We start from the raw sequence: 286,462 nt of genomic DNA on the forward strand, positions 1-286,462 counted from the left end.
CTAGAGAACTGAATGCAGATGTCCACATAAAAACTTGCACACAGAAATTCATAACACAACATGATTCATAACAGTAAAAGAGTGGCAACAGCCCACATGTCCATCAACCATGAATGTGGAGCAGCCATACCAAAGTTATATGCCAGCAAAGTGAGCCTGGGAAAGAACAAGAGTCAGAAAGAGACGGAAGGAAAGAAGGAAAGGGCTAGCTGGGCAGTGGTGGTACACACCTTTATCCCAGCACTCTCGGGAGGCAGAGGCAGGCAGATCTCTGTGAGTTCAAGGCCAGCCTGGTCTACAGAGCGAGTTCCAGGACAGGCTCCAAAGCTACAGAGAGAAACTCTGTGTCAAAACCCCCTCCCCGCAAAAAAAGAAAAAGAAAAAAAAAAAAAAAACCAAAACCAAAAACCTGGCAGCTAGACTAGTACACATTTTTGTAAACCTTTTCGTTTATGAAGCTAGGTCTTGATATGTAACCCAGGTTGGCTTTGAACTCATGAAGATCCTGCCTCAGCTTCCTACATGCTGAAATTGCAGATGTATACAACTGTTTCATGATCTTGCAGGCATGCTCAACCCTAGCTCTTTATTTGCCATACACAATGCTCATCTTCACACTTCCTCATACTGCATGCATGTGACCTGGCACTCAGACTTTCACATCCACAGACAAATTCGCAAATATGCTTATTCATATGTGTGCACATACGTACCCACGCATACTATCTCAAAGCAGGTTCTGGTAAGTAGACCATGCAAATTTACACTGATCTTGCCCCCATTCATGAACACCTGTAACTGATTTTTTTTTTTTCAAGACAGTGTTTCTCTGTGTAGCCTTGGCTGTCCTGGATGTTCTGTAAACCAGGCTGGCCTCGGATTCACAGAGATCTACTTGCTTCTGCCTTCTGAGCACCTGGCTGGAAGATTTATTTATCTATGTATTTTATATATATATGGGTACTTTGTCTACATGTATATCTGCACACCAGAAGAAGGCATCAGACAATTATGAGCTGTCATGTGGGTGCTGGGAATTGAACTCAGGATCTTCGGAAGAGCAGTGAGTGCTCTTAACCATTGAACCATCTTTCCAGCCCTGATTTTGTTTTTTGAGACAAGGGCTCACTAAACAGCTCAGGCTCCTTCAAACACACAGCAAATCCTCTTGCCTTATCCTCCCGACTGCTGAGATTACGAATGTGCACCACCATGCCCTTATTTGTATTCATTCACACACTTGTGTTCACCCTCACGGACTTGCTATTGTCAGGGCTGCCAGCTCACCACTGGCCACAGGGTACAAGAATTCTGCACCAAGGGGTAGCCACAGCCAACTCCTGGGTCCACCCACAGGCTCAGCAAGTACCCTCCTCTGGGCTTCACTGGTTCTGTTTTCTCTGCCCTACATGTCCCTCTGTTTGATCAGTCCCTCTAATCCTTCAAAAACACCCCCGGAAGGGAATCTTCCTTGATGCTTCAGCAGAAACATCTCTCCACCCACTCCCATCCCTGTGTTTCCCTTGCAACTTTTTAGCACCTCAGTCTGCCTGCTCTCACTCTGGGTTCTTCCCAAGAGAGGCCCGGAGCCCTGAGAGGGCAGTAATATTGGCTCATTTGCTTTTGTGCCCTTCCAATGCCCACTTCAGAGCACTCGATCTGGAATGAGCCATATTGATACCGTGGGTATTGCAGGCTACTCTGCACAAATCAATCTTCAGAGGAGCCAGGCAAAGCCAGGGTCTTGTGGCTGCTTTCCAAGCTTCACACACCACTCTACAGAAAGACCTGGGAGCCAGGGACTATTGCGTGCATAATTCCTGGCACAGATGTTCTCTAAGACTCTCATTTAGGCACTGTCTCTAGGCACTGATGTCCTGACCACTAGCCCCAGGAGCACGGCCTATTGGAGGGTTGAACAAGCCCACAACAAATCTCAGGACTCACTTTGCCCACTTTGGGCAAACAGATGCTCCAGACCACTGGAGCAGACAGATTCTCAAGGTGCCTGAAGATGCACGCTTCCCAGAGTTTTGTCCAGTACATCATAACCAATCATATATCAAGGTAATATAGTAAGTTCCAGGCCAGCAGGGACTACAGAATAAGACTGTGTGCCAAAGGCAAAACAAACAGACAAACAAACACCACGAAAACCAATGCAGATTCTAGAGCCCTTCCGGAATCATAGCTGCTGAAGTGGAGCCCAGGGATCAGAAGCGACAATGGGTCAATCCTCTGGCGTAACCTCAATTATGGGACTGACAGCCACGCTGCTCACATTCTGGCATTACAATCACTACTCCTCCAACAAGTCCCTGACCTTCGCCAAGTCTGTTTCCTGGTCTGTAAAATAGAGGGGACAACGGTCTTGTTGGGCTGCTAGAAGAGTTCAGTGTGATCATGAAAGTACAGGACCCAGCACGCTGCTCTGTAGACTCAACAGTGTGGACCATTAGGATCACAGTGGCCTTCTCCTGCCCTGCTTTCAAGTGAGGGGCAGAATGCTGATGTTCTGTTTCAAGGAGGAGCCCTGTTGAAGGTTTTCAGGAAGCCTTGGTCTAGAAGGGCCCTCACCCAGCAAGCCATGCCACCTAGTGGCTGTGATGTGGGAACACACCTAGCCCTGGTGCCTGCACTCAGCTGAGCCTTTACTCTGCCTTCCACCCACTGGCAGTCTCCCATCCTGTCCCATTGCCCTGGAAGTCCAACTAGCTTAGCACCAGCCCTGGCACCTCCCACCGCTTTAGTAATGAAATTGGAGGCTCACATCAGCTTTCCCTGGCAGGGAGGTTGCCTGGCATAGAAGCAAGTGGAAGGGAGGAAACCAGAGGAAGCCAGCAGGAGCTGTCTTAGTGATCACTGTGTGTAGTCTTGAGTTCTCAAGGAGTCTGTTTTACTCTTTTGTGATTGATTCCTATTTGGTATTTTATGACTTTTTTTCTCCAGGTTGTTGGGGTTTGTTGTTGTTGTTGTTGTTTGTTGTTGTTGTTTTTGTCTGTCTCCCAGTAGAATTTAAGCTCCTTATGGGCCAAACTTGTCTGCTAAAATTCTTACACCTACTTAACAGGACAGATGGTGTCGATATTTATGTCTACATCTATACCCAGATCAATATCATAGATTCTGGGGCTTAAACCCAGGCCTTCACGAATGCTGGGTAGTCACTGTACTACTGAGCTTATATAAGCCTAATCCTAATATCTCCACTCAGACCAGTCAGCACACAGAGGGTCACCCAGTTAGTGAGTGGTAGAATGGGGATTCAAGGGCAAGTCTGTCTGATGGTCAAGACTTCACGTTCGGAGTCTCAACCATCTACAGAGCTTATTTTATTTGAGAAAATGAGGATACAGGGGCTTTGAGCCATGCAGTTCAGCTTCAGTAGCAACAATGGTGTGCCAGGAGGCATTTATGAGAGTTTAGGAATGTTCTCTGTTAGGACTGTAGCAGGTAAATCCTGCCTACTTGAAGCTCCCAGGCCAGTTAAATAGAGATGCATATTTCATCTCCACTGTAACACAGGTCACACACAGATCTATGCAAGAGGACAAAGTGCTTTAAGGCGCTGTCATAGTCAGCTTGAGCTGATGTAACAAAATATCATAGACTGGGACACTTAGATGATAGAAATTTATTTCTCCAATCCTGGAGCCTAGATGTCCAAGATCAGGGTGCCAGCCCATTTGGTTCTGGAGAGGGGACTCTTCCTGGTTGTAGATGGCCAGTTTCTTGCTGTATCCTTTCACAATGAACAGAGAAACAATCTCTCTCAAATATATTTTACTAGGTGCTGAGGGTCAAACCACATGTTTGCACATGATAGGCAAGCACTGTATCTCTGAGCCCCATCCCTCAAATAGATTCTTTATACAGCCACTGATCCCACCATAAAGGCTACACCCTGGTGGCCTAATTACTTCCCAAGTACTCTCCTAATACGATCACATTCAGGACTGTCATTATATGAATTTTGAGGAGACACAGACATTTAGACCATAGCAAGTACTGACTCTAGGTAGTTTAGGAGTCAGGATCGGAGCCCTAGGAAGGCAAAAAGCACTGTCAGGGAAGAGATTTAGGCAGAGAAGGTGACAGAAACTAAGAAAAACCAGATGGAGCATCTTGGAGGCCTGGTAAGGGTTCCAGGTTTTTCATTTGTTTGTTTGTTTGTTTGTTTTTGAGACAGAATTTCATTATGTGATCCTGCCTAGTCTGGAACTTGCTATGTAGACCAGGCTAGCCTCATACTCACAAAGATCTGGTTGCCTCCCGAGTGTTGTGATTAAGGGCTCCAAATTGGAGGATCTAAAATGTACTGATACAGTGATGATGTGAATGTGAGAAGAAGCTGAGGCCAAGGAAGGCTTAAGAGGTTAGAAAAAGATCATCATGTACATTGGGGACTTTGCAAAAAGTGTATTAAAGTGCTTCTCGTCTGTTCTTGGACTCTGATCCTTTCTGCCCAGGCCTGTGCTATGTGGATGGATTTGAACAAGGCACTTTATACCAAGGCTTACTTTCCTCCTCTCTGACAACTGGGCCCAAGTATCAGAGCTTTGGGAAGGTTTCTACGAAATTACATACGTGAAAATGTTGTGTCTAACTTTCGGTCCTCAGTTCTTCCTCTGCAAAAATGGGGAAAAGTCCTGTCCAGCCTAACTGGGGGAAGGGTGCTGTGAATATATTTGTGTGAGAGCCAATGGCCAGACTAATGAATCTCTGCTGAGTGCTTTGTCCCCCTGACACCATTGTTTGTTTTTCTTTGCTTTTTTTGAGACAGGGTCTTCTGTAGCCCTAGGCTGGTTAAGGATAACCTTGAACTTCTGATCCTCCGGCTTTCACCCAGTGTGTTAGAGTTCAGGTATAAACCACCAGGGTAGGAATATGTGGTGCTGGGAATTAACCTAGAGTTTCATGAATGTTAAGTAATCACTCTCAGCTTATGACACTATCTTCTAAGACTGGCCACAGAATTTGATTTATTTGCAAGAGAGACACATTCATAAAAGGAAACAACTTTCATCCAAAAAAGAGGGCTGGGGCTGTAATCTCTGTGGCAGAGCACTTGCCTTGCACGAAAGAAGCCCTAGGTTCAATCCCCAGTACTAGGGAGTGGGGCAGGGAAGAACATTAAACAGGTTAAGTGCTTGCCATATAAACTTGCCAATCAGAGTTTGATCCCAGAACCCATGCAAAGGTGGATATAACTGACTCCTGAGAGTTGTTCTCTGATACACACACACCTACACTATACATAAACAAATATTTAGGTAGAAAAACAAAACACAAACAAAGAAGATTCCAGCTTGGTGAGGTGGTCTATTGTAATCTCATCACCTGGGAACTGGAGACAGGAGGCTCTCAGGAATCCTAGGCCAGCCCTGGCTACACAGCAAGACCTTACTTCAAAATAACAGCTGCAATCCCTGCAAGCGGACCACTGAGTTCGAGGCAAGCCCGATCTACACATCGAGTTCCAGGCTAGTCAGAGCTACATAATGAGACGCTACCTCAAAAAAAAAAAAAAAAAAAAAAAAAAAAAAAAAATCAAACCAAACCAACACACAAACCAAAAGACAACAGTTAGGTCTGGGGATGCACCCTAGTAATCCCAGAGTTCCCGTTGCAAGTTCTAGGCCAACATGGACTACAGGGTCCGAAGTTTAACACTCTCAAAACAACAATAGCAACAACAAAAAGAAAAAAGAAAAAAACAAAACAAACCCAAAACCAAACAAGAGCAAGACGCGACTAAAACAGCCTAGCAAGTTGTTTGGACACGCAGCTTCTTGTGCCCCGCCCCCCGCCGTCAAAGTCCCCCAATCAGGAGCGAGCCTGTCCGTGACGCCATCTTTCCGCGTCGGAGCGGGCGCGAGCTGCGTTTCCGCTTCTGAACCGTGGCACTGAGGCCATGGGTAGCCAAGAGGTGCTGGGCCAGGCAGCCCGGCTGGCCTCCTCAGGTCTCCTGCTGCAGGTATTCTGCTGTGCCAGCTCCAGCGCGTGGTTCCGCCCCCAAGTCTCGAGGGGAAGCTGTCCTGGGTTCCCCGCGCTACCGGGGGTTCCATAGGAAACCACGCGGCGGGGAGGGGCGGCGGGTCTAGGAGTTGGGAGACTGCGGTCGGAGTCTTGACCGAATGACTACAAACATGCCGTTTCCTTTCTGAAGATTGCACTTCATGTAGCAGTAAGAGACAGGTCAATCAAATGGTAGACGCAGAGGCTACTTAGTGCTCAAGAATCTGAGACTTTAAAGGGTTCATTTCTTGTGTGTTCCATTCTTGGTTATCAAACACCTTTCATCAATTCGGATTCGCATTGACTTTAGAGAGACCATATGGCATGGCTAAGACAGGGGTCTGGGTTCAGGCAGTACTTGCTGCGTGACCCAGAACAAATCACTTCAGCTCCGCAACCTTAGCTACTTGTTGACAGAATGAGGATAATAGTATCTAATTCAGAAAGCAATTTGCAAGTATTCTTTGGGATCATTTGAATAGGCTCACTTAGCACAGTACCTATATCCTAGTGTGCACTCAATAAACTGCATTTTCTGTCTAGTTCTTTGTTTTTCTTTTTCCCCACTTTGTCAACGTGGTTTCATTGGGTTATGAGACAAACAAAAATTCCATTATTTCCACATCTTAAATGCTTAAATAATTTACGTCCTTCGAAGTAGTGCCCATTAAGACACAAGTATGAAACACTGTCTCCAGAGACTTGATTACACTGAGAAGAAAATGATCACCATGTGATTCTGGCTGAAGGCAGGCAGGAGAAAAAGCTGCCTGCATAGTGTCCTTGGGATCACTGCATCCTTTTTCTTTTTCTTTCTTTCTTTCTTTTTTTTAATTAATGAATTTTCTCTTCTTTTTATATACCAACCACAGAACCCCCCCACCTCCTCTTCCTTGTTTTCCCACTTCACAGTATACATGACTTCAATTGTGTTACACATAGTTTCCTTTTCCACAAAAAGAAAGAAAGAAAGAAACAGGTTATAGAAGACAGGCAGTAGGAGTCAATGACTTAACTGTAAAATTCAACTGGGCCATTTGTTTGCTGTTTGTTATTAGGCAGACCCTTTCATTCTGTGTTTTGCTTCTGGCACATTTGCCTGGTTGTTTGGTGTTGGGAGTTGAACCTAGAGCCCTACATGTTCTAAGCAAGTTTTATCACTGGGCTGTATTCTCAGCCCTGGTTGGCTTTTGTTGTTTTGCTTTTGAGACAGGGTCGCACTGTTTAGCCCTGGCTAGACTAGAATTTTCTAGGTAGACCAGGCTGGTCTCAGTCTCAAACTCAAAGAGGCTGGTCTAGTTCTGCCTTGTGAAAGCTGGGGTTAAAGGTTTGTGCCACCATGACTAGCCTGCTTGGTTGTCTTTAAGGGTCAAATAATTAACCAGTGGAAAAGCTTTTATAAATGTGAAGTACTTTATGAAAGTAAATGGAAGGTATGTTGCTATAAGGGCCACTGGGTGGCCTTAAAAACAAAGGGTAGCCCTAGGGACCTTTATTAGCTTTATTAGACCTTTATTCAGAACAATTAGAAGCTACGAATATGACCTTAAGTGTTGTAGACAAGAATAACTTTCTAAATGTACAATTTTTGTTTTTGTTTTTGTTTTTGTTTTGTTTTGTTTTTCAACACAGGGTTTCTCTGTGTAGCTTTGGAGCCTTTCCTGGAACTCTCTCTGTAGCCCAGGCTGGCCTTGAACTCACAGAGATCCACCTGGCTCTGCCTCCCGAGTGATAGAATTAAAGGTGTGCGCCGCCACCTGGCAAATGTACAATTTGTAATCAGCATATATTATATTGTACAAAATGATGGGCTTTATAATCGTATATATGGATTATAGAATAGTCATAAAATATAATTCCTTGGTTGTTTTAGTTCAGTCTTATATGCTTCCTTAAGTTATAATGCTGATACTTATGGTAGCTTTGCAACTACATTTTATTATGTAATTTGTGAGTCTTAATTCTGAGCCAGTCACAGTGTACATTTTTATTACCTTTAATTTATACATTAAAATGCTTTCACTTCTATAATCTTATTTTAGTCTTGTAATCAACCTTATGAAATATTTAGCCTCACTTGACAGAGAAGATTGAGGCTTGTAAAAATCAGAAGATGATGCATGCATTTAAGAGCTAAGTGATGGGTTGAGACTCAGCTGAGGACTTTAATAAGTCTATGAATTGGTTCCCCGCCACCAGCACTGAGTGTAGAATTTGGCGTGTATATATATGAACTGACACGTTTCTAAGGGGCTACAGCGCTTCTGTCAGATAGAAAAGATCATCTATGGCTCCATAAACATGGTGATAATCTTGGCACTGGTAATACTTTAGGAATAGTGTTAATGGCCCAGAGATTTTCAGACCATAGTAATCCTCTAGTCTACACTGATTGGCTCTTCCAAAATAGCAGCCGTGTATATAAGTAACCATGAGCACGCTTAACACTGAATTGATTTGTCATTTGTGGCTGGAATGAGGAGAGATGATGAGTGAGATTTACATCCTATTCAGCATTCAACAGCTCCATTGGGGAGCCCCGTTTAATTGTAGGTTCTTGTTTCCCTGTGTCTCATGGGAAGGACTTTGTTTATGTAGCTCTCTTTTCTTCTTTCTTTTTCTTTTCTTTTCTTTCTTTCTTTTTCTTTTTTTCTTTTTTTTTTGCTTTTTGTGGCCAGGTTTCTCTGTGTAGCCTAGGCTGTCTGTCCTGGAACTCACTCTGTAGACCAGGCTGGCCTCAAACTCAGAGATCCACCTGCCTCTGCCTCCTAAGTGCTGGGATTAAAGGCGTGCGCCACCACTGCCCTGCCCTGCCCTGCCCTGCCCTGCCCTGCCCAGCTCTTAGGTGGTTTTCTTTAATGGACAGGTTTGAAAGTCTTAAAATGTGTCCCTGTTAAATGACAGTAGCCAGACTTTGTTTTCCCACTCCCATTTTACATTATCTTATTACTACAATTGTTATTTAAAAGATGCATCAACTCCTCTCTGGAAAGGGGAGTATTCAATAAACATAGTATTTCCTGTGTAACTAAGAAAATCAAATTTCAAAGAGATTAAATGTCCTTGGACTTCCCTAGATATTCCAGGCAGAGAAGAAAGAAATTAGATCCCAGATTTCTAGTGAGCCTATCTACTACTCTGTAGGCTCTTATTTCTGTGTGTTGAGTTTCTAAATAGGATTTGGGAGTGGCCAGTCTTCTGACAGTGTCATCCAGAAGTGTGTTGGGCAGCATCCCTAGCTATCTTGGGACTCCAGTGGCCTGTTGGCTGTAGGCTGAGTATGTCTGGAGAAGGTGTTAGGAAGGGCCCTGGATAATGTGAGCCATGATTGCAGTTCTCTCTGTCTCCTTGACTTTGAGCTTGAAGATTCAATCTGCCCAGGTTTCTCTATCTCATTGGTATATAAGGGAGACTCCCAAATAGCTTCCTGGGTTCTTTGCCCGCTGCTCAGGATGGTGAGAGCCTTTAAGAAATTCCAGTTCACAGAAACCAGGTGAGGTAAGTGAGCATCTTGGAGAAGAGTCTCCATTGCGGAGCTGCTATGTGTCATCACATCATGTTGGGAAGGACAGCAACCCGGTCCTCATTTCAGTAAATCCCAACATAACTCACCTATTTTCTTCCAGGTATTGTTTCGATTAATCACCTTTGTCTTGAATGCATTTATCCTTCGCTTCCTGTCAAAGGAGATCGTGGGCATAGTGAATGTCAGGTAAGAGGAATGCACCCTGGCACTGTCCACAACTCTCCTTATGAATCACAGTTTTTCTCAGATTGTACCCATGTGCCATCCTCAGATTTCAGAATCATATACCTTTCTCAGTAGCAGAACCTTTTAGCAGTGGGCTGAGGGTGGGGGTGAGAGGGCCCTGCTGTGTTTAATGGACTCATGCAGTGTTTTCCATTAGCAGCCTCCAGATGCACATTTCTCCCCAGCTCTCCCGGTTTCTCTGCTCTTAGAACCCCGGGGAAGAGTAGGAGTAACTCACTGCAAACCCTGTCTCAGGTATAATCCAGTGTTCCTGTCCTGCTGACAACACAGGAAGCAGGAGTTCTGTAGTTCGTGAGGATGGGCCTCACAATTGCAGGGCTTCCTTCCCCCTCAGTGATTTTGGAGTTGAGATATGGTAGCTGGGATCAGAGCTTGAATCCTTGTGATTGATTATGTGGAAAGTGACCTTGTTCTGTCTTAGACTCAGCTTGTGTCTTCTCTGCTCGACGACACCCACACTTAACCCAAATGACACAAAAAAACGAAAGAAATGATGTCTTAGAATAGCTCAGCTTCTCAGGTGTGTCTTCATATCCTGATAAACAAGACAGTATGTTCAAGACAGAATCTCATGCCTGGTATTTACCAACCAAACACTTTACAGTGTTTTTTCAAAGAGCCTAGTGGCAGTTCTCAAACTTGGAATTGGCAAAGCAGTCACCTGGAACTTTGTGCTAGGTAGGGTTCACAGTCTCATGAGGCAGTGGTCAAGCAGAGAGATATGCTATTTAAAAAGCAGAAAGGAGGGATCAGAGTTTTCTCCCCATGCATTCTCCCCCAAACTGCCAGGTTTGTCAAGGCCTCCTTGACAGTCTTTGCCTGCTCTTCCTCACTGTTCAAGGTGCAGCTTTGGTTCCTCGCCTGCAATGTTGGATGGGCTACTAGTAGGGAAGCAGGATGCACCTTGACAGCCTTATCAGGCCACTGGCTGTAGAGGCAGGTAAACCAAGCTGCTTTTTTCTGGGTGCTAGGTACTCAGGCAAATCCTACTGAATGGGGGTTGCAGCAGCCTCTAATGGCTGCCTACTTTGCTGTTTGTCCTGAAACTCTTTGGCTAGCACCTCCATGTGATGGAAGCTCTGCTTCTCTCATAGAGGCTCTGGTGTCATCAGGAGGTCCCCTTGCTATGTATGATGATAAGCTGGTCCTTCCCTCCTTATGGCCAGGACCACACCTCTGCCCACAGCCATAAGGCAGCAGACTCTCAGGTCACTGCCACACTTTCTATCTCAGATGTAGCTGTAGACACACAAAGTCAAGTGTGCCTTGTTTGGGTCCTAACTCTGCCATGTGGATTGGACTTGGGGAGAGGTCTCGTAAGAGGCATTGGAGCCCTACATCCCATCTGTGGTTTGGGGTTTCTTCTGTCTCTTCTGTGGTGCTTTACACATGCTAGTCAAGTGCTGTATGGCTGATCCATATCCTTAGTCTCCTTTTTACTTTTATTTTGAGATAAGGTCTCACTGAGTTGTTCAGGTTGGCCTTGAACTTGTCTTCTTGCCTCAGCTTCCCATGTAGTTGGAATCACAGGATAACCATTGGTTTATGACCAATATCTTTTCTTGTTCCTGTTGTTAGAAAAATCTTAAAGGTTCTTTCAATAACAAATTAAAGACAAGCCTGGTGGCCTTACCAATTCTACGTTTGCTTTGTAGACTAACCCTGCTTTACTCAACAACCGTCTTCCTGGCCAGGGAGGCCTTCCGGAGAGCCTGTCTGAGTGGGGGTGCCCAGCGGGACTGGAGTCAGACCCTCAACCTCTTGTGGCTAACGTGAGTTGTACTTTAGCAAATGACAAGTTCTAAGAACACACATGCCAAGAGTGTTATAGTGAAATGACAGAACCTGCCCGAAGCCAACTATCTCCAGACTGGGTTTTGGGTCCTAATTTTAGCAGCAGGAAAGGAGAGTGTCTGTCTGAGTTGGAGATGTTTCTTACTTGGTCTCCTCTCCGGTAGAGGGTGGGGGTTCAGGGCGGGGCTTGGGCTTCCTGGCTTCCTGCTCTACTCTTTATTTCTGATCTCATTGCCCTATAGTTTCTTTTGAGCTTTTAGCAACTTTTGTTTTTGTTTTTGTTTTGTTTTTCGAGACAGGGTTTCTCTGTGTAGCTTTGCGCCTTTTCTGGAACTCATTTTGGAGACCAGGCTGGACTCGAACTCACAAAGATCCACCTGCCTCTGCCTCCTGAGTGCTGGGATTAAAGGTGTGTGCCACCACTGCCCGGCCAATTTTTTTTTAAGTATTTTAAAAGGTCTGGTAAGGCTTTCCTTATACCTTCCTTCAAGTCTTCAGAATGTTCTTGTAGACCAAGTATGTCAGCTAAAAATTAGAGTGATTTTCTTCAGTAGATCCCTGCTGAGAGGCTGGTGGTGGAGGTATTTCCCAATGCTGCCCTTGCCTAACTCTATTGCCTCACAGAAATGCCGTTAGCAAAGTGACTGCTAGCTGTGGAGTTGTATTTAAGTGCCCTGTGATACACATATAATATGAGTTCCATGCTGGGGACTGTTGGTTATTTGGGATACTAAAGCCATTTGTATAACATCTGTCCGCCATTCTAAGCACAGGCAACAAACAGGTTGTTTCTGGAAATTTTCCTTACCAACTTAGTCTAAGCCAGTGGATATAGTGCAGGCTTCGGAGTTAGATCAGGATTGGGTCCCGCTTCTGTTCTTGGCCTAATTACCAGTCCCTTTCAGCCTCGGTTTCCTTGTGAATGGGGATAATGACTGAGGATCATTGTGAAGTGCAGTGAGATAGAGCATTCAGTTAGAGAGCCAGGCGTGTGGGTCATGTCTTCATTCCTACTAACAGCTTCTTATTGTGGAAATTGTTTTTATTATGACTATTGTTTCCATTCAGTATTACTATTTTAATGCAGTTTTAAAAGTTTGTGTATTAAAAAACATCTTTTCTATTCTTCTAGTGTCCCTCTGGGTGTATTTTGGTCCTTACTCTTGGGCTGGGTCTGGTTGCAGTTGCTTGAAGTGCCTGATCCAAATGTGGTCCCCTACTATGGAGCTGGAGTGGTGTTCTTTGGTCTCTCAGCAGTGGTGGAACTTCTGGGAGAGCCTTTCTGGGTCTTGGCACAAGCACATATGTTTGTTAAGCTCAAGGTCAGTGAACCTCTTGTGAATGGAGAAGGTGAGCAGTGAGGGAAGGTGTGGGGTTTTGTTGTTATCAGTGACTGTTTTCAGACAGAGTTTCACTATGTACCCCCGGCTGGCCTGGAACTGACAGAGCTCCACCTGCCTGTGCCTTCCAAATGTTGGGATTAAAGGTGTGTGCCAGCGTGCCTGGAACTGCAGTTTGTTTATATATCTGTTTATTTATTTACTTTTATGTGTATGGGTATTTTGTGTACATGTGTGTCTGCACTAGCTGGGTGCCTGGTGCTTCTGGAGGCCAGAAGAGAGGGTTAGTTCCCCTGGAACTGGAGTTACTGACAGTTGTGAGCCACTGTATGGGTGCTGGGAACTGAACCTGGGTCCTCTGGAAGAGCAGCTAGTGCATTTCACTGCTGAGCCATTTCTCCAGCCTTCAGATGTGTGATATTTTTAAAAAGCTTTTTATAGGAGAGAATGACTTTTCTAGATTTGATTGTAGAGAACTAGTTAGAAAAGGGTAACATGATAGATACATTTACTATCTTAATTTTGTCAGATAGGCTATGCTAAAGTTTGTTCCTGCCAACTGAGTTATGATGGTGAACACACACAATTCCAGTACTCCAGAGACTGAGGCAGGGAGATGGTATATTCAAGGCTAGTCTGGGCTGTGTAACAAGAGTTTATCTCAAAAACAAGTGGGTGCTAGGGAGGTGGTTCAGTCAGTGAAATGCTTGCTGTGCAAGAGTGAAGAGCTGAGTCACTATCCCTTAACCCTTATTATAAACCATGCCTGTAATCCCAGCCTTGGAGAGGCAGAGACAGGAGGGTCTTAGGTCCTGTTGGCCATCCAGCCTAGCCAGTCACTGAGATCCAGGTCCAGAGAGAGATTCTGTCTCAAAACATAAGGTGGAGGGCCATAGAGGGAGACACCTGACCTTGGTCACTGGTCCTCATGTGCCAACACAATATACCTGCTGTACACAAATACACATATATGGATGCATTGAACACAGACATACAGCCCTGGGGGGGTTGCCTCTATATATAAGTGAAAAACAGGTTTTGTAATAAGGAAGATAATAGAATTAAAATTTAGGAGCTCTATAAAATATTTCAGATTTTTTAGTGATTTTGTTTAGTTGTATGCTAATATTGGTGTTTATTTTCCTCTTTTAAAATACATTATTTAATGCATAGTAACATATATATGTAGTATATCTTTTTTTTTGAGCTGAGGATCGAACCCAGGGCCTTACCTGCGGAGCTAAATCCCCAACCCCTATGTATTATATCTTAAGGCATAACATACTGAAGATGAATGAACTACCCACCCATCCCAAGAAATAAGCATTACTGTTGATGCTTATGTCTAAACATGCCCCATCCCCTCTTCCAGGGTAACCAGCATAATGAATCCTGTGTTTGCTAGGCCTTTTCATGTTTACTCTTTGATAACGTTGCACCTTTACCTCTGTGTGCAGGTGCTTGCTGAGAGCATGTCAGTTATCCTCCGGAGTATCCTGACAGCTTTTCTGGTGCTGTGGTTGCCTCACTGGGGTCTATACATTTTCTCTCTGGCTCAGGTGAGGATTATGCTTTACTCTGCACATAATGTACATTTCTGTTTTCCCTTCTTGTTCCCACTAGCATGTGTTTTATGCTCACAGGATTCATGCTTGTGGGGATAGTTGGAAACTCCAGAATTTTGGCTGGCTACCACTTCTCCAGCTGCTATATCCATCCTGTTCCACACAGTGGCACCACTAGTGTCCTTAGGGACCTGGGTCATACACTTTCCAATTGTCCAGATCAAAAACTGCTTTTAGACATTCTGTGGGCAGATCCATATCAAACTGATCTTTGATTGTATAATAGTCTTGTGGAGGAGTGGGGGCTGGGTGGGGGTGGGAAACAAGGGTGTGGGGTGGGAATCAAATTGTGTGTGTATTATTTTCCTTGAATTTCAATCAGCTGTTTGCAGAATAGGAGGAAACTCTGCCAAGTGTGTTTTAAACTTAGATTGAAATCTCCATAATTCAGAGAGAGTGACTCAAGTCCAAGCAAGTACATTTTCCGTTTCAGCCATTTTAGCTCCATATTACATTTTAGGTGTAGTCCCTAGTTCCAGCTCTAATAAAGATACCACTAGAGTGAAAATACTGTTTTCAAAAAAGGAGGCCTAAAGCTGGGCATGGTGGTGCACACCTTTAATCCCAGCACTCAAGAGACAGGCAGTGAGTTCAGTGCCTACATAGAGTTCAAGACTACGTAGAGAGACCTTGTCTCAAAAACCTAAGTCAATAAATAAAAGCAAATAAAATGAAAGTAAATAAAAATGAAGCCTAAGATCTGATATTTACCATATATCAAAAAGACATATGAAGTGGTTTGTAGGTTTTTTATTTTGCTTTGTTTTATTTTTTTGAGACAGGGTCTTGCCGTGAAACCTTGAACTCACAATATCCCTGGCTTCAGTTTGTTGGTTTTCCTGTGTTTTGTTTTATTTGTTTGTTTGTAATTTTTGTTTTGGAGACAGGGTTTCACACTGGCCCAGCCTGGCCTTGAATTTAGAGCGGTACTCCTACATAAGCCCCGAAACTCCTGGGATTAGAGACATGAACTTCTGTGCCTGGATTTCTAGTTTATACTTTTTATTTAGTGTTTGAGAAGGCAAGAAGTGCTTAGTAATGATTTACTGGACGTTCTTTCCTATGTTCTCTGAAAACTACAGATGTTTTTATGGAGCACAAAGTATTTATATCTTCCTTAAACTGCCCATAAAACTCACCTCAGAATAAATAAGAATACTTATACTCGACAATAAACTCACCTCAGAATAAATAAGAGTACTTGTACTTGACAATAAACTCACCTCAGAATAAATAAGAGTACTTGTACTTATACTCGACAATAAACTCACCACAGAATAAATAAGAATACTTATACTCGACAATAAAGACAAGCTACTCAGCTAAAAACTGGTCAAAAAATTTGAACAGATATTTCCCTAAAGAATATATAAAATAAATGGGCAACAAAGCACATGAAAAAATGTTTAGGATCAAGAATTATTAGGGAAATGCAGATCAAAACCATAGTGAGGGCCTGTCCTGACCTTCAAACCCAGCACTGAGGATCAGAAACTGGTGGATCTCTGGGGCTTCAAGGCCAACCTGGTCTTCCTTGTGAATTCCATGACGATCAGGGCTACATAGAGAAAAATCTGACTGAAGACAAACAAGCAAATAATAAAAACCACAGTGTGGTGTCACTTCATAATTACTAGTGTAGGTATTTCTTTTGTTAGGAATAGAATAACCAATGTAGGCAAGGTTGTGGAGAAATTGAAACTAGTATGTTTCTGGTCTATACATAAAGTAACGCAGTTTCCATGAAAAGCAGTATGATAGTGCCTCTAAAAATTAAACAGATCTATCATATGACCCAGCATTTCCACTCTTAAGTACGTACACCAAAGAGAATGTTCCTAACACTGTTCACAGTGGCCAAAAGGTAGACACACCCCAAATACCCATTAGCTAATGAATTGGATAAACAAACTTTGGAGTGTCCATACAGTGGGTTATTTGGTTCTAAGAACTGCCTTTCATGATGGCCTACATGTAATCACAGCACTCTGGAGGCAGAGGCAGGAGGACCTTTGTAAGTTTGAGATCAGCCTGGTCTACAGAGTCCCAAGACAGCCAGAGGTCAGTGGAAAGAATAAACAACTGCCATAGTGATGGTGGCGGCAGTGGCACATGCCTTTAACCCCAGCACTTGGGAGGCAAAGGTAGGTGGATCTCTGTGAGTTCAAGGCCAGCCTGTCCTACAGAGTGAGTTCCAGGACAGCCAAGGCTACACAGAGAAACCCTGTGTCAAAAAACAAAACAAGACAAAAAAGAACAAACAGCTACTGATACATTCTGCAATGTATATAAACTTTGAAAACATACTAAGTGAAAGAAGTAGTCAGGGCAGTTATATGATTCCATTGATATAGAATGTCCAGGATAGGCAGGTCCACAGACATGGCAGATTAGTGGTTGCTAAGTGATGGGGGAATGAGCAATAATTGCTTCAAAGGTCCATAGTTTGTTTTGAGGTGATGGAGTATTAAGGAATTAGATAGTGGTGATTTTACAACAATGTAAGTGTACTACAAGCCACTGAATCCTGTAGTTAAAATGGTAACTTATCTTGTGACTTTCTCCTGATGGAAACAGTAGGGAGGGTCCTGTGGCTGTGGTACTCTGTCTTCAGAAACCTTGGAGAGGTGGAAGAGCGCACTGATAGCAGAGGACATGGGTATTGGCTGCTGTGGCTCATAGCCACACGGCTTGTCTTTACGGGCTGCAGGCCTGAAGGCTGGTGGATAGCAGGCTTCATCCTTATTTATGGTTGAAAGTAGAAAGCCTAGGAGACTAAGCCCAAAAACCATGTTTCCTCTTTTTCCCTACCACATGCTTTTTGACAGGAGGTGCCTTGATGCAGGCAGGTAGAAAGAGGGTCTTGGTGGCCCCAGTTCTTGAGCTGGGGGAGTTGCCATTCTCAGAAGGGAAAGAGGGAAGAAGGGAGCCTGTGACAGGACCCTTTGGATACTCATTCCCAACCTTCAAACAAAAGCTAGACAGCCCACTTCTGACCAGAATTGATTCTGTTGTCCCAGATGGGTGGAGGGTGAGGTGGACCTTCTTAGGACCCCACCTTTTCCTCCTGCAGCTTGATGCAGCTGTCAGCCTGCCAATGCCCTGGTGAGGAGGAGACAGCCAATCGCCTAATTCTACTCTGTAATCATAAATGGCACAGGTTCCACGGCTTATGGAAAACCCAGTCCTAAATCATGGCAGATTCCTGGCTGTCAACACAGTGAGGACACCTGGAGCCACAGTTTGCTGGGTGGCCATCTGCCATGGTGATTCTGTTCTCCAAGAGTGAAGTTTTTGGAGCCTGTGTACCAAGGTGCTGCCATGGAGCTAGGCTTGAGTTGAGTGCTGTGCTGCTCTTTGGGAAGTGCAGTTAATTAAGACAGTTCTGTTTACCTTGGAGAGAATATTTATAGTCCTGTTGTAATTATGCTTGTATCAAAACAATTTAATTTCAATCTTTTATTTTCTTGTTTCAGCTTTTCTATACCGCTGTTCTGATGCTCTGCTATGTGATTTATTTAATAAAATTACTGCGTTCCCCAGAATCAACCAAAGCAACTGACTCTTCCTGTCTCCAAAATAACACAACTATTACCCAGTATTACAAGAAGCAGAGTGAGTAATGCATTTTTAATCTCTTACCGTTTTATTCACAGACAATGGTTATCCTTGAGATAAAGGAACTGCAACTGGCTTATTGTTATGGTAGGAAAGACCATTTTACAGGTTGTTTACTGAGTCCTTGCCATATTCCAGGTCAGGATTTCCAGATCTCAGTACTGGTGACTTTGAGGTAGGACATTCTTTGCTATGGGGTCTGTTGTATGCACTACAGAATGTTACATCCCTGGTTGATGCCGCCCACACTACTCCCCTCCCCCAACCCCTTGTAGCACTTAGTGGTGAATCCCCAGAGCCTAACTACTCCCAGGAGAGAAAGACTCTGCTAGACCCTATAAATGCTGCCCATACTTCAGGCGGTGCTTGCAGCTGCTCTGCAAGGCCGACATTGTCACTCTTTGGATTGCAGGGTCGAGGAGTTGAGACTGAGCACATTAAGGGCCTGCCCGAGGTGAGGGTGGAGCGAAATCAGGGGCCCACGCGGGGTCAGGTTCTTGTGCTCGGCTCTCTTCTGTGCTTTTCCTCTAGTCCTTGTGCGGTGACCTCTGGCAGAGGCAGTCCAGAATTCCAAGAATGCCCAGATAACCCCCAGCGCTTATTTGTTGTTGTTCTTTTTGGACCTTTTGGAGACAAAGTTTTGCTTTTTATCCTATACTAGCCTTAAGCTTGCAATCCTCCTGCCTCAGCCTTCTGCGTGCTCATATGAAAGATATGAAAGATGCCATGTCTGGCTCATGGTCACTTGATTTTGTTTTTTGTTTGTCTGAAATCTTGCTGTGAGGCCAGCATTTCACATGACTGCTTTCCCATCAGACCAAATGAGAAAACTGGATGCTGGCTTGTGGGAGTGAAGCATGACCTTGTTCCGCTCAACTCTCTCACTCTCAGGCTCTTTGCCGCGTACTTCCTAGCTCTGATGGGTCAGTGCTGGCTGGCCTGGAGCCAAAGCATCTGGTGGGACAGTACACCACCACACAGCCTTCCTCACTCAATGGCTCCATGCTGAGCACATGCCTTTTTCTCAGCACCTTTTTGCTAGTTTGCTTGTTCGTTTTTAGTAGAAAGGTATATCCATTGGACTTCTCTTTTATGATTATTTGAAAAGGTAGCCAAACGTGGGAATAGAGTCTTAGGAGTCCTGTTATACATGTTTTTAAGAAGGACCAGAGAGTATGTGTCAGAGCCAGGTGCGTTTGCAGTTGTTAACAAGGAATGCTCCGAGCAAACCTTAATCAGGGGCAGTTTGGGCTACCATTGTCTCATCTGTGGGCATGGATGGTTAGGACTGCAGGTTAGAAGAGTCCCTCCTCCACCAAGATCTCCCAGTATCCACTGTTACCTGACCAGCTTTTCATATTGGACCAACCCCTGTTCTTCAGCATGTTTTGGAACAGAGCAATTGAATTGTTAGTAGCTTCTTTACATGCCAAATAAGGGTAATAATGATCCATCCCTTTTAAGGTCTTGAGAGCCCAATGAGATAGGACCTGTACAGGCTTAATACTGGCCTGGCACAAGTGGGTGTCACCATCTTCACACTGCTGCTCCCAGAGCAGAGGTGGCTGTGTGGAATGAGGGTATGGCGATGGCATGAGAGCATCACCATTTAACCGGCAGGCCACACTGGAAGTACCTGCATCTGTAGTAGTGTTGGGACAGATGCCCCCATTCTGAAATGGCCATCCCATGCTTGGTGTGATTCAGGACACAGACATCCAGAAAGGGATGTTTCTAGGCCTCAGAGCTTCCTGGAGGTTTGAAGAGCAGCAGGGATAGAGCTGAAGCCTGCAGACTTTGGTTTGGTTTGGTTTGAGAGGAGTCCTGTTCTTTTGCCCGGACTAGTACTGAACTCTTGGGCTCAAATAATCTTCTTGTCTCATTTTCCCAAAGAATTGGGACTATGGACTGCCGCCACACCTGGCTAGAGGCTTTATTTTTAAAGTGAAACTGTTGGCTTGTATGACTCATGAGGCTCTTTTAAAGACTTTTAAAGCTCTTTTAAAGGAGCTCCATGAAGTTACTCCAACTTTGAAAAGAGCCATTTAAGATGAGCATGATAGCACATGACAGCTATGCAAGAAGCTGAGATAGAAGGATCAAGAGTTCAAGGACTGCCTGAACTATATAGTGAGTTCGAGACTGCCTAGGCAGCTTAGTGAGACCCTGTCTCAAAATTTTAAAAAAAAAAAAAAATGGAAAGAGTCTGAGGATATAGCCTAGTATTTATAAGGCCCTGGTTTAATTCCAAGTAGTGCCAGGAATGGATGAAGGGAGAGAGAGCTTCAGGGAGGGAAGGAAGGAACAGACTATAGTAACTGCTCTTGGCCAGCACTAACATGGGTTTTTGTGTTACATCTTCAGAAGGTCCCATGAGATAAAGGCTGTTGTCTCCATTTCCAGGTGAGAGGCTGGAACCCTAAACCATGTAGTTGTTTGCACCCACTTCCTTATAATTGCCCTGTGGGCCAGCTTTGATCTATGTGGTTAACTAGTCTTCCAAAAGAATTGGGCCTATTGCCCTTGGTAGTTTTTTATTTATTTAAAGATTGGGAAGTTCCAGGTAGAAAAATTACTCAGGCTTACTAATTTTTTTCACCTGCCCCCCTTTTTAATTAATTAATTAATTAATTTATTATTTATTTATTTATTTTTTCTGCTTACTATTTTTAAAGGGGTAAAGAGAAGACTCTTAGGCCAGGTGTAGTGGTGTACTCTTTTAATCCCAACATTTGGGAGACAGGTGGATCTCTGTAAGGTCAAGGCCTGCCTGGTCTGCATAGTGAGCCCCTGCCTCAAAAACAGTAAAACCAATGACAAGGAGAGAGTAGTCTGCACTCACCCCACGAGCAGCACACCTGTGTGTCTCCTTGAGCTGCGCTCTGCATGCCCTCTGGTGTCCGTCTACCCTCACAGTCAGTGCAAGATCAGCTGACCAAATACAGCTTTCCTTCTGAGTCTGAGAATCCAGTTTCTTTATAGGTATTTAGATTTGTTTGTTTTTCAAGACAGGGTTTCTCTGTGTAGCCCTGGCTGTCCTGGAACTCACTCTGTAGATCATTCTGGACTTGAACTCAGAGGTGGGCCTATCTCTGCCTCCTGAGCTAGGGTTAAAGGCATGTGCCACTTGGCTTCTTTTAGATTTGTGATAAATTAACGGCACCTCAAATGATCACCACTTTGTATATTCTTTGGCATGCCTGAGTAACCCGAAAAGCCTGCTAATGTTTAAGTAAAGCTGCAGAGTTCACCACAGCCAGCATGTACATCTGCAGTGTGAGTGCATGTTGAGTCTGCTGTGGTGGAGAGGTCCGATCACACTCAGCCAACCTGGGGTCCTTGAGTGGACTAGATAGGAAGTAAGGTGGCTAGGGATGATGAGGGGAGGTGAACAGGACGTGCAGGCCTAGCACAAGTAGCAGTAGCCCCAGTAGAGGAGAGTTTGAGTTTAATTTGGGAGCAGTGGAGCTTAAGGAAGGTTTGTTTTGTTTTGGAGTGGAAAAGGACTCGTTATTTTTAATTTTTTTAAAGTTAAATTTGTTCTTCAACAGTTTCGTACACACACTTTACTGACCAGGCTCACCCTTTCCCAGATCCCTACTACACCTGTCTACCTGCCATTTCCTACAGACTCTTTCTCATTCATGACTGAAATGACCATCTTCTCAATCCCAACCCAGTGAGGGGCACAGCGCAGGCTTAAGCATACCCTTTATTCTTTTGTGGTTCTGGATATCACCACACCAACACAGTTCACTTTGGCCCACCCCTGTTAAGCTCTAGCTCAAAGTCAGCTTCCTCCAGGAAGCCTTCCTGAATGCTCCCAGATAGGATTCTCAGTGCATCCAGAGCTGCTGTTCTGATGACACTAAATGCACACACATGGTCTTATAGTGTGGTTGGCTGAGTGTGATCAGATCTCTCCACCATAGCAGACTTAACATGCACTCACACTGAAGACATGCTTGCTGTGGTGAACTCTGCAGCTTTTCATTTTAGTTTGTGACCCACTGAATTTAGCCACTGTGTGGCCATTGGTTTGGAGTTATCAGTTGGAACTAGGTGGGCTCTGCGTAGACAAGTGGAGACAATGGTTGTCTTTCTCCCAGAATTTTTTTTGAAACAGGGTCTAATGTAACTCAGCCTAGCTTCTGACTATGCCGCTGAGGATGCCCTTGAATGTAGTAGAATATCTTAAGGTTGTGTTACTTTTGTTCATGTTGCATTGGTTTAACTCTGTGAAGCTGTGTTACTGTGCCTGTCTCAAACACCTGACTGTCTGATAAAGAACCGTCATAATATATAAAATAGCGAGGCAGGAGAAAGGATACATAGAAGGAGAAATCTGGGAGGAGAGGAGGGATCTAGGAGCCAGAGAAGGAGGAGGACATCAGGGGCCAGCCACCCTGTGTGCACAGCCAGCCAGAGTAAGAGTGAGATGTACAGAAGTAAGAGAATGGGAAGTCCAGAGCCAAAGGGAGACGGAGAATTTAAGTTAAGGAAAGCTGCCTGGAAACTAAGTGAAGCTAACTAAGGCCAGGCATTCATAAGTAATAAACCTCCATGTGTGATTTATTGGGGAGCTAGGTGGTGGACCCTAAAAGAACAAATAACAAAACACTTGAACTTGTGGTTTCTTGTCCTGACTTCCTGAGTGTTGGGTTACCACACCCATCAGAAAGGTTTTTTAATGGTGTCATGTGGAGGAGCTCAATAGTATCCTGTTTCCCCTCATTCAGCCCCCTACCAGTTCCACAAAACAGGACTTCTCTTTTTTTTTTTTTTTTGAGCTGAGGATCGAACCCAGGGCCTTGTGCTTGCTAGGCAAGCACTCTACCACTGAGCTAAATCCCCAACCCGACTTCTCTTTTTGAGACAAGGTCTCACTATATATCAAGCCTTAAGCTCCTAGTCCCTTTGTGTGCTGTTGTTATTTTACTCTTTTGCTCTTTTGGGGGCCTGCCATCCCGCTCCCACATAAATCACACATGGAGACTTATTCTTACTTACAAATGCCTGGCCTTAGCTTGGTTGGTTTTTTGCCAGCTTCCCTTAACTTAAATTATCCCCGTCTACCTTTTGCCTCAGGCTTTTCTCATTCTCTTACTTCTGTAAATCTTACTCTGTGGTGGCTTACCCCTGGAGTCATCTTCCTTCTCTGGCTACCTCTTTCTTTTTCCTCCTCCTCCCAGATTTCTCCTCCTATTTCTTCTCTCTGCCTGCCAGCCCCGCCTGTCCTTTCTCCTGCCTTGGTATTGGCCATTCGGCTCTGTATTAGACCATCAGGTGTTTTAGACAGGCACAGTAACACAGCTTCACAGAGTTAAACAAATGCAACATAAACAAAAGTAACACACTTTAAAATAATATCCCCAACACTTTTGCCTCAGAGTTGGAGTGCTGTTGCTGCAGACATGCGCCGGCATGCCTTGCTAATCTCGATGGAAGATAGAGCTTACCTCATTTTCCCGCTGACAGCCGAAGCCTTAGCAAAGCTGACCATCCTGCCCAGGGCCTTTGGGCTAAGTCAGAAAGAAATTTAAACTCCAGGCTCTGAGCTTGGCGCCAGAGCCTAAACCTACAGTGTCAAGTGTGGTGGGCTAGAGAAAAAGTCAAGATGAAAAGTCTCGGTGGGAGGCTGAGACGTTGGTTCAGGTAAGACATGGAGGGATAGTCATGAGGTGGGTGAAGATGGGATGGTGGGCAGGTGTGGGGTAGTCAGGGACCTGTGAGGCCTGGAGAGGAGGAGAAAGGGAAAGGGAGAGAGTGCTGTATGGTGGAGGTGGTGGCTGTGGCCTCAGGCTTCCCATGGACTTAGCAGTGTGGGAGGGCTGCAGCTGATCATGCGGAGTCAGAAGTTTGGGAAGAATGGCCCAGCAGAGGAGCTTGATTCTGATTCTAAGCCTTCTGTGCAGTTACTGCCCGTTGTCACCTTTCACTTTCCAAGCCCCAGTGTGTCCATTGATACAGCAAAGCTGTAGGATGTCTCCTGAGGAGGTTCCAGAGAAATTCATGTCTGGCTTAGACCAGAGCTCAATAGTACCAAACCAGCTTTATTAGACTGTGTCACCCACCACCCCAAGTGCCATAGCCATTCTAAATAAAAGGATGTAAGTCCCTAGAATTTGCTTTCTCTTTTCTTTCACTTAGAGGCCTGAGAACCCAAGCCTCAGAGTGAACTTCCTGCCAACGTGTCCTTAATGAACACTTTGGCTGTAGTAAACAGCATGGCTATTCCTTCTGAGCCACAGGCCAGCTACACTGAGGGCATTAGGATTCCCTCTCCCAAGGACTTTCTCTTGAGAGCTGAGTCGTTTGCCCAAACGCATTTGCTGTTGACTGGCAAGTAGGCCTCAACCAGAGCATCACAGGGCCTGTGATATAGTGACGCACACCTCCAGGCCTGGCATCTGAGAGGTCGAGGAGAGGATGCCTGCAAGGTTCTGAGGTAGCCAGCCTAGGCTACCTAAGTGAGAGTCTGTCTGGGAGGGGGTGGCAGGACCCCAGAGCCCGTGGCAAGCCTCAACTTTCCGTTTCCTTTGAAAATAGCACAGCAGCTACAGCACAGACCCCTCAGAGGAACACCGTTGTGCCAAGGCAGGGGCAGTGTGACATTGGAGATGCTATGTCCTTACTTGCCCAGAGTTGACCATGGGCAGAAGCTGTCTGAGGATGAGTGGTCCACAGTGCCCTCTGGTGGTGTTAAGTTGTCTCAAGAAAGGAGATCATTGCTCAGTGTTAAACATCGTGTGGCCCAATTTCCTTCTGCCTGGAGAAAGCATGTCTGTGAGGGAGTTTCTAAATCGGGTTAACTGGGATGAGAAGGCCTACCCTCAGTGTGTGCAGAATCATCGTATGAGTTGGGATCCTGGACTAAATTGAAAGGAGAAAGGAGCTGAGCATTGGGATTCATTGTCTTTTGCTTCCTGACTGTGGATACAGTGGGACCAGCTGCCTCAACTCCTGCCTCTGCCTTCCTCTCCCTGATGGACTGTCCCCTGGAACTATCAGCCAGAGTACACTTTCCTTCCTTCCTTAAATCACTCTTGCCAGGCATTTATCATGGCAGTGAGACCAGTAACTAATCCACATGGAGAAGTTAAGGTTATCTTGCCACATAGCTAGATCCTGTTTTGAAAAGCAAAACAAAATGATCTTTTCTTTTTCCTGTTTTATGTGGCTGCAGAAAACTAAGCTTTATAGTTCTACTGGGAAGCATTATTCTAGATTTAACATCTGAGATTCCAGGATGCCTGTGTGACAGAGATGTGTCCCCACTAGGAACTGAGGGAAACTAGTTATTCCATTGTTCTCTTTGTAGTCAGCTTTCTGGCCCATAGGTTGATCTCCTGAGTATTTGTCTCCTTACCCTCGTAGTCCTTAGGAAGTGGCGGTGTGGGGCTCCTGGAGGTTTCAGAAAGGCCATAGGTAAAGTTGGGGTTCTGATGTTGCTGTTGCCATTTCCATGTCTCCTTTCCTCTGCTGTACAACTTCTGAGTGATTTACCCGGGGAAGGTTGGGTTTCTTCTGGAATGTGTGAGTACACCTTATCACTGTGCAAAGGCCTTGAGTGGTTGAACCTAGTCTTAAGATAAGGAATACAGGGGTGGAATTTGTTCTTTAGCACATGAAGCTATCTATCCGTCTGTCTGTCTGTCTATCTATCTATCTTTATTTATTTATTTTTTTTTAAGAAAAGTACTGAATGTGAACTGTGTACTGTCTGGACTTCAAAGGCATCCAAAGAGACAGCAAGAATTCTTTAGGGTTCTTTATGTATGATTTAGGCATGCCTAAGACTTTGCCTTCCAATTTTGGAAGTCAGATTTCTGTTATTATAACAAATACCTGAAATAAATCATAAAGAAAGTTTAGTATAGTTTTAGTTTGTTTAGAGACAAGGTTTCACTCCATAGTCTAACTGGCCTCAAACTCATTCTATAGCCCAGAGTGGTCTTGAAGGAGGTCAGTCCTTTTTTCTGCCTCCTGTTGCTGGGATTTCAGGAGCCACAACTCCTGTTTGAGGATTTTGTTTTGTTTTTTGAGGTAGGGCCCACTTTGTAGTTTAGGCTGGTCTAGAACTCCTTTTATAGCTAAGCCTGGCCTTGAACTTAGAATGTGATTATAAGATGCCTATCCAGAAAAGCTTTCCACCCATGACCAGTTGGTCCTGCTGCTTTGGACCTGTGTCAAAGCAGCACATTGTGGCGGAAGTGTATGGCTGAGCAAAACGGATTCCTCCTGTGTGGGATGGGAAAGAAGAGAAGGGGCTGGCATCCCACAGTGCCCTCTTCAGCATACCCTTGGAGGCCTTGGCCCTTCTCACTGTACACCAGGCCCTGCCACTTTCCAGTTGGTCCTACTGATGACCAGGCTTTCAACACAAGGCCTTCAGAAACACTCAAGGTTCAAATTACAGCTGCCGTATAAGTTACGATCTGGTATGTTCTGGTTCTGTGTGCTTAGCAGATTGAAGATTTGATGGGAACTATTCAAGTTGGGGCCTTATGAGCCAAAAGGGAGTTTGCCTCTCGGGTAGCTCTTAGCTTTGAAATGCTGGAAATTTTGTTTATGTTTTGTTTTTCTTTTAGGCGTTTGTCAATTGGAAAGAGGCTAAATTGACTTGGAGTTTTTTCAAACAGTCTTTCTTGAAGCAGATTTTGACAGAAGGTAGGTAAAGTAAAAGGTCATGTTGAGCATTTGGGGGAATAGAAGCAAAAGGTCTCACGGGACCGCTGACCCCAGAGCTCTTGTCTGGAGCCCTTGGCAGAGGGCTCTTATACATATGCTGGCTTTAGTCTGTTTTAAATAAAGACAGGGAACCAGTGTTTATTTGGCTTTATGTTTTACCTAAGATGTCTAGTTTTAAATCACTCTACAGCCTTATAAAAGGTATTCGCTCCCTCTGTATAGGGATGAGGAAACCAGAGGTGCGCTTTAGAGTCCTGTAGTAACAAAGGATAGCTTAATTGAAATCGAAGTCTGTGTTAGTCAGCTTCCTGTTACTCTGGCAGAACACCTACGACAATCAACTCAATCCCAGGAAAGGGTCAATCCTGCCCACAGTAACAGTATATGATAGTGATGCTAGTGGATGGCAGAGGAGGTTTGCTGGAAACAGACAGAGAGGCAGAGTTTTAATATGTCCCTCAGCAGTGTGCTCCAGTCCCTGCCTTCTGAAGGGGCTCCAAGCTTGACCACATGGGACTTGAAGGAACACTTCACACTCAAATTGCAGCAAAATCTAACTGGAAAAGCCCAGATTATATCATTTAATAAATTTATTATAAAAGTGTTACAGCAATGACAAATTTTGAAAATTAGAGAAAAACATAATCTCATAGCATAACCTAACTTTTATACATTTTAAAAACTCTGTTAACAGCTGTCTTTCAGTTGAGTGGTGGTGGCACACTCCTTTAATCCCAGCACTTGGGAGACAGAGGCAGGTGAATCTCTGAGTTCGAGGCCAGCCTTGTCTACAGAGCGAGTTTCAGGACAGCCCAGGGATACACAGGGAAACCCTGTCTCAGAAAACTAAAACAAATAAACCCTGTCGTTATGCAGTGGTGAGAGTGTGTATGTTCACCTTCTGCCCCATGTTTCCTGTGCACTGTCAGTGCTAAGAACAAAGACAGATAAGCAGTCACAGGCCATGGCCTCCAGATGTTCATCCTCTCACCAAATTCACTGATGTGGCTGTGCTTGGAGATCTTAACTCAGTCAGCACAAGCTCCTTGAGGACCCTTCATTTCTTTTAGAGGTCTGTTAGGAAACTGAAGAGGAAAAGAGATTCAGAAGTCTGAGAGGGGTGTCCTGCCCCAAGGGAGCTTTTGGAATGTGAAGGAGAGTGTTGTCATGCCAGAAAACAGGGAGAGGCCTTAAAAATCCATTGTAGGTGGTGAGGATGTGCCCATTCAGTTATAGACTGAACCAGAGCTGCTGAAGCGAAACTCAGGTGGGCAGGAGTAGCCGAGGATGAAAACCCAATGGGGGTGAAGCTGGGATTTAGTGTATAAAAGGCCTCAAATGCAGAATTAAGGAGCCTGGACTGGGTTTTGTTTTGTTTTGTTTGTTTTGAGACAGGGTTTCTCTGTATAGTTCTGGCCATCCTGGAACTCACGCTGTAGACCAGGCTGGCCTTGAACTTAGAGATTCGACTGCCTCTGCCTCCTGAGTGTTGGGATTAAAGGCATAATCACCAACCACCTCTGGGTTTGAGCCTGGACTTTGCAAATACTAATGAGCCATTAGTGTGAAGGTGTGAACTCAGGGATTGACAGGGGACTATACAGTTGTATCTTGGTATCAGATTTTGGTTGAGCATCTAAGAATGCTCAAGTCCCTTGTGTAAAATGGTATATATTTGCATATAACTTAGGCATACCCTATTTTATGCTTTACATATTTCAGAAGTACTTAATTGTACCTAGTGCAATGCAAGTACTATGTAAAGTTATCATTATACTGTATTATTTAGAGAATAATAATAATAATAAGCAATATATGTTCAGTTCAAATGAATTTTTTTCCTAAGTGTTTTTTTTGTTTGTTTGTTTGTTTTTGTTTTTTTTTTTTTGAGCTGGGGATCGAACCCAGGGCCTTGCGCTTGCTAGGCAAGCACTCTACCGCTGAGCTAAATCCCCAACCCATTCCTAAGTGTTTTTGAGTTACAAACTAGCTAGAATTTTTCCTCTCTGGGTCCCGCCAAGTCCTGGCAGTTACGTAGCCCACTTATAAAATAAACATACAGACGCTTATATTATTTAAACTGCTTGGCCATTTGCTCAGGCCTACCATTGTCCAGCTCTTACTTTTATACTCAGCCTATTTCTGTTAATCTATATGTCGCCACGTGTTCCGTGGCTTTACCTGCTGCCTTTACTTGATGCTTTCTGGATGGCAGGCTGGCGTCTCCTCCTCTCCGCCTTCCTATTCTCTCAATTCTCCTCTCTCCTTGTCCCGCCTATACTTCCTGCCTGGCTACTGGCCAATCAATGTTTTATTTATCAATCGATCATCCACAACAACAAACTCTTAGATATGGAGTCTGACTGTATTTATAAAAGATAGAACTGTTAAAAATAAGAGTGTTAGAGCAGCATAGAGATGGAAACCTGAGAGGACCAATGGGGTTCCCTCTCACACACAAAGTTGTTTTTACAGGGAGACAGGTCAGAGAGAGGAATCTTGTGAGAAGATGGGAACCTGACCTTGTAGTGCTTTTCTTTTTGAGGTGCCAGGAGGTGAGAACTTGCTCATTGGGTCTGTGGCCACTGTTTGGTACTGTCTCTATCCTGGCCAGGGTGTTTCATTTGTGGAAAAGAAAATTCAAGCCACACATGATAGTGCACACCTTTAATCCCAGCACTCAGAAGGCAGAAGTGGGTAGATCTCTGAGTTTGAGGCCAGCCTGAAAAGTGAGTTCCAGGACAGCCAGGGCTTCACAGAGAAATGTGAGAGAGAGAGAGAGAGAGAGAGAGAGAGAGAGAGAGAGAGAGAGAGAGAATGAGAATATGAAGGAAAATATGAAGGAGAATATGAGAATGAGGCCTCCTTTAAGACTTGGAAGTCATTTTCACTATTAATATTTCCACAGTCTCCCCATATTTTATTATTAATAGGCTGGTTTTGAAATAATCTTCATTTTTAATTTGGCTTCAAGACTCCATCAATAAAGGCCTCAGCACTTTCTGAACTGTTGCCATGAGATGGTGTGAAATTCAGTGTTAAAGACACTGAGCTGATCTTTAATTTAATGTTTCTCAGAGCCAGGCATGGTGGCATACACCTGTAAGTCCAGCACCCAGGAAGGCATGGCAGGAGGTTCTCAAGTTTGAGTCTGTTTTTGGACTCAAAAAAAGGGGAGTGGTGGGGAGTGTATTTATCAATTGGTAGCATTGATAGATCATAGAGAAAAGGAAATAAGAAATGAATGTTGCATTTGAAATGCTAATAACTTTGCTTTTCTATTATAGGCGAGCGATATGTGATGACATTTTTGAATGTATTAAACTTTGGCGATCAGGGTAAGATGGAAGTCTGTAGTGTTTTACTTGAAGATGAATACCACTAATAGATACCAGGTCTTTGATGACGCCCTGTCATGTGACTTGAGTGGCAGTCGTCATTTTGAGGGGTGGGGCTCATCATAGTCATAAAGATCTGCTCCCAGTTGGTGTGCCTGGATAAGTCTCTCGGGATTCTTGTTATACTTATTTTCAGTGTGATACCAGAGTGATGGAGCTAGAAGTAGAGGAAAGGCCAGCTTCGGGTTGATGACTTGTTTTCTAAAAGGCTAGTGATAAAAGCACCTTCTTGACTGTATCAGTGGCAGGATCATGGTTGCAATACTGTACCACAGATTTTACAAGATGTTACCATTGGTACAAGACCTAGCATTTCTTCAACCACATGTGACTATACAGTCTGTCTCCAAATTTACAAACTTGGTTGGGGAAGCAGTTTGGTTAGTACAGTGTTTGCTTGGCATTCAGGAATCCCTGAGTTTAATCCTCAGCACCCTGGAAAGTAGGTGTGTGTTGGGAGGTGGAGGTGGGAGATCAGAAATTCAAGTTTTTCTTGGCTGTGTAGTGAATTCAAGGCCTGCCTGGGCTACATGAGACCCTGTATCCAAGAGGGGGGAAAAAAAGATTAAAGAATTTAAATTAAACACTAAATTAGAAAAAGAATTTTCCTATAGTGCTGTGAAATTAAGACCTAACATGGTCATTGCTCTTCCTTTCTGTTTTGTAGGTGTGTATGATATAGTGAATAATCTGGGGTCTCTTGTGGCTAGGCTGATTTTCCAGCCAATAGAGGAGAGTTTTTATATCTTCTTTGCTAAGGTGCTAGAGAGGGAAAAGGATGCCATACACCAGAAGCAGGTAAGGTTGGTCTTCATGTCATCTCAGGGAAGAAATATGGGGTAGTCAGTCTTCCTTCAGTTCATCTGACGTTTCCTTCTAGATCTCCTCTTCTCCCATTTTGCTGTGTGTGTGTGTGTGTGTGTGTGTGTGTGTGTGTGTGTGTGTGTGTGTGTGATTGTGTGTGTTTTGTTTTGTTTTTCAAGACAGGATTTTACTATTAGTCCTGGCTGTCCTGGAACTCACTCTGTAGACCAGGCTACCCTCAAACTCTGAGTAACAGAGAATGGCTTTGAACTTCTGAGCCTCTTCCTTCAACCTCCCAAGTGCTGGGATTTCAGACACGTGTCACTATAGACAGTTTGTGCAGTGTGAGGGATCAAACTCAGGGCCTTGGACATAGTAGGCAGACACTCTCCCAACTGAACTAGATCCCCAGCCCTGTAACCACTAACAATTCTGACTTACTTTAAAAAAAAGTTTGGCTCTTTTTTTGTTTTGTTTTTCTCAAGACTAGGTTTCTCTGTGTAGCCCCAGCTGTCCTAGAACTTGCTCTGTAGACCAGGCTGGCCTTGAACTCACAGAGATCCACCTGTCTCTGCCTCCTGAGTGCTGGAATTAAAGGCATGCACCACTACCACCCGGCCTTAAAAAGATTTTAGACTTTATTATTTTTATTAATTTATTAATAAATTTATTAAATTTAATTAATTTTATTAATTTACTGTGTGTGAGATGCACATATGTGAGTATGCATATGCTCATGCGTGCACATGTAGAGACCAGAACAAGACGTTAGGTGTCTTCTATTTTCTTTGCCTTATTCCTTGAGACTGAGTTTCTCACTGAACGAGGAGCTCCCCATTTTGACTCGCCCCTAAGCCTGGCATTTTGTTTTAAACATGGGTGCTGAAGATTTGAACTCAGGGCCTCGGGCCCTCCTGCTTGCAGCAGCACTCTCACTTGAGGAGCCTTCTCCTCTGCCCTTCTGACTGACTTGGCAATTAAAAGCAACCTAGGTCCACCTCTGACATGTCTTAGAAGATACTTTATAAAATGTAATTTATTCCCAGTATCTGAAAGTAAGATCTGGTTCGAAGTCTGACTTAGGAATATTTTCCAAAGTGAACATTGACAGTAACAGAATCTCCTGCCATCTATCAGGAGAAGCACAGATCTGACTAGTATAGGTGAAAATATGAGGATCAAGTGTTTCCAGCAACACTGGAAATTTATCCCGAAGGAATTGAAAACTAAGCCTCCCACTTCCCACCTAAAGAGACATGGCTTACTTCTCCCTTTCATTTGCTAATTGTCATGAAGACAAATTCAGGCTTCCGAAGACAGGAGAGCCCTCACTGGAAGAGCCAGCCTGCACGGGGTGCTCTTCAGTTTAGACTCAGCTGACTTCCTTCCCTCTCCCCTGGCCAGGAGGATGTTGCTGTGGCTGCTGCGGTTTTGGAGTCCCTCCTCAAGCTGGCCTTGCTAACTGGCCTGACCATTACTGTTTTTGGCTTTGCCTATTCTCAACTAGCTCTGGACATCTATGGAGGAGCCATGCTTAGTTCAGGATCAGGTATGTGCCAGACTTTGTAAAGGGTTTGTTCTGATTTCTGAAGAGAAATAGAAGCAGCTCATGAAATTCAGTGTGCCATGTGCACACTTGGTCTCACTATCAGTAAACAGTCAGAGTGTAATCAGCTTGCACCAGGTCTCACTATCAGTAAACAGTCAGTGTGCAATCAGCTTGCACCAGGTCTCACTATCAGTAAACAGTCAGTGTGCAATCAGCTTGCACCAGGTCTCACTATCAGTAAACAGTCAGTGTGCAATCAGCTTGCACCAGGTCTCACTATCAGTAAACAATCAGTGTGCAATCAGCTTGCACCAGGGTGATCAGTTCTCACCCTCACTTGAAGGAGTGGTGAATCCTCCTTGCTGTGTTTCCTCTAAGTGAGGGAGGAAAGCAGTGTGCGCGCTATGATGGGTCTCTACTTGGTACTAAATACATCTGAGATAGTAAATGCCATGTTAGTCTCAGAGTGTGATGAGTAAAAGCCTTGGAAAGATAACCCAGAGCCATTTGCCTAGAATAAAATTGATCTAGGCAAATAAAATTATATATTCAATCCCTTGATTCTTGGTTTGGGAGGAGAAAAGCATGGACTGTATCTGTCATTGAAATACTTGATCCCTAGGCTACTGAGAATTTCACTGCATTGACAGGTCCTTGGGGTTTTTACCCATGTCAACCTATGCTGGGCTCTAGGCTGACCACCATCCCTTTGCAGTTTTTATCCTGGAATGAGCAGAGATGTTTTTACTTTCTCACATCTCTAGACAAGAACCTGGAAGATTCTCTGCTGCCACATCTCAATATAAAGGGTTTTGGCAGTACAGTTTTACATTTTCATGTTTCAGTTGCCACAATGTGGCCTCAGACTTTTGGTACTGGAAAAAAGGACTGTGTTTCTATACCAGAGCAAAAGTTGTTAAATTTGAGGAAATGCTTGCTGTGAAGCCTGTGATATGACTTGTGGCTCCCTGGAGTGTGTGCCTTAAGCAGTAAATTTCCATCAGGCAACTGCTTGGGAAGCCTCATTAAGAAGCCATTTGGAAGTTTATATGCAGAGATAGCAGAGATAGGGAATCCAGCTGTTTGATGCTGGCTCTGACCCCTTAGAAAACAGCCTTAACATAGTCACAAGGTGTTGCCTAAGCGGGGCTGTCCAGTCATGATCATGCTCCTGTGGTAGAGTAATTCATCCTACAGATATAAATGAACTGCCATCATTATGTTGCATTTGTGCATGTTAGACCATTGAGTTACATTCCTGCAGTAGTATTGCTCTTAAAAAAAGAATTTCAGCTGGGTGTGATGACGCACACCTTTAATTCCAGCTCTCTGGAGGCACAAATAGGCTGATCCCTGAGTTTGAGGTCAACTTAGTCGACAGAGCAAGTTCCAGGACAGCCAGGGCTACACAGAGAAACCTGCCTCAAATACACAAATAAATAAGTAGACAAAAAGTTCATTTCTGGTACTTTTGTGTCTTTTTTTGGTCCAAAGTTTTTGACATTTGTTAATACATGGATTTTGTTTTTCTTGTTTGTTTTTGAGATAAAGTCTTATAATGTATCCTTGACTAGCCTGGAACTCTCTCTATAGACCAGGCTGACCTAGAACTCAAAGAGATTTACCCGCCTCTGCCTCCCAAGTGGTAGGGTTAAAGGTGTGCACCACAATGCCCAGAAATCTTTTCTTTTTGTTTTTGAAAATAATTTCTTTTTTAAATTTTATGTGTATGAATGTTTTGCCTGTATTATGTGCACTGCATGCATGCCTGTGCCTTTAAAGGCTAGAAGAGGGCATTGGATCACCAGAAGTGGATTTTAGACAGTTACAATCTACTGTGTGGGTGCTGGGAACTGAACCAGGTTCTCTAAAAGAACAACAAGTGCTCTTAACTGCTGAGCCATCTCTGCAGCCCCCCATTTAAAAGTATTCTTACTGAGAAGTATTACTTTGAATAGAAGGTTCCAGTGTGCTATCCTTTTTTCTATTGCTGGTCAGTTTGCGTGATTATGAATAGAATCAGTACACATTTTGTGAATGTGTGTATTCATTTTTGTTGGTTGGATACCTAGGGTGGAATTGCTGGGTTATAGTTTGAATATCATTTGTTTTATTAGAAATTGCTCATTCAGGAAACATGGTTTTGCATGCTTGAAATACCAATACTCAGTAGGATCATCTTTGGCTACATAAAGAGTTTGAGGTCAGGCTGGAAAGATGGCTCAGCAGTTAAGAGCACTGGCTGCTCTTCCAGAGGTCCTGAGTTCAATTCCCAGCACCCACATGGTGGCTCACAGCCATTGGTAATGAGATCTGGCGCCTTCTTCTGGCCTGCAGACATACATGCTTGCTGCTGGTCTGGAGCCTGGCTCTTCCCAAAGGCTGTTTGCAGCCTGCTCAATTGAGCTTCTCTTAATACATACTGGTATCTTCAGTGCTCAAACCCACAAGCTGTGCTGACTGAAAATGTTCACAGTCTGGCTTGGTGGCCAGATAAGCTTTCAGTTGTTGAGCATGAGATTGGTGCAATTATTCTTCACTGGCCTTCTGATTTTATCTGAGTATTGTAGGCAGTGCTGTGAGATACTGAGAGTCCTCAGGTGGGCATGCAGTCTCCCATTGATACCATCATGTGCCGTGACCTAATTCTCTGCATACATAGTGGAGCTAAGGGTGCGTCCCATTTGACTCTGGAATCTCTGTGGATTATTTTTTGTAGGTCCTGTGTTGATGCGTTCCTATTGCCTCTATGTCCTCCTGCTTGCAATCAATGGTGTGACCGAGTGTTTCACATTTGCTGCCATGAGCAAGGAGGAGGTTGACAGGTGAGTAATGTAGAAAGTACACCTTTAATCATGGCTTTTGGACAAAATGAAGTAACTTGTTCATCTTTTTCTTTTCATTCTGAGCATGGATTTGGCTACACTTTTCTCAGACGCCACACTACACTACTAGTGTGGTACCTCCCTAGGACCACCATTGCCCCAGCACAGTTTACCTAGTGTTTCCCACAATGAGGCTAGGAGGCCAATATTCTGCTTCCTTTAATGGGGGATGGCTATCACCCTGGGAGAGTTGTGTTTGTTAGGAGTGCAGACAGCCTTAGAGAAAGCTAGTCTTCCTTCCACTGCGTCCCTGCTCAGATCCCTAAGAATGGGCCTCAACTCCAGGGAATGGTCACTTGGTTGCTTTGCTTTTTTTTTTTTTCAGAGCTGAGGACCGAACCCAGGGCCTTGCGCTTGCTAAATCCCCAACTTACTTTGCTTTTTCAAGAAGCAAATTCTTAGGGGCTAGAGAGATTGTTCAGTGGTTAAGAGCACTGGCTGTTTTTCAAGAGATCCAGGTTCAAATCCCAGCTAATAATCTTCAGTAACTCCAGGGATCTGACATGACATCTTTTGGTCTCCTTGGGTAGTGCCTGCATGTGATATATGGACACAGATGTAGGCAAATCACCCATATATATGTAAATTCTTGTCCCTAATGGATTTGTAGTTCTCCATGAATCTCAGGATTCTGAACATCTTTCCTAAAAAGAAGGCTCAAAGGCAGATACCTATTTCAACACAAGTTTTTTTTCTCTTGGCTCTAGGTTGGGACTTCTGCCCCGGATCCTTCACCAGTAGTTTTAACACCGACTATGATTCAAAATCTTCCATGGAGATAGTTATAATCAAAGCTTCTGTTCACTCTACTTTTCTACTCTCTCCTGTCACATCTGTACAGTCAGTCAGTAGGCCCTTGAGCCTGTATATGTATTTTAAAATTTCCTTCATTATTGGTCCATACCCAAGACCATCTGCTCTTATATCCTAAATGCCAAAAATGTTAGGGCAGTGTCTTAAGATGTCACTGTAAGACGAGAAGGATAGAAACAAGGGAGAGACTATAAGGTGGTGTGAGTAATGAGGGAGTAGTTCTGTCTAACCACTGCCCTTGATTCCCGGGTCCTTGAAAGTTTCCATGCTGCCTCTGTTACCTTGAGTACCTTTGGGAAGTCCAGAGGCTTGGTCTTGGAAGAGGAGTGAGGAAGGGGTAACCCAGAGTCAGGGAGTACCTGCTTGTTCTCATCTTAGGCCGCTGCACATAGGAACCTGGTGACTTGGCTGCACAGTAAGTGGAGTCCAGCCAAGATGCTAGCTAGCCCAGACTGAAGCAGTTGTCTTAGGGAGTTTTGGTCTTCTCCTAGGCCAGTAGAATTGGAATTCTAGAAGACTTAAGCCAGGGAAACCATTCATTACCAGTGCCAGGCAATTCTGAATGTGAAGTCATGGAAACTCTGGTCTGAGTTCATGACCCAGTGTACATGTAAATGCACATGACAGAAGCAAAGGCCCATGAAGCAGAAGCATCTCACTTGTGCACAGGGTACATTGACTCTTTGTGTTCTCTGCTGTCTCATTCTTCAAAAGAACTACATCTCAGAGCAGGAAAGATAAGATGGCTCAGTAGGGAAAGGTGCCTGCTGCCCAGCCTGAACACTAGAGTGCTAACCCTGGGGCCTACATGATTGAAGGAGAGACGTGGTTCCTGCAAGCTGTCCTCTGATCTCTACGTGTGCACTGCACATGTGCATCCCTATCCCCATCCACAGACATGCACACAAACACACAAAATAAATACAGATATAATTTAAAAGTCTTAAAGACACATTTTGACATACTAATTTGCCAACCTATTAGTAGATTACAACCCAGATCTTAAAATAGTTGTCTACACATTGTCTTTACTTTAGCTAGTTTATAGCTGCAGAACGGCTTTGAGTCCACTCTTTCCCCATGGATCAAAAGTTTAACTTTGAAAAATACCATATTTTAATTTGAAAGCTGCTTCTAACATTGAGTAATTTAAAATAAAATATAATATAATGCACACTAAGTCAGAGATGTAGCAGTGTGTAAACTAGGACTCTACCACATATTACACACTTTTTTGGGGGAGACATTTTCTCTCTCTATGTAGTCCTGGCTGTCCTGACACTAATGTACACCAAGCTTGCCCTGGGCTCACAGAAACCCCCCAGCTTCTGCCTCTCAAGTGCTGGGATTAAAGGTGTACACCAGCATACAGGGACAGAATCTACATTTTGAAGAGGATTTTAACAGTAATTTCAGTGTTAATGTGGAGGAGGTGAGGCAATGCTAAAACACATTTGAAATGTTTCAAAAGTCTTAGGACCAAATCATGAAGAAATTTAGACAGCATGTACTGGCATTCTTTTCTTTTTAAAAAATTAATTTTGGGGGGGCTGGAGAGATAGCTTAGTGGTTAAGAGCACCGACTGCTCTCCCAGAGGTCCTGAGTTCAATTCCCAGCAACCACATGGTGGCTCACAATCACTTGTAATGAGATCTGGTGCCCTCTTCTGTCCTGTAGGGACACATGCAGGCAGAACATTTTGTACATATTTTTTAAAGTTTATAATATAATTACATAATTTACCCCTCCCTTCCCTCCCTCCCCTCCCTCCCCTCCCTCCAAACTCTCCCATGCACCACCACTCTTGCTGTCTTTCAAATTCATGACCTCGTTTCCTTTAATTGATGTGTGTGGGGTGTGTGGGGGTGTGTATTCTTAAGTATAGAAATACAACCTGCTCAGTCTGTATGTTACCTGTGTGTATGTTTCAGGGATGACCGTTTGGTATTGGAGGACCGATGGAGTGCTCTTCCTTAGGAAGACTATTTCTCCTGCTCCTGCTCAGTCTGTATGTTACCTGTGTGTATGTTTCAGGGATGACCGTTTGGTATTGGAGGACCAATGGTGAGCTCTTCCTTAGGAAGACTATTTCTCCTGCTCCTGCTCAGTCTGTATGTTACCTGTGTGTATGTTTCAGGGATGACCGTTTGGTATTGGAGGACCGATGGAGTGCTCTTCCTTAGGAAGACTATTTCTCCTGCTCCTGCTCAGTCTGTATGTTACCTGTGTGTATGTTTCAGGGATGACCGTTTGGTATTGGAGGACCAATGGAGTGCTCTTCCTTAGGAAGACTATTTCTCCTGCTCTCAGCATTCCTTAGTTGTACCCGGCTTGTTCTTTTGGGGCACCAGCCAGCTCTCAAATCATGACACAGAGACTTCTTATTAGTTTTGAATGCTCAGCCTTAGCTTAGCTCTTTTCTTGCTAGCTCTTATAACTTAACCTGTTTCTCTTCATCTACATTTTGTCTCGGGGCTTTTTACCATTTTTTACTTTCTTGCTATCTCTATATCTGGCTGGCTAACAGCTACCTGACTTCTGGTCCCAGGCATGTCTCATGTTCTCTCCTTCTCTTCCTTATTCTTCTTTCATTTCTCCTTTTTTTGTGCAAGAGGGGAAGACATCAGGGAGTGTCCAGGCTTTCTCACTGCTCACAATTCATTCTGGAGGCCTATCACTTGCTTTGAGTGAGGTCTACTGCCCGGGTGGGGTGGATCATTTCCCAAGGGAAGCAGGGTGAAGTACTGAAGCAATCAGCCAGTAGCAAGGTGGGGTGTTCCTAGTCCTTGGAGGGGTTCTCTGTGCTGGTTCATTTCTCTATTGAACAAATTTAAGCTTCATGGGATAGGAGTCATGCATAGTAATTGCTTGCAAATGCCCCTAGCACCTCTACAGTCCTTTACAGAGTTGGCATTATTACTCAGGTCACATTCCTTGGGGGATTTCAGCCAAAAAGAATTTTTACGAAATATCACCTAATAAATTATTATCCTTAGAAGTATAAGTATCAGGCTGGGAAGTGGTGGTGCACGCCTTTAATCCCAGCACTCGGGTGGCAGAAGCAGGCTGATCTTTGTGAGTTCGAGGCCAGCCTGGTCTCCAAAGTGAGTTCCAGGAAAGGTGCAAAGCTACATAGAGAAACCCTGTCTAAAAAAAAAAAAAGTATTAAGTATCTTGAATTGTATGTGTTTTGTTGAGTGGTCAAGAAAAAAGCATATTTCCATGTTAACTATGTAGTATTCATGGGTTATGGCTAATCATGGAAGCACACACCTTGTAACCTTATCTCTTGGGAGGCTGAGGCAGGAAGATTATGAGTTTAAGGCCCGAGGGTTGCAGATGTTGCTCAGTAAAGAATGCTTGCTTAGCAGGGTGGTAGTGGCACACACCTTAAATCTCAGCACTCAGGAGGCAGAGGAGGTAGATCTCTGTGATTTCGAGGCCAGCATGGTCTACAAAGCAAGTTCCAGTTGTAGTCAGAGCTACAACACAGAGAAACCCTGTCTCCAAAAACAAAAACAAAAGACAAACAAACAAAAAAGAATGCTTGATGCAAAGCCCGGGGTTTGATCCTGAGCACCCCAGAGAAACACACACAGACAGAGAGAGAGAGAGAGTGAGACATTGAAATTCCTGAAGGACAGACAGACAGACAGACGGAGACAGAGAGAATCAGAGATTGAGATTCCTGAAGGACAGACAGACAGAGTCAGATTGAGATTCCTGAAGGACAGACAGAGACAGAGAATCAGTTTGAGATTCCTGGAGGACAGACAGACACATAGAGAGAGTCAGATTGAGTTTCCTGAAGGACAAACAGACAGAGAGAATCAGAGATTAAGATTCTTGAAGGCCATACAGACACACAGAGTCAGATTGACATTCCTGAAGGCCAGCCAGCCTGAGCTACACAGTAAGTTAGAGGTAAGCCTAGACTACATAGGAACACTCTGTCTCAAAACAAAACAACAAAAAATAGCCAAGGACTGAGCTTGTTCAGGTCTATAATCCTCGTACCCAGGAAGTTCAAAGTCAGCCTGGGCTACAAAGTGATACCCCATGTCTAAAGAAAAGGAACGTGCCTGGTGTATGTAAGGCCCTGGGTTTAACTGGCACAAGAACTGAACCAACCATCCCTGCCCACAACACATAAGACATTGGATTATGGGAGTTCATTTGGAGTGATGTGGACTCAGATCTTTCTGTGAGTTGATATGGCCACCGTTCTTGTGTACTATTCTTGTCTTGGGACAGGATACTTACTTCCCCACTTGGCTTGTCTCCCAGGTACAACTTCACCATGCTGGCACTGTCCTCCTCGTTTTTGGTCTTATCCTACCTCCTGACCAGCTGGTGTGGCAGTGTGGGCTTCATCTTGGCCAACTGCTTTAACATGGGCATTCGGATCGCACAGAGCCTGTACTTCATCCATCACTACTTCCAGAGGAGCCCCCACAGGCCCCTGGCTGGCCTGCACCTGTCACCAGCTCTCCTCGGGGTGTTCGCCCTCAGTGGTGGGATTACTAGTGTTTCAGAGGTAAGGCAGGCTATCAGTGGTCTTCCCTCTGGACTTCCCTCTCCCACCCAGCCTGAACGGGTTGATCACGTGTTTGTCTCCTCCAGCTTCTCCAGACCTGTAGGGCAGTACTCAACCTCTAGTCTCACCACTGTGCCTTTGATCTGACTTAGAAGCCGGATGGTAGGGCTGGAGACACAGCAGCTCAGTGAATAAGAGCGTTTACTGTTCATCCTGAGCACCCAGGTTCAGTTCCCAGCACCCATATGGTGGCTCACAACCACCTGTAACTCCAGTTCAAGGGGATCTGATGCCTTTCCTGGTCTCTCAAAAGGAATGAGGCACACACACAGTGCACATATGCACATGTGTTTGTCTGCTTAAAATAAACCTGAAAAAAGAAGAAGCTGGACAGTAACTTTTCCCTGATTTGTCTGGCAGTGACATTATTTTCTCTTCCAGGCATTCCTCTGCTGTGAGCAGGGCTGGCCTGCTAGGTTGGCACACATTGCTGTGGGGACCATCTGCTTAGGAGTGACCCTTGGGACAGCATTCTTCACAGAGACCAAGCTGATCCACTTTCTCAGGACTCAGTTGAGTAGATCCAGACTCAGTGACAAAATGATATGACTTTGATGATGCTTTGACACTTGGTACGTGGACTCCCCATGGAGTGGTTCTTAGACAACATGTGTTGCTCTGTAAAAGTCCTGCTGTGGAATGAGGGTCGCCCTGGAAGTGAGATGGCAGAGGAGATACCACCCAGTCCAAGTCTTCCAACCAAAGGAGGAATGTCCCTTTACGTGAAGAACAAAAGCCCATTTTGTTAATGAATTAATTCCTTCTGCATGGGATTGACCTTTGAAGTTACATCTTCTAACACACTCTGTCTTAGATGTTAATAATTAATCATCATTTGGCCAAGAAAAAGCAATGTAGCCATTGACCTCCACACAAGATTCTATAAAAGAAGTAAGGAGCCCCTGAACTTATACACCAAACAGGAACAAAGTGTGGCCTAAGAACTGTGGCTTTCCCTGTGTCGGTGGTGTGGTTTTAGTATTTAGAGAAGAAAAACCCTACTCAGTGAGAAATATTTTTGAAATATTTGAAATAATGTTTACAGTCCTAGGGATGGAACCCAAGGCCTCATTCATGCTAAGCAAGCTGTCTACTACTGAACTATACCATATTCCCAGCCCTCACAATGATAAAACAAGAGATGCAGATCACATTCCCAGCAGGAGTTGGGGAGGATGTTTGCTATGGTCGTGCTGTGCCTCCCAGAGCAGATCATGTTCCAGAATAGGACTCAGGATTTTCTAATTGTAAAGTGTATGGAAACTGTTGACAGCTTTAGATCTAGCCACTTGAAAGAGGGCAGCTTTGGTGTCAAGAATGAGCTTCTTTATCCTTTAAGGGGTGCTGACATCCAGCTTTCTTTAATTTTGCCATGGAAGTCACACAGGTGATAACCACAATTACATAGATACCTTTTTATCCTTAAAATAAAAAAGGACAAATTGATATGGCAAGAATCAGACTCAAACCTCTCTTTTTTTGTTGTTTTTGTTTTTTTCCCGAGACAGGGTTTCTCTGTGTAGCTTTTGGAGCCTGTCCTGGAACTTGCTTTGTAGACCAGGCTGGCCTCGAACTCACAGAAATCTACCTGCTTCTGCCTCCCGAGTGCTGAGATTAAAGGAGTGCACCACCACTGCACGGCCAGAGTCAAACCTTCTTAACTGACCCATTTTTTTCCAGTACTGGTCAGTACAACTGTATTCCAGCCCAGAGTAAGAGTGGCAGGCCCAGAGGTGTGGGTCTCCTGGCTACCTCCTAAGCCAGGCCTCCTGCATCCTGCACACTGCTCTTGCAGGTGAGATCATCAGGCCTTTCTCTGGGTTATAAAATAGTTTTCTTTTTCCCTTTTAATTCCCTTTTTGATATGCTTGCCCTTTGGTACTGTATGCACAAACTTTATCTTGACTATCAATATTTAATAATCCTCTGGCACAATATCCACAGATCTTCCATATTTGCCTCTAGAGGGCCAGCAAGGGCAACTAGTACTGTGCATTAAAGAGCATGCATTGGGCCAGGAGAGGTAGCACACATCCTTAATCCCAGTACTCCCACTTAGGAGGCAGAGGCAGGTGGATGTCTGGTGAATTCGAGGCCAGCCTGATCTACAGAGTGAGACTCTGTCTCAAAATGAAAAGGCAAGCAAACAACAACAGAAATCATACATTTATCTTTGTTTTAATTGTATGTATATGTGTGCAAGTGTGACAGTCGTGTGCCCTGATGCTGATGGGAATCAGGACAACTCTTAGGAGTTGCTTTTCTCGTTCCATTGTGAGATCCAGGAATTGAATTCAGGTTGTCAGGCTTGTGTGGCAAGTGTTTCAATTTGCTGAGCCATATTGCCAGCCCCAAGTGCATCATTTAAAACCATTTGCTTGGAGCTAATACCAAGAGGCCCAAACGTCAAGAGTCAGTAGTACAGTAAGACACATGGTTTTTGTTCTTTGGTGATACTGGAGAGCTGTGCACATGCTGTAACCCTGAGCTACACCTCCAACCCTTTATAAGAGTTTTATTTTGAAACAAGGCCTTATTAAGTTGCTTAGATTGGCTTTATAAACTCGTGATCCTCAGCTGGGTGGTGGTGGTCTGACACACCTTTAATCCCAGCGTTCAGGAGGCAGAAGCAGGTGGATCTTTGTGAATTCAAGGACAGCCTGGTCTACAGGGTGAGTTCCAGGATAGCCAGGGCTAAACAGAGAAACCCTGTCTCAAAAACAAACGAACAAACTTGTGATCCTCTTCCTGAGTAGCTGGGGTAGGGTATAGGGCCAGTGGCTTCTGCATGTATTCAGGGACAGTATCTAAATGTAAGGTGTCCTGGGCATCTAGAGGCCTTCTAAATCTAGAGGCCTTCTAAAAGTGTAGCTTCAATTGTGTTTTTGAAAGGCTGGGTAAAGCTAGCTTGGAAAAATGAGAAGTTCCGTGGGGTAGCCTAGAGAACACAGAAAGCAACTCTCTTACTCCTATGTCCTCTTGCTGTCCTTTTGAGCACACAGGAATGGGCCATCAGAGCTCACAGGCTCTTTTTCTTTACTGACTTTCCTCCCTCTTCCCTAGAACCCTGTCACCGAATGCCCACTTAATCCCAAACTTAAAATGTGGTCCTTGGACCACCTTCCTCGGAGTCTTCTGGATTGCAGGATCTTCAGGAATGGAGGTTCCTGGGCTCTACTCTACACCTTCAGAATCTGTTTGGGGGAAGAGCTCAGGGATGAGCTTTTCAGCAAGCCCACATGACTATGATGCTGCCAAGCTCAGTCCAGCCTCCTTCATTGCAGGCCAGGACTGGTCATGTCCACACCCACAGTATCTGTTTTCTGCAGCCTGTGACTTCCGTGTCTATGGGAGCAGGACCACAAGATCCTTACACCCAGGTAGAGAGAGGCTTTGCAGATGGCTACAGGCTCCTTCTCTCAGTTTGCCTCTCCCCATACTGTCCACCAAATGCTCCTGTGACAGCCCATTCTGTTAAAAGACGGCCAGCTGGACAGCAGCTCAGGGCTCCTTCCCATGCCCCACCTTCTTGTTTCTAGAAGTCACCATGCACTTTCTCATTGCCAATACCTGCCTTCTCCGCTGCCAGCATTTTGGACCAGGCCCTCCACAGTTTGCAACCTCTTGGTCAGCTCTCTGAAGCCCAGTGCAAACAGCCATAGCCTCCAACACTTACACTGGATTGCATCCACAGTGGGCGGGCTGCCTCACTTTACCCAAGAAGGATTTTGAGGAGTCTCACTCCTTTAGCTTTCCTGCTTAAAGTGAGCTGAGGCTTCTCCATGGAAACGTCTCAAAGCTACTCTGCTTTATAAAAGGAGGATGACTCTGGTGGTGAGAATGACTCATGGCCTTGTGTGCTCCTCTGGCCACATACAAGTATTGGTCACTTCAGACTTGGCCTGGGCTCACTCAGTGAGGAGCACTGCTGTGCTACCTAGTGCTCCTGTCACAGAGACTCCTGGCTTCTGTTCTGTGACTTTCCACCCTTCCCTTCTGCCCCCTGCCTAATCATATGTGAATGAGTGATGCTATTTCATGTGAATCTCATGGTTTAAAACAGAATAAATATTTTTCACATTCTTTTTTTTTTCTTTTTTTTGAGACAGGGTTTCTCTGTGTAATTTTGGTGCCTGTCCTGGATCTCACTCTGTATACCAGGCTGGCCTTGAAATCACAGAGGTCTGTCTACTTCTGCCTCCTGAGTGCTGGGATCAAAGGCATGTGCCACCTCCTCCCAGCAAGGCAAATATCTTGAGTATGCAAACTATTTGTATTCCTCATTGGATCATTGCTACCTGTGTTGGGGACTGACTCCTAACTTTGGTAGGAACAACTACCAGGAGACTTCTGTGATTTTGGACCACAGGATCTGGGGGTCTTTGATGTTTTTCTTTCTCCACCTGCATAGTCAGGGTTCTCCAAAGGAACAGGCCAGACAGAATGAATATCTAAAGAGGATTTATTAGCGTGACTTATATAGTGTGGTCTGGGTAGTCCAATAGTCTCACACTGAGGCTGAGAATCAGGTTGTTGCTGAGCCCGAGACTTGATGTCCCCGTAGTCCTAATCTGGTGCTGGAGGCCTGGAGGACTCCTGGAATGCTGTTGTTCTTCACTTCCATGGATGGCCAAAGAAGCTGGTTCTAATGTCAGCAAAGGAATGCGCCAGCAGGAGGGCAGGTGAACTTGCCAGAGAGAGTGGAGGCAAAAAAGCGTTCTTCCTCCGTGTCCTCCTTGTCCGGGCTGCCACCAGCAGGTGCCACCCGCCTTGAAGGTGTGTCCTCCCCCGCTTCATAATCTGATCGAGAAAATCACTCTCAGGAGTGTCCAGCAGTTTGAGTTTCAGTTCATTCTAGATCCAGTCAAGTGGACAACCAAGATTAGCCATCACACTATCTTGGCAGTTCCCTCTCCTATGTGGTACTCATCTCTGTTGTACCCTTCTCCTATCCTCATCACAGATGGTACTCACCTCCTATCTCTTTCTTAAGACTGCTGTGGGTCCAAGGCTCCCAAACAACCCAAGTCCACACAAGAGGTTACACAAAGCAAGATCTTATTACCGGCAGCAGGGCACAAGCTCTCTGGTCAGGGACAATACTACAGACTCGGGAGCTGACTGCATCCCCAGATGTTCATTTCAGCAAGTATTTAAGCAGAATAAGCATAAACATCTGTGCCAAGTTACAGTTATATCTCCCCCACCAGTCAAGATCCAAACATTAGGGACTTTGCTAGGAACATTGTTCTGTGGTACACTTCTCCTGTGCTCATTGGTTCACTCAAGTGTTGGCGGGAGAGCTTGCCCACCCTTCACATCTCAGCTTGCCAACCAGGGTGCCAGTGATGTCCGTTACCCGGGAGGCGGGGGTCTGGGGAGGTCTTGGGAACTTACTTTATTTGGCCCCTATTCAAGATGGAAGATTTATTCAAAACGGCTTCAGTTTGAGTCCTCCTTAAATAGCCCCCATCCTCTTTATATATAATACTTACTTCCTCTCTTCTCCATTTAGCTTGGTCTTTATCTTGATTTAAAAAGCCATGTTTATGTTAAGCAGCCATTCTTAGTCAGATTAGGATGAATCAGGGTGGAGTAGGCCAAGTATGTTTAGGGAACCTGGAGCGGCCTGTTCACCCTCACATCCTCCTCATTGGTGTGCTAGAATTTGCTTTCACTGAGCTTGAAGGCTGAGTGGACTCAGCAACTGATTCACATTCACAATCCCCATCAGAGACTCTTGCCCTGGTGTTGGAAGGCAAAACTGGCAGTTTCCAGAACCCGAAGGAGCAGCCAGGTGAAAGGTGGACTCTATGGAGACAGGCGTTGCATGCTGCACTGTGGCCTCTTGGCTGAATGGGGTTCAGTTCCAGCAGAGAGTCAGGGAGATTGTGGTCTCTGGCTCAGTTTCGGAAGAGCCACAAGTGAAAACAGGCTTTGCCTGTGGCGGGGCCAGAGAAGAGAAGAATAGGGGCAGCCCTCAGCGTCCACTTTCAGTGGAGGACAGGACAGGAAGGGCAGGGCAGGAGGTGAGCCAGTGGCCCTTGTTGCTGAGTGCAGGGGGCTACAGGGTACTTGCTTGTGAGGAGAACTTCTTGCAATTTAGTCTTGAGAGCCCTTGGGAGCTGACCTGCTGGCTCAGGTTGCCACCCATGTGAAATTCTCAGCAGCCCTGAAGGAGAGCTCTGGGAGTTACTAGCAAAGATCAGATTTGGAGCAAAGAACTGAGGCACAGTTATCCTGGACCTATAGAAATCTCCTAAAGGCAAATCAGGACTGAGAAAAAGCAACTGAGCAAGAATTTTGTTCCTGAATGCGACTTTTGGCTGGCAACATAGCTTGGCAGGTAAATGTGCTTGCCATGAAAGCATGACCTGAATTTGATCCCTGGAGTTCCCATAAAAGTTGGAAGAAGAGAACCCAACACCACAAGGTTGTTCTCTGACCCTCACATGTATGTACACATCTCCATAGTAAGTAACAATGTAAAAATAGCCACTAATATAAACATTACACTTGTTGATTTGCTTCTAAGGGTAGCAGAAAAGGTGTTTTATTGAGGAATTTTGGAAGAGTAGGGACTCATTACATTATCAGACAGCTCCCATTTACCTTGGCATTACCTATCAGTCCCTTTGCTGAGAGTCAATTGTTTCTAGCCATTACTGTCTGGATACTTCAGAGCAAATAGAGAAAACGGGCTCTTAATGTAGTTTAGACTCCGCTAGGGGCTTCGTGAAGAAAGCGTTATAAATGTTTCTTCTTGGTCCTTCAGACAAAGTGACAGGAGTTGTTGATTGTTCTTGTCCCAACATGCAGCCCACTCTTTGCCTGCTAACTTTCTCCACCTTGTTGGGAGGTGAGACTTCAGTGGAAAGTGCTTCGGGTGAGATGGCAGGACTTGGGTCTTTCCCTAACAGCTTCCTGCCAGTACAGTGAGTGTGACGAAATGGTCCACCTCTTCCAGGCTCCGACACACTCACTTTTGGAAACGTCCAGCTCAGCTTCTTTCGGCAAGGCACGTTCCTCTTCCTTCTCTGTGTCTCCTCGTGACCCTGAGACTCCTCCCCTTTTCCCAGTGTCCTCTTGGTCTGGTTTACCCTCCTACCTTTATCCTGCCTAGCTGTAGGCCAGTCGTCAGCTTCTTTAAACACAGTATAAAGGAATAGCCCACATTTCCCCCTTTTTGTCTAACTAAAAAAGGAGGGTTTTTTGCTTTTTTTTTTTTAAACGAGGTAGTGGCCATGTTTCTCCATTGTGGAGCCAAATCATGTTCACCACTTGTTGCCTCTAGCTTTCCATCATTTCTTTTTGCTTCCAAGCACAAAACCTCTGAAGGAAAAGGGAGCTGGCCCATTAGAGGCAACTGCTATAGGTTATGGGTCATGAGTCAGTAGATGTGTCACTCTGGCATCTGGTGCTTGTGGGTAGAGCATGGTTCATCTAGGGTTGCCTTACAGCCTCTGGTGCTCCATGAGGTCCTGCCACAGAACAGCATCCTTGTTACATTCTGCCCTTCCCTCCAGTGCCCTAAGGTTCTGAAGCTCTTGTTACTCACACAGTGTTCCTCTGGCTTCACAGATGCTTTAGGCAGAAGCCACCTGTCTTCACTGTGCTCAGTGGGGAAGGAAGCTGAAAATTCCACAGCCTTGGGCCTTCCTACTAGCCTCTTATTCTGTATCTCAACTGCACGGTTTTGTCAGAGGCCTGGGCCTGGGGATGGAATTGGGTACTCTCTCCATGAGTGCTTGTCAGTGAACATTGACTAATTAAGACATGACTGCTTTAGTCACATTGGGAGGTGACAACTGAAAACATGTTTCTAGTTCTTGTCTGGGAGAGCCTGACACTCTTTCTAACTATTTGGAACTAATAGTGCATGGCTCTCTCCTGCCCTGGTGGGTAACTTCTTCCTAGCTCACTCACTCCTCATTTTTGTGAACCTCCTGTTGAAAATCATGAAAAAGCAGGTGTGATGGCATGAGCCTAAGTCCCAGCTCAGGAGGCTGAGACAGAAGGCCAGCCTGGGCTACAGAGACCCAGGAGGAAGAGGGCATTGTGAATGGTGACTCTAGAGTGAACAAGGTTGCCAGAGGTCCTCTGAGAGGGGCATTCGGTTCTCAGGGGAGTTAGGCACAACCCACAGAAGGAAGCTGGTGACCCTGGAACATCAGTCTTTCGTAGGTAAAGGTCTACTAGCCTCACCAGCCTCAGAACATTGTCTGCCCTCCTTCCCAATGGAGCCTGCCTTGGGTTCCACAGGAGACATCACAAAGACCCCAGATAATAAGACATTGTAGCCAGAAGGCAAGCAGCAATGTTTTCCTCTGTACACATTCTGACTAGACTAGCAGTGTTACTAACAGAGTCTCCCTTGTTTCCCTGGTGTGCTGACATAATTCTATAAAAAGGCAGATTAGCATGGTACATCTTTATGTTCTCAAATTAGAGCTGAAGATTGCTCTTTTCCCCATGTGGCTTCTGATACCCCTAAGAGGCATCTCTCTAAAGACAAGAGTGTGTTCATACAGGTGTGCAGATGTCAGGCTGTGGGGGGCAATTGAAGGGCAGAGCCACTTAAGTTTGCTTCTTTTGTAACTGAGTGAAATCATGTGGTGCTCTGGCTGCTAGCAGGGCTCATGGGCACAATGCCCAAATACATGGGTTGTGCTTGCCTCTGCCTCCTTTTGGCTCTTCCTACAGAAGGCCTGGCACTGGATGGAAGGCCACTAGAGGGTGCCATCTTCTTGTTTCTTCTGTGTACATCATCAACAGAGAAATTGGCGTATGCTCTCGTCTGTATTTTCAAGTACCCACCAGGCATTTCTCTCTTTCTCTCACTCTCTCTCTCTCTCTCTCTCTCTCTCTCTCTCTCTCTCTCCTCTCCTTCTCCCTCTCCCTCTCCCTCTCCCTCTCCCTCTCCCTCTCCCTCTCCCTCCCTCCCTCCCTGTGTGTGTGTCTCTGTGTGTGTGCACACACATGTACATGCATGTGTGTATGGTGTGTACATGTATGTGAGTGTGATTTTCTCAGGGCACTCAGTTGCATTCATGCATTTGGTTATATTGCCCTGGCAGCCATTCTCTAGCTCATTGACTCTGAACATATTTTCTTTATTTGTCAACTGTAAAACATATTGTGCATATGTGACAGGTGAGGAAACCCAGGCGTGGAAAAATGGCCACACAGATGGAAAGGGGCAGAGTTAAGATCTCCGACACCCTGCTGCCACTCTTTCTGGCTTTGCTCTTCTTCCCCAGTATCTCTCTGTACAGCCAACTTGAAATTCTGCTGTGAGTGAGTTAAGGAAGGACAGAGAACCTGGGACATACATACTTAGCAGCTTTTGGCTAAGTTAAAGCTTAACAGTTAAGTTGTCAAAACAGAAAATGAAATAAATGATTTCTTAAAATGTATGTGTATGTACATATAGTATATGTGTTTGTGCACATATGCTGTGGGGTGGTCTGAATGAAAATGGCCCCCATAGGCTCACAGGGAGTGGCACTATTTATTAGGAGGTGTGGCCTTGGTGGAAGAAGTGTGTCCCTGGGCGGTGGGCTAATTTAGGGTTTCAGAGGCTCAAGCCAGGCCCAGGGTTGTTTCTGTCTTCCTGCTGACTGCTGATCTGGATGTAGAACTCTCAGCTCCCTCTCCAGTACCATGTCTGCCTGTGTGCCGTGCTTCCCTCCATGATGTGCATGGACTAAACCTTTGAACCTGTAAGCTACCCAATTAAATACTCCCCTTTACAAAAATTGCCATGGTCATGGTGTCTCTTCACAGCAATAGAAACCTTAACTAAGACACTGTGTATGTGCCAGAGGTCAATTTCAGGTGTATCACTCTCCCCCTTATTTTTTGGGGTAGGGTCTCTTACTGAATCAAGAGCTCATCAGTTGGCTAGACTGGCTGGCTAGTGAGCTCCGAAGATCTGCCTGTCTTTGCCTCTCTCTGGCTCCTCACTCCCCCTCGAGTTCCAAGTTTACAAACGTGCATGACATATCTGTCTTTTACTTGGGTGCTGGTAATCTCACTCATTTGTCAATTGAGCCATCTCCCCAGTGCTTCACACACACACACACACACACACACACACACATTTTTGTTTGTTGGTGAACACAGGTTCCCATCCCCTTCTTGAGTTCTGCTTGAACTGGTTCTTAGAGTGTCCCCTAAGGCCCCCAAATCACACCCTTTCCCTGGTCCCTGCCTCACTGGAACCTTGCAATGGCCCTGTGTTCTCACCTCCTGACCTCTCTACCCCCATCATGTTCCCCTCCTTTCTTCCTGTATCTGACTTCTTTCTCCCCTGAATTTAGAAAGGCAGGTGTCGAGACCTCTAGCAAAGTGCTCAAGACACATCCCAGATTCCTGCTCCCCTTCATCCTGTCATGCTCTGTGTGAGCTAGGCACTCAATTCTCCAAGCCTCAGTTTACTCATCTAAAATGGGCATGATAGCACCTGCCCCTATGGGGTGGCAAGACTAAATGAAAACCTGTGGGTTACCCTGGCAGGGGCACCAACCTCTAGCCTGGTGGAGTTCAGTGAGTGGAATTATAAATCTGCCCACAGAGCTGCAGAGAAGAGTCTCTGGGGATGTTATCCTTACCTCTTCTGCCTCCACTTTCTACCTCAGCCCAATCCACAAAAGGGCCTACATGTAATTAAGGTTTTTTTCTCAGTGGAAATATTTCTTTTGTTTTCTTTGAAGACATGCTATGAAGGGCACATGAAACCCTTTTGGACCAGCTAGTCCAGAGGTCCTGCAGATTCTTTGAAGGGTGAGGACAGAGGCCTAGGGCTAGGCATTCAGGTGAGAGTCTGAGGAAATGCTGTTAACCAGGCTTGAGGATTGAAGCCATGGCTACCAGGGAAGGCCTTAGCGGCCAGCAGATGTGCCTCTCATCCACAGCCTGGGCCTCTCCTGAGGACAAAAAGGATGCTCCAAAAGGTTGTGGAGTGATTCTCTGCAACTTCAGAAACTGCCTCTGCTGGTTGGTTAGGCTTTCCTGTAGCCTTAGATTAAGCCAGACAGAAAAAGGAGGTGTCTGGTGACAGGAGAGAATGTGGCTTTGTTCAGGGATGCCAGCTGCTGTGAGTGGCGCTGTAAGGTGTGTGGCTGTGGCACATACTTCCTCTTGCCCATGGCAACCCAAATAGACACTATTGTATACAGCCTTGGTTGGCAACTAGCAGTTGTCAGGGTCTTTACTTTGAACCCATCCATCATAGACTGGTCCAGAAATATGTTTAATTTTTTAATTATTAAAAAATATTTATTTATTAAAATTTTTTTCATTTTACATACCAACCCAGTTCTCCCTCCTTCCCCATGTTTAATTTTTTATTCTTTTTTTTTTTTAACCTTAAAAGACAAAACAAGGGCTGGAGAGATGGCTCAGAGGTTAAGAGCACTAGCTGTTGGGTGCTGTTCTAACAGGTCCTAAGTTCAATTCCCAAGCAACCATATGGTGGCTCACAACCATCTATAATAAGATCTGGTGCCCTCTTCTGGTAAGTAGGCGTACATGCAGGCAGAACATTGTGTATCTAATATATAAATAATCTTTAAAAACAAAACAAAAGATTCAAGCCAACCATTGTCTCCTGAGGTGTCCTCTCAAGTTTAACCCCTGCAAGCTCTACTTCTCTTTATTGCTTTTCCCTGCAGTGGGTAAAGGTTCAGCTTAACCAGCTAGCTCCTTCTAGGGCCGTGGTTTTCAGCCTGAGACCATCGGAAAACACAGATATCTACATTACAATTGACGACAGTAGCAAGATTACAGTTGTGAAGTAGCAACAAAAATAATTTTATGGTTGGGGTCACCACAGCATGAGGAACTGTATTAAAGGGTCACAGCATTAGGAAGATTGAGAACCACTGCTATAGAACGTATGATGGCACTCGGGAGGCAGAACCAGGGGATCTCTGTGAGTTCAAGGCCAGCCTGGTCTACAGAGCGAGATCCAAGATAGGCACCAAAAGTACATGGAGAAACCCTCTCTTGAAAAACAAACAACAAAAAAACAAACAACAAAAAAAGGACTTATGATGACTGTGCTGTCATGAGTGTGGTGTGTGACTGCTAATGTCTTCCTTGGAAGAGACATTAGTTCTGTCCCCATTAGGATTCATAGCTAGGAGGGAACACCAGACAAGACTGGTCCTGAAACTGATCTTTGGCGAGGTGTGAAGTGGTTGACATTTGGTGTCTGGAACATATTCTAATTAGTGAGGTCCAACTTCTATGTAGGGCTCCAATGTTTGCTTATTATTGTCCCAAGACCATTGCAAAACCAGGTGTGTGACACACACTTGTAACCCCAACACTTGGGAAGTGTACAGGAAGTTTGATTATAGCCTGGGCCACAGAGTGAAGATACTGTCTCAAAAAAATAAAATAACTGTAGAGGCCCAGGGGAAGATCAGGGTGAAACAGTCTCTTAGTGATGGGATGTTGAGAGCTAGTAGGCCTGTGCGTGCCAAACCAGAGCCTGGGTACAGCCACACTCAAGCGGGAGTGCTAGATCTACAATGTAGCACACACCATGGAATTGGAATATGTCTATGTGTTATGTTTTCTGATAAGTGATATTGTCTCCTGCCATGATGTATATAACTTATTCTTGTATGTGTCTATGAATGCATGAATATATGTGTGTTCACATGTATATGGATGTGTTTGTATATGTTGGTGAATGTATATATGTATGTGGAGGCCAGAAGTTGACCTGAGATATCTTCCCTCAATTGCCTTTCACTTTATTTATTGATGTCTCACACTGAACCTGGAGCTTGCAGATTCCATTCAGCTACTAGCTAGCCAGCTTGCCCTGGGGACTCCCTGTCTCAGTCTTCCAAATGCTGGGATTACAAAGGGCCACCACACCCACAAGCTTTCATATGGGCCCTAGGGATCTAAACTCCAGTCCCCATACTTGAGTGACAAGCATTTTAACCACCTCTTCAGCAACCTATGTCACATATTTCTTGAGAGTAAATTATAGACACTAAGTTGCTTAGGGAAGTCAGTGCCTTGTAGATACTGAAGGACCTCACATCCATTCTGTGGCTCCTTTTTTTCCCTCTTTGGGTGCCTTGCCTGGCCCTCTGCCATGGGTCTCTGCTGTGTGGCATATTATTGCTCTTTCTCCCTGTGAGCAAAGTTCTGAGTTGCTGTGAAGATATCTGCTACAGAGACCTCTAAGAAACCAGCCAATTTAGGCATTTTTCTGCCTTTAAACTCTTGGAATAAATGTCACCATTCCTCTATTCCAGCTTCACCCTCAAGGTGCAGGGGATGCAAGGGAGCCTGCTGAGACTAAGTTTTTGATAAGCCTGCATGGAACTCAGGCCATAAGACCTATAGATCAGGCGGTAGATGGCTCCTTTCTCTTGGCTTCCATGTCTGAGGAGGGATTACACAATACCAGGCAATCTTACTATTAAGTAGGACATCAGGTAGCCTATCTTTAGGCCAGCCAATTGGTAGTCTCTCCTACTGCAGAATGAGGAAATCCTGTAGGAACAATGGAATTTGGTGTTTCTTACTGAACAAAAGTCAACAGCCAAGGTGTAGGTTTGTAGACTCATTGCTTTCTCAGCCCCAGAAGGATGCAGAGATAGGCTCAGCCACTAAAGGTGTATTCCTTCTCTATAAGCAAATCCTTTGGGTGTCAATAAAATCATTAGTAACCCAGTGCTCTCCTCAAAGGATGTGATACTGGATGAGGAACTGGGGAGGGGGGAGTTACCTGGAAACAAAATAAACAGAATAGCTGAGGCAGGGTCTCTATCTGCTCCTTTCTTGGGGCAAGGTGGCTTCCATGAGCAAGTGGCTTTGGAGTGGACCTTCTCACAGGGCTCATTTCCCTGGCCAGAGACCTAGGGTATAGCCCATTGACTTTAACCTCATATCTGTAGTGTTTACAGGGCATGGATGCCTGGCCTGTGTGTAGAGCTGCTCCTAGCTGAGACCTCAGGTATGGATCTGGATCCCAGCTCTGCCCTTCTCCTCTCCATGGCTTTGGACAGTCAATTCAGTTTCTCAAGCCTCAGCACGTTGTCTATCCAAATCCTACCTGCTCTGATTTTTAACTTTTTTTTTTAATCAAAATAATAAAAGTTTAAAAGGGAAAACCAAGGATGGTAGTACAAAAACAGCAGATCCTGTTCAGCACCCTGTCACCCTGCTGCTTTCGGTTCTCTTGGCCATGTCTTCCTCTGTTGTCATTTCTTGCTTTTTCACTTTTGGAACCCAGGCTTTCTTTTGTGAAAGGATCTCTGATAGCCACTTCCACACATGCCCCCTTCAACCTTTCCCTGTCACGATACGGGGTGAATTGACATTCCGTGCTTACATGTTAAAAGCTATTGGATGTGAATATTGTTCTCTGCTAACCCGAAGGTGGGCTGCTATTTCCTCTTGGTTACAATCCTTTGTTTTTTCCTTAAGCCGGATTTTGATTTGTTAAAACATGATTTCAGTATGTAGCCCTAACAGGATTGATTCTTGCTATATATAAACCAGAGGCTGGTCTACAGCTCTTGGCAAAACTTCCTCCTCAATTTCCTGAGTGCCAGGATTACAGGTATGTACTAGAGTTTTTGTTTGTTTGGTGTGTGCATGCGTGTGTGTATAAACAGGGTCTCACTCATCAGGCAGAGCTGTGTTGGCACCATGAAGACCAACTGGACTCTACTTCTGGTCTTAAGCCTTTTGAATGATAGAATTACAGGCATGGGTCACCATATTTAGCCCTTAAGCTATAATTAATTTCCTTATTTTTTCCTTTGCCTTTTTTTTTTTTTTTGGTAGTATGGGTTTTTATGTTCTTTTCAAAATCTAGAACTCTGACCAAATTCTGTAAGCTCTTCCCAGCATATCTAAGCCCAACTGGTGCTGTGGACCTCGACTGTTCTAGAGATAGTGCTCTTCTAGGAACCCCTCACCTTCCTGTCCTACTCCTGTCCTGTCTGCTGGACCCCAAAGTGAAGGAACTAAGGCTCAGAAGAAAGAAAGATGGAGCAGAAGTGTAAGTCTAACTAAGAGATACAGTTACGGTCACAGACCTGCCTCTGACCAAAGGATGCTGCCGCCTAATTGAGCAACAGCCTCACAGGACCACAAATGTGTCATGTCTGCAACACAGAGCAAGAGCCTCTGACCATCATTGTAGAGGGCAGGGGCAGGCTTTGTGTCCATCCCAAGTCACTCTTTCTAGTGAGTCCAAGACCTACCTAAGACAGATCTGAAAGCAGGCTAGACCTGACAGGGAGGTCCATGCTTTTCTGAAACTACCATATAGCTGCCTTCTATTAAATGTGCTAAACCATTGCTACCTGATTACCAGGTTGAGGCAGCTTCCCAGGGCCACCTGTACCTGGCTTATTGCAGACAAAGCTGTTCTTCGTTACTGCTGCCCCACATCACCTCCTCCTCCTCCTCCTCCTCCTCCTCCTCCTCCTCCTCCTCCTCCTTCTCTCTCTGTCTCTCTGTCTGTCTCTCTCTGTCTCTCTCTCTCAGGTTTTCAAGCCAGGGTTTCTCTGTGTAGCCTTGGCTGTCCTGGAACTTACTATTTAGACCAGGCAGGCTTCAAACTCAGAGACCCACCTGCCTTTGCCTACTGGGTGCTGGGACTAAAGGCGTGCACCATCATGCCTAGCTTGCTATGCATCTCTACTGTCCTTCGTGGCTAGGCTCTGAGCTCATTGCTGAGTTCCATACTGCAGGGGATTCTTCTCTATACCCAGTCAAAGGAGGCTGAGGTCAATCATAGGGAACTCATAAAGGTTTAGGCTGGAAGCTCTAGGTCCAAGGTCCCAGTCACAAAATAGTGCTAGCTCACACATAGACAAGTCCCAGACTTGGCGAACCAAGTCCTTAAGGCAGTGGTTCTCAACCTTCCTAATGCTGTGATGCTTTAATACAGTTCCTCATGTTATGGTGACCCCCAACCATACAATTATTTTTGTTGCTACTTCATAACTGTAATGTGTTACTGTTATGAATCATAATGTAAGTATCTGTCTTTCAATGGTTTTAGGTGACCCCTACAAAAGGGCTGTTCAATCCCCAAAGGTGTCTCAACCCACACATATAACACATATAACACATATAACAAAGGAGTGATATCCAGGATATATAAAGGCCCAAAAATCAGTTAGATAAAAATATAGGAAAAACAAGGGCAAAGGCCACAACAGACTCTTTATAGAAAAGGAAATAAAGTGACTGACAATATGGCTCAGTAGCTAAGAGTACTTACTGATCTTCCAGAGGACCCTGGCTTGGTGCCCAGCACCTACACTGGGTGGCTCATAACCAGGTGTAACTCCAGTTCCAAGAGTCTGATGATCCCTTCTGACCTCCAAGGGTAGCAGGCACACACATACATAGCTGCAGATGGACACTCATACACATAAGATAAAAATAAATACATTTTAAAAATTAGTTTAGCTGGGCAGTAGTGGCACATGCCTTTAATCCCAGCACTTGGGAGGCAGAGATGGGTGGATCTTTGTGAGTTCGAGGCCAGCCTGGGCTACAGAGTGAGATCCAGGAAAAGGTGCAAAGCAGCACAGAGAAACCCTGTCTCAAAAAAAAAATTAGTTTAATAAAGAAAAAATAAAATGAAATAAAAATAATCACTAGAGGCCAGAGGCAAGCTGGCTCACCAGGTAGAAATGTCTGCCTCTAAGGCTGATGACCTAAGTTCTGTCCCCAGGACCCCCATGGTAGGAGGAGAGAAACAATTTCTTCAAGTTGTACTCTGACCTCCACATACTGTGTGCACACATACACACATCAAATAAATAAATGTAACTACAGTTTTCAAATGATCATTAAGTAATGGTTTGAGAATTTTTAACCTGCATATGTGTTTTAGTCAAACCCATTCGTCATTCTATCCTTTCCAGTCCCTCGACTGTCCCATCACTACTTTTATTTCCCAATTTAATGTGCTCTTAAAAAAAAATCCAGAATTTACTACTGGCTGGGGGGGGGGCAGTGGTTCTCAACCTTCCTAATGCTGCAATCTTTTAATACAGTTCCTCATGTTGTGGTGACCCCCAAGCACAAAATTATTCTTTGCTACTTCATAACTGTAATTTTGCTACTGTTATGAATCATAATGTAAATATCTGGTATGAGATCCCCGAGAAAGAGTCATTCAACCTCCCAAAGGGGTCACGACCCACAGGTGGAGAACCACTGGTGTAAGGTCCTCTTGATGCCACATCTCTGGAGAGAATTGAGCGTCCCTCCCCAGCACTCATCAGCTGCCAATAGCTCTCATCTAGGGCCCCTTCCATCCATGCTGGGATTTTTGCTGGCTTGATCTTGTGTGGGTCTTGTGCATGCTGCCACAGACGCTGTGAGTTCATGTGTGCGACAGTCCTGTTCTGTCCAGAAAACGCTGTTTCCCAGCAGATGTCCATTACTTCTGGTTCTTCTTTTTGCCCCCTCTGAAACAATCCCTGAGCCTTGGAGGCTTGCTGAATGGCTAGGTCTTTGTTCTAAGGGCCCAAGAGCACCAATTGGTCAGAAGGAGAACAGAGACCTAAGAAGTAGGGCTGAGGACAGGAAGGCTTCTGATGCCTACCTCCCCGGTTAGCAGCCTTCTCCTCTTCTGCTTATTGCTATCTAGGCCTGGGCCCAGGACAGACCAAGGGAAACCCAGCTGGCTCTCTTTCAGGCTCAGCGGAGAGAAAGAGGCCAGGCTGGCAGGCTGGGTGTTTGTAAATAGGGGCATCAGCTGTTGGCACTCCGGGAGAGGCTATAGGTTTTCTGATCCTTCAGACAAGACTCTAGGGATATGCCATGCTGTGCTCACAGACCAGGCAACAGGTGGGAACTGAACCCTACAATCAAAATGCTGGAGAGTTTTTTTTTTGTTTTGTTTTGTTTTTGTTTTTTTTTTAAAGATTCCAAATATGAGCTCTCTAGGGTGGGACTAGCCCTCAGGAGAAGGGCACAGCCTGAGACACCTAGTCCTTAATGACTGCAAACATTCCCTGAGCAAAGGGTTGCCTCTGGAACTTGGTATGGGCCATCTGGATATTCTGCTTCAGAGTTGAGGAGCCAGGGCCAGCCTGGCTCATCTGTCCTACACCAATAGCTCAGACACTCACCCCAGTCTGGGGTAGTGGGAAGAATACTTCCCATTCTTCACAACACTCTCTACCAAGGAGACAGAAGCTTGGCTCTGCACACCCCACCCCCTCCTTAGAGACCAAACTGGTCCTGGGCAATTTGGTGTTGCCATGACAACCACATACTTCTTCCTTACTTAGCCGATCGAATCTGAGTTGCAGATTAAATCCTGGTGAGTTGTCTTCATATGTGTGAAGAGATCTGTGCATCTTCCATCTCACACATGCCTCAACACCCACCCTTGTCTCTTGGTGACTGAGGCAAGGAAGATGCATCTTGTACACTCTTAGGCCCCTGGGGTAGAACTTAGTGGCAGAGCTCACTTGAGATGTGGCTTGTGGGAACATATACATGGTAGTATTGCAAATGGCTGCTAAGGCAAGCAGGCTGGATGGTGTCCTTAGATCTCTCAGTTCAGGAGGTTCCCTTAAGGCAGTAGTTCTGAGCCTGTGGTGGAGTCAGGACAGGGCCTAAAGGCATGGGATGCCAAAACCTCACAGCACAACCCTGTCTGGGCCCCAATTTTCATGGCTGTTAAGGGGACTTTGGGGTGGGATCTCCTACGTAACAAGTTGCCATGGAGATCAGAGGTGCTCCTGGCAGTAGTGAGCTAATGACAGTATCAGTAGGATGGGCTTTAGGATGTCTCCCACTCTAGCCTGAAGGATCTGCTCCTCCATCCCCAAACTCTGAAGCATTCCCATGTATAGTCAGTCCTCTGTACATTTAACTTTCCCCTGAAAGTCTCTTCCCTCCTCTCCAGTCCCCTCCTTTTCCTAAGCCTTTCAGAAGTCTTTGGAGTCCTTGCAGCCTATTGGCTGAGAACCCCACTCCCATCCTGCTCCTGCCCTCCTCCCTGAGGCTCATCTCTAGGCCCCTGATCTGCTGTGTTCTGGGGGGTGGGGGGCTGGCTGGCTTTCTTGTCAGCTCTCCTGAAATCTGGGTCTGTTCTTCTACCACCACCACCTACTACTACAGTTCTCTATGAGCCCACCACACCAGCCCAGCCCTAGAATCTCACTGGCCCACATCTACTCTCCCATTAAGCAAACACCGAGGGACAGGTAGTACCCAGATGCCAGATCCTTCACCAGCCTACATGTCTGCAGGCTGTTAATGCTGGAGCTATCTGGGCAGCCTCTCCTGAAACAGAGACCACTTGCTCCAAGACTCCTGTCCTTATCAGGAGTCCAGAAAATCCTGCAGGTTTGAGTCAGCTATCTGTTTAATTCCCTCCTTGAGACTGGGCCTGCCTCTACCCAGCCCCAGGTACCTGCCTAACAACTATTATCTGTTTGGCTGAAGTTGGCAAGTATGGCCTTTGCCTGGGCTAAACCAAATTAGGGGTTACTGTCCCAAAGTGACCCACTTGAAAAACATGGCTTTTCCTGACCTCTGGCTCTTTGTGAGAAAAATCACATTTCTTCTTTTCAGAAACTGGGCACAAAGGATCTTAGGGGACCAAAGTAGAGAGGTGATAGGCAGCTGCTGGCAAGCCAAGCCAGGTCCTCCGAGCTCAGTGTGGCCAGGTTCTAGGAGAGGCTTCAGGGCCTTTAGTGTTGTCTCAGACATTTCTCCTAGCACCCCTAACCTCATGATCCCATTTCCTGCCCTCTCACATTGTATCTGGGACTTCCTGGCTAGTAGCCACCAAGGAAGGCCTCCAGGGAAATAAAGGACTAACAGCTGAAGATGGGGATGGTCTCTTGGGAGGTCTTGAGCCCACTTCATTGTGACCACAGAAGGACTTAATTGGGAGAAGGTGACCAGAGAGGCATGCAGAGGGAGGGGTGGAGACCAGGCTTTCTGTTTGCTGTAACTCTTGAGAGTTGCAATGGAGAATGTCCAGGGCTCAGTGGGTAGATGGATCCTAGGCAGCTGGCTTTTGAGTCTGTTCTGTCATCTGTAAAATGGGCAAGATACTGCCTACCACCCAGGTCTATGGTAAGGATTAAGAGTCCATTAGAGAGCTGAACAGTGGTGATGCACGCCTTTAATCCTATCATTCAAGAGGCAGAGGCAGGTGGATCTCTGTGAGGTCAAGCCTGGTCTACAAAGTGAGTTCCAGGACAGCCAGCCAGGGCTACACAGAGAAGTCCTGTCTGCAAACAAACAAACAAACGTCCATTGGAGGATATAACGTCTAATACAATGTAGGATACACAAGCAACTTATTGTTCATTTGTTTATTATTTATTTATTTATTTATTAATATTTTTATTTTATGTGCATTGGTGTTTCACCTGCATGTATGTCTGTGTGAAGCTGTCAGATCCCCTGGAATTGGAGCTACTGACAGTTGTGAGCTGCCATGTGGGTGCTGGGAATTGAACCCAGGTCCCCTGAAAAAACAGCCAGTGCTCTTAACTGCTGAGCCATCTCTCCAGCCCCTTTTCATTTGTTTTTGAGACAGGGTCTCACTGTATAGTCCTGAGTGTCCTGGATCTCACTCTGTAGACCAGACTGGCCTTGAACTTACAGAGATCCGCCAGCCTCAGCTTCCCAGGCGCTGGGATTAAATGTGTGTGTACCACTGTGCTCAGCTCATAAACAACTCTTAATCGGAAAACCTAAGTGTTTTCAGGAGCCCAAAGAAGGGAGACTGTTGTTCCAGCGCCTGTTCAAATGTGTGTCCATGTCTGTGGGTACTTGTGTGCATCTGTTTGTTCCTGCACCTTGCTCTGTGTGTGATGTTTTCACACATGGAGCACCATGACAGCACAGGTGTGTGTGTGTGCCCTTAGGAAATTTTTCCTGCAGAGCCAGTACTCAGAAAGTAGCAGGTATGTAGAGTCTGAAGTTTGCCAGTGCTTGGGAGAAGGAAAAAGGAAACAGAGAGGACACAGTGGGGAAAATGGGGCGTTGTTGGCATGGTCTGCTAAGATCTCTGACTTGTTACTCATGTGCCACACAAGGAAGTATTGAGCTAAGTGTCCTGAGCAAGGTTGGCTCCAGCTGGAAGTCATGCCCCACCCCATATGTGGAGTCCCCAGACCTCAGAACAGCCCAGGCTTGGAACTGGGCATGTAACTCAGTTAGTTGGTAGTGTTAGTCTAGCATGCATAAGTCCCAGGTTTGATCCCCAGCACTACAGAAGACTGGTCATGGTAATGCCCACCTATAATCTCAGCACTTAGTGGATAAAGGCAGGAGGATCAGAGTTCAAAGTCATTCTTAGCTTATAGAGAGTTTGAAGCCAGCCTGCGATACATGGCCCAAAAAGAAAAGAGAAAAAGGAAGTCCTAGTACCTGGCAGTGCCATGTGGTGTCTCTTCTCAGCCTTTACTCATAGCCAGCAGGTCAGTTGGCCCCTCTGGCTGGGACCTGCTACAACTCTAATAGGAGGTGTATTTATGAGTTGCCATAAAAGGCACCGGCACACTGGTGATAAAAGCCTCTCAATTGCTATAAACCTGTTATTTGTATGTTTATGACCTCATTCACTAGCCAGTGGCTTACACATTCTAGTGATCTAACACTACACCTGGCAGTGGGGCTCCCATCCAGAGTCCTGAAGGGTGGGAGTGCACAGGCCCAGAGCACTGCTGTGGGGTCTGAGAGCCTTGTCTGGGAGGCTTGCCTGCCTGCTTGCCTTCCTTCCTTCCTTCTTTTCTCCCTCCCTCCCTCCCTTTTCTCCCTCCCTTCCTCCCTCTCTCCCTCTGTCCCCTTCCTTCTTTCTTTCCTTTCTTTTTAGTTTGACCGAGGAATAACTTACACCTGCTAAAATGCACGAACCATCAGTAGACGACCGGGTGACTGAGTAGACCCATGCCATGTAACTATTGACCCCAGCAGGGTCTGCCACCCTGGGAAACTCCTTTGTGCCTTTTCACTGCCCACATCCTTGGCCCCAGAAGTACACACCATGTGCTCTCTACCCCCAAAGGCCAGTTTTGTCATCCCAAGATTTCATCTGAGGGTAGTCAGCTCTTCAGTATCTGGCTTCTTTGAGCAACATGGTGTTATTCAGATCCATCCTTTTGCCCCTTGTCTTCTCTCATAGCCATAGCTGTCGGAGTAGGTGACTCACACTTGGTCTAGTCTCCTGTTGCCTATGTTGGATTTTTATGAACAAATATATTATGAATATTCCTGTACAAGTCTGGATGTACAATTGTTTTTGCATACATCTACATATATATGTGTGTATAAATGTGTTTACATGTATGTACGTGTAGATGAGTGTATGTATGTATGTGTAGAACAGAGGTTGACATCCTGAGTCTTCCTTGTCTATTTCCTACCTTATCTTTTGAGTCAGAGCTTGCTGATTCAGCTGGTCTAGCTAGTTACCTTGCTCTGGAATCCCATCCCTGCCTCCCAAGCACTGGGCCGACATAGTTTGGGGCCTGGGAGTCTGTGCTCTGGCCTGCATGCTTGTGTGGCAGCACTTTACTCACTGACCCATCTCAGTGGCCCCTTTAAAACAGTATTTTCATTGATTCTTGAGAATTTAATATATGTACAAGTATTTTGTTGTTTTGAGATGAGATTTCTCTTTTTAGTCCTAGAATTTTATTTATTTTTTATTTTTTTGGTTTTTCAAGACAGGGTTTCTCTGTGTAGTTTTGGAGCCTGCCCTGAATCTCACTCTATAGTCCAGGCTGGCCTCAAACCCCCAGAGATTTTCCTGGCTCTGCCTCCCAAGTGCTGGAGTTAAAGGCGTATGACACTATGCCCAGCCATATACAATGTACTGTGATCACAACCACGTTCTTCCCTTGTCCAACTCTCCCAGGACCATTATCCCGTGGTCCTCCTCAACCTCATGTCTTCTTATTGTGTTAATAACCCACTGAATCCAGCTAGTGCTGCCCATATGCATGAGGGTGTCAGACCATCCACTAGAGCATGGACCACTCACCAGTAGTCACAACCCTAAAGAAAAACAACTCTCCCCAAGCAGTCATAAACTCCCATAGCTCCTAAGGTAGGGGTGGGGCTTCATGAGCTCTTCTCCCAACCATGCTGGAACTTTGACTGGTTTGATCTTGTGTGGGTCTTAAGCAGATACCCACAGCTAGTGTGAGTCCTGAGTGCAATGGTCACAGCAGGGACACAAGACAGCAACCAGTCCGGCTACTAGTCCGTGTCATCTATACCAGATGCCGTACATACTTCTCAAGTTCTTTTTTTTTTTTGAGCTGAGGATCAAACCCAGGGCCTTGTGCTTGCTAGACAAGCACTCTACCACTGAGCTAAATCCCCAACTCTCAAGTTCTTTAAATCCAGATAATATTCACAAACAATAAACTCACTCGTGTGTGTGTGTGTGTGTGTGTGTGTGTGTGTGTGTGTGTGTGTGTGGTGTATGAGGGTGCACATGCACATGTAAGCATAAGCACATGTAGATGGAGGCCAGAGGACAACATCTGGTGCATTTTCCCCAGATGCCATCATCCTGGTTTTGTGTGTTTTATTTAATGAATTGATAAGTGTATTTATTACTGTGTGTGGACATGGCACATGAGGGATGTTCAAGCCCCTGTGTCCGTGTGGCCATCAGAGGACAATTTTGTGGGGTTTTCTCTTTCCACCTTTATGTGTTCTGGAGCTTAAGCTCATGTTTCCAGGCTTGGATGGTTAGCCCCTTTATCCTCTGAGCCCTCTCACTGGCCCTTTAAAAAAGACATTTTCTCACGAGCCTAGAACTCAGCACCTAGTCTAGGCCCAGTGATCTCTGTCTCCCTATCTCCAGCACTGGGATTACAAGGACGTGCCATTGCTCTTGGCTTCTTATGTAGGTTCTGGGTTTGAAACTCAGGGACTCATGAGTTTACCAACTGAACTATTTCCCAGTGCCCAGCTCCCTCATTTAATTAGCTTTACATAGAAGTTGAGGCCAGTGTGGGCTACAATGATATTCTGTTTTAAAAAAGAGAGAGTAAAAAATATTCATGAGAAATTCATGGGAAAATTGTGGTTAGGAATTTTCTCTCCCTCCTCAAATACAAAGAGAGGGCTGTGGGTATAAAGTGGGGCCTCAGTGGGCTTGTGGTACTCAAGGATAGAAAATGAGATTTGGAACTAGTGGTGCTGGTGCATGCCTTTGATCCCAACACTCCTGAGGTAGAAACAGGTAGATTTCCTTGAGTTGGAGGCCAACCTGGTCTACAAAGTGAGTTCCAGGACAAGAATACACATAGTGACCCTGTCTTGAAAAACCAAAACCCAAAAACAAAGGAAAAAAAAAAGAAAGAAAGAAACCCTATATAAGCCTTCTTTGGTTTGGTGCTGCTTTTTTCCAACCTGGCTGCCTCTCTCTCTCTCTCTCTCTCTCTCTCTCTCTCTCTCTCTCTCTCTCTCTCTCTCTCGACAGAGTTGGAACTCACTCTGTAGACCAGGCTGGCCTAGAACTCAGAGATCCGCCTGCCTCTGCCTCCTGAGTGCTGGGATTAAAACATATGAAGTTTTAAAAAGGCCGAGGAACTGGCAGCTCTGTCTCTCATTGAGGATGACTTGAAATCTCCTAGTTTGCTCTCATGACCTGTCTGGAGGTACACACCCCCATCCCCACAGTGCAACAAAAGACAAGTGTTCAAATGGCAGTTTCAGCAGTTTCTGTGGCTCCTCGCCCTTGTTCATCTGGGGTCATGAGGTGAGCAGTGGAGAAATACTGGAGGCAACAAGGGACTTGGCTTCTGAGAATCTGAATATATTGAAAGCATAGGTCCTGGTTAGAAAAACAAAATGTTAGGGAGTATTTGATCTATTGAAATCAGTTCCTAGATTAATGCAACTCCATGTCAGTTGCAACACTGTGTGTGTGTGTGTGTGTGTGTGTGTGTGTGTGTGTGTGTGTGTGAGGGGGGGGGGAATGAGGGAGGGGGAGGGAGGGAGAGAGACTATTAAGCTAGCACTGCTGTTCTGGAGCTTGCTATGTACAACAGGCTGGCTTTGAATTAACAGAGATCTGCCTGCCTCTGCCTCCTGGGTGCTAGGATTAAAGGTCTATGCCACCACCATTGGTCCACTTTTCTGGGGCCTCCCAAGTGCTGGGACTATAGGCCATTATATCATCACTCCCAGCTCCAACCTCACACTACTGCTGTTTTTGGCTATTATTGTTGTTATCATCATCATTATTAGTGTTAGTATACAAAGAAATGGGGTTCATTCTGGTGTTTTTCATACATATACTTCTTTGGAACAGAAACATGATTAAAAGTAGTCGCCAACATTAAAGATTTACTGAGTGCCAGCCATTGGGTTTGTGAAGTGGTATTACTTGGATCCCCATTTACAGACCCAATTGTGAGGCCTGGAGCTTGCCAAGATTACAGGGCAGCTCAGTGTTGTTGTTGTTGTTGTTGTTGTTTTGTTTTTGTTTTTTGTTTTTGGAGACAGGGTTTCTCTGTGTAGTTTTGGAGCCTGTCCTGGATCTCATTCTGTAGACCAGGCTGGCCTCGAACTCACAGAGATCCGCCTGCCTCTGCCTCTCCGAGTGCTGGGATTTAAGGCGTGCGCCACCACAGTCCAGCTGCTGCTCAGAGTTGAACATGGTGTATCCTCAAAGCCCATGTTTTCTCTTTTTAGATTTTTTTTTGTTGTTGTTTTTTTGTTTTTTTGTTTTTGTTTTTTGGGACAGGGTTTCTCTGTGTAGCTTTGTGCCTTTCCTGGAACTCACTTGGTAGCCCAGGCTGGCCTCACAGAGTCTCACAGAGTCTCTGCCTCCCGAGTGCTGGGATTAAAGGCGTGCACCACTGCCCGGCTAGATTTACTTTTAATTGTATGTCTTTGTGCGGGCATAAGCACATGAGTGCTGGTGCCTGAGGCATTGGATCATGTGGAGCTTAAGTACTGGCAGTTGTGAACTCCCTGTGGGTGCTGGGAACTGAACTGTGGGCCTCCTGCAAGGTCAGTATGCCTGTTAACTGCCGAGCCATCTCTCCAGCACTCAAAACCAGTGACCTTAACCCTTCCTTATATAACTATCCTACGGTGGTGGGAACTGACTCTTGTCAGATGTAAAAACTATTTCAAAGAACGATACAATATTTGCTGAAACCAACATGTATGGGAGAAAATGGAGGATTCTGAAATACACAAGCTGAAAGTAAAAGTATAACAAAAGAGTAGGTTTTGCTAAGCAAAGAACAATGTCAGAATTATTTAATAAGTAGTGTCTGCATAAACAATAGCCATTGTGATACAGGAGGGGAATTAAATCCACACTTTACTCCCAAACACAGCAAAAATAAAATTGGACAGGGGATCATAAAATAATAAAATATGCAAAGAAATTATACAAGCTAGCAGATGGGTACCTGAAAGCTCACTTTGTTAGCATTCAAACAATGAAAAAGAAAACAAACAAAAAACCCCAAAAACCAAAACCACAAGAGGACTGGAATGACAAATGCACTGTAAACTTAAAGGAAAAGGAGCACGAGGCTGGGCAATATTTGCATCAATAACAAAAGTGAAAATCTTTAACAGAAAAAGAAAAGGCTTGTTTAAAGTTAGAAGAGACTTAACTCCTCAAGACAATGGATACGAACAACAGGTCATTCACAGAAGGGGAAATAGATAGCAAATTGGGAAAGTTGGAGTGTTCAGTCATCCAAGAAATGTCAAATAAGGTCGTCTTGATAGTTCAAGATTATTAATGTAGGGGAGGAAAGGTGTCACCCAGTGGTTAGAGACGCGCATTGACTTCCTTAGGCTGTTCCTTGCGGGTGACGTACAAGTGGGGGCAATACAGGCCACTCATGGCTTCCCACCTGCACTTTTCACTCCATGAAATTTACTCCATGTGTAGAAGAACTCAAGGACATATTAGCAGATCACTGCTGCGAAATAAAATACAAACATAGTAGGAACTGCACACCTTAAAAAGAATCATGCAAATAAAACATGTTAGTAAAAGTAGAAATAAAAGAAAAACGTGTGCTTGCAAGCATGTAAAATTAGGTATCTATGTAGGTTTGGTTTGGGAAATCAAATTGTATAGTAATGGATATTCTTTTTACATTCCTTTTTCCTGTTACCTTTTCAGTGATGCTTACACTTAACCAAAAAAAAAAAAAAAAAAAAAAAATCATCTGGAGTTTGTAATGTGGGTATTTCCTAGGGTTGCCCAAACCAGAGAAAGATGTCTAGCGTGAAGATGCCAAGACATTGTGTGTAGGGTGCGTGTCTGTGGGCGCCTCCCCTTCTCTCCAAGGCAGGAGCCCTGACACAGACCGTTTAGGGTGGAGTGTCTGGTCTCATTGGCACTCCCGGGTCCCACTAGCGCTGGGACCCCCTTCTGAGGAACTTTCTGGAGCAGACGTGTGTGCGTCCTACTGTCCTACCGACACCTGATACCTGTGCTTGCGGAGGAAGGGATGAGTTGCTGAACCTAACTGCCCGCAGGCACCTCCGGATTCGAGGCTGGTGCACAGCTTTTTTGAGCCTCCTGTCCTCTCGGAGATCTTAGGTCACCCTGTGCTCCCTGCGCTGCAGGAAAACTGATTTACAAAGCGCCCCCGATCCAGCCTGGACATCAGGTATGCCGATGTGCTCGGACTTGGTAGAGCGGGGCACTAGGGTGCCCTGCTAGGTCTCAAAGGACATGCGGGATTCCCGATGTGACTGGGCCGGCGGGCGCAGCCTTCTCGGCGGCGGCACGCGCCCATTGGGGACCTGCTGAGCCGCTGCCTCTCTGCTAATGCCATCTTGCTCGAGGTGGTCACGTGCGGGCTACAGTGGCGCGCTTCGCCCGGGATGGACGGATCAGGGGCTTCGGCGGGTCCCCAGCTGCTCTGTCCAGAAGCCAAGGTGAGGTCTCTCCAAAATCCAAGCAGGAGCAGGACGCGCCTCCGGAGCCCGAGAGCGCATCTCCCAACCGCGCTCAGTCCACGGCGCCGTCGGGGATCAGAGGCCCACGCCGCGGCGCCCCCGACCTCGCAGGCGTGCTCGGCGACGTGCCGACTGGGGACGCGAGAAGAGCGGCGCGCAACGGACCTGGGCCCACGGATGCCTCTTCCGAGCAGCTCCAGCCCGGCGAGCCGGCGGCCGCGGGGAGGCCCGGCCGTGAGTGCCACACGCGCTAGGCGAGGGGCGCGGGTTGCCCGGAGGACCGCTGAGCTTGGGGAAGGGGGGGCGCGGGCGCATGCGCCCTGCGCCCGTGCCATATTGGAATGAGTCGGAGCGCGGAGCGGCGCCGCCGCCTCCGCCGGAGCGCGGGTGCAGGGGGGCGGGGAGAGCTGCCGGCCGCCCCGCTCTGCCGGGCCCAGCAGGAAGGAGGGCGCGAGCAGGAGGGCGCGGGCGGCGCGAGCGGAAAAGGCGCCCCGCGCGGGCGAGCGCAAAAAAAGGAAAGAAAGAAAACGAGCGAGCGAGCGAGAGGGGAGAGCGAGCGGGCCGGCGGGCGAGCGCGCGCGCGAAAACTCCGTCAGGTAAAAAAGCGGGGCGGCCGGCTGGGCCTTCCCGCGCGGCGGCCTGAGGGGCGGTGCGGCGCCCTCCTGAAGGGGCCGAGCAACTTTGTCAGCGGGAACCGCCGGGAGCCAGCGGGTGGCGGGCGCGCGGGTTGAGGCGCCAACGGGCGGCGGCGGCGGCGCGTTGGGCGGGGGTACGGCGGGGGGGGTAACGCGGCGCCGGCGCGCGGCCTGGCGCGGTCCCGAGGCTCGGCGCGCCGGCCGGCGGGGCTGCGGGGACGCGCCCGGGCACCTCGCGGCCACGGCGGAGGCTGCCGGTCCGGGGCGAGAGAACGGGCGAGCGGCGCGCGTCAGCACAGCTAGCTAGGCTCGTGAGGCCAAAGTGGCCGGGCGGGCAGCAGCGGGCGTCCAAGTTGTGGGCTCCGTGCACCGCTTTCCCCCCCCCCCCCCCCAGTTCGAGCTCTCTCCCGCCGAGCCCCCGCGGACCCGTCCCCCCCCCCCCCCGGGCTCGCTCCGGGCGGGGCGCGAACCCGCAGCCCGCGCGGCCGCTCAACTTCGCAGGGCCCAGGCAGCAGCCGCGCGGTGGGCGAGCTTCTTCTAGCTTCCGCCGCAACCGGTGGCTCCGGCCTCCCCGGCGCTTCGGTTCGTGAAGCGCCGCCGCCCGACCCCGTGCGCGGACCCGGTCAGCGTCCCGAGGCCACTCGGCAGGTCCGTGACCGTTTCGATTTGTGTTCCCGAGTCTTGTTTTGTTCGCTGTAAAGACGGCTGGAGGGACGAGCCGAGTGTCCGGGGGAAGCAAGGCCTGCTCTTTGCGGAGCAGAAAAGCCTTGCGAGACCAGAAATACATTCCCGCGGAAAGGATATACGTCGTGTTAAGTTTTTCCCAAGATGCCAGCTGTTCGCGTGGGGTCTAAAACTAAGCTGTCAAACCCAGGTCACCTCTAGAGCTTGCTGTGCGCCTGGAGTAGGGTGGGATGCTCCTGCCCCAAGTAGGGCTTTTTTACTCGGTGGGAGCTCTTCCCCGCGGGTCACTCAGAGCAGTTAATGGTTCCAACTGGTGTCTGGTGAGTCCTGTATTCATCTAAAAGATTTGAAAGGAGGTAAGATGGATTTTGTCAATACCTGCGTATGTCCTCTCCTGAACCACGATTTTTAAGCTGTCATACTTTATTTCATCCGAAGCAAAATGCCTGAGCATGTAACTGTTGACTTGTCAGCTTTCTCGATAGGGTGGAAGGAGATAAATGTGTTTTTGTAAGTACATATTGGGGCTTGTTAATTCGTGGCAGATATTGAACTCTTCTAGGCCACAGGTAGATTCAGAGTTCAGATTTGTTTGCAACGTCAGGAACTGGAGGGGCCTGAGATAAGGAAATAGTGTTATCACGTTGCCATTGACAAGCTGACTTATCTTGGGGTAGGTGTCTACCCCGTGTGGATTTGATTTTCCTTATTTGCAAAAGTAGGGTAAGTAGATCACCATTCTTTTGGTTCTAAGATTTGGAGACTTCTTAAAATGGGATTTAAGTGTTTTGAAAGGTCCTACATAAAAGCTCTCACAATATGTGTCTTTATATATATATAAAAATAGATTGGAAAAACCACCTTGTTAGCTATATCCAGGATAATTTTGTGAACTTTGTTTGAACACAGGCATTTAGAGAAGTCATTTCAAACCACTTAAATTATGCTTCTTGGGGCTGGAGAGATGGCTCAGCGGTTAAGAGGACCGGGTTCAATTCCCAGCACCCACATGATGGCTCACAGCTGTTTGTAACTCCAGTTCTAGAGGACTCAACACCCTCACACAGACATTCATGCAGGCAAAACACCACTGCACATAAAATAAAAATAAATAAATTTTAAAAATGCTTTAAAATAGAACAATCAGACTGCAACCCACAGGATCAGGGAGGCTACATAACAGGGGGGACCCTAGGATGACTGTAGCTTATAATAAGTTTTGGTTTCACTCAGTCACTGGGCAAGCCTCAGTGAAACATTTCACTATTAGGATAAGAATTTGTACTGTATCAAGCTGATAATAGAATAAATAAATAAATGCTTTAAAATAAAGAAATTATGCTTTTTAAATTTAACAGTGAAATCCTTGTTTTGCATATGTATATATTCTGATGGCCACATACACTTTAAGAAACAGAAAATTTTTAGCCCTCACCCCAGAAGGATTCCTCGAATTCAGTAAACACCTGCCCCTTCCCCAAGGCAACCACCATTCTGACTTCCAGCACATCCAATGAATTTTGCCTCAGAGCAGGGCCTTTTAGAATGTGAAAGGGGTTGGGGATCTAGCTCAGTGGTAGAGCGCTTGCCTAGCACTGGGTTGGGTCCTCAGCTCTGAAAAAAAAAAGTGAACGAGGCAGTATTAATAACTGAAGAATAGCAGGTACGTGAACTCAGAGTTGTGGGCATTTTAGTCGTGATGCTGTGTTTTTGTAATGGTAGATACCTTTTCGGGTATCTACAATGTCTTAAAATTCTGACCTTTGATCTTTGTGGTTGGAAGAACATTTTTAGCTTAGTAGTATTTGGTGTGTTTGGATCGTGGTTTCTGGGAGTCTTTATGTTCACAGTTGGACATTATTATATCACTGCCCATTTGGGGACACAGATATTTTGTAGAGAATAGTTTTGAAGGAAGAGTCATGAATTTTCCTAACAAGTTAGAGTTAAAGGTATCAATCAGTAGTGAGTCAGTTCCTTAAAGCGTAGGATTTGCAAAGAAAATTGAATGAAAATTGATCTTTTAAAAAGTCCAGTGAATTAATAATATGGGTATAAAGCTTTAACAACCTTTTAAATGATAGCAGTGAACTTGATTTATGCATGTAGGATGTACACCTGGTTTTTCAAATTATTAAAAGTCCAACAGTAAAAAAAGCAAGAACAAAATGTAAATAAAAATATGTCGGTGCAGTATTTTTTAAAAAAAAGTCCATTTGATTAAAGCCATTTTTTGTATTAGAACCCTATGCGAAAGGTTGAATTTTAAATATCCACTGGAAGTAAATGCTGCAGTAATTTGCCTGTATATCCCAAATATCTTTTAATGTATCCTCGTGCTCTTTGTTTCTGCTGCTAAAGGATGAGTTAGGTTCTAAGTGCATGCTTATCTTGGCAGCTTCTTGCAAATGCCTGTGTTATGTGTGTCCCGTCCCGTCCGTGGTGTCTCCCCCCACCCCCATAGAAAGTGGGAGTGGTAATGTGTGTGGAATACTTCCCAAAGTTTAAAGTGTGTGTGTGTGTGGGGGGGTACTCTGGATAATTCTAATGAGCTAGTTGATGGGCCAACAACTAATTTGAATTTTATCATTTTACTCAAAGTTTACAACCTCATGAACAAATAGAGTACATGATGATTTAGCTGTCATTGATGAACTACTTGATTTTTCTGAGGTTTTTTTTTTTTCTTTTTTTCTTTTTTGAATTCTTGGCTTTTTATTGTAAAAACTGCTGAATCTTTGGGATGCAATTGAAGGCATATATAAGAAACAAAATAGAAAAGAGAGTTTCTTCTTTAATATTTATTTCTTTGGTAACCATATTTTTTCCCTTTAAAAATGTGTTGCCATGAATGTGCTTACAAGTACACAGGTAAATAAATGAAAAACTAATGCTTTGCCAGCAGGGCATGGTGACAGGCCTGTAGTCCCTGCATTTGGGAAGCAGAAGGGTCAGAAATTCAAAGTCATCCTCTGCTACTCAGTGAGTTGTAGGTCGTCATGGACTATATGAAACCCTGTGTCAAAACACCAAACTGAAACTGTACTGTACTAAACCAAACAACCACCAAAGTGCAGAAATCTTTGCCTGTCTGCACATTTGTAGGGTGACCTTTGCTTTCATAGTGATGACTAGACTGGGCTTAGTGTTAGAAATGGGGTGTAAATAGCAGATGTCATTTGACTGTAGTAACTGTAGAAGAGATGAATGAACCAACCTTCATTGACCTTTTAGTATGGCCTTATGTTCACATGAAGTGACAAGTACAAAATACTATTTGTAAAGGTATTTCTGAATGCTAAATATTGTTACATTAAACATTTCCATTTAAAAAACATAAATAGACTTTATTTTCTGGCATTATTTGGCCAATAACATTTTATAACAATTTCAGTGAAATTTTAAAAAGGTAAATGGTTCAGATTTGCTATGGTAGAGGGTTTTCTTTCAGTGAATATCATTTTCATCCAACTTGTGTGTGTTTTTGTATTTGCAGACAGCTTTTCTGTGTACGTAGTTGTTAATTGGTTGCAAGTGTCTGGGGATTTTGGTTTCCCAGGAGGTTTTGAGCCATTAGACTTTGGGGAGTGGGGTTTTGTTAGGCAGCTACCATTCTTCAAGTGATACTAGCCCCATTGGAAAATGGTTTAAAAATAGAAAAGATGTGGTTAGGTTGCTGAAAATTCATGTTTAAAGTTTCCAAAAGTGAGGGTAAGGGTAAGACTAAAAAGTCATTAAAAGAAAACAATACAGATTTTATTGCAAAAGTTTTCTGTTCGTTGGTGGTGGTGGTAGTAGCACACACCTTTAATCTCAGCACTTGGGAGGCAGAGGCAGGTGGATCTTTGAGTTGAGGCCAGCCTGGTCTCCAGAGTGAGTTCCAGGACAGCCAGGGCAACACAGAGAAACCCTGTCTCAAAACAAACAAACAAACAAACAGACACAACGACAGCAACAAAGTGGACCCTTTGTATGTAGATTTTGTTTGGTACTGAAGAGGAACAATAAACAAGGTCTCTAACCTTGAGCTCACAGCTTAACACAGACAGGAGACATTCAACAAATAATTAGAACTGTCATAGAAGAATAGAATATGACCGGGCAGTGGTGGTGCACACCTTTAATCTCAGCACTCCGGAGGCAGAGGCAGGTGGATCTCTGAATTAGAGGCCAGCCTGGTCTACAAGTGAGTTCCAGGACAGTCAGGGCTGTTACACAGAGAAACCCTGTCTCAAAAAACAAAACAAAATTTCTTTTTATAAAGGTTTCATTTATTTCTTTTTGCATGATTGTGGGCATGACATGGTGCATGTCTGGAGGTCAGATGACTATTTTTTAAATTTGTTCTCTTGTTTCATTCTGGGCTTTTTGTTTTTAAATGTATTTGTTTGATTTTACATGAATGAGTGTTTTGCTTGCATGTAGGTATGTGTACCAGTTGCCTAGTACCTGTGAAGGACAGAAAATGGGGTGTCAGATTCCCTGGAACTGAAGTTAAAGATGGTTGTGAGCCACTATGTGAGTTCTGGGAGCTCAACCCCTGTCCTCTGTCAAGAGTAGCAAAATAGCAAGTGCTTTTAACTGGCCAGCCACCTCTCCAGTCCTTTCTGCCTTGTTTTTGAGGGGAAAGGGTCTCTTGTTTATTCCTGCTGCTGCACTGCACATTGATTCTCTTCTGTCTGCCTCCATTTCACTACAGGAACACCAGGATTACAGGTTACCCTCCGCCTTTGAAGAGTTCTTCAAAACTAATTTTGTTTTGTTTTTTCAAGACAGGGTTTCTCTCTGTAATAGTCCGGGATGTCCTGGAACTTGCTTTGTAGATGAGGCTGGCCTTGAACTCATAGAGATTCTCCTGCCTTTGCCTCCCAAGTCTGGGACTAAAGGCATTCATCACCACTGCCTGGCTTAAAATGAATTTTTAAGAATGTATTTTATCATGTATTTTGCCTGTATGTGCATGCATGGGCCATGGCCAGGTACCTTTAGGGATCAAGAGTAGGGTGTTATATTCTTCAGAACTAGAGTTATAGACAGTTGTGAGTTGCCAGGTGGGTGCTGGGAATTGATGCTAGGTACTCTGGAAGAATAGCCAGTGTTCTAAACATCTGAGCCATCCTTCCAGTTCATGAGTCTTTTCTTTCTTTCTTTCTTTCTTTCTTTCTTTCTTTCTTTCTTTCTTTCTTTTTTTTTTAAATAAGCCAACTAAGCCATCTTGTCAGCCCACTGCAGAAGTTTTAACAAGGGTCGTTAAAAACACCTCTAAATATCACTCATCCCAAATCCCAATCTTTCCCACAAAGCAGATAGATACTCTTTGAGTATTCTCTCTATGCCAAATCAGTTTAGTAGTTAACCTCTTTCTATACTAAGCAAAGCATTAAAAAAGGAACCAACACATGAAGTACTGTACATGACATCAGAAATGCCGCTCCTTGCAGTGTACACCTTTTCTAATAACTGGAAGTACCTGAGGATTTGTATACAATTCTTCTTCTAGACTGTTCTGTTTTTGTTTGTTTGTTTGTTTGTTTTGGTTTTATTGACAGGGTTTTCGCTTTGGAGCCTGTCCTGGAGTCTGTCCTGGAACTCACACTGTAGACTAGGCTGACCTCAAACTCACAGAGATCTGCCTGCCTGTCTCCTGAGTGTTGGGATTAAAGGCGTGTGCCACCACTGCCCTGCTCTATTCTGTTTTTATTCAAAAGGATGTTATAGAAACTATATTCAGACTAAGCCTGGGGGCATTGCCCTGTAATCCCAGCACTGGATTGGGGAGGCAAGAGAATTGTGAATTCAAGACAAACCATAGTCTATGTAGTATGATCCTGTCCTAGCAACCAATTACCCAACGACCCAAGGGGAAAGGAATGAGGCTCTATCCATGGTCATATACATTTAGGCCTTAAGCCAAGTTTATTCCTGTTTTATCATAAAGTATCTGTATATGAAAGGAATATTATTTCTATGTTAGCAGGTTCACAACAGATGTTGGTAGTTGTGCTGAAGTTGCTTCTCAGTTGGCAAGAAGCTTTGACCAGACTCCTAGATGAAGGGCTCTTTTCCCTTCTCATTTCCACAATTTCCCTGTGTTTTTATTCTGCCTTAATGAGATCTAACAGTTGTATTTACAGCCATAAAAATGCAATGGAATATGTTATTGTTAAAAATTACCAAATTGGATGTGAAAATTATATTTTAAGAGATATAAAATAAAAATATGTAAATGAAAAGTCAAGACATTATAGAAGGATAAAGATATTTAGTAATTATAATTCAACCAAAATAAATTCAGGTTCAGAGGCCTGGGTATGGTGTTGAATGCCTTTAATCCTAGTACTCAGGAGGCAGAGGCAGGTGGAGCTCTGTGAGTTGAAGGCCAGCCTGGTCTACAGAGTGAGTTCCAGGACAGCCAGAGCTACATAATAGAGAGACTTTGTCAGAAAAAAAGCAAAAACAACCCACAAAACAAAATAAACACAAGTTCAATACAATATCAAATTAACTGAATAAAGATAAAATTAATTTAAAAAGACCACCACAAAAAAATCTCAAACTTTATTAAGCTCTCTGTCTTTAGGTGATCTTTCAGGATTTTTATTTGTTTGTTTGGTTGTTTTTTTTTCAAGACAAGCGTTTCCCTGTGTAGCTTTGTGCCTTTCCTGGAACTCACTTGGTAGCCCAGGCTGGCCTTGGACTCACAGATCCGCCTGGCTCTGCCTCCCAAGTGCTGGGATTAAAGGTGTGTGCCACCACTGCTCAGCTTTAGTTCCTTTTTAATGTTTTGCTTAGTATAGGAAGAAGTTATTTACTGAACTGATTTGGGATAGAGTTGTTAAAGAGTATCTGCTTTGGGTTTGGGGATGATGTAATAGTGTCTTTTTTTTTTTTTTTTTTTTGAGAGAGGGTTTCTCTGTGTAGCTTTGTGCCTTTCCTGGAACTCACTCTGTAGACCAGGCTGGCCTCAAACTCACAGAGATCCACCTGGCTCTGCCTCCCGAGTGCTGGGATTAAAGGCGTGCGCCACCGCCACCACCACCCGGCATGATTAGTTCTTATAAACCATAATTTTTAGTACTGGTGAGTACTTAGTACTTAGTAGCTAGTCAATAAAGTGCTTGTAAGAATAAGGACCCGAGTTTGGATCCTAGAACCAATGTTAAAAAGCTGGATGTGATGGGGTCAACTGGGGATGCTAAGACAGGTAGATCCCTGGAGGTGACTAGCTAGCCAGCCTGGCTTACTTGGTGATCCAGCCCAGTGAGTAACCCTGTCTTAACAAACAAGGTGGGCAGCATCTGAGAAACAACAGGTCCTCTTGCCTGCATAGTCATACTCACATAAGTATCATCCACAAAACATGAACACACAGGGACACACACAAATCTCTCTTGTTAAAAATAGTGTATAGCAGTTTACAGACATAATTTCGAGATGCCGTTTGGTTGGTTTTTACTTGTGTCTTTGTAAAATAACCTTGGAATGATTAGATGATAACCATACAGATCCACTTAACGTATCCCTGTCTAGAGCATAAAGATGATTAAGAGATGCATTAAAACTTTTATAACTTTATGTGTATGTTTTGTGCCTGAGTATGTTTATATACACCATGGACATGTTAAGAGCCCTCAGCGGTCAGAAGAGGGCATTGGATTCCCTAGACCTATAGTTACATGCAGGTCCGAGCTGCCATGTGGCTGCTGGTAACCAAGGTTGGCTCCTCTGCAAGAGCAGCAAGTGCTTTTAATTGCTGACCGATCTCTCCAGTCCCAAGTGCATTTTGATTATTCTTTAAATTAAAAAAAAATTTAGAGGTAAAATATGACTGGAATTCTATAATTTTAACCATTGTTAAAGTGCTATCTTAAATATGTTAATAATTTTATGCAACTCTTGCCTCCGTCTACCTCTTCATCTCTTAAAAGTGAACTAAAAGTGGAGTGATAATTAGTCAATAGTGACTCCATTTCCCTCTCCTCTCAGCTGTGGTACCACCACTGTACTTTCTGCCTGCAATTTTGACTTATAGGTACCTCTTAGAATCGTACAGTATTTGTCCTTTTGTGATTACTGTATTTCATTTATAGTATTCTCAAGGTTTATCTATGGTGTAATGTATCAGAATTTTCTTTTCAGGAAGAGAAATTTTAAAAACACTTTCATGGCAGGAATGTGAATAGAGGTCTCTGCATTTTATGCACCAGGACTTGTTTACCTCTCTTGGAACACTCTGGGGGTGCCTAGCAGAGCAGAGAGAGACAATTCTGTTTTCTTTAGAAGCAGTTGAGACATACTGAGTTGTGACATCAAGGTAGTAGATGGAATTTGCTAAAAAAGCAAAGGTCCAGAAGCTAGGGGTCTCATTGAGTTGTGACAGATGACTCATGGGGTGTCATATTGTGGTCACCCATGTTCCCAATGTTGGCCTGAGTTAAAGAAAGCATGCTGTCCAGAACTAAAAACCATGGTATGTTAAAAGCTGTACCTAAGCCTCAGCTATCTGAAAGGCAGAGTTACTGATTCACCCTCGCTCTTCTGCTTAGGCTGTCGTCACCTTACTCATTTCTGAAGGAACAGAAAACTCGCAAGTATTTAGAGAAACTTATTAGCTTACAAAATCATGCTGTACACATTGCTTTTCTTCGATGTATAATATTTAATCTTGTATTTGTAAAATCCAAATATCTAGTCATAGATGGAGAGTAAGAAGATTTTACAGAATTAAGGATTTTAAAAGTTGAGTAGTTACATGTTTTCAGAGGGCTAAAGAGTTGTACATTTTTTGTTATTAAATTTTATTTATAATTTATACATATAATGTTGGGCATGTGGTATGCATATATACATGTAGGCATGCATACAAATAAAAGTAAAACTTTAAAAAAAAAAAAAAAAAAGACTTCCAGAGGGCTAGAGAAGATGCTCAGCCATTAAAGAGCTTTTGCAAAGGACCTGAGTTTGGTTCTTAGCATCCACCTCAGGTGACTTACAGCTGTCAGTAATGCCGTATCCAGTGAATCTGATACCCTCTTTTGGCCTCCCTGGGTACCTGCATGGATATATTTGTGAACTTAATAGTCACATATACACATATACATACATAACAATAAATAAATCTTAAAGGTTTCATCAAATACTAAAACCTTTAAAAGTGGCCACGGTTTTTTCTTTTAGCACCACCCTGTTTTTGGTCAGGGTACCATTGTGTGTGAGGCTGAGCTTAAACTCGTAGTTCTCCTGCCTTAGCCTCCTGAACACATTATAGGTATACACCACCACACCTGCCCCTCCCCCCCATTAAAGGCACATTGCAAGCAAACTGAACATCAAGATCAACCCAACTTAGCTTCCTTTTGTTCATTTACTGTTATTGCAGGTTTATTCAAATGTAATAGAACTAAAATATTAAGTATTTGCAGTGCTAAATGTGTCTTACTCTGCTGCCTTCAAATGGGGCTGCTGCTGTCCAACATACTGTGGCAAGTAGAGCTTTGTAAATTGAATTTTATCATGTAAAAATTCCACAACTTTAGGTCCAGACTCCAGGGGGGCAGACATAATCTTTGAATGCAGTGGAAGTAATAATTAGTTTACTAAAATTCATTCCTTAAATAAATCCTTTATTTTTAATAACATACCTAATAAACTGAAACAAAAAAAATCCTTATCCCACACAAGGGACAGGCATACGGATCCTGGATTCAGGGCTGGGCTTTTTTTTTTTTTTTAAAGCATTCCTTTAATCCCAGCACTTGGGAAGCAGAGGCAGGCGGATCTCTATGAATTCCATGCCAGCTTAGTTGACATAGCAAGTTTCAGACTATACAGCCAAAGATGCATAGTGAGACCCTGGTCTAAACAAAACAAATCAAAACAAAACAAAAGAGTTAATTTTTTAAAAAGTTTTTAAATTTTATGTGCATTGGTGTTTTGCCTACATGTAGATCTGTGTGAGGGTGCCAGATCCCTTGGAATGGGAATTATAGAGAGTTGTGAGCTGCCATGTGGGTACTGGGAATTGAACCCAGGTCTTCAGGATGAGTAGCCAGTGCTCTTAACCTCTGAGCTATCTCTCTAGCCCCCAAAAGAGTTAATTTAAGATGTGATAATGATAATATACTAATAATAGGAGATTGTGCTTATTGGGAAATACAAACTGAAGGGTTCAGGAGTGGGGTATGATGTTTTCAGATTTTTCAAGTGCGTCATAAAATGTTTATGTGTTTGTATCTATGTATCAAGAAAATTGGGCTTGGTATAATGGTACATATCTTTAATTTTTGTACTCAGAGACAGAGACAGGAGGATTTCTTCTAGTTCAAGTCCAGCTTGATACTTAGTGAGTTCCAGGACAGCCATGGCTACATAATGAGACATTTACAACGTTGGAAAGAATTTTAATATTTTAATCAAAGGTAGACAGCATTTTGGATTTTTAGACTCTTGTGTTCCAGGATTTTGTTAAAGTCTTTTTTCTTGGTGATATTCTGTTATTCTGAGATGAGATAGAATCTCAGTGGAGCAGCAGAAGGTGAAAACTATTTGTAATATTTGTTTAACTATGTAAAGATGTGTTGCATTTGTTTAATTATGTAAAGATGTGTTGCTGTTGTACCTTGCTTGTCCAATTGGCCTAATAAAACGCTGAACAGCCAACAGCAAGGGAGGAGGTATAGGTGGGATTTGCAGGCAGGGAGAATAAGTAGGAGGAGGAATTTAGGGCTCAAAAGAAAGGAAGAAAGAAAAGGAGATGACAGGAATGCCAGGGGCCAGCCATCCCAACATGGAGGAAACAAGAAACTAGGGCATACAGAATGAAAGAAAGGTAAAAAGCCCAAGGCAAAATGTTGATGAATAGAAACATGTTAAATTAAAAGAGCTAGTAAGACAAGCCTAAGCTAAGGCTGAACATTTATAATTTAAGTCTTTATTTGGGAGCTGGTTGGCAGCCCAAAGAAAATGCCAACTATGGAAAACAATGGCTATTTAAGTTTTTTGTTGTTGTTTTCTTTAAAGATTTATTTATTTATTATGTATACATACAGTGTTCTGTTTGCATGTATCACTGCAGGCCAGAAGAGGGAGCCAGATCTCATTACAGGTGGTTGTGAGCCACCATGTGGTTGCTGGGAATTGAACTCAGGACCTCTGGAAGAACAGTCAGTGTTCTTAACCTCTGAGCCATCTCTCCAGCCGTTGTTTTGTTTTTAAAGTGTGTGTGTGTGTGTGTGTGTGTGTGTGTGTGTGTGTGTGTGTATGTGTGTATGTATGTATGTATGTATGTATGTATGTATGTGATGTGCATATGTGGGAGAGTGAAGACACACATGTGGAAGTCAGGGGACAACTTTGTGGAATCATTTCTCTTCCTTTCACTTTTATGTGGATTTTAAAGATCCAAGTCAGATGATCAGGCTTTTCTGGCAAGTGCTTTACCTGCTGAATCATCTCTGTCCATTACTTTGAACTTTTATTCTCCTGTCTCCATTACAGGCCATATCCAGCTTATGCCACACTCCACACCAGTGATAGAACTCAGGGCTTCCTTTATGTTAGATAAGCAGTCTTCCAACTGAGTTACATCTCTAGCGGGATTTCATTCTTCATGGCTATATAGTAATCCATCATGTGTTTATGTACCACATTTTCTTTATAGGTCTGTTGATGAACATTTAATTTGATTCCATAACTTGCTGTTGTGAATAGTGCTGTGATCTCTGTAGTATACTGACTTTGAGTCTCTTGGGTATAGACTTAGGCATGATGGAAAGGTTTTGTTAGATTAGATGTTGTTTTGGTTTAAGGTTTTGAAAAATATTCAAACTAATTTCATACTGGCTGCACTAATTTACATTCTCATCAACAATGTTGTCACATTAATTTGACAGAGAGAATTGAAACAAACATCTGTTCACACAAGATAGGATACCAGTAACAGACCAAAGGAATGATTCTTCTACCCACATCTAGGTTGGTGGACCAGTCTTAAAACCATTGTGGTTACTTACAGGAGCATAGGTGACGGATTATATACATTAGCATGAGCAACCTTCAGGGTGGCTATACCAGAAAAGACAAGAGCAACTGTTGTTGCTCCCTTAACCTCAGGGAGGGTGATGTCTCAAGTACCTGCCTTGTTGAGCATCCTATCCTCTTCAAGAGGGAATCCTAATGGGCCCAACCTCGTGAAGTCTTGTGTAGGTGATTGTAGTTCAAGACTTTAAAGGTCATATCATGCCTGGAGGGATGTATCCGTGGGTGCAGGGGATAGAGGAGGGCCCTTGTTGACATTTGTTGTTTTCTTGGTGATAGCTATTCTGAGATGAGATAGGATCTCAATGGGGCTTTTCTTTGAGACTGTCTCTCATGTAGCCCAAGTTGACTTGGAAGTGGTTGTATAGCAAGGCTGGCCTTGAGCTCCACATCTTGCTTTCACTGCCTAAGTGCTGGAATTACAAGTGTGTGCCACCACATCCAGCTTCAGTAGAGTTTTGATTTGTGTTTCCTTGATGGCTAATAAGCTTTAACATTTTTCCTTTATTTATTGGTTATTGTACTTCTTATTTTGAAAAGTGTTCAATTTATTTACCCATTTATTGATTGGATTATTCTTTTGTTGTTTAAATGTTTAATTCTTTATATATTCTAGATATTCAATTCCCCCATTGAAAGGCTGCAGAGGTGGCTAAGTCATTAAGAGCACAAACTGCTCTTTCAGAGGATCCTACTTTGGTTCCCAGTTTCCATGTTGACAGCTTACAACCACCTATAACTCCCCTTTTAGGGAGATCTGACACCTCTGGCCCTTGTGGACAAATCCACAGACATAATTAAAAATAAATCTTTAATTCCCCATAGAATGGATAGTTAGAATTTTCTCACATTCTGTAGGTTATCAGTTTATTCTGGTGATTGTTTTCTGTTTTGCTACAATCCTATGTGTTATTTTTGCTATTCTATCCAGGGCTAATGGAGCCCTGTTCAGAAAGTCCTTGCCTATGTTTGCATTTTGAAGTATTTTCCAATCTTTTCCTCTAGCTTTCTGATCCATTTTGAGCTGACTTTGGGGGGTGGTGGTGAGAGGGATCTAGTTTAGATCCCCTGTGTGTGGAAATGCGCCTTCCTCAGCTCGGTGAAAGAGGCTTGTTTCTGCACCTCTCTTAAATCAGGTGGCCATAGTTGCATGGTTTACTTCTGGGTCTTCTATTTATCCTGTTCCTCTGTGTGTCTGTTTTGTGTAAGTGCCATGTTATTTTTGTTAGAACGGCTCTGTAGGGTATTTTGAAGTGTGATGCATCTAGCATTGCAGTTTTTGTTCAGGATCACTTTGGCTTTTCTGAGACTTTTGGGCTTCTATATGAATTTTAAGATTTTCTTTCAAGTTCTATGAAGAATGCTATTGGATGTTGATTACACTGAATCTGTAGCTTGCTTTTGGTGGTATGACCATTTTAGCAATTCTCCTGATCCATGTACATGAGAGGTTCTTCCATCTTTTAATGAATTCAGTTTTTTTTTTCTTTTAAAAAAGCTTTTATGGGGGGCTGGAGAGAAGGCTTAGCAGTTAAAAGCACTGGCTGTTCTTCCAGAGAACCTGGGTTCAATTCCAAGCACCCACATGGCAGCTCACAACTGTCTGTAACTCGAATTCTAGGGGGTCCAGTTCCCTCACACAGACATACATCAAGGCAAAACACCAATGCACATAAAATGAAAATAAATTATAAAAAAATAAAAAGGCTTTCATTGTAGATGTTTCAGTTTTTGGTTAGGTTTATTTCAAGGTATTTTTTAAGCTATTGTGAATAGATTTGTTTAATTTTCTCAAATTTATTAGTAGTGTATAGAAAGCCACTGATTTTGTGCTGCTTTGCTAAGAGTATTTACAAGAGCTGGTAGTCTTATAGTAGAGACTGTAGGCCTTTGACATATAGCATCATGTCTGCAAAGAGGGGTGATTCTTGTTTTCTTCATTTATCTCTTTTTCTTTTACCTGGCTTTTAGCCCAGATTTCAAGCATTGTACTGAATAAGAGAGGTGAGAGTTGGCCTCTTGTTTTAGACTAGGAACACTTTCAGTTTTGCCTCATGTTGACTGTGGGTAGTTGACTATACTCTTTTTTATGTGGAGATATAATTTTTCAGTGCTTAATTTCTTTGGAGTTATCATAAAGGGATGTTGAATTTTGTGAAGGCCCTTTTCTGCATCTCTTATGATGACTGTGCAGTTTTTGCCCTTGTCCTATTATACTTACCTGTATATGGTGAACAGGGCTGATAGAACAAATTACACACACACACACACACACACACACACACACACACACACACATGTATATGTATACTCACATGCGCACATATATGTGGGATTTATTATAATAGCTTATACTCTGTGGTCCAGCTAGTCCAGCAATGGCTGGTTTCTTACAGGAAGGCCAAAATTCTGGTAGTTGTTCAGTCCACAAGGCTGGATGTTTCAGCTGGTCTTCAGTCTGTGTTGGAATCTAGAAGAAGTGGATTTTCATATCATCAATGCCTCAGCAGGAGAATAGATGAATTTGCCAGTGAGAGTAAGGGCAAGCAGGCAAAAAGCAAAAGCTTTCTTGTATTTCCTTTTATGTGGACTTCCACCAGAAGATGTGGCCCAGACTGAGGATGGGTCTTCGTACCTCAGATGATCCAGTTAAGAAAAACCCCACACAGGCATGTCCAGATACTTGGGTTTGAGTTGATTCCAGGTGTAGTTAAGTTGACAGCCAAGATTAGCCACTCCCTTCCTGTTTGTTCCATAGACTAGTTTGAGGAGCATTGATGTTATTTTATCCTTAATTACTGCTTCAATATTACTGCTTATTATATATCTGTTTAGGTTTTTTGTTTGTTTGTTTATTTGTTTTTTAGTTTTTCGAGACAGGGTCTCTCTGTGTAGCTTTGCGCCTTTCCTGGATCTCGCTCTGTAGACCAGGCTTGGCCTCGAACTCACAGAGATCTGCCTGCCTCTGCCTCCCAAGTGCTGGGATTAAAGGCGTGCGCCACCACTGCCCAGCTTTTTTATATCTTCCTGGTTCAGTTTTGTTAGGTCATGCATGTCTAGAAATCAGTCTTTCTTATAATTTATTGTAGTTCCCTTTTCAAAATATTCCCTGTTGGTCTTCTGGATTTCAGTGGTATCTGCCTTTTCACCTCATACTTTATTGAGTCTGCTCTTTCCTTTGCCTAAGGGTTTATCTACCTCATTTTTTTCAGAGAACCAACACCTTGTTTTACTGATATTTGGGAGGGGTATCATCCTTTTTTGTCTCCATTTCATTTCTGAAATCTATTAATTCTGTCTAATTTGGGGCCTGACTTATTCTTGTTTAAGATTTTGAGGTACAGCTGGACGGGTGGTGACGCACACCTTTAATCTCAGCACTTGGGAGGCAGAGGCAGAGTTAGGCAGATCTCTGTCAGTTCGAGGCCAGCCTGGGCTACAGAGTGAGTTCCAGGAAAGGCGCAAAGCTACACAGAGAAACCCTGTCTCAAAAAAAACAAAAAAAAAATTTTTGAGGTACATTATTAGATTAATTGAAAGAACTAATTTTTAATTGATGTATCACCGTGGATATAGCACATGCATGCACTTTGCACTCCTGAAGGGGAACATAGATCCACTTGTTAAATGATATGTAGATTGTCATATTCTTAGTGTTATGGAAAAAACGGCCTGGGATGTAGCTCAATTGGTGAAAGTGTTTACTTAGCATGATGCTGAGGGGTTAACTTGAGCATTGTCTAAAGCAGACATGGTAGTGCATGCCTATAATTCCAGCACTTGGAAGATGGAGGCAGGAGGATGAAAAATTCAGAGTCATTCTCTGCTATCTAGAGAGTCTGAGGCCAGTCTGAGATAGGCAAAACCCTGTCTTAAAAACAGAACAAAACAGAAACCCTACCATATTATTAGAGTTTGGTTTCTTTTTCTTTAGACAAAACTGTTCTAAATGTTAATACCTGTGAAGTCAAAATTTCAAGTTTTATGTATCAACTCTTTCGTCCATTCCACTTTAATAATTGTGTGTAAATACTTCAAAGGAAGAGTTTTCAGAAGTGTCTGGGTTTTCTTTTATATCACCATGGTTTGAGGGTAGCACTTACAGGAGTGTTCCATCAACAAAGTCCCTGCTTGCCATGCAAGGCCAGGCCTTCCTTTCTGGACCCTTTGAGGCTGTATTGGTCACCTTTTCCCCTTGGCTCATACAGCATTCTGCATATTCCATTTTTGTTTGATTGTTTTGGTTTTGGTTTTTTTTAGAGACCAGGTTTCTCTGTGTAGTCCTGGTTGTCCTGGAACTCACTTTGTAGACCAGGCTGACATTGAACATAGATCCTCCTGGCTCTGCCTCCTGAGTGCTGGGATTAAAGGTGTGTGCCACCACCATCAGGCCATGGTCTATTGTTTTTTAATTGGGAGAGTGCGACCACAGGACTCGCCCCTGACCATCTTTACTTTCATTCTAGGTGCTCCATTCTTGTCATTGTTTTTCTTTGTGATGCTTATTATTATATGAAATGTTTTTGTTTTTAGCTAATTTTAATTCATTGTAAGAATTTAAATCCTACTTAATAAAGATTAAAACTCATATACCTACTTAAGAATATTTTCCATACTGTTCCTTGTTGGAGAAATAGAAGTATTTTCTCTAATACATTGCTGCTTTTATTTACTGTTAGGAACTCCATGTAGGCAAGAACTATGTTTGTCTTTGTTGCATTAGCTTTTCCTGGAGTGATAAAAACAAACATCCACTCCCTCTAGATAAGGCACCAAGGACAAACTGAAGTAACGATTCCACCAAAGTCCAGCTTGGTGAATTCTTCATTGTTTTTTTTTAATAGAGTATGGATGAGGGGTTACTATAGATCTGTAGGTAATTCCATACAGTAGTGTCACCAGGTCTTACCCCAGTATGATAACTTCTTCATAGCTGCATGTCCTAAGTTCTGTATACTCTATGGCTTGCTAAGACTATGTGCAACTTGTGCAAAATTACAGCTGGGCGGAGGTGTAGGCAGAAGTGGCCGGAATCTTAGGGTCTGTGAACCTCTCCACCCCTTTCTCTATGAAGGGAACAACTTAATCTTAAGGGTCTTTGGCAGTTAGTCACAGCTGCTCTGGTGAAGATGGTAAAGGCTGTTAGTTTGGAGGGCAGAATTCTACAACACTCTGAATCATCATGGCCTCCCTGGTACTGAGAACAGTGTCTGAACATATAAGTACGTTAAGTGGAGGTATGTGTACAACAAGTAATTTGGAGACTTGTCTCAGTTTTAAAAGTGAAAAGCCAATACTTTGTCATGTTTTGTTGCTTGCAGTTTTCCTTCTTCTTCCCTCTCTCCCTTCTTCCCTCCCTCCCTCTCTCCTTCTCCTCCCCTCTTCCTTTCAAGTAGTCTCACTCTGCAGTGAATTTATGATTCTCCATTAATCCTTCCAAATTCTGGGATTACAGCATGTTCTACTGCACTTGATGAACAGTGCTTATTTTGATTAATGTTTTAGGTTAGCAAGGTTTCTTTCCTCAACTTCACTTTAAAAAATTATAGTAGTTTGGACTGGGGAGATGGCTGATTAAGAGCACTGTCTGCTCTTCCTAGAGTACCCAGGCTCAATTCCCAGAACCCATATGGTGGCTCACACCTGACTGTAACTAGGTTCTAGGGGATCTGATACCCTAATCTGGCCTCTGTAGACACCAGACATGCATCACACGGTGCACAGACATACATGCAGGCAAAACACACATATGTTAAATATAATCAAAATTATAGAATACTGAAAATTTATACTAATTTATATTATCATCCCTTCTCGCAAGAAACCTGAGCATCGTTAGATGTTTGGCGGTGCACTTTGCTTTTGAGAAGATTTTCAGGACTTTGGTACCAGCCATTTGCTTTAGTTTTTGTGGTAGTAGTTATAAAGAGGTTGTATGGGGGAGTAGGGTGGAATAACTCAACTTCCATTTCCCTGGGGTGCCTGATGAGAGCCTGTCCCTTGCAGGAGCAGGATTGCAACTTCAGAAACAAGTCTATTGATCTACTTGCCTCCTGCCTTTGTTAATAAATGTGTGCTCTTCCTGGAGAGCACTGATGCTGCCTGCATCTGGGGAGAACCTGTTGATCCCTTAGACAGGGGGACAACCACAGGGGTGGAAGAGGACTTCACAGGCACAGGCTTTGTCTGTTGTGTGTTTGTTTTTTCCTTTCCTATCCTCCTTGAATATGGGGAAGTTTAGGGAAATTCTGAAGTGCATGTGTATGTGCAATGACGTTTATTGTTTTACTGAATGGGATTGATTGGGGGCAAATTAAAGAAATTTAGACTCGAGTAATCTTACAATTCTTAGCTTACAAAGAAAAAAAAACATTTGCTCATAAAGATAAGCATTTCATATTAACATGAAATGTAACTGGATTTTAGTTTCAGACTTACTAGATAATTTGAGTCTTTTAGACTGGTTATCATGGAACTAAATATGTACAAATTGGAATATGTTTTAAAAATGAGGGTAATATTGTTAGTACTATGGCACAAAATTGAAAGTTACTGTAGTTATAAGGAAGGAGGGTAAAAGGGATTTCTTCATATTCCTAAACCTCCACCCATCTGTATTACTGAATTTAGGTTGTGCCACAAAGGTCGTCATGCAGGGATGTGTTCTGAGAAATGTGTTATTAGGAAGTTTAATCATAGTGAGAACATAGTGTGTACTTATTATACAAACTAAGGCATCCTTGATAACTACAGTTTCTCTACAAGATTGAATCTAATGGGACCAGTGTGTGTACACAATCCATCAATGACAGAATGTTGTTGCACGGTACATGGCTGTAATACAGAAAGAGTACTCTTACCAGGCATTACTTTTTCTTTTGAGTCTTAGGAGAAAGAAGCCTGTGAAGATGCCAGGATACTTGCTAAGCCATGCTGTTAAAAGTCCAAGGCCTGTGTATGTGTTGCTTGTTAAAAAGTTAGTTAATTTGTACATATTAATTGGCTGTTTGGTGAGCAAACATTTACTCACCCCAGGTAGGCTCCCACCAGCAGACTGAAGGAAAGATTCTACTAAGTTTTGTTTGGTGAGTCAGTGAGTTTATCGGGCTTATAGGTGTGATCCCCAGAGACCCATCACTGGAATGTCTCACCCTAGCGTGGATGGAATACTCTCCCCCTCCCCTTTAAACTTCAGATCTCTGTATACAGTAGCACCTCCTAGAACTAGGGCAGAATTACATGTGGCTAGGGGTCAGGTGGAGTATGAAGAGTGAATACCTGGAATCTCAGGTGAGAATGTTATTCTTCTCATTCTTTTTTTCTCAGGAACTTCAAAAAGCCCAAATTTGAAAGTGTCGTGTAATGACAGCTGCTCTGATTAAAATGGAATAGCTGTTCTGCTTGGAATGCATTATACAGCATTGGTTAACATATTGATTTCTAAATTGTTAAAAATTCTTTTGTTTATTGACAGAAATATAGCCACATTCTTAAAAGATGGCTTCAAAATTACTATTATTTGTTTGTATGTGTGTTTGTATGGAGTGTGTAAATGTGTTTTGGGGCATATACACACATACATATACTGCATGTGTATGGCAGTCATAGGACAACATTTGGGAGTTGGTTCTCTCCTACTTTGTCATTGTCAGATCTTTATTACTGTTTCTGCCATGCTGTGTACTGAAGGATAGTTGGCCTATGAGCTTCTATCTCTGCCTCCCATCTAGCCACAGGAATGCTGGGATTGCAGGTGTAAGACATTGCATCCTTTGCAAAATTCCAGGGTGAAGAGTTGGGTGGTCAGGCTTGTATAGCAAGGGTCTTTTTTTTTTTTCCAACCTTCTGAGACATCTTGTTGGCCCCAAAAGTTGGTTTATATCTGGGGTCCTTAGCAAGGAATATCAAATATGGTACTCCAGTTCTATTGTAGACTTTTTAAAGAATTTTTATTTGTAATCTTAAGATATTCTGTGGCTAAACTTTATAGTGTTGTGACCTTGAAGCACCGCCCCTAGTGAGATAGCTGGTAATTGTTACACCTGCCCGCATCCTGGGGACCACTCAGGACCCTTAAGACCTGGGATGCATGTACTCAGCTCTCTCTTTGCCTCCTTGTGGTATTGGATGCTGAAATCTTGGACCAGGCAAATCAGTGTGGGACATAGCTCAGCTTTCCTGGACCCTACAACAAATCTCCCATGGTAGTGAGTTAACCCCCAAATAAATTCCTTTGCTCATTAAATAGGCTCTATGGATTAAAAAGCTGGTTATGGTGGTGCTCACTGGTGGGATTTGCTGAAGGAGGTGGAGGCAGGAGGATCACAAGTTCCAGGCCAGCCTGGGCAGTCGCCTAAAGTTTCTCAGCATCATTGGGGCATCCAGTTTGGCTACAGGCCTAGAATATCTGACAGATCATTTTCAGATCAGGAATTTTGAAAGACCATCTTACCTTATCTTGGCAGAGTTCAGTAGTCGCTTTTCTTTGTGTTCCGCTCATGCAGAAAGGACAGCATTTGTACTGTCAGCAGTCGAGGCAAGGGCAGTTCTTTGCTGAGCAGGCCATTATATACCAAGAAGAAGACAAACTTCCATATGGAGTGTCTTAGAAGCCTAACATTCTCTTGGGATCAGATCGGTGCTACTGGGAGCAATCATGTTCACATCAACAGAATTCTAAGTTATTCTGTTGCCATATCCTCTAGGTCTATGAAGTGTTTGAATATTACCTGTCCATCTGACCTATGTATCTGTAAATCTGGATAACCTAACATAACTATAGAGATGACAAGCATGGGTGCCTCTAACTCTGTCTTATCTACCTAAATAACCTAAGGACTAAGGCTTTACAAAAACAAGGTAAATAGTTTGTAAACAAATGTACAGTAAAAGGATAATAATCTCAAAATTGTGACAATACACAAAATGTCTTAGAGGCAGAAATGTATAGTATGAGATGCAGTATGACAACAATCCTAATTATGTATCAGTATACAAAATATCTTAAACAGAGGTAGAACATACATACAGTATGACAGATATAAATTTACATTTGTATCAATATACAAGATATTTCAAATAGTAGAAATATATGTACAGTACAACAAATATAGTTTACTTTTGTATCAATATACAAGAATCCATAACTGCAAATTACCTAAGGCTGGTATTTTACTAAATTAGTTTACTAGTAAATACAATAATCTACCTTAATATCCTATACCTATCCATTCCCCCTTTTCTTTTCTTAAGGAGAATAGTGGGTCTAATTTTTATTGTTCCACACCCAACCATGTAACTATTATCCATAACCTGGAGAAAATTGAAACCTTTGGAGAGGGGTGTTGTTTTCTTAGAATTCCTTCCTGCTGTTTAGGGGGCAATGGTATCTCTGGGGTCCTGTAAGAAAGCTCAGTTAGGTCTCAATAGGGCTAGTTGTAGATTCTGTAGCCAGTTTCAGAATAATGGATAAGGTTGTCTGAGATTCTGGCTAGAATCTCATCTTGGAACTGTCCTGGAGAGTTTTCAGTCCAAGGTTGATCACAGAGTAATGTTCACACGGTTACCATTGACATTCTGAATTGGGTAGAGTCCTTGTTGTGGGACCCCATCTTCCTTCTGTAGACTTCAGAGATTGCTATTGGAAAGGCTTATTGTGGAAAACTTGAACATTATTAATATCAAAATGGAAAGTTTGGATTTATATTGAATAGAGAAAGGATCCTTGGAAAGTGAGGACGAGCATAGAAAGAAATAGAATCTTGATTACAATGGTCCCTTTTTTTTTATTGGTTTTCTTCTGTCCCATACCAAGCAGCTCTTCTGATATGAGACAGAATCTCTTAATTTTTTCTTTTAGCAACATGCTTAGGTTTAGAGAAGGAGAGAGATAATGCAAGAAATCCACGGAGTCTATTTAGTGAGCAAAGGAATTTATTTGGGGGTTAACTCACTACCATGGGAGATTTATTGTAGGGTCCGGGAAAGCTGAGCTATGTCCCACACTGATTTGCCTGGTACAAGATTTCAACATCCAATACCACAAGGTGGTGAAGAGAGAGCTTCGTATGTGTGTCCCAGGTCTTAAGGGTCCTGAGTGGCCATGCTCCAGTGGCATGTACTTCAAGGTCGTAAGCAGGTGTAAGAGTTACCTGCTACCTCACTAGGGGCAGTGCTTCAAGGTCATAGCTAGAACAAAACAGTGCCTGCTTCCTCATAAAGCCAGTGACAAACCAAAGTTGGATTCCACCAGAATTCACCCTATGGGAATCAATGAGTTTATTACCTCCACTCACAGAACATGGGTGAAGAGCTACTAGAAGGAGGAGCATGAGTGCCTCTCTCCACTATCTTCTGCAGTTAGGGCAGAATTGCACACGAAAGGCTAGAAGGAACAACTAGAGGTTGGAACAGTTCAGGTGAGGTTACAGTGCTTCTCCACACCCTCTCCTTCCATAAGGAAATATTAACAGTCCACAGGCCCTATCATGATTGGCACTTGCAAGCAGCTGATCTTACAAAGATAATGGCTGTTTAGCTTTGAGAAAACAAGTATTACATATCTTAACAGTCAAAATTTGTAATTATTATCCCTTATTGAAAGAACTTTAGAATATTCCTCAGTTTATGTTCACACATCTCTGTGTATTGTTTCCATTAAAGTGCTTTCCTAACCTACTACTGTAGAAGTTTCTTAAAATATATACATATGTGAAAGAAATCTTAATGGAGTCACTAAATAACAAGGAAGACAGTGCCCCAACTAGACATCTTTTACCACCAAGTGAAATCTCCAGTACCAGGAATGGATTACATCTAGTTGAATCACTGGCCAAAGGGACTCTGTGGAAGCCCCAAACATCTCAGGTTATTGCTAAAGCTTTTTGTGTGTCAGCTTGACACAAGCTAGAGTCAATTGAGAGGAAAGATCCTCAGTTGAGTGCTGTGGGATGTTCTGTATGTTAAATGTATTGCTCTGATTGGTTAATAAATAAAACACTGATTGGCCAGTAGCCAGGCAGGAAGTATAGGCAGTACAAGGAGAGAGGAGAATTCTGGGAAGTGGAAGGCTGAGGCAGAACGATGCTACCAGCTGCCACCATGAGAAGATGTTAAGATACTGGTAACCCACCAGCCACGTGGCAACTTACAGATTAATTGAAATGGGTTGATTTAAGATATAAGAACAGTTAGCAAGAAGCCTGCCACGGCCATACAGTTCATAAGAAATATAAGTCTCTGTGTGTTTACTTGGTTGAGTCTGAGCCGCTGTGGGACTGGCGGGTGAGAGAGATTTGTCCTGATCCTGGGCCAGGCAGGACCAGAAAAGCTCTAGCTACAGTTGAGGTGCCTTTATGAGATCCAGCCATAAGGCATTTTCTCAATTAGTGATCAACAGGGGGTTGGGAGCAGCCCATGGGTGGTACCATCTCTGGGCTGTTGTTCTTGGGTTCTTTTTCTTTTCTTTTCTTTTCTTTTTTTTTCCTGGAGCTGAGGACTGAATCCAGGGTCTTGCGCTTGCTAGGCAAGGGCTCTATCACTGAGCTAAATCCCCAACCCAGGTCCTTGGGTTCTATAAGAAGGTGGGTTGAGCAAGTCATGTGAAGCAATGCAGTATGCAGCTCACCTCCATTGCCTCAGCATCAGCTCCTGTCTCCAGGTTCTTGCCCTTCTTGACTTCTTCCAGTGATGGACTATGATCTGGAAGTGTAAGCCAAATACATTCTTTTCTCCTCAACTTGCTTTTTGGTCATGGTGTTTGTGGCAACAGAAACCCTAACTGAGACAGTTGTTCTCTACAAGTTGATGGTAAGGCCCTGTTGCTGAAGATAACACATATCTCATTGAACGCAGAGAAGTTGAGCTGGTGTATAAGTAGAGCCTTCACCCTTAATGACTACCGATTTACAGTACTGGAAGATATTCTGTACAATATCACCCTTAATGACTAATTTACAGTACTGGAAGATAACACTGCACAGTACCTAAGGAGAAAGGTAACTAGCCCAGCTATAAACCCTGTGTCTACAGCAGTGCCCTGCCTGCATGATATGTTGGTGCATTAGTGGCACAAACATTGTGGAAGTAACCAGCTACTCTGTTTGGATTTAAAGCCCACTTTTCGAGATGGAACCCATGGCTGACATTGCTCAGGTGGCCAAGGGGGAAAACCAAATATTTTTCCACTAAAGAAACATAGCAATAAAATGACTCCTAGTGCCAGTCTGCTATACCCATACAGAAGTGCCTCTCTCAGCCATCATCAGAGAAGCTTTCCTCTTGCAGTGTATGGGGACTAACACAGAGACCTACAACTTGACAATGTTCAGAATCTAGAGATTTTGGAACACCCAGTCCTAAATGGGATGTCTTCATCAAACCTCTCCTCTCGGTTTAGGGATCTATATGGAAGAGGAGTCAGAAAGCTGTAAGAGCCAGAGAGGATGGATGACTCCAAAGAAATAGGATCTTTGAGGCACAAGAGGACTATTGCACATACGAATTCACAGACTGGCTGCATGCTTAGGGCCTGTACAGGTTCAAAGTCAGATGGATCCCAGTTCTGGAGAGAGAAGTAGACATGGGCTCCCATTATTAATTAAGACACTATCTGCAACTGACATCCAAAGCAAAAAATTAGTTTTCTCCAATGGAGTCTCACTGGGTATATTAACCACACTAAGGTTAGGCCCCAGGCCCAGCATTCAATGACCCAAACAAAATGAACTCGATGATATTGGTAGACTTTCTCACATACGGCCTTGCTTGTGCATTCTGTCTTACTGGTTTTTTGCTTGTATATCATGGCTTCCAGTTTTGTGTTTTTATGGGTGGTTTTGAGGGGTGGGATATGCATGTGCACGCCCACATTTCTTTTGTCTTTTTAACATTCTGATTTGTTTTCTAAAGAGAGAAAGAGCATGGAGGTGGGAGGATGGGAGACAGGAGAAACCGTGATCAGAATATATTGTATAAAGTTTTTTTTTTCAATTAAAAAAATCCAAAAATGAAATGAAGTGCTTTCCTAAAAAGTGTTTTTGTGTTTTTTAATTGGGGGGGGGGGCGCGTTGCTGGAATGTAGCTTAATGATAGAGTTCTTGCCTAGCATTCCTAAAGCCCTGGGTTTGACAACTAGAACCACATAAATGGAGCCTGGTGGCACACACCTATAATACCAGTACTTGAGAGATGGAGGCAGGAGGACCAGAAGTTCAGAGTCATTTTTGACTCCTCACTGAGTGCCATGTCAGCTTCAAATACATGAGAACCTATCTCAAAAGAAAAACCCTGTGCTTGCTAGCTTTGTGTCGCTAAGAAATACCTGACATAACCAACTTAAAAAGAGAACAACTTCATTTTAGCTTGTGGTTTTGGTCTGTGATAACTTGGCTTTGTGATTTGGGGACAAGCAATACCTAGAGGTAGGAAGCTGTGACAGAACAAGCGGTTTACCTCATGGTAGCTAGGAAGCAAAGAGAAAGAGACGTGAGTCCCACAGTCACTTTTGAGAGCCCACCACTATGACCTAACTTCCTTCCATTAGGCCCCCCCCCCTTTAGCACGAATCTTTTTTTTCTTTATTATTACGTGTTTTAAATTTTATACATCAGCCATGGGTTCCCCTGTCCTCTCCCCTCCCGCCCCCAGCCCCACCCTCCCCCCAGACCCTCCCCTCCATTCCCATGTAGATCTCATCCATTTCTCTGTCATTGGGTGATCCTTGGGTCTTTCCTAGGGTCCCGTTTTCTAGGTAGCCTCCCTGGAGTTGTGCAGCAGTCTAGTCATCTTTGTTTTATATCTAGAATCCTCCTATGAGTGAGTACATACCATGTTTGTCCTTCTGAGTCTGGATTACCTCACTCAGGATGATTTTTTTCTAGATCCATCCATTTGCCTGCAAACCTCATGATGTCATTGTTTTTCTCTGCTGAGTAGTACTCCATTGTGTATATATACCATATTTTCTTTATCCATTCTTCAGTTGAAGGGCATCTAGGTTGTTTCCAGGTTCTGGCTATTACAAACAAAGCTGATACGAACATAGCTGAGCAAATGCCCTTGTGGTATGATTGAGCATTCCTTGGGTATATGCCCAAGAGTGCTATAGCTGGGTCTTGGGGGAGATGGATTCCCAATTTTCTAAGGAAGTCCCATATTTATTTCCAAAGTGGCTATACAAGCTTGCATTCCCATCAGCAGTGGAGGAGAGTTCTCCTTGCTCCACATCCTCTCCAGCATAAGCTGTCTTCTGTGCTTTTGATCTTAGCCATTCTGACAGGTGTAAGGTGGAATCTCAGAGTTGTTTTGATTTGCATTTCCCGGATAATTAGGGATGTTGAGCAATTCCTTAAATGTCTTTCAGCCATTTGAACTTCCTCTGTGGAGAATTCTCTGTTTAGTTCTATAGCCCATTTCTTAATTGGACTGTTGGGCATTTTGATGTATAATTTCTTGAGTTCTTTATATATTCTGGATATCAGCCCTCTGTCAGATGTGGGGTTGGTGAAGACCTTTTCCCATTCTGTAGGCTGTCGCTTTGTCTTGTTGACCGTGTCCTTTGCTCTACAAAAGCTTCTCAGTTTCAGCAGGTCCCATTGACTGATTGTTTCTTTCAGTGTCTGTGCTACTGGTGTTATATTTAGAAAGTGATCTCCGGTGCCAATGCGTTCAAGAGTACTTCCTACTTTCTCTACTATCAGGTTCAGAGTAACTGGATTTATGTTGAGGTCTTTGATCCACTTGGACTTAAGTTTTGTGCACGGTGACAGATATGGATCTATTTGCAGCCTTCTACACATTGACATCCAGTTATGCCAGCACCATTTGTTGAAGATGCTTTCTTTTTTCCATTGTACATTTTGGCTTCTTTGTCAAAAATTATATGTTCATAGGTGTGCGGGTTAATGTCAGGGTCTTCAGTTCGATTCCATTGGTCCACATGTCAGTTTTTATGCCAGTACCAAGCTGTTTTTATTACAGTAGCTCTATAGTAGAGCTTGAGGTCAGGGATTGTGATGCCTCTAGAGGTTGTTTTATTGTACAGGATTCTTTTGACTATCCTGGGCTTTTTGTTTTTCTATATGAAGTTGAGTATTATTCTTTCCAAGTCTGTGAAGAACTGTGTTGGTAATTTGGTGGGGATTGCATTGAATCTGTAGATTGCTTTTGGTAAGATCGCCATTTTTACTATGTTAATCCTGCTTATCCATGAGCATGGGAGACCTTTCCATTTTCTGACATCTTCAATTTCTTTTTTCAGGGACTTAAAGTTCTTGTCATACAGGTCCTTCACATGCTTAGAGTAACCCCAAGGTATTTTATATCATTTGTGGCTATTGTAAAGGGTGATATATTTCTGATTTCCTTCTCAGCCTGTTTGTCTATTGTATATAGGAGGGCTACTCATTTTTTTGAGTTGTTCTTGTATCCTGCTATGTTGCTGAAGGACATCATGAGGTTTGCAGGCAAATGGATGGATCTAGAAAAAAATCATCCTGAGTGAGAATTGTTAGTGTAGAAATTACTAATAGGCTTAAATATTTGAAGATTTTTATATTGTTTTGAGACAAGACTGGACTTTAGACTTGCTATGTAGCTGGGGCTGACTTAGGGCTGACTTTAGGACTCCTGCTCTTCCTGTCCCCATTTCCCAAGTTCTAGGATTATAGGTATACACAACTGTACCAGGCAAAACATTTCAGGTTCTAATGGAGAAAGTCTTTTGGTTTTTCGAGACAGGGTTTCTCTGTGTAGCTTTGGAGCCTGTCCCAGAACTCACAAGAGATCTGCCTGCCCCTGCTTCCCGAGTGCTGGGATTAAAGGCATGTGCCACCACTGCCTGGCAGAAAGTCATTTTTAATAAAGTATTTTGACATTTTCTTTTAAAATAACTTAGTAAATCTTGAACTTTTGTGCTGCCTCCTCATTAATGTAGTTGTTAATTTTTGTGAGGTCCCTACCAGTTCTCCCTCTTTGAAAGCAGCAGCAGCCAGAGCCATCTCTGGGCAGCTAGACCCAGAATTGTGGGTGGGTCCACAGTGACTACCTGGAGGCGGAGTGAGCCAGCTACCTGACATCAGGAAGAGGGATAAACTGTTACCATGGGGCTGGGAACATAGCAGCACAGTCAGAATTACACTGTCTGCTAAACGGGCCCCAGCTTTTAAACTTTGTTATCTGTAAAGCTCCTCTGTTTCTCTCTAATTGTTGAGGGAGAGTTATGTGGAGTGCTTAGATATTTGTCATTTGCTGTTTTGATTAATGTTCTGTGTGTCTTTAAGTATTTTCCTTTTCTGGCATAATATATTTTTATTAATTTTTAAAACAAAGTTGATTGGAGTAGAATGGAAGGAAAAGAGCCAAAAATTTAATTCCTGTCTGTTCCTGGAGAGTACCGGCAGGTAGCAAGTTTTAGAAGAGATCAAGTTCCCTGTATTAACAGTATACTACTTTGCTGTTTATACTTTCAAGGTACTTATTTCAAATGTAAACATTATCTTGGCAATTTGGTTTCCAGGTAGAGTTTATAGTGTTAATATTTTGCAAGAAATTTAATTTTGCTTTTTTCGAGGCAGGATTTCTCTGTGTAGTTTTGGTGCCTGTCCTAGAACTCGCTGTGTAGACCAGACTGGCCTCGAACTCATAAGAGATCCACCTGCCTTAGCCTCCCAAATGCTGGGAAGAAAGAAATGCACCACCACCACCACCACCACCACCACCACCACTACTATTTATTTATTTGTATGTGTGAGTAGCTGAGTGCATGAATGCTGTGGCCCACGTATGGGGGGTATGGAGGTTAGAAAACAGCCCATGGGAGTCAGCTCTCTTTCTACAATATGTAGGTCTTGGGATTCAAACTCAGGTTAGTGCCTTTATAGGCCAAGCCATCTCACCAGCCAGGGGAAAACTTGATGCTTTCTGTGCTGGTTAATTTTTTGTCAACTTGACATAGCTTGGGTCACCTGGAAAGAAGGAAACTCAACTGAGAAAATGTATAAGACTGGCCTGTAGGCAAGTCTGAAGGACATTTACTTTTGATTATTTATGTGAGAAGGTCTAGCTGTCTGTTGTTGGTACTATCCCTGAGAAGGTAGTCCTGGATTGCATAAAAAGTTCTAGCTGAGGCACCAGAGAGATGGTCTATCAGGTAAAGGTGCTTGTCACTAAATATGATTATCTGAGTTCTGTTCCCGGACCCATATGGTAGAAGAAAACTGGTTGTAACAGTTTGTCTTGACCTTCCAGTGCATGCCATGGCATGTGTCCCCTCCCCCAGTAAATAAATGTAAAATAAAAAAAATCAAGTTGAGCAAGGCTTAGAGAACAAGACAGTAAATACTGGTCTTCCATGACCTTTGCTTCACGTCCCACCTCCAGGTTTCTGGTGTGACTTTCTCAGTGATAGAGGTGTGACCTGAAAGTTATAAGCTGAAATAAACTCTTTCCTTCCTCAAGTTGATTTTGGTTAGTGTTTTATCACAGCAACAGAGAGGCAAGCTATGACTTTTTTTTGAGCCCTGACTGGGCTGGAATGTGCTATGTAGAACAAGCTGGCTTTAAACTCACAGAGACCTGCCTGCCTTTGCCTCTGCTTCTGTAGTAGTGCTGGGATTCAAGGCACGTGTGTTAGAACCAAATTTTGGTCCTCTACAAGAGCAGTAAATGCTTTTAACCATTGATGATCTCTCCAGTTCCTTATTTATTGTGTATGTTTTTGCATATGTATACATGAATGCCATGGTACCCATATGGAAGTCAGAGTTGACTTTGATGAGTCCCAGGATTGAACTCAGGTTACTAGATTTGATAGCAAGTATCCTTACCTATTCAGCCATCTCTCTAGCCTTATATAGAAATTTCTCTTGTTTGAATTCCAGGAAGATTGTGGGACCAGCTCTTGGATTTCTAAGGATCAGAATTTGCTCAGCATCCTTGCTGTAACCACTTTGGTTTCATCTGTCATTCAAGCTTATTCCTGTTTCTTGTCTTCTGCTCTTGTCCAGTACCATCTGTTGCTGATACAGAAGGAGTCCAGTAACAGGTGAGTTACATCGTGTTGCTCTAGTCAGAATCTGCCCCCCTCCTCACTTTGTAGTTTCCCAGTTAGCTATTGTCACCACAGAGGATGTCTGCTATATCCAGCCTGCGTAGGGGACTCCTTCCTTAGGGCCTTTGCACATATTTTGCTTTTTGCTGGAATGTTCTTCCTGTAGAGGTGAATGTAATTAGATCCCTTGCTGTTTGGGGGTCTTTTCCCAGAAATCATCTTAGATGACTAAAATTTCACCCTTTCCCCATCCAATATTTCATATTACTTATCTTGTGTATTTTTTCCCTTGCTAGACTATATGTTTATTTCTTTTTCTTTTCTTTTTTGTATTTTTGAGACAAGGTTTCTCTGTGTAGTCCTGGCTGTCTTGGAACTAACTCTGTAGACCAGGCTGGCCTTAAACTCAGAGTCTTTGCCTTTGCCTCCTGAGTGCTTGCATTAAAAGTGTGCGCCACTACTCCCCAACTCTGGACTATATATACATTTCTGTAGGACAAAGATTGGTCTTTGTTGTTTCCTGGTCTCCAGGCTAGAGGATGGTCTGCCCTATAGTAATATTCAGTAAATATTTGTTGAAAGTTTGGGGTGTGTGTGTTTAATAGCATGAGAACTATATGAATACTTACTTTGATGGGCTTTTGTCATAGTTTGCTTTTTGTTGCTGTCATAAAATACATGACCAAGGGCTGGAGAGATGGCTCAGAGGTTAAGAGCACTGGCTGCTCTTCCAGAGGACCCGAGTTCAATTCCCAGCAACCACATGGTGGCTCACAACTATCTATAATGAGATCTGGTGCCCTCTTCGGGCCTGCAGGCTGAACACTCACTGTATACATAATAAACAAATAAATCTTTTAAAAAAAAACCCCAAAAACATGACCAAAAGCAACTTGGGAGGGAAGGGTTTATTTGGCTAAGAGGTTATAGTCTATTGTAGATGTAACAGTCTCATTAAATAAGAAACACAGAGCCAAATGTATAGTTAAAAGCCCAAGAGGTCAGAACAGTAGCTAAGAGCTGATACGAAAAAACCTTTCTTACCCTTCGCTGCCTCTGTCGTCCTTCCCCTCAGAAAGAGGCCTACTTCCTGTGTGTCTGTCCTTTTATTGACTTTCTGTTCTGCCTTCTTATTGGTTGTAAACTCCTGCCTGTCTATACAGACCTCTAGGACTCTATGATCTGTATTGAGATTAAAGGCGTGTGTCTCCATGCTGGCTGTATCCTTGAACGCACAGAGATCTGCTTGTCATGTGATCTGGATTAAAGGTGTGCGCCACCACTGCCTGGCTTCTGCTATGGCTTGCTATTAGCTCTGACCTCCAGGCAACTTTATTTATTAACATACAAATAAAATCACATTTCAGTACAAATAAAATATCACCATAGTTTATCATTGAGGGAGGCCAAGGTAGGAACTAAAGGCAGTAAACTAAAAGTCAACTATTAATCTCAAATATTTCACATTGGTATGGATTTTTGTATATTGATGATACAAATTTAAGGTCATTCTTGTTACTCTATATGTTTCTATTCTTGTTTAATATATTTTTGTATATTGATACAAATTTAAGATCATTTTTGTTTTATATATGTATTTTATATATATCTATCTTATATATATATAACATTCATATATACATACATATGTATGTATGTTTCTACTTTTCTTTAAGCTTTTTGTACCTATGCAGCTCATTTAACAATGTGATACAAATTTCTAGTCCTTGAAAGTTATTATTACAAACTATTTAGGATAATTAAATATAGGTTAGTAGTTAGTCATCTAATAATCAAATCTGTGGCCATGTTAGGTATGTTTTCAAGGTCAAAGAGATATATTTTCAATAGACAGATGGCTTTAAAACACTTCAGAGACCTACAGAATGTGGCATTCAAGATCCCCCCCCCCCTTCCCGAGACAGAGTTTCTCTGTGTAGTTTGTGTGCCTATTCTGGATCTTGCTCTGTAGACCAGGCTGGCCTTGAACTCACAGAGATCTGGTTCTACCTTCTGAGTGCTGGGATTAAAGGCATGCACCACAGCCGCCCAGCCAAGATGTTTTAATAACCTCAGGTTTTTCATGACAGTAAGACATGTCTGCTCCTGGCATCACCAATTTACTAAAAAAAAAGATGATGGATACCAGAGAACCTCCATATGGAGTTTGCTTTTATTGTGGCAAAGTTAGCCACTGGGGCCGGGCAGCAGTGGCGCACGCCTTTTATCCTAGCACTCAGGAGGCAGAGCCAGGTGGATCTCTGAGTTCAAGGCCAGCCTGGTCTACAGAGTGAACTCCAGGAAAGGCGCAAAGCTACGCAGAGAAACCCTGTCTCCAAAAGAGAGAGAGACAGAGAGAGAAAGAGAGAGAGAGAGAGAGAGAGAGAGAGAGAGAGAGAGAAAAGAAAATATGTTCTTAGGAGAAATGACTCAGTGGTTTAGAACACTGGTGGTTCGTCTAGAGGACACTGGTTCAATTCCAAGCCCCCACGTGTCAGCTTACAACTGTCTGTAACTCTAGTTACAGGGGAATCTGTTGCCCCCTTCTGATCTCCAAGGGCACCAGGTATGCACATTCAGAGAAAATACTCATACATATAATATAAAAAAAATACGTATATAAAAAAATAAGTTAAGCCGGGTGGTGGTGGCACACGCCTGTAATCCCAGCACTTGGGAGGCAAAGGCAGGTGGATCTCTGTGAGTTTGAGGCCAGCCTGGGCTACAGAGCTAGTCCAGGACAGGCTCCAAAGCTACAGGAAACCCAGTCTTGAAAAAAAAAAAAGTTAGCAAATGGGTAAGAAAATGCCCTTGCCACAACTGTTGACAGTATGCTGTTCAAATTGGACTAATAGGACTCAAAAGAAGGTGACTGCCACACTTTGCCAAGACAAGGTAGGACAGTCCTTCAAAATTTTTCTGATTCATAAGAAAGTTTGTCAGATATTCTGGTTCTGTAGGTCAACATTGCAGAGGAACTTTGGGTGACTGTCCAGGCAGCCAGCTGTCTCTGTCATTTCTATAGTTTTGGAAGTTATTTGCTCTATACTTCCTGTTTATTCAGGTAATATTCTATCCTCAGGTCTTTGATGGGGTTAAGGACTAGATAGTTATAGTTACAATTTTCCTTGGTACCAAATTCAGAAAAGAAGCTTAAGAGATGTAAAGTTTATAAGGTTGAGAAACATAAAAAGCTTAACTTGTTTATCAAGAAGATGTTTTTAGATCTAAAAAGATATTTTTAGGATGGTAATACAAGTTTTGATAGAAAATGGTTCAATACAAAACTTTGTACTCATCAACATAGGATAGATAATGCAGTATTTTCTTTGAATTTGCCAGTACTAATGGACTGGACATTGTGAATGTATTTCTTACTTGTGTATAGTTTTACTGTGTTAGAGTTAAAACCTTCCCATTTTATTTAGACAAAACGGGGGAAATGTGGGATATTTGTATACTGTGAAGATGTATTACTATGATTGGTATAATAAAACGCTAAATGGCCAATAGCTAGGCAGGAGAGATAGGCAGGACTTCCGAGCAGAGAGAGGAAGGGGAGATAATTGAGGCATGCCAGGGATACTAGTGAGACTCAGAAGAAGCAGGACATGCAGGAGGAGAGGTAACAGCCATGAGCCACATAGCAGAACATAGATTTAATAGAAATGGGTTAATTCAAGTTATAAAAACTAGTTAGGAAGAAGCCTAAGGTATAGGCTGAGCTTTCATAATTACTAAGAAGTCTTCGTGTCTTTATTTGGGAATGAGCTGGCAGCCCAAAGGAAAGTCTGACTACAAGGCAGGACCTTGAAAAAGAAACCTTGGGGGAACATGGCTTACTGATTTGCCTTCTCTGGCCTTTGAGCTGTCTTTCTTACACATCTGCCTGGAGATAGCATTGCTTGTGGTGGACTTATGTCAGTTGGCAATTAAGAAGATGCCTTATAGACACAGGCCGATCTGATGAAGATACTTTCTCAGTTGAGATTTCCTTTTCCCAGGTATGTCTAGATTTGTGTCAAGTTGAAAAAAATTAATCTCCACAAGTATAAGTTCACATATACCCAGAAAACGACTTGATGTGCTTTGATTTAAAGAGGACATGTAATTCTAGGAATTTGTCACAAAATGAAATGTTGAAGGAACAACAAGGAAAAGACGCCTATAAACCAGAGCCCACAAAACTTGTTTCCACCAGTGCTGCGGGAACCTTGACAAGTAGGAACCTGGGCTTTTGCTAGTTTTACACCTGGAATCTGATGGGAGTATTGCTGATGGGTTAGAAATGTAGATTTGAGGTCTGGTGCTTCAAGGAGAGAGTCTGAAGGAAGGGTATGAGGCTACATACCAACATATATTATGTAGCTGTAGTGGTCTAAATGAAAATGACCCCTATAGACTCTTAGGGAGGGGTATTATTGAAGGTGGCCTTGTTGGAGGATGTGTGTCAGTGAGCTCAAGCCAGGCCTAGTGGCTCACTTTCTCTTCCTGCTGCCTGTGGATCCAGATGTAGAACTCTGAGCTAGCTCTCCAGCACTGGGTCTGCCTGCATGCTTTCTGCTGTGACAATAATAGATAAACCTCTGAATTGTAAGCCAGCCCCCAAATAAATGTTTTCCTTTATAAGAGTTGCTGTGGTCATGTCTCATCACAGCAATAAAATCCTAACTAAGACAGTGTTATAGTAGAAAATATTTAATTTCATATGTAGAAAAAGCTTAGATATAGGACGGATTAAGCTGACTGTGGACTGTAACACCAAATACTAGGATAGGGTAATATCTTAGATGGTGCCTGAATCATAAGAAAGCCAAGGAATAACCTTAATTTAGTCCAGTCACTTCTATGTGTTCTATCTTGACCACAAAGCTGAGCTAAGTCTCTAGAAATGGCAATTAGCAGGAAACACGTCTTCACTGTGGTTATGATCTCAATGTGATTAAGTGCTTATTACCTTGAGCTCAGTAAATCTGTGTTTAGGTTCAATGATGTCCCAGCTTACATGTTACCTCTCTTTAGAGCATGGTTAGGGGCCCTTCTGTCACAAGTCTGGGATTCTATAGGTTGTGTGGTAGTTTTTATTTAATGCTCCCACCCCAAATGGCTAGCTCTTCACTATTCCAGGACTTATTGCCAGGATTGAGTTCTCTTCTTTTGTCTTTTCTCTTTTCACTTTATGACTAAGGACACTAAAATCTAAATGTATTTGATTGCCAGCCACATTTATATCTGGTGCTCATCATGATTTATGACATGAATCCGTTTACTAACTAGCTTTTAAAAAAATTGGTGACAATAACCATTTTTCTAGCTCTGTTTTTGAGACAGGGTTTCTGTGAAGTTTTGGTGCCTGTCCTGGATCTCACTCTGTAGACCATGTTGGCCTCAAACTTACAGAGATCCACCTAGCTCTGCTTCCCGACTGCTGGGATAAAAGGCACGGACCACCACTGCCCGGCTTCCTAGCTCTTTTATTATGAAATAAAATCTATCCTGATCTCTTTAAAAGTATAGATTAGTATAATTAAATATATCCAAATTGGTTTTTTTGTTGTTGTTGTTTTGTTTTGTTTTTGTGTTTTTTTTTTTTTTCCCGAGACAGGGTTTCTCTGTAGCTTTGTGCCTTTTCCTGGAACTCACTTGGTAGCCCAGGCTGGCCTCGAACTCTCAGAGATCCGCCTGCCTCTGCCTCCTGAGTGCTAGGATTAAAGGCGTGCGCCACCACCGCCTGGCTCCACATTGTTTTGTAACCATCCGTTGCTATAACTCTTTTTGTTTTGTAAAACTGCAAAGCCATACATACCCATTAAATAGTAAACTCATTCTGTCCTTCTAGCTCCAGGTATACCACTCCTATCTTCTGTCTTTCTGAAACTGACTACTTTAGATAAGACATTAATTATTTGCCAAGTCATAGATTATTTATTTGTGACTGACTTATTTCATTTAGCATAATGTCCTCAAAGTTTATTCATGCTATAACTTCGATGCTTAACACACATTCATATGTCAAAATTTCTTTCCTTTTTAAGGCTGAATAATATTTCATGGTCTCTATTTTACTTTGCTAATTCATTTTGGATAACAATATTTTTCTTCTCTAAATAGAGGCAGAAAATAGTAGAATGATAGGAATTGGAGCTTCTGTGCTCTTCGCCCTTTCCTTTTTCTCTAGACTAGTTAGGAATGGCCCACCAAATCTGTTTCTTCAGTTAGATGAGGTTTGTTATTTGTACGTCAAGAAACTTCTTTCCTCTAGATTCATTTAAAAAAAGCTTGAGCTTGTGAGTTAGAGGCCAACCTGGACAATATAGTGAGCTCCATCTGAGGAAAAAAACTAGGAGAGAGTGGATGGGGCAGAGAGATAGGCTGTGCTGGTGAGCACATTTATAGATTTAGAGTTCTGCCTTAATTTACATTCCTGAAATGTATATTCTTTCTTAGAAACCAAAAATCTAAGGGATTTTGATGTTTAAAAAATGTCTTTAAACTGGGCATGGTGGTGCATGTTTATAATACCAGAATTCTGGAGGCTGAGCAGAAGGATTGCAAGTTGGAGGCCAGCCTGGTGTACAAAACAAGACCCTGTCTCAATAGAATATAGTAATATCTTGAGTGAGTGATTTATCATATTGAATTGCTGGGTAATTTATCATCAAGTACCAGCTTCCATCATCCTTCAGATGGGTTTTAATTTCTGTCCTTGTGCTTCTTGTTCTTGTCTGGATCCACTTTACTATCTTTATAGACTTATTTATAAGGATAGAGCGGGTTTTTTAAATTAGCTAGTTAGGACAGTTCTAGGACCGCCAGGGATATGCAGAGAAACCCTGTCTTGAAAAAGAAAACAAAAGACAAAAACCTCTAGATAGTAGCCATTCTCTGATTTTATAATAAGAATTTAAAAATTACTTAAGCCAAATAACCTAAAAATAAACTCTTGTCTTACTTTGTTTACCATAGATTGGATTATTTCCATAGCAAAAACTACAGACCAAAACAAAACAAAACAAAAAAACCCACAAAAAAACATTTGCAATAGTATTTTTAAAAATTATTACTGTTGTGTATTATGACCTGTATGATACATATTTGTATAAGTGAGGGCATGTGCACAACAGTGTGCCTCTGGAGGTCGAGGACATTTGAGAGTTAAATCTCCCCTTCCCTGGTGGATTGAAGGGATCCAACTCCATTGTCATATGCGTTGTCATGTGCAGCAAATGCTTTGAAAAACAGCAACAGCAAGAACCCACTGAGCCATCTCACCTACTAAACCTGTTCTATTATTTTTGATCCCTTTGTTCTTTGTCTCACCTAGTAAATGAGGGCTTAATTTTTTACTTTTTAATCTCTGACAGCCATAACATACTATTTTATGTTATGGAAAGGGTCTGGAGTACAGTATATAGACCAGAGAAGAGGGCTTTCTTTGTAGAATGCTAACTTCTGCTGTGTTTGCGTGTAGTTTTCTATAAATTCCTTCTTCAATTTGAAGTGTCACTCTAGAACACTCTAGCTCTTCAAAATACTGGGAGAAATGATCTGAATTTAAAAGTAATTTATTTTTTTGCCTTTTAAATGATCTTATTCTGTGGAGACCCACAGAGGCTATCTAGTGAGGCCCTACTCAGGGTCAGAGAATCTGAGCTTGCTTTATCCAGCAGGGCTACATAAAGGAGATGATTTGGCTACAGGCATGTTTACCAAGTGTTTGGAAGGGTCTACGTTTGGCTGTACAATGTGCTTTGGTCTTGTAAGAGGGAAGTCTTTTGCCTCTCCCGTTTGTATATTCTAAAAAGCCCCTTTGAATAAAGTTCTGGGCTGTTGGGTATTGACCTAGGACCCTCCTGAAGCTATCCTGTGTCCTGTCTTTCTTCTCGTCTAGATCTATCTTTCTAGCTGATATTTTCTCATTCCTCTCTCTTCCACCCAAGAACTCTTTGATAGGTGGGAGCAGGTTGGAGCTGATCTCCTCACAGTTTTCCACATTATTCCTTCATTCATTGAGGTTGCTCTGTTGTTGAAGTGGTTACTGGAGACTCTTATAGAAGGTGTTAAGGTAGAAGAAATCTGTGACTCACAGTAGTCAAGAAGGCTTGATGTCTTTTGAAGACTTTTTTTTTTTTTTTTAGGAATTATTATTATAAAACTGAGATATAGGTTGGAAATATCTTTACTTTTCCTTGCTTCTTTTTCTCCATCTTTGATTCATTCTTTATGCTGCCATTCATTCTACAGATATCCATTGTTGCTGTATACTACCCCAAAGAGACAAGAGACTAGATTGCAGAAAGGAGGGAAATAACAAACACAAGGGAATAAATGAAATCTGGTTATTGTGATAACTTCTAGACAGAACATCTAAATGATGTTCTAAATGATGGGATGTTTGTACCTAATACAGTACAAAAAACTTTAATGTGCTGGTGACTTTTAGACCAAGATGTGAAGAGCTCTCAGGGTGAGGAACTGGTACTTGCAAAAGCCCTGAGTTTGGAGTCTGGTGAATCAGATATTCTACTACTCAGGATTCTCTACAGAAACAGAAATAGTAGAATGAGTAAGTCTTACAATTTGTTCACTGCTCTAGCTATGAAGTGAACCTGGGAGATCTGGGCCTAAAACTGAGACAGACTAAAGTCTCATACAATAGCCAACTTTATTCATAGCATCAGTGTATACTCTGAGGGTTAAGAGGAGTCACCTGAGTAAAGTGTACAATCACAAGGACAAGCTGCACATGGAAAAACATGTGTTTCCATGGAGGTATATGAATAACAACATCCTGTCACTCTGCCTGGGAGGAGCACAAAAACACATTCCAAAACCAATTCTGTTTTTGAAGAAACTGAGATCACAAGACCTCATCTTGTTTTCTTGGAGTTTTCTTACAAGTACTCAGCATTCTCCTCCCATAGTTCCATTCCTGGACCATGTTCCAACAAGAGTTTATTAGATGGGCTTACAGGATACAGGCTGAGTAGTTTAACAGATGGCATCTGCATGCCAGACAAGCCAAGAACTTAGATGCCTCAGCAGTCTCAGTTTTGTACTGAAGACCTGGAAGATTACTGGACTGCTGCTAGTCTTCAGTTCATGTTGGAAGCATGAAGAATCTGGGTTCTCATGTCAGAAGGATGGCAGTGACAGTTGTAGCAGCAAGGTAGATGCATGTTATTATTACATGCAGGGCGTGAAGACAGGCAGGCAGGCAGGCAGGCAAAAGCAGCCTTGTTCTTCTCTTGCAACTCTTTGGTTTTTGTTTGTTTATGTGTTTAAGACTCACTTTGTAGACCAGACTGGCCTCAAACTCAGAGTTCCATTTGCTTCTGCCTTCTGAATGCTGGACTAATGGTGTGGGCCACCACGCCTGATCATCTTTGTATCTGTGCTGTGGCAAAAAGTTGCTGCCCACTTGGAGAGACTGTCTTCCCCCTTCAGTTAATCCTTCTGTGAAAACTGTTACAGTCCTGTCTAAAGATTTGTCATTTAGTTGATCTTAGATATAATCAAGTTGAAACCAAAGTTAGCCACAGAAAGAAAAAGAGAGATTTTGAATGGAAAGATGATAGAGTGGCAAACAGGAACCAGATCTTGCAGAGACTATAGATCCTGATAAGGGGTTTGGATTTCTCTACTTAGGTAATTATTCAGAGCCTTTATGATTCTGACATGATTTGCTTTGTCATTGATTTATTTATTGATTGATTGTCCTCATTCATTCTGTTGTTGTGGTAAAGTAGCTTGACCAAAAACAATGTGGTGAGGAAAGGATTTATTTGACTTACAATTTCCATGTCAGAGTCTGCCATTGAGGGAAGTCTGGGCAGAAACTCAAGGCAGGAATCGAGCTAGAAACCATGGAAGAATGATGCTGACTCACTTGCAGGCTCATGCTTAGTTAGCTTTCTTACCCAGCCTATGACCCCATGCCTAGGGATTGTGTTGCCCACAGTGGGCAGGGCTCTCCTGCCTTAATTAATAAGATAACCCCTTGTAGTCATGCCCACTGGCTAATTTCAACTAGAGAAATCGTTAATCAAGCCTTTCTTTGTAGATGATTCCAGGCTGTGTCATATTGACAATTAAAACTAATGAGGATACTTTATTGCTTGTCATCTTGATGAACAAACTGTTGGTTTAATCTGTAACATTTCAGTTCCTTGTTCCATAGAGCTCATGTTAATACTATAATATCAAACTTAGTCCCAACTTTTTAAGGTACCATAGTCTTTAAATTTTCAACAGTCTAAAAATCCAAAATCTCTTAATTGTGGGGCCCTGTAAAATAAAAATTAGGTTATATACTTCCCCAAAGGAAAGAATTCTCATGTTAACAATCAGATCAAAGCAAAACCAACATATAGCACTCTAATGATGCTGTAGCTTAGTGTCCAGCAGCCTACCTCTCCAGCTCTGCCACCAGAAGTATACACACCTTGCCTTGGAGGCTGAGGCTGACTTCATTCACTCTTCGTCCTTTTATTGTCTTTGGTGGACATCCCATGGTTCCCAGTGCACCCGAAGCTGCGCTTTTACCAGTGGCCTCTCTTGCTCTCTACAGGGACTCTAACCCTGCCACACAGTGCCACATGGGGACTTCTACACATTGCCAAATTCTGCTGCCTTGTACTCCCCTTTCCCTGCCCCCACACATACAGTTTCTGTGTGACGGGAATACTTCCCAGGAGATTTTGCCTCACTGGTGGGAATTGCTTATCAGTCCCAGCCTGTCTAATGAGTTCAGAACAGATAGGGCTACACAGTGAGATCCTGTTTCAAAAGAAAAACAAAGACAGGTGCTTTTTTCAGTCTCAGTTTACTAGCATCCTATTCTCAGGGTTGCACAGATTTTTACTTTACTAGTGCTAATACCTTGTTAATCACAGCGGTTCTTCAGTCTCAGCTACCTGGCAGCCATAGATTCATTCTGTCTGTCTGTCTTTCTGACTTTCTGTCTTTCTGTCTTTCTGTCTCTCTCTCTCTCTCTCTGTCTCTCTCTCTCTCTCTCTCTCTCTCTCTCTCTCCCCCCCCCTCCCTCCCTCCCTCCTTCCTTCCTTCCAACTTATTCTTATTTTGTGTCCATTGGTGTTTTGCCTGCATGTATGAGAGTTTCAGCTCTTGAAATTACAGACAGTTGTGAGCCATCATATGAGTGCTGGGAATTGAATCTGGGTCCTTTGGAAGAGCAGACAGTGTTCTTAACCTTTGAGCTATCTTCAGCCCTCAATCATAGATTCCACCCCCCCTCCCCCAGAGTTTCCCTGTAGCTTTGGAGCTTGTCCTGGAACTTGCTCTGTAGACCAGGGTGGCCTTGAACTCACAGAGATCCTCCTGTCTTGGCCTCCTCAGCACTGGGATCAAAGGCTTGCACCACTACAACCCTTCCCTACCACAGATTCTTAAAGATCCAAACACATCACAAAGATGGCCCTAATAGGGTCTTTGTTTCCCTTTGAAACCTCACAAGCCAATCCTCCGTTGTTTACATTTCTCTCGGATCTTTCAAGCTCCAATAACAGTAGCTCATGAAGCTCTGAGTTCTTAAATGCTTTCCCAGCCCAAAGTTCTAAAATCTTCCACAGCTGTCCAACAAAATAATCGAAGAGCATAAAAAGCCAAAGGGTCAGGTCCATTTAAGCAACACTCACTCCTGATACCAATTTATGTTTTTGTTCATTCTGTTGCTGATAAAACAGTCTGACCAAAAGCAGCTTGGGGAGAAAAGGGTTTATTTAGCTCATACATCCAGGTCACAATCCATCATTGAGTCAAGGAACTATGGCAGGGGTCTGGAGGCAGGAACCATGAAGGAACGTTGTTTGCTGGCTCACTCACAGGCTGATGTTTAGCTTGATTTCTCATACAATCTGCCTAGGAATAGTATCAGCCACAAGTAGGCAAGGCCCTCCTGAATTAATAAGCAAAACAACCCCACCCACAGATATCCCACAGGCCAATCTGATCTAGGCAGTTCTTTCAGTTGAGGATTTTTCTCTTAGATGAATCTGGGCATTGTCAAGTTGACAAGGATAACGAAGATGGCTGGTTAGTTTTTATGAAGTCAGGTCTCTCTCTATACTCCAGGCTGTCCTAGAACTCACTGTGTAGCCCAAATTGATCTATCAGACTCAAGCAGTCCTCCTTCCTCAGTGGTGGGATTACAGGTGTAAGCCCCATGTTCAGCTGGTTTTGCCTTTTAAAAGATATCTATATGCTATGTGGAAAATGGACTTCCTTCAAGAGTGAGGAGACAATTGAACTTGCCAAGGTGAATTAGTATGATGGCACTGAAAATAGAAGTGATCAATTTTAATATAGTGTGATGATGTAGACTTAGTGGGATTTGTTAGTAGATGGGGTGAAGGCAAAGCTTGATTGACTGTATAGTACTGAGACTATACAAAAACCTCAGAATTGTGTTGAGAAATAGAACTAGAGTTCAGTTTTGATTGCACACAAAACAGTGAATGAAGGTTCCGCATGAGTTAGCTGGACATGTGTCTGGGATTCAGAGAGTAAGTCCAAATAATCATTGATAATATTTATAGCCATGAGTTTACATGACATTGGCTAAGAAGTGAATGCCAAATGTGAATGGGAAAAAAAGTGAACTTAAACCAAACCCTGTAGAATTCTAACCTTTAGAGTTCGATCTCAGTAGAGGCAACAGAAGAGACTAGGATTAGCTATAGAGGAAGAAAGGAAACCAGGAGAGTAGAGTCATAGTAGCAGAGAGGTAAGTGCTTTAGGGACTTGAAGTTTACTGTTTATATTGCTGTGTAGAACAGAGCAAGAAGAGCTTAGAAGATAGATGGAAAATATTGAATTTGGTGATAGGCTATTGATGATCTGGACAAAAGCAATGCCAATGAAGTAGAGAAAACTGAATCAAGATTGTAAGAGAATGGCATATATAGACAAGGCTGAATTGAAACATGTTACTGTGAAAAGGAAGCAGAGAAGAGAAGTAACATTTTCTTTTGGCGGGGAAGCAACAAGAGAGCCACCTTCTTCTCTTCCTCTTCCTCCTCTTCTTCCTCCTCCTTCCTCTTCCTTGCTTCTCTTCTTCCTCCTCCTCCTCTTCTTCTCTTCCTCCTCTTCCTTGTTCTCCTCCCTCCCTTCCTCCCTCCCACCCCACCCCCTCTCTGTTTCTTCTTCATTGAAGTGGCAACATTAGAGCATTTTTTGCTGCCCCTTTGAACCAGTGCAATAGAGAGCGTAATACAGAAGGGATAAGTGGAGGCGCTATTATGCTACCGAGCAAGAACAGGGTGTCATTTTGTAGATAGAGTTTTGTCTCAACTTTCCTGACACTGTGACTCTTTAATACAGTTCCTCATATTGTGGTAGCTTCCAACTATAAAATTATTTTCATTGCTACTTCATAACTAATTTTGCTACTATTATGAATTGTAATGTAAATATCTGATATATGACTTCTGTGAAAGGGCCATTCAATCCCAGCGTGGGCACTATCCACAGGTGGAGAAACACTGGTCTAGAGACTGAAAGCGACTGCAGCAGGTGGTGGAAATGTAAAGGAAGCTTATTTTGTTGGCATTCATATGACCAGAATTAACTTTAAAAAATAACCTATTTCTTGTATCTTGGTTTTCTAAGTATTCGTTGACTTTGTCTAAAAGAAGCAAAGAGCAGCTGGGCAGAGCCAAGCAGATCTCTGAGTTCAAAGCCAGCCTGGTCTAAATATGAATGAGATCCAGGACACACACCAAAATTATACAGCGAAACCCTGTCTCAAAAAACAAAAACAAACAAAACAAACAAACAAATAAATAAGCAAAGAGCAGAAGTTTATTGCTACTTCCTATACAGTGAAGCAGGATTGACTTGCCTATGTCCTGAGGCAATCTGTGAAATTTGTGCTGTTGTGATCTAAGGCTGTAATTGTAGACCAGAGGGTGTTGGGGTGTTCTATGGCGCTGCTGAGTTTAGAACCACCCAACTGTACCAACTTTGTACTTAGGTGTGTGAGCTTGAAATTCTAATAACATAATTACAAATGACTGTCCTCAGTGTTAGTATCCTGATTGCTTTCCTTTTACTATTAAATGGCAAGTAACAGAAAGACAGTGAAAAGCAACTTTTGTTGTTGGTGGTTGTGGTGCTGGAAATCAAACCCAGGGCATCACACAGGCCAGGCAGTTGCTGTACCACTGAGCTACATTACTCATCCTAACTCGTGTGTGTGTGTGTGTGTGTGTGTGTGTGTGTGTGTGTGTGTGTGTGTGTGTATAGAGGTTTTTTTTGTTGTTGTTAAGACAGGGTCTCTCACCATGTAATTCTGGCTGTTCTGGAACTCACTCTGTAGACCAGGCTGGCCTTTAATTCACAAAGATACACCTGCCTCTGCCTCCTGAATGCTAGGATTAAAGGCATGTTCCATCACAGCAACCTTACTATCTTTGATGAAATACATCTCTTGCCATCTAAACCAGAAAAATAAGAGTCAATTGTAAGCTTTATTTTCCCCTTATTTTATTATTTTTATTTTTTATTTTTTTTATTTTCCCCTTATTTTAAAAATAGTGTTTTGTTTGTTTGTTTGTTTTAAGGAGAAAAGGCTCATCTACTTTAAAATATACAGTCAAGGCCGGGCGGTGGTGGTGTATGCCTGTAATCCCAGCACTCGGGAGGCAGAGGCAGGTGGATCTCTGTGTGTTCGAGGCCAGCCTGGTCTACAAAGCAAGTTCCAGGACAGCCTCCAAAGCTACAGAGAAACCCTGTCTCAAAAAAAAAAAAACAAAAAACAAACTATATATATATATACAGTCAAAGGTTCTTTTTTTAGTATACCTACAGAGTTGTATGATTATCGCCAAAGTTTAATCTAGACTATTTTATTATTCCAAAAAGAAACCTTCTATACATTAGCGATTATTCCCTACCCATCGCTTCCTACTTCAGCTCAAGGCAATCTTAATCTACTTTCTGTGTCTAGATTCGCCTATGTTGGAGACTACCTATGCTCAGTTGAGCATTTCCAGAGCTCTTCATGAGGTGGAAGCAATCACGTAAATTCCTAGGACTCAGGGCTTCTGAGTATTTTTAGTTTGAGGTCAGTTCTTGAACAGGTCCATTCTTGAGCATCAAAAACATTTGAAGGGCTGTATTTCAGGTTTCTGTTTTATTCTGTCTGTAGCTCAACTCTTATAGTTAAATAACCTTAGTCAATGTCTTAGTTTGCTATTGCTGTGACCAAAAAACAAACAACCAAACAAACAACCAAACAACCAAACAAAACATAACCAAGGAAACTTATAAATGAAAGCATTTAATGGGGCTCTTGATTTTTTTAGAGGTTTGGAGTCCACTGTGGCAGAGCAAAGGCATGGCAGTGGCAGAAATGACTGGGAGTTCACCTCTCACAGGCAGAAGGAAGAAAGCACTGTGTCTTTTCAAACCTCAAAGCTCTTTGCCTAGTGATACACCTCTGTCAAGGTCACGCTTCCTACTACTTCCTAAATCGTTTTACCAGCTGGGGTCACATATTGAACCATTGGCCGGGGTTAGTCTCATTCAGACCACCGCTGGTAGTAACCCAGGTTGTTTTCCGTGACTAATTTTTAAGTACTAAATATAAAATTGCCAGTTGCTTAGTATAAATTAATCAAGTTTCTAAGAGCTTTGGCTAGTCTACTAAATGTTAAAATTAGTTGTATGATATGTTCTTGATCATGATACCTGACTGTCATCTTTGTGTTTTCTGAGATTCAAAGCCTGGGTGTAGCACAAATTCTAATTGGTCTTAATAATAAAAACCTAGAGCCAGATATTGAGGTAAATGCTTAAAGATCAGAGAAGCAGAACAGCCAGCCACCAGAGAGACTTCTTACCTCTCCTGAATCCTCAGCTTGGAAGGGCTAAACTCCTGTCTCCACCCCGCTTTATCACTTCCTGTTTCTTCCTCCCAAGTGCTGGGATTAAAGGTGTGTGCCACCACTGTCTGGCCACTAGTTCCACACTCTGATCTTCAGACAAGAGTTAAAGCACAAATAAGATATCACCACACCCAGGAGCCTGCAAAGACTGGTAAAACTCCAGTACCCTGCTGCCCCCAAACTCTATGAACTGACAGGTGGTTTTATCGTACCCGTTTCACAAACCCCCAGAGACCACCAAGGAGCGGGTCTTGGATGCAAGCACATGAGGGTCCTTTTATTGTCAGGTTCAACCTGGGCCACAGCACGGCAGATGGAAGGAAATGTGGCAGCAGCCACAAGCTCAGATGTACAGAGTTTTTATAGGGAAAAACCACAAGCCAGGAATTGGCAGTTTGGGATTGGGTAGAACGGATATGGGGCAAGGTGATTTTTTTGAAATTATTGGTCTAGACTTTCTGCAAGAAACTACATTTGAAACTATTGGATTGTACTTTTGGTGGGAAACAGGATTATCTGGACTGCTCAGGAGGATTATCTAGATAGCTTCAAGGGCCATAAACCGCAGAGAGAATGCCTTCAGGAGCATACTGTCCTGTATCAGTTTGAGCTGTCATGGCACATTCCTGAGATCCTTCCTAAAACTGAGTATAGCAAGTGGTTTGAGATGGTGGCCCTTTCCCTAGGATGGAGTCTATATTGCCTTCACAGTTTAATGTCTCTGAGCCTCAGCTTCCTCACCTGTAAAATGAAATGATTGGTTAAGCAGAGTAGTTAAGATCCTAGAATATTACTAAACTTTAGTTGTGCAGCTAAACTTGGCATGCACTAAAGGATATTTATTTGTTTTTTTAACATATAAAAATAGACAGGGACATACAAGTTGGGTATTCACTCTTTATTAGCTTTATTTAATTAAAAAATGACATGCAAAATAATAAGTTTTATTATAACATTTTCACACATGCATTCCATGTACTTAGAGTCTTTGGAAAATATACTCAGGAGTGATAAAGCTGGATCATAAGATAGTTCTAGGTTTTGTTTTTATACCACCATACTGATTTTCATAGGGGCTCTATACATTGGCATTCCCTCCAGCAATGTTTAAAGGGATCCTCCTGCTAGTCTTTGCCAGTGCTAGTTTTTATTATTTGCTTGGTAAGCCATTTTTTTTGGTATGAGATGGAATCAATACAGTTTTGATTTTTCTTTCCCAGATGTGTAAAAATTCAGAATTTTAATACACACACACACACACACACACACACACACACAGTTTTGTTTTTTTGAGACAGGGTTTCTCTGTGTAGTTTTGGTGCCTATCCTGGATCTCGCTCGGTAGACCAGGCTGGTCTCGAACTCACAGAGATCCACTTGGCTCTGCCTCCCGAGTGCTGGGATCAAAAGCATGCACCACCGCCTGGTCAGGAGTTTAAATATATTTATTGGCGATTTGTACTATTACTTTTGAGAATTATCCAGTTCACTTGAGGGCACTTAAATACTTAAATACTACTACTTTGCTTTTTTTTTTTTTTTTAAATAACAATCACCAAGCAGCTCAGCTTTTGTAATCCTTTAATAATAAATTGGTACATTTTGATAGTGCTTATTCTGGTGAATTAGAGTTCTCTTTATTTCATTAGAACAAGACATACTGACTTAAAAAATGTGTTTATCGCCGGCGATGGTGGTGCACGCCTGTAATCCCAGCACTTGGGAGGCAGAGGCAGGTGGATCTCTGAGATCGAGGCCAGCCTGGTCTACAGAGCTAGTCCAGGACAGGCTCCAAAGCTACAGAGAAACCCTGACTCAAAAAACCAAAAAAAAAAAAAAAGTGTTTATCTGTTGGATGTGGTAGTGTACATCTTTAATCCTAGCACATGGAAGGCAGAGACAGGTGGATCTCTGTGAGTTCAGGACCAGTCTGGTCTACTCAGAGCATTCTGGGCTCAGCTAGCCATGGCTACCCAGTGAGACCCTGTCTAAAAAAGCAAACAAAGAAGTGTACCTGTTAATGAATGATATCCATAAATAAAACCTTTAATTTATGAAAACTATGATCATATTAACTATAGAGATTTATCATTTCTCTAGCTTACAAAATAGTAAAGGATTTTAAAATGCTTGTCATCTTTGGATACAGTGAAAGAAAATTTCAAAATCATAATTTAATAATCTAATTTCATAGAAGTAGATATTAATTAGTAATTGCTGTGGAAATGGTTGTAAAATACTCACACTTAATAGAGTGAACTAGGGACTTATAAATTGATCAGAACTATATTTCCAGTATTATTATTATGTAGTTAATATAGTATTTTTATGCCTGAGACTTTTTTTCCAAGACAGGGTTTCTCTGTATAGTTTCGGTGCCTGTGCTGGGATTAAAGGCATGTGCCTGAGACTTTTTAAAATGTGTATTAAAGCTTAGAAAAAATGACATTCAAGGATCGTTATTAGAAAATTTGTGTCAAAATTGAGGCCTAAAAACTTTAGCGTAGTGGCTGGAAAGATGGTTTAGCAGTTAAGAGCACTGACTGCTCTCCAGCACCCACCTGGCAGCTCACAAATATCTCTAACTCCAGGTCCAGGGAATCCAATGCCGCCTTCTGGCTCCTGGGGACACCAGGAACACAAGTGATGCATAGATACATACGTAAGCAAAACACTCGCATACATAAAATAAAATCATCCACATTTTTAAAGTTAGCATAACTTAGTGATTTATGGTTGGATAGTCTATTAAAGAAGGTGAGATGGGAGTGAGGAAGACAGGAAAGCTGCCACAGTGAAAGACCAAGGACAGCCCCCCCCCCATCACTGTTCTAGATGTGTTTTAAATGGCTTTATTAGACTCAGGCGGAGCATAGCTCATGAAAATAACTTAGAAACAAAAAATACTACACAGGTGAGGTAGATAGTTACATTTCTGCTAATTGGCATTATTATGAAAGCTCAAAGAACACAGCTTTAGTTATGATGAAAGCAGCCAGGCATGCTCCCCTCATTTTCTTTGGAATTCATGGTTTTTCTTACCTTTCAAATTTTCCAGTCTTCGTGCCAGATCATCCTTGCCATTGTTTAGGCCCAAAACTTGTCTCTTTGTCCATTTTGCTCCCTTCAGTGTTTTCACAGTTCCTGTCTCTCACCAGGACTCTTCTAGTATCTTGTAAATTGATCTTTCTGTTTCTGCCTTTGCTTACAGTCTATTTCAGCACTGTTCAACATAGCTAGAGAGTTGCTCTGTGAAAAGGTCAGTTTATATCCCTTTTCTGCTTGTAATTCTTCAGGGGCTTCTTCAAAGCCAAAATCTTTATAGTAGCCCGTAAGTTCTTTTTTTAGGGGGCATCGGGGGGGGGGGAGTTGAGGCAGGGTCTTACTATGCAGACCAGGCTGACCTTGAACTCACAGAGATCCACCTGTCTCCCAAATGCTGAGATTAAAAATGTGTACCAATAGGACCAACATGCCTATAAGTTCTTATATAATGTGATTCCCTGAAACCTTCTTGAGTTCATCTTCTGGTGTCTCAACCTTTATCATTCTTTTCCAAACATAGTGGTCTCTGACATCCACACAAGCTCCTGCTTCAGTGTCTTTGCACTTCTTTCTGTTTCTGCAGGTATCCATATAATTTATTTCCTTATTTCCCCTCAGTTGCTGGCTCATGGCCCCTGAACTAAGATCTTGACCACCCAATTGACAGTAGTACTTTCTGGCCTCCTGCTCCTTTTAGATTTTCCCATAACATTTTTTGAGAGTTTATAACCTTGTCCCATTTCCACTTCTAGTTTGTTTGTCTCTGTTCTACCATTTTATATGCTCCCCCATCCCCCTAGATTGTTGCTTGCAGTTGAAATGATCACTCAGCTTCCTTTTTCTGCTACCATGCCTGCTTCATGTTGCTCTGCTTCCCCACCATAATGGACTTTTACCCCCTGGAACCATAAGTCCAAATAAACTCTTCCTATATATTGCCTTGGTCATGCTATTTTATCACAGCAACAGAAAAGTAACTAATACAGAAGTTTCAGGACTAATTTTCTTATCTGTTGCTGTGATAAAACCTTAACTAAAATTACGTTGGCAGGAAAAAGGGTTTATTTGGCATGCACTTCCAAATCACAGTTCATCATCAGGTCAGGAATTCAAGTAGGAACCTGAAGGCAGACTGAAGTAAAGACCATGGAAGAATGCTGCTTACTAACTTGCCCCTTGTGACTTGCTCAGCTTGTTTTCTTATACAACCAAGACTACTTACATAGGGGTGGTACTGCCCACAGTAAGCTAGGCCTTCCTATGTCAATCATTAATCAAGAAAATGCCCCACTATGCCTACAGGCCAACCTGATGGAAGCAGTTCCTCAATTGAGGTTCCTTTTCTTGGGTGACATTAGTTTGTATCAAGCTGACAAAAATCCAACTAGTATATACTGTTGTTTTTATCTAAATGGTAATCATTCAATTTCACTGATAAAGATTCAGGAGCCAAAGGCTGGGGTGAAAACCTGCTAGCTCAGAGAGGCAGAGGAAACATTTGGCTGACCTTCCGCCTTCACTTCCCAGCACCTAGTTCCTCTAGCCTCCTCAGGCACAACATGCGGACAAAACACTCATACACATAGACTAAAAATCAAACAATAAGTAAAGTAGACAGTCCATTTGTGACTGAGCATGCCACCAACACTTCTAGGCACTTTGATCAGTTGTGAGTTTCTATATTAACCACTGTCCACTGCACAGTTTTTTCTGATTTGATCTGAGATCTGAGAGCTTCACTCATCTGTGAGTAGAGAGATACAAATTAGAGAGCTGTGTTCATTTAGCAAAATAATAGTAACAGGTTCATCCCTGGGTCATGTGTGCTTCCCAGCCATAGATTTTTGGCTGGATTTACAGTTCCAGGCAGTGTTTCTTAAATCCAATGAAGAAATAGTTGATTAGTCCCATAATATTCATGCCATTATTGTATTCATGGGCATATGTTGCCTTGCCTGTTCCTATTGCAGTTCACAGGGTTCACAGCCGGATTTCATAACACCTTCTGTAACTATGAAAGCTAGCCTACAGGGAGGGAAGCTTCCTGGTCAGCATCAACTTTTCTCCATGTCCTGTGACTAGTGTATATATTGTCTTAATTAGTACGAGCAAAGCAAATTTTAAAAACACTATTCACTTTTTTTTTTTTTTTTTTAATTTTAAATTACAGGGTCTCATGTAACACAGCCTGGTCTGGAACTCTGTATGTAAACCTTGAGCTTCTGATCGTCTTGTCTATCTTGCAAGTGCTGGAATCTCAGGCATGTGCTACTGACAGCAGTTCTACATCCCCAGCATCACACACACACACACACACACACACACACACACACACACACACACTATGTGTATGTTATTGTTATTTTGTTACTGCTGTTGTCTTGTTGATGGAGTCAAATCCAGGGTCTCAGTACTTGATAAATGATCTATCTCTATGTTGTATTCTCAGCCCCTGATCTATATATTCATCATTTGGATGTACATGTCCTTTTAAAGAATTAGCATATCAAATCAAGTAAAACACTTCCTTTGGGATTTGATTGAGAATAAAAATGCTTCATTAATAACACTTTTAATGATTGCATGTGGTGGCACATGCCTTTTAACCCCAGCACCAGGGAGGCAGAGGCAGGCAGATCTCTGAGTTGAAGGTAAACCTGGTCTACATTGTGAGTTCTAGGATAGCCAGGACTCTATAGAAAGACACGGTCTCAAAACAAAACAAAAATTTAATGCCTATATTTTGCACATTTATAGTCTTGTGCCATTTTTTCCTCAACATTTTCTCATTGTTTGCCAGTGCGATAGTATTTGAGAGGCTTCCTGGAGGATCATTTAAGCCCTGAAGTAAAGTCCAGCCTGGGCATTAGAAGACCCTGTCTCTAAGAGGAAATAATTTTAGGTGTTTAATGCATTTATTAGTACCAGTTTTTGAGCTAAGACAGATACTGCTATGTTGAATTTACATAATCTTAAAAAGATTACATTTTGGTCAGATTTAATTTAATTATATAGGTGGCTAAGATTTGTCAGAAATCGTTAAAACCCGGATTTTGTCAGACTTTAATTTTTAATCTTTGTAAACATGTAGCAGTAGACTAGCAACAATAAAAATAATCAGGAGAAACAACTTAAATCAACAGAAGATTTTTATCCTGGAAATTAAGTTTATTTGACAAATATGGACAGTCTAATATACTGTCTAAAGCAGATGTATGCAGGGAATGATGGTTGAGTGTTGTTGAGAGTGAAGGGCCAATAGAAATCTAAACTTCTGGGGACAGGAAATAGAGTGACTTTCAGTCGCCGTTACCTGCCAGGAGCAGAGTTAGAGCTGCAGATCTGAAAAATGAGACATCTAGTTACAGTATTTACCATATTTAACAGCATACTTTAAAAGTATATACATCTTTTGAATTGGAATAGGTGTGCAAATTAAAATATTTTAGTGTTTTTTTTTTTTTCTTTAACCACCTGGTAAATATTTATTGAACTTATTTTCTTAGAATTAACCATAACAGCCATGCATCTACCATTCAGAAGGTAGAGTCAGGAGCATCAAGAGTTCAAAGTCAGCCAGGCCGTGGCACACTCCTTTAATCCCAACACTCAGGAGGCAGAGCTAGGCAGATCTCCGTGAGTTCGAGGCCAGCCTGGTCGATAGAGCGAGTTCCAGGACAGGCATCAAAACTACGTGGAGAAAGCCTGACTTGAAAAACCAAAAAAAAAAAAAAAAAAAAAAAAAAGAGTTCAAAGTCTTATCATTGCTTTGATTTGGGAGATAATACAGTATTTGAGGACATGAAATGTAGACATCCTCCCTGGTTAAAAGCCGGGTTTTGCTGCTTACTAGCTGTTGGCTTAGGGCAGGTGTGATCATTGTTTTGTGCCTGTGAGCTCATGATGGTGATATTTACCTTGTAATGTGATTAATGTACATGAGCATTATGTCTCTTTTCAGGATGACACAAATATTCTGAACTGTGTATGATAATAGTTAAATCCTCTATAAATTTAATTAAGTTACTGGACTGTACATTTCAAATGTGAATTTTGATGTGTGAATACTTTCCAGTAAAACTGTTTTTGTTTTCTCACACTGTGTAGTTCTGGTTGTTTTGAAACTTGCCATGTAGACCAGGCTGGCTTCAAACTTACAGAGATCCACCTGCCTCTGCCTCCCGAGTGCTGGGATTAAAGGCATGTGCCACCACTGCCCAGGCCAGTAAAGCTGTTTTAAAACAGAAATGGGGCCAGGGGGTGGTGGTGCACGCCTTTAATCCCAGCACTCAGGAGGCAGAGCCAGGTGGATCTCTGAGTTCAAGGCCAGCCTGGTCTACAGAGTGAACTCCAGGAAAGGCGCAAAGCTACGCAGAGAAACCCTGTCTCGGGGGGAAAAAAAAAAAAGTCTTGGGCTGGAGAGATGGCTTAGAGGTTAAGAGCACTGGCTGCTCTTCCAGAGGTCCTGAGTTCAATTCCCAGCAACTACGTGGTGGCTCACAACCATCTGTAATGAGATTGGTGCCCTCTTCTGGCCTGCAGTCATACATGCTGTATACATAATAAATAAATAAATCTTTTTAAAAAGATTTAAAAAAAAACAGAGATGGGTTTGAAACTTATTTTGGAGTGATCTAAATTATTTTGTGTATATGGATGTTTTGCCTGAATGTATGTCTGTGTACCACTTTCTCACCTGATGCCCACATAGGCCAGGAGGCCTCCAGATCCCTTGGAACTGGTGTTACAGTGAACCACTGTAGCTGAAGTTTCCTGGTCCCACCAGCTCCCAAGGTCCTGTGGTCCCAAAGCTGCTCAGACCCAAATGAACACACAGAGGCTTAATGTTAATAGAACCTCTCAGCCACTAGCTCAGGCTAGCCACTGACTAACTCTTACACTTAAACTCAGCCCATTTTCGTTCATCTATATGTTGCCATGTTTTCTGTGGCTTTACCTGTGTGCCATCACATGCTGTTCCCTGGACTGCGGGTTGGCGTCTCCTGAATCAGCCTTCCCAGAATTTTCCTTATCTGTTTATCCTGCCTATACTTCCTGCCTGGCTACTGGCCAATCAGCATTTTATTTATCAGCCAATCAGAGCAATACATTTACAGCATACAGAACATCCCACAGCAAACCACCATGTGGGTCCTGGGACTTGAACCTGAATCCTGTAGTCAGCAACCAGTGTTCTTAACTGTTGAGCCATTTCTTCAGGCACAGTTTATTGTAATCCTTAGTTATCAAAGCTTTTATAGTCCTCTTTCTTGTACACACATATCTGTATATCCATACTCACTAGATAAACTTCAAATTTGGAAAAGATGTTACCTTCCCACCCCCATAATCCTATGTCTTCTAAGTGATTTTCTTTTCTCTTACCTTTCAACCTGGTCAAACACTGTCTTATGAATAAGTAAACACATTTGAATTTTGGCCATGTTTGTAACTTTTTTAAAAACACCTTTGTTTAGATTCTTGGATGCCCACTGGACAGAAACTTGAAACTTGAGATCATCTTCATATCATAGCAGAGCCTCAACCTGTTCATTATTTGGGGAAGAGATAGCCCATGTGCTGTGGAGATGAGTGGGGAGCAGCAGCTGGATGCAGGTATTGGTTCTCTAAATCCCTCTGCAGTGTGCAGATGCAGATTATTTGCCTTTGTTACTTTGTCTGACTTGTCTTAATTTCTGCCTCTAAACTGGAAGCTCCTTGAAGTCATACATTTTTCATTGCTGTCTCTTGGTCCTGACAGAGAACCTGGCACTAGAGACTACAACTGCTGTTTGCTGGGGGGGAAAAAGTTTTTTATGAACAGACCTCGTTTTCTAAATAATTGATTTTGCTGATTACTTTATAATTGTTTTTAAATTTTGAGTCATAGGAAGTGGCAAAGATAGTGTCAACAGGCTCCATGTTCCCCTTTGTTCAGTTTCTTTTCTCTCATGTAACTATAATATAAAATACAAAAATTGTATATATAATACAAAATTAGCATAAACTGCTTAGTTCTTTGTTATTTTTTTGTCGTGTGTGTATCCTCCTGTAACTATTACCTCAGTCAAGAAATATAACTCTGCGGGCAGTGGTGGCACATGCCTTTAATCCCAGCACTCGGGAGGCAGAGGCAGGTGGATCTCTGTGAGTTCGAGGCCAGCCTGGTCTACAGAGCTAGTCCAGGACAGACACCAAAGCTACACAGAGAAACCCTTTCTCGAAACACCCCCCCCCACTCCCCCTCCCAAAAAAGATATATAACTCTTTTGTTACCATGAAGAGCTTCCTAATTGTCTTACTACACTGTTTTTTTAATTGCATTTTTTTTTTAAGTTTATGTGCAAAAGAGTCAGCGTCCCCCACCCCCTCAATGTTGGGAGTCCCACAAGCATACAAGCTACACAACTGTAAGGTACATGCAGAGGACCGAGCTCAGACCCACACAGGGTCCCTGTTTGTCGCTTCAATCTCTGTGTATGATCCCTTCTCAGTTGATGCTCAAGGTCGTTGCTCTCATGGTGTCCCTGTTGGCCCCTGTGGTTCCTACAATCCTTCCTCCCTGTCTTCTACAGGGTTCCCCTGGCTCTGCCTAGTGTTTGGCTGTTGGGTTTTTGCACTTGCTCATATCAGTTGCTGGATGACACCCCTCTGATGACAGATGACAGTTGGGCTAGGTACTAAATTTACAGGGAGTTGTGAGCTGGTTCATAAATTGTGGAAGGGTAGGTCATATACTGTAGAGCCTTTGCAATCTTACATGAATGAAAGGTAGGAGATATGTAGATAGGCCTTGCTCTATAGATAGCAATGGACATCATGAGAAATAGAGGTAGGATATGCTTTATTGAATTTTATGTAAGAGCTGAATAAAAAAGGAGGGTGACTAAAAGTAAGTTCACACTTTCTAGATTGAGTGAATATATTGGCTAGTAGTATTTTTACTCAGTTGCAGAATACTCAGAATCAGGATCACAGTTTAAACATGAAATTTCTATTAAGAATCCTACATGTTGGTATTAGATACTATATTTGAGTCCAAAGTAATTTGAGTAGTTTTATATTCACATTAGTTTCATAGGATCCATTTATGTAAACTTGGAAATTGTTGTTTTCCCAGTGTCTTAGTTAGGGTTTTGTTGCTGGAAAGAGACAGCATGACCATGGCCACTCTTTATAAAGGAAAACACTCAGTTGGGGCTGGCTTACAGTTCAGAGGTTTAGTCCATTTATCATCATGGCAGGCAGCATGGCAGCTTGCAGGCAGACGTGGTGCTGGAGAGGCAGCTGAGAGTTCTGCATCTGGATTGATATGCAGCAGAAAAAGAGAGAGCCACTAGGCCTAGCTTGAGTATTTGAAACCCCAAAGCCCATCCCCAGTGACACACTTCCTCCAACAAGGCCATACCTATTCCAACCTCCTAATCCCTGTCAAGTCATCTCACTTCCTAATGAACAAGCATCCAAATATATGAACCTACAGGTTCATTCCTATTCAAACCACCACACCTAGCAAGAGAGAATATATCAAGTGACTGTTATGTTGAATTGGCAGTCAGTGCATTTAGGGAACTTGCCATTAAAACAGAAATTGCTGTTTTTGTTGTTGGTTTTTTGTTTTGTTTTGTTTTGTTTTGTGGTGTATGTGTAAAAATCAGTGAATTTGTCCTACAGTAAGTTTGTTTATATACCTTGCACTTACTTGGAAATACAACTTTTTATTGTTGTTTTCTTTTGTAGATTCTGGGCCTGGTGCAGAAGAAGAATTCAGCTGGGAGGATTATCTAGAAGAAACAGGCTCCACCACAGTTCCCTATGCATTGTTTAAACATGTAGGCAACACCTCTTGACTTTTTTTTTTTTTTTTTTTAATTGAGACAGGGTCTCACTATGTAACCCTGAATGTCTTAGAACTTGCTATATAGACCAATCTGGCATCAAAGTTAGAAAGATCATTCTGCTTTATTCCCTGGTGCTGGGAATAAAGATGTTTGCCCCCCTGACTAGTTTGCCCTTTTCTCTTATTCTTGTACTGTGTCTTAATCACTGCCCTACTGCTGTGACAAAGCACCATGCAGGCAGTCTACCAAAGGAAGGGTTTCCTGGGGTTCAGAGTTTGAGAGGTCCGAGATTATCATGTTTGGGAGCAGGCAGGCTGAGAGCTCGTATTGTTGAGACAACAGCCATGAGGTGGGGAGAGAACTGACTGGGGATTGTGTAGGCATTTGAAACTTCAAACCTACACCCAGTGGCACACCTTTTCCAACAAGACCATCTCTCCTAATCCTTCCCAAACACTTCCACCAACTGGGATCTAGGATTCAAATATGAACCTTTGGGGCCCGTTCTCATTCTAACTGCCACCTTCCCCTCCCTGGCCCCCATAGGCCCACAGCCACATCATAATGCCAAGTGCATTTAGTCTAACTTCAAAAGCCCCCATAGTCTTTGAGTCTCAAGACAGTTTAAAAGTCCAGTCTCTTCTGAGACTCAAGTCAATCTCCTAATTATAACTCCCTATAAAATCAAAAGGCAAATTACATACTTCTAATGTAGAGTAACAAGGAATATACGTCACCATTCCAAAAGGGAGGAGAGAGGGCAGAATGAGAAAATACTGGACCAAGTAAGACTGAAACCTGACATGCACAGGCAGGCTTATGGAGCTACACCATGGATGTGCTGATTGTGTGACTACGCCATGCGTGCACACTGATGACGAAAGATGCAAGACCCTCTGCTTAACTCCTGAACTGCGCATGTGCGGTCATGCAGTTGGAGTCAGGGCAGAATTCTAACAGTATCCCCAACCATAAGATTATTTTTGTTGCTACTTCATAACTGTAATTTTGCTACTGTATGAATAGTAAATATCTGATATTCAGGACATGAAAGGGTCACACAACTCCAAAAGGATTGGGAACTGCTGCCATAGGCCTTTTCTTTTCAAAGTTTTATCATTAGCTGGATGAGGTCTTGCACCAAGGACACCACTCCCTTTAGTCCATTTCTCCTTATTTTTTTCAGCACAAACCATGGCTCCAACATTAGATTTCTTGGTGCCCTTTCTCCTCAAACTATACATTTTATATTTCTTTTTGTCTCGTTTGATCTTTTTCATTGTGGATCTGCATATGTGTGTTACAAATAACAAGTGACAGACTCAGTATTAGGCTGTCTTGAACTCTCTTCTGTCAGTGAAATTAGTTCACAACACTTAAAGTTAGTTCTAGGAAGACTCTTAGGACAAGAGCAAAATGCAGCCAACCACATTCTTTGTCAAAATATGAGAATGGTCTCTATCCCAGTTGATAATATTGTCCCCCCCTGAAATCTCTTGAATTGAGCCTCCATAGTCCACATTGATCTCAGTGCTATTGTCTTTTAAATTCTTACAAGGATACTCGGTTAAATCCCTGTTTATAATAGCATTCAACCATTTTCCTAGTCTAAAGCCATAAACTCTTCCCTATTCCACAAAACAGCATGGGCAGGCCTGTTATGGTTGCACCCTACTCCCTGGTACTGCTTTCTGCATAAGTGAACTCAGACTTACTTTAAGTTAGGATATTTGAAAAAATTTAAATGATTTTCCCTTTTCTTTCTTCCTGCTACCCTCATCAAAATCTGACCATTTTGCTGGTGTGTGTGTGTGTGTGTGTGTGTGTGTGTGTGTGTGTGTGTGTGTTTGTGTGTATGACAAAGTACACTGATACAGATGTAGGAAAACATTAAAATGAAACCCATTGTTTTATATAACATTAAAAAAAAAACCCTGGAGCTGGGAAGATGGCTCAGTCAATACAATGCTTAATGTACAAGTATGAGGATCTCAATTCAGATTTCCAGAACCCACATAAAAAGTCAGGCATGGCAGCACACTGTAATCCCAGTGCTGGGCAGGTGGGTGATAAAAATGCTGAGTTAACACTATAAGATAAGTTTTGGATTATGGGGATGCCTTTTGATGATGGACAATATCTTTTACACATCCAGTTTTGTGTAAGACAGAGGTTTTTAAATTGGGGGTGGAAGGGATAGGGTGAGGAGAAAGGAAGATTGGGTAGGATTATTTTTAAATTTAGGGCTCATTAAGGAAATAGTAAAATAATGGAAAAAGCAATTATCTAATAATGTGGTTCTGTGTTTAGAATATTTTATTTTTCACAAAATTTTACTGGCACTGTAAATGAGGATTGAGATATTGCATAATACCTGTAAATAAATATGCCAAACCCACAAGCTAAGGTGCTTTCTGTCTGAGCTCAGTGTTCTCAGAGGAGAAATTAAGCTCCTAAGCTATGTAGGGGCCACTTGGGAGATGGAGGTCTTCTATCAACAAGTAGACAGAGGCAGACCAACCTCTATCAGTAGTACTAATTCTTAAAATTAGAGAAAAAGACTTATTTCAGTTTGTCCAGTAGAGCCCCTGGCTGAGGCATTGCAGGAGCTGAGAGGCCATGGGTGGTAGGAGGGGGGGGGGAGGGGGCTGTGCTCTTAGGATTGAAACTCTTGCTTCCTTGGTTTTTGAACTTTGAACTCTGAAATTCTTATTGGCAAGATCCAGTCATGGCCATCACAAATTTGATTGAGTCAGTTTAAGGGTTGAATGACTTCCAAAGCCCTGGCTCCAGGAAATTACCTGCATATTGGGGGTAGTGGTTTCCTTGAAAATACAAAACAGTCTTCAGAAGTAACTGATAGTCAACATATTCTCTCTTGAATCTTGAGACTCATCAGTTCTTAGTATTGTCTAGACCTACCCTAGAGTAACAGTGTAAAATCTTTTTGGGCATGTGTTAGATTTTTGAGTGAAAAAAAAAAAAACAAAAACAACTTTTGAAGGTGAACTTCACATTATTATATATATAGTTTTCTTAACTATAGATTTATTTTAAAAAACTACAATAACATGGGACTTTGTTTCTTTATCTTATTTCAGGACTTCACTTTCATTTTCCAGTGATTTTGACATTTCCACTTGTTTTTCAAATTTCTATTACATTTTTACTTACTTGTGTGCATGTGTTTGTGTGGGTGTGCCACAGCGCATGCCTGGAGGTCAGGGGACAGCCAGTTCTCCCAGGGTTGAACTCAGGTCATCAAGCTTAGTGGCAGGTACCTTAATACCTCACCCACCCCTTTGTTATATCCAGAGTCTCCCCCAGTTATCATTCTTTCTTCTTTCATGAACTTGACTTCTTTTTTTAAAATTTATTTATTATGTGTACAGAAGAGGGCACCAGATCTCATTACAGATGGTTGTGAGCCACCATGTGGGTGCTGGGAATTGAACTCAGGACCTCTGACATAGCAGTTGTTGCTCTTAACCTCTGAGCCATCTCTCCAGCCCGAATTTGACTCTTTTAAAGAATATATATGTCAGTTATTTTGTGCAGTATTTCTCAGTTTGGCTTTTTCCCCCTCACAATTAAACTGAGTATATACAGATATATCAAGCATGCCAAAGGAAAGAAGTCCTTTTCTTATATGGTGTCAGACAATTGTATGTAATTGCAGTATTGATGTTTTAGGAGTTATATTACTGTGATAAATTTAAAGTGATATGTGCCAGCTTTTCTTCATTGTATTGTTACTGTTTTGCCTTTTGCAGTTGATAAGAATCTTATAGAGTGATCCTTTGAGATTATGCAAATATTTTTTTGACACTTGGGAATTTTTTAATGCATGAAACAACATAAAATATGCTTGTATTATTTTTTACATTTCTCTTAATATCTGTTTTTTTAATTTTATAATCAATTTAATTTTACATATCGGCTACGGATTACCCTGTCCTCCCTCTTCCCGCCCCCCCCCCCCCCCAATCCATCCGCCATTCCCACCTTCTCCAGGGTAAGGACTCCCCTGGGGATTCAGCTCAATGTGGTAGATTCAGTAGAGGCAAATATTGTTTTTTATAATAGTAATTTTAGCATCTATCAATAATTCTTGTTTGCTGTGCTTATTTATATGATGTTTGTCTGATGACAGTTATTTTTGTTCCATCTTTTTGTTTTCTTTTTGAGATAAGTTTCATTATGTAGTCCAGGCAGCCTTGGTGCTCATGATCTTGCCTCTTTCTCTTGAGTGCTGGGATTGTAGTTGGGAACCACCTGTCCATTTTTTTTCTGTATTTATCTTTTGTTTTGCAACTATGACCATTGAGAGATTCCTTTAGCTATCTTTTGTTTCCTTTTAACATGCCCCCATACCTTTTTCATTACTTCTATTTGACATCACAAGACATTTCAGGCTCTACTTCATTTTTATTTTTCCAGAATTGTAACCAGTAGTTTCTCTATGATCCCTTGATCTTGCTTATTGGAAGATAATATGTAAAAAACTACGATTTGGGACTAAATTTGTTTACTTATATATTTTTAGTCCTCTGAGTTTGGAGTTAAGAAATACTGCTTTCCTATCAGTTGTCATATTCTTATTTAGATACTTCTTATTCCAGTCTAGAATGACAGGATACACTCCAGTCCACTCCCTGCCCTCCCTTTTTTGGGGGTGAGATTAGATACTGTGTGTGTGTGTGTGTGTGTGTGTGTGTGTGTGTGTGTGGTTTCTTTTTCTCCTTTTTTTTTTTTGGTTTTTTGAGACAGGGTTTCTCTGTGTAGCCTTTCCTGGAACTCACTCTGTAAACCAGACTGGACTTGAACTCACCGAGATCTGCCTGCCTCTGCCTCCTGAGTGCTGGATTTAAAGGCATGCACCACTACTGCCCAGCCTGTGTGATTTCTTGAGACAGGGTTTCTCTGTAATAGCCCTAGCTGTACTGGAACTCACTCTGTAGACCAGGCTAGCCTTGAACTTACAGAGATCTACCTGGCACTGCCTCCCAAGTGCTGGGATTAAAGGGGTATGCCAGAATGTCTACTCTTCCACTTTTTTTTAATTTGCAACTTCTCCCACAATGATTGCCATTATCCACAGTGTTTATATACTTAATTTTAATGCACTTAAGAATTGCTAACCCATACCTTTGTCACTGTAATTTTTCATCTAAATTGGAACATTTTATTAAAAGAGCTGACAGAAGTATGAACTTTGACATTGGAAGTATGGCTTCCTACATATTGTGTGTAATATTACTAATACTACTGATTTATTACCTTTATAGCTTTTTCCCCCCTGTTATAGTTTCCTAAAGTTATTTTGGTTGTTGTTGTTTGTTGAGTGATGTAGAAATCACTCCTGAAGGCGAGTTGAAGGATAGGAAAATGTGAATGTTTAGTAATGTATATGCTTTCTAGAAGATACTTTCTGTAATCATAATAGGCTGTATTGTTGAAAATACCAAGTTCCATCACTGTCGTGTGGGACAGATCCCTGGAGCTGCTTCTGTTTTCTTTAGATCACTGTTATGAGTTAGACTTGGAATTTTTTAGGTTTCCTTTGAGAAAGTTTTATAGGTATTTAGTGCTTCAGAAATGTTAGATCTTTAAAAAAAGAATTTGGGCAGAGAAACACTCGTGTAATACATTTGTCTGGTGCCTAATAACATTTCTTTCTCCAGGTGGACATACGTTTGCAAAATGGCTTTGCTCCTGGGATGAAGCTGGAGGTAGCTGTGAAAAAAGATCCGGAAACGTACTGGGTTGCCACTGTCATTACTGCCTGTGAGCAGTTACTCCTACTCCGTTATGAAGGCTATGGGGAAGACCGGAAAGCAGACTTCTGGTGTGATATCAGGAAAGCTGGCCTCTATCCCATTGGGTGGTGTGAGCAGAATAAGAAGACCCTTGAAGCTCCAGAAGGTAGTAAAAGATTTCCTTTCAAGGTGTGATGGGACATTAATGTAAGAAAATTTAGATTGGCCACAGTCTTGAGGCTTACCAGGCTACTCCTACATAGATTTACACAGCTTTTTAGGCTAGGCTTTTTGTTTATTTGTTTGTTTGTTTTGTTTTGTTTTGTTTTTCTTTTCAAGACAGGGTTTCTCTGTGTAGCCCTGGCTGTCCCAAAACTCATTGTAGATTAGGCTGGCCTTGAACTCACAGAGATCCGTCTGCCTCTGCCTTCTGAGTGCTGAGATTAAAGGCGTGCACCACCACCGTCAGGCAAAGGCTAACATTTTTAATTAAAAATTTTATAAGGAGTAATGTACATTTCCCTGTTTTTAAAGTGAATCATATTATCTATAATTTATCTTATTTTAACACTTTAGTTTTTTGTTTTTTTAAACTGGGTATGTATATGTGCCTGTGCATGTGTGTGTGCATGTATGTAGGGGTGCCCACTGAAGCCAGAAGGAGTGTCAGATCTGGAACTGGAGTTAGACAATTGAGAGCTGCTATGTAAGTGCTGGGTCCTCTAAGAGAACAGCCAGTGCTCTTAACTGCTGAGCCATCTCTCCAGCCCCCTCTCCCAATTAAAATTTTTGTTTGTTTTGAGACAGGATATGGCTAAGCTATGTTTTCATAAATTGTGTAGCCCAGGCTGACCTTCAACTTGCTATCCTCCTGCCTCTCCTTCCCGAGTAGCTGGGCTTCCAGGCATGTACTACCAGGTTTTTGTTTGGCCATACTTTGTGGTTCCCCATTAGCCTGTCTCTCTCTGCTCTGGTGAGGGTTGTTCCCCGAGGCCTAGTCTTTCTGGATCTTCCTGTGACTGAGGCTTTCTCAGAGGCCAGCTCATCTGAGTGGAATCAGGAACCTTGTTCTTCTATAATCAGAGAAAGGCCAGAAGAGGGGGTTAGATCCCCTGAGATTGGAGTTACAGCTGGTTGTGAGCAGCCATGTGGGTGCTGAGACTTGAACCTGGATCTTCTGAAAGAGTAGTCAATGCTTTTAACTGCTGAGCCATCTCTCCAGCCTCTATTTTATTTATTGTTTATTTTTAAGTTATAAGACATATAGCTCTATTCATATAGCTCTAGTTGGCTTCAATTTGCTATGTATCATAGGTGACCTTGAACTTCTTATCCCCCTTTCTCTACCTTATGAATGCTGGCATTCCAAGCGTTTGCTACCAGACCTCATACAGTGTTGGGGGCTCAAACCCAATGCTTTGTATGCTCCAGGCAAGCACTCTACCAAATGAGCCTCTAGTCCTGCATTTCCCTATTAATTTTTCTCTCTCTCTAAACCATCAAGACCATAGTTTCTCATCCTTACAGACTGAGGCTGTCTGAGTTTGGGTCTTAGAGATCTGGTTGTTGTTTTTTGTTTTATTTTTTGTTGTTTTGGGGATTGAACCTAGAGCTTTATACATGTGATTAAAGAGGGATTCTTCCTAGCTAGATCCTAGTCCTGTTTTTTGTTTTTTTTTTTTTTCCGAGACAGGGTTTCCCTGTGTAGCTTTGCGCCTTTCCTGGAACTCACTCTGTAGCCCAGGCTGGCTTCAAACTCACAGAGATCCGCCTGGCTCTGCCTCCCGAGTGCTGGGATTAAAGGCGTGCGCCACCACCACCGCCACCGCCACCGCCACCCGGGCACCACCTTTTTTTGTGGAGAACAGAGTATAACTCTTTTTAGTCTAGGGGACTCTTGAACTTGAAAGCCTCCTGCCCTAACCTTCCCACATAACAGATTTCAGGCCTGTGACACCATTCCCAAGTTCTGTTTTTATTTTCCTCTCTCCTTTACTTGTAAGTAATCTTATAAATTATATTACAAACTTTTTTTTTTTCCTTTTAGTCATGGTCTCTATAGCACAGGCTAACCTCAAACTTGGCAAGCCTCATTGCCTCAACCCTCCAAATGCTGGGATTATAGGTACATGGCACTATCAATTAAAATGAGCCAACTGAAGTTCTGTTATAGGAAAGTACCCTACTTAGAGTAAGCTATCAGTTAAATTGGAGAGAGACCTCCCTCCTTCAATAAACGGCATTCAGAATTCAAAAAAATAAATAAATAAAAATAAAAAAAGGAAAGAAAGAAATTGAGGACAGCAATGTTCTAAAACAGGAAGTGGTGATGGTGTCATAGGCCTGTGAGGATGCTGGACTAAAGTCTATCAAATTGTGCAAACAGGAAAATTGTATACTATGTGAATTATCTGTCAATGAAGATATTCTTTTGTGATATCAAGAAAGCTGGCCTCTATCCCATTGGGTGGTGTGAGCAGAATAAATAAGGGTTGGGGATTTAGCTCAGTGGTAGAGCGCTTGCCTGGCAAGCACAAGGCCCTGGGTTCGATCCTCAGCTCATAAAATAAAATAAAATAAATTGGAGAGAGATACAAAAGACCAAGAAAGAAAGGAAAGAAACTAAGAAAGGAAGAAAGAAACTAAGAAAGAAGCAAAGAAACATTTTAAAAGGGAGAAGAGGCTGGAGAGGTGGCTTGGTGTTTTAGTACTTAGAGCATTGGCTGCTTTTGCAGAGAACCTGGGTTTGATTCCCAGTACCTACATGGTAGCTCGTAACTCTAATATTAGGAAATCCAATGGCCTCTTCTTCCTTCTGTGGACACTGGGAATGCATTTGGTACATAGACATATACATAGGCAAAACATTCTTATATTTAAAATAAAGCAAGAAAGTGTAAAATAAATAATTTTAAGAGGAGGAGATAAAGATGGGAGAGAGATTGCAGATTCAAGAAAACAAGTGACATTTTATATTTATAGCTTCTTTCTTTGATTTAGTTTCAGATTTACAAGAAAGTTATAAGAATAGTATAAAAAAATTCATGCTGACTTTTTGTGAAGTTTTCCCAAATGTTGATATTTTTCCACATTTGCTTTGTTCTTTCTATCCACACAGGCTTCTTTTAAAGAACTTGGTAATTGGGGGTTGGGGATTTAGCTCAGTGGTAGAGCACTTGCCTAGCAAGTACAAGGCCCTGGGTTCAGTCCTCAGCTCTGGAAAAAAAAAAAAAAAAAAGGTACTTGGGAATTGACTTTAGGCATGAAAGTAAATCTGGTAAAATGCTGTTATTTAGTCTTCAGATCATCTGGCATTTTGTTGTTGTATCTCGTTAGCTTTTTTAGTCTTTTGTCCTTTTATTAATTATGTTAACATTTTTAGAAAAAGAAGGAAGTCTCTGTGTCACATGTTGTTCTCTGTTGTCATGCATGTGTCAAGGACAAGTTTCCATCCAAGCCAGACCATGGTAGCACATGTCTTTAATCCTGGCACTCTGGAGACAGAGGCAGGCAGATAGATCTCTGAGGCCAGCCTGGTCTACAGAGTGAGTTTCAGGGCAGCCAGGGCTACACAGAGACTTTCTGTCTTGGGGAAAAAGAAGTTTTCTTTAATGTCCTCACACTTTGTCTTTTGTAACTTGGGCATCTTGGAGGGGCTAGATAGGCTAGGTTTTCCAGTAGTGCTCACTGTGTTCTAATCTCAGGAATATTTGCAATTCTCTAATTATGTTTCTGGTCTGGGAGCCAGGCCAGGATCATCTGGCATTTTGTTGTTGTATCTCGTTAGCTTTTTTAGTCTTTCTTTATTTTGACATTTTTGAAAAGTACTGTGTAGGATCTCCCCCAACTTGGGTCTGGCTTATGCATCCCTTAATTTAGATTGTGTGATTTTCATAGGACAAATGAAGAAATTTTTTACGTTCAGTGTGTATTCTGTCACAAGACCATGCTTTTGATCTGTTCTGTGCTGCTGCTGCAGCTGCTGCTGCTGCTGCTGCTGCTGCTGCTGCTGCTGCTAACATTTGTCACTTAAGAAATTCAGTGAAAGAGAGAATGAGAGGATTTTATAGCTACCTAAGATGAACTTCTGGTCAAAAACCCTGTACAAATTGTTAGGAATTTGAGGGATATTGTTCCCATGAGCCTTTCACCTTGAATCTTAGCACTCAGGAGGCAGAGACAGGCAAATATCTGAGTTCGAGGCTAGCCTGGTCTACATAGTGAGTTCCAGGACAGCCAGGGCTACACAGAGAAACTGTCTTAAAACTGCCCTCCTCCCCAAAAAAGAATGAGGTTTAGAAAACTAAATGAATGATTTTTATTATTAAAAAGAGACACTTGATACATGTAAGAATACAATGTAGATAGAGTATCATTGCTAAAAAACAAATGGGGGCAGTGGAGGAGAACATGTGAATAGTGGTATAAGCTCAGTATTTGGGGTTTTATTTTTACTTTTTTAGATTTATTTATTTTATGTGTATAAGTGTTTTTGCCAGCATGTATGTCTCTGTACCATGTGTGTTCTTGGTACCTTCAGAAGTCAGAAGAAGGCATTGGATGGATCCTCTGGGACTGGAATTCTGCATGATGAACAACTGTGTGGGTGCTAGGAAACATGCTAGAGTCCAGCAAGAGCAGTAGGAGCTCTTAACTACTGAGCCATCTCTCCAGCTCTGTTTATTTTCTTTCTTACCGTCTTTATTGCCATGTAATTAGTTAGTTACTTTTAATTTAAATTAATTCATTTCTATTAATTTGTGTGCTGCCATGGGTCTTGTTTACCTCATCTACATATTATTCATCCTGCTTTCCTGTTTCCTGTGTGTTTGGCTGGCTGGCCCCCTTTTCTCCTGCTTACCAGCACCCTGTAGTCCTCTTCTGCCTGGCTATTGGCCGTTCAGTTTTTTATTAGACCAATCAGGTGCCTTATGCAGGCAGGGTGAAACAACACATCTTTACATAGCTAAATAAGTGCAACTTAAATAAATGCAACACATCTTTACATAATTATTCTACAATACAGACAAATGCAACACATCTTTACATAGTTTAACAAATATTCTGTTCCACAACATAAATAAGAAACTCATCCCCAAATAGAAAGGACTAATGTATTGTATAAACATATTGTGAGCTAAACATGGTAGCACATGTCTCTAGTCTCTACACCCAGTTAATAGAGGCAAGAGGGATGTGAATGTAGTTTAAGCTACATAGTGAGATTTTTGTATAAAAGTTCAAAAAATATTTTTAAAGCTATTTGTATAGGGGTTGGGAAGATGGTTTAGCTGGTAAGATTACTTATAAAAGTGAAAGGACCTGAGTTCAAATTCCCAGTGCCCATCTTAAAACTTGGGCAGAGACAAGCAGGTCTGGTGAGCTTGATTACTAGTCAGCAAGGCCAAAATAGCGTTTCAGGTTTGATTAGAGATTATATTTTTTTAAAAAAGTTGAATGATATGTTATGTCCTCCTCTGATATCTGTATGCATACTTATGGGGTCTTGCCGCATACACCACACACTGAATTATATAGATAAATAAATGTATTAGCATAAAAGTAAGCAGTAGGAAATACAAACCTATCTAAATATCAAAACATTGGTTTAAAGAGAGAAAGTGTATATTCAAATAGAAATCACATAGTAAAATTACATTCATACACAAGTAATTCATTTAACATTTAGTAATATGACAAATCAAAGGACGTTGTATCAGTAAGAACAACAAATGGGCTTACTCTTCTATTAAAAGCAAAAAATCAGATTGGCTTATGAAGCATAACTCACATTTGTCTCACATGCAGGAATAATTTCTTTTTTTTAAAATTTATTTCTTTATTGCACATACAGTGTTCTGCCTGCCTGTATGCCTGCATGCCAGAAGAGGGAACCCGGTCTCATTCTAGATGGTTGTGAGCCACCATGTGGTTGCTGGGAATTGAACTCAGGACCTCTGGAAGAGCAGCCAGTGCTCTTAACCACTGAGCCATCTCTCTAGCCCCAGCAGAGATTTCTAAAGAGTCAGACAAATAAAGGGATGGACAAAGGTGTACAGACAAGCAAGCCAGGAGTTTCAGTCTTAATATGTGACACATACAATTTAGGTGAGAAAACAATAGAACAAAAAAAAAAAAGAAGAAGAAGAAGAAAGGGTTTTTTATGTTGGGTGGTATAGTCAGCAATAAGAAGAAGAATCTATCTAATGTAGCCAAGGAGTGACCCACCACTTGGCCTACCAACTCAGAATATGTTCACACACACACACACACACACACACACACACACACACACACACACATTTTTTAAGGCAAGGGTTGGTTAATGGTTAGGCACTTGCTGCTCAAGTGAAATTATGAAAACTGGAATTTGGATTCCCAGAACCCATGTAAATGTCAGATGGCCATGGCCATCTGACTGTAATTCAAGCCTTGGAAGGCAGAGACAGGAGATCCCTAGAATAAACTGGCTAGCAAGACTAGCCTTATTGGCCAGCTCTGAGTTTGATTGAGAGACTTGGCCTCATTGATTAATGTGGAAAATAGATTGAGGATGATTCCTGACACACCCACACATGCACGCAGTCATGCACACACTCATGTATGCTAGCTAAATAAAATTTAAATGTTAAAAAAAAAAAAACAGGAAGAAAATGGAAATATACTAAAAGAAGAAGAAAGCATATGAATGTGTTTGTGACTTTTTTTTTTTAGAAATTAAAGAAAACAGAAAAGTTATGTCAGAGGAGTACAATGAAGGTGATAGAGTTTTTGAATGCAACTATGAAACAAAATTGAAATTTAAAAAACAACTCTTCACAAAGCAAAATAAAATTTTCTGAGTGTAGATAGAACTTGAGGGGTGGCCACAGAACTTTTTAATACTTTAAAATATGACTTGCATGTCCATTCCTAACATAGGAGTGTATTTTAGGGACCAAAACAAAATCTTTTGTTTTCAGTGATCATCCTGTTGGTTGTATTTGAAATAGTTATTGGAGCCGGGCGGTGGTGGCGCACGCCTTTAATCCCAGCACTTGGGAGGCAGAGGCAAGAGGATCTCTGTGAGTTCGAGGCCAGATCCAGGAAAGGCACAAAGCTACACAGAGAAACCCTGTCTCGAAACACCTAAGAAAGAGAGAGAGAGAGAGAGAGAGAGAGAGAGAGAGAGAGAGAGAGAGAAAGAAATGAAATAGTTATTGGTGTATTTTGAAATAAAGCAAAATGATAACATCTAATTGAAAGCTAGGATTCTTGGCCTAAGAAAAACGAAATATAATCTACACAGATGAGACTGCATATGTACATGATCTTTTAAAGCAGCAGCCAGCAAGCTTCTCTTAGTTCTGGACACTGCAGAGGCCTGGAGACCACCCAGCGGCAGTTGCAGTTTTACCACACCTCCTCACGTAGGGTCTTTACTACCATCTTTGTTTGGTGTTTGAGGCAGGATTTTGTGTAGCCCAGGATTGCCTGAATCTCACTACGTAACCAAAGACAATCCTGAACAGTTTTTTTTTTTTTTTTTTTTGGTGAGTGTGTGTTTTTTGTCCCTGAGACAAAATTTCTCTGTGTAACAGCTCTGGCTGTCCAGGAACTTGCTTTGTAGACAAGGCTGGCCTCAAACTCATAGAATTCTACCTGCTTCTACTTCCTGAGTGCTGGGACTAAAAGTCCACACCCGACCCCCACACCCGTGGCTGATCTTAAACTCTTAATCCTTGTGCCTCTACCTCTCAGTTTCTGGAATTAGATTTGTGAGCTACCAAATCTGACTTTAAATACTATTTTTACTGAAACATATAGGGGTTCCTTAGAGAAGTAGTTGGTTCTGGTTTGGGTCAGGAAATGACAAACAAGTCAGAAATATCTTGCCATACTGTCATGACTGTCATATCAGAAAGACTCAGGACCACACTTGAAGAGACAGCCTCTGATTAAAGAGACAGTTTGATTATTAATAAGGACAATAACTTCAGTGACTGCGAACATACATTTGTTTATGACTTAATAGTACAAAGAAAACTTCAGTGATGGCCTTTGGAAAATGGCAGGGAACCAACTGATTATTTTAAAAGCCAGCAAATATGGAGAAAGAATGAAAGAATCATCCATATTAGCCTGCTTTCTTTTCATACATTTTACTTCAAGTTCATCAAATAGTTTATAAAGAGAAGTTTTTCATGGAAATATTTTGATTAATTGATGAACAAAGAGTGATAGAATTTCAGTTTTTAGCCCCCAACGAACCAGTGTATCTATGTAGTGACAATTAAAGTAGTTAGGGCTGTGGAGATGGGCCCGTGGGGAAGAGCGCTTGCTGTGCGAACCTGAGGACCTGAGTTCAGAGCCCGGTACCTACATAAAAGCTGGACATGGTCACAGGCTTGTAAGCACAGCACAGTGGGAAGCAGACATAGGAGAATCCCTAAATTGCTAGCTAGCTGGCCTACTTAAAAAATAGCAATAGGAACCAAACTAAGACATTTCAGTCTGGTTAGTTTAATAAGAGTTGTATGTAAAACAGAGAGAATATAAGTTATCTCAGTGGAATAAGTTGAAAAGTTATAGCAGGACGCCTGGCATTCTCTGTTGGCCTCCCATGTGTGCTTATAGGTAAACACAGTTGTATCATATACATACAACACACATGCATGCACATACAATTTCTAGCAAAGCTATTAATGTTACAGAATGTACTGGCTGGTTTTGTGTCAACTTGATACAAGTTAGAGTCATCAGAGAGGAAGGAGCCATGACATCAGTTGAGGAAATGACTCCATGACATCTAGCGTAAGGCATTTTCTCAATTAGTGATCCATGAGGGAGGGCCCAGCTCATGGTGGGTGTTGCCATGCTTGCAGGTGGTCTTTGGTTCTATAAGAAAGCAGACTGAGCAAGCCATGGGGAGGAAGCCAGTAAGCAGTACCCCTCCATGGCCTCTGTATCAGATCTTGCCTCCAGGATCCTGCCCTGTTTGAGTTCTTGTCCTGACTTCCTTCAATGGTGAACAGCAGTGTAGAAGTATAAGCTGAATAAACCCTTTTCTCCCCAACTTGCTTTATGGTCATAGTGTTTCATCATAGCAATAGAAACTCTAACTAAGACACAGAAGGACAGACAACTAGCCCTTATATGCCTCTGGGGAAGGATATAATTCCACTTTTGAAATATTTTTACTCTCTCTTCTCCAGAAAAATCCGTTCTGACTCTAAATCTTGATTTGTAGAATATAGAAAGGGCAGGGCTGGTGGTTTACTCAGTGGAAGTATACTTGCCTGGTATGCAAGCACAAGGCTCTGGGTTCAGTCCTTACACACACACACACACACACACACACACACACACACACACACACACACGAGTAAAAAGACAAGAGAAAAAATGGGGGCAGTGGGATAACTGATCACTGTAAGGAAGTGAATACAGAATCTAAAAAAACTATATAAGATAAGAGGCTGTTTATCTCAGTAAGTGTGCTACAAGAAAGTAGAGAGAAGGGAAAGAGAAGAATGGATCTATAGACAAGGAATTTCAATCACAAGTTGTTTACAGTGTATGATTCTCTTTTTTTTTTTTTTTTTTTTTTTTCTTTCTTTTTTTGTTTTTTCGAGACAGGGTTTCTCTGTGTAGCTTTGGAGGCTGTCCTGGCACTCACTCTGTAGCCCAGGCTGGTCTTGAACTCAGAGATCCACCTGCCTCTGCCTCCCGAGTGCTGGGATTAAAGGTGTGCACTACCACTGCCTGGCCAGTGTATGGATCTTAAAGTGGTTCCTGATGTGATGAAATAAGTTAAAAATCAATTGATATAACCAAAGGAGTTTGTATAGAGACTAGACATTTGCTTTTGAAAAATTACTAGGGCTGGAGAGATGGCTCAGAGGTTAGTTCTGTCACTCGTGGTCTCCGCCATAGCTGCTGCACTCTACCCTTGCAGTTTGAAAGCTGGATGCCACAGACAAAACATCAACAACCAGCATGGCTATGTGCCAGTAAAGTTTTATTATAAAAAGCAGGTCTGACTTAGCCCACAAGGCAGTTTGCTAACTTTTGCTCTAGATAAAACGTATAGGCATGAGGTGACAGTTGTTGAAGCTAGGGTGCATGAAGATCCATTATACCGTTTTCTGTGTATGTTTTTGTTGTTTGTTTTTGAGACAAGGTCTCATCATGTAGCCCTGGAATCTTCTGTGGAAATAGGGTTGGCCTTGAGCACATAGAGGCCTGTCCGCTTTAGTTTCCCAAAGTACTGATTAAAGCATGCACCACCACACCCAGCCTGCTTTCTGTATTTTTATTCATGTTTGAAATTTAGGAAAAAAAAAAATATATATATATATAATGTATACAGTATTCTGTCTGCATGTATGCTTACAGGCCAGAAGAGGGCGCCAGATCTCATTACAGATGGTTGTGAGCCACCATGTGGTTGCTGGGAATTGAACTCAGAACCTCTGGAAGAGCAGCCAGTGCTCTTAATCGCTGAGCCATCTCTCCAGCCCCGAAATTTTTATAGTAGAAATGAAGTAGGCTTTTATTTATTTATTTTTTTATAAAATTAAGGGAATTATTTTGTATACACCTCATAGTCTCTGTTTTACTTACAATTCTTATTGAGCTAACCAGAGAGTAGTTGTTTTAATTTGGTTTCTATTGCTATGATAAAGACCATGGCCAAAAGCAATTTGAGCAGGAAAGGGTTTATTTGGCTTCTGTCCATTGAGAGGAGCCAAGGCAGGAAGTGAAGCAGAGGCCATGGAGGAGCATTGTACTATCTTATTCCTGTGGTTTCTTACAGACCTCAGGACTACCTGCCCAGGGATATTACACCACAGAGGTCTGGTCCCTCTCACATCAGTCAGTAATCAAGAAAATGTACCACAGACTAGTGTACAGGCCAGTGGGATAGAAGAGTTTTTTAATTGAGATTTCTTCCCAGATGACCCTAGTTTGTATCAAGGTGACAAAAACTAACGAGCACATGGCTCAATGGAGAGTAGGGAAGTTTTGTAACTATTTTGTTTTATCTTTTCAAGCTTACAAAGAAGCAATACACTGATTTTTAAGTGATAAACATACCCTTATGCCATTTCTGTATGTCAAGTTTCTTTGTGTTCTGTGGCTTACATGAGTAATAATTATTTCTCTTGTTTAGGTATCAGAGATAAGGTGTCTGATTGGGGTACATTCCTACAGCAGACCCTGAGAGGAGCCTGTAGTCCTCCTGTGTCTCTGCTAGAGGGCGTAAGTATCACTGCTTCTTAAACTGGTGTGGAAAACCTTTGCAAGAAATCTAACATTAATTGCTAATTTACTCCTTAGAGAATAGAAAGATATTATTCTTAGAGTTGTAAGCACCATTGTTGGAACATTTAGACTTCGTAGCAGAAGTTGTACTTTGACTTGCTCAGTATCTGAGAAGCTTCTGAATCAATTTCCTTTTGAGGTTCTAATGATAGATACTTCCATGCCCATTTGTGAATGCTGTTTCAAACAACTTTAAATTTTTTTTGTACTCAGATTAAACTTTTTATTCTTACCCAGGGCCTGGTACATCTTGAACTCCTGGTAAAAATTAAATGAATGAATGGATGGATGGATAGACGGATGGTTGGATGGATGGGTGAGGTTGTGAACAATGAGCAGATAAAATATCCTGCCCTGCATTGATCTTGATTCTGTCATCTTAAAACTTGTAACTATTAATGTGTTCCTCCATTTGTTCAATTTGTCCTTTTATACATCTAGATATGAAAGCTTCACAGAGCAGTTTATACTAGGAAAATATGTAATAGTGAATGTTAAGAATAATTAAAGCCAGGCAGTGGTGGCGCACGCCTTTAATCCCAGCACTCGGGAGGCAGAGCCAAGGGGATCTCTGTGGGTTCAAGGCCAGCCTGGTCTCCAAAGTGAGTTCCAGGAAAGGCACAAAGCTACACAGAGAAACCCTGTCTCAAAAAAAAAAAAAAAAAAAAAAAAAAATTAAGTAGGCTGGGAGTAGTGTCCTATACCTTTGGTTCCAGTTAGGAGGAAGACAGGAAAAACTGAGTTTGAGGCCAGCATGGTCTATATAATGAGTGCCAGGATGACCAAGACTATGGAGGTTGGGGTGGTGGTTAAGTGATGGAACAAGTTCACTAATGTTTTTTTTAACCCCATCCTTACTCCTATATTCTGGGACTTAAACCCAAGGTAACTGCTGTAGCACAAATTGTTAGAGATCTTATTAATAAAACAAACCCGGAGCCAGGTATTGAGGTGATCACTGGAAGGAAGATCAGAGAAGCAGAATAAGCCACAGCTACCTCACCTGGCCAACTTCTCAGCTGATCCTGTTTCCTCAGACTGGAAGCTTCTGTGTCCTTATCTGAATGGCACTCAACTGAACTGCTTCTCGAAAGCCTGAAAGCTTAACCAGCCAGTTCCTGGTTTTCACATCTTATATACCTTTCTGCTTTCTGCCATCACTTCTTGGGAATAAAGGCGTGTGTCACCATGCCTGGCTCTTTCCAATGTCGCCTTGAACTCACAGAGGTCCAGAGGGATTTCTGCCTCTGGAATGCTAGGATTAAAGGCGTGTGTGCCACCATTTTCTGGCCTCTATATCTAGTGGCTGTTCTGTTCTCTGACCCCAGATAAGTTTATTAGGGTGCACAATATTTTGGGGAACACAATGCCACCACAAACTGCTGTATAAATTAAGTTTCTTCTAGTCTCTTTGTGTGTGTGTGCATGTTTATATGTGTGTGTGGAGCACACTTGTGGGTCAGAGGTTGACATTGGGTGTGTTCATCAATTGCTCTCCACTTTATTTTTTGAGACAGAGGCTCTCACTTCTTGGAGTTCACTAGTTGGCTAGGTTGACTGGCTAGCAAGCCTTTCAGGATCCTCCTACCTTTGTTTCTCCTGTGCAGGAATTATAGGTACCTGCCTCCACACTCAACTTTACACAGGTGCTGGGAATCTGACCCTATTTTTTTTTCTTTCTTTCCTTTTTGTTTTGTTTTTGTTTTTTCAAGACAGGGTTTCTCTGTAACAGCTCAGGCTGTCCTGGAATTCGCTGTGTAGACCAGGCTGGCCTTGAACTCACAGAGGTTCACCTGTCTGTGCCTCCTAAGCACTGGGATTAAAGGCATGCACAATCACATCTGGCTTTGTTTTAATGTGCACTGGTGTTTTGCCTGCCTGTATGTCTGTATGAATGTGGTGGATTCCCTGGAACTGGAGTTACAGATAGTTTTGAGTGGCCATGTGGGTGCTGAGCCATCTCTTCAGCCCCTCTATTCTTTATTGTAGTTTTAAACATATATCTAGATAGTAAAATTTGTTTATTTATTTTATTATTTATTTTTTGGTGTTTTCAAGACAAGGTTTCTCTGTGTAGCTCTGCCTGTCCTGGAACTCACTCTGTAGACCAGGCTGACTTCAAACTCAAGAGATCTGCCTGATTCTGCCTCCTGGGTGCTGGAATTAAAGGGGTGTTCTACCACTGCCCAGCTAGCCTCAAATTCCCTATGTAAACCAGAGTGTCCTTGAACTCACAGACATCCGTCTGCCTCTGCTTCCTGAATTCTAGTATTAAAGATATGTAACAACATGCCCAACTTAGAATTTTATTTTTAGTGATGTATATTTGTGTCTGAGTATAGGTTTGTACATGTGAGTGTGAGTGCTTGGTGAGGCCAGGAGAGGGCATCAGATCCTCTGTATCTGGAGTTACAGGCAGTTGTGAGCTACTTGACATGGATACTGAGAAACAAACTCAAGTCCTCCACAAGAGCTATATATGCTCTTCACTGCTGAGCCATTTATGTAGCCTCTAATTTTTCTTAGTAAAATAATCTAGATAGTTAAATTTTCCATTCCTTTTACTATAACCAAAAGTTCTTACTGTTCATAAGAACATGTGGAATGGGGAAAACAAGTAAAATCTCATCAGAAGTAGATACATTATTGCTCATTAAATGCAAAATACTAAGAACAGTTTAAAAGGTAGGGAAGCTGACATCTGCTCTAATACTGTTATCTAATCAGTAAAAACAGTATATGTTTTGGAAAAAAAAGAGAAGCAGAAGTAGATATTGACTTGTGCATAGTGCTTATACCAACTATTCTCTGGGCTTTTTAAGTCTTTAGGATTCTAAAAGAGGATAGGCATGTCTGACTTTCTCTTGGATGGTGATCATAGTTGCTTTCATAATCTGAGACAAGATTCTATTTTTAAAATTATGCTAAATGAAATAATAATTTAGAGATATTTGTTAAAATAATTTTACTGTGTTATAAGTAAGATTTTCTTTAAACATTTTACATTTAAACATTTTCATATCATCCAAAAGAGATATTGTGGAAGGCTCATCTGTAGACAATGTAATTTAATGCCAGTGTTTGGGTGAGTGAAACAATACGAAGACTAGTTTGAGAAAATTTAGAACTTGGCTTTTAGAAGAAACATTAACCTCTCCCGTTTCCTGTTTCTAACCTACAGCTCCGTCATGGAAGGAATCCTTTAGACCTCATTGCCCCGGGATCCAGACTAGAATGCCAAGCTTTTCAGGACTCTCTAAGCACTTGGATTGTTACTGTTGTTGAGAACATTGGGGGACGGCTGAAGCTGCGTTATGAAGGACTTGAAAGTTCTGACAGTTTTGAACACTGGTTGTATTACTTAGATCCATTTCTTCATCACATTGGTTGGGCTGCTCAGCAAGGATATGAACTTCAGCCCCCACTAGGTAAAGAGTAACATAATACTTTTCTGTAAACTTCTATTATTGTTTTATTATTAATATCTTTGAGGCTGAAAATGTATTCTACATATTATAAAAACCTTCCTTAATTCACATAAAAATGTTTTGTATTATATAAAGTAATTGCATTAAGTGTATATATCTCTTTGAATTTGTTATTACACTTACAGTTTAGCATACACTACTGATTATACTTCAGGCTTTTCCCCTAGCCAATACTTTACCCTTACTTGCATTTATGACTATGTAGTCCAGTTTGAGTATTTATTGTATTATTTCATGGGTTGCAACATTACTTCTGCTCTTACTATAGATATTTTAACAAGCTTTCATTTTCTGGCCTTTTAAACAGAGTCCAGTACTGAGATTAGTACAAGTTCTTTTGTCTGAAGGTGGACCTGAACCCCTCACCCATAAAAGAAAAAAAGCCGGGCATGGTGGTGCATGCCTTTAATCTTGGTAGGCAGAGGCAGGCCGATCCCTGAGTTCCAGTTCAGCCTGGTCTACAGATCAAGTTCCAGGACAGCCAGAGCTACACAGAGAAACCCTGCCCTCTCGCAGGAATGGGGTGGTGGTGGGGAAATAATCCTGAACTTTTTCTAACCCATAGTAGAAAGTACTTACGTTTATGTGAATGCTTTCAGAAGTTAAAACAACTATAGGTTTTCTCCTCTTAATACATGCTGTTTTGTTGTACTAAAGCCATCAGGCATCTGAAGAATGAAGCTGACTGGCAAGAGATTCTGGCCAAAGTAAAAGAGGAAGAGGAAGAGCCATTGCCCTCTTACTTATTTAAGGTAAAAATAGAAACTCATGATAAATACAGATTTTCTCCTTATAGTAGATAATAGCAATTAGAAGAGGTAAAGAATGAAAAGTAATCATTGGAGGCAGGAGAGTGGCCTGTGGTGGGAAGGAGGGGTCAAACTGCAGAGATTATGATCAGTCTTGTTTTCCAGCAGTTAACTGGGTTTCTCTCAATGTCCTCTTAAAGCTATCTGAATTTCTTCTTTTCCAGTCTTAACTACGTAACCTTAACTAGTTAGGAAAAAAGTGTAATCTTTCTTTTGGATGTCCATTGTATTCCAAACGGAGAGAGGAATATTTTACATGAGTTGTTTTTGTCCTGAATAGATTTTCCCAGGAAGAAAAATTACAGGATTTACCAGAAGCTTAACAGTTCTGTTATTTTAATTAACTAGATTACCTTTCTTCTCCCCCCCCCCCCCCCCCAGCTGAGGACTGAACCCAGGCCCTTGTGCTTGCTAGGCAAGTGCTCTACCACTGAGCTAAATCCCCAACCCCTAGATTACCTTTCTTGTTGCTGTGATGAAATGCCTGTGACAAAGCAACCTAAGGAATAAGGGTTTATTTTAACTCATGGTTTGAAGGGATGGAGGCCGTCATGGCTGAGAAGTATGGAGACAGGAGCTTGAGGTGCCTGGTTACAATAAACATGCAAAATCAGCAAGCAAAGTGAACTCAGCTCACTTCTTACTTTTCCAACAAGTCCAGGACCATGTCACCTAGATGACTCCAAATTCAGTCGGATTGACAATGAAGATTAACCATCACAAGTAGTCAGCTATGTATGAGTGTAAATTAAGTCAAAGATACTATATTTTTACTCTTTTTTTGTTCTGTACATTTCAGGATAAGCAAGTTATTGGAACTCATGAATTTTCTGTAAATATGAAATTGGAAGCTGTGGACCCATGGTCTCCCTTTGGGATTTCTCCTGCTACAATTGCTAAGGTGAAATGGGAGTAATTTTCTTCTGGAAAGAATTGCCATAAGGGTGACTAGTTGAGGAAATGGTGGTAGTTTGATCTTGAGTCTATACTAATGCAATTCACTGTAAAGCCAGATCTCTTCTGTATATTTGTATTGTATTGTCCAGTTTTGTGTGTCTATGCCATTTCTTCTTCAGAGCTTAGTCCTGAACAGCCAAAGCAGAGCAGAGTCAGAGCACCAAAGTAGGAGAAGGAAACGTTCTTTAGAGGCAAGCCTTACTTTGTATAACAGAAAGGACTTGACTAGTATTTGGGCCCGTGTTTATAAAGTATGAATCCAGGCAGTGCCATTGCTTATCTAACCAGGGAGAAGCTTTGGGGGCATAGAGAGACATGTAGGGTTACAGAATTAGCATCACCATTAGGATAGCTACAGCTGTGTATTCTGGATTCAGACTTTAATCTCTCCAACAGCTGACAAAACTAAGGCTCTTGTTAAGAGTGACCCTGTTGTCAAGGTGCAGTTACGGTGTAATGGGAAGTATTTGGCTTAGGACCAGAGCAGAAGCCCATTTTCTGAAAGTAGAGCCCAAGGTGGATTATAACTATGGGAATAATTACTAGGATGCTTAATTATCTGATTGATGAGATTTACATTTTCTTTGTCTTAGTGGAAGATTATTCTCAGAGCACTGAGAGATTTTTGAGCCTGTAAGTAGCCTTAAGACCTTTTCTGGAAGCTGGAGGAATGGCTCTGGTTAAGAGGATTAGTTTAATTCCCAGCACCATGTCATGTGGCTCATAACCACTTGCTATTACAGTTTCAGGGCCTCCTCCTTAGCACCTACACCCGTGTAATGTATACACACAGACATAGACACACATGTAAGTAATGAAATAAAAAGAAATCTTTAAGACATGCACACACAGAGAGAAAGAGAAACAAATGGAGACTGAGACCAAGACCTGTCAACGTTCTCTGGAGTCTGAAGAGGACATTTATTATGTTCTCATTTTGGCATTTGAAGTTAGTATAGTAATGTAGTTGACCCCTTAAACTAAATTTTGCTTTGAACCCAAATACTTGGCTGAGTTCAGGTTTCCAGTTTCTTGACTGTGTAACCTGTGGTAAGTTACTTTTCTTTTCTTTAAATTCATTTTCCTTACCTGAAAAATGGAATTGAAAATGGTACCTACCTCATTAGATTGTTATAAAAAGTAAAACTGAGTAAATATATGAAAGATATTTAACTAAACTAGTACCTGATGTAGAACTAACATTGACTATTTTATTAACCCAGTGTGAGTATAAATAACATGTTTGATTGTGCTAAGGAAAGTACAAATCTATCTGTGATAGATACATGTTTGTGCACATATATATTATACATTATATATATAATATACATAAATCCATTGGTCAGTTTTATGTGTTTAATTATACAGGTTTTTGATAATAAGTACTTTCTGGTGGAAATGGATGACCTTCGACCAGAAGACCATACAAGGCGATCATTTGTGTGCCATGCTAACAGTCCTGGCATCTTTCCTGTGCAGTGGAGTCTTAAGAATGGTTTACACATCACCCCTCCTCCAGGTGCGGATTTGAGTTCTTCTGTGTTGTTTCTCAAAATTATTACTATCGTAATTAATTATGTAGGGTCTCACTATGTAGCTAAGTGTGTCCTCATACTCACCATATAACCCATACTGGCCTTAAATTCCTCATGTACCAGCCTTAGCCCTTGAAATGTGTGTTGGATGGTATTGGTAAGATCTTTTATACCTCCTGTCTTGAGTATTATGGAGGTCCAAGATAAGGTAAATGAGATCTAGATTCCATAATTTTATCTATCTGTCTGTCTGTCTATTTATTGAGGAAGGGTCTTACTATGTGGCCTGACTGGCCTGGAACTTGCTATGTAGACTAGGCTGGCCTTGAACTCACAGAGATCCACTTGCCTCTGCCTCTTGAGTACTAGGAATAAAGGCATGTGCCACCACACCCAGCTCATTCTGTAATATTTGAAGTCACAAGCTGAAGTGTTAGTATTTTTTCTCATACTTTGACATATATTTGTGTAGCCAGCTACAAGGACAGGTTCAAGCCTGATTCTGTTGTGGTTCACTAGTCTGTTGCATTTGGAATCTGTTGGGAGGTCACAGAGGGGTGGTGGCCTAGTTTGCTTCTCTGTTGCTGTGACAAGACATGGACCAAAAACAACTTTGGAGAAGAACGGGTCTTTTTCATCTTGTACTTAAAACCTATCACTAAAGGAAGTCCGGGTGGGAACCCATGGGAGAAGCTGAGGCAGACTAGGTAGGAATTCTGAATGATTTGCTCCTTATGCTCAGACTGCTTTTTTTTAATTAACTAATTAATTTATTTTTCTATTATCACCTTGATACAGTATAAAATCTTATCTTAATAGTGAAATGTTTCATTGAGGCTTGCTCAGTAATTGAGTAAAACCAAAACTTATTATAAGCCACAGTCATCCTAGGGTCCCCCATGCTATGTATATAGCTTCCCTGGTTCTGTGGGTTGCATTCTGATTGTTCTTTGCTTTATATCTAGTATCCACTTATGAGTGAGCACATACCATGTTTGTCCTTCTGGGTTTGGTTACCTCATTCAGGATGATTTTTTTTCTAGTTCCATCCATTTGCCTGCAAATTTCATGCTGTCATTGTTTTTCTCTGCTGAGTAGTAAGTACTCCATATATGTACCACATTTTCTTAATCCGTTCTTCAGTTGATGGGCATCTAGGTTGTTTCCAGGTTCTGGCTATTACAAATAGTGCTGCTATGAACATAGTTGGGCATGTATCTTTGTGGTATGATTGAGCATTCCTTGGGTATATGCCCAAGAATGGTAGGCTGGGTCTTGAGGTAGATCGATTCCCAATTTTCTGAGAAACCGCCATACTGACTTCCACATGGTTGTACAAGTTTGCATTCCCACCAACAGTGGATGAGTGTTCCCTTTGCTCCACATCCTCTCCAACATAGACTGTCATTAGTGTTTTTGATCATAGCCATTCTGACAGATGTAAGGTGGTATCTCAGAGTCGTTTTGATTTGCATTTCTCTGATGATTAAGGATGTTGAACATTTCTTTAAGTGTCTTTCAGCCATTTGAGATTCTTTTGGGAATTCTCTGTTTAGCTTTTTAGCCCATTTTTTAATTGGATTGTTCAGTATTTTGATGTCTAGTTTCTTGAGTTCTTTATATACTGTGGAGATCAGTTCTCTGTCAGATGTGGGGTTGGTGAAGGTCTTTTCCCATTCTATAGGCTGTCTTTTTTACTTATTGACCGTGTCTTTTGTCCTGCAAAAGCATCTCAGTTTCAAGAGGTCCCATTTATTAATTTTTGTGTTCAGTGTCTGTGCTGTTGGTGTTATATTTAGGAAGTGATCTCCGGTGCCAATGCGTCCAAGAGTACTTCCTACTTTCTTTTCTATTAAGTTTAGTGTAACTGGATTTATGTTGAGGTCTTTGATCCACTTGGACTTGAGTTTTGTGCATGGTGACAGATATGGATCTATTCGTAATCTTTTACATATCGACATCCAGTTATGCCAGCACCATTTGTTGAAGATGCTTTCTTTTTTCCATTGTATTGTTTTGGCTTCTTTGTCAAAAATCAGGTGTTCATATGTGTGTGGATTAATGTCAGGGCCTTCAATTCGATTCCATTGGTCTGTATGTCGGTTTTTATACCAGTGCTAAGCTGTTTTTATTACTATAGCTCTATAGCAGAGCTTGAGGTCAGGGATGGTGATGCCTTCAGAGGTTGCTTTATTTTACAGGATTCTTTTAGCTAGCCTGGGTCTTTTGTTTTTCCATATGAAGTTGAGTATTTTTCTTCAAAGTCTGTGAAAAATTGTGTTGGGATTTTGATGGAGATTGCATTGAATCTGTAGATTGCTTTTGGTAAGATTGCCATTTTTCCTATGTTAATCCTACCTATCCATGAGCATGGAAGATCCTTCCATTTTCTAATATCTTCTTCAATTTCTTTCTTTAGGGATTTAAAGTTCTTATCAAAAAGGTCCTTCACTTGTTTAGTTAGTGTTATCCCAGGGTATTTTATATTATTTGTGGCTATTATAATGGGGGATATTTCTCTGACTTCTTTCTCAGCCCTTTTATCATTTGTGTATAGAAGGGCTACTGATTTTTTTTTTGAGTTGATCTTGTATCCTGCCACTTTACTGAAGGAGTTTATCAGCTGTAGGAGTTCCCTGGTAGAATTGTTGGGGTCACTTATGTATATTATCATATCATCTGCAAATAGTGAAAGTTTGACTTCTTCCTTTCCAATTTGTATCCCTTTGATCTCCTTTTGTTGTCTTATTGCTCTGCTAGAACTTCAAGTACTATATTGAATAAATATGGGGAGAATGTACAGCCTTGTCTTGTTCTTGATTTTAGTGGTATCACTTTGAGTTTCTCTCCGTTTAATTTGATGGTGGCTGTTGGCTTGCTATAGATTGCCTTTATTATGTTTAGGAATGGAATGTTCCTTGTATTCCTGATCTCTCTAAGACCTTCATCATGAAGGGGTGTTGGATTTTGTCAAAGGCTTTTTCAGCATCTAATGAGATGATCATGTGGTTTTTTTTCTTTCAGATTGTTTATATGGTGTATTACATTGACAGATTTTCGTATGTTAAACCATCCTTGCATCCCTGTGATGAAACCTACTTGGTCATGGTGGATAATTTTTTTGATGTGTTCTTGGATTCGGTTTGCCAATATTTTGTTGAGTTTGCATCAATGTTCATGAGGGAGATTGGTCCGTAACACTTTCTTTGTTGCATCTTTGTGTGGTTTGGGTATCAGGGTAATTGTAGCCTCATAAAAAGAGTTTGGTAATGTTCCTTCTGTTTCTATTGTGTGGAACAATTTAAAGAGTATTGGAATTAGTTCTTCTTTGAAAATCTGGTAGAATTCTGCACTGAAGCCATCTGGTCCTGGACTTTCTTTGGTTGGGAGACTTTTGATGGCTTTTTTCTATTTCTTTAGGGTTATTGGTCTATTTAAATAGTTTATCTGGTCTTGGTTTAACTTTGTATGTGGTATCTATCTGGAAAATTGTCCATTTCTTCCAGATTTTCCAATTTTGTGGAGTACAGGTTTTTGAAGTATGACCTGATGATTCTCTGGATTTCCTCATTGTCTGTTGTTTTTTCCGTTTCTGATTTTGTTAATTTGGGTGCCTTTTGGTTAATTTGGCTAGGGGTTTGTCTATCTTGTTGATTTTTTTTTTCAAAGAACCAATTCTTTGTTTCATTGATTATTTTTGTATTGTTCTCTTGGTTTCTATTTCATTGATTTCAGCCCTCAATTTGATTATTTCCTGGCATCTATTTCTCCTGGGTGAGTTTGTTTCTTTTTGTTCTAGAGCTTTCAGTTGTGCTGTTAATTCATTGGTATGAGATTTCTCCAACTTCTTTATGTGGGCATTCAAAGCCATGAATTTTCCTCTTAGCACTGCTTTTGTAGTGTCCCATAAGTTTTGGTATGTTGTACTTTCATTTTCACTGAATTCTAGGAAATCTTTAATTAATTAATTTATTTCTTGATCCATTGATGTTTCAGGTGGGCATTATTCAGTTTCCATGAGATTGTAGGCTTTCTGTAATTTTTGTTGTTGTTGTAATCTAACTTTAAGACATGGTGGTCCGATAAGATAGAGATTATTCCATTGTTTTTGTATCTGTTGAGATTTGCTTTGTGACCAACCATGTGGTTGATTTTTGAGAAGGTTCCATGGGGTGCTGAGAAGAAGGTATATTCTTTTGTGTTAGGATGGAATGTTCTGTAGATATCTATTAAGTCCATTTGAATCATAACATCAGTTAGGCCCTTTATTTCTTTGTTAAGTTTCAGTCTGGTAGATCTGTCTTTTGGTGAGAATGGTGTGTTGAAATCTCCCACTACTAATGTGTGGGGTTTGATGTGTGATTTAAGCTTTAGTAATCTTTCTTTTATGAATGTGGGTGCCCTTGTATTTGTGGCATAAATGTTCAGAATCATGACTTCATCTTGGTGGATTTTTCCTGTGATAAATATGTAATGTCCATCCTGATCTCTTTCAATTGATTTTAGTTTGAAGTCTATTTTATTAGATGTTAGGATAGCTACACCATCTTGCTTCTTAGGTCCATTTGATTGGAAAGTCTTTCCCCATACCTTTACTCTGAGGTAATGTCTGTCTTTGAAGTTAAGGTATGTTTCTTGTATGCAGCAGAAGGATGGATCCTGTTTTCTTATCCATTTTGTTAGTCTGTGTCTTTTTATAGGTGAGTTGAGACCATTGATATTGATAGATATTAATGACTAGTGATTGTTAATTCCTGTTATTTTTATTTATTTATTTATTTATTTGTTTGTTTGTTTGTTTGTGTGGGAGGGGATGGGGGTGTGTGTGTGGGTGGGGGTGTGTGTGTGGTAGTGTTGTGTTTTCCTTTTTTGGTATTTGTTGGTGTGGGATTGTCTATTGCCTGAATTTTCATGGGTGTGTTTAGCTTCTTTAGGTTGGATTTTTCCTTCTAGTGCTTTCTGTAGGGCTGGGTTTGTGGACAGGTATTGTTTAAATCTAGTTTTATCATGGAATGTTTTGTTTACTCCATCTATGGTGATTGAGAGTTTTGCTGGGTATATTAGTCTAGGCTGGCATCCGTGGTGTCTTAGTATCCTGCATAACATTTGTCCAGGACCTTCTAGCTTTCATAGTCTCTGTTGAGAAGTCTGGTGTTATTCTGATGGGTTTGCCTTTATATGTTACTTGGTCTTTTTCCTTTGTGGCTCTTAATATTTTTTCTTTGTTCTGTATGTTTAGTGTTTTGATTATTATGTGGCGAGGGGACTTTTTTTGGGATCCAGCCTATTTGGTGTTCTGTGTGCTTCTTGTACCTTCATAGGTATTTCTTTCTTTAGGTTAGGAAAGTTTTCTTCTATGATTTTGTTGAATATACTTTCTGTGCCTTTGAGTTGGTATTCTTCTCCTTCTTCTATCCCTGTTATTCTTAGGTTTGGTCTTTTCATGGTGTCCCAAAACTTCTTGGACGTTTTGTGTTATGACTTTTTGGTCTTTAGTGTTTTCTTTGACTGACACCTCTATTTTCTCTATGGTGTCTTCAGTGTCCGAGATTCTCTGTTCCATCTCTTGCATTCAGTTGGTTACGCTTGCTTCTGTAGTTCCTGTTCGTTTAGTCAGGATTTCTATTTCCAGCATTCCGTCAGTTTGTGTTTTCTTTATTGTCTCAGTTTTAATTTTCAGATCTTGAATTGTTTCCTTCATCTGTTTAATTACTTTTTCTTGGCTTTGATTTCTTGCAATTTTTTGTTTGTTTTCTCTTCCATTTCTTTAAGGGGATTTTTATTTCCTCTTTAAGGGGGTTTTTCATTTTCTCTTTAAGAGGATTTTTTTATTTCTTCTTCAAGGGCCTCTATCATCTTCTTAAAGTCATTTTTAGGATTGATTTCTTCTGTTTCTTCTGCCTTGGTGTGTTCAGGTCTTGCAGGTGTCGAATCACTAGGTTCTGATGTTGTCATATAGGTCTTTACGTTGTTGCCTGTATTTTTGCCCGGGCATCTATTTATCTCTTCCTCTGCTCGGTGCAGGCAATGTCTGGGTCTGAAGGTGCCTCTCTTGTTCTAATTGTTAGTTCTTGGTTAAATTGGTGCTGTTGGACTCTGTTTCTTCAGGAGCAGCTTAGTCCAGTTGGTATTAGTGGCCTTGTTATGGAGATGTCTAGTCAGAGGGACATTATGATCTAGGTCTAAAATGAGTAACAGCTCGTTTTACTTGTTCTTGTACCTTTGTAAAATATGATATTTTACCTAATCAAAGCATTGAACTAAAACTTCACTGGATTTGACTGAAATTTTTAATATTTTAAACTTGGAATATCTGGAAAATGTCAGGTATTAGTTTTTTGTATACTAGAAAACCAGATTGTTTTGACTTAGTAGGCTTTGGTAATCAAGGCTTCTCTTGAATGCTGACTGCTGAAGCATTGTACTGGAAGCGCTCTTGTATTAGCAAGGGTTAGCAAGATAAACTCTGTCCTCCATCCAGCCTTCATTCACCCAAAAAAACATTCATGCAGTGTTTGTTGTGAACACGTATTGAATTTATCACTGAGAAGGCAGAGATGAGTATAATCTAGCCTTTCAAGAGGCACATGGGAAAAACATCCACAGAACTTCCCAGGTTCTCCACCCTCAGCGAGCAGAACACAAAGGGCACCAGGTGGGAAGGTATGGCATTGAACACCATGCTAGGAACTTGTTGCTTTCCAGGAGGGTGCAGGATATTCCATGTTCTTTATACTGCTTGCCACCTTCGTGTGGAAAGGAGAAAACAAGTATTAAAGATCTAGGAGCTTTGGGCATACTGTCGACAAGTCAACTGAACTTGTAATGGGGACGGGGAGGGAGGAAGGAGGAGGGAATTATGAAATTGAAAAGGACAGTGGGTCCTGGAGAGATGGCACAGTGGCTAAGAGCATTTGCTGCTTCTGCAGAAGTCCAGAGTCCAATTCCTAGTATCCATATCAGGTGGCTCATAGCTGCCTGCAACGCTAGTCCTAGGGTATCTGGTACCCGCTTCTGGACTCCGCAGGTACCAGCATACATGTGTGAATACATGCACACATATATACATACACTTATATAAAAATAGAAGTATTTAAGAAAGTAACATGTTAGGGAATGTTCTATCAGAAAGTGAGATTGGGTCAGAGGGAGCGCTGAAGCCTTTTTGTTTGGTCAAGAAAGAGGATAGCAGGGACTGTTGCCTGTAGGAGGACACAGTTTTGAGTAGCCTTTGATTAAGTTCTGAGACAGAACAATTTAGACAAAAGTGAACAGCAACCATGTAACTCCCATAAAGATGGAGTTGAGTTAGATACTAGTTTGGAGGTGTTTCTACCAAGAACCTTGACAGATTGAAGTAGAGAGTTGAATTTATGATTCAGATTATGTAAGACCATTTAGAGTTTTAAAATGTTTTCTTAATTGACACATACTGTATGTATTTATGGAGTACAGGGTAGCATTTTAATACATACATTCAATGTATAATGATCAGGGTGGGGTAATAGACATATCTGTCAGATATTATATCATTTCTTTGTGTAATGAACAGTTAAAGTGTTCTCTTAGTAGTTTGAGATGTTCGGTTAATTTTGTCAACCATAGAAGGGACATTATTCCTCCTATCCAGTTGCATCCCTGTGCCCACTATCCTCTCTACCCCTGAGAACATTAGACAGATTATGTAGTACATGAATCTGAAAACAGTGTTAAGAGTATTACAGCAAACCCAGGGTATGGTGGTGTATGCCTGTAATCCTAGAACTTGGAAGGTGATAGAGGAAGGACAGTCAATAATTCAAGGTCAGCTTTGGCTACATGAGTTCTAAGATACCCTGAATTACTACATAAGACCCTGTCTTAAGAAAAAAAAAAGACATTGTATTGGTATTAGCAAAGACATGTTAAGAAAAGCAAATGGCCTTATTAACAAAAAGTCCTCACTGATTAAAAAGTACTAATAAAATCAGTAAGACTAAATTTCTATATACAAAACCAAATCCAGTCTTTTTATTTATTTTTTTAAAACTATTGACACACAAAAAGACTGCTCAAAAAAGACCTGGTTTGAAATTTGGAAGTTTGAACAATTATTTCATTAATTTTATTACATAAATTAAAATTGTTCCAGAGTAATTGTGTTTTATAAAATTAGCTCTGTACAGTTGTGGATTCAGTTCCCTAGCATGAAAAGTACTAATTATGGTTTATATTATAGAGTGCCCCTCCACATTGATGAAAGTACATAACTAACAGTATGAGGAGTTGTGAGTGGACACCTTGGCAGATGCTGGAGTCAGAGGTGTATCAGGTGTGAATTATTGCTCTTCTGTCTCTGCTCAGGCTTCCGGAGCCAGGACTTTGACTGGGCTGACTACCTCAAACAGTGTGGTGCCGAAGCTGCCCCCCAGAAGTGCTTCCCTCCGGTGAGACCCCTCAGCCATACCTTGGAGACACCATGTCCTCAGTTTATATACAGTGACCACATTTTTTTCCCTTCATTGTAATTCTTGTATTTATACCTCATTATTTCCAAAATAATATGCTATACTCTTGAGGTGTTAATTTTAGACACTTGTGGTGACATAGTATGGTAAATGAACATTTAACTATTTCGTGTTACCTTCCCTTCTGTCTTAACCATCACTAGTTAGTTTCAATGAAATTTCAGTTAAAGATTGACATTATGAGCATCTTTAATAGCTCACTGCTACAGTATTTTATGGTTATTTTCCTTTTTAAAACATTTGTTATGTGAATAATGGCTGTTTTGTTGCTGTTTGGTTAATGTTTTTTGTGTCTATTACTAGTTCTTCCCATACACTCCAGTAGCTTCTTGTTACTAACTCCACAAAGGCAGTCCAATCAGAAGATGACTGTTACTGATATTTTTTTTTCTCCCTGGAAAGACAACTTTCGAGGCTTACCGAGTAGTTCTGTGACTATCACACAGGGAATTCCCTCTCCCTTCTCTTAGGATTTGGAGCTGCTGTTACGTAGAACTCATGGCCTCTTTCGTGTGTGTGTGTGTGTGTGTGTGTGTGTGTGTGAGTGAGAGAGAGAGAGAGAGAGAGAGAGAGAGAGAGAGAGAGAGAGAGAGAAAGCGATACAGACAGAGACAGACATATATGCACATGCAAAGGCCAGAAGGGGATGTTGGGTGTCATCTTGTTTCTCTCCAGCTTTTGAAAGGTAGGGTCTGTCACTGAACGTAAAGCCTTCTGTCTGATAGGCTCATTCCCAGAGAGCCTGTGGCTTCCACTTGCCTCTCTGCACCACAGCTTTGGCATTACAAACATCCACCATCATGTCTAGCTTTTTATCTAAGTACTGAGGATTTGAACGCAGGTCTTCTTGCTTTCACAGCAAGTACTGTCACCCTCTTAGCCATCTCTTCAGCCCCTGGCTTGGTAGTTTTGATGGAGCCTGCTATTGCTTAGTAGCTTCTTAAAACATGGTTATAAGGACTGTGTAAACTTTAATAAATTCTGTATATTGACATTTTCACCCTACTGATATACTCATAGTTTAGCTTTAATATGAAAGTTAGGTTGGACATTACCTCAGAATTTAAAAAATATTGCTCACTTGTCTTACTTCTAGTGTTTCGTTTTAAGTCAAAAGACAATTTTACTCTTGAATTTTTGTTGTTGTTTTTGTTTGTTTGTTTGTTTTGAGACAGGATTACTCTTAATTTTTTGTAGATGAACCTGCCTTTCCTTTCCCCTTGTGCAAAGTTGCAGGTAGCCTGCCTTTTTTCCTCTCATAGAAAATATAGAATCTCAACAGAGCCTGGTGGCACATACCTTTAATCCCAGCACCCAGGAGGCAGAGGCAGTGGATCTCTATGAGTTCAAAGCCAGCCTGGTCTACAGAGTGATTTCCAGATCAGCTAAGGCTACATATATTTTTGAGACCTTGTCTCAAAAAACAAACAAAAATTTATAATTTTGGGGGGGGGTTGTTTTTTTTGTTTTAAGATTTACTCTCACTCTGTAGTCCAGATTGACCTCAGACTCACTAGGAGTCCCAAGGCTATCTTTAGACTCGTGGTAATCATCTTGCCTCAGTTTACCAAGTGCTGGGGTTATAAGGGTTTTTATTTTCTTTTTAATTATTTTTTTAAAAGATGTATTTGTTTTTATTTTTTATGTCTCAGTATTTTGTGTTTATGTGCATGTGATGCCCTTAGAGGCTAGAAGGGGGCATTAGATCCTTGGAAATTGAGTTACAGATGATTGTGAGCCACCCTATAGATTCTAGCACCAAACTGAGGTCCATTGCCAGAGTAGCAAGTACTCTTGATCTCTAAGCCATCTCTCCAGCTCCAAGTTTTTACTTTGTTATACTATATTTTTTGTTTTTCAGGACTACTCTTCTTTGAATAGTTCTTTATTTTGTTTTATTTTATTTATTTTTGTGATAGAGTCTCACTGACTTGACAGGATTTCTCTATTTATGTCTGGCCTAGAACTCGCTATGTAGTCAAGACAGGCTTTGAACTCACAGAGATCTGCTTCTACTTCCTGAGTGCTGTGATTAAAGGCATGCACCATCAGACAAAACTTAATAGTTCTTTATTTTTAATGGTGTACTATTCTTTAAGTATGAAATAGATTTTCTGCCAGAAGAGTTAATGAACACCACTACTGGTTTGAAGGTTTCTTTGCATGCTATCTGCTTTCTCCAATTTCTGATATTTTATGTAGCTTTTATATTCTTAAATATATGATCATTCTAGATTACTGATTATATTTAAGAATGGAAAACTAAAAAAAAAAAAACTGATTACAAAATTTGAGCATGTTTGGATGGGGTTTGTCAACCTTGACTTTTCTACAGAGAGGGATCTTTAATTGAGTGGCCATTAATTGAGAAAAACTAAATTTCTATCTTGATGTGTTGTCCTATTACTGTAAAAGATCTTTTCCTGTCCCTTGTCTGATATTATAGAGGCTACGGCTGGGCCTTCACTACATACACACCCTTGACAGTTGTTTGTGTCCTCCTGCCCAAAGATCTTGTATTTTATCTTTTCCAGAGAATAAATCTCACTTTCTGTAGGGAAGGGAAAGACACAGTTGCCCTGAGGTATGTAATAGTACATAATGGCATAATGTAAATGCTTTTCAAATGTTTCTGAAAAAAAAAAAAAAAGGAAGGAAGAAAGAAAGAAAGTAAAGAAAAAGGTCCTCCAAGCATGAAGGTACACATCTGTAATTCCAGTGCTCTAGGAGGCTGAGGCAGGAGGATTGATGTAAATGGGAGGCCAGCCATTTCTAAATAGTAAGACCCCCATCTCAAAAAACATTTTGTTTCTAATTTTAAAAAAATGAGGGGCTGGGAATGTAGCTCATTATCTTTTTAGAGTACTTGCTTAGCATGCCTGGAATCCTGAGTTAGAGCCTCAGAACTGTATAAACAAGGTATGGTGGTACATACCTGAAACCCTAGCACTTGGAAGGTGGAAGTAGAAGGATCAGGAATAAAGGTCACATCTTTGCACGTAGCAAGAGTTAGAGGTAGGCCTGGGCTGCATGAGACATGTCTGAAACAAAACAGAAGAACCATGCAGATCAACCAGACCTTGCTTAGGTCACTCACTTCTGCCCCCACTTACATCAGTCCTGGTTCTGACAGTTCTTGACTTTCTTCACTGCCAGTGTATGTTTACTATCTCTTGTTATATGCGTCCTACTAGGTTATGGTTTTGTTTTTAAATTTATTTATTTATTTTGTGTGTGCATTTGTACATGTGCATGGCATGGCACACATGGAACTTTTCACCTTCCGCCTTGTAGGTTCTGGGGTTCAAACAAGGACCTTTACACACTGAGCACATCTAGATAGCTCTAGGTTTATACTCTCAAAAACCAACAGCAATTTTTAATGAGTTATCAGGAAGGAAAATAACTAAATCTTAAAACTTGTTTCCTCCTATTTTCCCTTTGCTTCCTTGAAAACAAAACAGAACAAAATATGTTTATTGCTTTACTGTAAATTTAGGGATTAAATACTGCTTGCAAAACATTCCAGTTGAGCACAAGTTAATACTAGATATTAATCTAATTAATAAATTTGATTCATTGGTTTTCTTCTAGTCAATTTATGAGCACCAGTTTAAGAAGAACATGAAACTGGAGGCAGTTAACCCTCTTCTCCCTGAAGAAGTATGCATTGCCAGCATTACTGCAGTGAGAGGCTCGTACCTGTGGCTCCAGCTAGAAGGTAAGGGCCAGCACCCCTGACAAGTTACCTGTAGCTATTTCTTTGCTCTTTCTGCTCACCCCTGTAGTGTAACTTGTTAGACTCAGTGGACTTGTTAAATAGTGAGATAATTTGAAATCCAAGATTTTAAGCTAACATTTTACTTTTTGTCCTTGACTTTTAAATTTTAGGAAATGGAAGTCAATAAAAGCTCTTTAAAGTCCTTGCTTTTCATAAGGGCAAGTCAAAATAACCTTTACTTTGATGTTACCAAAATACATTAGTATAATATTAACTGCCTCACTTATTGAAGAGGTAACATTTTGGTTGCCCCAAGACAATAGAACCAAGTAGAATGTAGACAAACTTAATTTATCAAGGTGATATTTAGTGATTGGGCAGGTTTGTGGATGAAGCTACATAAGTGCTTTGATGCTGTAGCTATTGTATGTGGCCTGCTTTTTTTTTTTTTTTTTAAATCCTGCTGCCAAATAGTCTCTAAAAAGATGCCTTCTATTTCTGATTTGTAGAACTGATGTGTAATGAAGATGTCAAGAACAGTATTTACTGCAGACATCCATGCAATATCTGCCAAGCAACCTGGCAAATCTTTTCCTAATTTGAGTTCATTGTTCCACATTCAGGTTTATTCCAAGAATACAAGACATTAGTCCTGGTAGTTAAAGTAAACTTGACATTTTGCCACCATACTCTGGTTATTTCAAGGAAATGACTATGATATTTATTAGCCATCCGAATGACACCAGTCATAGCTCCAGTTACTTCTTAGCTGTTCCTTTGCCAAAGGTCACTGTGTATTTACTCCCTTCGTTATTCTTATAAGTTACATATAGAAGGCAACTTATTTTTTTCATAATATTTATATAACATAAATTATATGACTTCCATAAGAAAGATCACTGCTTAAGAGACTTGTGTCTATATTATTACCGTGCTGTTGAAAAAGTAACATGTAGGACCTAGGCATTGTGTGCAATGCCTATAGTCCCAACATTTAGGAGGCTGAGGCAGAGGGATCACTATTTCAAAGCTAGCCTATATTACCCAGTGAGACCCAGTCTCAAAAACTAAACAAACAAACAAACCACATAAAACAAAGAAACTTACAAAGGAAGCTGTTTAATAGTTCAAATTTTGTTTTCTTAATCTAACAGGTTCTAAGAAGCCGATACCTGAATTTATTGTGAGTGTGGAGTCGATGGATATATTTCCTCTGGGCTGGTGTGAAACCAATGGCCATCCTCTCAGTACTCCTCGCCGGGCACGAGGTATCTGTCTACTTCTGATTTAGAGGACTGGTTATTAAATGATCTCTTGGACAGGTGCTACCAGTCACAGTGCATATAGACATATTAGAGAAAATCAAAATGATTTATCTTTTTGTGTAGGCAGTTATTTATTGCAACAAACGCTTACTAGCTTAGAGGTCAGGGCTAAACTTCGGAAATCTTGATTTCTCACAGACTGTAATAATACAGGGTTCCACTAGGGCAGTATTAGCTTAGGTCTTGAACTAGGCTCCCCATGTTTACTCAGATGGGTACTGGCAAATGTCTTAGTCCATTCTGGTTTTGATGGCAAAATTCTATAACACTATTATCTATTATCACTGGAGCTAGGAGGTCCAAGTGATAGGATGTTAGCAGATAGTAGGATCTGTTTTCTAGATAAGGCCTTTTTTTTTCTTTTTTAGATTTAAAAATTTTTATCACATGTGTATGAGTGTTTGGCCTGCATGAATAAATATGTATCATGTGGGTGCCTGATGCCCCCAGAGTTCAAAAGAAGGTATCAGAGTCCCTGGAACAGAGTTATGTATGGTTGTGAAATACCATGTTGGGACTGGAAACTAAACCAGGGTCTTCTGTAAGAGCAGCAAGTACTCTTACCCTCTGAGCCTTCTCTTCAGCTCAGAGATGTTCTTGCTCTGTCTTCACATGCTAAAACAGACTGTTCACTCTCTGGCATTCTTTGTAGGGGTACTAATCCCACTTATGAAAGGTCTGTCTTCAATACTTGCCAGTCAGACAATAGCAACAGGAATTTATTTCCATAGGCTATTGAACTAAGGAACTTAGTTCTTTGCTAATCATTGGCTGAAGTTCTTTGCCAAATGGATCTCTTCATAGGGCAGTTCAGAAACTGGCTTCTATTGGAATAAGGTAGCCATTTTTTAAAAATGTTTATTTTTTTATTTTATTGGAGACAAAGTCTCACCATGTAGACGCTGGCTGGGCTAGAACTCAGTATGTAGACCAGGTTGACCCTGAATTCAGATTTGCCTACCTCTGCCTCCCAAGTTCTATGTACGAACAAGTGCTCTTAATTGCTGAGCCATCTCTCCAGCCCCTTCACTCTCTTTTAGTTATATGGTGGTTGTTTTTTTCTACATTTATTCTATGTGTATATTTGTGTTTATGTACACACATACACATGCCACTGCATACACATGGAAATCAGAGAACAACTTCAGGGAGTTGATTCTCTTTTTCCATCTAGTGGCTATTGGGAATCAAACTCAGGTTGTCAGACTGATTGGCAAATGCCCTAATTGGTCTTACTAAAAACCCGGAGCCAGATACCAGGATGAAAGTTGAAAGATCAGTGAAACAGAACAAGCCACCTCTTAACTCACCAACTCCTCAGCCTGCAAGAGCCTAAAAGGACCTGAGTTCCTGTCTCCTCCCACCTTATATTCCTTTCTCTGCCCAGCCATATCACTTCCTGTCTCAACTCTTCTAGTGCTGAGATTAAAGGTGTATGATCCCACATGCTGGAGTTAAAAGTGTGTGCCACCACTGCCTGACCTCCATGGCTGGCTCTGTTTCTGATCTTCAGGCAAGCTTTATTTCCTAGATTACATGCACTATATCACTGCATCCTTATCTACCAAGCCCTCTTGTCAACCCTCTATTCTCTTTATACACATGCTTTTAATTTTTAATTAATGTATTCCAGTGTAATTCATTGGCTGTTTTGTTTTTTGTTTTTGTTTTTGTTTTTGTTTTTGTTTTTTTTTGAGCTGAGGACCGAACCCAGGGCCTTGTGCTTGCTAGGCAAGTGCTCTACCACTGAGCTAAATCCCCAACCCCTCATTGGCTTTTTTTAAATCACCTCTGCTCTTGGTATCATATTTAAGAAGGATTCCACAGATTCAGTGGCATGAACTTTTTCTAATATGTAAGGGTTTTGAAGTTTTATCACTGTGTTTAGTAATTTGCTTTCGTTTTTATATATGATGTAAGTTAAGAGTCTAGCTTCGTATATATGGATGTTTTATTTCTCTAGCACTGTGTTGAAAACTGCTCCTGCTCCATTAGCTGCTTCTAGGGTCCTTATCCAATCAGCCTTTCAGTATTTGCTTTTTTCTGTTAAAGTATTTGTAGGTATTGATTAGCCTAGTGATCCTTGAAAATACTCTTTTTTTTTTTTCCTAAAAAATCCCATCCTAGAAAAATGTTCCTTAGTTAGGATATTGACACTTAAACTAATTTAAAAGTACTTGCTCATTATTTACATACAACCAGGTATTAAATACACTGATTACAAGTGTAAGTCTTTGCCTTTGTCTTCAAAATTTTTGGCATTTTTTTCTCTTACAGTGCATAAACAGAGGAAAATTGCAGTGGTTCAACCAGAAAAACAGTAAGTAATATAATAGATGTCTAAACAGTCCAGGTTTGAAATTTAAAATATCTAGGGGAAAATAGCTGTTTAAGGGAATATATCTCCTTTGTGTTATTTTCTCAGATGGAAGCATATACTTTGAAGTCAAATTTATTATCTATTTCTCTCATACACCTTTCCTAAAATTGCACTATAAAATTAGGCATGGTGGTGTACATCTATAATCTTAGCTACTTTAAAGGCTGAGTCAACAGGATCCTTTAAGGCAGGTGTGGGTTGTATAGTGGCTTGTATTGTTTTAAAAACAATTTCTACTTAAAAAATGTGTTATGAATTAACATTCTTCTATTTTAGATTTACAAGTTGGCCATATTGCTTTTTTGAAAGAAATTAGCCTGCAGGCTTTGCTGATATTAAAGGTAATTTCACTATTTTTTTCCCCTTTGTTTTCTTGACTCAGAATACTGTCTTCAAGAACTGTCCATGAGGGCCTGAAGAATCAGATGAACTCTACATACTCAGGTATAGTATTTGTGACATTGGGAAGAAGAGATTCTTGGTTACCTTTTAATGGACTGTATCTGGAAATAAAGAATACATTTGAGCCAGATGTGGTGGCACATGTCTGTCATCCCACCACTTGGGGGATAAAAGGCAGGAGGATAACCTCAAGTTCAAGGCCAGCATGGTCTATATATAAAACTTAGGGACAACTATAGCTACATAGTGAGACTCTTATCTCAAAATAAAATAAACCAAAAGCCCTTGTACATTTGAAGTATTAATTAAGATGGGGCTTAGGAGATAAGATGTAAGTCTGGATAATGTTCAACATTTATCTCTATGAATGCTATTGAATAGATTATTGAATAATTGATATTTGAAGGACTAGAAAAGAAATAACTGACCATCAAGACTAGTGGGTTCATGGAGTAGGTCTTCTACTTCCTTTATCAGAAGTGTGGGACTCTAGATTTGTGTCATATTACCCAGGAGTTAATCAACAAATGTAGTTCAGGATAGTGGTAAGCTCCATAAAGTAAATATAAAATATTTAAGAGCATTGTCAGACAGTATGCAGAGCTTCAAAATATGTATTTCCAGGGCTGGGAATGTAGCTCAAAGCTTGTATAGCATGTGCAGAACCTCAAAACTCATGTAATGGTGTGTATGCTGGCTGCCACCCCCAACTCATCTTTGGAAACATGGAGTGGAGTGAGAATGACTAACTTGGAACACTTGTTTCTTCATTTCCAGTGATGACCAATGGAAAATATTGTTGTCCAAAGATATACTTCAACCACCGTTGCTTCTCAGGGCCATACCTTAACAAGGGAAGAATTGCTGAGCTGCCTCAATGTGTAGGTCCTGGGAACTGTGTTCTGGTACTGAGAGAGGTAAGGTTCTGACCTAGGGCAGAACTTGGAAGTTCAGTGGAAATTTCCTAGGATTGTTCATACAGAGAGCCATGTGCCATTGATACAACAACTATAGGCTTAATCAAATATAACTAACATCTCATGTACAATAGTTCACTCTTAGCCATGATGATACAATTCTAAGACTTCAGGTAGTACCTAGAACTGTGAAAAGTACCAAACCTTATAGATTATATGGTTTTTTCCTGTATTTATTGTATTAATACTTTTTTGTTCTTGCAACAAGATACTTGAGGGAGGTTAGTTATGAAAAAAGATTTATTTAATACATAGTTTTGGAGGCTAAAAAGTTTAAGACCAAGTATCCCTATCTATTTGGCTTATGGTGAAGTTCCTCTCAACTGTGTCAAATCATAGTGAGAACTACACATATGAGGAAGAATTATGTTGCCAAATAAGAAACTAGAGAGAGACTGTCCTACTATCCCCTCTGAGGTCACATTTCCAATTTTTCTAAGGACGTCTAGTTTCATTTGCTGATGCTGTAACAACAACAACAACAAAAATCTGACAAAAACAGCTTAAAGGAGAAAAGGGTTATTTGGCTCATAATGCACATTATAATTCATCATTGTAGGGAAGTCAAGCCAGCAGAAACTTGGAACAGCTACTCACATTATATCACATAATATATATATTAGTCAAGAGCAGATGAATGGATGGTTATCTGCATGCTTGTGATTAGCTCACTTCTTCTTTTACATACCCAGGACCCAAACCCAGGAAGTGCTGCTACTCACTTATAGGCTGGGTCAATCAACATAATCAAGATAATCCCCCACAGACATGTCCATGAGGAAGCCAAATCTAGTCAATTCCTTACTGACACTCCTGCCTACATTCAGATTGACAATTAAACTTAACCATGGCAACCTCCCCCTGGCCTCACCTCTTTAGAATTCTGTCCACATCATACTGTGGACCAAGATTCTGACACATAAGCTTTTGGGCAGCTGGGGGGTTGAGGGGGTAATGACACATATTCAAACTGTGTCCAAACCATAACATTTATGATAAAATTTAATAAGTTAGACATGGTAAGTGATTAATAGCAATAGCAAATAATAAAATAGAAAATTATAACAATATACTACAATAAAAGTTGATTGAAAGTCATCTTTCATATTACTACTGAGTTGTACCATCTACTGTTACAGTGTGAGAGCAGATTGATGCCTACATGATGAGTGGTGTAACTTAGACTACTCTAGGGTTGCTTGAGCCGTGACATGTGCTGTGGTGTCTCTAGAGCTGATCTGATGACTGACTGGCGCAGCTACTAAGAGGCCATAGGTAACATGTACAGCATGGACACAGTAGGCAGAGATCATTCTTATGTGTTGGCAGGATTCCATTGGGGTTCTCAAAGTGGTATACAATTTAAAATTTGTGAATTATTTCTGGGGTCTTAGACCACTGTACTGCAACTCAGAACATAAAATCAGTTAAAGCTGGATACTACTGTCCTACATGGCAAATTGGTATACAATTTGTTTCTATTCCTCAGGGAACATTTACTTAAGCAAGTCCTCACATAGGTTCACCTCTATCTTAACAAGGTGTCTGTCAGAGACTGCATGAGTACTGTATAGAGGAGCTTTTCATACTGCATATGAAAAGCAGGGTGTTGTGATGCATACTTTTAATTCTAAAGGTCTATCAGTTTTGGTTGCCTTTGAACTAGCTCTTAGATTCATTGATTCTTGGTGTTACTTATTTCAATTTCATTAATTTCTGCCCAGATTTTTATTATTTCTTATCATCTACTAGGTTTGATTTGTTCTTGTTTTTCCAAATCCTTGAATTGTAACATTAAGTAATTTATTTGTGCTTTTTCTAATTTTTAAATGTAGGCACTTAGAGCTATAAGTCATCGTCCCCCTCCCCCGCATAGGGCTGCTTTTTATGTTTCCCAGGTGTTTTGTTGTGTTTTCATTGTTACTTAGCTCCAGAAAATTTTCATCTCTTCTTTGACCCATTCATCACTCAGTAATGAGTAGTTTAATCTCTGTGAGCTTATGTTCTTTGTTGTCAGTTTGAAGTTTTATTGCACTATGGTCAGCTAAGGATACACAGTTATTTCAGTTCTTCTGAATTTGTTAAGATTTGTGTCTCATGATGTAGGCTGCTGAGTAGAGTGTGTTTTAGTTAGTGTTTGGGTGGAGTATTCCGTAGATAGCTGTTAGGTCATATTTGATATATGTTGTCATTTAATTCTGATGTTTTTCTGTTTATCTTTTGTCCAGATGTCCTGTCTAATGGAGACAGTGGGGTATGAAAATCACCTGCTAGTACTGGGTTGTTGATCATTGGTGTCTTTAATTCTAGTAAGGTTTTTTGTTTTGTTTTTGTTTTTGTTTTTTTAATGAAATTGAGTACTCCAGAGCTTGGCACATACATGTTTAGAGTTGTTATGTCTTCTCTGTTGATTGTTCTCTTGACTCTTGGTCAGAGTAAAGTGTCTCTCTCTTCTAGTAGTTTTAGTTTAAAGTCTGTTTTGTCAGATATTAGGCTAGCAATGCCTGCTTGCTTCCTGTTCATTTGTTTGCAATACTTTTTACATCCTTTTACTTAAATGTGGTATCTATCTTTAAAGCCGAGTTTCTTGTAGACGAAAGATGGATTTTTGTTTCTTAATCTATTCAGTCAGCTTGTGTCTTTTGAGAGTTGAGACCATTAATATTTAAATATTTATTATTGGAAGGTGTGTGGTTGTAGTCATTTAATTGTAGAGTTTTTGTTTCTGCTGTTTGTATTCTTAGTTGTATTTTGTGTTTCAGCAATTACAATTTTATTTGTTTTCTGTGGATTGGGGAGGATTCAGGCAGAGGTAGGGTCAGGTGGATTCACAGACTGAGCCAGAGCACAGGATGTGTAGGCCTGGCTGGGCCTGCAGGGTAGATCTGGCACAAGTGCCTGCTGAGTGAGGAGGTCCTGTGCCAGGAAATACCAGTGGGTTACTGTTGTCCTTACACCACAAGACTGGCTCGAGGGTCCCTGGCCAGCAGCTGCATGGGAGACTGGAGTTGGGAGGGCCTGGGCCAGGAAGCACTGTGTCACCACACCACATGGATGAGGTAGGATAAAGGTCTCTTAAGTTGCACCAGGGTTCATCTTCACATGGTCCAGGGACCAGCAGTAGGTCAGATGGCTGACCATGTGTGGGAGCGAGTGGATTGACTCAGGATGCCTTGCCTGAAGTTGTACGTTCAGACTCTCAAGTTCAGGCACCAAGCAGTCCTAGATCAACTCAGTGGATGGGATGACTGATGGGAGTGGTAGGGGCATGTGCCTGTAATTCTAACACTTAGGAGGCTGAGGCAGTAGAATTTTGAGTTCAAAGCAAGACCCTGTGTTTAAAAAAATGTGTGTGTGTGAGTGTATGTGTTGACTGTGAGATTAGTTTACAACTTGAGGTTATGTGGCATTAACTAGAATCCATGATTAAGCTGTGAATTTCTGGGGCTTTCAGCACCTTTGGTCAGTGTGTCGCATTGTAAATAACAAATTTGAGGACTTGAACCTGTCAGTCTTGAGAAGGGCAAGGCAGAGTCTGAGGAAGCTAGAGTTTCCAGACCCTCTAGCCATTAGAAGGCTGATGTCTGTAGGGTGTCTTTCTCCTGGTTGTTTTTGTCAGTTTGGCATAAGTTAGTATAATCTGGGAAGAAGAGTCTCTACCAGACTGTCAGAAAGTCTCTAGGGCATTTTATTGATTAATGATTGATGTGGGAGGGCCTAGTGCGCTGTCGGCAGTGCTACCTCTGGGCAGGGGGTCCTGCATTGTATAAGAAATCAGGCTGTGCAAGCCAGTAAGCAGTGTTCCTCCATGGTCTCTGCTTCAGTTTTTGACACTAGGTTCCTAATGAAAGACTGTAACCTGTAAGCGAAGTAAACCCTTTCCTCCCTAGTCCCAAATAAATACAGTTGTCTATGTGCCACCATGATGGGAAAACATTTGGAAGCACATGCTAGAGTACTTTCAAATTTGTGGTGCTTGCTTTTTTTTCCTGAACATTTTAAGTAATCTAATTACTCTTAATTTGTAGCTGACATATTTTTGCTTTTATTATTTTGTTAACATTCTTAATATAACTGGAAATGATTTCCAAAATGATCTTAAAAGTCTTAAGGCTAGCAAGTGTGTTAAGAATCTAATGGTCTTCTTTTTCTCTTTCCTCTTGAACCTACATTTCTGCCTTAAAACCCATCTCAGGTCCTCACTTTACTTATCAATGCAGCCTACAAACCCAGCCGTGTCCTTCGTGAGCTCCAGCTGGACAAAGATTCTGTGTGGCATGGATGTGGGGAAGTCCTAAAAGCCAAGTGAGCTTCTTGGTAGTGTCGGATCATTTATATTCCAGAGCAGAGCTGCTGCAGCTGTTGGTGGTGAAAGACCAGGCTGATTTCCTTTTTGATTCCTTCTGGTTGTATGATAAAAATGAATTCTAAGAAATACAAACTTTAGGGCTGGAGAGGTGGCTCAGCGGTTAAGAGCACTGGCTGCTCTTCTGGAGGACCTGAGTTCAATTCCCAGCACCGACATGGCAGCTCATAACTGTAACTCCAATTCCAGGGGATCTGATACCCTCACATAGACATATATGTAGGCAAAACACCAAATGCACAAAGAAAAATAAATCATGAAAAAGAAAGGAAATACAAACTTTAACACATAAAATACAAACATAAACACAAGAACACTTTTATTAGAGTGGATATAGAGAAAATTATGTTTTAAAACTTTTGTGAAAGTTTATGAACGTTTACTATTGCTTTCTGACCTGAAGTTTTTTTGTGGATAGATGGGAGTTGGCATGTCATATTGTCCTTGAGCCATACTCTGAGGTTTACTGCTCATGATAAAGGAAGATTTAGTAAAAAAAGGTGCTTTTGTAGTAGTTAGTAAAAGTAGTATTTAAAATTCTTCAAGGCTGGGGAACAGAGCTCAGTGGTAGAGTACTTCCCTAGCATGCTTGAGGCCCCCTGGGTTTGATCACTCAAATGAATAAATAAATGCATTTTACACACACACACACACACACACACACACACACATATATACATACATACATACATACATACATACATACACATACTTTCACCTAAGAACAGAAAGCAAAAGTTTTTTCTTTCTTGTTTAAATAACTTAATTTTTAAGTTATAGTGTACCATATTTAAGTACAGACTGTAGAACTTCCTTTTTGTTTTAAGAATTCTCAAGGGTTGGGGATTTAGCTCAGTGGTAGAGCCCTTGCCTAGCAAGCGCAAGGCCCTGAGTTTGATCCTCAGCTCAAAATAAATTAATTAATTAGTTAATTAATTAATAAAATAAAATTACTTTGCCGGGTAGTGGTGGCACACGCCTTTAATCCCAGCACTCGGGAGGCAGAGCCAGGCGGATCTTTGTAAGTTCGAGGCCAGCCTGGTCTACAGAGCGAGATCCAGGAAAGGCGCAAAGCTACACAGAGAAACCCTGTCTCAAAAAAAAAAAAAGAAAGAAAGAAAGAAAGAAAAAGAAGAATTCTCAAATTATAGGGGCTGGAGGGATGTCTCAATGCTTAAGAGTACTGGTTGCTCTTCCAAAGGACACAGGTTTCTATATGGCATCTCACAGCTATCTGTGACTCCAGTTCCAGGGGATCCAGAACATTCACAGAGACAGACATACATGCTGCCAAAACATAAATGCACATAGAATAAAAATATTTTTTTTTTTTAAAAGAATTCTCGCCGGGCGGTGGTAGCGCACGCCTTTAATCCCAGCACTCGGGAGGCAGAGCCAGGCGGATCTCTGTGAGTTCGAGGCCAGCCTGGGCTACCAAGTGAGTTCCAGGAAAGGCACAAAGCTACACAGAGAAACCCTGTCTCGAAAAACCCAAAAAAAAAAAAAAAAAAAAAAAAGAATTCTCAAACTATGAAAGACAAGTAAAGCTTTTCAGCATGCTTCTGTTAAATTTTTCCTAGGGTAATCATTGGGGGAATAAATTTGACATCTAATGTTTTCTAACTGTAGATACAAAGGAAAAAGTTATCGAGCTACTGTTGAGATAGTGAAAACCGCAGATCGAGTGACTGAATTCTGCCGGCAAACATGTATCAAACTGGAATGTTGTCCTAACCTCTTTGGTCCACGGATGGTTCTGGATACATGTTCTGAGAACTGCTCTGTTCTTACAAAGACTAAATACAGTGAGTAACGGTTTTCAGATGTGTTAGCCATAAATTTGCCATATTACATCTTGTAGAGACATTCATGTTATCAAAAGCACAAGCTTCTTCTATAAAGGATCATCTAGATGATAAATACACTGTTGGTCATGTGATCTCATTTATTCTGTTTTTGTTGTTTTATTGTATGTTATTTTTTTTTAATCTCTAAAAATGAAAGAACCAAGGAGGAATTCATGTTTGCAGAAAATTATATTAGATTTTTACATTACTTTGCTACATAGACAATATTATCCCATATTCTCTTCCCCCGTCCCCCACTGCTTGTTCCCTCCTTCTCTTCCTCCCCCTTCCCTCCCTCCATGTGGTATTAGGTATTGAACCCAGGACTTCATACATGCTAGGCAAGCACCCTGTCTCTAAGCTACATCCCAAGCCCCTCTTTTCTCCCTGTATGTGTGGGAGGGAGGTTGGAAGTATTGAGGTCTTAGTTGGTTTAGTTTGGCTTTGGCTTTTTTTTTTTTTCTTTTCCAAACAAGGTCATAGTATGTAGCCCAGGTGTGCAGTACCATGCCCAGCTCTTGTTTTGAAACACTCTTTCTGTTTAACCTTCACTGGCCTAGAACTAGGTAGCTTTGGGTTGCCTCAAACTTCCTGTTCACCTTACTCTGCCTTCCAGTTACTGGGATTATAGGCATACACTACTATGTCAGCTTTTGCATGTTTTTGTCTCTATATTCTAAACTTTAAAGAAAAATAAGAAGTATTTAGAATACCAAACTTTAAATCCTGAAAAAAGAACACAAATAATGTTGAAGGACTTACTCTTTTTTAACCATAAAAGACAGTTGTGGTCATTCAGAAATACAAGTGTTAAAGAGTAGTAGAATGAAATAGTGAGTTGAAATAGAGGACCTAGAAATAGAATTTGTTAGTTGGGAAACGGAAGTTCGAGATTTGTAGTAACATGGATAGAACTTAGGGATGTTACGATAAGAGAAACAAATCAGACACATGAAGAAAAATACTAAATATCCCCATTTCTATGTGGAAGCTAAAGTTAGTAATAGAATAGTACTTACTTACCAGAGCCTGGGAAGAATGTGCAGGAGGTGGGGATGGAGAGTGGTTGTTTGATGGTACAATAATGCAGTAGGATTGGAGGGGTAACTTTCTTATGTTTGTGTACCCCAGACAGAGAGGTCTGATGATGCTCAGGAATACCATCTACCACCTTTAAGACAAAGGAGGTATTCTTGGAGATACTTCTTAGACTGATCATGTGGAAGGCTAACTTTTGGCAACATTTAATTATATGTTTAAAATACTTAGTAGAGAGGATTTCAAATGTTCGTAATATAAAAAATAAACATTTAAAGTGAAATCTATATTGTTTACCCTGATCTTATCATTACATATTATACACATATATTGTATTGTCATGATGTACCATGTAAATCTATGTAATTGTTATTTTTTTAAGCTACAATGAGAAATTTCCACATACACACACTAAATTGTTTAAGACATCAGCAGGTTAATTATTAGGTATTTGTATAAAACAATGAAAACACACCCTGTTTGAGCCTTGTTTGAGAGGCTAAAGAAATAGCTTTGTGGCTAAGAGCACTTACTGTTCTTGCAAAGAACCTGAGCTGTTCATTACAACTTTATTAATTATGATCAAAACCTGGATATGGCCCAAGTGCAAATCAACAGTGAAATCGATGAATGGGTACATCTATACAATAGAATCCTACTCACCAACATAAAGAATGAGCTACTTAATGTTATATATACAGCACAGATGAGATGAAAATGAATCGTACTGTATGAAAGAAGCAATTTATAAAGCCTACTGCATGGTGCTACAGAGAGAAAGTTCATCCGCATTGAAGGAATTAGAAAAGAGGTTACCCTGCAAATGAATGACTGGGGCCCTGAGAACTCTCTGTATTGATGGAGATGTTGTCTGCCTTGATAAAGTAAGGATTGTTTATATTTTACATGTTAGTACAAATCAAGTTAAGTATTTCTCTGCTTATTCCAATGTATGGAATTTAAACTACACATGTCGTATACCTATTTTCTGCTGTGCTAATGAAATCCTGTGGTTTTGAGGTACACAACAATAATGGAGCTACTTTTTCCCTTGTTTTTGGTCATTTATATTTAGCACACTATTATGGAAAGAAGAAAAATAAAAGAATTGGAAGGCCACCTGGTGGTCATAGTAATTTAGCTTGTGCCCTGAAAAAAGCCAGTAAGAAGAGAAAAAGGAGGAAAAATATTTTTGTTCATAAGAAGAAACGCGCTTCTGCATCTGTTGACAATACCCCAGTGGGCTCACCCCAGGTATGAAATCTGTGACATATCTGTCCTTTGTAGGGCCAAATGACCACTGCTTTACAGTCTGTACACATAGTACCTGCACATCTTTGTCATCTCAGCCTCTGGTCCACTGACTACTGCTTTGTCCTGAGTTTCAGTGAGATTTCTCTCCTTTTCCTCTAGGGCAGTGGGGGTGAAGATGAGGATGATGCAGATGATGGAGATGATGATTCTCTAAGTGAGGACAGTACATCTGAACAACAGGATGAATTACAGGAAGAATCCGAAGTGTCAGAAAAAAAATCATGCTCCCCTTCTCCCACCCAGAGTGAGATGCCCACCCCATTGCCCCCAGACACAGAGATGAGTAAAAAAGAACTCCGCACTCCTTCATTCTCAGATGAGGAAAATAAGCCTCCTTCACCAAAGGTACCTTGTTTTAAAAAAGAGTTAAGAAAGATTTTTCATTTCCCTTTACAATCTGTCATTTATGGTGCTAGAATTCCACTTCTTTCCATATAAACTTAGTAGAATTTGTAGAGTCATTTTCAGTTGATCCCCAGGAGTTGGAGAGATGGTTCAGTATCCTGCTCTTCTGGAGCACTCACGTTGGGTTCCTGGCACCCATGGCAGGGTATCCCACAAAATTGCCTGGAATTCCAGTTCAGATGTCCTTTTCTGCCCCCTTTGGGTACGGTGTGCATGCACACACAAACACAAATACAAGTAACTCTTAAAAAAAGAGAATAAAGTGATCCTCAAAGCTGTGGTTTTCATGTGCTTCAAGAATTATTTGGAGATTATTTATGAAGGGACATTCTCAAGCTGCTGGTTTTAAGTAAAAAAAAAAAAAAAAAAAAAGTTTCATTGATAGCTTATTTGTAATCTGCCATTTAGTTTAAGCAAAAGTGTTTAAATAATTTTTTATGATATGTGTAGTTTTCTAGAAACAAATTATTTACCCATTTAATTCTCATTAAGCTGTCTTGTTTAGCATATTTACTCTGCACATTGTATGACCTATATAATACTGAATGTTACACTTACTATTTTAGAGCTGGTAGAGTGCTTGCCTTGCATGCATGAAGCCCTATCTATGTTTAATTCCCATCACAGCATAAAACTGGTGTGGTGACATATTCTGTAATCCCAGTACTTGGGAGGTGGAGGCAGAGGATGAGTTCAAAGCTATCCCGGGCAACATGAAACCCCTTTAAAACAAACAAAATTACTGTTTTAAACTGGACTTTTAAAATGTCTGGGAAACAGGAGTAGTAAAAGACTTCTTCTTGCTCTCATTTGAAATACCATTCGTTTTAGCATTCTACCCAGAGAACAGCCGGAACAGGGACACATTTGAAATATAAATACAATGAAATTCATATTATGTTTCCCAAATAGCTAATGCATGTAGGCCTCTTTGTCATCTTTGCTGGAAGAAATCAGTCCAAGAGAGGGAGAATAGGGGAATGGAGGATGTTAGTCTTAAGGCTTCTTTAAATCTGTCTTGATGGATTATTGAATTTCTTTGGGGAGACATTTTTAAAATGCTAGCACTTACACCATTTGGTTTGATCTTCTTGTTGGGAATTAAGGAAATAAGGATTGAAGTTGATGAAAGGCTTCACCTGGACAGTAACCCACTGAAATGGAGCGTGGCAGATGTTGTGCGGTTCATCAGGTCCACTGACTGTGCTCCACTGGCAAGAATATTCCTTGACCAGGTAATCATGACTAGCATAACCTATAATAATAATGTCTGTTTGGCAAAGAACTATGCATATAATAGGCAAAAAGTACAAGATTTAGAAAACAATATTTTGGTCTGTTACTCATGACTTGTACCATAATTGCAGCAGATTATTGTCTTGTTTTCCCTCGAAATTTAATTCTCTCCTATAAATATTTAAATAACTTAAAATCGGGCAAATATTAATTGACCTCATCTTTTTTAAAATAATGATTTGATGCCTTTTTTTTTTAAAAGTTAGCATCTTTAATACGCCAGGCTCTAGAGTGATGCCTACAAATAGTTATGGAAGAAAGAAGATGTAGCACTATCCAAAACAGCATCTATGACTGTTAACTCAGTGCTTGGATAGTTGAGGGAGGAGACTCACAAGTTGGAGGCCAGCCTGGGCTACATAATAAATTGGAGGCTACACAGTGAGACCATGTCTCAAAAGTAAAACAAAGGCCTGATCATCTTTGAAGGTTTTTATGAATTTTACGAGGTAGGAGAACATTAGTTATAGTTAGTATTTTCAGATAGTTTTAGATTTAGAAAGAGTCCTTTAGCCAGGTGTGGTCTTGCACGCCTTTAATTTCAGCACTCAGGAAGCAGAGACGGTTGGATCTCTTGAGTTCAAGGCCAGCCTGGTCTTCAAAAGAGTTCCAGGACAGCCAGGGCTGTTAAACAAAGAAATCTTGTCTCAAAAGAAAAAGAAAGAGAGAGACAGAGAGAGACAGAGAGACAGAGAGACAGAGAGAGAGACAGAGAGAGACAGAGAGAGAGAAAGTGAAAGAAAGGAAAGAAGGAAGGAAGGAAGGAAGGAAGGAAGGAAGGAAGGGAAAGAATCCTTTAAAAGTCTGTTTCCTTTTACAATTAGTTGTTAGTTACAGGGCTTCACAGATACTGAATTTCTGTTGAGCAGAATCTGTAGATTAGAGTCTCAAGGCTATGGTATAATTTATTGCTAACTCTGAAAGCTGCTCAGGGTGACAGACTTGGCCCTTTTTAGAGGGAAACTAATGCAGGGAAGTGGAGGACTGTAGTTGTCGTATTGCAAGTAGAGCAGGCCTGGGGGAGCTGCGTTTGTGTGCACATCACAGACACTTCGTTCTTGTCCTCAACAGGAAATCGATGGGCAGGCCCTTCTGCTTCTTACCCTTCCCACTGTTCAAGAGTGCATGGACTTGAAGTTGGGCCCTGCCATCAAGCTTTGCCATCACATAGAGAGGATCAAGTTTGCTTTTTATGAGCAGTTTGCCAACTGAGAAGGACAAGCAGAGTGAGCTGGGTCTTTGAAGCACAGCGCAGCAAACCCTTTACCCTTCTCTACAGGTGGTTGCAGTAGTACTGGGGCTATCAGCCCTGCAAATGTTGGCTTGCTTTCTTTGCACTTTCAGGGAAGGAGGACCCACACTGAGGAAGCGAAAACAGCACAAAAATGGCTGTCCTACAGTGGAAATATGGACTTCTGTTCAGAAGATTGCAGTTAAAAATTTGTGAGGAAAAAAACCTTAAAAATATGAATTCCCATTAATGGGAGAACAGAGAGTGGTCTGGACAGTACCAGTTTGGTTATTTTCATTCCATCCCTTCCCACTGTAGATTGAACTTCGTTTCTGCTTTCTCTTTGTTGAAAAGAGGACACAGCTTTAAGTCAGCACTGATTTGGGACTATGCCTAAGGCACATCAGTGCTTCATTGTTATTGTGTTTTTAAGCTTTTTCTTTTTCTTTTTTCTTTTTTTTTTAATTAAAGCAGTTCATTTTGGGGATAATTATGTGGCTCTAAGGTTTTGAATGTATAGTCACACTTTGATCCATTTTAAAATCTATTCTTAGGAGTTCCTTTGTTTACTACCTCTGTTGATGACTGCGCTTACAGCCATGGGTGACATTTTTGTATGATGCCATTTTTAAGCTGAATGCTAAATCTGTGACAGAAGTTAGAGAAGGCCCTGTCTGCTTTCTTAAAGATATCCTTTTGGCACTTACACCAATCCCTTAACCAGTTTGTCCTAAGAATCCTACTGTTATTTCCTTCATCTTGACCCAGTTTTGGCCACCTTTGTTAGGCGGCCTCACAAAGACTAATGTATGGTATTTCAGTTTAATTACTATCTCCCTATTAGTTTTGAAAGATACTTAAGTGGCTTTTATGTTTATTTTTCTCTAGAGTTGTTTGACTACCTCTGTTTCATTTCTGGAGTCTCTACTCTTAGTGAAAATCAGTAGTTGTTGTTTGGATTCACTGTAAAGCCCATTTTCCCAATTTTCTAGGTAGAAGCACAACAGAGAAAATGTGGCTTTGGGGGTGGCACAAAGTATGGAGTTTGTTAGCAGTGTCCTCCATGATAAGTATTGAGAAGTAGTTATGGAGTCTATGACCGCACCACCCCAAATGTCCCAGATCTTGTCTTACCTGGAAAGCCAATCAGAGTTGGTTGGTACTTCGATTTATGAGAGAGGTGGTGGAAGAGTCTGTAAGCCTCTGTTCAGCCATATGTATTACCTGTCTGCAGTTAAACCAATTTAAATTGAATGTAATTTACAGTCTGAGGATTCTCATTCAGTAACTCATTCTTTGAATTTTTTTTTCTCAATTAAACTCTAGTTGACATGAAACTCTAGGTGGATTTTTACTTATAATGACATTGTTAGCTATTCTAGAAGAATAGCACTTGCTGTACTGTAGCCATGAGTAAGGAAAGACATACATACACAGGTTGCCTCCTTTAAATGTTTTCCTTGTTAATTATTTATTTATTTATTTATTTTGGGGTTACCCTAATCTCTCTACAGATTTATACCCTAAACATTTTTCCTCAAGAATTGAAAATGTTTTAAAACTGCAAACTGAGTAAATTCTGAACAACTATACAAATATAAGATAATATTACAAATTTAAATTGTGATTTTTTTTTCTTACCTCAACCCCCGTTGTTTTTATGGACACTGGGAAAGTCTCTAGTCTGGATCCTGTTCTTCATTGGATAACTCTTGAACCACTTTAAGTCAAACCCTTCAACCAAGCCTTAAAACAGTAAACCTTCACATTGTTACCAACAGGTGTATCTGGAAGAAGCTGCTGCATCTAAGTAGCAGCTCGTCATTTGAGCTGACTTAGAGCTTTTAAACTTGAGTGTTTCATGACCCTGGGAGAGAAGCATACTTGACACTCGGAAACAGCTAGTATTGGCAGGCTGATTTGGCGTGGCTGTCTTCTAGAATTTCCCCAGGCCTCCACAGTCGAGTCACTAGTACAAAAGGGGCCTCATAAAACCTATGCCTATAGGATCTCACATTGCTGTCTTAGTAAAAGGAAGGGGTGACAGGGGTGACATCATGTCTCTTCTTACCTCAGAGATGACAGAGTGTAGAACTATCAGAGATTACGGGTACTGTGTCTGAAAAGGTGAAGCACATGGCCCTGTGCAGTCCTGAGTCGGGAGGCTGGAACCCAACAGTCTTGTCTGGCTCTACCATAATTACTCAGTCTCTCCTATCTCCTGTGGAAAGAAGGCCAGTCATAAATTAGACAAGTGAGGAGGGTATCCGTAAATGTTCCTTGCACTCTTATTTGGATACAGTATACTTGATAGTCACATTAAAGAAGAATTATGGAGCCCGGTGTGGTGGCACACACCTTTAATCCCAGCACTCAGGAGGCAGAGCCAGGCGGATCTCTGAGTTCGAGGCCAGCCTTGTCTACAGAGTGAGTCCCAGGACAGACTCCAAAGCTACACAGAGAAACCCTGTCTCGAAAACCCCCCCCAAAAAAGAAGAATTATTATCAAGCCCCTTCCTTCCTCCCAGGTGTCACACATAAAAGGATAATTGTGTGAGAATTTTGCAGAGGACTTTTTAAAGTATAAAATTCTAATCCCAAATTGGGTATGGTGATACTTACCTCTAATCCCAGCACTTGGGAAGTGGAAATGAAGATCAGAAGTTCAAGATCATCCTCAGCTACATAGTGAATTCTGGGCTAGCCTGGACTATATGAGACTCTGTTTTGTTTTGCTTTTTTTTTTTTTCTATTTAGATAAATAAGGTAAGTTAGATAACTAAAATGCTAGGGTTAGGCTGGATAGCAGTGATGGTTCAATTATGATTCTCAGATGTTTTAAGCTTGGTAATAGCTTGCATTGTTGGGGCAAGGAGCTTATATGTTGCACATTTGTGTGCGAAGTCTGTTTCTGAGGAAGCCAACCTCATACATTCGTTAGAAGTATGTTGTCTGGAGTTTGTCTGCAGTTGTTCTCACAGCTTGCCTGCAGTTAAGTTTATTGTGGTCCATCTTTAACCTGGGTTGACAAACGTAGAAACACATGAATGGTCTCCATTATCCTCCTAGACCTGAAAAGTAAACTGACTTAAACTAGACTTTACAGCTTTGTTGGCCCTTTAGGGGAAACCTTGGCCTGTGTGTGCAGATTGGCCCTGATGTTTTGACTATATTTTATTGGTTTCTTGTGACTGCTGTTTTCCTTTGTGAGCCATCTTCATCCTTTTCAAATATAGGGATGCGTTAATGGAGCCTTTGAAGTCTATCTTTAGTCTTTCTTTAGCAATGTACTTGGTTCCTTGTGTTTATTATATGTCTCAAGGAAGGGTACTGGCCAACCTCTAGAAGGGATGATCTTGGTAAATATTTTGTGAATTATGATAGAGGCAGGAATAGAAAACCACTTCAGACTTTGACCTCTGTATGTCTCTTTTCCTAGAAGTAAAATTATTTTCACTGTTAGGGAAATGGAATTAGACCCAAACTTCCTGAAGACTTGAAGTACATTTTACATGCTCTCGAGAACCAAGTTGGTTATTAGTGGGATGCCTGAATACAGCTTAAGGCAGGTAGGACTCAAAACACCCCACCCTCTCAAGCCAACACTGTTTTCAAGAGATACAGCACATCAAGGCATCTAAATGAAAGGTAACAGCAATATAAAATCATTATAAAAACTATCACTGATACTTATTCTTACTTGATACTTCTCACCAAAAACTTACATTGAAGAGATTCTTTTCTGATTTCATTGATTGCCAGAAGTGCTGAGAAGAATGTGGAAACACATCAAGTTTGAACTTGTCTTACATACTGGATATATTCCACGTCTGTGCAAATTCATACAAGTCCTTAAATGATCCGTTTTATCATTAGGACCTGTGTTGTCCTTTTGAAGTAAAGAAAGCAAATCACAGAAGTGAAGTACAAAACTTGGGCCAACAATATACTCCCTTTGTAAATTTGGATGTCTCCGGTCTGAGGACCTCTGTACTTACTGTGTCTTGTAGCCATGGTGTTGGATTAGAAACTCTGTAAGGACAGAGCCTCCTGTATAACCAAGAAGTAACGATCACTTTCCTGGCATTGGCTTTTCCATTTTAAATGTTTTTTTACTCATGAATTTTGGTGATTGTTTTGTATAAGAATGTATAAACTTGGGGAATTTGAATTTATCCTAGTAAGCTACCTATTGACCTAGAGTTTAGTTGTAAGAATTCTAAACCCAAAGTCTAGTCCAAATGGATCTGGTTCCAGGTCCAGTCATTTGGGGCTTGTTTTCCTTGGTGCTTGTCTTCAGCCACATAGGTAACTCGGCTCTGGGAGCAGCCTCAAGTATGAAACATAAAGGTAGTGGGTATTAAATGCAGTGCATATTGATTTTCTTGCTACTGTGTTTAAGAAGTCAGAATTTCACAGGAACCTGCAAAAACAGGAGTGAAGGTTTGTAGAGGAGGTAGGGGATAGGAAAATAGGTCTAAAACTAATGCTTTTTATGACTAATCTGGCCTACCACAGTGAAGTGCTGTGAATGGGAGACAAGCAACAGATTCACCAGTTGTCACTACCAACAGTACAGTGCAGAGCTGAGCCACAGGGAGGAGGGGAGGGAGCTGCTGATAGTGAGACAGTGTCACCATTGCTGATGTGTGTGAGAAGGACTGTTTCCAGGGTTCCTGTGTGGTTTATTCTATGTCTAGCTTTGCAGAATAGAGGTGGTCACAGAATGTAGAAGGTTACAGACTTTAAGGGCAACTCAGATCACAAAGCAGATGCTTAGTGGAGGAGACAAGTGTACAGAGCTTGGGCAGAGGTGAAGGAACAGCCTCTAGTCCCTTTTGTAAGACTCTGGGGAAGATAGTTTGAATGTTTCTCTTGAGACTCTGAGTGCTCATTTGTTTTTCCTCTCACCTCCCTCCTGTTCTTTTAGTTGAATTTTCTCTAATGACAATCAGAGGCCTGCCAGGATGGGACTCCAGGCCGGATCCAGCTCTGTCCTTAGGCCTCTCTCCAATAATCTCTCCTTGCAAGTAGTGCACCTTGTTTAATGTATGTTTACTTTTAAAAACAAGCCAAAAAAAATAAGTTGCGTGTTTGAAACAAAATGAAATGTTTTTGGCATTGTGTCCTTCCTGCTTGCTGTTTTTCCTTTTAATTTAAAAATGTATGCATTGAAGATCAAGTACACTTAGGAGAAACATGCACTAGAACACCTATTAAAGTAACTCCCATCAAGTTTGGTGGGTACAATTTTAAAGGGTTCAAAACAAAACAAGACTATTTTGAATGAATATATGCGTGTTTTTCTTTCTTTTTGGCAAATAAGTTTATAATAAATTTGTGATATGACAGTTTTAAGTGGTTGTGAGAAAATTATAAACAGGTATTAATCTGTCTTTAACTTCATTTGTGCTAATTTTATAGTAAGAAAGGCTTTTTTGCTAGAGTACATTCTTCCAAACTCTTGTAGTGGGACATCAGAGAGTATTTCTGAAGTGAGTAAAACAGGCCCTTCCTACTTGAATAAAATTCTAGAAGCCCCCCTGTCTTTTGCTATCCCTTCTGGATTTAGGTTTTTGTTTTTAAGTTACTAAGAGGAAATAGTTTGAGCAGAATCCTCGGTCTTTTGTTCTCTGTGGGCCTTAGAATCATCCACATCTGAATGACAGAGCAATGCTTTGTCCCAAACTGCACTTTTCAGCTCTATGTGCAATTTTCCTTAAACTCTGTCTTCAAGTAACTAATAATCTTCTTTTTGGTTTTTAGGGGTTTTTTTTGTTTGTTTGTTTGTTTTTTGTTTTTTCGAGACAGGGTTTCTCTGTAGCTTTGGAGCCTGTCCTGGACTAGCTCTGTAGACCAGGCTGGCTTCGAACTCACAGAGATCCACCTGCCTCTGCCTCCTGAGTGCTGGGATTACAGACGTGTACCACCACCCAACCCCCTACACCCTCCGGCTGTAACTAATAATCTTATGCCTAGTCACAATCTCTTCTGCTTTAAGATACACCCTCTGGTTCTCCCTAAACATCAACTGTAACTGTTAAGCGGTTTTATATAAGATCCTTCTTGGACTTAAAGGGAATAATGCAATTTTAAGTTTCCTATATGCATTTATTTTCTTAATCTTTTCCCCCATGGTCAATAAATTTATGGAGCATTTTAAAATATTATAAGTTAGAATCCAGTTAATGTATGTTGTGTGCTAAATCTGTTGGTTCCAGGAGTTAATCGAGACTAGTTCAGCTTTCGGGAAGCTCATATTCAGAGGTGGGAGAGAGACAGCTGTGTGAGCTAACAGTCTGAAAAGTGTCACTCACAAGGAAGGGAAAGCACCGTAGGATGCGAAGTGGGGGGACGGGGACTTGAAGCTTGAGCAGCAGTTCATTGGGCAGGAATAGGGAATGGCATCCTTACAATTGGATGAGTATGAGTAGATTGTGAGAGGTTGGAGAAGTGCACTTTTTCTAAATTACAGAGTTCATATTCCTGCTAACCAGCAAATCTTTGGATAGCAGTTAGCCCTCTTTGATAATTAGACATTCTTGGAGAAATTTCTTTTGAGATATTTATTGTTCAACAAATGTAGCTCAATGTCTGTTGGACCTGTACCACACACATGTCCATTGACATGGAGCAGGAAAGTCAGGGCTCTTGAGCACCAAGAGGAGTCTACAGAGACACCAGAGAAGTCTAGGAGCCCCGCTAGTAAGAGTTAAATGGGTGTCTGTCTGTCTGTCTGTCTGTCTGCACACTGATATATTGGAGATCATCAAATACCCATTGTTAGTATTTAAGGAAAAAAAAAAGGAAATCAGGCTGGGTGTGGTGGCATATCCCCTGAGGCAGAGACCAAACAACAAAAAAGTCAATTTGTAGTTGTACCTCATAAGTGAACAAAGTACGGCATGTACACACTGACTTTTCTTTTAAACTCACTATATTTCCAAAAGTAAAAGAAGCCGAAGTAACCATTAAATTAAAAAGGAGCCAAGCGTAGTGGCACTGAACTGTAGCCATAGCTCCTTGGAGACAGGCGGAAGGATCAGTTGAGTCCAGAAGTTCCAGATCATCCCAGGCAACTCAAGATCCCCCCCCATCTCAAATGGTGTCACAGGTCTGAGATCCTAGCACTTGGGATGTGCAGGCAAGGGGCTCAGGAGTTCAAAGCCATCCTTGTTTTACACATACTTGTTTTAAGTTTGAGGCCAGCCTGGGCTACATAAAAGCCTGTTTCATTTCCTTCCTTCCTTCCTTCCTTCCTTCCTTCCTTCCTTCCTTCCTTCCTTCCTTCCTCCCCTCCCTCCCTCCCTCCCTCCCCCCTCCCCTCCCTCCCTCCCTCCCCCTCCCCCCTCCCTCCCTCCCTCCTCTCTCTCTCTCTCTCTCTCTCTCTCTCTCTCTCTCTCTCTCTCTCTCTCTCTCTGTGGAGCTGAGGATGGAACAAGGCAAGCACTCTACCACTGAGCTAAATCCCCAACCCAAAAGAAGGATAGCTCAGCCTTTAAAGGCTAGGCTCACAACCAAAAATATAAAAGCCTGTTTCAAAACAACAAAAACCCCACAAATTATGTAAATGGTGGGGAAACGACTCACCTTAAATCTTTTGAGTAATGAATAGAATCTTCTGGCCTTTGGCCACGGGAAGTAGAACACTCAATGCCTGGCGTGGCAAGAAGACTCAGTCTGAAATTGTTGCACTCAGTACCATGCTTCAGCACAGTGTAGCTGCAGGCTATTGGGCTCCACTTATGAAGTAGTGAATCCGAATCTGGCGGCAAAATCTATGAGTATTTTTAATAAATTGTCCGGAGCATAAATGATTCACCTTGGGTCGGGCGATGGTGGTGCACGCCTTTAATCCCACTCGGGAGGCAAAGGGAGGCAGATCTCTGAGTTCCAGGCCAGCCTGGTCTACAGAGTTGAGAGCCAGGACAGGCCCCAAAGCTACACAGAGAAACTCTGTCTCAAAATAAGATTCACCTTGGAGAGGAAAGGGATTTAACGACAGGCTTAATGACTGTGACGCTATCCTCACCTAGAGTCTGTGACCTAGAGCCCGGGGTTCCGTTGATGCCCTTTCACAGGGTCTGGCTCTCCAGCTGTCGGCCTGCTAAGGGAGTCCCCCTCGGCCCCGCCCCCTAGCCTTGACCGGAGCCCCGCCCTGGAGAGGCGAAGCCCGCCTCACGCCTGGCCGGACCAATCAAGCTCTACGATCTCAGACGTCGGGTTACGCGCCGCGCGGAGGCGGCCGCGGTCTGAGGTACCGGCTCCCAGCTCCGGTCCCGGGTCGCGGCTGGGCGGCGCGGCCCCTCGCGCCCTGCCGCCAGGCCGTCATGCAAGGCCCGGGAGGGAACGTGAGCCGCGGACTGCCAGGCGGGCCGGCCTCCACGGTCGCGTCCGGGGCGGGGCGCTGTGAAAGCGGCGCGCTCATGCACAGTTTCGGCATCTTCCTGCAGGGGCTGCTCGGCGTCGTGGCCTTCAGCACATTGATGCGTGAGTCCGGGACCCCAGCCCCTCCCTGGCCCCGCGTCGCCAGCTGCGGGCCAGCCCCATCCCAGCGACCCTCCCTCCTGTCGGTAGAGTTGCGGCCTGGGGACCGGGCCCTAGAGCTGCGGTGCCTCCCTCTCCCGCGAGACTGTGCTGGGCATCCGCAGACTAGAAGGGAGTCCCGGACCCTCACTCTTCGGCTTCTCACTGCAGCTTTTGGCCGGGAGTGACCCTGCCCCTCACCGCCTTAGACCCCTCTCTTACCACATGCCAGCCTAAAGCTGTCCCCTCCCACCTTGCCGTCGCAAATTAAGGTTACCTCACTTTCCGGTGAGGACAGAGATCCCCCGAAAGGTGGCCCGGCTCTCAGCTCCTTCTCAGGGGCTCCTCTTAACCTCCCCTGGGCTTTTAGACAGGCAGCCTTCAGTCCCCGCTAGTCCAGTGCTCCCTTCCCTCAACCTCCATTCGTAAGGCTTGCCCTCTCTGTTGGCGTCTAAATCCCGCGCCCACACCCACCTGTAGTGTTAGGGCCGTGCAGTCCGGGTCCCCTATTGCCGCGCGACCCTCCTGTCACACTCCCTCCATTGTTCAGGAAAGATCCTCTTGGACTGCCCTGGTCCTCACCTTGGTCTCGTCTTCCTTTTTCTTTTCCACCTGTTCAGCTCTATCCCAAGCTTTCCTATTTAAGTTTTATCTGAAGTTTCCCCAGGCTGTTCTTCCCAAGCCATGTTTGTTATTTACATTTTAAATTTCCTCTTTTTTTTTTTTTTTTTTTTCTGTGCAACTCTTACATGCTGGTTGGATTGATGGAGGAGGCTTAGAAAGTCTAGGGAAGGTCTCAGAATCCCCATGCTTAGTGGCCTAAAGCTATTCCTTGAGAGTTTGATAGTAAAGAAGGAAGTCGCATGCCCTTGTGCGGTGGGGTGGGGTAAGGGCCGTTAGTACCCTAGGGTTAGCAGGTTGTGTTGTCTCCCGATGGGCATCCTCCTCTTATTAAAGGATGGAGGTTCTGTTGGCACACAGGCCTTGAAGTGTCCCTGTAATGTGTTAGAGGGGAGTTATCCCTAAGCTGTACAGAAGCATTAATTCCAAAACTGGTTTGTTCTCAAAATTGTGCTCCTTGGTCAGAATGGGGAGTTCCAGCAGCATCTGCTCTTCAGTTTGGGGGAGGTGGGGGCTTCTGAAGCTGAATGCCTTGCTTATTTATAACAAGAGGTTTCTTTGGGCAAACTCTCCCAGGCTTCAAGTGGCCCTGGAGAGCCTCTAATTCTGGCCACTATTTCTTGCTGGCGGCTTGGCCTTGAACAAGAAGTGCCTAACTGCCCATGTGTTTGCCACTTTTTCTTTGCCATCTCTGTTTGCTCTGCCATTTTCTCTGCTGACCCAATGCTCGTTTGTTCCCACAGTCATACATAGTTGGTTTCAACTTAGCCAGACTCGTTTGCCGACAGGTGCATATACTTGTGTTTTCGAGACACCATGAATGGGGCTTCTTCCCCTTCTCTTCTCCAGCCACCATTCCTTTCTCAAGGAGCTATAGGTCTCATTTTTATTATGCAAAACCTGTGTCTTTGTAGTGTGGAAGCTGGCTGTGGGTTTGATTGGTGCTGTGGGTCCGGTGTGACCCCTAGGGTTTCACACTTGTGATTCACAGAGGGAAAGGCGATTATGTCAGGGCAGAGGTGCTCACAGATGTGAACTGTCAGGGTGAATGTGTTCAGAGTGGCCGTTCTGGCCCTTTAAGTCTTCAGGGACACTCTGTCCTCTGTACTTAATCTTCAGTGTGAGTTTATGCACAAATCCCAGTGTTGCTAGTATTTTCTGCGAGCCTATTCTGAGAAAGTAGATTCCTGTTCAGGGGAAAGCTTGGTGTGGAAGAAGTTTATGAGAATGGCCAGTGGGCCCTGGGCTGAGAGTTAGAGCACTGTGTAGAGGAACTGGGAAGGCCATACATACCTGGGTCTGTCCCGGACACACAAAGCAGGTAGAGCAAGCCCAGAAGGCTGGACTGTGGCGCAATCAGGAGGTTCAACCCACCGCAACCCAGTTTGGGAAGAAACTTTCATATTGCTAGATTTCTTGGTCCTGTTGAAATACAGCTATGGGGCTTTTCCATTTTGAATAGCCAGGAAGAGGAAGGGATTCTTAAGAGGCTGCCTTACACTTTGGATTTGATTTTTGCTGGGGAAGCACATCTGCCAGCTGTTAGTCCACATCTGCCTTCCTGGTCACAGAATCTGTCTGTCTGAGCTGCTGGAGTCAAGGGCCTGCCTTCTGGTCCAGAGCCCAACTGGAAGCCCTTGGGATGGGGAGCACCTCACTTCAGCAGTCCTGTCTTTATCATCTTCAGGCACATTTTAAATGCCTTTTAGATTCTTCTGAACAATTTGAACTAACAGTTCCTGTTCTCTTTCAGGTTTTCCGCTTCCTGGTGCTGTGTCCCTTAAGGCAGAGGAGTCTGCCTCTCTTGGGTCCTGTCCCAGTTCTGACTACAGGGACTGTTCTGTTTTCTGGCTGGACCAGCTCTTGCTGTAGTATGATAGACTCCCTTCTCTGCCTGACAGACTGTGAAGTTTCCTCCTTTACATTCTTGGTTTTAGTGGATCCTCAGACTGCTGTGTTTATTCTTTTCCTATGCATAAAATCACTTTACCCTCATTGCTGTGTCTCTACCCTGGTGTGAGAGCGTGGGCTTCTACTAAAGGAAGAGTTTGGATAGATCTTAATAGCACTGAGGGAAAAGTGGGGTTCTTAGAAGTATTTCTCCCCCTGGTGCTCTGATAGACGTCTTGTGTTATGTCTGGAAGTTGCAGATTGACTCAGACTAGGTGGTTAAGGGCATCCCTGCCAGGTCCTGTATGTATCCTGTTCTTCATTCTATATAACCATGAGACTGTTAGAGGTTACCAACCACTGGTATATTCATGGGCAGCATCACTTTGTGAATTAAGTAGGTGGATTTCCCAGAGCTTTCAGCTAGGGAGCCCCTTGTGCAGGGAAGGCCCAGGAAACTTAAGCCAGATTATAAAGTTTCTAGCCACTCTGAGTTTTTGGAGATGTTATGAAACTGACTGAGTATCTACATATCACTTTAAGCAAGAGGCTATGTCATGATCTGCCTGCCAAACAGCTCCTCTTGTTTGGTGTCTTTGTCTCAGAGTCTGTGACTCACTGAAGTCACTCAGACTGGTTGCAGCAGAGTGTAGCTGAGCAGTTGTGGAGCTTGGCAAACTATTCCAGTGTAGGAAAGTCAGCTAGCTGTCAGCCAAAGGTCGGCATTGGCTTGTGTGTGTTAGCATTTGGGGGTGTTTAATCTCAGGACTGTGAGTGCAGTGCAAACTCAAGCTTCCTTCACCATGTACAGTCAGGGTTCTGAGCTGAAGTGTTGACACAATTGGCTTTTAACAAAACAAGCATTTTGACAGCTTGGGAAAATCTGCCTGTGATTTTTTTTCACACTACAGATAGGAGGACTAGCAAGCTGGTAGAAATGGACACAGATTGTACCAACAGAATACTGGCATTAAGAAGTGATAGTTCTTTTGCTATGGCCCAAAGCAAAATCACAAACCAGTCCACTCAGCTTTGATGTCTTAATCCCAGATAAGAGTATGTGGTATTTTCACTTACACAGAGCTGGCCTCCCTGTGTGCTCTATGTCCCATACCAAGTTGGCACAATGTTTCTATGGTTGCCTCTCTACATCCCATCACAGTTTTATCTTTAAAAATATCAGAAAAAATAAATGCCTGCTTGCTACCTAGTTGGAGAATCCCTCATTTCTCCCCTATAAAAGTATCATTCTCACTACGATGCTGAGAGTGAATGAAAACCCTGTTCTTGGTAACCTTTCCTAGAGGTTACTTCCTTGTAAAGAAAGCAAGCTGCACCTCTCTGCTGAGGCTATAAGGCAGTAAAGGCAGTGGTCTCTGGGCCCAGCACCCAGGACCCAGCACATACTCCTCTCCCTGTGGAAAAGAAGAGTATTCCTTTTTCTGTCTGGGCTGTTGTGCCCACTTGGGAAAGTAATGTGGCTGATGTTAGCATCAGGGCGTTCATTTCAGAAGACTTGGATTTCTAGATGTTCATTTATTTGATAGCATGTGTCCAAAAGGCATTCTACCGCTTCATTTATAATAAAACTTTGTTAACTTGGAGTTATGTGAATTAGGAGACGATCTGAGTTGTAGAATAATTTCATCAAATGCATTTTAAAAATTATTAAATACCTCTTGGCCAAGTATTGCTCTGTAGGGGCCTGTCAAACCTCTGCTGCTTTAATGATCTGTTTAAACCCTTTGTAATTAGTATAATATTTGCATGAAGATGAAGTTGTGTTGAAGAAGTTTTTTCATAAGAAGTTAAAAATAGCAGGACCGTTCACCTAGGTCTCTGCTTCTGTCCATGAGAAATGTAGGTATTTCTCAAAGCTTCAGTTGTAAGATGGGAATGGTAATTCTCTCTTCTGGGATTTGGAAGTCTTCGAGGCTCAGTGTCAGGTACACATCCCGTCCTCTGTGGGTGCTGGGTGGGGGTGATGTCATTGTTCTCCTTAGTGCATTGTGTGCGTTCAGAGGCCCCACAGAGGAACATTTCCCAAGTGCTTATAACTTGGTTTTTGAATGTTTAGAATTTGCCTCCCTACCCTCCTTGTTTGTACAATATCCTTATATTAAATAATGTTTGAACAGTGTTTCTAGCCCTCTTCATAGAGTCCATAATTTAAAAAAATTAAAAACAAAACAAACGTTCATCCTGATCAGCAAGGTCAGTATAAATTCCAAATGAGCCTGTACCCAGAGCTGTGGTTTTAGGAGATACCATACCAACTCCGCCAAATCCATTCTTGTGTTTCCACCTGTGATTTCTCATGGTGGCCTCGAGAGCAAGGAGTATGCTGAGGCTGTGCAAGCTCCGGGTGACACACTGCCTCCTACTCATGGGCTTTATTTTGCTTGTGCACCTGGTGGTCAGTGGTTGTTCTGGTCACTAGAACTGGTGAGGAAGGGATTTCCAGGGCCCTGTGTGATCTATAGATACCTGTTAGTAACCAGAGTTCATTTGCTTGTGCTATGTGACTACTAGTTTTTCTAGGAGTTATCTTTTCCTATAAGTTATTCTGTGCATAGAAGTAGTCAATCTCTGAGATTACCCCACTGCTGACACGTTATCCTTGTGTCCCTCAGTTTTCCAGATTAGCACTATTGGCATTTTGAATTGGGTTGATTTTCGTGGTGGAGAGCTGTCCTTCCCATTATAAGGCACTTAGCAGTATCTGTGGTCTCTGCCCACTCGACACTGTAGCAACCTCTGTATTGTGATACCCATTAAAAAATATCTCTAGACATTGCCAAGAGTTCTTTGGGAGTAAGTTGTCCCTGTTTGAGAATCACTGAATCTGTTCAACATGTGCCTTACACAAGAAACTCATTTCAGCTCATAATAGCAGAGCAGTATATTGTCCCCAAGTCTGAGAACAGTGGACAGTCAGAACATGACGAAGAATTGCCCTCTTAGCCTCACCATGTCCCATTGGCAGTGACTCCAGCATAGATGGTGATGACATGTGGGCAGATATGTTCATCACTAGGTATTTAATCCTGACAGCCACCCACATACTTGTACCTCCTTATAGATGTGGACACTGAGTTACAGAGAAGTTTGCTCAGGGTCACACAGTCAATAAGCAGAACCTAGAGTCCACTTCTGGAGGGCTCCTTTGGGGGCGGGGGAACAAAGGCGGGTCCTCATTGTTAACTGACTTTTATTGATTATCCACCACTTTCATAGAGGTGCAGGGAACATAGAGGCATTTCCAGCCCTAGATTTCTTTGTTTTGTTTTGTTTTGAGATAGGGTCTCACCTAATTCCAGCTGGCCTGGAATTCGCAGATTCGGCTGTCCTTTGCCTTAGTCTCCAGAATGCTGGGATTAAAGGCACTCAACCTGAGCAGCTGTCTTTAGTTTCTTGCTCTAGCCTTGATTCTGTCCACCTCCCAGGGTGTGATCACAGAATCTTGCTAGGCTGTGCAATCTGGAAACTGTTGTTGCCCACCCTATGAGCATGGCCCCAGGCATTGGTAGGTTTGGTCTTTGCCTGGGACTGTCTCCAAACAAGAATTCTGCTTGTCAGCAGATTCTGGAATTCCTGGATTTTTGTGACCAGGAGAAAAGGCCTTCTCTCTTGAGTACTGAAATCTTGAGTTGTCAGTAGATTATCTCCTTGCCATTTCATTTGGCTTCTGGGATTTTCATTTTAAAGGGTACTTTGTGCAAGAGGCAGATTTCTGACAAGCTATTTTGAAAAGGAAGAGGAGACCTCATTATGACTATGGACACAGGTTTTTGTTTTTTGCAGGGAATAGGTATCGTGCAGAGAGAGGGCCATAGAAGAAGGGAGGTTTGGGGGATGGCATCCCAGACTTTTTATTGTTTTGACATTTCTTTAAAGAATTGCTACAAAGCTCTTGTTGCCTGGTGGATAAGGCATTGTCCTCCTTAAAGACTTGATACAGATTCTTGTGGCTTTTCCTATCACTGACCATTGATAAGTATCATGGGCTTTTATGCTTTTTCTTTGTTTCTGTATTCACAAAGTTGTATGCACAGACCAGGTCACATGTGGTGCCAAAACCTATTTTATAGCTTTGTCTTTCCCAAATACTCCCTCCTTCCAATAATTTTTCCAGTCTTTAGGCTTTTCTAGGCCTCTTAAATTCACCTATATACTTCATGGGATTTTCCATTTTCCTAGAAGATGATTTTAGTGTCATCAGAAATGATGTAGAGAGAGAAGGTAGTAACTGCGTTTTCAGATAGTTGAAGCCCAGCAGCAGCACTGTCTGTCCTGTTGTGACCCTGCCTCTAGTGTGAATGTCCTGGCTAAGGTGCCTGAGGCCTTCAAGTAGTCTTTCTGTTTCAGCAGTATATTTGGGATGAAATCCTTACAAGATATTGCAGCAAGCAAGGTCCCTTGTACCCACTGTGGTGTGTGTGTGTGTGTGTGTGTGTGTGTGTGTGTGTGTGTGTGTGTGTGTTGATACTGTTCACCTGGAGCAGTGGTTCTCAACCTGTGGATCTACAGGGGTCAAATATCAGATATCCTGTATATCAACTATTTACATTATGATTCATAACTGTAGCAAAATTACAGTTATGAAGTAGCAACGAAATAATGTTATAATTGAGGGTCACCACAACATGAGGAACTGTATTAAAGGTCACAGCATTAGGAAGGGGAGAACCACTGCCCTAGAGATAGAGTGTGTGGGAGACAGTAAGCACCTTTGAACAAACGTGTCCCACATGTGGCTCTCCTCCGTTAGCCTTGCCCTTGGATTTTTGAGACAGCAAACTGCAAGTCTGAGTTATTAGTTCATGGGCTCCCCAAAGTGGTTCCAGCACAGGAGGGGCCAGAGACAAGAGTAGGTTGTATTCCTACAGGCACAGTGTTGAAAGACATTGTCGAGAGCCCTGGTTTACAGATGGGATTTGGCTCATTGATAAAGTGTTTATCTGGAATGCATGAGGCTGATTTTGATTCCTAGCATAGGAAAAAGAAAAAGAAAAACTCTGGTTTTACAATTCTACTCTCAGATTTTTCTGTGAGAAATTCTATCAGTTATTGGCAATATAACAAAACATTCTAATTCTGTTACATGAAATTAGAGTACACAAAGGTAGTATTGCTGTCTGTTAATTTAACCAATAGTGATTTTTTGTTTTGTTTTGTTTTGTTTTGTTTCATTTTTATTTTGGGGACAGGGTTTCTCTATGTAGCCCTGGCTGTCTTGGAACTCAGTCTGTAAACCAGGCTGGCCTTGAACTCAGAGATCGCCTGTCTCTGCCTCAAGTGCTGAGATTAAAGGCATGTGCCACCACTGCCCAGCTTGCCAGTAGTGATTTCCCCATCCCCTCAGGGTATATTTAAGAAAATAACTGATATTCCAAAACAGGGAGGAATATTCAGGGAGCAGCCAGCAAGAATGCTGTAGTTGGGTAAAGGTGTCACTGATGTGGATGGAACAGGATTCTGAGAACAGCTGTTTTCTTTGTTTTTATTTGTTCAGCTTTTTGAGACAGTCTTGCTATGTGGGCTTGGCTGGCCTGATACTTGCTATGTAGATTTTCCTGAAACTCAAGCAATCCTCTCACCTAAGCCTCCCAAGTGCTGGGTATACAAGCATATGCCACCACAGCTGTAGCTGTGTTGCAGTGTGGTCTCATTCTTCAGTACTGGGGGCCCTGGAATGAGGCCCATGTGGACAGTAACTCAGGCTGAATTTTTACTGGGGTGATACAAGGCATCAGGAAGTAGAGGGTAGATAGGAATGCCACCTGACCACGGCTGCTGTTGTGTTGTATGGTGGGAGCTCAGGATAAAGTAGATGGTGCTGGTGACTTGCAGGATGGTTGGCCTTGTGGCACCTTGCCCTGACCTCTTACAAGTGCCTGTGCAACATGCATTTTACCCATTGAACCATCTCCCCGGATTGAAGTTTCCTCAGTCGCCCTGATGCTGTCATGGCCACTCTGACCTGCTACAGGACTACATTTTGCTTGGTTTGCATGTTTTGGGCAGAGCTACTGTGTAAATGAGGTTAGCCTCTCACTGGGTCCTGACCTGAGGCACTGACATTGGTTGTTTACTAACTTGGGTAAGATGACTCCACTGAGTTTCTCTGCTATGACAGTTTCCCCTTTGTAACAAATATGGCACTTACAGGGAGATTTATATAGCATTTTGGTGGTGCTGGGATCTGAGTGTTGAACCCCAAGTCTTATGCGAGCTAGTCAGTGCTAATTAAATGCTATACTATTGAGCTACACACCCACTCCTAGCCCCAGAGAGATATTTTAAGACTATGTAAATACAGGATCTGTTTCAGTGTTCTCTGTAAAGCATCCATGGTTGGGCAGTTAAGATCACAAGAAGAAGGTGGAGGTGCTGTGGCTGGTTTGATCTGGTAACTGTATAGAGAATGTATTAGGAACTGGCTTCTGTAAGTACATTGTTTCTTATATGAGTCTTCTTGGATGGTACTCTTATTAGCCTGTTCTACATGTAGAAAAACTGAGGCACCAGGCAGTTAATGTTAAATGACAAAAGTACAGTTCAAACCCAGTGGATTTCAGTCCAGCTCTAGGCTGTCCTGCCTCTTGGCCTGTCGTGTGCAGCATACACTGTGTACATGCCACACAGAGGATGCTGCTTCCTAACTATGGGCCACCTGTGTCTTCTCTAAGTAGAGATCTTCAGCATTACTTGGTTCCTAGTATCCATGACCCACTTGGTTTTCGCTGAGACCATCAGTGCAGTGTGTTCTAGGAGGATGGACAACATGGGGAAAATAAAGGTTTATCATCTTGAGATTAGAATTCTTTTTTTTTTTTAAGATTTATTTATTATGTATACAGTGTTCTGCCTGCATGTATGCCTTCACACCAGAAGAGGGCACCAAGTCACCAAGTCTCATTATAGATGGTTGTGAGACACCATGGGGTTGGTAGGAATTGAACTCAGGACCTCTGGGAGAGCAGTCAGTGCTCTTAACCTCTGAGCCATCTATCCATAGAATTCAATAGGACTGAATCATTGAAATGAGAGCAGTCTTTTCTGTGTGGATAAATTTGACATTTGAGTCTGTGCAAAAGTAGATGTAGATGAAGATGCTTATGAAAGAGTGACTTACCCTTCTTCTATAAGCAACCAGAAAGTGGGCCAAAATAGATGAAACCCTTGTTTGTAGCCGTTGAACAACAACTGCTTCTCACAGCATTCCCCATGGAAAGGAGATAAGCAGGTGAGCCATAGGGTCTTCCTCTCAACATTCTGCCTGGAGACTGCTTCCATGCTTAAGAGCAGTGAGGAACCCGCACATAGCCAAAAGTTGTGGTACATTAAGAAGGCAAAGTTGAGCTGGGCAGTGGTGGTGCACGCCTTGCAGATCTCTGTGAGTTCAAGGCCAGCCTGGTCTATAGAGTTAGTTCCAGGACAGCCAGGGCTACACAAAGAAACCCTGTCTCCAAAAAGAAAGAAAGGAAGAAGGAAGGAAGGAAGGAAGGAAGGAAGGAAGGAAGGAAGGAAGGAAGGAAGGAAGGAAGGAAGGAAGGAAGGTCGAAAGCAGCTGAATTTGCAGGAGACAGCATGAAGGGAAGCTACACAGGAAAAGCTGTAGACTCCTGCCCTGAGCCCAGGGACTGGCGGGAGTGGGTGGGGGTGATGAAACCCATGATGAAAGGAAAGAGCAGCTGCTGTAGGCAGAGCTGGCTCTAGGACCCAGAGATACCAGAGTTCTTGGCAGTTAGAGTGGGGGTCATATTGGACAACTGAGGCATACAGGTAGTAGTTCCTCAGAGGAGTGATACCCAAGTGTCCAGCTCTAGCAAACAGTACGTGGCTTTTTTTTTTTTTTAAAGCTTTTTTCCTTTTTTTTAAAAGGAAAACTCATTTTCTTCTGCTACACATTCATAATATGGACTACTACTGATCCCAGAAATGGGGGCTTTTCCTGCACTGTTCTTAGCTCATAACTCTCTGACTGAGGCAGGAGAGACAGACTCGAATTTCCTTCTCTTAGGTGAGCCAGTTCTAACAAGCCATCAGTCAGTTCTGCAGTAGCAGATGCTGTGCAGTGTCCTCCTGTTTGATTCCATTCTGGCACCATCTCCTCAGGCTTTGTCTCTGGTCTTGCCAGAGGCCTCAATGTTCGAGTCCACCTTCTCTGTTTAGCTGCCAGTTCAAGCCTCTGGTTGCTTATCTGAGCTTCTGACTCACTGACATTGGAGTCCACACAACCCACATACTGGGTTTGGTTAACTTGTTCAGATGGCTACAGAACTCGGGGAAATGATCACTTAGGATAACTGGTTTCTTCTTTTCAATATGTAGGGATGTGTAGGGTATGGGTATCCATATGTGCACATGAGGACAGGTGCCTTCCCACTGAGGCCAGAACCCTTGGAGCTGGAGTTAATGATGACTGTAAGCTGCTATACTTAGGTGCTGAGAACTAAACTCGTGTCTTAACCACTGAGCCATGACTCCTGCCCAGTTTACTGGTTTCTTATAAAGGATATTGACAAAGATGGAGAGACTCACAGAACAGGGTATGAAGGAAGGAGTGTGGAATGTCCTTGCCCTTTCCATGGGCACTGTGCACTATTCACATGCAGACATTTAGCATCTGGAAACTCCAAACACCATGCTTTGGGGCTTATCTGAAGAAAACTCATTGCTTTGGCATGACTGAAACATGGACAGACATGTTGAAATGTGATTGGACAAGAAGAGTAGGGTCCAGGACTAATGGTAGACTGGGTGGGGTGAGCCAGCAAGGGCTGTTCTTTATCAGGATCTCTTCTGAAACAGAAGTCAGTCAAGTCAGAGACATCTCCATGGACATTAGAACAATGACAGGGTGAAATTAGAACATCTTTAATAAAAAAAATGTATAAAGGAACTTTGGCCCCTCTTTACCCAAAGCATGTGATTCAGCCTCATGACCTCAGTTAAGGTTTTCAGTTACAATCCCAAAGTTCAGTGTGATGTTAGCAGGTTATATACATTAGGAAAGAATTGACTCCCTCCTTCCCTTCTTCTTTCTTTCCTTTAAGGGCCTGGCTTCTAACTTGCTATGGTGCAGAAGCTGACCTTGAATGATCCCGGCCTCCCAAATGCTATGTCCAACTCTTCAGTTTGTTTCTTAACATTAAACACTACACTTACCACAGTAGCATCAAAACAGTTTTAGACTCCTCTAAACCACATAGGAGTCGCATGCTCTCAGTGCCTCCTGCTTTGTCCTTTCTCCACCCTCCCCTGTCATTCTGTGGAGTGCTACAAGTGACAAGCCTTAAGCACCTCTAGAAAACGTTATGTATCAAGAGGCTATGCATATGGATTTTGGAGTGGATACCCAGGGATGATGCAGCTTCACCAGAGGGCATGTCAGAACTACACATCTAAACCAATAATGAATGTTTATTGTAAGCCACTGGGTTTCAGAGTATGTGTATGTCACTACATGTGATATATCAAAACTGACATGGAGAAGTTAAAAAACTTGATCACTGTGTTCTGCAGTCTGAACAAGTAACTCACTGTCCAGGTTTGTGTGCTGAATGGACAGAGGTCAGTTCCTGTGTGTCTGCTGATAGGGAAGGTGAGAACTAAGAGATGGATATAGCCTTGGAGAGTAGGACTGCCAGAGCCCACGGGTGGGCTGCAGCATTGCCAGCCCTCCTGAGCTCTGGAAGGGAGGGTTACCAGCCAACACCTAAGCCAACATAGGCACCACCCACCTCTGAGTCACATTGGCAGTTGTCTGTCCTAGATTTGCCTTGTTCTTAGCAAGCCTCCTTGACTGCTCTGCTTATGCTTTAAATGGTGAGAAATCTGTTTCTACAATCCATGCTGGATTTCAAACTACTTTTGTTATATGATGAGCCTCTGAATGACATGTGGGAGTCAAACAGGCCAATGTTTAAAAAGAAATCCATTCTCTATGTGGTGACTTTTTACACATTTTAAATCTCAGTGTGGGCCAGGCAGTGGTGGTACACGCCTTTAATCCCAGCACTCGGGAGGCAGAGCCAGGTGGATCTCTGTGAGCTAAGGTTAACCTGATCTACAGAGTGAGATCCAGGACAAGCACCAAAACTACACAGAGAAACCTTGTCTTGGAAAAAAAAAAAAAATCTCAGTGTAGCTTTGTTTCTAACTCTTCTATGTAAAGGAGCACTTGATGGGTTTCTTTCTCAATGAAAGGGAGCACCAGGAGTCCTCTCTCAAGCGCTAAAGTCCTACTTTATATACAGTGCAGAGCGTGGCTTGTCCTCTACCATAAGATAGATGCCTCAGTAGGTCTTTGCTCAACCACCTGCTCTCCTTTAGAATGTGATACACAGTCACCATTCTCCTGACATGAGTGTGCACATAAATGCCAGAGGTTGACCTTGGGTACCTTTCTCAGTCACTCTCCCTGTCATCTTTTAAGGCAGGGTCTGTCACTCAAATTGGAGCCCACCAATTCAGCTGGGCTGACTGGGAGCCAGTGAGTTTCAAGGATCCACCTGTCTCTACAGAGCTGAGGTTACAACCATACATAAAAGTGCCAGAATTTTACACTGAGTATTGGAGATCCAAACTCAAGTCCCCAAGCTAACACAGTGGGCACTTAAGTGATTTAAGCCATCCCTAATCCCTTCTGGTTCTTTTTTATAAAGGTTTATTTTATATGCATGGGTGTTTTGCCTACATGTATGTCTGTGCACCACATGCATACCTGGTGCCCACCAAGGTCCGAAGAAAACAATGGATCTCCTGGAACTGGGGTTATGGGTGATTGTGAGCCATGATATAGGTGCTGAAAATCAAACCCTGGCTCTCTGTAGTAGCAACAAGTGTTTTTAAGTGCTGAGCCACCTCTCCAGCCCTACCTGTTCTGATTCTTGATCGTGTCTTTTAACTCTGCTTCCCTTGGCTCTGTTCTTGCCCTTGCCACATTTGGATCCTGTTCATAGAGTCGGGTGTGGTAGAGCCTAGCCAAGTATCCTACAGGTAGTTTGGCTGAAGAGCAAGTCCAAAGGTCACTGCTGGCCTGGTTGTAAAGTCAAAGGACAAGTTGGAGAGCCCTATACCTCCTTTTTCTTCCAGGACCTTGTGGATTGTGTACAGCTTTTTTGGATGGTAGGTGGCATAAGCAGACCTGTTTTAAAGGAGAAATAGCAGAACCAGGACATACTGGATCTCTGGAATTGGCATATTTTAGGAAGGGGGAGCCAAAAGCCAAGTTTTAAGTCAGTCTCAAAAACATCGTCAGGCAAGCCTGAGATTCTCCAGACCTCTAAATGCTAAACTGACTTCTCCTCCCTCCATGTAGCTGGAGTTTGTAGCCTTCAAGGCAGATCTCTCTTTTTCAACCATATCTTCCACTAAGCAGTCTACTCAGCCTTAGTTATTGGGATCACTTAGTGCTGCTCATGACCATTGCCAACAGAGAGAGTTTCCCTAGTATGAGGGATTCAAGCATGAGCAGATGAGCAGTTATGGCTCAGCTTCATGACTGCAACCCTACTTTCCTTCACAACCTCTCTCTGCTAAGGGCCTTTGTTGATAGCAGAATTTCTCCATGCTGATATACTTTTCACATATCACCTCTGCTCCCACCACCCACCTGTTCCTCTTCAGTAGAGAAAAGGTGGAAATAGATGAGAAGCCAGCACCTGAAGCATCAGACCACTCTGGATACGATCCCCACTGATGGTGAAAGAAGGCTGTGTGTACAGCTCACTGGGATTCATCTCTTCACTGTAGTCCTCAGCTTTCTTGGGGTGTGGTTATCATAGAGTTAAGACTTCTTGACTGCTCTCTGCTGTCCTGCCTCTTGCCGCTCGATTCCCAGGACTGTTTTCATTTTGCTCAGATTTTGGCCGATTGTACAGTTGATGTTGTTTGAAAAGAGATTACTTTGGGTGCTGACGTCACTGGGCTAAGGATCTAGGGGGAAAGGTCTTAAATGTAACTGTGTCCCTCCAATGTCAGCTGATCTTCTTCTAAGGCTACCTATTAATTTGCTTCTGTGAGCAAAATTTTAAGAATGTCTGACTTGGTGTTCCTAGAGGTAGAGGAATGGGGCAGGGTGGGAGGGTTGGGGTGCAGTTGGAGGGAGCATCTAGGTAAATATACAGTACTCTCATCAGGCCAAAGTATGTTCTTGTAGCATCCCTCATTTGCACAGTAGAGGATGTTTCTCTGAAGACTGATCACTGCCATGTTATTAGCAGTCTCACTAGTTCCTTTTGGGGGTGGGAGGGTGAGACAGGGTTTCTCTGTGTAACAGGCCTGGCTGTCCTGGATCTCGCTCTGTAGACCAAGCTGGCCTTGAACTCACAGAGGTCCGCCTGCTTTTGCCTCCCAAATGCTGGGATAAAAGAAAGACCTGCACTACCATCTCCTGGCTGGTTTTTGTTTTGTAGTGTTCATTATTGTTGTTTTGTTTTGAGACAGGGTCTCTTTGAACTTGTTCTCCTGACTCTCTCTCTCTTGAGTGCTGGCTTTAGGTGCATGCACTACAACACCCAATACTGGGGGGTGGGGAGGGGGATTAAACCCAGGACATTGAGCATGCTATGCAAGCATTCTACCAATGGATCTCTATCCTGAATCTCCAGAAAGAAAATGTATAGCAGGCTGGCCTTGAACCCTCGATCTTTAGCATTTGCCCTTCAGTGTATGCCACAATGACTAACTTCTTTTTAATTAATTTTTGTTGTTGTTTTGTGGTGCTAGGTATTGAACCATAGCCTTGTGCACCCACACAAACATTCTCACATTAAGCTATAGCCCCAGCGCCACTTTTTACTTTTTTAAATTGTTTTTCCCACCATTACGACCATTACATTCTAAAAGTAGTGCCTCTCATTGTTGAGAAGGTAATGCTGCCTTCCAAAACTCTGCAGAGCTAGTCCTCACTTAGACACAACTCTGACTTCTTGTGTAGCTTCAGAACAAGTCAATTCCTGTTGGCTTGTCCTTGGAAAAAGCCTTGCCATGTTTCTGTGCAATAATATCAGGATAGAAGTGCATTTGGGTGGCTCTCGGGACAGGTAAGAGAGCAAACACTTGTCATCCAGAGGGAGGACTCCTATATGTGGTTCAGCCTGGCTTGTTAATGGGTCTGACCTGAACTGGAGCCCTGGCTTCTCATGACCACTGTACCTTGCTGCATAGTGGTGGTTTTCCAGTACTGAGTGGCTTCATTTGGAATAACTATCCCTCTGGGATTATTTCTTCTCTTCAAGATGGGGTGCTGATTACCAGTCTTGATAGGCTCTTAGGGAGAATGTGCTGGATGAGGTACTTAGAATTGTAGTGCTGAGTGAGTGTTCATGTTAGACCTGAAGGGGATAAAAACAGTTCCACAACTATCTGATTAAAACAAACTGGATTTAGAACTAGCCAGCTGGCTGCCTTTCCCAAAGTTGGGCTTTCGGAGAGCAGCCCCTCACTGGCTTTTGTCCCTTGTATGGGACAGGGTTAGGGTTGATAGGAAACAGCTGTGGAGATAATTGACTGCTAGCACCTGGACAGAAGAGTGGGGGCTCAGGGCTGCTGCCTATGGGTAGATAAGTAAGTGCTAGAATCCACCATGCGGAAGGGGAGTCCTCAAGGTATCAGGGAAGACACATTTTGGTTAAGCAAAAGGGCAGTCATACATCACAGGTTCAGGAGTTTAGCAAGGCAAAGGGGTGGGTCTACATCACGGGTCACAAGTTCAGCATAGGTTGAAAACATGGTTTGCAAGATACATTAGGCTTAGAAAACAGAAACTTATTCTTGTAAGATATGAAGAGTTAACAGTGTATAATGGTGTGGCTCCTTAACAATAGTGTGGCTTCTGTTTTGGTTTCACAGTTAGCTCAGTGCATCCCACTTTGGTGACTGCTTTCCATAGCACATGGTCCTGGTGAGTTAGGTCCGTTCCCACTGTATCATCATCACTCAGTGGAACTGGAATATGCCCCTCTAGTCCGAGACTCCATGTACATGTGGAACTGGAGGGGCTGAGTGGCTCACGTAAGCCTCCCAGCAGCTCAGAGATGGGGCTCGACTAGACTCGGGTGTCCTGCTTCCCAGGCCTCTGCCCCGCCCCCAGCCTACTCATCCTGCTCTTTCTGTGTCCTCACCTGGGTACACATTTATTTATGATCATCGGTGTGCCCCACTGTTTGTTCTACACTATGGCATGAGGAACAGAACTCTTCCCACCTCACCTGTAAGCCAACTTTCCTAACTGACATTGTGCCCTTGGCCACAATAGCTCACAAGTAGAGCTTGGAGAAGCAGCCAATGGGAAGGTGGCTGAAAGCCACAGTGAAGGTAGAGGGATGTTGCATACTCTTGGAAGCTTGCATACTCATGAGCTTTTCCTTGTCCCACTCCCACTGGCTGAGCAGGTGCAGAGTTGCCTAAGAGCCTGAAAACTAGGGCTGGTAGGAGGAAAAGCCACAAGCAGGGCTTCTCAGAGAAGCCAGGTTGACCTCTTGTCTGCATCTGTGAACTTTGATCGTCAAATGCCCTCCTTTTTAACCTACACTACAGAGGCTCAATATTAATTATCAACTGTATGGCCTATGGCAGGCCTCTTGCTAGCTAGCTCTTATAGTTTAATTCAACCCATAACTATTAATCTATGTATTGCCACATGTTCTGTGGCTTTACCTGCATCCCATTACATGTTGTTCCTAGGACAGCAGTCTGGCATCTTCCCTCACTTTGCCTTTCTCTTTCCTGTCTCTTTCCTTGGATTTCCCGCCTGCCTCTAAGCTGCCTTGTCATAAGGCCAAAGCAGCTTATTTATTAGCCAATGGGAACAACATATATTCACAGCATACAAAAAGACATCCCCAGCACTACACTATGTCATAAAATTTTGATCCATTCTTATATAGATAACCTCTCTACCTTCTGGACTAATTAGCCTTCTGGAATTGTTTTGCTGTCTAGATTTACCTTTTTGAAAACACTAGGAAGTTTGGGAGCATGTGGATGCCAGAGGACAACTTTGTGGAATTGATTCTCTCCTTCTACCTTTTCCTAGGTTCTGGGTTTGAATTCTGGTAACCAGGATTTTACAGGAAGTGCCTTTACCTGCTGAGCCATCTTGCCAGCCCTAGATTTATCTTCTGAGGGTGGTCATCTTTTACAATCCAGATTACATAGAAGTCTGAGTTTCACAAGCTTTACTTTGCCCCTAGAGACCATATTCATTCCTGACACTGATTCCAGGCCAGTAAAGGTTACAATATCCTAGTTCTAACTTCACCAGTTACCACCTATAGGCCTTCAGCAAGTTCCTTAACTGCTCTGAACATCAATTTCTTCATCTGAAAATGAGGATGATTCCATTCACCTCCTAGGGTGAGTGAGTTAGTATATCTGGAGTGCCTGCTAGGAGCTATCAGTCTCGCTGATTATTGATAATACTTTATCTGGTCAGGCTACCTCAGAAATCTTCAAAGGAACTCAGCTGAATGCACATTGAGTCTAAACAGCAGCTAAGTCTGCTTGTCCTTGAAGATTCAGTGAGATGTTTCTGGAACCATGCTGGGATGAATCTATCCTCACTGATCACCCTCAAACTGTTCTCCCAAATGGGCCAAGTAAGCCGGGAGGTGGTGGCGCCCGCCTTTAATCCCAGCACTCGGGAGGCAGAGCCAGGAGGATCTCTGTGAGTTCAAGGCCAGCCTGGTCTACAGAGCAAGATCTAGGACAGACACCACAGCTACACAGAAACCCTGTCTCAAAAACAAACAAACCAAAATGGGCCAGCTGTTCATAGGAACAAGCCCTGCTAACCTGGGCTGTAGAGGACAAGAGCCTCTGAATGTGGCCCCTTCACAATTGCTGAAGAATGGCATTGAACATATATATGGCCTGCAGATGGTAAGAGGAAAAATGGAATCAGCTGTATTCTCTTAATGAAATGCTGTAGAGTTAAGTGGCCAGACCAAGTTGACAGCTTTACATCAGACCTTTGGTGTTTAATCCCAAGACCTTCACACTTTTCTTCAAGGTTCACATAGAGAAAACATCACAAAAACCCCGCCCTATGCTAGTATAGTTTCTGTTTTCTGTCATCTTTGGACTCCCTAAGCAGCCAGAATCCTACCCAAACCTTGGTTACATGGATGGAAATTTGTGATTTGCAGGTCTATCACTGTGTGGCAGGGCCAGTGGCAGTCTCCTCTGCCTCAGGAAGCAGATAAGTGCCATGCTGCCTATAGAGTTAAGGATCAGCTTTTTTTTTTTTTTTTTTGGTTTTTCGAGTTGGGGTTTCTCTGTAGCTTTGGAGCCTGTCCTGGACTAGCTTGGTAGCCCAGGCTGGCCTCAAACTCACAGAGATCCACCTGCCTCTGCCTCCCAAGTGCTGGGATTACAGGCATGCACCACTACCAGCCGGCGGGATCAGCTTTATAGTAGTGTTAAGTAGGGCATACATGGGTTGCTTCTAAAAACACAGACTTTGGCATCATGCATTTCTCTAAGTTTGGTGAATTATAAGGTTGCTTTGAAGATTAGTCCTTTACCAGGTAGAGAACCTTTAATAATCAGAGGCATCTTATTCAACACAACCAGGATTGATTGTTGGCTGGCAGTAAAAGGGAAATCCTTAAAGTAGAAATGGGTTGGAGAGATGGCTCAGTGGTTGAGAGCACTTGCTGCTCTTGCAGAAAATCTGGGTTCAGTTCTTATCACCCTCATAGGGCAGCTGCCTGTTGACGGTTCAGTTCCAGGAACTTTAGTGTCTTCTTCAGGCCTTTGCAGGTACATGGTGCACATAAACTCACACAAGCACATATATGTACACATAAAAAGTGAATTTCTTAAAAAGTAGAAACATACAACAGACATTCTATTTTATCTTGTGTCTGTTAGTGTGGAGTACAAACAGAGTTCTGGCCTAGCAGATGGGGCACAGGGAACTTGTGCCTACAATGGTAAAGCTGTAGCAGTAACCCTAAATCTCCCTTGGTAGGACTCCACAACTAGCTCAAGAGACCTGTTCTCCACATCCAGTGACTTCTACCTGCTAGACACTTTACTCTGAAGCAAACGATTTAGATTAGCTGGGTTTGAGGATGGCTATTAATTACCTAATACAATTTAACTAAACTGTAATTTATGCTTTTAAATTATTCTCATGACCAGGTGGTCTTTTTTTGTTTTGTTTTTTGTTTGTTTGGGTTTGTTTTTTGTTTGTTTGTTTGTTTGTTTGTTTTTGTTTGTTTTTGTTTTGGAGACAGGGTTTCTCTGTGTAGTTTTGGTGCCTGACCTGGATCTCACTCTGTAGACCAGGCTGGCCTCAAACTCACAGAAATCCGCCTGTCTCTGCCTCCTGAGTGCTGGGATTAAAGGCGTGCACCACCACCGCCCGGCTGTGTATGAGGTCTGTGTATGAGTGTGTGGGTGTGTGCAAATGTGCATTCGGGTATGCATGCATGTGGATGTGTGGAGAGGCCAGAGGTCAACATCTGATGTCTTCCTCAATTGTTCTCTACCTTTTTTTTTTTTTAAGATTTATTTATTTTTATGTGCTTTGGTGTTTTGCCTGCATGTATATCTGTGAGGGTGCCATATCCCCTAGTGTTGGAGCTACAGACATTTGTGAGCTGCCATGTGAATGCTGGGAATTGAACCCAGGTCCTCTGGAAGAGCAGTCAGTGCTCTTGACTGCTGAGCCATCTCTCCACCCCACCCCACCTAATATTTTGAAACAGGGTCTCTCACTGAACTTACGGCTCCCTGTTTCAGGTAGGCTGAGTGTGGGAGGCCAGCTCCCACCTTTTGAAGGGTTCTTATGAAAAGGATTCTAATGAAAAGAAAGAGAGACCTAGTTGACGAGAAGAAAGACAGAAACACAGGATAGCTTCAGGAGGGCCTGGATCAATACCCAATGGCCTTTTCCATTTATTCAAAGAGGCTTTTTATAACAATGCCAAAGGGCAGGGCAAAAGACCTCCTTCTTGCAAGATCAAAGCACACCACACAGCCAAATGTAGACCCTTCCAAACACCTGGTAACCACGCCCATGGTCAGATCATCCCCTTATGCAGCCCTGCTGGGTAAAGCAAGCCCAGATTCTCAGACCCTGAGTAAGTTCTCACTAGGAAACCTCTGTGGGTCTTCATAGCTGGCTAGTGGTTAGTTCCAGGAATCTTTTGTCTTTGTCTCCCCAGAGCTGGGATTACAAAAACTACTGTGCCTAGCCTTTTGTTGTTGTTCATCAGTGCTGGGGATCTGAACTCAGGTCCTCATGTTTATGTGGCAGGCACTTTACTGACTGAGCCACCTTACCAGCACCTGCATATTTTTCTTACCAACAAAATAATGTATGTTTACTGTAGACAGCCAGAACACGATGAAAGTAGGAAGTTTACCATAATGCCATACTCTAAGACTCTCCAAATTTGTGCATGTTGGGTTGTTTTATTCTTGGGGCGAGATTGGGGGGCAGGGTTTCTGGTTTGCTTTAAAAACAAAAAAACAAGACTCTTACTTTGTAGCCATCATGGCCTGGAACTCAGACTGGCCTCAAACTTGTGGCCAATCCTCTAGCCTGAACCTAAGTACTGGGATGGGATTACAGGTACAAGTTATCATATTTGTTTTATTCATTTCTTTTTTAAATTAAAATAGTTGTGCATTATATATTTATTGTTTTAGTAACTTGCTTTTTACCAATACTTAATAGGAAATTTTCCTTTTCACTGCAGATGGACCTACTTCTTTGTGGTTTGGCTCTGCTGAGGATAGGCAGCTGTACCTATACCTATCCTATTATTGAGCTGCACCCCTAGCCCCTATCTATCTAACTTCCTTTCCTTTTTTTTTTTTTTTTTTTTGGTTTTTCGAGACAGGGTTTCCCTGTGTAGCTTTGCGCCTTTCCTGGAACTCACTTGGTAGCCCAGGCTGGCCTCGAACTCACAGAGATCCGCCTGCCTCTGCCTCCCAAGTGCTGGGATTAAAGGCGTGCACCACCACCCGGCCCTACCTATCTAACTTCCTAATCAGCTTTAATGAGTTACACTTTATATACCACCAAATACACCCATTTCAAGTCTATGGTCTCCACCTTTTTAACAATTATACGCCATTGCATGAATGAATTTTACTAGGGTTTTCTAGAGGAACAGAACTTGTAGAATATATATATATATATATGTGTGTGTATGCATATATGATTAGAATGGTTTACAGGCTGTGGTCCAGCTAGTCCAACAATGGCAATCTACCAATAGAAGGTCCAAGAATCCAGTAGTTGTTCAGTCCACCAGACTGGATGTCTCAGCTGGTCTTCAGTATACACCAGAATCTCTAAGAAGTAGGCTCCAATACCAGTGAAGGAATGGACTTGCCAGTGAAAGCAAGCAGGCAGAGAGCAAGCTTCCTTCTTCCATGTCTTTCATATAGACTGACAGCAGAAGATGTGGCCCAGGTTAAAAGTGGATCTTTCCACTTTACATGATTTAATTTAGAAAAAAAATTCTTCACAGGTGTACGCAGCTGCTTGGGTTTTAGTTAATTACAGATGTAGTCAGTTGACAACCAAGAATAGCCATATAGGGAAAGTCTTCTAGTATCTCAACTTAAATATGATGACCACTGATATTCTCTTAATTAATGTTACATTACATGCTATAGAAATTGAGGAAAGGAAACACAGATATGTGTACAAACACATTCATAACAAAATATGACAGAAACATGTCAGTTATAATCCTTGTTTCTACATTTGGTCACATGGCCTTAGCTGGTATTTATTCCTACCTTTCTCTACCACTCAGTATTTCCTCCGCCTTCAGCAAGAACCTCAGCAGGTCTTGGCTCTTCTACTGGAGCAGTGGCCCACACCTTCCTTCCTGAAGGGTCTGTGCCCTTGTCATCCTGCCTGGATTAGAGTGTTGCAGTTTCCCATTGACTTTAATCACAGGACATGGTAGCACCAAGAGACAACCTAAGAATCTCCTGCACTCCAGACATAATCCTTCCTGCCTCCATTGTGGAGGAGCAGTCCAATTTCCCCATGGTGATGTGGATCAATCACCCCTCCTAACACTGTTATTCTTTTCTTAGCCTGTTTGTTGGCTTAAGGGCATCAGAAACCCAAAGTGGCCAGGGGGAAGTCTGAGCTTCCAATTCAGTGAGATGTTTGTGGTTGCTTCTAGGAAGAGCACTCTCCTTCTGGAACCAGAACTTCTAGGTCAGCAGAACTTAAAGTCACAGGAAACAAAAATTTTCTTAGTGGGTCACTAGAATTGATAGTGAGCGGAACTATCCCCTTTTCTACCCCTTGATTCCTGGACCTCTGATACTGACTTTGGGGGAAAAAATGTACCATATATTGGATGCTGAGTCAAAGCATAAACCACCTTTTGGAGGACCCTGCCCCAGCCCTCCAGGTTGCTGCCACCTAATTGATACTGTAACTGTGTCTTCAAAAGGCCGTTCCATCTTGTTAACAGGCCAGCTGTTTTATGGTGGTGGAGAACATGGTAAGAGCAGTGGCTTCCAACTGGGACAGTGGTAGCTTTAATCCCAGCACTCGGGTCTTTGTGAGTTCAAGGCCAGCCTGGTCTACAGAACAGGTTCTAGGACAGCCAGGGCTTTGCAGAGAAACCCTGTCTCAGGAAAAAATAGATAAAACAAAACCATAGATTCCATGATCATGGGCCTACTGCCACATTTCTCTGGCTGTGAAGTGAGTTCCTTTGTCAGAAGCAATAATGTATGGAATACCATGACTGTAGAGAAGTCATTCTGTAAGTCTGTGTATAGTAGTTTTGGCAGAAGCATTATGTGCAGGAAAGGTAAATCTATAACCAGAATAAGTACCTACTCTAGGAAGGACAAAGTGGTGTCCTTTCCAGGAAAGAGTTGATCCATTGTAGTCAGCCTGCCACCAGATTGCTGCCTGGTTCCCCACCCCAGGAAATTGTATCTCTTCTGGGGCTCAATGTTGGCAGGTCTGGCACTCAGCAGCAGCTGTAGTCAAGTCTGCTTTGGTGAGTAAATGTTGTTGAGCATGCATAACACCCGCCCCCCTTGCCAGCATGATCACTTTCTTCATGGGCCACTGGGCAGTGACAGAGATGGCTGGAAAAAGAGGTAGACTGTCTGTCCATAGAACTGGTCATCCTATCTGCTTGATTACTGAACCGGTCAGTTGAAGTCACCTTCTGGTGAGCATTTACATGGGATACAAATATCTTCACATCCTTCACCCATTTGGAGAGTTCTATCCACAGATGTCTTTCTGTAATTCAGCCAACCTTAAAATGAGGGCTTTGCTTTGATTTTCCTCAACTTGAGCTCTGTGTCTGCTGGAGAGAAGATTCTCTTCCAGGGCACATTTAGACTTTTTAGGCATATCTGAAGCTGATCAGTTTTATCACTGAGTTCATTGTTGTCTTTACCATATTCTGAGATGCTGGAAGTTCGTTAATTTTATCATGGAATCATTCTTTTCCCTTTGTCAGTTTATCCAGAGATGTTAGGAGCGGCCAACCAGAATCATCATTTTTAAAATTTTCCACAAATTGTCAGACCATTTATATACAGAGTCATCAAATTTGTTGCTTCTCACAGTTGGTGAATCAGGTAATCAAATGCATTTGTCTCCTTAACTTTGTAAAATAGTTGACACCATAGGCTTTTAGTACTCTTCAAGCTTCTAGGAGAGGCTGGCACTTTCAGTTACTGGAAAGGCGTCCGTAATAGTAGGTGTTGGCAAATTGGAAAGCCTATTCCAGATACTTTTTTAAAAAATATCCTTATATTTCTGTTGCTCTAGAACCTCTCCTGATACCAAAATCTGTATTAATCACAGTTCTCTAGAGGAACAGAACCGAGAGAGGGGGGGGGGAGAGAGCGAGAGCGAGAGCGAGTGCATTTATTAGAAGGGTTCACAGGCTGTGGTCCAACAATGGCAGTCTACCAACAAGAAGGTCCAAGAATCTGGTAGTTGTTCAGTCCATGAGGCAGATGTCTCATCTGGTCTTCTTCAGTGTCCACCAGAATGCTGAAGAAGTAGGCTCTAATGCCAGTGAAGGGGTGGACTTGCTAGTGAGGTGAGAGCAAGCAGGCAAAGAGCAAGCTCCCTTCTTCCATATCCTTTATATGTGGCCCAGATTGAAGGTGGATCCTTCTACCTCCAAGTATCCAGATTAAAAGAGGTCTTCCCACCTCAGTGATATGGATTAGAGATGGGTCTGCCAACTCAAATGATTTAATTAAGAAAAAAGTCCCTCACAGGTATGCCCAGCTACTTGGGTTTTAGTTAATTCCAGATGTAGCCAAGTTGACAACCAAGAATAGCCATCATAAGTCCACCCCTTGTCAACTTGACACACAATCACATCTCCTTATGTCATGCCTTACTCCAAATAAAAACAATAACCAGTAAGTATTTCCAGAGTACCTGTTAACTTTCATGTGATCTGTATGTTGATAGGACACACATGCACAACCTTCATCCATATGAGATATGGTTAACTGGGAAAGAGTCCTTCCAGGACAGCCTGTTTCTACTTGGAGTCACATCAGTATTCAGAGAGGAAGTAAGCAATACTCCACCCCTCTTAAGAAGTATTCACAGGTCTCCTGCTCCTGGTTCTTAGGCCAGGCTGCATCCTGAAGACCTCAGCCTGCCACCTCCTCTACCAGGTCCCAAAGCAGCATCTGAGATACAGCTACCTCTAGCATCAGATCAGTGAGACCTCCCTGACACCAGGGAAGTGCCTCCTTTTGGCCTAAGTTTTTCTAGATACCAGGATCACAAACCTTCTTCCCTGATTTTATTTTTTCACCATCAATACCTGTTTTTAATTCTTCACACACCTGTTAATCTATTAATTTTTTATGCAAATGACTAGTTTGGACTGGAGAGATGGCTCAGAGGTTAAGAATACTGGCTGTTCTTCCAGAGGTCCTGAGTTCAGTTCCCAGCACCCATATGGTGGCTCACAATCTGTAATGAGATCTGGCGCCCTCTTCTGGCCTGCAGGGATCCATGCAAACAACACTGTATACATAATAAATAAATGAATCTTTAAAAAAGAAAAAGAAAAGAAAAGAAAATGACTAGTTTGCATTTTCAAAATCAACATCTTCAAGGCTTCTTATCTTCTGGTGTGTTTATCAGCTGTCCTTGTGTCTTTCCATCAGACAGAGCCCCTGGTGAGGTGCTGTGCAGTAATAATGCAGGGACTCACTCCTACGTGGCTCATTATCATTAGCAGGTAGCACTGCTGCCCCTCTCCCAGGGGAAGCTGTGGCTTCCAGGACTGTGTTCAGAAAAGTAAGCGTATTTACTGGTTTAGCTTTTCTGGAAGGTCACCATTTATTTTAGCCCTTGACTGACCACGTGTATAAGAGGTCTATTCTGGCTACCCTAGAATCTTACCTGATTCAGAAAAAGTTAAGTCCTTACCAAAAACTACTTGTGAGCACTTATGGTTAAAAACCTAGTTGTCTGGTTCTGGCTTCTAAGGCTAGACATCATTATCAAGACCTGTGGATCAATTCCTTGTGCCCTGTACTGAGGGGTAATTGTCTTCTGGCATTCATGCTGGCAGCTTCCCTGTTTAAGACCAAAGCAATTTTAGTCTTGATAGCTAAATTGTAAGAACCTGTCATGAGAATTCATGGTACTTATTGAAATCAAAATAAATACCCAATCTCAAGAGATGGAGCTTGAATGACAATCTAAATAAATTCCCTTGTTTAGCAAGCTCAGCTACTTGATGTGAGCCAAGCTTCTCCTAAGTGTCACTGGTGAATGCGGTTGATGTGAGCAGAATCTTCTGACCCCACTGAGCTGACATGCTATTGAAAATAAGACAAATGGCCTGGAAAACACATGCAAAGCCAGGCCTGCTGTCTTAAACCAGTAATCCCAAGTACTTATGAGGCTGAGATAGGAAGATCATTATTTCAAAGCCTGCCTGGGCTATAAATCGAGTTCTAGGCCAGCTTGAAACTTTGTCTTAAAGCCATAAAAATATAAAAATAAATACAAGATGTAGTTCAGTGGCAGGGTACTTGTCTAGCACACATGTGGCCCTGGGTTCAGTCTCCAGTACCTAAAGAAACAAGAAAGAAGCAACATAATAATTTCTGAGTACAGTGGATAGCATAAACAGGAGGTTGATGAATGGGCCTGGTACACACCTGTAGTTGTGTGTGTCTACAGAGGCTTCTGAGGAGATGGCCTGAGAACCAGGACAGGATAAGGGGAAGCCAGCCACTTGTTGATCTGGAGCAGAGTGCTGCGGACAGGAAAAGGGAGTGTGGGTGTTTGGCACAAGAGCAGGCCTGTGTGGCTGCAGGGAGTGGAGTCAAGTCAGAAGAATGAAGGAGATCCCTCCCTTCATGTGGGGCCTTGGCTAGAGAAGGAGCGTGCCCTTCCCCTAAATACTAGGGAGAGGCATGGGACGGCTTTGTGTTTGTGTGTCTATAATTATAAAGGGATTATTTACTAAAGTAAAATGTACACATCTTAAGTGTAAAATTCAATGAATTTATGTGTCATTGTAGTTTAAGTGGAAAAGAGACAGCATAGTCTATTTATATTTTAGAGAAGCCAGTGACAGCTGAATGGTTGAGTGGGTGGATAAAGATGGATGGGTGGGTGTGTAGGTGGGTGATAGATGGTTAGATGAGCAAACAATATTCTATCTCTTTATGAAACAGCGTGGCTCTGAGCAGGTTATTTATTATTTATTTTTTTGGAAGAGAGTGATTGAAGATGGCATCTGATACTGTCTCCTTGCCATCCCTGCCCCAGAAAAAGGCCAGGTTGGGGCCAAGAGAAATGAATTTGCCTCCGATTGCTGTGTCAATTGACCTCAGCTCGGGCCTTGAGGTCCCCCAGAGGTGCTGGTTGATTGTGGTTAGCACATGTGGTCTAGATTTTCTGCCCTGCTGACAGGCCTAGCCTATTCATCCTTCTCTTTGCTGAGGATGATTCATGTGTGGGACAGGCATATGATGTTTGTTCCTGTGGTGAGGTCTCAAGGGTTATTGAGGAGGTCCCTCTTGGAAGGTAGCGTCTGCACCGCTGTTTTCCAGTACCTGAGATGATGTTGTCAGTTGCCCTGTGATTGATATGTCACTGTCCCGTATGACAGGAGGTGACAGTTGTTCATTGACTTGCTTCCCAGTGTAATCATGGGAGAAGGTAGGCTGTTTAGAGATTAGGGAGCTACGTTTCATCCTGTTGTAATTACCAACTAGATTTCAGAGGAACTTCACCAGTATGCTGCTTATAACAGATCCACTGAAACATAAAGTTGAAAGAAAAGAGATTGAAAAGATATTTCATAAAAAATGCTACCAAAAAAAAAGGAAAAGAAAAAAGAAAAAATGGGACTGGCCATTGTATGTACACTTGTAATCCCAACATTTGGGAGGCTGAGGAAGATCTCGAGTTCAAGGCCAGCTTGGGCTCTCCAGCAAGATCTTATCTCAAAAAGGGAAACACATACCTTGAATTTTATATATTTCCTGTAATGTACATTTCCTAAAAAGTGTATTTTAATTCAAAAGTGAATAAAGTTGGAGGAGATGTGAGACATTTTAGGCAAGTCAGGCCTTGTACATTGTTATGCATACTCACTGCAAATGTGGGCACTTGCTGGTGGAGGAGCAGGGAAGCCTGTTAGAAGATACTCTCAGCACAGTAACGAAAATCATGAAGGCCTGAACCAGTTAGATAGTAGACATGAGCAAAGGGGGTTTCCAGAAGATCCATCAGTGGCTGGTCCTTAGTATGGAAGCCTGAGAGAACAGCTTCCAAGAGTTGAGAAAGAATGAGCCAAAGAAGCATTCAGGCCCTTGAAAGGATAGGATGAGTATGTGAGGCAGTTGCGAGGGCCTGGCCTCTGAAACTTGCAGGGAAAGAAGAAAGGAAGGGCCTGGCCTGGAGAGGTCAGGATGTAGCCAAGCTCATATCCTTCTGAAGCCCATGTAGGGTGCAGCCTATGACTGGGAAGGTGAACCCAGTGAAGAGAGGAAATGCAAAACCCAGAGAAATGGGAATGGTAGAGTGAACTTAGATTTCCTGATGTCTGGCTGTGGGTCTTTGCATCTGCTCCCATCAACTGCTTAGAGGAAGCCTCTCTGACGATAACTAGGCTAGGTACCGATCTATGAGTATAGCAGAATATCACTAAAAATCATTTTATTGTTTTTGTTTGTTTGCCAGTTGTATCTGGTTCCTACTCTAAGTCTCTGAGCCATCCAGCTTCCGGTTCCTGGCCCTCCAGGCAGTGTAGGGCATGGGCTCCCTCTCCTGGCTTGGGCTTCAAGTTAGACTAGTCATCAGCCACTCCACGCCCTCTGAGCCACCTGTGCCCCAGCACATCCTGCAGGCAGGACAGATGTAGGTCAAAGGTTTTGTGGCTGGGTTGGTGTCCCAGTCCCATCACTAGAAGTTGCCTGGTTACCAGAGATGCCAGTTTAGGCTCTGTATCCTCCATTACTAGACTCCTCATAGGTTCCAGAAAGTTTGTACTGTTCCCTAAATGCCCCCTCTTCTAGTCATCTCTCTCCCTGTACTCTGTCCCTCCATCCCGTCCTCCCCCTGAGGTGTATTCCCAAAGCTGGTAATTCTTAAGGGCACTCCCTCCCTCCTTGCGTCGTCCTTTCTGTCTCTCCCTCTCTGTCTCTCTGTCTCTGTCTCTGTCTCTTTCTCTCTCTGTCTCTGTGTGTGTGTGTGTGTGTGTGTGTGTGTGTGTGTGTGTGTGTGTGTGTGAACTAATTTGCAAGTTAGAGGCAGAGACAGAATTCAAACCCACCTCTATGGTCTATGAAGCCCAGACTCTTGACTTTCAGAGGCTTGGGACCCTGTGACTGTCTGTCTTCAGGGCATGTGTACACAAAAGGCCAAGAGCCTGCTTAGGTCCTCTCCATGGCCTTGAGGCGGTTTGGAGCCCTGTGTGAGAGAAAAGGCTTCACTGAGTGCTGCTGGCCTCCACGGCCAGCAAGGCTCTAACTTGCTCCCTTTTCCTCCTCCCTTTGCCCTGGAAGGGCTCTTCAAGCTCTGGGAGCCTCTGCTTCCAGCTCTGGGGAGCTTAACCCACCCTGAAGACATTGCCTGCTTACTCTGCCCTGAGCCTTGCCCCAGGGGATATGTTGTGGGTGGGTGGGTGGGTGGCTTCTTGTGAACCTTGTTTTCAATGGCAACTCCTGGCTTTTTACCACAGAGACTTGTCTTCCTAGGGTTCTTTGTCCCTGAATTACAACGTTCAGATGAAATGCAGGCTACCTTGGGACAAGTTTGAATTCCTGCCACCAGAGGCCTCCCACCGTTCTTTCTCTCGTGTCCATGCTAACTCTGTTAAAAGGCAGCTAGAATCTTCTTTGTTCACCTCAGCCTCCTGTGGCAGCATGTGAGCCGACTATCCTTTGACCCAGTGTCTGATGGGTCTCCCTGCTTAGTCTGCTGTTAGCACAGCAGCAGAATAAAGCTGCTGCGTGAACTTCAGCACAGGAAAAAAAGAGAAGCCCTTGTTCTGGCTTCGGGGTGAAAGCCGTTTGACTCCCGGTGTCTGCCTCACTCAGATGACTGGAACCCTCACAAAAAAACCCCACCTGCTCCCCAGATTCTTTGCCCTGCTGAAGAGTTCACGCCACACAACTGAGGTATTCATGTTTCAGCCGGCCCTCCCATGTAAAGAAGGCAAGGTTTTGTCTGTCTCATTTCCTCCTGAATAGGACATGTTACATAAAAGCCCATGTGTGTATGTATATGTATATATTTATATGTATTATTTTACTAATATAATTTGAAAGTGTTTCCATATTATTAATTTTGTCTAGATCTACCTTTTTTAGCAGTGTCTAGGAGGATTTGTGTGTGTGTGTGTGTGTGTGTGTGTGTATGTGTGTGGTGTGTGTGGTCCCATTATGTATACTTAGCCCTGTTAATAGTTATTGACAGTCTGTCCAGGGTTTTTATTGTGCCAGTATTACAGTGACATCCCATCAGCATTAATGCTTGTAGAGTGCATACATTGCACTTGAAGAAATGTAATGTAAAAGTACATGGGGTAGTTAATACTTCCATAGACTCACCAAGTTGAACTCTGGTAATATTAGCTCATTCTTCTCGAGTATGTTTTCTCTCCAGCTTTTTAAACAGGAGACATTAGGCCAATTGAAAAGTCTAACTTATAAAATAAATAAATAAACAACCACTTTCCATCAGTTATGGGATGTGCTTTTGTACAATCTGGGGGTGGGGTGTCTAAATTGTATTACAGTGAATGTTCAAATGCCCCTTACCTTGTCCTCCAGTTACTATCTTTCTACATGAATGAATTTGCTCTGCCTGGGTACACAGACTGGGTAGTTTAAATGATAGACATTTATTTTCTTTTAGTTCTGGGAAGGTTGTTAGGTCCAAGATGAAAAGGTTAGTCAGCAGGTTTTTATAAGAAGATTTTTTTTTTTAGATTTATTTATTTATTATGTTTACAGAAGAGGGCGCCAGATCTCATTACAGATGGTTGTGAGCCACCATGTGGTTGCTGGGAATTGAACTCAGGACTTCTAGAAGAGCAGTCAGTGCTCTTAACCTCTGAGCCATCTCTCCAGCCCTAGTCAGCAGGTTTTATTTCTTCTAAGGTGTCTGTCTCTGGGGCTTGTGGATGGCTGCTCCCACCACCACTCAGACAGGGTTTCTCTGTGCTGTCCTAGAACTCAGATCCGCCTGCCTCTGCCTCCCAAATGCTGTTTTTTTGTTTGTTTGTTTTTTGTGCCAGTCATATTTGGTTCTACTCTAGGTCTCTGGGCTCTCCAGTCTCTAGTTTCTGGCCATCCAGGCAGTGTAAGGCATGGGCTCCTCCCATTGCATAGGCCTCAATTTATACCAGACCTGGGTAGGCCACTCCCACAACAAGCTCTATGCCACCCTTGCCCCAGAACATCTTGTAGCCATACAGATTGTAGGTCAAGGATTTTGTGGCTGGGTTGGTGTCCAGGTTTCTTTTTCCGTAGCCTGCAGAGCACCTTCCTAAGCCAAAGAGACTAGAATGTAGGGAGAAGGCTCCAGCACCAGCTCTAGCTCTCTACACTCAGCGAGCTGTGTGGGTGTTGTCCTCAGCAGTGGGGCCCACTGTCAGTTTTCGGAGAGCGGCCCTCTACCCCAGCATCAGCCTGGGTTCTTTAGGGATCTCCATGGGACCCCCTCAGTCAACAACTCAACCAAATGCCATCCAGTCCCACCACTGGAAGCCTTGCAAAAGATGGCCAGTTCAGACTCTGTCCTCCATTACTAGGAGCCCTAAGTAGGGTCACCCTCATAGATTCCAGCAAGTTTCTATTTCAGTAAGTTTCCACAGCACCCCCAAAAGCCCTCCCCCATTCCAGCTGTCTCTCACTCTACTTTCTCCCTCCATTCCCCACCCCCACTTCCTGATCTGCTGCTCCAGTCCTCACCCACCCCCAGTCCACTCAAAATCTCTTCTGTTTACCCTGCCCAGGGAGATCCATGCTTCCCCTCTAAAGCCCTCCTCTTTACCTAACCTCTCTGGGTCTGTGGATTATAGCTTGGTTATCATTTACTTAATGGCCAATATCCACCTATAAGTGAATACATACCATATTTATCTTTCTGGATCTGGGTTACCTCATTGAGATGAAGATTTTTTGAGTTTCATCCATTTGCCTTCAAATTCCATGATGTTAAATTTTTAACAGCTGAGTAAATACTCCATTGTGTAAATGTACGTTTTCTTTATCCATTCTTGTGTTGAGGGACGTCAAAGTTGTTTTCAGTTTCTGACTGTTATGAATAAAGCCACAATGAACATGGTTGAGCAAGTGTCCCTGTGGTAGGATGGAGCATTCTTGAGGTAGATGATTCTCAACTTCCTGAGGAACTGGTGGATCACTACTTTTTACCATGTCTTTTCTTGGTGCACTCATGCATCTGTCCATGCATGTATCCTGGGTTCCTCTTTTTTTGGGGGGGGGGGTGGATTTTGGTTTTTTCAAGACAAGGGTTTCTCCATGTAATTTTGGTGCCTGTCCCGGATCTTGCTCTGTAGACCAGGCTGGCCTCGAATTCACAGAGATCCACCTGCCTCTGCCTCCCGAGTGCTGGGATTACAGGCGTGCGCCACCACCATCCAGCTAGAACCTCATTTTATGTTAATTGCTTCTTCAAAAGTAATATCTCCAAATATGAATCTAGTAAGGATTCACCCCATAGTACCACAATTGTTTCCCTTTATCCATGTATCACATTAATATAGTAGTAACAATAGATTTATTAAATAGTTACTTATAATGTGTTTTAATTATACCATTTTATATAATTTATTTAACGTATATAACATATATAATTATCTATTTAACATATATAATGTATAATTTCTTTCCATAAGCCATTAGAAGGAAAATTATAGCCACTCTATTACCTAAGTGTGTATCCTGTAGGAATCAGAACATTCTCCTTTTGGAATATTGGATGTCCTTTATAATGGTGAGGAGAGAGCTGGGTATGGTGGCACACACCTTTAACCTCAGCACTGAGGAGGCAAAAGCAGGTGGATCTCTGAGTTTGAGTCTAGCCTAGCCTGGTCTACAGAGCAAGCTCCAAGATAGCCACAGCTACACACAGAAATGCTGACTTGAAAAACAAAAAAAATTAAATATAATAATAATAATAATAATAGTGAGGATAGAACTGATAAGCATAAAGTGGCTCTGACCTCAGCTGCAAGTTTCTAGACTATTCTCTGTGAATCCCTACCCCTCAGTGAGACTTGGCCTGCTTTTAGGAAAAGAACTTGCTTTCAAGAGCCATTCAGGCCAGCAGAGCCTCTTGGCTTCCAATTGAGGTTCTTTGGCACGGTTGAGGTTTTGAGTCTATGATATGTCAAGGACGCAACAGGCTTCCTCACAGTTCCACCAGCTTTTCAGTCTCTGTATCAACATGACTCGAAACACCAGGCTTGTTATTTCAGTCTTTGTATAGGCAGCCTTGCTCTGCCAAATGTGGACTGGCTGTTTATTCAGAGAGCAGGGTTTATTGACTTGCATTCTGTTTGCTCTCTTACGCTCCTCCTGCTGTTCCTCTAGCAGCTTGGGATTTCTCCAGAAGTTGGTTCTCTCCCGCTACCAGTTGTGATTGGGGACTTTTCATGGCTTGAGTCAATCTGGTTCTTTCTTAGCACTTTGGTATGGGTAAATATCACACAAGCAGCACTTCCAGTGATTGTCTTAGTTGTGGAATGTTACCACTCTCAGGGGTGCCTGTAGTAGTAAAACCTTATTTCCTCTGTTCTAGACAATGTGCCAGGACAACTTGGGCACAGGTGCAAACCTGGTGAGTCCTTTGTCAGCCCAGGTTGATCAGGTTGTTGCTGCCTCTTCCTTAGAGCTGTGAGCACAGCCAGCATCCTTTCTCACGGCCTCCATCCAGGAAGTCCATATCTGCACAGTTCTCGGGGCTGCTTTTCTAAGCCAACTCTGCTTAGGACCCCCCCCCCCCACCCAGCACTCAGGACCAACCCCAGCCGCAATTTGGTTCATGTTCAATGTGTCACCCTCTTACTGCTGTTTCTCCAGAAGGCTTTCTTGTTATCTAGTATGGTGAGACAAATGAAATTATTCTAAACGCACAGCCATGCTCTGTTGCTGTACCTGTAAGCATTGAAGCAGTGTCTGTTCTCTTCTCCAGTCTTTGAGCAAGCTCTTTCTCAGCCTTGAGGACTTGGCTTGATTGCTTACATTAGGGAAGCCTGTCCTAACTACTGCTTCCAGCCTCAGATCTGTCTCTTTTCTAGCACTTGCCATTCCATTCCGTATGGTTACATAGCTCTCCCGTTTCCTAGACAGCTAACTCACATTTGTATCCCCGCTGTCTGACTTGGAGTAGACTGCAGGGTAAGTAGATGGATTGTCCTCATACAGAACATATGCTAAGGTCAGAAGCAACTGCATTGTCCTTTGTGTTTCTAGGGATTGCCTCATAAGGGAAAAAAGCAGGTTTGCACACATTGTGAGAAGTCCTGCTTTTTAATAAGTGTCTAGTTCTGGAGAGTCCATGCTAACAGACAGCAGCACAGGCTCTCTGCAAACTTCACTGAGCAGCATACATTGTCCCCGTGCTAACAGACAAAGTATTGTAACTTAGCAATGTCGATAACAAGTGGACTGATAACCCGACTTGTGTTTGTGCTTTGCTTTGCTGTTGGTTTGAGAAACTACTGATATCTGTCTGTTCTTCCAGTTAAACGCTTCAGAGAACCAAAGCATGAAAGACGACCATGGAGGATATGGTATGTACCAAAGTGCTGACTCACCCCTAGAAAGCTTTTTGCTGTGTTGGGGCTTTGGTTTGGGGGCTGACAGCATTGTATTGGGATAGGTAGGGCAATGGAATAGGAGAAATTACGTATTATAGAAAGTATGTAGAATTCCTCAATTGAGTTCATTATTAGGCATGCTGTATAATATGAAAACAGACCTGTTTTTGTTTTGTTTTATTTTGTTTTTTCAAATATCTAATGACCCCTCCTTTTATTCATAATGTTGTTTTCGGTACTAGGAGATGGAAGACAATACAAATGAGACTGCCCTGCTATGGATATCTTCATCTTGACTTGTTGAGAGATTATGTTTACATTCTTTGACTTCTACAGTCTACGTGTGTAAACAAATATAAATTTATTTGGAGATTAGTTAGGCATATGTCAGAGATCCTTAGAATACCCCCCTTCCGGATGTGACCCAAAACTCAAAGAAACAGTATTTCCATTTCCGGGTTTATTGTGAAGGACATAGATAAATGGCTAATTGGAGAGGTTCAGAGTACTGGGATGCTCCTGAGCACAGTTCTGTGACTACGGCTTTAGCATGCACCTTCCTGTGTACCAATTCACTTGCTCACCGGTTCCAACACACTCCAGGCCCCATGTTTACAGTCACTATGCTTGCCTGACAGTCAACTTAGTCTACAGCCCTTCTTCTCTCCCTGGAGTATGGTGGGTCTTGGTTTAATCATGGCATAGTCCTTCGGTGGCCTTCCCCATCCTAAAGCTCTCTAGGAACTAGTCACTTTTTTAGAACAAGAGATGTTCCTGTCATCCAGGACAGTGCAAAGGACTGGGAATTCTGTGAGGGCACGTGGGGCCAAAAACCAAGTTAGGACAAAAGATTCCTCCCACCTCTGGCACTCAGGAAGTTACAGGGGGCTTGGGACTCTGGGTCAGATGGAATGTTTAGTTTAGATTCGTGAATATCAAACATACTCATTTTGTGTAGGATGACCCTGCAGTAGCAGTTGTGTGTTCATTATGTGACGGTAAAGCTTCAGAAATAGATTCCAAGGACGAAACTCCCACACAGTAAGTCATCTGGAAGGAAGCAGGCAGACTTCGGGGAACAGTGTGGGCCACACTAAGCTTAGTCCTGCCCTAAGGAAACTTCCACTCCCCTTCAGAAGAAACCTCATGGTAATGTCAATAAAGTACTCGATAAGTTGTCACACATGTCCTTGCTCGTTCTTAAAGACATTACTCCCACATGTTGAGAATTCTCACTTGTGCTCACTGGGCCATTGTTTCTCCCAAATCTGGTCATTTAGTTCTGCTCTCACAGTTGGTGAGGGACACCTCAAAGACCTTGATCTGAGGACCTCCACAGCTTACGCACATTATCTTTTGATGTCTCCTCCTTCACACATGTTATCTTTTGATGGATTTAGGGATGATTTTGAGGCTTGGTCTGGGTGAGCTGTCTGGTCTGTTCTCTCTGAAGTGGTTGCTGCTGTCCTGTCAGGTCGGTAACGCTTGATGGTTCTGTTTTATGCAGGTTTTTAGACACTTCCAAACAAGCCATAGGGATGCTGTTCATCCACTTTGCAAATGTGTACCTAGCAGATCTCACTGAAGAGGACCCTTGTTCACTGTGAGTCTTGTACTTGAATTTGACCTCAATTGAATATATGGACTGGCCTTCCTTCCCTTGCAGTGCAGTCCTCTCACTTGGGGAGGCACCCATCCCTTCCCCTCTGGGCTCCTCTCTAGTTTCACCCTGTGCGTGCCTTCATGGCTTTGTATACTCAGCTTTTGGTTGGCTCTCTGGGCTTTGACAGTCACCTTGTGTGTTGGCTTTCTGATAATCAGTCCAAGTTCAGTCCTTTGTCTTTGGTGCCCTTGTAGTCCCATGTTTCCAGCACCCCACCCCCTCCGCCAAGCAGGACAGGATAACACTGTGAAAGCAGCTCTGTGCCAGTTACAGAGCGCATAGGCTTTTCCATGTGATGTGAGATGCTCACAGGCAGTTCTTGTGGAGCATCCACTGTTCCAACTGTCAGTGTGGACTGCTTTCTACGAGATACCCAGAGCAGTGTGTCTGAAACCTTCACCATGCCCTAAGATGCTGTACTTCTTACTGGTAGATGGCGTGGTCATTCCCCTAGTAGACAGAGTGGCAGAGGATTTTCCCAGTCCCAACTCTTACATCCTATCGCCAACTTCAAGTTAGAGGCACAGAAATGTTACAGTACTTAAACTTCACAGTGCAGAAGTGGTGGAACTAGACTTAAGCCAGTCTGTGTCCAAGTCCCCACAATGCTCTGGTGCCTGAATGGATCCCCTGTGTTGAGTACAGAGTGTAAAATTTGGTCTTAGTTTCCAAGGACAGCACACAATGGGCTCAGGAAGTATTTGGCAAGTATATAAATGAATTCAAGGCTGGATATACCTATTGTCCTTGGTATTTCTTGGGCTTTATCTCAGATGTGAATAGCATTCTTCACCAATGAGATGTAGCCTTCTGCCAGAACAGAAGTTGCTTTGGAAGCTGTGACTGTTCTTTCTGACTCTGGTCTGAGAGTGACCTCTTGTGTCTTTAAGGGGGAAGAGCAAGCTGCCTGCCTGCCTGCCTGCCTGCCTCTCAAGTGCTTGTGTTTTGGGTTCTGGGGACTGAGCACGGTATGCTGCCCCCATATTGGAGTGTTGTGCACATCACAAAGCCCAGACTGGGGCAGAGGTCTGCATAAAGTGTCTCAGGTCCTAGCAGCTTGGAAGCTCCTTGAAGCTGAGTCTTGCATTCTCCTCGAGCTTATCTATAGGGAGATCAGAACCTGCCTCTGTGGTCTCATTCTGTACTTAGTCTGACCTGGATAGCTGGGACCTGAGTCCAGCAGTGCTGTTAGATCTGGACATAGGGCCCTTGAGGGAGGGCAGGTAAACACGGTACTTTACCTTGGTGAGAAAAGTTTTGTGTCAGGAAAATGGAAACAAACCTTATAGAAATGTGCGGTCACTATGGGCATACCTCCCCACACCCCTTCCTCCAATCCTCTGGCCTTTTCTTGGGGCGTCAGAACTCTCACTGAAGTATAAAAGTCAAGTCCGGGAGTGTAGCTGTAGTAGAACATTTGCCTAGCATATATAGGGTGCTGGGTTCCATCTCTAGCACCACTACAAGAAAGTAAAAATACTGTTTGCATACACGATTACTGATAGGGGTGAATATGTGGCCATGTGGGGTGTCTGCTTGGTCTAAGAAGTCTCAGAAACCATTTTCTTTGAATGCCCTGGGAAAGTGGCACAGTTCTGTGATCTCATGTGGCCTGAACCATCAGGGAATGAGCAGAATCACTGAATGGATTTGTTGTTCAATAGAGTTTGTTTTCCTGTCAGTTTCCTTGGCTACTTCCAGGTACGCTGTCTTCTGTTAAACCTTGGCCTTGGCACATACACCTGAAATTTATAAAGTTTCTCTGTCCTTCTCTTTCCTGTTCTTCAAGTTTTTAATATTAGCACCTTTTCAGACACCTGGAAATGGAAGCGCCACTTCCATAGCCTCTTTTATAAATACATGCACAGTGCCACTCTCCCCCAGGAAGGTCAAACAAGACTGAGTCTGTCAGCCTGATCCCATCCCTGGTAAGGGCTTCACTGAGGCCCCAGCTCAGTGGCTTTTCTCCCCTGACCATGCTGGTGTGGCCTCTCTTTCTAGGTACCTCATCAACTTTCTTCTGGACGCCACTGTAGGCATGCTTCTCATTTATGTGGGCGTACGCGCTATCAGTGTCTTGGTGGAGTGGCAGCAGTGGGAGTCCCTGCGGTTTGGAGAATATGGTAATGTCCGTGACATTGACACTGGGGAGAGCATGTTGGGGACGCCTTACCCTGTGGAGCTCTGCAATCTGCAAGCTTGGGAGCTGCTGACTGTCTTCCTGTGTAAACAGAAAGGGGTTGGCTTTAGGGTCTGAATATCACTTTCCTTGGGGGCAAGAAGGAAGTACTTCAAGGCCACAACACTCACTTTTGTGGGAGAGAAGGTGGCGGCAGCCAGGAGCCAGCCCGGAGCCAGCCCTTCCACCAGAGTCACTTGCTTTGTCTAAGACTACAGGACTGCAAAGCCTCCTCATTCTGCTGAGATTCCCAGAGATCTCACCCCACCTGCCCGCCATGTTAGAGACGCAGGAGCAACTCTTGTTTGGGAAAGTGGTCCGTCCATTGTAGTGGAAGCTTGTCCTTCTGCTACACACTGTTTGCCCTGTCACTGGGTTGCTCTGCTGACAGGAGAGCTCACATGGCAAGTACCGAAGTGTGCATCCCTTCTGAGGTCCAGCTGCCTTGCTTCTTCTAACGGTAGACTTGTCCCCCACCTAGCATGTGGATGTCTGAGTCACTCAGACGTGAGGTCATCACCACCCCGATACAAGGCTTCAGACCAGCAACTTTGTAGGCGCTGGCCTACCTTGTAAGACCCCCATGTCACATCCTGAGTAAGCAGCTGCTTTCAAATCAGCTGTGAGCGTGAGGAAGAGTTGAAGGTAGCATTGATAGGAGCTGCTAGCTGCTAGTTCCTCTTCTGGAACAGTGTGAGCAGAACTTCACCACAAGAGGGCCCCAGGGCAAGCGTGAGGGTTGTGGGTGGAGTCTGGATCCACATTCGCCTTGTCAGGCCATCCAAACAACCCTTGGCTCTGGGCCCAGAGACCTACTCACTTCTAGGTGGCTGAAGGTCTCTGAGGGACTGACAGTTTAAAAGGGCGCATGATTGTTGGAGCTGCCTGTGGAGTACCTTGGGTATTTCTAGAAATCTTAAGTAATTGTTTGTCTTCAGTGAGGGAAGATGAGCTCAGGGGAGGGCTTTTCTTAGCCTGTTACTTGATGCTGATGAGTCACTGACTTAAGATAGTTCCCGTCACAGCATGTACTGCAGGACTCAAGGGAAGGATTCTGAATGCCCAAGTCATAGAGCTCTCGGCTTGCAGGACGGAAGTGGGCCACAGCACATGGGGACCATTTCTACATCGTTCTCATTTATAACGCGGACACCTAGAGGAGTGAAGTGGCATGCACAGTCGGGGCATGTGTAAGGGCTTCGTGTCCTCTGCACCAGAGTCCTAACACCTTCCACTACCTCCACCAGCACGGCTTCTCCACAGAAGTACAGGGGTCAGGTCTGGTCCCGATACACCAGGTGTGAGAGTACCACCTGTTCTGAAGCAAGGTTTGTCGGCCTACCCAAGGATAGAGAGGAAGGAAGGAGGCGGTGTGTGATTCCTGTCCTCTCGGCTCATTCCCTCATTCAGTCACTGTTGTTGGGAACCAGTGTCTTCAAGCCAGAGTGTCTCCGGAGAAAATGTCCCTTTGTCAAAGACCATCCAAGTCCTCCTTTCCTAGACTCTCTCCCCCATACCTGCTGCTTCGTGCTTGTTGATCGTTGTTGTTTTCTGTTGCTGCCGTAACAAATCAGCACAGGCCTAGTGATAAGACAAGCCCATTGATTTAATCTGCGTGCAGTTCCTCCGGAAGTCCCACCCAGTTCTGTTATAACAAATCAGCACAGGCCTAGTGATAAGACAAGCCCATTGATTTAATCTGCAGTTCCTCTGGAAGTCCCACCCAGTTCTGTTGGATGAACAGGAAGGCATAAGTAGATAATAAGGATGGTTGTTTTGTTGCCCTGCCCAGCCTCTAGTTCTGTCTGGGTCCCTTGGCTCATGATACCCTCTGCTTTCTTTCAAAGCCAGTAGCTGAGTTCTTATGGTATACCAGTCTGACCTTCTACCTTGAAGGGCCCCTGTGATTACCCAGAGTACACCTGGATATTCCAGATATTCCATTTAGGTCCGAATCACAACCTTAATTCCATTAACAGACAGAATTCCCCCTTGGCTAGGTCACAGCACATATCGTGGGTTCTAGAGATTGGAGCGTGGACATCTTTGCAGGACCATTATTCTGCCTTCTATACCTGTGAATTTACCTGCCGAGTTGAGGCAGGAACTCCATGTAGGCCCTACAGCTCTCAGATAAACAGAGAAGAGGGATTTACTTGAGAAGAGATAGCTTGCTTGAGATCTTGGGACTTGGAACATAAGCCAGAGTTATTTGGTTTGAGGGCTGAATAGTTTCTGAGTGACTCGCGACATCGGTAGTCTGATGAGTGTGGTGATATATGGTATACCCCAATAAAGCTTACCTGGGGATCAGAGGACAGAGCCAGCCACTAAATTAGAGGTCAGGCAGTGGTGGCACACACCCTTAATCCTATCACTTGGGAGGCAGATATCCGGCTGAATTTCTGTGAGTTCAAGGCCACACTGGGCTACATAAGAGAAACAGAACCAGGCAGTGGTGACATACACCTTTAATCCCAGGAAGTAGCATGGCAGGACACAGAAAGGTATATAAGGCGTGAGGAAACAGGAACTCGCTATCTTGAGGCTGGGGATTTCCTAGAGGTAAGCTAGGGGCTGTCCTGCTTTTCTGATCTTTCAGCTAAGCTTTTATTGGGGTACACAATATATCACCACAGAAGAGCAAGCCTCTCATGCCCCAAAAACAAGGTGGTGTTCAGCAGCACTGTATATCATGGACTTTCTTGCCTGTGCCATCGAAATGCTCCCTATCAGAAGCTTCTCAGCACAAATGTTTCTTTTTGGCCCCTACTTCTGCAACTTAGCCTGGGGGAATAATTTACCAAAAACAAACCAGTACTCCTGAGGTCATCCACTACAGTAGAAAGCAGGATACATGGCCATGCTTAGTAACCGTATGTGTCCTGTAGAGACCAACTTCAGGGAGCATTTGAAAAACTCTTGAGGGAACAGAAATAAGCAAACAAACTGCTATGTGTACATTCAGTCCAGTTTCAGTGACCTGTGGCCTGGATACACAGGAGAAGTTGTGTGCATGTGTCAGCCGGGCACGGGTGCTTTTCCCCTCTCTGGTGGTTTTGAACACTTTTATTTTCGTATCAATAAGCACAGAGCAGTGGCCACTCCACTGTGTAGACAAACTCGGAAGGAAGAGGAAAAGCTTTTCTCTTCTGTCAGTGTCTCCCGGCCTACAAGCAAATGGAATGAATGCACACTCTGAGCGAGTGAGTGTTCTTGTGACAGTAGACAAATGGTGTCACTTGTCTGTTTACCTCCAGACACTCCCAGTGGTACTTCCCACATGGCTACCACCAACCTTGCCTAAAAGTTTTAGCAAATAGTTTCTTCTCCTGTTTTTTCTCAGTGAGGTCAGGTGATTTACCAAAAGCATTGCAAAACTTGGATTAGCAGCTTAGCCAGGAGGGTTGGTCCTTCTGAGGTGCTTTGCTGCAACTCAGATGCCCTGCCGCCCTGCCCAGGGCAGAAGTAAATAGGAAGGCATTAGAACAGGCAGTCAGTGTGTTTCTGCCCGTTTCCTGCCTTTCTCCTAGCATTGTCCAGAAAAGGAAACAGCACAGTCTGGTGTGTGTTCATGACAGCTATGTAACGGCATTCACTTGTTTCCACTAGGTTCTGCTTGCAGGCCCAGGCAGGGCTTGGGGGCCTGCAGCATGAATGCCTGGGGTTGCTATGGAAACAGAAGAATCAAATGAGAAGTTGGAGAGTTCTCTCCAGACCAGATTCTCTTTTCAGAGCCTCCCTGGAATGTTAATGTGCCCCTGTTTTGGTCAGTGGCACTCAGGCTGCAATGGTTGAGCATACAGGACACAGCTGGGGCACCCACTCTTTGAGGAGGCCTATCCTAAGGTTCTACATGCTGTTAAATCGTCTAGGAAGGCTGGGCCTCCACCCTTCATTGAATCCCTTTTTGCAGCATTCTAGAGGTACTTTGGGGCCCAAATGTCCCCCACTGTGGACTGTTGGGCCTTTCCCAATCATTTCTCAGCCACTGACAGACTCATAGTCAAGCCTCTATCATAGCTGCTGGCCTCAGCCTGTTTCCACTCCTCCTTGTCTTGAGGGCTTCTGTCGTCTTTGTCCTAGCCAACGTTAATTAGGTTGTCTCCAAAATTAGTTTTCGTTTTAATTGTTTGAAAGGGTCCTGAAAAGCATTAATTAACTTGTCATTCTTTTACATTAATTCAGTGAGAATCTGAATTTCTCAATCAGCCTGATGTTCTTAGGTCTGAGGATAGCAGGGGTGGTGGGTAATGGCCTAAGAAGTGGGTGGCAGAAAGGAGGAAAGTGGACTGAGAGGTTAATTCTGCATTTATAATCACAGTGCCCGTCTCCTGGTGGACAGAGAAAGGGAGGGATAGCACCCGTCACTGGGGAAATCAGCTGCGGATAATAATAGTGCTCTTGCTTCACCCAGAGAGCCAGCAGTCAGCTCTTACTAACTTTAGTGCCTCTTAACTCTATCCTAAAATTTTTTGAAAGAAAAACATTCTGGTATGTCCAAATTAGGAATTCTAACTTTATTCAGAGCACTGCCTGTTTTAGGAATGAGGTGATTTGTAGAGCTTTAGGGACTCGTGAAGTATCTTAGAGCCAGAGTTCTGGGATGCAGCCAGCGGTACAATCTGCAAGGGGCTTGGGTGGTTGTTGTCCTACTCAGATCCTGAGCCCTTGTGCCTAAGCACCTACCTGTCCCTGCAGGAGACCCTCTGCAGTGTGGGGCCTGGGTGGGGCAGTGTGCCCTTTACATCGTGATCATGATCTTTGAAAAGTCCGTGGTCTTCATTGTCCTGCTCATACTCCAGTGGAAAAAGGTTTGCCTCCTACCCTTGCTTCGGCAGCTCCCTGCTAAGCCAAGCAACAGCATCCCGCATTACCCCAGCCCCAGCCCCAGCCCCAGCCCCAGCCCCAGCCCCAGCCCCAGCCCCAGACTGCTTGTTTTTATTTTAGCTCCATGAGAGTCCTGGGTTTGGTCTGATAGAGCAGCTATTTACAAGAGCATTAATTTGTCATTCCTGTGCTTGATGTCCATGCACTTCGTGTAAATGCATGTCTTCTCTAGATTAGACCGTGGGTGTATGCAAACTTAATGGAAACACAGTCCCTTCTGCTGTGTTCCTTGGTCTGCTTAGTCTCTAGACTTTGTAACTGACTGTGTCTACACTGGCAAACATCCTTCACACGTGTGTCTGGGCTAGCTCATTCAGCTGAAGCTATTGTATGCCACAAGCAGTTTCCAAGGTCTCTCCCCACCTACATATTAATACCTGGGAGAGCCCATGGCTTTCCCAGCCCTGCCCTCTGCCCTCTGACCGCAGGGCTACCTAGAGAAACCCTGCCACTCCTTCCCATGTGAAACAGCCAAGGAGGCTTCCAGAACATGTGGCTGAGTTTTTCCCTTTTTTAAGAAAATAAGCCAGAATGTTTCTGAGCTGCTGTGCCCCAGAGATGATAGCTGTGTGGGATTTTGCTGGAGAGTGGTCTAGCAGTTCATTGTCCAAATCTCTACTGATCACCCACTGACTTTGCTCCCTCTAAGCCCCTAAGGCACATACCACAGCTGCTACTCTGCAGGGCTTCCTTCGGTTGCTCCTACTGCTCCCCACTGGATGTGGGTCCCACTTGGATCTGACACAGTGGCCTCAAGTCCACAACGAGGGGCACTGCTAAAGTGCTCGTGGCCCACAGTGGCTGACAGGGTTCTTATCAGCATCAGATCTAGGGTCTGTACAGCCATGGGTGTAAGGGGTTGTTTCCAGTGGCTGTGGGAGTGTCTGTGTCTCTGTGTGCTGCCCCTGTGGTCCCCTCCTCACTGTGTCTGTTTCTCTCTGCAGGTGGCCCTATTGAATCCAATTGAAAACCCAGACCTGAAGCTGGCCATCGTCATGCTGATAGTCCCCTTCTTTGTCAATGTCAGTGCTTGTTGTGTGTTTTACCCCAGTTTGTACCCTGCCTTCAAGGGTTCTTGTTCAAAGCTCTGAGAGTGACACAAAAGTCACCTTCCAGCCCCAAGACCTTTCTGTCTGTAAACAGTTGCTACTTCCCATCCCATAACCAGTCTTGGAAATGGTGGGAGTCCTTCCTCACAATACAGGTGCCTCCCTCCCCTCAGGGCTCCTGTTTCAGAAGGGTCCTAGGAAGTATGACTTACCTTCCCTGCTGGGCCTCCCACTGCAATATCCCAGACTGTGTGTGATAGTAATTTCTAGATCAGGATCATTTCAAGTGTTCTCCAGATACTTATTGCTGAGTACAAACATCAGAGAAACTCAGGAGCACAGTGGCCGACTGTGAGGGACCAGTGTAGAGTGCTGAAGAAATCAGGGGGCTCCCTGAAGCAGCGGGCTGGGTGCCACCTGAGAAGGACCCATAAGGGCTCAAAGCTAGTTAGAGACTTTGGTTATATGCCCAAAGCAGGCTACCTGGTTGGTGGTTTGTGTTTTGAGACAGGGTCTCTCTACCTAGCCCTGGCTATCCTGGAACTCTCTATGTAGACCAGACTGTCCTTGAATTCACAGAGATCCATCCACCTGCCTCTGGCTCCCCAGTGCTGGGATTAAAGATATGCACCACCACACTTGGCCTCAGGCTGCTCATTATTTAACACAACAAAGACCCACAAGTGACCACAGCAGGAATTACCTTGCTGGTCTCTGATAATAAAAGCACAGCAAGGGAAATAGGTAATTCCTCTTGAATGTTCTGGGAGATAGGGCTAAGTGAGGTTCTCCCTTCTTACCGCACAGAGGGGTGGTTAGCATCCCTCTGCTTTGCCTTGTTCTGGCTTACCCGGCATAACCTGCGCTCTTCCTCCCCACAGGCGTTCATGTTCTGGGTAGTAGACAATTTCCTCATGAGAAAGGGGAAGACGAAAGCTAAGCTAGAAGAAAGAGGAGCCAACCCGGACTCAAGGAATGGGAGCAAGGTTCGCTACCGGAGGGCAGCATCCCATGAAGAGTCAGAGTCTGAGGTAGGAGCCTCTTTGACTCTCCCCAAGGGCCTAGCCGTCAGACCTTCAGCTTGGGGTGGGGGGGGGGTGTCAGGTCTCATGCTTGCATCAGGAAGGAAAAGGCTGAGCTGAAGAGTAGCCCAGGTCCCTCAGAGCCTCTCACAGGTGCCTTCCCAGATCAAAAGATGCCGTATGTAGTCAGGGTGACTTGCTACACATAGTCCCTGTGGACTAGCACTGGAGACAGCCAGGTAAGGCGAAATGCGCCTTATTCCAGGGAAGCTTGGAGGTACCTAGAGCCCTGCCCTTCACCAACAAGCAGACCAAGTGTTGCCTGCAAGGTTCCAGAATACAGGACTAGCTACGTCTCACAGAGGTCACCTCGTCTCCTTTTATCTGCTGGGCTCTGAATTCAGGGGCCTGGTGTGAGGGAGCAGCACGCATGGACAAAGCCAGGAGTGGGTGTTGTAGCTGCTCTGCAGTGTGCATTGCACCTCTGTGCCTCAGCAAGTCACCACCCCTCATCTGCCTGCAGGGCTGGGTTGGCCTGAGGAAACTCCCATAGTGCTGAGCACTGTGCAGCCGATGGGAGCCACAGAAGTGGCTGAGATTAGCCAGGTGTGGTGGTACATGGCTTTAATCCTACACTTGGACAGTAGACGCACTCTGTTTGAGTTGAGATCAGCTTGGTCTACATAGCAAGTTCCAGGCCAGTAAGGGCTTTATAGTGAGATCCTGTCTCAAAAAAAAAAAAAAAAAGAAAGAAAGAGAGAGAGAGAGAGAGAGAGAGAGAGAGAGAAAGAAAGAAAGAAAGAAAGAAAGAAAGAAAGCGAGCGAGCCTGGGATTGCTGCCTCCCTGAGACTGAGGATGAAGGACAGATAGCCATCATCATACTTTGCAGTACATCCTGTAACTAAGCAACACACACCACCACCCCAGAGCCCTGGGCAGTCTGGAGGGAGTTTTAGAAAGTGAATAGACTAGAAGGCAAGCCTACATTTTCTCCAGGTTTGTGTTCATATATCTGGTTACAGGGTTTATCCCATCCTAAGACCTGGCAGACATTTGCTGAGTGACAAATAGTGTGGCTCATAGGCAGGCACAACCACATGGGTTTGGCCTCTGATGATAAAGTGAAGTTCACGTTGGCCAAAGCAGGGAGCCATGGAGTGATTCAGTCCACAGGAAGGAATTGCCCCACCCCTGGAGTGGAAGTTCACATCCCCCTGCCCCTAAACCTTCTGAGGGCTGTTCTGACCTTTCCCTGGTTCTCAGGTGTGAGGCCAGCAGCCATGGCAGGGAATGAGCAGATTTGTCCTCAGTGTCTCAGCTGCACGGATGCGTAAAGCAAGTTCCCCTCTTCATCTTGAGAAGTGACAGTTGGCTCAGGCAGCCCTTTTGGAACTGCATGCCTTATATGGCCTGGGATGATTTCATTCCCTTTTGGCAGATCCAGGACCCTGAGATTCCATGCACCCAGTTGGCTTTGATGATAGGATCTGGGTCTGGCTGGAAGTTGGATGAAGGCATGGGCAGGGGAGCATTGGTGCATTGGCAGATGAGGGGTGGTGACTTTAATGCCAGCACATCTCACTGTGGAAGGAGGCCCTCCCCACAACCCATTCTAAGAATGTGGGAGCCTCCAGGCCTCCCAGAAAGACAGGCACAGAAGCACCGCACTGGCGTCTTAGGCCTTGCCTCTTCACCGCCTCAGATCCTGATCTCAGCTGATGATGAAATGGAGGAGTCTGATGCCGAGGAGGACCTCCGTAGACTGACCCCCCTCAAACCTGTGAAGAAGAAGAAGCACCGCTTTGGGCTGCCTGTATGACGCACTCCCACGCTGCCAGTGACAGTCCTGGGGCCAGCCCTGCAGCAGCAACTCTTCCCTCCTCTCTCTTCCCTCCTCTTCTACCTCCGCTCCTCTTGCTGTCTCTGCCCGCTCTCCGCCAGCCTGCCCCAGACTACTGTGACTGAAGAGGGGGAAGAGGACCGTGCCCTGGCGCTGTGAGCAGCTGGAGGTCCCGCTCAGTTGCACTACAAACACTGACCAAATATGCAAGCGAAGAGCTGTGTTTGTTGTCATTGTCGTCATCGTCCCTTGGGGTGTCATGACACCCTGTCCTGTGTCTGACCAGCAGGCGTGATGGAAGAAAACAGAGCACACATAGACTGTTGCGGGTCCTCGTGCTGAGGCTGGGGCCTTGTGGACATGTGACATGCTTGGGGTTAATAGCCACGGGTTGACCCAAGTTGGAACAGGAATGCTTTCTTACTCAAAATGGCTTTTGTAACTCTTTATTTCTAAAGCCAGTTTTATGAGCTGTGACAGTGTTACTGTTTTTTGAGTATGTGTTTATTTCCTACAAAGTATCTATGGTCTAATGGGCAAACAGATTTTTAAGTCTTCCGTATGCTGTTTGACTTTTATATTTTTTAAGTTATATTTTCATACTACTGTATTTAAAACTCTTTTTAATCCCCAAAGAAATGGATTTGTTTGCCTTTCATGGGGTATGAGCTGATGGGAGGTGGGTAAAAGTCAGGAGTTGTTTAGCCAGGAATATTGTTAGGTAACACCTGATGATGAGGTAAAGGATCCTGATGGGAAAGGTAGATAGCCTTTATCTGCAGTCAGAAATCCACAGTGTGTTAAGGTCAGACCTGGGCAGGAGGCAGCTGTTCCAAATAGATCTGTATGCTCCAGCGTGTGGGAGCAGAGCCAGGGCATACAAGCTGGCATGTCAGAGGCTTTGGTTAAACCTGACTGAGGAAGGAGTTCAAGAGTTAGACATTTGTGTCCAGAGGACTCAAGACCACCAGGCTCCTTCTGTTGGTTTCCTGCCTCTCTCGGGGCTTCCAAATCTCAAATGAGAGCATGGTCCCAGCCTCTGCTCCCAGTAAAGCAGCTCGAAGAACCAACCTTTGCCTTGGTGCCTGTCACCAGCTGTCACCTGCTTGCTTGCTCAGCTGCCTGGCCAGAGCAGCCTGTTGTCATGCCCTCCAAAGTCGTGAGGCGGCAGGGGCGGAACAGCCTCCAGTGAGAGCTGTGTCTTACTGTGTAGCTAGTATGAGGTATTTCTAGACTATGGCTCCTCTTGGTGGTTCCACCCTCTTCTCAGCCTGGCCACAGTTTCCAGCAGGGCAGAGCTTCTGATGGCTTGTCCTCCAGCACGCAGGCACAGTCAGTGGTAAGGAGCGTAAGGACACCCCACTACTTCCTGGTGTGGCTTAGGCCTTAGGTGAGGCGAGCACAGAGGAGCCGACTCTCCTCAGATCCTTCTGAACCTAAGAATGTGTTGTGCTTAAGCATCCAGGATCTAAGTATGCTTGTGGCATGTGAACCCAGCCTTTATCCAGAGTACCTGGGGCTGTCCTCAGCCACTTGAAGTCTTACTTGTCCTAGACAGAGGGTGTACTCCGGGGTGCCTCTCTTGGCTCATCTTCTCGTACAAGCACCACTGAGAAGAGAGATTGCTGTTGGACGCTTCACAGCCGGGTGAGGCCGAGGCCGGTGACCTGTGAAATGGTTTGGTCAGGCCTACATTGTTCCTGTTTCCTATTTCCTTTCCCTCCTACAACCCTGGTCATTCCCTTCCCCCTCTCTAGTGAGGATGCACTGAGCGGCAAGAGTACAACTGGAACTCCTGAGGAGATGGTCAGCTCCTAGTGGCGTTGCTGATGTCATCCTCACACCCCGTCCTGTTTCACTGTGCTAGAGATGACCATCCTTCTGGAGCTCAGGGTTGGAACCTCATTTCCAAACCAGCCACAGAGGTGGGTAACCACTGCCAAGGATGGAAACTCCAGTTGCACAGGCCTCCCAGAGGTGATCTGTAAGGTCCTCCCAGCGCCGGAGCGCAGGGCCTGAGGAACAGAGGAAGTGAGGGATCCTGATTCTCACTAAGGGCTCGAGGCTCTGAGCTGCAGCTGTGGAGCCGGCTCAGCAGGAAAGGAGGTTCAGCGGGTGTCTGATATTGGAGCCTGTGTGCAGGCTCGGTGTGTTCACCCTTCCCCCTTTCCTGTGTGGATGTGTGCATGCACACATGCAGCATAAGCACATACACTCACACCATGCTGCATCCCTCAGGAGAGCCTCCAGTGGTCGCTAAGGCCTTCCTGTTGCCATGGTGCACTGCCTCACTAGAGTGGATGTAGAGGGCTCTGATCAGGATGTCTTCCTAAGCTGTCCTCCCTCCCTGGAATGAGTGTCCCCATCACTTGTTCCAAGGTGCCTTATGAGGTGGGACCTTTTATTGGCTGATGGCAAGACATCACCAGGCTGGCGGGGAGGGGCGGGGTGGATGGAATGCTGGCTTAGCTATGGTGTGCTGTCAGTCTGATTTGTCCAAATCTGTGTCTTGGCCAAGCTGTTCTTGGTGGAAGCTTGCAAGCCAAGGCGATGAATGAGTTTTTTGTAACTAACAGAAATAAACCGATGAGAGAGCTGACACCTGACAAAGAGATGGTGGTTATTGGTTTTGTTGTTGTAGTTGTTGTTGTTGTTGTTGTTTTTGGTTTTTGGTGTTTTCTGTTTTTGTTTTTTTTTTTAGCGGAGGCTCGAACCCAGGGCCTGGCGCTTGCTAGGCAAGCGCTCTACCACTCGGTTATTGTTTGTTTGTTTTTTCTTATTTCATTTGGCTGTGGGTGAGACTTTGATAAAGACAAGGGTGAATGGTGAGATCCTATGTGGCTGTGTCTTCTCAGTCTGTGTACTGTAAGATGTGTGAGGTCAGAGTCTGTGGCCCCTCAGCCCTGGAGCATGTTGGTAGCTTCCTGCCTCAAACTTTACATTGTGAACTCCCTGGCAACAAGGAGATAGGAGTTCATGCCATTTCTTGTGACTCTTTCCCCAGGGAAAACAAAAAAGCTCAAATCCAAGTTGTAACTTCCCTTTGGCAGTGCAGGCTCAGGGTCCACATCTGAAAGGTACCCCAGGAGCTTGGAAGGAGCAGGTCCAGGCTTTTCTTCCTGCCAGGCAGCAGCCACCTTGTAGGATGTGAGTTAGCTCTTAAATCAGGGGTTCTCAATCTCCCTAATGCTGTGACCCTTTAATACAGTTCCTCATGTTGTGATGACCCCTTCCCCCAACCATAGAATTATTTTTGTTGCTATTTCATAACTGTAATTTTCTACTGTTATGAATTGTAATGTAAATATCTGTGGTGTGGGGTGGTCTTAGGTGACCCCTGTAAAAGGGTGATCTCCCCCAAAAATGGGTCATGACTCCCAGGTTGAGAACCACTGTCCATTTAAATGAAGCATCATGCAGTTTGCAGTGAGGGAGATTGTGGTCAGCCTTGCTTTGAACACCCTGAGTCTGAGTGGGTGGGTGGCTGGGTTGGTTGGTTGGTTGGTTGGTTGATTGCCTGCTTTGGTTTTTAGTGTTTCTTTCCATAGGATTTACTAGAAATCAGACCTGTGTGAAGGACACTGTTCCCACTTCAGCTGCCTCTCCAGGGAGGTGTCTAATCAGTGATTTTGTGAGTCACAGAAACATTTTTTTTTTTCTGCAGCTGAGGACCAAACCCAGGGCCTTGAGCTTGCTAGGCAAGCGCTCTACCACTGAGCTACATCCCCAACCCCAGAAACACATTTTTTAGATGGAAGGGAAGATGGTGTACAAAATGTAAACTGGTTTACAATAAAGTTCCACATCTTATTACATTAAAAAATAAAAAAAAAAAAGAAGAAGAAGAAGAAGAAGAAGAAGAAAGAAACCATCGTTTTTGTGGTCGTTGGTTGTGTGTCCTCTGGAACTGAACTAGCTCAGTGGGCTAATAAACCTTCGAATGCATCGTGGCAGCTGTGGAGTCAAATCTACAAGGAAAGAAACCAAACAATCTAGTCTTCTTCCTTGCTGATGAGAGTCTAAGCCAGTTTACCTCCTGGGGAATGTGCTGTGTTTGGGCCTGAGAGAGAGGCAAACATCCCACATCCTTGTCCTTGAGGCCAGAACTAGACCGAGCTAGGTCGGGCACTCTTCACAAGGCATGGCCTGGCCTCTCTTTGGAGTCATGGGTATTGCTCAGGGCAACACTTATCCCAACCTAGACCTGGTAGTGCCTGTGTTGACCTGCCGGGAACCAGAGCCCAGCTAGGGTAGAGTTTGAGGTATGACAGCCGTGGAGTAACATTTAAGATAATTGTATGGTAGTGCCTGGTTGGATTTCATCTGCCTGGAGCTTTCAGGGGCAAGAATAAAGTCCATTGTAGACTAGAGGGGACTGAGATAGGTCTAACAGAGACTGACCTCTGACCTGCATCTACTACTGCCCCTCAGGCTCAGGGTCCCTGCATGAGGTGATCTTTCTATACAAAGATGAGGCTATTTGGAATGCTGAATGACTTTCCAAGGGAGCCTTGCCCTCTTCCTCACAGCTTAATAGCTGAAGTGGACTTTGCCCCTCTCCCCTAAGGTAGCAGTCAGCTGCCCAGTTCCTGTCTTAGGCAGAAGCCCTCTCTAGACCTTCGCCAGCAAGCATGGTCTCCTGGTCCTTCCTGGGCCCATACCCTGCCTCGCTCTGCCCCTTTACTAAGTGTCTCAGGGCTGGGTGGAGGACCAGGGAATCAGCAAGACTGTGACATAGCAGCTCCCCAGGATCTCCTCAGCCTCTCAGTCTCCACTGTGAACCAGAGGTGGCTGCTTACTGTGAGAAAATGCCTCCAAGCAATAGACAGGAAGTTTCTGCCCTACCAGTGTTGCGAGATGGAAAATGTATTTCCACTGGAATCCATGGGTAGAAGAGAGAGACAAACAAGCTCAGAGCACCCACCCAGGGCCCTTCCTTTCCTTAGAGATTTCCCCTCCCACCCCTGAGCTGGGATAGGTTCTTATAGTCAGCCTGCCCAGACCGTCACACACATCCCAGAGTTCTTGTTCATAAACACAGTGTGTGGACACAGTGCCAGTACCTCCCACCTGCAAGTGAGCAGCTGTTCCCCAAAGCATGGGGTACCCCCAGCTGTCTACTTTCACCAGGGCTGCTGCCCATCATTTCCAAGAATAAACACCAGCTAGTGGCTGCGTGGATCTGAATCATCTGGGAGCTTCCAAAGGAGGGGAGTGACTGCCCAGGACAGACAAGCAGGTTATATAAGTTCCTGAGGGCTGGACTTCACACAGGTCTCTTCCTGTGGCTACTGCCTGCCAGAGAGTTACCTACAGAGAGCTTGCTTGGCATCTACCATGTCTGAGGTAAGAAGGCCCAGTGGGGGCCAGCTGGTGCCAGGGGAATTGGGAAGAAGCAAGTCTGGACACTAATTGGTAGTGTCTGCTTTGAACTAAAAGCCAGGCCTAAGAGGGGGCTCTGCAGCCCTGTCAGAAAGGACCCAGGCTCTGGTGAATGGCCTCGGTTGTCCCACAACTTGTGAGATGTTGGGGGATTACTTACATAGAACTGTGTGTGCTTTTGTGTGTGTATGAGGGAGCTGATTTTGATAGCTTAGCGTGTCTGGTTATATACATTTTGTAATCTGGAGGAAGGTGAGGGAGGGTGGCTGTACCTATAGGTCACAGCGCTGTGTCCTTCTGTCTCCCTAGCAGAGTGTGTCTCTGGGCAGGCCCATGTTTCCCTGGAAGCCCAGCCCAGGCTGAGTGAGGGAAGCCCTGCACCTGCCTGCAGGGCTTAAGAAGGACTAAGGCTTCAACCTCACAGGCACCAGGGGTTGAGGGGAAGGGTAAGCTGAGTTTGGCTTTTTCAGCTCTACTGGGACAGACAGAACAGCAAGGTTGTCCTTGCTGCTTGCTCCATGGCTGTCTACCCTGTCTCCTTTCCAAACACAATAATAAAAAATACCAGTGTTTTTGGTTTGGGGAAAGTGGGACAGTCTTATTGGACTCTTTGCTACCCAGTGAACAGGTCTTAGAACTCACCAGATTCCCTAGGGCTGCTCAGTCTTGAAGCCCATCCTTTCCCCCTCTGCCCCTTGTGCCCAGTCCTGAATTTGGCCAGGCGAACAGGCCAGCATGAGGATGCAGTGGCCATCACCCCCAGGAGCTCTCTGTGGGCCAAGGTCAGATGTCCAAGTCAGACCAAGAGGGCAGGGGGACCTGCAGAGGCTGGGAAAGGAGTGGGCTTTGAATTGACTGAGTTCAATGATCTGCAAAGATGAACCCCTGCCAGAGTTGGAGGAGTTCATCTCAAGGCCTCAAATTGTAAGGCTCTGGGCTTTCCAAGGTTGGCACCTCTGAAGCCCCCATCAAGAAGAAGCGTCCCCCTGTGAAGGAAGAAGACCTGAAGGGGGCCCGAGGGAACTTGGCCAGGAACCAGGAGATCAAGTCTAAGACATACCAGGTCATGCGGGACTGTGGTGAGTGTATTCCAGGTCATGGGGGACTGTGGTGAGTGTATTCCGGGTCATGGGGGACTGTGGTGAGTGTATTCCGGGTCATGGGGGACTGTGGCAAGTGTATTCCAGGTCATGGGGGACTATGGCGAGTACTGTGGCAAGTCCTCCAGGGCTCCTCGCAGGACTGCAAACATAAGCATCTCCCAGTGGTAGCTGAGAGGTGTTGAGAGTTTCTGGGTATACGAGGGCCTGCCCCCAGCATAGGGAGCCTTGCCCCTGAGAAACCCGGTTTAGGCCCCTGATTCCTCTCTTCTACCCACAGAGCAAGCTGGCTCAGCTGCCCCATCTGTATTCAGCCGCAACCGCACAGGCGCTGAGACCGTCTTTGAGAAGCCCAAAGAGGGACCTGCCAAGAGCATCTTTGGCTGAGAAGTGTACACTGCACCACTCCACACACCTGGACACAGGAGCCTCTCCCACGAGCTCTTTTTTTTTTTTTTAATGCTGGAAGATGACTTTTCCCTGCTGTCTCCAGAACCATCATGACTCCCCACAACCCTAGCCCTTCTTTACCATCACCTTGGAAACACCAATAAAGAGGGTGCCCAAGTGGCTCCAACCTTGGGAAGATGTCAGTTGGTCAGTGGCCATGCAGAGGAAGAGGGGGAAGTGTGAGGATGGAACACGTTCAGCACCCTTCCTGGGCTCTGGGGTGGGCGGGGCAGGGAATAGTGTATACTTTCAGGGCCGCTGAGATGTACTAGAAAGACACACTGACACAATACAGACCTGATGACTGTACACCTCTCTGCTCTCTTGTGTTTTTTTTTTTTTGAGACAGTTTTTCAAATAGCCCTGGCTGTCCTGGAACTCGCTCTGTAGCCCAGGCTGGCCTTGAATTCACAGAGATCCTCCTGCCTCTGCCTCCTGGGTGCTGAGATTAAAGGTGTGCGCCACCATGCCCAGGTTCTGTTCTTCTTTCTAATCCGACATTTCGGGTCTGGAGAGATGGCTCCACAATTAAAAGTACTTGCTGTTCCTGCAGAGGACCCTGGTTCAATTCCCAATAGGCACACGGTGGCGTACAACCATTTAACTCTCTCGCCCTCTTCTGGCCTCTTCTGGGCATTGCATACATGTGGTACACTTGCAGTCAAAATATTCATATACCTTAAAATTTTTTAAAAAATTAAAGCTAGCCCCTGATTTCCCATCATATGCAACAGGAGAGTTGAGTTGGTGCTTATTCCATAAAGCAGGTCACAATGACACTTCTCAGTTAAGTCATTGGAGGCCTAGCTCCCTCTGCCACAGAAGCCACTGAGATGCTCCCAAGGTCCTCAACGCCCATCCCCTTCCACCTTGTTAGGCTGCTGCTTTACTGTGTGTCTCCATCTCAGAGACAAAACTAGGTGTGGTTCCTCTGGCCAGTGGTAGTGAGTTTCCTGGACTCTCGCCCCACACACACTCTCTGCCCCTAGCATGTTGTCTGGGTTGTGAGAATACCAGGTGCCTGGCTGTGTGTGATTTCTTCAGACCTGTGTCCTGTGTCTGCTGTGTCAGAATGGGGAGACTAGAAGCCTGCCAGCTGGGATGCTGACACATCCACAGGTCTGTAGACCACAGACAGGCTAATTGTGGCTCCCTGAGAGCAGGGCCTGGCTTGTGGATGCCTTCTGCTGGGAAGCCCCTTGTGTGCCCTGGGCAGGTAGAACTTTCTCAGGGCATTTCTCACGACCTAGCCAGCCTGGCCTTATATAGCTCTGGCTCCAGGCTGGGCCTGTGCTCTGTATCCCAGAGGAGCAGACCTTCTGTGGGGACAGAACCTGTATTTGCTCATTGGATCTCTTAAGAACATTCTTCCCAGAAGAGTTGTGTCTCCTGCATCACCCCAGTCCCATCCAGAGCCAAGAGGGTGAGCAGGTAAGCAGAAGTGTGGCCTCTGGCCATAACCTTGAAAGGAAAGGGAAGGTTTTGTTTGTTTCTGAGACAGGGGTTTGTGTGGGGTGTGTGTGTGTGTGTGTGTGTGTGTGTGTGTGTGTGTGTGTGTGTGTGTGTGTGTAGCTTTGGAGCCTTTCCTGGAACTCACTTGTAGACCAGGCTGGCCTCGAACTCACAGAGATTCGCCTGCCTCTGCCTCTGCCTCTGCCTCCTGAGTGCTGGGATTAAAGGTGTGCACCACCGCCGCTGCCACCACCCGGCCAAGGGAAGGTTTGAATGGAAGCAACAGAAATTGTTCCAAAGTCTATGACACCCTGTCCTAGGGCCAGATAGCACCAGCCTTGACTAATCTGCACTAGTGATAGAGAGCACACCAGCCGCTGGCCACCTTTTCGTGTACATAGACCCAGGAGTGGCCTTTCCAGAGCCACTGAAGAACATCAACACCGTCTTCACCAAGTACCCAGTCTGTTCACTTTATCACTATTTGTTACAAAAACAAAAACAGTACTTCAACTTTATCAAGGACATATCGAGAAAAGCCACTAGCAGCACTTAAGTAACACTCTTACAGTGTTCTACTGTGACAAAATCAGGCCACCACTCTACCTGTGCACAACTTTCAGGAACCGTGCACAACTGGCTCCTGTGCGCCCCACCTTCCTGCAGAGACGTCCAACATCACAGCCCTAGGCTGAGGACGTGTGTCTTTACAGCTCTTGGTTGTTGTCAAATTGCAGACATGTTTGGGGGTCTGCGGGTGCCTTTGTGACTCCATCTTGGTCTGATGAATCAAAAATGCATACTTATTTTGCTCAGCTTTGCTGCAATAGAACAAACAGGATGTTAACAGCACATGTTACCTCCTTGAAAAGAGGGAAGTGGTTTCACTGTTCCTACCTTGAACCCAAGCTACTTTCAGATAAAGAAGTCTGTAACAGTGTAGCATTCTTTGCTGATGCTCCTTTGCCTATTTCTAAGCTGTATATAAGCACTGGGCAGAATAAACTGGGGGCTGCAGAATTCACTAACAGTCCTCCTGAATCTGCCCTATGTCTCTGTCTTTTCTTGATCCTCACACCCTGTTTCAGGTGCTGTTAGACAGGTTGACTGGTTCTGACAGGGGTCTGTCTACTTGGCTTGAACCTAAAGTTCGGTTACAGTAATAGGAACCAAACAACAGCCTTGAACCAGAGAGTGAACAGAGGCTCCTGGCCTAGCATCTTTTGCTCCAAAAAGTGTATATCCTTGTTGGTGTCCTCAGACACCTCTAGGCCTCTTGAGGTTTCAGGAAACCCCAGGCATACCTACCGGGCTAGTAAGGCCCTGTCTCTTCCAGGAAGCCCCCTAGGGTGTCCTTCCAGCCCTAGTCTGCTAGTTGAACCTGTATTTCCTCCCAGGCCAGACTCAGGAAAAGCAGACGCCTCACTGCTGGGTGCCTGTGGCCCTACAAACTTTTGTGAGAATGTGATTCCTAAAAATCTGGACCTTGCAGAAGGGGAGCTAATACCCAGCCCCATCCTGAGCCTGCCTTTCCTGAGGGTTTGCCCTGCTGTGAGCCAAGTTCACTGTACATAGGTCATTTTTCTTTTTATCTGAAGCCTCTGGGATTTTTGGCTTGGAAACCCAATTTCCCAGAACTTGCACCAGTGGGGGCAGGACACCCAGCAAGTTACCAATTTATAACCAACTTGCTCTCAAGTCCAGAAGCAGCCTGGCAGGCAACTGAAGGCCAATGAAGAGCTCAGCCTCTGCCCACATGTGGAACATTGTGCTGGTCTTGCCCTCACTACTGGCTGTGCTTCAGACCACCACTGCCACGAAGGTAGCAGTACCCACAGGGGCCTCTGTGTATGTGTGGTATGAGCTGGGGAAGGAGCGAACACATCTGGGAAGCTGGGGAGTGCCTCTGGGTATGCAAGTATTTACATAGGCATGTGTGCAGGTCAAGTGTGTGTGCAAAGACCTGGTGCTGACAAGTCACCAGGCACTACCCAGAGATCCTTACCGCTTCCTTCAGTTAACAGAAGGAGTGACCCTGTTCTTGCCACTTTATAGATGAAGGAAAGCTTAGCCAATTGCCCCCTGAGGCCGACAGCGGAGCCAAGTAGGTCAGAATGTATGAGCCCAGCTCTTCTGTTCTGGATGTGTGATTTCTGGGAAATCCTTACATGCTCTATCTGTTTCCTCACCTGAGAGTAATAATATAACTGACTCAGAGGGCTGTGCTGGTTGAAAATCAAGCTCACAATACCTAGGAAGTGTTCTTGGCACACATGGTACAGAGCTGACATCCAAACTGCAAACAAGTCATGCTGTCCCTCTGTGCTAAACTGGGGCCCGTGACGATGAGTGTCTGAACAGTAGACAGTCTGTGTGTGCACAGCATGGCGCATGGAGCAGGGAGAGGAGCATAGGCCTGTATGTGTGTACAAATCCATTCTCCAGCCTCAAGGCAAAGAGTCTATGTGCTGAGTAGTCACCCTGTGGAGGACTTGGGATAGAGGGCCCATTGCAGGCAAAATGGGCGAAGAAGATTATCACTCCTTCGAGACCTGGCCCTCTACAGATTCTCACAACTCCATCTAATAGGAGTGTCCTGTTTTCACGGAGCTCAGAATTTCCAAAACTCAAAGAACTTGTTCACTGCCCTTTTGCTAGGCAGAGTTCAGCCTAGACAGAAGGTCCCTGACTCCGGCCTCTCACTTCTGCCAGGCTTGGACATTACCCTTTACCCCTGTGTGTTTGCTATTTCCCATGGGGCCTCTCTGTGGTGCTGTCTTGTGGGGAATGGGGTCCACAGCTGCCTCTGACTTCAGACAAATGTTCACATATGAAATGTTTGGTGGGGTTCAGCCTGGGGCCTAGTCAGTATCTGTGTCAGAGGAAGGGTGGAGCTTGGTCCAGAACCAGAGTCGAAGCCTACTCTTGAAGAGTTGGGGGTATCAGCTAAACAACCCAGCTCTCTTCCCCTTCCCTTGTCCAGAATGGCATCGACATCTACAGCCTGACAGTGGACTCCCGGGTGTCTTCCCGATTTGCCCATACTGTTGTTACCAGCCGGGTGGTCAACAGAGCCAGTGATGCTCAAGAAGCTACCTTCCAAATAGAGCTACCCAAGAAAGCCTTCATCACCAACTTCTCTATGTAGGTGTCTTCCTATCTCTTCTGATCCCTAACCCAGCCCTGCAACTCCATCTCCTCTGGGCCTGAGACGTGTTGGTCCAGAAGCTGGTCACTCGGGATGCTGCTCCACCTGTGAGCCTCACAGGGAACAAGGATGTTATCAAGCCCAGAGATCTCTCTGTCCTTCCTGCCATCCAGCCTCCTCTCTAAGAACTGCTAGGTGGCAGACCACAAACCACAACATCTTGGAGTCTTTGCCTTTGAGAAGTACAAGCCTAGGGCAACTCTAGGCCAGAGCTAGACACAGGAAGTCACCAAAACCAACTGGAAACCTAGAAACCCTAACTCCTGGGGTCCTCTTTGTCACTGCAGAGGGCAGGCAGGTCTACTCTGTTTCCTCAGGAGATGCCAGGGTTCCTGTGGACTCTGAGCTGGCAGTAGTCCATCCCCCCCCCTTGCCTTCCTTCACACCCCCGCCCTCATCTGATCTATTTTGCAATGTTTATTAAACTTGGGGAAAATCCATACTTGGCCCTAGCCTCCTGGAGAGGCAAGCATTGAAGGCAGGCTGCTTCCTGTAGGAGAGCATTTAGGGGTAGAAGAGATCAAGAGCACTGGCTAGGGCGGGCATTTCCAGAAAACTGCAGGGGGCGGGGGCTAGGTTCCTGGGGTTGGCCCTTCCCTTTCTCCTCACCCACCTCTCCCCTAGAACAGTTTCTGTTCTCTGACCCTGAAGCCTAGGCCAGTGGGCCCCCAGAGTGAGTGAGACAGAGAAGTGTGGGGCAGGTTTTCCTGTCCCCTGCCCTGGCCAGGAACCCCAGCAGAGCATCTGAAGAAACTATGAACTTCCTATCCAGCAGAAGGAGCCAGGCTTCCTGTTCATCCCCATTCTGACCCTGACCAGAGAAGTGAGAGAAAGATGCCAGTTCTGTGTACTCAGGCTAGGTCCCCTCCCTTCTCCTTCTCTGTACATTTCCACCCAGAAGGAGCAGGTGTCCATTTACGACCCTATTCACCCCACAAGGAACTCCTGGAGCAGCCATTTCCTGTGCAGTTCCTTCTCAACCTCAGTGGACAATGGCTAGAAGCTTGTCTCCACCACTAGGTACCCAAACCTGCTCCCAAAGATGCCAGGCTCCCTGCAACACCCGTCCTAAGCAGGAGAGTTGAGGGAGAAGCAGCAGAAAATGGGATCACATCCTTCAGTCCTTTGTCTCCCTCCTGCCCGAGTTTGGCCACACATGAGGTAGATTCAGGGCTGCGTAGAGAACAATTCATTACTGTGTTGTTCTGCTGTGACTGACTGGAGCCTCGGAACAGTTCATAAGGGTCATGGAGCAGCTTGGAATGTGGGCTGTAACCTTCTGCCCTGTCCCTGCAGTAACACCCATGTGTACTAACACTGTGTACGTCTCAGGATAGCTGAAAGCCTATCCCAGTGTTATACATGAGGGCTTCCACACAGTAAGTACATGATAGACGGTTGTGGCCTTAGACAAAGACAGAACTCACATCAAAAAGCCCACCAAATTCTAGAAAGATCCTTCTAAAAGAAGTTCTCAACTGTTCTCTTCCCTACCTAGGGTCATCGATGGCGAGACCTACCCAGGGATTGTTCAAGACAAGGCTGCAGCCCAGGAGCAGTACAGTAAAGCAGTGGCCCGGGGAGAGAGCGCTGGCCTCGTCAAGTGAGCCTATGGGGAGGGTGCATATAGGTAGAGACAGCCCCTACCTTGACCTTTTAGCCTTGCTCCCCTCCAGCAGCCATCCCCTACCTGATCCAATGGGTTCTTGCTGTTCTTATCCCCCAGGACCACTGGGAGACAGACAGAGCAGTTCCAAGTGTCAGTCACCGTGGCTCCTAATGCCAAGATTATTTTCCAACTGGTATACCAGGAGCTGCTCAGGCGGCAACTGGGAACATATGAGCTACTCCTCAAAGTAAAGCCACAGCAGCTGGTCAGGCACCTTCAGGTACCTGGCTGGCACCACCCTCTCCAGGAAGCCCCCTAGATTTTCCTTCCCAACTAAGGCAGCCTCTCCTTGCCACCTAGCTTCCTGGGAGCACAGCCCACCTCATGGATCCCCTGGTGACCCATATCTTGCTTCTAGATGGACATTCACATCTTTGAGCCTCAGGGTATCAGCTTCTTGGAGACAGAGAGCACCTTCATGACCCAGGAGCTGGCAGAAGCCCTTACCACCTCACAGAACAAGACCAAGGTGGGTCTGCTATGACCACCAATTGAGGACACCCCAGGATCAGTCTTTAGTACAGCTGACTATGGTCTAGATTCCCATAGTTCCCTGAGCTGGGAAGGCTTCTGAGATCTGTGTCCATGCCACTGCCAAGAAGATAGGACGGTAAGACCTAGAGATGGCCAGTGGACCTGTTGAAGAGCCTGGGGCTTATGGCAGACAAACTTGAAGAGGAGGCTGATGGGAGGGTCCTCAAAAGAGATAACTGGATTGCACTGATCACAGATGCTTGCATGTCCCCAGAACTGGGATTCACACATGAACATGCCCTGACACACATACCAAATGGAAGTAGTCACCGTTCAGCTTAGAATGAGTCTTCTAGAATTTTCACCCATGGCTGCATATGCAATCTGATTTCCCAATGTGCACACGAAGGAGGTGTTGGCCTCACTGGACCTTTCAACTTCAGCTTTGATTGCTCCTCCAGGCACATATCCAGTTCAAGCCAACACTCTCCCAGCAGCAAAACTCTCAACATGAGCAGGACACAATCCTGGATGGGAACTTCATTGTCCGCTATGATGTGGACCGGTCTGTCTCTGGGGGCTCCATTCAGGTGGGTGGACTCTAGGCAAGAGCAGTGAAACCTCAAAGTCCGTCTTGCATTCAGACGTCTAAGCATGAATGTTCTGGAAGAGGGAAATGATGGCCCTCCTTTGTACATTGCCCTGGGGGTTGGCTCATACAGAAAATGGAGGTTCAGGTGTGGTGATCCTGAGTACTGTTCCCTTTCTGGAGGCAGAACAGGTTTGTCTCTACAAAGACCTGCTTTGTGGGGTTTCCTTCTTTGCCATTGCTGCCCAGAGGCTCGTAGCTCAGGCTTATAGGCAAGTCTGGCAGCCGTGGTCATCATTTGTACTTCCCTGTAACTCCTTATTTTCCCAGCATTCCCTCTGGGTGGATACCGGGTTCGCTGTGTCTTTTAGTACAAGGCACTTCAAATACTAAAACAGGGGCCAGAGTTATGGAGAGAGTTCTAGGGCTCTACATGAATATGGAAGTCTTTCATTAGCAAGGGGCTGAGCTTTGACAAATGGTGAGGATTTGAGGGAGCTAAGAAGCTGGGGTAGAGAGGGGTCAGGAAAGTAGAACATGGGCTCTGGGGATTGGGCATGAAGAGGTTGGCCAGAAGCAGGGCAAAGTTGGGGTTCTGATCACCTGGGTGGGCTCTCATTCGGGTCGCAGATTGAGAACGGCTACTTCGTGCACCACTTTGCCCCTGAGGACCTTCCTATAATGCCCAAGAATGTGGTCTTTGTCATTGATAAAAGCGGATCCATGTCAGGCAAGAAAATCCAACAGGTAGGTCTCCTGAACCCTGAGCTCAGCAGCAGCCTGACCTGTTATCATCATGGGTGGGGGCTTCCTGGGGCCAAGTCTGGCCCCAAGCATACATTATGAGCCCACCCAAGAAACCAGGATACTAGTCCAAGGATCATGCACCTTTAGGGGAGCTCCCCTGAGATACCTGCCTTGTTTTCTCTTCTTCTGATTAGACTCGAGAAGCCCTAATCAAGATCTTGAATGACCTCAGCCCCAAAGACCAGTTCAACTTCATTGTATTCGATGCGAAAATAACCCAATGGAAGCCATCCCTGTTGGAAGCCTCAAAAGAGAACTTGGAAGAGGCCACAAGCTACGTTTCCAAGATCGGTGCTCAGGGAGGTGAGTGTCCCTGCATTGTGGGAGGCTGGGGGCTTCCGTGGTCACTAGCTGGGATTGATCCTGAAGATGTGCCCTTCAGGGACCAACATCAATGACGCAATGTTGATGGCTGTGAAGCTGCTGGACACCAGCAACCAGGCTGAGCTACTACCCTCGGGGAGTGTTTCCCTTATCATCCTGCTCACAGACGGGGATCCCACCATGGGTAAGGACACACGGAGCAAGGCTGGAACTGCTTCCAGGCTGGCTGTGAAACCCAGGGCAAGGAGAAGGAGGATCCCTTTGGCTCTAAAGTTCCAGAAATATCCATTGAGCAAATAATTCTTTTCTCATCCTCTTCCCACATTCATGAGTCTAGGGGAAACAAATCCCGAAAGTATCCAGAAGAACATTCATGAAGCCATCAACAACAAGTACAGTGTCTTCTGCTTGGGCTTTGGGTTTAATGTCCACTATCCTTTCCTGGAGAAGCTGGCACAGGACAATGGTGGCCTGGCCCGGCGCATCTATGAGGATTCAGACTCTGCACTGCAGCTCCAGGTACCAGTTTGACCCGAGGTGGGATACAGACAGTCAGGCAGTCCCCATCTGCCTCGCCTTTGTGACCTATCCCCTGCCGCCCTGTAGGACTTCTACCACGAAGTAGCCAACCCACTGCTATTGGCAGTGGCCTTTGAATACCCCAGTGATGCTGTGGAGGTGGTCACACAGGACAACTTCCGACACCACTTTAAGGGCTCAGAGATTGTGGTGGCTGGGAAGCTCCAGGACCAGGGCCCTGATATCCTCTCAGCCAAAATCACTGGGCAGATGGTGAGTGTGTCTGGATCATCCTTGAGCCAAGGGGCGGCTGGGGCCGCCTGGGCAGTCTCCTCATTTGCAGCTAGAGGGACTGGGCTCAAGTCCCAGCCTTTCCAAGTTCCAGCTGATTGACACTAAGTGAATCCCCAAAGGATGCTTTTCCTCAGATTTTCCTAAAGGACACCAGCCCCAGATGCATGGGTTTGTGGTAGAAATCCAATAAAACGATGTAGTGATGCTCCTGAGAGAACCTAGCACATATAGGGACTGATCACTCAGTCTGCCCTGTAGCCATCCGACTTTTCTGTGTTCTTTCCCAATGGCCCACTCCTTCCATCCTCATACTGGGCCTTTGAGGGTGTGGATAGACAGAGAAGACTAATTCCCTTTCACAGGTGAGCAGACCAAGGTCCAGGCAGGACAGACAATGTATGCTGGTCCCCTCTTCTTCTTAGCCACCTCATAGAGCCCCAACCTTGCTCAGCCTCCTCTGCCTCTGGGTGCAGGAGGTTCAGTCTGTCATCTCACACATAAAAACAGAGTCTTTAGGTTGAGGCATGCAGAAGGAAATAAGGCCAACCCTCCTTACCCTTCTGGGACAAACAACTTGTACAAAAGCGGAGTGACAGCCTAGAATGTTCCAGACAGCACAGATCCAGGAATTCAGCACAGGGTCTGCTAAGATCGAGTGACGATAGGAGGGAGCAGAACCCAGAAGGAAGGAAGGGCTGTTAGGATCCAGCAGGACACCTTGTCTGCAGAGAGCCACAGTGGGTGTGGGGGCCCAGGGCCACGTCTCAGACACAGCCAAGTGGTAGGACTGTTCCTGAAGACTGTGTGGCCCAATAGCCTGTAAACACAAACATGACTCAGGCTTTAAACATAAGGGATGGGGTTGCTTAGACTTTTCTTTTCTACTATTGGGAATTGAATCTAGGGCCCTAAGCAATATTCTAACACTGATCTATATCCCCAGTCCTCTTTTTACTTTTTATTTTGAGACGAGACCTTGGTGAGTCTTCTGAGATGGCCTTGAACCTACTCTGTAGCCAGACAGGTCTTGAATTTTTAATCCTCCCACATTAGCCTCCCATGTAGCTAGAATTACAGTCTTGTGCCACCACACTCAGTTCTAGGGTCAACCCAAGAAAACAAAATTCACTTAAGGGAAAACATCAGGTAAACAGCTGTTGTAGAATATTATTTTAAGGTGTGTTACTTTTGTTTATGTTGCTTTTATTTAACTCTGTGAAGCTGGGTCACTGTGCCTGTCTAAAACACCTGATGGTCTAATACAGAGCTGAACGGCCAATAGTGAGGCAGGAGAAAGGACAGGCGGGGCTGGCAGGCAGAGAGAGTAAATAGCAGGAGAAACCTGGGAAAGGGAGAAAGAATGAGAGAGGATGGAGGATTTCAGGGGCCAGCCAGCCATAGAGTGTGATTTATTTGGGAGCTGGGCAGCAGGCCCCCCAAGAGAAAAAAACAAACAGCAATAAGCAGCTTTACTGCGTAGATAAAGAAAACCTCATGCCTGTGGCCTCCATTGCCAAAACTTTGGCAAGCCAGGCCCTGGGTAAGAGCCAGGGAGAGGCCAGTGCCAGCAGGTTGGGCAGAAGATTGTACAGGGTCTCTTAGTTGCCCTTGTGATGAAGGAGGCTTGGGGCATCTTTGCTCTCCCCTGATTCCCTAGGCTGCCAGCTGGGCCTAACTAAGACCATGACCACCTTTCCCCTGGGAAGAAAGCAGCCATAGAGAGGCATGTGTTTCCTGCCACTGCCCCACAGGGCTAGCCCCAGCAGAGGAGCGACGTGGAGCAGACAGCTTGTTGCAGTTCTGAAGTTCTAGTCTATCTCTACTGCTAACTACTGGGAAGGCCTTTCCTTCTCTTTCTTTTCCTTTCCCGTGTGTGTGGGAGGGGAGTCCTTTCTGCTCCACATTGTGTTTGAGATGCCTTCCTTGTACGCTGGCCTGGAAGTTGTCTCCCTTTGCATAAAAGGTCAGATGATCCAAGCTCCTAGCTACATCGCTGTCTTACTGTCCTCCCCCCCCCCCCCGCCCGGCAGCTGCTAACACTTCTCCCCACCTCCCTCTCATCCTGGAGGACCCGTGGAAGACCCTCATACTCCTGAGCTCCTTTCCTACCGCCACAATACTCAAAAGGAACGAAGCCCTCATAGTTACTCCATGCCCTGCCCTGCCCAAGTCCCAGTCAGGGTTCTAGTGAAGAACTCCGAAGGCTGGTCAGCCATAGGCATCAGGCCCTCACTTTCTCACCCGGGCTGGTACCTCTTTCCAGCATATGCAGAACATCACTTTCCAAACGGAGGCCAGCATAGCCCAAAAGGCAGAGGAGTTCCAGAGTCCCAAATACATCTTTCACAACTTCATGGAGAGACTCTGGGCATTACTGACCATAAACCAACAGCTGGAGCAGATGTGAGTGACCCTGACCCTTGCAGGCCACTGCGGTGGGTTTCACATGGTATCAATAAACATTTCGGTGGTGGGGCAGGCACAGCGGGTGCAGGTTATCTCCCAGGTATGGAATGAGGCGTTATGGCCGAACTCTACATTCCATTCTCCCGGGGGGACTCCCAAGAAGGAACCAGTGTGAGGGAGACTGCCAAGATACCCAGAGACCTCCCGAGCTCTTATGTCTTCAACCCACAGGGTTTCAGCATCAGGGGAAGAGTTAGAGGCCCTTGAGTCCCAAGCTCTGAGTCTGTCACTCAGATACAACTTTGTCACTCCTCTTACGCATATGGTGGTCACCAAACCTGAAGGCCAAGAACAATTTCAAGTTGCTGAGAAGCCTGTGGAAGCTGGTGAGTGTGGCCCTGCGTCTCAGCCTCATCATCAGCAAAGATTCACTGCCTTCTAACCAAGCCCTGCCATCCACAGACTCCCCGAGACCCAGGGAGACCTACCTCAGTTCACTAAGGAGGAAACTGAGGACCGGTCTTGCAGCCCCCTAGATTCACTGCATGCACCCGTAGCCTGGGTCTCAGGAAGCAAGTTAAACATAAGCACGTCGAATTGGCAAAACCACTCCATGATACCTCCCTTTCCTCTTCTTTTTCTTTGTACAGATAATGGACGAAGGAATGGCTTCTTAGGAGGTAAGGGCCTATTATAGCTCAAAGGCAGGCCTGTGTACGTACGGTCCACCAGCATGCTGGAGGCTGCCTTCTGCCCTGCAGCCAGGAGCTGGCGTTATCTGACCAGACTCCCAGGTCTACATAGTCACTTGCTCTCAAATACTAGCTACCCCTCAGGCCTTGACCTGGACTCTAGGTACACAGGCCTCATCTGTGGTGGGTATTGTGTTCCCTGAAATATTGTGTGTTCCCCGAAATAAACATATCTGGGGTCAGAGAACAGACAGCCACTAGAACAGAGCCAGAAATGGTGGCTAGAAAATGGGAAGAGCAAGCCATAGCAGAAGTTGGGCAGTGGTGGTACACACCTTTAATCCCAGCACTTGGGAGACAGAGCTAGCCAGATCTCTGAGTTCAAGGCCACTTTAGAAACAGCTAAGCAGGGTGACCCACGCCTTTAATCCCAGGGAGTGGGGGCAGAAAGGAAAAGGTATATAAGGAAGGCATGAGGACCAGGAACTAAAGAGGAAAAAGCATATAGTTAGTTTAAGCTTTGGAGCAACACAGTTCAGCTGAGATTCATGTGGAGGAGGACTCAGAAGCTTCCAGCCTGAGGAAACAAGATCACCTGAGGAACTAGCAAGGTGAGAAAGCTGTGGCTTGTTCTGCTTCTCTGATCTTCCAGCATTCACCCCAATAACTGGCCTCAGGTTTGAGTTTTATTAATAAGACTCTTTAAGATTCATGTTACATCTGGCGCCCAACGTGGGGCACAAATTCATGAAACAGCCTCTTGCCTGTGGCCTTGTGAGCCCTAGCTCAGGCCCGAGCTACACTGAGCTCGGCCGGTTGTGGTGGCACATGCTGGTAGGATTTACTGAAGAAGGCAGAGGCAGGAGGATCCTGAGTTTGAGGCCTAGGAGGCTTGCTAAGGAGAAGCTACGGCCGTCTGGGGACTAGTTACAAACAGTGTTGGTGGGACCATGGAGGCAGTGGCTGCTGCTTCGAGTTACCGGCTGCTTCTCATCATGTTGGTGACTTTGGTGATGCTGCTACCTGGAACAAAGAATTTACTGCTGCTTGTTCAGAGAAGAATCGCCAGGACCGGCATGTTACAAGAAAGCATCGGCAAAGGTCAGTTTGGAAACGTTTGGCAAGAGAAATGCTGGGGAGAAATTGCTGTGAAGATTTTCTCTTCTAGGGAAGAACGTTCATGGTCCCGAGAGACAGACATTTATCAGACTGTGATTACTCCAAACCACAGAGGAGGCACCAAAAAAAAAAAAAAAAAAAAAAAAAGGAACCATGATCATGCCTAACAGTGACTTTGAAATCTTCTAAAGGATGATGGGACTCCACAATGATGATGCCACATGGACTATGGTAAAGCCATTAACACCATGGAAAGATCGACTCTGGACTACAAACTGCTCAGGACAATTTCGAGATGACTGGCTGAGATGATCCAGCCTGACAGACTACTTGAACAAGGACGTGAAACAAGCCCTGCACTTTCTCATTATGCAGCGGTGGGACAAATGATACAGGACTTGACAATTAACCCCAAAATTTTCTTTTCAGGATCCTCTAAAGATGGAAGTAATTTTAAGAAGATGACGCCCACATCCCCAAAAAGTGGGATGGGAGGTTTTCGGTCGTTTAATGAGTTTTGGATATTGTCATGGTTTATGATGATTGGTTACAAGTTGTTAATTGTTAATGGTCAGGAAAAAAAGTTGAACATGAAGATTAGATTCAGAGGTTTTGTTAAAGAAAGAAAAGGAAAAAGAGAAAATAGATATGAGGTAGATCACTGAATCTACCCTGAGGAAAAAAAGACAAAGAAATAATAGGATAAATGGGTAGATCACTGAATCTACTCTAAAAAGAAAAAGGAGAAGATATAAAAATGACAAAAGGTAGACTACTGAATCTATTATGAAAAGAAAAGATAGGATAAGTAATGAAAAATTTTTGTCTGAGTTTTATCAAATGTTACTGGACTGGACATTATTATAGATAATGGAGTTTTTCACCTGAATCTGTCAAAAGTTAATGGACTAGACATCATTAATGTAATCTTGACCGTGTATATTGTATATACTTATTGGATATGATTTTTCTTGTATTAGTTATAACTTTTTTTTAATTTTAGACAAAAACGGGAAATGTGGTGGGTATTGTGTTCCCCGAAATAAACATATCTGGGGTCAGAGAACAGACAGCCACTAGAACAGAGCCAGAAATGGTGGCTAGAAAATGGGAAGAGCAAGCCATAGCAGAAGTTGGGCAGTGGTGGTGCACACCTTTAATCCCAGCACTTGGGAGACAGAGCTAGCCAGATCTCTGAGTTCAAGGCCACTTTAGAAACAGCTAAGCAGGGTGACCCACACTTTTAATCCCAGGGAGTGGGGGCAGAAAGGAAAAGGTATATAAGGAAGGCATGAGGACCAGGAACTAAAGAGGAAAAAGCATATAGTTAGTTTAAGCTTTGGAGCAACACAGTTCAGCTGAGATTCATGTGGAGGAGGACTCAGAAGCTTCCAGTCTGAGGAAACAAGATCACCTGAGGAACTAGCAAGGTGAGAAAGCTGTGGCTTGTTCTGCTTCTCTGATCTTCCAGCATTCACCCCAATAACTGACCTCAGGTTTGAGTTTTATTAATAAGACTCTTTAAGATTCATGTTACACTCATCCAGACGGAGCCCCAGAGGGCTGGCTTCAAGAAGTAAACACAGGTCTCACTGTCTTTCAGGTAGAAACCATTTTCTCAAGACTCATAGCAGAAGACCTGGACGACTCAGATCAACAGGTAACAATGGAAGAAGAGATGAGAAGGAGAAGTTTGTAGAACTGTGGCAGGGTAAAGGCTGGGCTCTGCACTTGGCTATGGAAGTACAGTGCCTGGCCTAGTTCATTTGGCTGGGAACAGGCCTGTGACTAAAGATCAGGTATGTTTAATTAATTGGCCATCTAGAACCTTACTTGACCCAGAGAAGGGACGTTAGCAATCGGGGTAATTGAAAGGGCACAGACCAGGGGAGGATTGAACTTCCAGGGGGACATTCCATCAGTGGTTGTCTCCTGGCTAATGGAGGCTCTCTGGGAGAGAAACAGGGGCTACGTACCCTCTCTACAGCCTACCCCTAGCATAAGGTCCCTAGTCCTGGCTGTGGGGAACCAGGACATTGCCTGTGAGAACACCACTCATGTCAGTGTTTTTAAACTAGGAACTAGGTTCCACGCAGATCCCAGCCTGGGTGGCGCTGGTACTGCATTTAGACAACACATTTCTCCTGGACTTCCTGGACCTCCTGGACCCCCTGGTGAACCTCATCTTTCTACTAGCTTTGACAGCTTTAATTTCAGACAGCATCTTTTCGTGGGAAGGACACCAGACCTGCCATCCTTATGTGAGCCCCCTTCCTTTCTGATCCACAATAGCCTTCTTTTTCTTCATAACTCAATGACTCTGACCCGTAGAGGGAGGCACCAAGCACAGGCTAGGCAAGCACATCTGCAAAGACAGCAGGTGGCCTGGGCCTAGCTAGGACCCTGTCCTAAAGCAGAGCCAGGATCCAGGGGCAGGAGGTGAGTGCACCATCTCCTGTGACTACCCCACTTTCCATCCCTCAACCAGCCTCCCCTTTGCCTTGTGCTCAGCATTGTGTGTCAGGTGCATGCTGCCCTGACTCTTGCTCTGCCCCTAGATCATCAGCCCACAAGCCCTGCTGGGGTACCCTCTGCTGTGTACCCTGGGCCCCAAGAGGACCTGTGACAAGGCCCTTTGGACCACCATGGCCAATTCTTTCCTTCTTGAGAATTCCCTCCCCCAGAGCAGGACTTTATCCATCTTTTGTTCTTCCCAAAGATCCACTCCCCATGATGGGAAAGGAAGCCTTCCCCATTTCCAAAGTCAACTATGGTCCCTGGTACTGCTTCCTGCTGCCAATGTGAACTCAGACTCAGTCAGGACCTATTTCCTTGAAATCTCCCTTGCCCCTCGAGGCCTGAGCTTAATGGGCAGTAAGGACAGGGCAGGGACCCTCAGGTGCAGCGGCCGTGTGTCCTGACTACCTCTCCCTTTCTGTCCGTGACTGTTCCTGTGCTCACTCACCTCAGCATCCAAAGTTCCTGTGCTTTCAAGTCAAGCTGTGTTACGAAGCATGGAGAAAGAAGATAAAGGTACTGGGGCTAGGGATGTAATGGACCACTTGCCTGGAGTACACAAGTCCCTGAATTTGCTTCCCAGCATCAGAAACAAGCAAACACTTAAAGATACCCAAGTCAGAGCTCCCGCCGTAGCTGCGGGAGATACTAGAAAAGGGGGAACCCTGGAGGTAAGGGGGAGCCCTGTTATGTGGTATTCTACATGTTAAAGTGGAAAGAGAAAGCACCAGCCACAGTCACCTGCTCCTCCATCCACAATGCTCTCTTCCTCAGAAAAGGACTACCTAAACTCAGACTTTTTCTTTCTTCTTTTAGAAAGCACCACACCAGATAAAGCCCCACAGCCAGGTAATTAGCCCTCCCAGCATCCCACCCCACCTTTGTCCCACTAGGTTCTTCCTGACCCAGGAACTGTGTACTGGCTATTTCAGCCCACTTGCAGGCTCCTGCTATCATCTTGCCACTTCCTGGATCCAGTGAGGGCCAGCTCTGTGTGGATATCACACGTTCTCAGGTGCCCATGAAGCTGTTCATAGACCCTGATCAGGGTAAGAGATGCATCCCAGGTATCCACATAGAAACCCTTATCAATGACTTATCACAGCAACATACCCATTGTGGGCAAATGTCCTGTGTACCAAAAAGGTATTCCCTCCCACAGCCACCTTCAAGCTTTCACCAGGAACTCCCCAGGTCCTGAACAATCAGCATCCAGAGCTGAGAGGAGGCTAGAGTTGCCTAGAGTCAGAGACCTGTACAGGGTCACCCAAGATTGTCAGATGAGCTGAGAAAAGGGCAAGGATGTCCCAGGTAGAGGAGACAGAGCTGAGGAACACAGGGGCCCTGTTTCTCCGTGGGCCCCTAGTAGTATGGAGGAGGGGAATGGCTGAGGAAACATGCTAGCCAGACTCCCACTCACTAATCCTGGAATGGCCTCACTGGTCAAGCTGAAGTGTCCAGGCAGACACAGGTGGGTACAGCAGTCCGCAGTGTTCACGCTGAGCTACAATGTACTCTGGGACAGCCACAACTCCTTCATTCCTCTGAGAACCATGTGATCTCCTGCTTCATCCCTCAGGCTCACACGCCTGCCTTGTCCCTGAGGCAGGAACTTTCCTCCTCACTCTCAGCCACGCAGTGAGCTTGGGACCCAGAGATGCGGCAGGAGACCGATGAATGCTTAGACACTTGAAACAAGACACCTCATGATCAAAAGTCTAACTGGGTGGCCATCCACATGATTTGAGGTCCAAATCCACAGAAAACCAAAATTTGAGTGTAGAGATCATAAGAACTAGAACTGAACCAGGAATGAATCCCAGCACTTGGGAAACAGAGGCACGCTGATCTCTGTGAGTTTAAGGCCAGCCTAGTCTACATAATGTGTTTCTAGACCAGCCTAGGCTACAAGGTGAGATATTGTCTCAAAAAAGAAAAAGAAAAAAAGAAAGGAAAAAAAAGGAGAGCTGGACCTGAGAGAGAGTGACCCTTCTGAAGACCCAGTGCCAGGAAGGACATAGTCAGGGAGACCCCTGCTCAGGCCAGTGCTCAGAATTGACTTTGAACTCTGTGGTCTGGTCTTCTTAGGGCTTTTGGTGGAAGGTGTGCATGAGAATGGTGGTTTCTCGTGGATCAGTGTGCGCATCCAGAAGCCTCCCCTGCTTGTGGAGGCAACCCGGAAAAACTTGGTGATAACTCGGGACCAGAAAAACACCAAGTATAAGTGGAAGCAGACACTGTACTCTGTGTTACCTGGGTAAGTCCCAGGGTGGAGTCCTAGGTGTGTGTGTGGCCCCTCAAGTTGTACTGACTGTGATGTTAGTGATGAAGCCACCGACGTGAAGTGGTTGGTTCTAAGTCGCCTGTAGTGGGCTGCACTCCTGGCAAGATAGGGGTAAATTTTGTCCTGCAGCTCTGGAAGCATTGTCCTGGGATCTGGACCTCATCCCTCACCTAGGTCACCAGCCCATGTAAAGGTGGTGGGGTTTGGGGCTAGATTTGTAGCTGATCCTGTGTGCATAAGTCTTGGTTTTCTTACTAAGAACTAGACCCTTGCAGATTCTGAGTCAGAGGCCCAGGGACCCATCCAAAGGAAGTACAGGGGGGACATCTGTCATCAGATAGTCTAGTGTCTCCCACATGTGCTGACTGGTGAGCTGAAGATGGCATTTATGAGAAGCCTGAGGCCCAGCGTCAGGGTTTCGGAATGCTCCCCTCTCTGCAGTGTGTGAGAATTCTCATGCTGGGGGAAGAAGGGTTGTTTTGGCTCAGAGTTTTCAGTCTTTGGTCATTGGGTTCTATTGTTTCTGGTGAGACAGATCATCATGGTGGAGAGTGTGAGCAGAGCAACATGGCTTACTTACCTCATGGCAGCCAAGAGGTAGAGAAGGCAATGGAGCACATGCCTGCCTAGCGAACTGTGTTTTTCCTGCTTTTCGTGCTATCTGGGCCCCACCCTAATGTCTGCTGCTGCCTGTATCCAGGGTGCCTGTCCCTGCTGAGCGGCAATCTGACAGGCCAATGGACTCTGGAGATGCCTCTATAGACACACTCAAAACTAGTTTTTTTGTAATCTAAGTATTTCACAGTCCAATCAAATTGGCAATTAAAATCACTCATCAGCCTGTCTCAAGCTTTGCCCTGGAGAGGGGCAGCTTCACTGGTATCACTTGCTGGAAAACTAGCAGGAAATGGCGGCAGACGGTGCCTCTGGGAAGCATGGCTGTCCTTGCTCTCTAGCTCTGTCAGTCACAGGAAGCTGAAACCCTTTTGCAGTATGTCCTCTGAGTTCCCAGCCTATTCCATAGCCTGTCTTTTCCCAAGCAAAGGTCTTGTCCATTTCCATCTTGCCAAGCCTCTTAGCTGGGCCTTGTTCACATTTGACAATTAAGTGTAGACACAGAAAATCCAGTGTGCCCATCTGAAGAAGTCCTCCCAGTGTGCCCATCAAGGACAGAGTTTCCTTTTGAGGCAGGCATAGTGGGCACCTTTAGTCTCAATATTAAAGAGGAGCCGCAGGTTCTTCCTCCACTTGATGCAAGAAAGAATGAGAAAAGACTCCCCTACAGATGTTCAAATGCATTGTGAGACTCACCTGCTGCTGTGAGCGGAAATCCCAGGGGAACATCTTCAGAGAGGAAGGGGTTGCTCTGTCCACATCAGAGGTTTCAGTCCGTTGTGGCACGAGAGCATGGCAGACAGAGCACCATAGCTCCCAGCCTGACAGCCTAGGGCAGAGAATGCCTGCAAGAAAGAACTTTCTCCCTTTTATTCCATCCAAACCCCAGTTTTTGAGATAGTGTGGCCCATGTTCAGGACGGGTCTCCCCCCTCCATTTAACCTCCAGAAGTATCCCTATAGACACATCAGAGATGGATTTTGCTGATATTCCAGGTGCTTCCCAGTCCAATCAAACTGACAATGATTATTATCCACCACCCCCAATAAAAGCATATAAAATTCATTCATGGGAAACCTAATTTGAAACCAGAGGAAAGGACTTATAATTCTCTTTTATACAAAATGCAGGGAAATTGGACATGGTTCAGCTCACTTTGATGCTCTTCTGCCAATGAGAAAACAGCCATGCCCCGACCCCTGTAGTCACTTTTGTGCCACCTGCTGAGACTCCGCACAGGTGTCTCTCTGCCTTCCTGCTCAGGGTTTGGGGTCTCTCCGCAGCTTGAAGATAACCATGGACCACATGGGGATCCTGCAGCTCAGTGGCCCAGACAGAGTAAATATTGCCCTCTTGCCTGTGGATAACCCTCCAGATGGACTGATATTCCTTGTGAATGACACTCAACACTTCTCCAACAGCGTTGATGGGGAACTCGGTACTCCGCCTGCCCTTAGAAACCACCTGTGATAAGCGGGTGCCTCCCACTCTGCCCACCTCCCCCCCACACTGTCTCTACCCCTCACTGACCTACCCTCTTATCTCAGGTCAGTTTTACCAGACTATCATCTGGGATCCACCAGGTGGACCAGATAACACGACACGGACACTCAGAGTTCAGGGAACAGAGTATTCTGCTACTAGGTAAGTATACAACCAGCCCACTGAGCCTGGCTGTTGTGGGTGGGGATTAGGAGGGTGCGAGCTGGGATCTACAGAACCCCACTCTTGTCCCCTTGCTTGGGAACTAAAAACAGATGGAAGGACCATTCAGCTCAGACTCACAGAAAACACACAGGCTATGGGCTGTGGGCAGTAGCGTGTTCTCCTTGTCCCTCCCCCAACCTCACATGCTAAGTCCCTTGAATAATCCTTTGGGCAACTGGGCCTTCCTGACCTATGCCAGAGGGAATTCTGAGTGATCTGAGACTCCCTACACTCCATGTTCCTGTCTACAACTGTTTCCAGTCTCTTTCATCCTACCTGAGATTTGTTGATCATCTATTTATGTTTTTCTCCTATGTCCCGCCCCCCAGACAGTTAAAATTGAAATACCCAGAAACAGAGATTTCCTGCTGGACTGTGAAGATCTAGCCGCTAGGGGCAGTGTTCCCCTGCCACATTGTATTTGTATGCAGATGGGTGACACTGTATGCCAGCAGGGCCACCAGTGAGGCCTAGATCTTAATGGAGAATTCTCATTTATTACAAATAAATCAGGGTGATGTAAACTCAGGGAGTTGGTGTTGTGATTCCATGTGGCCAGTCCTGGGGGCCTTATGGTCCCAACCTGAATATTCTGCCTCATAGAATATTAGACTATTCCACAACTGGCCTTCAACAGCCTGGGGCCAAGGAAACCCATAGAAAATTTTCAGCCCAATCTTTGTCTTTGTCAAAGGAATATAAAACCAGCCATTCAAAATGTCAGTGCAGCACCAAGTGAGGGCCCCAGAACTGAAGAGTGTTCTCCAGACGGAGCAGGGTTCTGGCTACTTTGTGGTTGCCTGGACCATGAAAACCAGCTTTGACTGAAAAAGAGTCAACCGGGTTGCATAGTTGTGTGAGTTTTTTTTTTTTTTTTTTAAGATGTGAATTAATGCCTTTTCATCCCAAGAGAGGGCACCAATGACAGGTCAAAGAGAGGGCACCAAGGACAGATCAAAGAAAGAATTCCACCCTAGTCCACTGCTACGCGACCGGCTTTTAGCTGCTCACAGAAACTGGACAGGAGGTGTGATGTTGTTGGAGCTGTGTGCACACACAGGGAACTTTTCTGAGGGTCAAAGCTTAATTCTTCATTTTATTTTTTTCTCTGCTGGATGTCCTTTTTTTCCCCTGTCTTACATTTTCCCCTTAATCCCGTTTATTACATCTAAAACAAAGATTTCTATGCAAGAAAAGATTACCTCATAACCACAAGTTAAATACTCCCCCAAAACAAATTAAAATCTTTACATAAGAAGAAATCACAGTATGATCACAGGTTACATGTTTTTTCTTAGAAGTCCACAAGTAGTTAAACATTTTTCTTTGTATTAATTTTCCCACCATAACATCTTCACCCCCAAACTGTGAGTATTATTACTGATTAACAAAGTTTTTGTTTTTGTTTTTGTTTTTTTGGAAGCTGAGGATCGAACCCAGGGCCTTGCGCTTGCTAGGCAAGCGCTTTACCACTGAGCTAAATCCCCAACCCTCTGATTAACAAAGTTTTAAGCAAGCTAACCCAGTTCCTTTTGTACAAACAGGCGGCTGTTTGCGGTTTCTGTGTAGCAGATTTCTATTCTTTTTTTAATTTCTATTCTTAATTCTACCCTGCATAAACTTTAAATGAGTGGTCGGTTAATCATCTGTTTTCCTTTAAACACAATAGGATCATTTAATTTCCTTTTACAACTTTGTTTTTTCAAGGTACATATCAAGGCCTGTGATTAATTCTGTAAGTTACATGACCAAGGAACTCAGGCTTAACCTCAGGACATAACTATTTTCTTTGACCATCCACCTGTTTTTCCACAGGCAGAACTCATGGTCTGTAACTCGTGAAGCTTCCTTGTTCTGACTTTCCATCCTCTGCAAACCTCACGTCTAACAAAGGGAAGGTGACTTCTAGCCTGTGACTGCCCTTTTTGTATCTCTTAGTGGAGCAATTGCAGAACAACCCCAGTCATGTCCCCAATCATCTTTGCTAACTGTCCTAACCACCTGTATCTTTTAGGCTAACTCAGAAAGTCCCATTAACTCATAGCTCTAACTAATCATCACTGCTCTCATAAAAATCCTCTTCGTTATGATCTGCAAGTAAACTGTCCAGTGAGGAGTGGGATTTTCCCGAGAAACATCACACTATATTAGACACAGTGGGATCCTTTCACAGAGTAACCTCGCCATGCCAAACACAGTAGGGACAGGACACAGCAGCAGCAAGCAGAGGAAGCACAGCAGAAGCAGGGGGCATTCTGGAGACAATCCCCATTCCCCAGGTTTTGCTGCTCCAGGATTTAGCTTTGCTGTTTGGTGAATTGAACTCCATAAGCTCCATTGTTGACCACATCTCCTCTGCCCTGGCCACTGACACTAGTCCAGCCGGTAAACCAATGTGTTTATTGAATACCTACAAGAGCACGGACAAGGGGGTTACATACAGGAGCACGGGCCAGGGGTTACATACAGGAGCACGGGCCAGGGGTTACATACAGGAGCACGGGCCAGGGGTTACATACAGGAGCACGGACCAGGAGGTTACATTACAAGAGCAGAAGTGACTATTCTTCACAGTAACATCACTGTGAAGCCCACCCATCATAGATGGTCACTCAGTATTGCATCCCTGGAGGCCAAAGAGCTGGCTTGATAGCTAAGAGCAATTGCTGCTCTTTCTAAGGCTTGGAATTCGGTTCCCAGCTCCCCACCCTCCAATAAATAAAAAGTCATAAGGGGCTGGAGAGCTGGCTCTGCAGTTAAGAGCATTGGCTGCTCTTCCAGAGGACCTGGATTGGATTTCTGTCACTCACATGGTGACTTGGAACTGTCTGTAACACCATTTCCTGCAGACCTGGTGACCTCTTCCGGACTCTATGCAAGTGCTACACAGACATACATGCAGGCAAAACACCCATACACACAAAATAAAATAAATTAAATTTTTAAAAAATTAAAAAATAAAATAATGAACTCTTAAAAAGTATAGAGCGGGTTGGGGATTTAGCTCAGTGGTAGAGCGCTTGCCTAGCAAGCACAAGGCCCTGGGTTCGGTCCTCAGCTCAAAAAAAAAAGAAAAAGAAAAACCAGGCAGTGGTGGCACACACCTTTAATCCCAGCACTCAGGAGGCAGAGCCAGGTGGATCTTTGTGAGTTCGAGGCCAGCCTGGGCTACAGAGTGAGTTCCAGGAAAGACACAAAGCTACACAGAGAAACCCTGTCTTGAAAAACAAAAACAAACAAACAAAAAACCAACAACAACAGCAACAAAACTACCACTGGAAGAAGGCAGTGGTGAGGCTGAGGCCCAAGAGGCAAGCAAGGGCTATGGCCAGAAACCTCTCATCTGAGGGTGGTGGGGCTCCCTCAGGTCTTGTGCTGGTGAGGGCCTCCTCTCCTGAGCATGCACCCTGGAGATTTCACCCAAAATATTTTTAAGTTTGTATTATAATGCAGGGCATGGCTGTGCACATCTTTAATCCCAGCACTCGGCAGGCAGAGGCAGACAGATCTCTGTGAGTTCAAGGCCAGTTTGGTCTATATAGCAAGTTCCAGGCCAGCCAGGGCTACATAGAGAAACCCCATCTTAAAAACAAACACAGCCTTTGTATCGAGTTTCATATCTGTGGAATCAACCAGCCATGGGTTGAAACTTTTGCAGAGAAGTTGCGCCTGTGCTGAGCAGATATGGATTTTTCCTTGGCACCATTCCATGAACAGTACAGTACAATAGCTTCGCACAACACCGCATTCTGTGTTAGAAGTGCTTTGCAGATGATTGAAGGGGCACAAGAGGATTTGAACAGGCTCTGTGTGAACACTACACTGCTTTACATACTGGACTTAAACACCTATGGATTTTTTGGTATCCTCGAGAGGGTCTTGAAACCAATTCTCTGTAGAAACCAAGGGACAACTGGACTCTACCTACTTCTAGGAAGGGGGGTCACGATCTATGGCTTACGGATAGATATTGTAAGGAGGGTAAAACTGTGAGTATTCGTGTTAGACCAAGAGAAGGGCAGTATGAACAGACACCACAGCAGAGGGAGTCACAGAAGCAGCTGGCCACAAAGCTTTGCTCTAAACACGCTAGCCAGGATGGGACACAAAGCAAGCTAGCCCGCTTGCTTGTTGGGGAGGCCAGCCAGGTTTTTCCATCAGAAAAATATTCCATGCCAGCTCTTGAGCTATGGAAGGTGTTGGCTGACGAGACTTTCAGGAAGAGTGAGCGATCAGGCCAGTGGGTGAACTTCTGGCAGGCTTGCCCAATGTGTTAGAACACTCACCTGGCACTGTTTCTCCTCCAAAGCAGCCCAGGGAAGGGGACTTGGGTTGGCAGGCTCACCTGGCTCCAGCCCAGCAGCCAGTCCACCTTTCCTGGACACAGCCTCCTGGGCCTGGCCCAAGAGCTAGTGACTGCCAGTATCTGCAGGAGTTGAACCACCCCTACTCTCCTACCCAAGGGGGGGGGGGTTGCTCCAGGCCCTGGGCCAAGGGCCATGATCACACCGGGCGCTGTCCCCGTAGCTGTGACAAAATACTCTGACAAAAGCAGCTTAAGGGATAAAGGTGTCTATGATGATTTGACTCACAAAATCTTCCACTGTGGGGAGGTTGAGGTGGCAGGTGCTTGACTTGGCTAGTCACACTGAAATGGCTAGGGTGATGTCATCTTTTCCTGGCTTTATTTTGTGTCTGCCTAGACACTCTTAGCTTTCCACCCCACTCCCACCCCTCCATCACCCCATATATCCAACAGCCACATCTGCCTTGGCAACACTTTTGGGACTGTCTGTGACCCTGATCAGAATAACTGGTATGTGAACAAGCTAACGCATTAAAATAACTAAGAGGAAGTGTAAATCAGAAATAATTGTCATGTGATGTCTGAAAAACGCTCTGCAAAAAGGGAGATGTTGCTTTGATGCCCCCCCCCCAACAATGATGTAATTGTGGTTATTTGTCTTTAAAAACACCGTACCCTGAGCTTCAGTATCAAGAGACACTGAGGCGTGAGCCTGCTCTTGGACTTTGGCTGATTAAATGACTTACATACTTTTAATTGGCTTAATTAGCGTGATTGTCTGCTCACATGGGACATTTCAGCATCTCTTCCACACTCCATAGAGCAGAGAACAATACATTAATTCGTTCACACCAGTGCTTGGCTGGTTCCTGCTCTCCTTTTCAGTCCAGAGCCCAGCCCAAGACATGCTGTAGCCTACATCAGACATCCAGAGTGAGTCTTCCCACTTTGATTAAACCGACTAAGAAAATCCCTCACTGGCTGACCAATCTCTAAACAAGTCCCCACCGAGATGTCCTTCACAAGTGATTCTGATTGTGTCGCAAGGGGACAAAGCTGAGTGTGACAGACACTGGGGATGTCCAGAAAGGCTTCCTAGAGGTGGTTTTGAAAGATAAAGAGAAGGTGACTTCCTCTGAGGAAGCAGGGCAAGGATGCCCATGTGGAGGGAGCAGCAGGAGCTGAGGCCTAGAGATGGGACACTGCACTGAATTCTGGGAAAGAGAAAGAAAGGCCCTGCATGTCTGGAGAGAAAAGACTAGGCCAACCCAGGCAGCACACCCTTCCCCTGGAGCAAGGAAGGCCTCTGTGCTGATGTCTGGCTCTCGGCAAAAACAGGGGAGCCAGAGTGCTGTGGGGAGGGAGAGGACACAGCCTGCCTGGTTGCTGCCAGCATGGAGGTGCCTCCTGCTTGTATCTCGAGGGAGGGGCAGGATTTGGACTGGGTTAGTTCTCCAGCCTTCTTCCCACATTCACCCTGGATCAGGGGAAGGCCTTCAGTCTGAGGGCCATGTCTTATGTGCCCTCTCTCTAGAGTGGTAATGATCAAGGATCACCTCCCCACCCCCTTTGGCCAGTGTGAGCACTGCAAAGTCATCCTCTGACCCCAGCAGCAGGGAGTCTGTGGGTCTTCTGTAGTGAGAGGTATGACAATTCTTGTGACCCATAGCCACATGCCACCATCTACACACACACACACACACACACACACACACACACACACACACACACACACAGGAACTCTGCATTCAAAGTGTTCCCCATTTAATTCCGAACTCTAGCCTTATAGTGCCCTCTGATTGGCCATCTAGAGGTCACCCACTGCTTCCTTCTCTAGGATCCTCTGCCCAGCATCCCTTGGGCCCTCAGTCAGAGACAGCTGAGGAAGCAAAGGACCCAGGCAGGATGATCATGTGACAGTTAGAAGCAGCCTGCGTGTCTGGAAAACAAAAGATGAAGAGAAGCACACGCAGTATGTATGCACAGAAAGTATATAGGATAGAAGAACGCCTTTTGTCCCTGACCACGAAGGGGGGTGTCCTAGTGTGGGATTCAGGTAGAGGAAGCATCCGCTGTGCAAAGCTCCATAGGAGTCCAAGCACTCCGGCTGGAGATGCCTTCGAGTCCCTCTCTAGGAACCTCTCTGCCTCCCTAACCCACCCCAGGTTCATTGGAAGAGAGAAAGTGGCCACCACGAGGTGACTGGAGGTTCCCCACAAGGCCTGGCCCCACTGAAGGCCAACTCCAGCAGCTGTGAGAATACCAACTGTGTCATAAGCTCTGTGCCTGAGACCCTGGCCTAGAGTGCTGTGCCTGGCTGCTAAATCCAAGGCTGCCTGGCTGCAGGTGAGTGAATGGATGGATGGATGAGTGAGTGGGTAGCTGAGTAGATAGGTGATGCTACGTTTTACATCTGGAATGTCACCAAAAAACCTATGTGCTTACATCCTGGTCACCAGCCTGTAGCCTAATAGAAGGTGATGGAACCTTGAGAAGTTTGGGCATAGTGGGAGAAACTTGGGTCACTAAGGGCCATGCCCTTAAAGGGAACTCTAGATTCATATTCTCTCTCCCTCCCTCCCTCGCTCGCTCCTTTCTCCCTGAAACAGGATCTCATGGAGCCCAGGCTGGCCTTGAACCCCTGATCATCCTGCCGTATGTCCCAAGTGCTGAGATCACAGGAATGTGCCACTGTTTACATCTGTCCCCCTCTTCCTCCTCCTGTTCTCCAGATTTTAACTTTTTTCATTGTTTTGAGATAGAGCCTTGTATGTGCCCAGGCTGGCCAGCAACGCTCTCTATGGCCGGGGCTGACCTCAGTTCGTTTACCTCTGACTCCCAGTCCCTGAGCTTACAGGCCTGACCCACCATGCCTGGCTCTCTCATTTTCCTTCTGGGCTACCATAAGGTAAATAGACGTTCGCAGATACAGGCACCCACCCCACCATGAGGTCTTGTGCCACCATGGTACCACATTGTCAGAGCCAAGCAGCCATAGGTTGTCCTCCCAAGCTGTGGGCCAAAATGGACGTTCCCCATGTAAATATGAAATGTCTTCCATAGGCTCCTGTGTTTGAACACTCAGTCCACCAGAGAGTATCAATGTTTTACAAGGTCAGAGAACCTTTAAGGGGTGGGGCTTAGCTGGAGGAAGTGGTCACTAGGGGGCAGGCCTTCATAAATTAGGTCAGACAGACCCGCTTCCAGCTCCAGCTTCCGCTTCTGAGACCCGAGGAAGCCACATTGCAAGCTCCTACCACCCGTGACCAAGTAGTCCCAACTACCATGCCTGTCCCCGCAGAAGGGGTGTACACTCTCAGACCACACCTCTAAATAGACCCTCCCCCATTGATCTTGAGCTGTGACCCCTGACTTCAGACATCCCTGGATTTTAACTACACTGCGCCCTCCTGATGCCTCAGAGGCCCTTTGCCCCAGCGTTAGCTGTAGATTACCCAAGGTGTCATGCCAACCAGCTCTGTCCCACACCTGTCTCAACTGAGAGCCCCAGGAAGTTGTCCTCCTAACAGCCTCCCCCTCCCCCCTCCTTACAGCCTCCCCCTCCTCCCTCCTTACAGTCTCCCCCTCCCCCCTCCTTACAGCCTCCCCCTCCCCCCTCCTTACAGCCTCCCCCTCCCCCCTCCTTACAGCCTCCCCCTCCCCCCTCCTTACAGCCACTTGCTTCTTTTTTTGTTTTTTTGTTTTTTTGTTTTTGTTTTTTGAGACAGGGTTTCTCTGTGTAGCTTTGCGCCTTTCCTGGAACTCACTATGTAGAGCAGGCTGGCCTCGAACTCACAGAGATCCGCCTGGCTATGCCTCCCGAGTGCTGGGATTAAAGGCATGCGCCACCACCCGGCCATCCACTTGCTTCTAAAGTAGTGGCTCATGAACTCAGAGACTAACAATGGTCTTGGTTTACATGCTCGGCTTTATTGTCCCAGCCCTTCCCACAAGCCCCATTCTGGGCCCTTGTTCCAGACAATCCAGGCCTTCTCCTTCAGTAGCAGGTGGTATGTTCACTCAGAACAAGCTGGGGATGATATAGTCAGTATGGACGCCATCAATTAGCCCTTCCCCATTGTTATGGACAAACCAGCAGAGGACCTTCGTGCCAACACTGGCATCCTTCCTGTAGTCTTTCTGGGAGCCCCTGGGAAAAAAGAAAGCATGCACAGTGTGAGCTATGTGGCTGTGAGCATCAAGGGCCAAAGGTTGGGGGAAGCTGGAGATTCTTTTTTTTAGTGTTTTTGCAGTGCTGGGATTGAATCCAGGGCCTCACATGTCCCAGGTAAGTGCCCTGCCACTGAGCTACAGCCCTGCAACTCGCCCCTGAGATGGGATTTTATTTTATTTTATTTTTTTGTTTGACTTTTTAATGTTTAAGGCAGTGTCTCCTGTAGTCTAGGCTGGCCTTCAACTTGCTATATAACCAAGGACCCTGAACTCCTGGTCTTCCTGGCCCACCTCCTAAGGGCTGAGATTATAGGCATATGCCACCATGCTGGCTTAAAGTTGAAGAGCCTAGGGTTCTTTTGTCAAGAATGAAGTCATGTGATTGTTTTTTTCTAGGGGGCCATCTCTGATCTATTCCTTGACTGGGAGGAGTCTAAAAGCACTGTGACCTCAAAAATAAGGATTTCCCACAAAAATCAAGGGCGCACCAAACAAGGCACCATGCACAGAGGGCTCTTTCCTTCTGTCTCGTACTGGGTGGGGTGAGGGGGTCAGAGATGCCCGCTCACCTTGTGACAGTCAGCCGATGGCTCTTCACCACCATTGTGGCATCTGGCTTTGTGGGGTCGGAGCCTGGACGGACATCAGAGACTTCAAAGTCAAACCCACGGAAGAATTGGCCTGGAAATGAAAACATTAGCGGTCATCCTCTGCGTGTTGCCATGGTAACACAGACTCCAGCCTATCAGGATTGATGCAAAGGTTGAATGGGTGGGCATGTTGTGAACCAGGTACAGCGTGACTCCATGGCTTTGTGCATCTACTTTCTGTAGTTCCCTGTGACTAAGCAGCCTGCAGTCTGAGCATTGCATACCCAGCAGCCCATGTGTCTGTGCTGACATCCGGTGACTGTCTACCACGTAGAACCCTAGGAAGTCCTGGTGAACCGGATGTTTCTTCCAAACCTGGTGTAGGACGATCACAAAGTTAACTCCATCTCCAAAGGAGACCACCATATTCTTCTTCCTGTTGATTGTTACAGACAGCCTAGGAGAGAAGAGGAGAGTATAGGCAGTGAGGCCTACTCTACTGGCCATGGTACTAGCCATCAGAGTCAAGGGCATTTCAGCAAGACCGGCCAAGCACAGGTCACCTGAAGGCACACAGATACCAAACACTCCTCAGAACTGGGATAAGGCTGCCACAAATACGTCATCCGTGCCCTCCACAGAGTGGACCCTGGCCTCAGGGAGATAGTACTCTTACCCAGCTCACTAACTCTAGAAATTCCAAAATCAGAAAAACCTAAGATGCTTTGGGACTAGCAGGGTCAGCAAGACCTCTTCCCTACTCCTCCCTTCCCTCCTGCTCCTCCCTTCCCTCCTCTCTCCTCCCTTCCCTCCTCCCTCCTCCTCCCTTCCCTTATCCTTTCCCTCCTTTCTTCCCTCCTCCCTCCTCCTCCCTTCCCTCCTCCCTTGCCTCCTCCTCCCTTCCTTCCCTCCCTTCTTTCCTGCTTATATTTTAAATTAATTATATATTTTTTTAAGTAAAAAAATTTTCCATACAATATATTTTTATCACGTTTCCTCTTTCCCAACTCCTTCCAGATCTTCCCCACAAAACAATACATTCTCTCCCTCCTTCCCTCCCACACACAAATATAAATAAATACACAAACAAAAGTCAGAACACATCTCTCCAGAGATGGCTCAGAAGTTAAGAGCTTGGTTGTTCTTCCAGAGGTCCTGAGTTTAATTCCCAGCACCCACATATGGCTCACAACCATCTGTAATTAGATCTGGCGCCCTCTTCTGGTCTATAGGCATACATGCAGGCAGAACACAGTATGCATAATAGATAAATATTTTAAAAAATCAAAACAGAAGCAAGCAAAAGACCAATAAGACAAAAACAAACAAACAAACAAAAAACACTAAAACAAGGGACAACAAAACAAAAGATCCACACCAAAAAAACCAAAAACCAAAACCAAAACAAACAAACAAAACATGGATTCTGTTTTGGATGGCTAACTACTCCTGTGCATGGGGCTGCCCTGGAGCGTGGTTGATGTAGCCAAGGAGAAAGCTGATTCTCCCTTTGCCATTGGGCACCAATTACAGATAGCTTCTTGGCTGGGGAGGGACTTGGAGTCTGCTTCCCCTTCTCAGTGCTGGACCTCATCTGGCTTGAACCTGTTCAGGTCTTGTATGTGTTGCTACAGTCTCTGCGAGTTCATATGCTAGCCTAGAACTTCCTATGTAACACATGCCGACGTGGAACTTGTGGTATTATCCTGGTTCTGCCTCCCAGGTACTGGGATTATATGTGTTTGCTCTCATACCCAACCATCCTTTCTGTTTAGGAACGGGTTCTTACAAGGCTTGGTAAAATGGCTCCTTATATAAAGGTGCCTTTCTGCGCAAGCCTAACGAATTGAGTTCAACACCCAGAATCCTCATAACTCATGCAAAAGGCAGAGAAAACAGACTCCATAAAGTTCTCTTTTTACTGACTCACATGTGTTGTGGCACACAACAGACACACACACACACACACACACACACACACACACACACACACACACACCATGGACAAATAAATGACATTTCAGACATGGAGTCCTGCTATGTTGCCAAGGCTGTTCTTAAACTTGTGGCTTCATACAATCCTTGGACCTTAGGCCTCCCAAGCAGCTGGACTGTGTGTACCCCTCCACCTGGCTTTGATATAGTGCTTTCATCCAGCCAGGGCTTCCCTCAAAGTGAGTCCTGCATTCTGTCCAGGTACAAACTGGCTCTGACAGGACTCCAAGCATTGGTATCCTTCCCACAGTTACCATCCTGTGGGAACATAATTCAGGCCATCAGTCTCTCCTGTGACTCCTGTGAATGTCCTGAAGTTGGTCCAGATCCTCCCAGGGCTTCCCTACCTCCTGTGACTCCTGTGAATGTCCTGAAGTTGGTCCAGATCCTCCCAGGGCTTCCCTACCTCCTCAGACTGCAGTTGTCCTTGGAGCTATGGCAGAGAACTCACCCAGTCTGTGTCACTGTGACTGTGTCTAGCCAACGGAACGTGCTCAGGGCTTCCCCATTGCCCAGAATGATCTTCTCTGTGGTCACCTCAATCCGGAAGTCCATCCAAGCATTGGTAATGCCCAGTTTGCCAAAATAGGTTTTCCCTGTCCTGGAGGAAGGGCCACTTCCCTTGTCTCCGATGAGCTGTCCAGTCACGGTGATGCCTGCCAGAGGGTGGGGCAAGAAGCCTCACCTGAGTGAGGTCCTCAGGTCTGTGCTGGCCTGCAGGGAGGTCTTCCCCTTCAGTGAGGCATGCAGAGGGGAAGCCAGGCAGTGCCCCAAGGAAACACGAGGGTGTCAGAGACAAATCCTGTTCTAGAAGCTCAGGTCTGGGGCATGCTGGGACATGGTGGGTCTTCCCTCCTTCCCGGGCCAGAGGAAAACCTACCCCCCCGTACATAGTCTGGTACCAGGGGCAGCTGCCCAGGTCTCGTTCTACTCTAATACTACTGAGTACTAAGTCTGGCTCTTTGGTAGCTCCACCTTCCTTATGCAGAGTGCTCTGTATCCAAAGAAGGATGATTACCAGGCAGAGTGAGGAGCACCCGGTCCATGAACTCAACCTGGGCACTAAGATCCCGACAGAAAGAACCCCAACCTGGAGCCCCACCTGTGACTGGGTCCTGAATAAGGCGCAGCACCGTGCCAGGCTTCTCGTCAATATTGAAGCAGATGGTGTCATTTTTCCCTGGGACTTGGATGATGAAGTGAGGGTCCCCATCCACTAAGGGCACATCAGAGAATGAGCTAGCTCCAAGGGCCTTTCCCTGTACCACAGGCCTTCCCAGGCTAATTCACCCTGTGGGCAGGAGCAATGCACCCATAACCCTGCACCTTGACCAGGGAGGAGCCAAGGAACTCACCATAATAGTAGGGGGTTGGAGAAGACTGTTGGCTGACTATGGAGCAAAGGGAGACCAGATTGAATGCAGCAAGCTGTCCTGGAGAGATCTGGGGTCTCCACTCATAGTTTGCCTTATTATGCCTCTCCCATTTTGACCTCCCCCCTTGCCCCACGATGATTTCATTCCCTCTGTCCCCCCTACCAGCATTCAGCCTCCCCAGGACACGTGGTCAATCTGCCTGTGACAGAGGTTGATTTGGAACCACTACCAAAGGGAACAGTGTAGGGGAAGCTCTTAGCGGTGGGCAGGGCTGGTCGTAGCAAGCAAGCATCATTTACTCACTCAAGTAGGCCATGGACGAGGTCACAGAGATGGCTAGTAAAACAGCAAAGGGCAGTCATGAGCAACAGGAAAGGGCTTTCTACCCGCCCCACGTCTCCCCTTCCTCCGCCACCTTGTGATTTCCCTCAGCCTGGAGGCTACTGGTCCCCATCGGGGCCTTCACATTGGCAAACATGCCTACGTGATCCCTTTGCAGGGCTGTTGGTAGGATGAGTATTGTTTTAATGAGAGGAGCATATTTTGATGTGGCTGAAATTCGAATCTATCGAGTGATCAGCCTCCCCGTTGTAAGCGATGTGCACAGACCTCTGTCCCTACCCTTGAACTCTTTGGTTGCTAGATGGAATAGGGTGAGACCCATCCTAGTGTGTCCATCCTTCGTGGATGGTAGCTGCTAACACACATTGCCACAGTTGCATCTAACAGGACTTCTCTGAGGGGAAATGGTGGCTTAAAGGACTTCTGCTCTCTAGAGATGCAGGCGGGCAGCTTGGCAGGGGCTGAGTCTTGCCCAGAGTTGGTGGGCTGGAGGGGTACAATGTTCTAATTTTACTGTGAGAGAAATGTGGGGTGCCCTGGTTCCCAGAGACTATCAGCAGGGCACTGGGCCCAAGCTGCCCAGACCCATGTCCCAGATCAGCTACTGCCTGAGTCCTCTCTGGGTCTCAGGCTCTCATTCCAAAACAAGAGTCGTAAAGGATTCCTATGAGGATTGTGGAGGCCATGCACAGGTGCATCACAGTTGTTCTTGTTTGTTTGTTGGTTTCCGAGACAGGGTTTCTCTGTAGCTTTGCGCCTTTCTTGGAACTCACTTTGTAGACCAGGCTGGCCTTGAACTCACAGAGATCCGCCTGCCTCTGCCTCACTAGTGCTGGAATTAAAGGCGTGTGCCACCAACGCCCAGCAGTTGTTCATTTTTGAAGATGATAGGACACTGTCATTGACTGGCCCATCTTGAGATAGGGAAACCAAATGAGATTCTAAGGATTGAGCCTGAAAGATCTCTCAGTCTATCTCCCTCCCTTCCCCCCTCCCTCCTCTTCCCCTCCCTCCATCCTGTGAAGCTTACCTTCTAATATGCAGGCACAGTGAGGGAGGGGGAAGAAAGATGCATTAGACGTAGACCACTGACCAGGGCCATCGCAACCAAGGAGAATGGTCCATGGCCTGGCTTAGAGCTAGCTTTGTCCCCTAGGCTGTTCCCTGGAACCAAGAACTCCTAGAAAACAGGGACTGCGCCAAAAGAGGTCTTTAACTCCCATGCCTCTCAGTGCCAGGCTCCCCATGAAGTTGCTATACACATTTGGGGTTCCTCTGGTGAGTACAGTCTGAGGTCCTATTGAAGATGTTTGGTCTCAGCTTCTAGCTCTTAGGTAATCTTTTCCTCACAGACCCCAGGTTCCTGGTAGTCTATCCCAGGTATAAATTTGGGGTTTGAAGTACCTTTTGTCTAGCTGAACCCTTCTGTGCTGTAGCTGAAGTCCTTCCCTTGACATGGCCCGAGATGGTGTGCTCTCTTGGCTTACATCCCTTGAGAGACTTAGAGACTCTGCCTGGACCACACCCCATGCCTCTGCTGACCACTTCACTCTTGCCACACCCCTTCAGATGCTTCCAAACCTGCACCCCTTCAAAAGATCTGGTGTCTCCAGCCTAGCCAGGTCCTCTGCTGCAATTCTAGGGCACAGGGGATTCTAGATTCTGGCCTCCTCTCCCTGTGTCCACCTTCCCCAGGCTTGTCTGCAATGGCTGTCTGGTCCTCATTGTCCTCAGGCTTGGTCACCACCATGGAGGTCAGTGGAGTCACAAAGTGGTACTTGAGGGACAGCTCCAGTGCCTGGGCTGTGAGGTTCTCCTTCTCCTCCCCAAAGGCATTCTTGCTACGAGGAGGAGCAGAGAGTCAGCCCAGAACATGACATCCTGCTTCCTTTCACACATAATTCCCCAGCCAGACCAGAATCTCCAGGGACAGCTCAAGAACTCCCCACCACCACACACACACACACACACACACACACACACACACACACACATACACACACATACACCCCACCACACACACACATATACACACACACACACACATTCACACACATACACACACACACACACACCCCACCACACACACACACACACACACACACACACACCACACACACACACACACCACCACACACACACACACACACACACACACCACACACACCACACACACACACACACACACACACACCACACACACCCCACCACACACACACACACACACACACCACACACACCACACCACACACCACCACACACACCACACACACACACACACACACACACACACACACCACACACACCCCACCATACACACACACACACACACACACACACACACACACCACATACACACACACTGCCTACATTGTTGGTCCTGCTCAGTGGAGCTCTCTGGGGGAAAAATACCAGTTCACCAGCTAGCTCCCTGAAGCATATGGACAAACTATTTCCTCTCTAGGAGTCAGTTTTTCCATCCATTTAAAATACAAGGGACTTGGGGTGGCTACTGTTATAATCACTTATGATAGTAGTTCTATAACAGGCACTTGGCCTGTGCCAAATTTGCTGGGACTTTATAGCTTTGTTCTTCCTAAAGAAATGCTCCCCATTGCCCTCTCAAGATGCCCAGCTCCACCCTCTGGAGTGGTATTGGGCTTGTCACTCATCATGACCCACCCACCCCCTTGTCACTGCTAGTCAACCTCCCTATCACTGTGTGGTGCTGATGGTCTTCCCCTGCTCTGGAGATACTCTCTGGCCTCTGCCCTTGGCAGAGCTTGCCTGCTTGAAATGGTGAGCAGGGGTAGGACACAAGGAAACTTTTTTCCTTAATCTGGGCCAAGAAGAGAACAGAGCAGCAAGAATGCTCATGGGAATGTCCTTCCTCAGTGTGTGGCTGTCTTACTCCTCTGGCCCTATTGGAACACAGCCAGAACTGTGGTGGGTGCTAGAGAGCTAGGTGTTCCTCAAGGTGAGGGAGGCCGACTCACCGTTTCTCCAGTAACTGCTCTATAGTGAGGTAAGCCCAGAGCCGCTCAATGTAGTTCCCAAAAATGTAGCCTTGCTCCTTCAGAGCTGCGTCCATTTCCTTCATGTCCACGTCCTCTGTGAAGGTCAGGTCATTCAAGGCCTAGGTAGGGAACAGGAGCCAGTAAGGGACTTGAGAGCTGGATCATGGAGTTATGTGGGCTAAGCTCCACAGATGCCACTCCTGGACCACCAGCAAGAAGGCTGGGGTCCATCACTGCTGACCCTTCACTCCCAGCACACCCCAGGCATCGGTTCCCACTCACCCCATGGCCCTTTACATCTGCCTTAAAGTTGTTCATGTCTCTGTCCACCAGGCGTCCTGCTACAACAATCTCAGAGCCATCATAGAAGTGGGGGTAATTGCTTTTGGTGAGGTCCAGGATGGCGTTCTCGGGATATTCCACCTCCACATTCGTCAGCAGTGGGTTAGCCACCTCCTCGTAGAAGCCCTGTAAGACAGATCGGGACTCAGCATCTCAGACCTCCCCGCCCCAGGGTAGACATGGAGAGGCCTGGGATAGGTCAGTCCCACAGATGCTGCAAGGTGACATTTAGTCTCCAAGGGCTGAGCCAATCCTTTCTCCTAGTCTTTACTTCTAAATGACCCTGACTGTGCCCTGGAGTCTAGGAGGGGAGTCTAGGGGAGCCCTCCCTGTCCTCCTGCTCTTAAAGATGAGAGAGAACAGGAGCAACGGACAGATTTCTTGGCACAGAACTTTGAATAAAGAAATATTAGCCAGAAAAAGTGATGTGTGCCAGAAGGGAAGAAAGCCTGGGGTCCCCTACAAGTGAGGGTGTGGCCAACCATCTGGGGGAGGTGGCCAGCTTCAGAGCAAACAGTGAGACTCGCAGTTACATTTGGCTAGCAGATATTTTTAAATATTATTTTAGTATTACAAAGGTCTGTTATGGGTCAAATTGGTACTGCATTCCCAAAGTCCTTTTGCTGTCCTAACCCTCAGACTGCAACCTTATTTGGAGGTAAAATCTTTACAAAGATAATCCAGTGATGTCATGAAGTTGGGCCCTAATCCAATATGCCTGTGTCCTCATAAAAAGAGGAAATTGGATGCAGACACACAATAGAGGAATGCGTTGGGAAGGCCCAGGGAGAAGAGGACCGTGACAAGTCAAGAATGGAGGCCTAGGGGCTAGAGAGACAGCTCAGCAGTTAAGAGCACTAGCTGTTCTTCCAGAGGACCTGGGTTCAATTCCCAGCACCCACATGGCAGCTTATAACTCTGTAACCTCAGTTTCAGGAGGTCTGACACTCTCACAAGGACATACATGCAAGCAACATACCAATTCGAAGAAGAAGAAGAAGAAGAAGAAGAAGAAGAAGAAGAAGAAGAAGAAGAAGAAGAAGAATGGACCTATACAGACCTCTCCCTCAGAGGTCACCTTGTCACCTTGATCTCATACTTGTGGCCTCCAAGGCAGTGAGACAAGTGTTTTTGTTGTTTAAGCCACCTCATTAGTGGTCATATACTTTTTATGACAGACTCAGTAAACTATAGTCCTGTACAATATTTGGGCATATTTACATAAAAGTTACTCATTGCTTATGAGATGTATACATTTAGCTGGGTGTCTTATGTTTGATCTGCCAGGCCCAGGGAGGAAGCAGCTCTGTTTTATGGAGATTAGAACAAGAGGCAGCCAGAGGCAGATTGCAATGGAAAGTTGTCTCATGGTGGAAACAGTGGCCTGAGAAATAGTGTGCAAGGCAAAACATACCTGCAGCTGTAAGTTGGCATCAGAATCTTCATAAATGCGCCGGGCAAGCCCATTATTCTCCAGGGCCATAGTCTCCAGGAAATTATAATTCAGATTGTCGCCAAAGCCCAGGTTATACAGAGGGAACTTGCCCCCGATGGCATTCCGGACATTCTCCTGGATCTTTTGAGGTCTGCTCTCACCTGTAGACAGTGTTGTTCATTCTGGGAACCATTTACACCAGCTCTGTCTGGGGAGATCTGATTCTTCACATGCACAGCTGGTAGGGAGCCTTGGCAAGGAGAGGCATGTACCTGCTTTTGAGGGGCTCACAAGATGCTAGGGGACCCCAGGAAAAGATGTGTAGGATCTTGTAGTGAGCTAACTACAGAGTCACGAAGGCAGGCAGGCACTTTGGTTTCAGACCTCCCTCCCCCTCACCAGTATTGGCATCCCCGTCTGTCAACATGATGAGGATGGAGGTGCTCCTCTCTGGGACAAGGTGCCGCTCCCGGGCATCTTTCAGCATATGGATGCCCCTCAGCAGCCCATCATTAATGTTGGTCACTGTATACAGACAGAAAGACAGAACCATTGGAGTGGGAGGTGTCCTTAGGGTGCCAGTGTGCAAGGATATTGAAGCAAAGGAGAATGGGACAGTAGAACCTGCTCTTGTACCAAGGACTGTACCAGCCTGTACATGGAAGTACTCAGTAAACATTGGCACAGTGGATGAATAGTGTAGTGCTGTGGATATCGCTCTGTGTAAATAAAGTTCTGATTGGCCAGTGGCCAGGCAGGAAGTATAGGCGGGACAAGAGAGAAGAGAATTCTGGGAAGTAGAAGACTGGAGAGAGACACCGCCAGCCGCCTCCATGAGAAGCAACATGTAAAGACACTGGTAAGCCACAAGCTATGTGGCAAAGTATGGACTAACAGAAATGGGTTAATTTAAGATAGAAAAAGTAGATAACAAGAAGCCTGCCACGGCCATACAGTTTGTAAACAATGTAAGTGTCTGTGTGTTTACTTGGTTGGTTCTGAGCATCTGTGGGCCTGGCGGGTGAGAGAGATTTGTCCTGACTGTGGGCCAGGCAGGAAAACTCTAACTACAGTGTAGGCTTTCACACGGGAATCAGAGGGGTGCTAAGAGATTCTAGGCATGTAATGATAGTAGCAATTTGGCAAGCAGTCAGGTGGAGGCAACAGCATTGGAAAGAAAGTGATATAGATGTCATGCATGGTTTCCATAGGAAACACGGTCAAGAAGGGTTCTCTGCTGCCCTACCATGCTGAGACTTGTGAGCACCAGGATCGTGAGTAGAAATGCTAAGAATGGGTCTCCCTAGGCTGCACAGAAGTCAGCCCTGCTGTCTTGTCTTCAAGCCTAAGGCCTGCCCAAGGGAGGAGCATGCCAGAGATGGGCACTGACGCAGGAAAAGGAACGGGTAGAGTACTCATCTGTGCCAACCCCAACTCTTACTTCCTTCATCACGGATGTTCTTCACAAACATCCTTGCCTCTTCCAGGTTTGCAGGGGTGGCCTGAACTAGGCTGTCTTTCCAGGTGGTCACACGGGTGCTGAACAAAATGAAATTCAGATAGTCATCTTCTTTCATGTCATCCAGGATTTTGAGAAGGGCGTCCCTGGTCTGGAAAAGGAGGGAAACAGACCACAAAGCTGAGCCATGAGACAGAAGTGAGTCAGGTTGCCTCCCAGCCTGACTGCAGAGCTCCTGCTGTCTTTATGAGTAAGCATTGCCCAAAGCCCCCCAACTCCCTGTGAACGTGTGTAAAGTCTTGGAGTAGTCTTACCTTCTGTCTCATTCCTCCTTTCCACCAGAAATACTAGCATTGTCCCACTTAAGAAAAAAAAAGAATCTCCCAGCCTGGTCTACAGAGTGAGACTGATAGGCTGTTACACAGAGAAACCCTGTCTCAAAAAAACCAAAACCAAAACAAAACAACACCCCGGCCCCCCAAAACCCCAAAACAACAACAAACAAGCAGACAAACAAAAATCTTCCTCCTCACGTTTCTGTACCCCAGTGCTGCCTTGGATGCTGGAAAGGGTGTTCAGTGGGGGCCAACCTGATGGATTTTCCGACCAGCCATGGAGCCGCTGATATCAATCACAAAGACTATGTTCTTAGGCACCACTGGAAGGCCTTGAGGTGCGAAGAAGTGTACAAAGTAGCCATTGACGACCTGCCAAGGTGGGAGAGAGATGGAGGCCCATTTAACAATGCCTCTTCTCGAAAGCAGAAGACAGAAGTTTGTCCCTGGCGAGAGGTGGGGGGGGGGGGGGAGTGTCCCATTTCCACTTTCCAGGAGGTACAAAGGACCAGGAGGTGCTAAAGATGGAGGAGAGGGATGTAGCTGCAGCCCCCTAGGATACGGGGCCTCTGCCCACCATGATGATGGGTTAGCAAGCCTGGTGGAGCCATGGACCTATACCTGCACGTTGCCTGGTGACTCTCTGTTCACGTCATAGACGATGGTGAAGTCCCCGTTGAGGAGGGAGTCTGTACATGTCGGGCATGAGCGCTGTTGATCTAAGCTGGGCTTGAAAGACACGTGCCCCTGGGGAGGAAGGAAGAACCTCACTCATCTTGGCCAAGGCTTCCCACTGGTAGACCGGGGGGAAAACCCTCTGACAACATAGAGGTGAGGGCTTGCTTGGCATGAATCAGATGCCAGTTCCCCATAGATGAAGCTGCTCCCAGGCCCCACCTTTCTGAATTCCTCCCTCCCTGAGTTAGCAGAACCTGCCCAGGGTGGGGGTGGTTGCCTTTCCCCTCTCCTTTGGCGGCCTCATCTTAACCCTTTAGCTCAGCACCAGAAATTACTTGGGCATCCCAGGGTTGCCCCAGATGACAGAACTTTGTGTTGAGTGGTTTTGCACATTGGAGTTGGTACCCAAAGGAGGGGGAGAAGGATGAGAGCGAGGAAGAGAGTGTTAGAGTGAAGGAGGCGAGGACAGCACCCCCAGAAGCCAGCAGCTCTCTTGAACATAAGCTTCCCTTCCCCCTTTGTCGTGGTAGAGCTGAGACCCCAAATCTTCTAGCAGGTCAGCATCAGACCCTGCCTCCAGGATCCTCCCTGATGACCCAGTTGACTGAGACAGGTGGCATCACTGACTGATAACCCCACTGTGCTGAAATCAGCAAGGTCCAAGCTGATGTTCTACCCCTGAACCCCAAGCCCTAGAGGTATCTACACCACCTTCTTCCCTGAGAAGGACTTGGTGAGGGCACTTCCCAGGAGGTCATTAGTGATGAACGAGGCCTCAGCATCCAGCATGCTGATGCCCTGCGGCTCGAAGATGTGTGCATCGATCTGAAATGGCCAAAGGAAGGAGATGTCATACTGGGAGGGTGCAGAGGTCTAGGACACAGCCAAGGGGAATGACATGGTTCTGTGATGATACAGGGACCTTCAAGACACTAGCGATGGCTACTAGGAAAGTGGCCACAGGAACTGTTAGAAGGGTCTGGCAGCGCAAAGCATTTCTGTCATCTGTCTGCCATTGATGCCAAGTTCCACAGCCACAGAACTTGCTTTTCCTTTCAGCCTTGATGGAGGTGAAATGGACCAGCTGCAAGTGTTCAGAAGCTCTTTATGGCGCAGTCCTCAAGGGCCCCAGTGCTAAGGCCTCCTCCCCTGGGCCCCCAGTTGCTGGAGAAGGAAAGCCATTGTGCTTTTTCCAAACCCCCTTGGCCAAGTACAGGGGCCAGGACTTGGAGACACATCCTTGGCTCTGCTCTGAGATTTACCCTTCCTTTTCTGGCCCTTCCTGGGCCGGGCTCTCTGTGGTTCCGGGCAGGGGCTGCAGGAATGGCTGCTTACCTCAAAGTGTCTGACCAGTTGTTTGGGCTGGACCTTAATGTACATCTCGTACTTGCCCTTGTGCCTCTTGAGCAGCTCTTCATAGGTTAGCTCAAAGGTGACCTTGCTGCCGGCAGCCACATTGACAGACACAGTGAACTTCTCCAGTTTCCTCCCAGAGGCCCTGGGGAGGGTGCAAGACAGTACTTGGCAAAAAGACTTCAGGAACCCGTCCTTCCTCGGCCCTGGGTTCAAGTCTCAGCTCTTAGGTGAGAGACCTCCCCACCTGTTCTAAACCTCATTTTTTTCTAAAATGGAATGCTGGGGGATACCCACAGTTTGCTACAACAACAATCACAGTTGTTGGTCGCTTCTCTCAAGGCCCACACTTACTTGACCAACCCTGCTGTCTTGCCCTGGGACACAGCCTTTTCATACTGCTTCTGGGCAACTTCTTTCTCCTTGATGTTCCCAGGGTAGGTGACACCATCAATGGTCCTACAGATAGAGAGTTTAGGGGAAGGGACTGTCACACTGGGCCAAACATCCCTCAGGAGATAGAGCCAGCATCTCTGGTGGCACCCACAAGGTAAAGTTGGTAATGAAGGCTGTCTTGGGCAGTTCCACATCGAAGGAAACTTCCTTGGCCTTGTCGGCACGATTGACAGCCCTCGTGGTGACGACATTGTGAGCAAAGCGGGAGGTCACCTTGCAGCTGATCTTGGTACTGTAGACCTCAATGCCATCAACCACCTGTGGGAGAGGTGGGCAAGGATTACTGGCGGTGGTCAGCCAGAGTGCACCCTGGGAAACCTGGTCATGAGCCTAGCTGCTTCCCTTCCAAATGCTCCCGTGTGGGCTTTGAAGTCCTGGGTCCCTTGGTTCTCGCAGTCACCCACACTGGACATCTGGACAGTGAACTTTGTCCCACATTCAGTTCAGCCGGCTACCAGTTGGCTACCAGTGCTTACACCCTGCCTCCTTAACGCTGTAGTCTGCACACAGCCAGTGAGATCGTATAAGAGCCCAGCTCTGACCCAGCCCCTCCCCCAAGGAAAGCCTTCCCAGGGCTCCCTGGTCCTAGATTCCCCTTGAAGAGTCGTGCCTCTCCATATGGGTCTTGTATCATATGAGGCTCTGCTGGGATGGGGCAGTGGACTGTTTTCTGGCTCTGGGGGGTGCTACCATTATGATCTGTACCTTCAGCAAGTGAGCAACAGCTCCATTCTGCCCTCCCTACCCAGTCTGTGTTGTACTGGAAGTTCTTACCCCTTCTGGGAGGCTCCGTTTCTGTAAATATAAAGATAAACAGGTGTCAGGGTGAGCATGAGGCTACCAATGGCCTGGGAGCAGGTTCTGGGCTAGGGCCAAGTCTTAGAGACACACACAGGTCCCTCCAGGCCATATGCTAAAGAGGGTCTATGGATAGATGTCCCTGTGGAGGAGACAACAGAACTCACCCTATGCTGTCTCATGCTCATACACCCCCAACTCATTCGGCCTCTCAGTCTGCCCTCCCTGGCCCCTGGTCCCTTTAGTTAGCTTCCCAGAACACCCACCCACTCATCAGGCTCAATTAGCATCTTGTAGAGGCCTCTACACCTGTCTAAGGCAGGCCTCCATAGGCCGCAGTGAGACGTTCACAGTTCATCATCTATCTGACAGGTGGGGAAACTGAGGCCTGGGAGTTTGAAAAGCTCTGCTCTGGGTTAAACAGCAAGCTAGTTTATCAGTCCTCTCTGTAGCTCCGTTCCCTGGAGTCCAGCATTGTC

At 44.0% G+C, this 286,462-nt stretch overlaps 6 protein-coding genes and 1 long non-coding RNA gene across 18 annotated transcripts in view; 5 read left to right on the forward strand and 2 right to left on the reverse strand.

Moving 5' to 3' along the window:
* Window positions 1-5,873: 5,873 nt before the first annotated feature.
* Window positions 5,874-44,988, forward strand: Rft1 (RFT1 homolog). The gene is given in 15 exon segments (XM_036199666.1): window positions 5,874-5,977; window positions 9,645-9,730; window positions 11,446-11,562; window positions 12,717-12,906; window positions 14,382-14,483; window positions 18,026-18,100; window positions 18,102-18,164; window positions 26,759-26,837; window positions 30,146-30,196; window positions 30,924-31,054; window positions 32,465-32,609; window positions 35,329-35,434; window positions 40,596-40,845; window positions 41,287-41,477; window positions 43,969-44,988. Coding segments are annotated over 14 exon segments (1,626 nt in total). The 5' UTR covers window positions 5,874-5,914; the 3' UTR covers window positions 41,455-41,477; window positions 43,969-44,988.
* Window positions 44,989-68,736: 23,748 nt separating this feature from the next.
* Sfmbt1 (Scm like with four mbt domains 1) lies at window positions 68,737-181,333 on the forward strand. Of its 8 annotated transcripts, none has more exons than XM_036199659.1 (22): window positions 68,737-69,084; window positions 100,085-100,248; window positions 124,685-124,823; window positions 126,948-127,039; window positions 132,733-132,973; window positions 143,963-144,051; window positions 147,296-147,542; window positions 148,260-148,354; window positions 149,211-149,312; window positions 150,737-150,887; window positions 159,247-159,329; window positions 163,005-163,131; window positions 164,286-164,399; window positions 166,734-166,776; window positions 167,213-167,280; window positions 168,016-168,155; window positions 172,411-172,520; window positions 174,211-174,386; window positions 176,542-176,720; window positions 176,880-177,125; window positions 178,292-178,420; window positions 179,553-181,333. In XM_036199659.1, the coding sequence occupies exons 3-22, from the start codon at window positions 124,796-124,798 to the stop codon at window positions 179,691-179,693; spliced, it is 2,601 nt and encodes an 866-aa protein (XP_036055552.1). In that variant the 5' UTR covers window positions 68,737-69,084; window positions 100,085-100,248; window positions 124,685-124,795; the 3' UTR covers window positions 179,694-181,333. The 8 variants fall into 8 exon arrangements, with proteins under 8 accessions (XP_036055552.1, XP_036055550.1, XP_036055554.1 ...); XM_036199657.1 differs by lacking the exon at window positions 68,737-69,084 and adding an exon at window positions 69,132-69,446; XM_036199664.1 differs by lacking the exon at window positions 68,737-69,084 and adding an exon at window positions 69,136-69,446 and having other exon boundaries at window positions 167,219-167,280.
* LOC118591396 lies at window positions 157,234-187,828 on the reverse strand. 4 transcript variants are annotated; one of them, XR_004945927.1, is made up of 7 exons: window positions 187,745-187,828; window positions 187,303-187,477; window positions 183,438-183,601; window positions 181,784-181,933; window positions 180,847-180,940; window positions 175,452-175,599; window positions 157,234-157,649 (listed from the first exon to the last, which is right to left on the reverse strand). It is a non-coding gene; the product is annotated as an uncharacterized LOC118591396 (long non-coding RNA). The 4 variants fall into 4 exon arrangements; XR_004945925.1 differs by lacking the exon at window positions 187,745-187,828 and adding an exon at window positions 162,346-162,451 and having other exon boundaries at window positions 187,303-187,589; XR_004945924.1 differs by lacking the exon at window positions 187,745-187,828 and having other exon boundaries at window positions 187,303-187,589.
* A 107-nt stretch (window positions 187,829-187,935) lies between these two features.
* On the forward strand, window positions 187,936-238,352 carry LOC118591053 (store-operated calcium entry regulator STIMATE). Of its 2 annotated transcripts, XM_036199072.1 has the most exons (8): window positions 187,936-188,202; window positions 223,001-223,049; window positions 224,584-224,679; window positions 226,741-226,862; window positions 231,620-231,732; window positions 232,753-232,830; window positions 233,739-233,888; window positions 235,583-238,352. In XM_036199072.1, the coding sequence occupies exons 1-8, from the start codon at window positions 188,043-188,045 to the stop codon at window positions 235,697-235,699; spliced, it is 885 nt and encodes a 294-aa protein (XP_036054965.1). In that variant the 5' UTR covers window positions 187,936-188,042; the 3' UTR covers window positions 235,700-238,352. The 2 variants fall into 2 exon arrangements, with proteins under 2 accessions (XP_036054965.1, XP_036054966.1); XM_036199073.1 differs by lacking the exon at window positions 224,584-224,679.
* Window positions 238,353-239,607: 1,255 nt separating this feature from the next.
* On the forward strand, window positions 239,608-242,942 carry Mustn1 (musculoskeletal, embryonic nuclear protein 1). The gene is made up of 3 exons (XM_036199074.1): window positions 239,608-241,066; window positions 242,049-242,181; window positions 242,483-242,942. The coding sequence occupies exons 1-3, from the start codon at window positions 241,058-241,060 to the stop codon at window positions 242,587-242,589; spliced, it is 249 nt and encodes an 82-aa protein (XP_036054967.1). The 5' UTR covers window positions 239,608-241,057; the 3' UTR covers window positions 242,590-242,942.
* Window positions 242,943-245,836: 2,894 nt separating this feature from the next.
* Itih4 (inter-alpha-trypsin inhibitor heavy chain 4) lies at window positions 245,837-263,760 on the forward strand. Its single transcript, XM_036199272.1, has 22 exons — window positions 245,837-245,926; window positions 247,088-247,248; window positions 248,811-248,915; window positions 249,039-249,201; window positions 249,340-249,450; window positions 249,917-250,045; window positions 250,675-250,791; window positions 250,986-251,154; window positions 251,234-251,359; window positions 251,513-251,694; window positions 251,782-251,967; window positions 254,252-254,391; window positions 254,626-254,780; window positions 255,045-255,074; window positions 257,809-257,916; window positions 259,176-259,238; window positions 259,539-259,571; window positions 259,655-259,771; window positions 260,811-260,979; window positions 262,905-263,059; window positions 263,169-263,265; window positions 263,658-263,760. The coding sequence occupies exons 1-22, from the start codon at window positions 245,837-245,839 to the stop codon at window positions 263,713-263,715; spliced, it is 2,664 nt and encodes an 887-aa protein (XP_036055165.1). The 3' UTR covers window positions 263,716-263,760.
* Window positions 263,761-271,544: 7,784 nt separating this feature from the next.
* Window positions 271,545-286,462, reverse strand: part of Itih3 (inter-alpha-trypsin inhibitor heavy chain 3) — a 15,337-nt gene continuing 419 nt past the window's right edge. Inside the window, exons 2-22 of the mRNA XM_036199444.1 lie at window positions 285,960-285,980; window positions 285,277-285,443; window positions 285,084-285,188; window positions 284,712-284,874; window positions 284,088-284,201; window positions 283,320-283,445; window positions 282,954-283,070; window positions 282,346-282,514; window positions 281,304-281,429; window positions 280,884-281,065; window positions 279,410-279,595; window positions 279,107-279,246; window positions 277,797-277,951; window positions 277,141-277,143; window positions 276,072-276,104; window positions 275,748-275,783; window positions 275,495-275,608; window positions 274,844-275,048; window positions 272,682-272,854; window positions 272,377-272,488; window positions 271,545-271,784 (exon numbers count right to left, since the gene is read on the reverse strand). Of these exons, the coding sequence (XP_036055337.1) occupies window positions 271,655-271,784; window positions 272,377-272,488; window positions 272,682-272,854; window positions 274,844-275,048; window positions 275,495-275,608; window positions 275,748-275,783; window positions 276,072-276,104; window positions 277,141-277,143; window positions 277,797-277,951; window positions 279,107-279,246; window positions 279,410-279,595; window positions 280,884-281,065; window positions 281,304-281,429; window positions 282,346-282,514; window positions 282,954-283,070; window positions 283,320-283,445; window positions 284,088-284,201; window positions 284,712-284,874; window positions 285,084-285,188; window positions 285,277-285,443; window positions 285,960-285,980 (2,577 nt within the window). The 3' untranslated portion in view covers window positions 271,545-271,654. The remainder of the gene's footprint in view (window positions 271,785-272,376; window positions 272,489-272,681; window positions 272,855-274,843; window positions 275,049-275,494; window positions 275,609-275,747; window positions 275,784-276,071; window positions 276,105-277,140; window positions 277,144-277,796; window positions 277,952-279,106; window positions 279,247-279,409; window positions 279,596-280,883; window positions 281,066-281,303; window positions 281,430-282,345; window positions 282,515-282,953; window positions 283,071-283,319; window positions 283,446-284,087; window positions 284,202-284,711; window positions 284,875-285,083; window positions 285,189-285,276; window positions 285,444-285,959; window positions 285,981-286,462) is intronic.

Source organism: Onychomys torridus, chromosome 9, assembly GCF_903995425.1.
Source record: "Onychomys torridus chromosome 9, mOncTor1.1, whole genome shotgun sequence".
Taxonomy (NCBI): Eukaryota; Metazoa; Chordata; class Mammalia; order Rodentia; family Cricetidae; genus Onychomys; species Onychomys torridus.

What these genes read in the sequence shown, in the direction of transcription:
- Mustn1 (XM_036199074.1), top strand. An exon ending in CCAGGTCATGCGGGACTGTG is followed by an intron (nt 242,182 to 242,482) that starts GTGAGTGTATTC and finishes TTCTACCCACAG; the next exon opens with AGCAAGCTGGCTCAGCTGCC.
- Sfmbt1 (XM_036199659.1), top strand. Translation starts at nt 124,796, where the DNA reads ATGAGTGGGGAGCAGCAGCTGGATGCAG. An exon ending in TGAACTTCAGCCCCCACTAG is followed by an intron (nt 147,543 to 148,259) that starts GTAAAGAGTAAC and finishes GTTGTACTAAAG; the next exon opens with CCATCAGGCATCTGAAGAAT. An exon ending in CCCAGAAGTGCTTCCCTCCG is followed by an intron (nt 159,330 to 163,004) that starts GTGAGACCCCTC and finishes GTTTTCTTCTAG; the next exon opens with TCAATTTATGAGCACCAGTT.
- Itih4 (XM_036199272.1), top strand. Translation starts at nt 245,837, where the DNA reads ATGAAGAGCTCAGCCTCTGCCCACATGTGGAACATTGTGCTGGTCTTG. An exon ending in AGACGGGGATCCCACCATGG is followed by an intron (nt 251,360 to 251,512) that starts GTAAGGACACAC and finishes TCATGAGTCTAG; the next exon opens with GGGAAACAAATCCCGAAAGT. An exon ending in GTTCATAGACCCTGATCAGG is followed by an intron (nt 259,772 to 260,810) that starts GTAAGAGATGCA and finishes TGGTCTTCTTAG; the next exon opens with GGCTTTTGGTGGAAGGTGTG.
- LOC118591053 (XM_036199072.1), top strand. Translation starts at nt 188,043, where the DNA reads ATGCAAGGCCCGGGAGGGAACGTGAGCCGCGGACTGCCAGGCGGGCCG. An exon ending in AGACGACCATGGAGGATATG is followed by an intron (nt 223,050 to 224,583) that starts GTATGTACCAAA and finishes TGTTTTATGCAG; the next exon opens with GTTTTTAGACACTTCCAAAC. An exon ending in TAGTCCCCTTCTTTGTCAAT is followed by an intron (nt 232,831 to 233,738) that starts GTCAGTGCTTGT and finishes TCCTCCCCACAG; the next exon opens with GCGTTCATGTTCTGGGTAGT.